Here is a 288,358-nt window from a genome sequence, read left to right as displayed (position 1 = left end):
GCCAATTCTGATGGGACCATACTGGCCTTACAGATGCTACACAGATAGGATCCGTTGTGCGTCTCATTTTTCCTTCCTTCTGACAGATCAGAAGAAAGGTCAAATACATCATAATGTCAGCCAGGCTGAAATAGTGGCCCAGTCATGAAGTGGGAAGGGTGGGAACAGCATGAGAAGTCCACAGAGTGGCCCTATAACATAGTGGTGAGGTAGAAGTAACATGAGGAGGCCACAGAATGGCACGATGACAGAGTCTGAAGGTGGTGGAAGCTTTAGGAGGCCACAGAGGGGCACAATGACCGAGTCTGGACGTGGCAACAGTAACAGCATCAGGAGGATACCACAGAGGGCAAGGTGACATAGTGTGGAGATGGCAGTAGCAGCAGCAGCAGCATCAGGAGACCACAGAGTGGCAAGGTGACATAGTGTGGAGATGGCAGTAGCAGCAGCAGCATCAGGATGATACCAAAGAGTGACAAGGTGACCTAGTGCAGATATGGCAGCAGCATAAGGAGACCACAGAGTGGCAAGGTGACATAGTTTGGAGGTGGTGGCAGCATCAGGAGACCACAGAGTGGCAAGGTGACATAGTTTGGAGATGGCAGCAGCAGCTGCATCAGGAGACCACAAAGTGACTTGCTAACAGAGTGGGGCGGTGGGTGGCAATAACAGTGACAAAGGTGGGTGGAATAAGGAGCACTTGGCATAACATGTGTGGCATCAGGCGGGTTGCAGCATCAGATTAGTAGCTGAGGCAGGTAGCCAGGAGAAACCGGTCTCTTTTTATCAAAGTGTTGGTGTGGCACCTTGGATGATCTAGTCTGATGCATCAGGACTAGCTGGTTGGAAATCCTGGCTGATCCACGCCTGATTCATCTTGACAAAGGTCAGTCTCTCCACATTTTGGGTGGACAGGCGAGTTCTCCTTGGGGTAACTTTGGCCCCCGCCGCACTAAAAACCCACTCTGATGCCACACTACTGGCCGGGCAGGACAGCTTTTCCAGGGCAAACTCTGCTAGTTGCGGCCACAAATCCAGTTTGGCTGCCCAGTAGTCCAGCGGATCTTCAATATTGGGTGGCAGGGTGCTGTCCTAGTATGCCACCACCTGCTGGTTCAGGTCCTGCTCCAGGTCTACCTGCTGCTGCTGCTGCTGGTGAGTAGTTTCTTCACTATGCGGTTCAAGAAAGCTACTCATCAGTGTCTGTAGACTCAGGCTGCTGCTGATGGAGCTGGTACTGCTCCTGCCACCCCACCCCTCCCCAGAAGCCATGGCAGTGGAACGTTAGCGCAGAGGGCCCCCCCGGTCAGACCTGCTGAGAAGATGGACGATGGCGCAGAAAGGTAGCGGCCAACTGACTACATAGCATGTCTTAGTAGTAGTTCAGTTTGTCCTCCCTTTCGGTGGGTGTAAAAAAGGCCCCCATTCTGGACCGGTAGCGAGGGTCCAACAAGGTGGAGAGCCAGAAGTCATCCCTCTGCCGAATGGTGACAATTTGGCTGTGCAAGCAAGTGAGCATGCATCGGGCCATTTGTGCAAGTGATTTGGAGGGACTCCCTGCCTCCACAGCATACTGCCACGGTGTATCCGGGTCCTCTGTCTCGTCTTCCTCATTGCCCTGCAGCTCCTCTGGCTGCTCCTGCTCCTCCTCTCCTGTCACCTGAGTAGAAAAACCACCCATTTGGCTACACATTGCCTGTGCTCCAATGTCCTCCTCCCCCTCCTCTTCCAGTTCAGTCCCCACAGGGCTCATGTGGCCGTCAGATCAAGGCGCCATGTCTCCTGTCCCCTGACCAGCCATAGTTACCAGTATCTGTTCTGGGACATTAAGCAGTGGAATGATGTTGTTCATTCCGTAGTCCTGGCGACTGACAAATAACGTGGCCTCCTCAAAGGGCCTGAGCAAACGGCAGGTGTCACGCATGAGCTGACACTGGCTGACATCAATTACACAGGGGAGTACTCCTATCCGCTTGCATCATCAAGAAATCGTTGAGGGCCTTTCTCTGTTCATATAGTCGGTCCAACTTATGGAGGGTGGAATTCCAACTAGTGGAAACGTCGCATATCAGCCTATGTTGGGGGATGCCATTCTGCCGCTGCAGCTCGAGGAGGGTGTGCTTTGCGGTGTACGATTGGCTGAAGTGCATGCAAAGTTTCCTGCCCATTTTTATGATGTCTTGCAGATGGGTGGAAGACTTCAGGAACCGCTTGATAACCAGATTGATCACGTGTGCCATGCAGGGCGCATGGCTCAGCCTTCCTTCACGCAGCGCCGACACCATGTTCTTCCCATTGTCGGTCAGCATGGTTCCGATTTTCAGTTGACGCAGAGAAAGCCAGGATTTGATTTCTTGATGCATCACACGGAGCAGTTCCTCCCCTGTGTGACTCCATTCGTCAAGGCAAACCAGGTGCAGAACAGCGTGACACCGCCGAGCCCTGCACATGTGGTATGCTGGAGGGGCACTGTGAATTGTCCCTGCAGTGGAGGCTGAGGACACGGTGGAGGATGAGGAGGCAGAGGCGGACACTGTCGCAGGACCGAGGGCGTGACAACGTGAAGGCGGAAGCGGCGTGACCTAGCCAAGTTGCTGGTGTAGCTGTGCAGGGACCACATTCACCCAGTGGCCGTAAAGGACATGTACTGTCCCTGACTGTAGTTACAGCTCCACACATCGGCGCTGCCGTGCACTTTGGTAGACACTGACAGGCTCAAGGAATGGTCCACCTTCTGTTCTACATATTTGTGCAGGGCTGGTACTGCCTTTTTCGCAAAGAAATGACTGCTTGGGACTCTCCACCTCCACCACTTGGAAAGGGAGGGACTGCAGCATCAGTAACTTGGACAGGAGCACGTTCAGCTTCTGCGCCGTTGAATGCGTGCCCGCATATTGCTGTCTCTTGGCAATCGCTTCGGTGATCAATTTCTGACGGAATGACTGACGAGGATTAGGAGGAGGAGCAAGAGCATCTGGACCAGCAGAAGATGGGAATGACAGACAGCTCCCTTTGGCTGAGGTGATGAAGCCTTGACTGTCTGAAACCGAGTGCATGCCACTGGGTGATGCAGTGACAGCTGTAGCAGGCTGGACCACCACATCAGAGTCACGGTTCTCCCAGGCCACTGCATGGCGACGCTGCATATGTTGACGCATGGCCGTAGTGCCAAAATTGTCACCCTGGCCATGCTTCACCTTTTGCCCACCTATTCTACATGTGGCCACGTTAACCTCCTCTGGCAGCTTAATAAAAAACTGCCACACTGCCGAGTAGGTGATTTCCCCCCCAACAGTCCGCACTGACTGACTGCTACCGCCGCTGCCTCCGTGAACCCCTGCACCACTACTTCCTGGGCAGGTAGGCTGCTGCGAAGCAGGTGGTCTACCCTGGATACATTTGGCTCCCGACCTGCAACTGCTGCCGACCTTCTGACTCCCATCCATGCTACCATGCAGCTGGCTTAGCTGCTGTCTCACAGGCAAGCTGCCACCCTCTTCTCCTGATGATGAAGCCCCTTCTGCACCCGGCTCCCAAGTGCGATCGGCTTCATCATCATCAAGTAGTGTCTGCACGTCACTGATGTCCTCCTCAACGGTCTCTGGGTCAGGAGCCTGGGCGCTCGCAACACAAGCTCCTGCGCCACTCTTCTCATCACTACTTGCCTTCCTAGCGGAGGAAGCGGCGGATGTCTTCTCCAGATCTTGCCTGTGCAGTAGCTGCTGACTGTCCACCACTAGCAGCTCGTCCTCGCTGTATAGTGGAGCTGAGCCAAAGCATACAATATTTCTGTGGCTATGGGAACAGCAAAGGACAGAGGCAGGTTGAGAACAGGTGAGGGCACAGGGCCTGCTACTGGGCCATGCCAACTAAGGGTTGTGTCTGACGAACCCACCGACTGTTGGCTGGGGGTTTCTGATGTTACTTGGGATGACGTGGATGACCGAGTTAACCAATCAAGAATGCTGGGTAGCTGGTCAAGACACGACCGCAAGATGACATCGGGAGCTCAGGCCCCTCGCTGCGACTCCTGCTGCCACACCCCCTTACTCTGCTGCGACCTCTGCTTGCGCCCGAAACATTCAGGCCTCTGCCACTCCTCTGTGCATGGCCTGGCACTTCTCTGCCTGATATAATTGTAGCTAAACTACACAAATTAAATGGAAATTAAAACACCCCTAAAAGCAACGAATATATTTTTATTTTTGCACTAAAATAGTCCACTAAATGCTTTCACTACAATTAACTACAGAAATGCACTGAGAATATATTTTTCTTGTTGTATTGAAATACAACCTTATACGCTTTGACCAGAAAAAACTCAAATAGTGAAGTGCATATATATTTTTCTAGTAGTAGTGAAATACGCTTTAACAAAAAATAATTAAAGAGTGAAGTGCGTATATATTTATTGAAGTACTGAAATACGCCCCTATCCGCTTTCACTAGAAATAACTACAGAAGTGAAATGCGTATATATATTTTTTTTTACTGAAATACGCCCCTATACGGTTTTAACAGAAATAACTGCAAAAGTGCAGTGTGTATATATTTTTATTTTCTTACTGAAATACGCCCCTATAAATTTTCACCAGTAGAGATGGCCTTGTTGTTCGCCCAGCGGTCGTTTCGTGGCGAACTTTGCTCATTCGCCGAACATGCAAACATATGGTGATGTCCGCCGGCGCCATATTCTTTTGCATTGTGCCGAACTTTGACCCATGACACATTCATCAGGTGGGACAGGACAGCCAATTGAGATGTTTCAGCACATGGACACACCCCCACCCTATAACAGAACCCAATCTGGCAGCCATTTTATATTCTGTGTTTTGCCAGTGTAGGAAGAGGTTGCTTTGTGGAGCAGGGACAGGCTGTTAGGGACACCAAACGCTAGCTAATAGGGCCACAAAAGTCCCTTTAAGGACCGGTATAGGTGTGCTATCGATAGGTGTGATATGTGATATACTGAGGGGTGTGATATACTGATACTTTCTAACATAGAAAGTATATTATAGTGCATTTGTATCGTGCAGCAGTTGTGCGCGGTTCTGCTGAGATAACGCAGCTACCGTGTTTCCCCGAAAATAAGACCGGGTCTTATATTAATTTTAGTCCAAAAAAACACACTAGGGCTTATTTTCAGGGTAGGGCTTATTTATTTACGGTATGTACATTAAACAACATTTATAAATACCGTACTGTATTAATACCGTATACGGTACACATAAAGTGCGCAAAAAGTCTCAAGTCTGTCTGGCTAGTTGTTGCTTTAAAAAAATCCTGTTCCTTTAAAGCATGATAAACAACACAGTGTTTGTGCTGTGTCATTTATCATTTTTCTTAAAAACCTGTTAAAATCTACGGTAAAAATTCTGTGTCCCGTCTTCCCCTCAGGTATCGCCCCCCCCCTTCCCACTTATCAGGTCAGGAGTTTGTTTTTTATATCATTAGGTATTTCTGGTACTGTATGAGGTTCAGTGTTGTTTTATATGGTACTTGTAAAAATACCTGTTTAACAGCGTTTACAGTACGGTATTCTTCTCTGAGGTGATGATTGGTACCGTACTGTACAGAGAGGTGCGGTGACGTCAGCCAGCTCCGTGCAAAGAGGGAGGGGGGCGCAGACGTCAGCGGGAGGAGAGGAGGAAAACGAAGAGCCGAGATTGCCGCTGACGTCAGTGCGCCGAAGACGGCTTCTGGAGGGAGGAGGGGAGGAAAGAAAATAGCAGAGATCCACGGCTGACGTCAGCGGCAATGAAACAGGAAAGCAGCAGCAGACATCAGACAGGAGAAGAGAACCTCCGGAGGGGCAGCAGTGAGCGAAAACTTATTTATTTTAAATATAGCAGCAAACGGAGACACTAGGCAACATTTACAAAGTGTTTTTAAGGAGATTTACTAGGTCTTATTTTCGGGGTAGGGCTTATATTACAGCCCGTCCTGATAATCGAGATAGGGCTTATTTTCGGGGTAGGGCTTACTTTCGGGGAAACACGGTAGATAGAGGGACAAACGCTATTGGAATAACTAATTGCAACTGATGTGATATACCTATTGCCCCAAAATAAACAGATCAAGGGGTTCTATATGCCTGTTTCCACAAAATACTGGTAGATGGGCTTGATATACCGGCTTCCACCAAATATTGATTAAGGGGTTTGATTTACCAGCTTCCAGCAAATACTAATTAAGGGGTTCTCTATATCTGTTTCCACAAAATACTGTTAGAGGGGATTGATATACCAGCTTCTACCAAATATTGATTGAGGCCTGCGATACATCGGCTTCCACCAAATATTGATTAAGGGGTTTGATATACCTGCTTCCAGCAAATACTCATTAAGGGGTTCTATATACCTGGTTCCACAAAATACTGATAGAGGGGATTGATATTTCGGCTTCCACCAAATATTGATTGAGGCCTGCGATACAACAGCTTCCACCAAATATTGATTAAGGTGTTTGATATACCAGCTTCCACCAAATATTGATTGAGGCCTGCGATATACCTGCTTCCAGAAATACTGCTCTTCTATAGAGACTTTGTCACAGGGTCATTTTGAAAATGACAGGCAGAGGAAGAGGTAGGCCATTCCGCAGGGATGGAAGGGTCAGGCAGGTGCACCAGGCTAAGTGGGAAGTTGGAGAAAGTGCATGCGATTACGTCAAAGGACGCACCAGAGTTGGTTGAGTGGCTCACTCAGCCTTCCGCTTCTGCACCCTCCTCATCCTCTGTATCTGCACCCTCCTCACTCTCTGCTGTGTGCACCCCCAAAGACACCACCATAGGCCCTCCGGTCGAGAGGGATCTGCTTGAAGTTTGTTGTAGTATGTATCATCTGAAAATATGTTCATTGCTTCTTTGTGGTAATTCTCCATATTTAAGATCACTATTCCCCCCCCCCCCCCTTTATCTGCCTTTTTAATGACAATGTTATTATTCCTAGCTAAATCAATCATGGCTTTTTTCTGTACTTTTGATAAATTGTGAAAGTTGGCATTATTGTGCGGATTGTTCTCTTTGGAAAAAAACTGTTTTTAGATTGTTTAAAACTAAGTTGTAGAAGGTCTCTATGTGGGACCCTCTACTTTCTAGTGAATAAAACATAGATTTTGGTTTAAAAGAAGAGTATATGGGTGTGTCAAACAATTCAGTAACAAGACGGTCAATATCAAGTTATATCAACTTCTTCTGTTACAGTTACAGTGGGAAGGGTTGGGTGACTGTCAGACTTCATATCAAAGTGACGTTGGTGGGTTAGTTTACGGGTATACTGGTTAAGGTCTACAAAGAGCTTGAAAAGATCTGGGTTGTTTTTAGGCAGAAAGATAGGCCTTTACTTAATCGTTCTCTCCCTTCTTTTAAGATGTGGTATGAAAGATTAAAAATGCCCTTTGATCTAAGAAATTCTAATGAGTTTTCTAAGATTTGGGATGTAGTGGACGGACCTTTTTGTTGGCTGGGTTATTTGTTCCCCCCCCCCCCCCCACTGGTTGTGGGATTCTGGATCGAGCTGTGGAGTTGTGACTTAGTATGGGAGTAAGAAGTTGTATGCTGGAAATGATCGACCGCGGTTGCGTGGGAATAGGAGAGAGTTGGTTTAAGGGGGTTATTGTCGCAGAGATTGGGGTGGTAGAGGTCGGGCAGGTGCACCAGGCTGGAGCCTAAGTGGGAAGTAGGAGAAGGTGCGTGCGATTACTTCAAAGGACACACCAGAAATGGTTGAGTGGCTCAATTAGCCATCCGCTTCTGCACCCTCCTCATCCTCTGTATCTGCACCCTTCACTCTCTGCTGTGTGCACCCCCAAAGACACAACCACCACCATAGCCCCTCCACTTGAGTCAGAAATGATTTTCCCATCCATTCCCAGACCTTACCGATGCGCAGCCATTCTTGACATCGGATGAGGAAGAGGAGGTAGCAACGACCGCCACTCAGCAGTCTGGTGACCGTACCCAGATCAGCCCAAGGAGGGAGGTCCCCGCTGTTGCTGCCTACTCAGAGATCTCATTTGTCAGTGGTGGTGAAGGTGACAATGATGACGTGTCGATGGACGTCACGTGGGTGCCCACAAGACAGGAGGAGGCGGGAGCTCAGAGGGAGAGACGGAGCAGCAGAGAGGGAGGAAAAGCAGGCAAAGCTTGCAGGGCACAGGAGGCAAAGAACAGACTGCAAATGTATCTGGAGCGAGCCATCCAACATGCACAGTAACTTCTGGCACTCCCATGGCTCCGCAGTGTGTGCTTCTTTTAACGTGTCAGCTACTGACAATAGTGTTGCCATCTGCAGCCTGTGCTGTAAACGCATAAGTCGCGGTAAGCCCAACAATCACCTAGGGACGACCGTCTTAAGAAAGCACCTGGCCTTCCATCACCAACCCCATTTGGAGCAACACAGTCAGAACCCACAAATCCACACTCTTGGCACTCCACGTCCTGCCTCTTCTTCTCATCACTCCTCCCATTTGTAAAACACGGGCAGGGAAGGTACATAATTATTTCAACCCACTGGGTGAACCTTCTGATGGCCGTCAAGCATGTAACCTGTGGCTCCCGTGTGGATTTGGTGTTTCCGCCATGGATTGCATGTAGGCCTGCCTCCTCTTCTCCTCCTCCTACTCCATCCTCCATCTCCTCCTTGGCTAACTCCTCCTTTTCCACTGCTACCGCCTCTTCCGCTGCGCCCCCAAGCCCAACATCTCACGTGTCAGATGTGTCTGGAAGCCAAGAGCCACACCGGTCCTGCACTGCTTTCAGCTCTGCGGTCACAGGCTGATCAGTGGCTAACCCCGTTCAATTTGACAGTTGATAATCTGCTGAGCGTGCTGAAACAGGGAAAAATGACACATGTGCTGTGCATGGCACACGTCCTGAACTTAGTTGTGCAGAGATTCGTTGCCAAATACCCCGGGGTCCAGGACGTTTTGCGGCAGGTCAGGTAAATCTTTTAGAAGATCTTACACGGCCATGGCTCACCTTGTCGATGTTCAGAGGCGACACCACCTGCCCGTCAGACGTCTGATTTGTGACTGCCCGACGTACTGGAACTCCACCTTGTATATGCTTGATAGGCTGCTCCAGCAGAAACGTGCAGTTAACGACTACCTATACGAACTCCTCGGCAGGACGGGTTCTGGGAGCTTGTTTTTTTTCACCGCGCCAGAGGCTGCTCATGAGCGACGCATGCAGACTTCTGCGGCCATTTGATGAGATCACCAAACTGGTCAGTTGCAGCCAGGGCGCCATCAGTGACATCATACTTAACACCTTCTTTCTGGAGCGTGCATTGCGTTGTGTCATTGATCAAGCCGTCGAGGAGCAGGAAGATGAGGAAGTCGCAATGCTGGATGAATTCCCAGGGGGGGCTACTTCATCTGAGACAAGTCAACAGGAGTCTGAAGAGGAGTCAGAGGAGGATGGTGGCGGGGCTGGAGGAGGAGGAGGAGCAAGAAGAGCATGCTTTAAACTTTTCTGGGATCCCTGGTGTTGTCCGTGGCTGGGGGGGGGGGGGGGGAGGAGACCGAGAACGACATTATCCTGGACGATGAGAAGGAGCCAGGCCACTCCACCGCTTCCATTTTAGTGCAAATGGGGGCATTCATGCTCCAGTGATTGAAGAGGGACCCCTGTATAAAAGGCATAAAGGGCAAGGACCAGTACTGGGTGGCAACGTACTTAGACCCCCGGTACAAACACAAAATGGCATACATGTTACCAGCATCACAGAGGGCTGTCAGAATGCAGCACTTCCAGGCCTTGCTTCGAGAAATGATGGATTCTGCTTTTGCCGGCACTGACAGAGGAATTTCCACTCACAGAGAAACATTTGCTGGTACCAATCCAACAGTGCATGCAAGATAAGGGCGGTTTGAAGATGTGTTGGTCATTTCGGATATAAAATCATTCTTGCAGGCAACCCATCGACAGCCGCCCTCTAGATCCAGCCTCAGGGAACGCCTAGACCGGCAGGTGTCCGACTACATCAGGTTAACGGCCGATGTGGATGCTCTGAGAAGCAAGGAACCCCTGGACTACTGGCTGTGCAGGCTTGACCTGTGGTCAGAGCTGGCACAATTTGCCGATAAGCGCACTCACCTAGCTCACGACAGTGTGGACTAACTCACATTTCTAAAAATGAATGAAGCATGGATCTCGGGGGAATTCAACACATGTAACGAGTCGACCACGTTTAATTGAATTTCCTCATGACAGCCCACAAATATTCACCACCACCCAGAACAAATAATGGTCCCTGTCTAAGGTTAATACAGCATAGGGGATAATGAGATCCGCACACCCTATTGGGTAATGGGTGCCCACAGAGGACGAAGGATCGTCACGTAGTACAATGAAGAAATTAGTGTCACACCAGAGTTGATTTGATGCAATTTAATTATTGGTTGATGTTCTACATCGTTTCATATATTCATACATATAAATCGATACATCCGGATAGGAGCAAATTAAACTTGTATAGCATGTCCCAACGTTTCGGCCATATGTCTGGCCTTTGTCAAGGGATCTATAAGAAATTATATAAATTGGAATCATTTGCAAGTTCATATAAAATAAAATGAGGGTCATGAAAAAATAGTAGAAAAATCAATTAAGGGTCCAGTGTATGTCAAAGCGAAAACAAAGCAAGTTAAAAGAAAGACAATTCCAAAAGTATCATCATTACAGCAAGACACAGTGAGGCATTGACGGACAGCATATATGGGGTAGCATTAGTGGCGCCATATATCAGCATGATAAATATAAGTCAGTGGAAACCACTGAGTATATGTATATAAATGAAGTGTTATCTTATAGATCAAGAAGTGTGGCTATGAGCCCCCTAATATGATGTCCAAAGATGCCTATTGTTATGTACAGACCTATTAAATAATCTGTAAAGGAAGAGGGAAGAGACCAGTGATTACCTGAAGTTATTAGCTGTGGAGACCTCGACCGGATGTGAACGCTGTGAGACGCGCGCTGGGATTTATAAAGGAGGCTAGAATGTACTATCTTGATGGTGGCTGCGTGCGTCCGTGATGACGTCACGCCGCTGGCGCATGCGCAATGGTCTATGTCAGACAAATGAGGGCATATAAGTTGCCCTTACTGTGGAAATCATTGGATGGAACCTGCGATGTCTGAATGGCTCTACTTAAGTGTGTGGCTATATGAAGGGCACTACTGGTTCACTACTGTTATATGATCTAATTGATATGTATAATTATAAAGACTAAAAGCATCACACAGAAAGAAATCACATAGATGAGAACATCACATTGATGAAATATGGATAACATCATATTATAATAGTCACAGGTGATAGTATATAGTAATATCATATTATAATAGTCTCAGGTGATAGTATATAGTAATAATAATGTATAATGTTAGTATATAATGATTACTAGGTTATATGGATGAGGGGGGAAAAGGGGTAGGGAAAGGGGGATAGATGGGGTAGAGGAAGGGAGGGAAAAAGGGAAAGGAAAAGGAAGTGGGGGGGAGGTTGTGGGGGGGGGGGGTTTCTCACCCATTTGGTCTAGATCTAAACTCCATTTTATCGAATCTGTGAGGAGAAACATAATGATCATTGTTAATGAGATAGACAAATAAGGTACAACAATAATAACATAGAGTCCATTATATATTAAAGAAGAAATCGCATTCCCGGTTTAATCCTTTGGGGCTCAATGTATCCAGGCGATGGATCCAGTATGATTCCCGTTGTTTTAGCAATAGTATCTGGTTTCCACCCCTCCGTGGGGTTTTTACCTGTTCTAATACCTGGAATCTCAAAGATGAGATCTGGTGGTTCCGTTCCTTGAAATGGGCAGGGATTGGTAAAAGTAGTTGGTTGGTTCTTATGGTGGACTTGTGTTTCGAGATCCTATCTCTGATATGCTGGGTGGTTTCACCCACATAACATAGTCCGCATGGGCATTTGATAAGATACACCACATTAGTGGAGTCGCATGTAAAAAAGTCATTGTAGCGGAGTGCAATATTAGAATCCACGATCTCCGCTGGTATAACAGGTAAATCCACAGTCAGCGCTGAACAGTACGGCAATATTCCCAATCCTCCCAATAACCGGACGAAACACAGTCTGGGAGTCAACTACTCGCTTTATTCACAAGCTTGTATATTTATACAGTTCCCCATGTCATTGTACACAAACTCCCTGTGGCAAACCTAGCCACTTCTGGACTATAATGTAAGAAAGGTTGTCCGTACGTTTGAATGCAATATTTGGGAATGTGGTATTTTATATTGCTACTACTGCCCCTTTTAGACTGGGTAGCAGATTGCATTCAGGCTGTCCTACAGACTATGTATGTTATTATGTGTTCGGTTACATTGTATATGTGTATGCCAGGGTTCAAGTTAGTCCATTACGTTTGGTAATTGTATTTTGTGGATTACGTCTCAGACAATGCTTATTGAGTTGGTTAATTACGTCTCAGACAAGGCTCATTTGGTTTTGTGTATTGTGTTACAGACAGAGGGAAGGGGAGTTTGTGCACAATGGCATGGGGAACTGTATAAATATACAAGCTTGTGAATAAAGCGGGTAGTTGACTCCCAGACTGTTTCGTCCGGTTATTGGGAGGATTGGGAATATTGCCGTACTGTTCAGCGCTGACTGTGGATTTACCTGTTATACCAGCTGAGATCGTGGATTCTAATATTGCACTCCGCTACAATTGGTGGCAAGCGACGGGATCCAACCTTACAGCCGAAAAGCGGTGTTCGTGTAAATTGAAACTACCGAACAAGGAAAGTGAAGGACAATTCGTATGGAACAAAGGAACGAACAACAAGGTGAATGGAGATTGATTATGCTGCTTTGAAACGGCAGACATTGAAAGAGCTATTGGAAGCCAGGGGTAAAGTAGCCAGCAACAAACCCAAGGAGGTACTAATTGCCGAGCTGATGGAGGGAGACAGAGCCCGCAGTGCTACACCCCCAGCAGCCATGGAGGAGACACTCTACCAGAGGGAAATGAGAACCAGGCTGGAATTTCTGCCACAGCCTATATCAGAGGCCATGATGCAAATGGTAATGGCAAATGTGCAGGAGTACGTGATGGCACACAGCCCACAGCATGCACCGTCCCGAGCGGAATCCACGACTGGGTCACTCTACAGCCAGGTAAAACCCCAAATTCCCTATCATGCCTTTAAAGTATTTTGCGAGGAGAAGGATTAGATTGATGGGTTTTTACAGGATTTTGAAAGGCTGTGTGATTTACATGACTTGGAACGGGCAGTATGGGTCCCCTTGCTGGCAGGCAAGCTAGCAGGGCGGGCAGCAGAAGCATATCGCGCTGTACCCAGCGAGGACAGCAGAGATTATGAAAAAGTGAAGCGAGCGATATTAGAGAGGTATGCCATTACCCCAGAAGCATACCGGCGAAAATTTAGAAACCTGCGAAAACCAGAGAAAGATTCTCATGCTGAGTGGGCACACAAGCTGGACCAAGCATCACAAGGGTGGATACAAGCCAGCCAAGCCACTACTATAGAAGAAGTGCGACAGTTAATGCTGTTGGAGCAATTCTTCAACGGTTTGTCTCCAGAGACACAAGAATGGGTGCGGGACAGGAAGCCTCTCACCCTAACAGAAGCGGCACGCTTAGCCGATCAGCATTTTGATGCGAGAAGGCATCAGGTAACCCTCCCCAAGAGTTACCCGCGACCCGCGGGGTCAACCAGCATTCCACCCCCCCACGCTCCGACTGCATCTCCTCTTCGCCCGTCCCCAGGGAACCTACCACCACCCTCCAGGTATAATGGACGTGTCAATATCCAGTGCCACACCTGCAAACAGTGGGGGCATATGGCCCGTGAGTGCACCCAAAATCGAGGCAGACCCGCCTGGAACCAAGCTCGACCGAATCCGGCACCAAGGGCTGCTGCCCACCATTATCAGCGGGAGCCAGCTGCCCAAGAGATGTGGAGTGTGCAAGCCGAGGAACCTCTAGGGGTATTACACGAGGTGATGTCCGTTCGAGCCACTGACAACAGGCAGCACCATCGCCAGCTGGTGACCCTGGAAGGGAAGGAAGTACAAGGGCTCAGAGATTCCGGAGCCACGCTAACCTTGATCGCACCCCATCTGGTTCCAGGTTCCGCTCACACTGGCGGATCAGTGGCCGTAAGGGTGGCAGGGGGAGCAGTGTACCGACTACCCACTGCTAAAGTGCATTTGGATTGGGGTGCGGGAGAGGGGGTTGTGGAAATGGGCATCATGCAAAATCTACCAGCAGATGTTGTACTGGGGAATGACTTGGGCCAGATGACCTCTGCTTTTGTACCCCAGGCTCCACACCAGGAAGCTCATCCAGTGACCACACGGCAGCAGGCTCGCATCACGGCTCCACTAGCACACTCTGAGGCTCAGGTAAAAGACCATGACCCCCACATGACACGCATGTCCTGGGATACGCCAACTACATTTGAGGCAGAGGTAAAGTCAGACCCCACACTACAGATATATAGGGACAGAGTACACACCGACCAGGCTGGGTTAGAGGGGGAGTGGTACACGTGGGAGAAGGGGCTACTGTACCGTATTGCTGAAAGAGGAGTGGGGGGGTCAGTCACAGTGACCACCAAACAGTTAGTGGTTCCCCAGAAATATCGGCAAGAGCTACTTAGGATTGCGCACGATATTCCCTTGTCTGGGCATCTAGGGATGACCCGTACCCGATATAGGTTAACCCATGCATTTTTCTGGCCAGGGATTTCTAAAGATGTGAGGCAGTACTGCACATCCTGTGATATATGCCAGCGAGTAGGCAAGCGAGGTGACCGCCCCAAAGCTAAATTATGTCCCCTCCCTATTATTGCAGAACCTTTCAGTAGGGTGGCCGTTGACATAGTATGGCCCCTACCCAAACCCAGCCCCTCTGGGAAAAGGTTTATCTTAACAGTAGTGGACTATGCCCTGAGGCCGTAGCCCTCACTAATATCCATGCTGAAACGGTGGCCGAGGCTTTAATGAAGATATTTTCCCGGGTAGGGTTTCCCCAAGAAATAATATCCGATAGGGGCAGCCAATTCACTGCCGAGGTCACCCAACAACTGTGGAAGATATGTGGCATTAAGCCAATAATAAATTCTGCCTACCACCCCCAGTCCAATGGGCTATGCGAAAGATTTAATGGTACGCTGAAACAAATGCTCCATACGTTTGGAGAAGCGCACAAAGACTGGGAACGGTTTTTACCCCACCTGCTCTTCGCATACAGGGAAATACCCCAAGAATCGACAGGGTTTTCTCCTTTTGAATTACTGTTTGGAAGGAGGGTACGAGGGCCGTTAGACCTAATTAGGGAGCATTGGGAGGGTGAGAGTAGCCCAGATGGAACCCCTATCGTATCTTACGTACTGGAGTTCCGGGACCGTCTGGAGGCGCTGACTCAGACTGTGCGCACCAACCTCCGGGCGGCCCAGCAGCGCCAGCGCCGATGGTACGATAGGGGAGCCAGAGACCGCAGCTTTCAAGTGGGGCAGAAGGTTTTGATTTTAAAACCCGTCCGCACAGACAAGCTGCAGGCCATCTGGCAAGGGCCGTACCAGGTGGTGGAACAGAGATGTGACACCACCTATGTGATTGGCCCCTGCTCAGGGGTAGGGAAGAGACGCATGCTTCATATAAACATGCTCAAACCCTATCATGAGAGGATAGAGGACGTGGCGGCGATATGCGCCTCAGCCTCTGAGGATCAGGAGAATCTGCCCCTACCTGACCTATTAAAACAGGAAGAACAGACAGAGCCCTCCAAGGGGGTTCGGCTGGGGGAGCGGCTAAGCCCTCAGGAGCGTGCCCAGGTACAAGAGCTGATTGTAGCTAAAGGGGCTACCTTCTCCAATTTGCCTGGGTACACTCCGCTGGCCACCCACCGAGTCGAAACCCCGGGACAGCTACCTATGCGGCAGACTCCATATCGCGTCCCTGAAGCAGTCAGAACCCATATGAAAACCGAAATTGACGAGATGTTGCAGCTGGGGGTTATCGAACCTTCCGATAGCCCCTGGGCATCGCCGGTAGTGCTGGTACCCAAGAAGGACGGCACGACACGTTTCTGTGTCGACTACCGGAGGCTAAATGACAAAACGGTGTCTGATGCCTATCCGATGCCTCGGATAGACGAGCTGCTGGATAAGATGGCACGGGGCCAGTATCTCACTACCATAGATCTATGTAAGGGATACTGGCAGATTCCACTAGCCGAGGATGCCATCCCCAAGTCAGCGTTTGTCACCCCGTTTGGCCTGTATCAATTTCGGGTCATGCCATTCGGGATGAAAAACGCTCCGGCAACTTTTCAGCAGATGGTCGATCGGTTACTGGACGGATTCCAGGAATACGCCTGTGCCTACTTGGATGACATCGCTATATTCAGCCAGACCTGGGCAGAGCACCTACAACACATAGGGGCCATCCTAGATCGCATTGGAGAGGCAGGATTAACGCTGAAACCCAGCAAGTGTCATATTGTCAGAGTGTGATCAGGCATTCCAACAACTGAAGACTGCTCTAACTAATGCTCCCGTACTTGCTGCTCCTGATCCAACTAAAAGATTTCTTGTTCACACAGATGCTTCAATGTTTGGATTGGGAGCAGTGCTGAGCCAAGTTGGAGCCGATGGCGGAGAACACCCCGTAGCTTACTTGAGCCAAAAGTTATTGCCACGAGAAGTAAGCTACGCCGCCATTGAGAAGGAGTGCCTGGCCGTGGTGTGGGCCCTCAAAAAGTTACAGCCGTACTTATATGGACAACCTTTTTCCTTACTCACAGATCACAACCCGTTGGTGTGGCTAAACCGTGTGGCTGGAGACAATGCCCGGCTGCTGCGCTGGAGTCTGGCGCTGCAGCCGTATGACTTTACCATCCACTACCGCCCAGGGAAACAAAACGGTAACGCCGACAGGTTATCCAGACAAACGGAACTGGAAAAGTGATCTGTGAGTACTCTCCCGGACATCCCCAAGCCGATCCGTTGGGATCAGACTGTGTATGCCGGCTTGGTTCTGGGGGAGCATTGTGGCAAACCTAGCCACTTCTGGACTATAATGTAAGAAAGGTTGTCCGTACGTTTGAATGCAATATTTGGGAATGTGGTATTTTATATTGCTACTACTGCCCCTTTTAGACTGGGTAGCAGATTGCATTCAGGCTGTCCTACAGACTATGTATGTTATTATGTGTTCGGTTACATTGTATATGTGTATGCCAGGGTTCAAGTTAGTCCATTACGTTTGGTAATTGTATTTTGTGGATTACGTCTCAGACAATGCTTATTGTGTTGGTTAATTACGTCTCAGACAAGGCTCATTTGGTTTTGTGTATTGTGTTACAGACAGAGGGAAGGGGAGTGTGACTGAAACCAACCTCGCCACTGTGTTTTGGAGGGGGCTGGTTGCCAGCCTCCTGCCTTCAGGATTACAGGCCGGCTGCACAGCTTAAATCTGTCTTTGGAATTGTATTTTCTTATGTGAGGGTACCCAGATGGCTAGTTTAATTGTATTTGTGTGGTCTGAGTGCCATTCGCCTAATGATATGCACTCAGACTTGAGCTATCTGGGAATATGTTAAATGTCTGTGTTTGCTGGGAGGATGTGACATTGTGTGTTTAAATGGTGATGTCTGTCCTGTTGTCTCCACATGTGTATTGGTGATCTCCCCTTTGTCCTGAGAGATAATTGGATTATTCCTCGGTTGTCTCTGGGGCAGAGAGGAGGAAACCATGATGCATTGTGGGGATGTGTTGTATCTGTTCGGTGTGTCGCAGTCTCCATTCTGGTCCCCTGGGGGCGTGTCCACCAGATGGGGACCTGCATAAATACGGGCGGGTAGCCCTCAATAAAGAGTTCCTGTTTTATCCTTCATCATGTTGAGACTGGTGTTTGGATAACTGATCAAACTGGGGGATTGCTATACGCTGAAGATTTGCTATACTCCCCTGGTATAACTACTAGCTCTTGTAAGAGCTGTTCCTGCTCTCTGGCTGTAGGAGAGGTTCACCCACTGGAGCCTGGAGCCTTGTAGTAGGTCTAGCGTGGGTGGAGGACGGTGAGACCCCAACCAAGCTACGGCGGTTCGTGGGGTCTGCAGTGCGTACGGTGTCAAGTGGAGTGCTTGGAGTCCTCGGAAAGCACTAGGAGCATCTAGCAACGGAGGTAATCAGTCGGGGTGCCAGGTGATCCGTTACAGTCATTAATTGTGTAGCGTTTGCCCGAATGTGGGTGTGTCACTGTGTTCCCTTTAATCACACTGGAGCACTGTGCGCAGTGAAGGCAGGGAAAGGTGCCCGTTTGTAGGGGACCTAGGAACCTCTGGCGTGGGAGTTTTGTCAGTGGTCCAATATCTGCTCGGACCAATCCATCCCTTATGTTTTTGGTACGTTTGTAGCAAGTTAATGGCGGAGTTTGGAACTCTGCTATCCCTGGATAAGCTTGTGTCAGTATATGCCAGTGCCGTTTAAGTATATATTGTATTTTCGGTGTTAGAGGATGGTATGTGAGTATACTGGGTATACGTCTGGAGGATTGTGACTGTGAGTTAGTCGTAACTGAGGGTTTTGGTTTCTGTGTAAAGGAATGGTCGGGGTAACCTCTCTCAGCAAATTTCTTGGTCATTTCGTCTAGTCTCTTTGCCTTTGTGGAGGAATCCCTGACAATGCGTTCTACCCGAGTTAATTGGGAGCGTGGTAGTGATTTCTTAGTGGCTTTTGGGTGGTTGCTGGAATATAGTAGGAGGCTGTTTCTATCAGTCGGTTTATTGTATAGATCAAAAGCTATGTTGCCAACTTCATCTTTGAGTACTAGGGTGTCCAGGAAACTAATTTGGTTATTATCAATTTGCATGGTGAAGCTCAATTCAGGATATATATTGTTAAGGTGCTGGTGAAAAGCTTCTGCACTAGATGTGGGTCCGCTCCATAGACAAAAAATATAGTCAATGAAGCGTAACCACACACGGGCATGTTGCTGAAAGAGGATGTTGGTACACGTATGTCTCCTCAAAATGGGTCATGTAGGCATTTGCATATGTGGGGGCCACATTCGCCCCCATCGCGGTACCTCGTTTCTGCATATAGAACGTGTCACCAAAAAGAAAAAAATTCTCATATAGTACTGTGGAGAGAAGGGCTAGACAAAATGCTTGTTGTTGACCAGTAAGTATAGATTGTGTTTGGAGTAAATTGGCTGTTGCTTCGATGCCCTTCTGGTGTTCTATGGACGTATATAGGCTATTGACATCCATGGTTATTAGTATAGTATTCACTGTAGGTGTGCTCTGACTTAGTTTGGTAATGAAATCCTGGGTATCTAGTAAAAAAGAACGTGATTTCTTAATGAGGGGGGTCAAAATCTTGTCCAGATAAACGGACAGGGGTGATAATATTGAGTCTGTTGAAGCAACTATTGGTCTCCCTGGGGGATTATTGAGGTTTTTATGGATTTTTGGAAGAGTATAAAAAACTGGCGTGATTGGGTGTTGTTTTGTCAAGAAAGTGACGGTCTTGTCATCTATAATTGCCTGTTCTTGATAGTATTGGAGTATATTTTTAATTTTTTTAGCAATACTCGGGGTTGGATCAGTTGTGAGGGGTTCGTATGTGTCTCGGTCATTTAGTTGGTTGGAGATGTCTGTGATGTACATTAATTTATCCATGACCACTATGGCCCCTCCCTTGTCTGCTGGTTTGATCATGATTTTTGTGTTTGTTTGTAGTTTCTTTATAGCTCTCTGCTCCTCCACCGTCAAGTTAGATGAATGCTTAAATTCACCCCTGGTGTATGAATCCAGGGTCTGTTGTATATTTTGTTTTGTAAATGAGATGTAAGTCTCAACTGGGCGATATGATTTAGGAGGCATATAGGAGCTTTTGTTCCTGAGACCTAGTGTTTGTAGTGTCAGTGCATCATTCATGTTTCCACCATGTACCACATTTTGTTGGTCACCTTGGCCAAAATGTGTTTTTAATCTAATGGTTCGATAGAACCGTTTTAGTTCTTGTTCCAAAAGAAAAGTATTTAATGGGGTGGTGGGACAGAATGATAGGCCCTTTTGTAGTACTGAAATTTGGGCAGGTGAGAGAATGACAGAAGAAATGTTCATCACTAAGTTGTTCATATTACCTGTGATCGGGTCAGAATGCGGTTGTCTGGATCTCCTCCTCTGGCTTCTCCGCGGTCGCCTCTTCCTTGTCTGTAACGGTTGTGGCCTCGTCCTAAAAAATGCTTGCGGCGTTGGGTGTTGATCCTTCCGCTTTCTGAACCGGATGAACTTTGTCCTGAGGAGAAGTCGTGATTTCTGTTGTCCCAGCCTGCTTGTGAATTGGGGTCGCACCATCTGTATACCCTGTTCAGCCTGTAATCCACGCAGCCACCATCAAGATAGTACATTCTAGCCTCCTTTATAAATCCCAGCGCGCGTCTCACAGCGTTCACATCCGGTCGAGGTCTCCACAGCTAATAACTTCAGGTAATCACTGGTCTCTTCCCTCTTCCTTTACAGATTATTTAATAGGTCTGTACATAACAATAGGCATCTTTGGACATCATATTAGGGGGCTCATAGCCAGAGGCGTAGCTAGAGTTCTATGGGCCCCGGGGCAAACTTTGAATTGGGCCCCCCCCCTCCAGTCATACACAGGGGACTGGCATGGCATCAAATCCTTCATAGAGGCCCGGCCTCGGGGGCAAAATCATGAAATATATACAGAGCGGGCAAAAAATGTAATATATACACAGGAGACAAATGTAATATATACAGAGGGGGCAAAATGTATATATATACCCTCTGCGCCTGCGATCGTTACGCCCCTGCCTTTATATAAATCCATTTTGCCCCCTCTGTATATATTACATTTGTCCCCTGTGTATATATTACATTTTTTGCCCGCTCTGTATATATTTCAATTTTTTTCACTTTGCCCCTATATATGTCATTATTTTGTCCCCCAGGCTGGGCCCCTATGAAGGATTTGCTGCCATGCCAGTCCCCTGTGTATTACCACTGTGCCATGCTGCCAGGTGCCCCTCTGTGAGTTATGAAGCCAGCGGTGTGTGCACATTTACACACCTTCTCTGAGGAGACTTCTCCACTCCCGTCATCCGGCGTGCGCCGCGGGCCCAAGGGATCCCGCGAGATTACAGCAAGAAAGCAGCGATTGGTGGAGGCAGCGCCGGATTGGTGGAGGCGGGGCCGGGGCCGGATGTAATTCACTGTCAGAGCGCATCGCTGTGCCGCCGGTCAGGCATGACCTGACTGGCAATTATTAAAGTAAGATTAAAAAATGTTAATCACTTGCGTGCGGGGCTGTGGAGAGCGCGATCATTAGGACTTGCAAGGGGGGCCCTCTGGGCCCCCCTGGCTTAGGGGCCCGGTCGCAACTGCGACCGCTGCGACCCCTGTAGTTACGCCACTGCTCATAGCCACACTTCTTGATCTATAAGATAACACTTCATTTATATGCATATACTCAGTGGTTTCCACTGACTTATATTTATCATGCTGATATATGGCGCCACTAATGCTACCCCATATATGCTGTCCGTCAATGCCTCACTGTGTCTTGCTGTAATGATGATACTTTTGGAATTGTCTCTCTTTTAACTTGCTTTGTTTTCGCTTTGACATACACTGGACCCTTAATTGATTTTTCTACTATTTTTTCATGACCCTCATTTTATTTTATATGAACTTGCAAATGATTCCAATTTATATAATTTCTTATAGATCCCTTGACAAAGGCCAGACATATGGCCTAAACGTTGGGACATGCTATACAAGTTTAATTTGCTCCTATCCAGATGTATCGATTATATGTATGAATATATGAAACGATGTAGAACATCAACCAATAATTAAATTGCATCAAATCAACTCTGGTGTGCCACGAATTTCTTCATTGTAAGGTTAATACAGCGGCATAAAAGGCCTTTTCTGTCTGTTGAATGACTAATGTTTTGTGCCTCGGAGGAATTCAACACCTGAGGGTTTTTTTTTTAGAGGGAGTATTTCTTTAGTCATGTTTTTAATCCAATTTTATATTTTTTGTTCTTTTAAACATATGTATTTGACCTGTGTTTGTACTGGCCTTCAGTAAAATTGATATCCATTGACCGGCTAATATACCTCCAGCCTTGATCGTTTCTGTACGGTGAATGCATAATTTTTTGGGCCTGTAATACACTGGGCTGCAGTAAAATTGATATCTAATGACCGTGTATACTTTCTTGTTCTTTTCTGTCCGGTGAATGAATCATTTTTGGGGCCTGTAGTCCACTGGCCTGCTGTACAATTGATATCCAAGGACCGTGTAATCTACCTCCAGCCACATACTTACTTGTTCTTTCCTGTACAGTGAATGCATAATTTTTGGGGCCTGTAGTCCACTGGCCTGCTGTAAAATTGATATCCAATGACCATGTAATCTACTTCCAGCCACATACTTATTATTTTCTGTACGGTAAATGAATAATTGTTGAGGCCTCGGAAGAATTCAACACCAGTGATGACCACATGTTATCGAATTTCAACTATTATCATTAGAGGGGGGATTTCGTTAGCCATGTTTTTAATCCAATTTTTTATTTTGAGTTCTTTTAAACATATGTATTTGACCTATATTTGTACTGGCCTGCAGTAAAATTGATATCCATTGACCGTGTAATATACCTCCGGCCACATAATCACTTGATCTCTTCTGTCCGGTGAATGACTAATGTTTGGGGCCTGTAGTCCAGTGGCCTACAGTAAAATGTTTATCCATTCACCGCATAATGTACCTCGAGCCACATAATCAGAATTTCTTTTATGTCATGTGAATGCCTAATTTTTATGGCCTGTACTCCCGTGGTCTTAAATAAAAAATTTCTAGGTGCCAACAGGGCACATTTCAGAGAATTTCCATTTAAGACGCATAAATATGTCCCCTGATTAAGATACATATTTTTCGTTGGAATTTTTGTCATTGATCCCCCTCTAGTATGTCACTGTCGATGTTGTGGGACTATTTGTGCACTTCTACTAAGTATTTGGTGGCTGCAAATATGAGCTGAAGGTTTTTCAGGTTTGCCTGCCATTAAAGTGAATGGGGCCCGCAGCAAACTTGTGGTTCGCGAACATTTGATCGCGTTTGCGCACCGTTCCGGCCGATGTTCGTCCATCACTACTTGTAGCAGGAATAATAAAAGAATGGCACATGGCGAGTACAAGTAGTTACTTGCATGACGTAGTTGTCACCAGACGTCTGCTGTAGCCCCACCTCCCTCCCCTGCTCCGTGATATGCGCACTTGTTTGAATCGCTTGCCGCTGCCTAGCGTGCTCTCCGCGTGCTTCACCCCTAAGCGTCCCCAGGTCCAGATGAAGATCTCTAGCTTGGATGTTTCTGTATGATATGCTTGCTGTCTTCCTTCTATCTGCTTCTCTGAGGAAGGCTGTTGGCTGTGTCCTGTTCTGCGGTGAACTTCTGGCGGCGATTGGGAGGTGGTAAGGAGAGGAGAAATTATATCTGGAGGTCAACGGGGAGTTATCCTTTATTGTAGCGGAGAAGATGGACGGACTGTCACCAGGGGGGTCGCCTGGGTGAAATTGACTTTTTCCTGTTCTGATAAGAAGGGAGTTGTGTGACTTTGGGAAAGGAGTGCACGCAAACCCGTGCATGTATATCCTCCTGGGATGTAAAGATGGATGAGTTTTGTGGGAGTTTTGAGCCCGGGTTATGTTGGCTGGCTGAACTCTGGCTGATAACCAGCATAGAAGAGCTACATAACTTTCTAATGGTTTCTGCTCCTCAAAGCGACAACAACCCTGAGAGTAGCTGACCTTTCTGCACTTTAACACAGTTAATTATCTGTTTTATTAACTGCATGAAGCTATTTTAAGTGCTTGATTCTAAAGGTTTACTGACTTTGTTTAAAATCTCTGCTTGAAGGATTCCTTTTCGTGCTTTGCTGGGACATTTTGGAGTCTGTTGGTATCTCTCGTGGGGCCTCGCCCCTTGAAGGCTGAGTATGAAATTTTAATTTAACCTCAGTTTTTTTTGTCATTAAAGGGTTTCTAGTCACCCAAATTTTCGCTATTAAACAGGCTGACATTATAGATCTGAAAATGTCACCTGAATGTAATTTTTATTATATGCAAATGAGCCTCTTGGAGCAGGAGGGGGGGCGTTGCACCTGCTCCTAGAGGCTCAGTTCGCCCACCTCATTTCCACGTCCTACTGTCTTGATTGACAGGGCCAGGCCAGTATTAGTTCTCCTGCTGGCCCCGTCTGCCATGTAAATCTCGTGCCTGCACCATCCCATTCAGTATTTGGCGCAGGCGTAGTGAGAAAGCCAGCAAGAGAACCAATGCTGGTCTGGCCCTGACAATCAAGACAGAAGGGCGTGGAAATGAGGTGGGCGAACTGAGCCTCTAGGAGCAGGTGCAATACCCCCCCCCCCTCCTCCTGTTCCTAGAGGCTCATTTGCATATAATAAAAGTTAAAATTACACAAAATCGGGGACATATTTAAATAAAAGAAATGCAGAGTTAAATTCAGGTGACATTTTCACATCTATAATGTCAGCCTATTTAATAGCAAAAATTGGGGTGACAGAAACCCTTTAAAAATATTAACATGGACTAACACTGGACTAATGCTTGATTGCATGATTGTGGTACTCAGATTTATATTTATGGCATAACTACTGACTATACTAATTGTCAACCATTGTCCAAATGCATTTAATACTCTCTGGAAAACCTATCATTATTACCTGGTCTCAAGAATACTAACTTTGGACTTATATACTTCTGCCGTGCCTATATTGACTTATATTCATGTAGTAATCCTTTAATCATTGTCTGCGTAGAGCAGAGGAGGTCTGGTGTGTATGCCTCTCATAGGCAAGAGGTGATGAGAACAAAAGGCAAAGTGGACAGATTTCTACAGGCTCAAACTAGTATAGTGAATAAGGGACAGAATAAGTCTAACCCTAAGAGTAAAAATGTGCTGGGAAGTAGCGAGGACATGGAAGACTCTGAAGGGGTGTTACCATTGTCAACAGATACAGTAGATTCCCCTACAATGTCTGACTATGACATTATGCCAGCAGTGTCTAAGTCTAACTTGGTGTTGGAGATGATAACGAGACAAATAGGAGAATTAAAGATTGAAGTGCAGCTGGTTAGAGATGATTGCAGGAAGGTTGGCGAAAGAATCAGCTGTGCAGAACAAAGGATAAGTGAGTTATAAGATCAAATGTCAGGTGTTGTTAAAGTTCTTAAGAGCCTGGAAGGGGAAAATGTGCCCTTTAGTAAGAAAATTACAGAGTTGGAAGATAGGGACAGAATATCAAATATCAGATTTATAGGTATTCGTGAGAAAATGGAGGGTGCAAATTGTGCACAATATATTCAAAAATTGATATGGTTGGTGGGGAAAATCTTTAATTCATTTACAGTTGAGAGAGCACATAGGATACCAATAAAAAATGCAGTAAGTAATTATCCAAGAACAGTAAAAGCAAAAATCACACCGTTCAAGGATAAATAGGTTGTTATGCGTAAAATAAGATCCCTTGGTGGAAATACATGGTTCAAAAGTGTCAGTGTATTCAAACTATTCTTCCACAACTCAAAAAAAAGAGAGAGAAATATATTTATGTCAAACGTAGACTCCGCCAGGCGGATATAGTTTACTCTTTTGTATCCGGCGAAATTGAGAATTGTATATAAGGATCAAACTAGATTTTTCTCCTCATCCCAAGAGGTGAATAAGTGGTTGGACACTGTAGGTTTATGATTTGTTATGCAACATTATAGTAATAGAAGGCAAAATATGTGATTGATGTTGTATGGAGTAGATGGGGAGGGGAGGTGGACTTCACGTCAGTAGCAGGGTGTGAATTTTCAACGTTGGAGTGATGCACCAGTGGTGGGGGGGTGTTAGGATGGGTGAGAGCGGAGAGGAAGGGGGGAGAAAAAGGAAGGGGACATTATTATTATTTTTTCTGATGAGGAAAGTGTTAAAAAAAAAAAAAAAAGTTATTAGTGATTAAAGTTTTATTTTGGAATGAACAAGGTTTGGGGGAGAAAATGAAGAACTTTGCTGTGTTCAGTGTAGTAGGGAGATATCTTCCAGCCATAGTATGCTTAATAAATACTCAAATGTTCAAATAAATAATGGGCTTGTTTAAAAGGAAATGGATAGCTTAGCAATTTCATTCTGTTTACAGTGGTTATAGCAGAGGGGTTAGTATACTTATTCATTAAGATATCCCATGTACAATTATTTCTCAAAGGATTGATACAGAGGGACGCTATGTCTTTCTGTATGGATGCTTTGAGGGAGTAAGATGGGTAGTGGCAGGAATTTATATCCCACCACCTTATAAACACAAGGTGTTGTTAAAACTATATGATTTCCTACAGGACAAGCAAAATTGTGCAATGCTATTGCTGGGAGATTTCAACTGCACTATGAATGAAGATTTGGATAGACTGTCAAAAAAGATATGTCCAAAAGGGTGAGGCGGACTCCATTTATAAAGTTAACCCAAGAATTTGGTTGGTATGATATATGGAGGATCCATAATCCGGTATGGACACAGTATTCTTGTTATAGCAAAACTATGAGTCTCTCTCAAGGATTGACTTGGTATTTGGAAATCAATTGACACTCCAGAACAGAGTGGCGGTCTCATATGAGCTAAGGTGTGTCTCAGACCACTCCCCAGAATGAATTAAGGTAGATATAAGGTTAAGAGATGTTAATAGTACCTGTAAAACTTATTTGGTTAATCCCATATGGTTTAACCTAATGGGACAAGAAAGCAATCTCGAAAGAGAATTGATTTCCTTCTTTGAGATAAAGCCAAGGCTTATGTGAGAGGACTACTAAATAAAAAGATTATAGAATAAAAAAAAGAGTTTAATAGGAAGGAACATATTGGGGAAATGGAGATAAAAAATGATAACTCAAAAAACTGAAATCAAGAGAGGCTTGGTTAGAGGCATCCATTAACTATGATAACTATCTTAAGGCAGAAGTTAGAAGACATTGGGAGGGGCAGGCCTGGTAAGTTTTTGTCCAGGATTATCAGTAAAATGGAAAGGACGGTAAACATTGCGGCGATTCGAGATAAAGAAGGTTTAGTATATAACGACCCAGTCAAAATATTGGATGTGTTTAGAGAATATTATAAATATCTGTACTCTACGTAAATTCGAATTCATTATAACAGATTGGAATCTTAATATCTCTCCAAAAGCCTTTCAAACTAAGTGATAGGGCTGTCTAGTGCTTACCGTTGACTATCTTATTGAGTGAAGTGTTAGCTGCAATAGCGGATGCTCCTTTTGGTAAAACAGCGGACCCAGATGGTTTACCTATAGAATTATATAAAAGAGATAGAGGGTTTTGGGGGAGTACGGTAGATTGTTGGAAGTTTTTCTATACTCTAACAACTTGGCATGTTTACCTGCCTCAATGGGTGAAGCAACAATTATTTTAATTCCTAAGGAAGGGAAGGATGGTCTGGACCGTACCGTCCTATTTCATTGATGAATAATGATTGTAAGATCCTTGCCAGAATATTGGCGAGGAGACTGAGGGCGGTAATTATGCACTTGGGGCATGAGGACCAAAACTGATTAATTCCGGGGAGATTGACTTCTTTAAACCTTTTCAGAATCTTCGCCAATATTTAATGGGTGGGTAATGATCACGCTGAGGGTTGCTCTATTCTGTCTCTAGATGCGAAAAAAAAGCTTTTGAAAGCGTGGAATGGAGATTTTTGTGGGAAACCCTGGGTTATTTTGGTTTTGTTTCTGAATTTATTAAGTGAGTGAAGATCATTTACAGTCAGGTCCATAAATATTGGGACACAATTCTAACATTTTTGGCTCTATACACCACCACAATGGATTTGAAATGAAATGAATTCTGCTGCTTTTGTCAGCAGTCACATCATCAATAAATACAAGAGAACCAGATCCATTGGCAGCCATACATGCCCACGCCATGACACTACCACCACCATGCTTCACTGATGAGGTGGTATGCTTAGGATCATGAGCAGTTCATTTCCTTCTCCATACTCTTCTCTTCCCATCTCTCTGGTATAAGTTGATCTTGGTCTCATCTGTCCATAGGATGTTGTTCCAGAACTGTGAAGGCTTTTTTAGATGTCGTTTGGCAAACTCTAATCTTGCCTTCCTGTTTTTGAGGCTCCCCAATGGTTTACATCTTGTGGTGAACCCTCTGTATTAACCCTCTGAGAGTGTTCTTGATCTGGCCAACTGTTGTGAAGTGTGTTTTCTTCACCAGGGAAAGAATTCTTCGGTCATCCACCACAGTTGTTTTCCGTGGTCTTCTGGGTCTTTTGGTGTTGCTGAGCTCACCGGTGCGTTCCTTCTTTTTAAGGATGTTCCAAACAGTTGTTTTGGCCACGCCTAATGTTTTTGCTATCTCTCTGATGGGTTTGTTTTGTTTCTTCAGCCTAATGATGGCTCGCGTTACTGATACGGTGTAGGAATTACAACAGTTTGCATGTGTGCCTCCCACTTGTTAAGGGACCAAAAGTAATGGGACAATTGGCTTCTCAGCTGTTTCATGGCCAGTTGTGTGTTATTCCCTCATTAGCCCAATTACAATGAGCAGATAAAAGGTCCAGAGTTTATTTCAAGTGTGGTATTTGCATTTGGAATCTGTTGCTGTCAACTCTCAAGATGAAATCCAAAGAGCTGTCACTATCAGTGAAGTGAGCCATCATTAGGCTGAAAAAAAACAAAACAAACCCATCAGAGAGATCGCAAAAACATTAGGCGTGGCCAAAACAACTGTTTAGAACATTCATAAAAAGAAGGAACGCACCGGTGAGCTCAGCAACACCAAAAGACCCGGAAGACCAAAATAACTGGTGGATGACCGAAGAATTCTTTCCCTGGTGAAGAAAACACCCTTCACAACAATAAGGTATTAATAGGTAATAAAACAATCATAAAAATCGCATAATATTGGAAAACACAAAATACATCAATACATCTAATATATATAACAATATTGAGAGCTAGAAGAATAAATATTATTGGTCAGAATAAAAGATCGATTAGAAAAATCGATGAAATAATCGCTGGGGAATTCGATGAGAACTTCGCCAATAAAATGCTTGATATTCGTGCAAATGGAGCTGTAGACAAAATTCGTGATCGGTAAAGTCAATTCGATCATATGAACAGAATCGACATATAATCAGTTAGTGGGTTACACCTCTCAGTATAGTTCAATTGCCGTCTGACATGAGTTTACAGTGGCGTCCCACGTGGCTCACAATGTCAGATCCGGCGGTACCTGATTCCAGTTGCTTTTTTGGAGTAGTTCGGGTAATCGTATAGTCCCCAATCTGAACAGTCTCCCGATGATATTCACCGATTTTAGAGTCAGGACCTAATTTAGAAATATCGAGGTGTTCGCTCCACGTTGAGAAAGTCAAAATTTAGACGGAGTTGAAGTCCAATTGTCAGGATGTTAGGGTCTTGTAGATGTTCATCAGCTGATGTACAGGTCTTACAGTAACCAGACGCGTTTCGGGGTCCTTTCCTGGCCCCTTCCTCAGTGGTGACCCGTAATGGGAATCTGTCCCCTTTTATACCCAACATCCTTTAGGATCAGATAAAACGAAAGTATGGTGTGGATCCGATCAAATGGAAACTCTGGTATGGAATAATCGAAATAATGGTTCATGTTGAGAAAGAGCACTTTCAAAGCTTATACTTATATAGTCATTCTTGGCGATAGTATTTTCTAACATTTCCCATTGAATTCTATTATCATTATACATCAATTTTCATATGCGTTATCAATGCGATTTTTAAATCGCAGATGCGTTTTTTCTATGATGCGTTTTGTTGTCCTTTACCTATATATATGTTAAATCAATTTTCATTTATTTTAACCCTTAAAATATAATATAAAACATTAGAAAGCATTAAAAAATATATATAGAATAAAATGAAATAAAATAAGATCTATGCATTAATAAAATAGTGATTTAAAATGGATATTTGTCATTCTTGTCCAGTCATAGCTTTATTGGAGGGGGGAAGAGTGGAAGCCCCCCACCCAAAGGGGACCAGAGTGGGTATTAAATCCACCTCTGGGCCACGTCGGGTGGAGGGCTGCCACCCTCAGATGTAACTCAAAGAAAGCCGAAAAGTTCGGATTCGGCATTCAGGCCCATGGGTATAATTGAATCGAAATTGAATATAAATCGCGATTCAACACGGGACATATGTTTAATGATATCTCCTCCTCTCCAATGTGGCTTGACTCTTTCAATGGCAGCAAAGGAAGAACTAACTATTAATCATATGCTGGGGTCGGACCTGGTGCTGTGGTACCGCTATATCGATGACGTGATCTTCATTTGGAGGGGAAATGAAACAACATTAATTTCCTTTTTGGATAAGATTAATCTAAATAAATGGAATCTTCGTTTCTCCTCTAATACTAGCAAAACACATCTAGAATTTTTGGATCTTAACATTAGAGTCGAACAAGATAAATTAATATGCTCGACATACCAAAAACCTACAGCTAGAAACAGTTTTATCCTCCATTCTAGCTGTCATTTACCGAGGTGGCTACTCAATATTAGTGTTGATCACAAATATTCGAATTTCGAATTTTTATCGCGAATATAGGTACTTCGAAAATTCGCGAATATTTTGAATAGTTATATATATTTGTAATTTCGAATATTCAATATATATATTTTTTTTTAATCAGTACACATGATCCCTTCCTGCTTCTAGCTTGTGGGCCAATAAGAAGGCTGCAATATACTTGACTTTAGGAGTAGTGATGAGCGGCAGGGGTCATATTCGAAAGTGCACGATTTTTTTTTCTTGCGTAATATGCAAATTTTTCGTAATTCGAATTTTCTGATTCAAATTTTTTATTGCGAATTTTCCAACTTTTAGACAAAGAAGATTATAGCACTATATTAGCTAAATTCTTGTTTTAGAATATTACAAATATTAGAAAAAACGAAGTTCTAGAAATATAGCGAATATTCGAAAAAAAACGAATATAGAGCAATTTAGCTAATATAGTGCTATAATCTTCTTTGCCTAATAGTTGTAATTTTTTTATTTATATTGTAACAAAAAAAAAGATTATAGCACTATATTAGCTAAATTGCTCTATATTCGTTTTTTTCAAATATTCGCTATATTGCTATATATTACGAATATTCGAAAAAACTGTTATAGCAATATAGCGAATATTCAAAAAATCGAATATAGAGCAATTTAGCTAATATAGTGCTATAATCTTCTTTGTCTAATAGTTGTAAGTTGAAAAATTCGCAATAAAAATTTGAATCCGAAAATTCGAATTACGAAAATTTGCATATTACACAATCATTACCTTGCCGATTTTTTTAAAGAAAAAAAAATCACGAATTTTCGACGAATATTCTAAAAAATATTCGCGAAATATCGCGAATTCGAATATGACCCCTGCCGCTCATCACCCCTGCCAATTTAGACGCCTGAAGAGGAATTGCACTAATAATGAAACCTTTGAGCAAGAAGCCAAAATATTAAAATTGCTATTTAAAGAGAGGAATTACCCTACAAAATGCGTTGAAGACTCGTTAAATAAGATTAAACAATTAGATAGACAATCCTTTTTCAACAAAGCCCCTAAGGAGATGGAAAATCCAATAGAACAAGAAAATATGCCACAATTGGAACGCACAAACATTGTTCTTCCTTTTAATACACATTACAAAAAAATTGAAAGAATTATCAATAAACACTGGCATTTTATCCAAAAAGATAAAACCATTGGAATATTATTACCAAGAAAACCAACTATAATCTATACTAAGGCCCCAAATTTAGGTTTGAAAATTGCCCCCACTGTTAAATCTGGAAATTCTACTTCGGTTCCATCTATACATGGGTGGCTTCATTTGAAAGGTTTCTTTAGGTTCAATACTTGTTCTAATTGTAAAAAGACACGCTTCAATAAAAAAACAATGAAGGTCTCATCCACTTCTAATGGTTTTATACACAAAATACAAGATTTTTTAACGTGTAATAGTAAAAATGTTATTTATATTCTCCAATGTCCATGTGACAAACAATATATAGGACGCACGAAAAGAACCTTAAAAGAAAGAATTTCTGAACATTTTACCAAAATTAGGAGTGGATCAGACAAACACACTGTCTTGAGACATTTTAAATTGCATCATAATCAAGATCCCAGTTGTCTCTCCTTTGCTGCCATTGAAAGAGTCAAGCCACATTGGAGAGGAGGAGATATCATTAAACATATGTCCCGTGTTGAATCGCGATTTATATTCAATTTCGATTCAATTATACCCATGGGCCTGAATGCCGAATCTGAACTTTTCGGCTTTCTTTGAGTTACATCTGAGGGTGGCAGCCCTCCACCCGACGTAGCCCAGAGGTGGATTTAATACCCACTCTGGTCCCCTTTGGGTGGGGGGCTTCCACTCTTCCCCCCTCCAATAAAGCTATGACTGGACAAGAATGACAAATATCCATTATAAATCACTATTTTATTAATGCATAGATCTTATTTTATTTCATTTTATTATATATATATATTTTTTAATGCTTTCTAATGTTTTATATTATATTTTAAGGGTTAAAATAAATGAAAATTGATTTAACATATATATAGGTAAAGGACAACAAAACGCATCATAGAAAAAAACGCATCTGCGATTTAAAAATCGCATTGATAACGCATATGAAAATTTATGTATAATGATAATAGAATTCAATGGGAAATGTTAGAAAATACTATCGCCAAGAATGACTATATAAGTATAAGCTTTGAAAGTGCTCTTTCTCAACATGAACCATTATTTCGATTATTCCATACCAGAGTTTCCATTTGATCGGATCCACACCATACTTTCGTTTTATCTGATCCTAAAGGATGTTGGGTATAAAAGGGGACAGATTCCCATTACGGGTCACCACTGAGGAAGGGGCCAGGAAAGGACCCCGAAACGCGTCTGGTTACTGTAAGACCTGTACATCAGCTGATGAACATCTACAAGACCCTAACATCCTGACAATTGGACTTCAACTCAGTCTAAATTTTGACTTTCTCAACGTGGAGCGAACACCTCGATATTTCTAAATCAGGTCCTGACTCTAAATCGGTGAATATCATCGGGAGACTGTTCAGATTGGGGACTATACGATTACCCGAACTACTCCAAAAAAGCAACTGGAATCAGGTACCAGCCGGATCTGACATTGTGAGCCACGTGGGACGCCACTGTAAACTCATGTCAGACGGCAATTGAACTATACTGAGAGGTGTAACCCACTAACTGATTATATGTCGATTCTGTTCATATGATCTAATTGACTTTACCGATCACGAATTTTGTCTACAGCTCCATTTGCACGAATATCAAGCATTTTATTGGCGAAGTTCTCATCGAATTCCCCAGCGATTATTTCATCGATTTTTCTAATCGATCTTTTATTCTGACCAATAATATTTATTCTTCTAGCTCTCAATATTGTTATATATATTAGATGTATTGATGTATTTTGTGTTTTCCAATATTATGCGATTTTTATGATTGTTTTATTACCTATTAATACCTTATTGTTTTAATATAGATTTTAATTGCCTAGATTACAAATAGGTGTAATAAATATTGTCATTGTCACTTACTACATGGTCTGTGTCTCTGTCTGGCCCAGATGGTGAGTGCTCAGCCTTTCTATATCTTTCACATTGTTTTACCTATGACTGGGTGAGTCATTCTAGGCTTAGTAGCACCCACTCCATAACTATAAACAGAGTGAGACACCATACCTCCACATAACCCTTCACAACAGTTGGCCAGATCAAGAAAACTCTCTAGGAGGGAGGGGTATGTGTGTCAACAATCAAGAGAAGACTTCACCAGAGTGAATACAGAGGGTATACCACAAGATGTAAACCATTGGTGAGCCTCAAAAACAGGAAGGCCAGATTAGAGTTTGCCAAACGACATCTAAAAAAAGCCTTCACAGTTCTGGAACAACATCCTATGGACAGATGAGACCAAGATCAACTTGTACCAGAGAGATGGGAAGAGAAGAGTATGGAGAAGGAAATGAACTGCTCATGATCCTAAGCATACCACCTCATCAGTGAAGCATGGTGGTGGTAGTGTCATGGCGTGGGCATGTATGGCTGACAATGGATCTGGTTGTCTTGTATTTAATGATGATGTGAATGCTGACAAAAGCAGCAGGATGAATTCTGAAGTGTTTTGGGCAATATCTGCTCATATTCAGCCAAATGCTTCAGAACTTATTGGACGGCTCTTCACAGTGCAGATGGACAATGACCCAAAGCATACTGCAAAAGCAACCAAAGAGTTTTTTAAGGGAAAGAAGTGGAATGCTATGCAATGGCCAAGTCAATCACCTGACCTGAATCCGAATAATGATTATTATTATGTCCCATTACTTTTGGTCCCTTAACAAGTGGGAGGCACATATGCAAACTGTTCACCTGATTTGGATGTAAATACCCTCAAATTAAAGCTAAAAGTCTGCAATTAAAGCACATCCTGTCCGTTTTTATTTCAAATCCATTGTGGTGGTGTATAGAGCCAAAAATGTTAGCATTGTGTCGATGTCCCAATATTTATGGACCTGACTGTATAACCATCCGAGAGCACGGATATCTGTTAATAGTCAATTGTCTGAGAATTTCAGCATTCAGAGGGGTATGAGGCAGGGTTGCCCTCTCTCTCCCTTGCTTTTTGCTCTGGTGGTAGAACCATTGGCAGCAAAATAGGCATAGAGGGATTTGGAGTGAAGGGAAGCGAGGATAAAATATCACTTCATGCAGATGATCTTTTTTTCTTGGTGATACAAATGGGGCCTTAAAACAGGTGATGATGTTTTTGAAAATGTATAAATTAATGTTGGGTGTAATATTTTTATTGTATATTTTAATGTTGGAATAAAGATTAATAATTAAAAAAAAGATCCTCTATAATGGAGATAAAGAATTAAATGACCTAGACACACTAGGGTGCTTGTCAAGCTTTAGGAGAATAGCAATGGTTGCATCCTATTTTCAGTTTCTAGAGATGCCCAATACGTCTGCAGCAACTGATGACCCCCTATTATACACTTCCATTGGGAGCTCCTCTTGTCCAGGCAACAACCAATTGGCCATCTGCCCAAGCAAATTCTGGATTTCCTCCAGTTAAGGCCCTTTTCCAAAAATGATCTGCCCTTGTTTGTTGAACCCTGCTAGATTGGTTAGCCAGCTAAAATGAATGTACTCTTACAAGTGATAGTTGGCAACTTGGCAGTGGCATGAGAAGGAGCATGAGATGAACTATGTCAAACAATCACTAATCTTCAAGATCTAAATGTGCAAACATGAGAATGCGGTACATACAGAGTTAAAAAATAAAAAAGTGCAGTGATATCAATCCACAATATCAGAGACAACCGGGGAACTTCTTTTTATCTTTAAGCCTTGTGTTAGGCCTCATGCACACGACCATTGTGTGCATCCGCGGCCGTTGTTCCGTTTTTTTCCGCAGACCCATTGACTTTCAATGGGTCCGTGGAAAAATCGGAAAATGCACCGTTTGCCATCCGCATCCGTGATCAGTGTTTCCAGTCCGTGAAAAAAATAAGACCTGTCCTATTATTTTCACGGACAACGGTTCACGGACCCATTCAAGTCAATGGGTCTGTGAAAAATCACGGCTGCACACAAGTTTGTCATCCGCGTCTGTGATCCGTGTCCGTTTTTTCCTATAATTTCAAAGGCAAACTTGACTTAGATTTTTTTTTCATGTCCGTGGATCCTCCAAAAATCAAGGAAGACCCACGGAAGAAAAAAAAACGTCCGTGTGCATGAGGCCTTTGAGACATCTGATCCTAGTGAAAAGCTGTCATGAAAGTGGTTAAGATGCTGTGACTTCCATGCTGTGAACCTGCACCATTTAAAAGGTTCACACATCTGCATTTTCTTGCAATGCAAGTCAGCAATTTTTGTAGACTTTGCTAGCTTAAAGGGACTCTGTCACCAGTTTCTAACCCCCCCTTTTAAAACTATTGTTCTCTCCATGGTGCCCTGCCTGTGCCTGATGCGCCCGTGCGGACTTTTAGATTCTGCCTCGTTGAGCGAAGTGCGCATGAGCGCGCGCGCGAACATGCGCGAATGCGCGAACGCACGCGCGCTTCGCTCAACGAGGCAGAATCTAAAAGTCCGCACGGGCGCATCAGGCACAGGCCTGTGCGCACGCGCGGGATCTTTGAAAAGGAGGAGGGGGCACTGAGGAGAGCAGGAGGCGGATTTCATTACATCCAGGTGGCGCTGAAAGGATCATGGGAGGAGCTGGGCACCAACGGCGGCGGCGGAGAGCGGCAGATTCAGACCTTCAGAAACGCCCTGGGCACCTTATCCAGAAGATTGACAGGTTAGATAAAAGCGATTTTTATCAAAACTAGACGGCGGATTTATCTTATAACAACAGCTTTGTAATGACAAGGGCACCATGGAGAGAATAATAGTTTTAAAAGGGGGGGTTAGAAACTGGTGACAGAGTCCCTTTAAAGAAAAATGTTGTCTAATGGTGCATTTACATAAGCAGAAAAGGAGCAGACGATTATCGCGAAGGAACTGGCTGCTCATTCAGTGAGGGTGAAGCGCTGCATTTGCATGCAGTGATCACCTCCACAGTATGCGAATGAGCATTCATTACTGCGATCACTCATCCTCATTCAGCTGCATTGTTTCTTACTGTCTACACAGCATTCTGCTGCCCAGAAACAATACAGCTGTATGAGAATGAGTGATCGCAGTAACCAATTCTCATTTGCATACTGTGAAGGTGATCACTGCATGTAGAAATGATAATTGATGTGTCTGCGCAAACGACAGTATCACCAAATGAATGAGCGTTTCGTTCGTTCATTGGGTGATCGGCTGCACCTTTGTCGGGGACAAGCGTTTGCAGGAACATTCCTCCCCGACAATCTAACGGACAATTGGAAGCCTTAATCCATTTATGAAACACCCACAGTATAGGTACCAGTCCCAACTCTCACCACCTCGTGGCTGCTGTGAATGGAGCAATGGCCATGCATGCACAGCTCTCTCCATTTACTTGGGAGCTGAGAATGCTGACTAGTTTTGGAAATCCCATGGAAGTGACTGGAGAGAGTCATGCATGTGCTGCCCAACATGTGAATTTCAATCCCCATGATAATTTATGCCGCTAATTTTTCTAATTTATTTACTATATATTGAGTATTTTTACTTTGCACTGCATACTTTTAATATATCAGGTTTTGCATGCTGGAATAACACCTTTAAATGACTCTATGGGGCTATTCACATGGCTGTTTTTTAACCAGACGGAGCCTATTCAAATCAGTTTGATTGTTTTTAATGGCTGTTTAGACAGGAGTGCACCCGTCTAACAACTGTTAAAAGTTTGTACACTGTGTAAAAAAGGGCCTTTCAGAGGTTAAAATAAAAAATACCTCATCCATTTTCACCTGTGGGGACACTCGCTCCTCACTGGAGGAGCAGGACCTGATGCCCCCAGCATTGTAACATGATCACAGTGGGAGTGTCAGGTCCTGCTGTCTGCAGTGTGGCACAAGTGCACCCATGTGTGTAAGTGGTGGAGTTTTTTTTTTGTTGGGCCCGAGTTTATTCCTACTGGGGAGCACAAAGGGGTCATTAATCATACTGGGCATCAATAATAGGGACCTTTATTCATACTGGGGGCATTAATCATACTGTAAGACACTAATGGGGGCATTATTCATACTCGGGGGGCCCTACAGGGGGCCCATATGGGGGGCATTATGTATAATGTCAGGGCGCTGCTGGAGTTGGAATGTTAAAAAAAATAACTAAACAATGAAACTGAATTCAAAACTGCCATTAACCCTTTCTACCACAGGCCAGTTTTTTATCTTCCTGCCCAAGGCCATTTCTTTGCAAATCTGGCATGTGTCACTTTATGTGGTAATAACTTCAGAAAACTTACTTATCCAAGCTATTCTGAGAGTGTTTTCTTGTGACACATTGTACTTCATGACAGTGGTAAATTTAAGTCAATATATTTTCCTTTATTTAAAAAAAAAATCCCAAATATACCAAAAATTAAAAAAATTCACAAGTTTCTAAATTTGAATTTCTCTACTTCCAAGACAGATAATAATGCCTCATAAAATAGTTATCAGTCATCATTCTCCATATGTCTACTTTATGTTGGCATCATTTTGTAAATGTAATTTTATTTTTTTATGACGTTAGAAGGCTTAGAAGTTTTGAAGCCATTTTTTCAAATTTTCAAGAAAATATCCAAAACCATTTTTTTAAGCACCAATTCAGATATAAAGGGATTTTGAGAGGTCTTATATAATGGAATTATTCAAAAATTATATTACACACTTAGTTAACCCTTTAGGTGCTCTACAAGAATTAAAGAAAATTGGAGGCGAAATTTCATTTTTGTTGCAGATTTGTCATGTTAATTTTTTCTTGCAACACAGCAAGGGTTAACAGCAAAATAAACCTCAATACGCATTACTCCGATTCTGCAGTTTACAGAAATACCCAATATGTGGTGGTAAACTGCTTTATGGGCACATGGCAGTGGTCAGAAGGAAAGAAGTGCCATATGGATTTAGGAGGCAGATTTTGCTAGAATGGTTTTTGGGCACCATTTTGTTTTTCAAGAGACCTTGACGTACCCCTACAGCGGAAACCCTCAAAGTGTGACCCCATTTTGGAAACTACACCCCTCAAAGAATTTATTAACCAGTGTACTGAGCACTTTGACCCCATAAGCTTTTTGACAGAATTTGGAAACACTTGGATGTGAAAATGAAAGTTTAATTTCTGTTGCTTTAGCCCCAAATTTTTCATTTTCGCAAGAAACAGGAGTAAAAGCACCCCATAATTTTACCCATTTTCTCCTGAATACGACAACATCCCATATGTGGTGGTAAACCGCTGTGGGGGCACATGGAAGGACTCAGAACGAAAGGAGCACCACATGGCTTTTGCAACACAGATTGATAGATTAGTTTATGGGCGCCATTAGTTAATTTTATGTCAGGGTTAATTTTTTGTGGGATGAGGGGACGTTTTAATTGGAACCATTTTGGGGTACATATGACTTTTTGATCACTCGATATTACATATTTTGTAAGGCGAGGTGACAAAAAATGACTGTTCTGGCACAGTTTTTATTAATATATTTTTACAGCATTCACCTGACCGGGTAGGTAATGTGATATTTTTATAGGGCAGGTTGTTTTGGACGCAGGTGATTTTATAATGCAAAACTTTATTTAGACTTTTTTTTCCACTTCTTTCACCCAACTTTTGGGGGTCTGATCCCCTGTACAATGCATTACCATACATCTGTATTGTAATGCATTGGCTGTAAGCGTATTACTCACTGCCTGTGAGATCCAGGGGGTGGCTGACCGCAGCATAGTGAGGGTTAATGCGCCAGCATCTGTGTTTTCAACGAAGCCGGCGCATACAGCACGAGTCCTGCTAACGGGAACAGCCAGACCCCTGCAGCTGATTGGGCAGGCACAGCTCCTGCATCCGCTTGATCAGCGTGCCGTAGTACTACGGCGCGCTGATCGAGCGGTCACTTCCCGCAGTGACGTACTATTATGGCGCTGGCCGGAAGGGGTTAAAAACAGATAGCTGGCCATAGAAAATGACGTGCACAGATGCAAAATGGCCTTGAAAAACTGTCAGCGTATCCACTTTTAACCCTTTCCTGACATACATGTACGGCGCGGCAGGACGTGACTTAAACCCCAGCGACGCACAGGTACTGCGTGCTGATTGGGTGGGTGCAGTTGAGCCTGCCCAATCAGTGGCAGGGGCTCGGCAGTCACTGTCACTGGCAGTCATGGTGTGAAAACATAGATTGTGGCGGGTATGGGTCCCTGCACTACAGTGACGGGGATCCGATGCCTGTTAAGGCAATCCAGTGCTTTCCACAGGCTTGGGACCAGCATTCTATGGAAGCCTGTGAGACCCAAACCCCTGGCTGGATCTCACAGGCAGGCTGTCAGTGTATTATACTGTTAATACACTGACAGGCAAAACACATGTATTGTAACGCATTGCAGAGGGGATCAGACCCCCAAATGTTGAAGTCCCACAGTGGGACAAAAAAAGTAAAAAAAAAAAAAAAAAAAAAAGGGTAAAAAAAAACCAGTGTTTTACATAATAAAAACATAAAAGTTCCAAGTAAAAAAAGCACCCTTTTCCCATAGTTTAGTCATATAAACTTGTAATAAATAGGAAAAAATAAAAATAATAGACATATTAGGTATCAACACGTCCATATCGGCCAGTTCTATAAAAATATCACATGATCCATCCTGTCAGGTGAACGCTGTAAAAAAAAAAAAAAAAAAAAAAATAGAAACAGTGCCAAAACAGCCATTTTTTGGTCACCTTGCCCGACAAAAAGTGAAATGCCAAGCAATCAATAAGTCATATGTGTGCCAAAATGGTACCAATCAAACCATCACCTGATCCCGAAAAAAATGAACCCCTTCATAAGATGATTGCTCAAAAAATAAAAAATATGGCTCTGAGAAAATGGTAACACAAAAACAAGATATTTTTCTTTTGAAAAATGCTTTTACCGTGTAAAACTTAACAAAAATAAAAAAATAGACATAATAGGTATTGCCGCATCCGTAACATCCTGCTCTATAAAAATATCACAATGTACCCCTCAGATGAATGCTGTAAAAATAAACAAATAAAACGTGTGAGAATGGTCATTTTTTTTGTCACCTCACCTTACAAAATGTGTGAAATAGAGTGATCAAAGATGTAAAGTGGTACCAATAAAAATGTCAGCTCAGCCTGCAAAAAATTAGTCCGCATATAAGACAATTGCCTAAAAAAAGAATAATAATGGCGCCCGCAAACCAATCCCGATGACTCAGAAAAAGGTACAGTTGTACTCCACTTATCAGTTTTAGGCAATTGTCAATTGAGGAGTTGTCTCTTTAAAGTAGACACTTCACAGGAAAGACTTCTTGTGATAGTTCTAAGTTCAATCTATAGCACCCTGGTATTAAATATGATGATATCTGTTCACTTTGAGCTGTCTTATAAGGGCAATCTCCCTCGTGGCAGGCAAACACTTCTGCTTCATTATTTGCAGGATGCTCTACTAAAAAGGTTTAGGTTTTTCCACTATGTACTGGAAGGCTTGTATAGTGGATAAGGACAATTCTGAGCACTAATTATCCTGACGTGTCCTGGCACTTGGAAAGTTACTCTCAGGCACTGGTGCGGGTTAGGTCCATAAGCTAGGTTCAGCGTACTGCATATTTATACAAAGACTCACTGTCTGGTGCTTGTTTTTTGTGGTTGTCTTCTCCAGGCTTGATCAGGGCCCAGAGGAAAGGTAAACAGCTACATGTTGAGTTTAGCCTGTTTCTCTCCTCCATGAACTTGCTTCTTCACTTCCTCCACTAACTTCACTTACTACTCTCAAATCCTCTAAGCTAGAAACACACCCAAGCTATATATAGTCTGGTGCCAGCACCACCTAGGGGCGAATGGGTGAAATGACAATGCCAGACTGATAATGTGAAATACCATACATTCAGTACATTAGATAAATACATAAATAAAACAGATGTTTTAAGTGTCCCCTTTTCACACAAATGTGGGACACTGCAATGGGATGTTGCCATATTCAGGAGAAAATGGGAAACAAATTATGGGGGTGCTTTTTCTCCTGTTATATCTTGTGAAAATGAAAAATTTGGGGCTAAAACAACATTTTATTTAAAGAATGTAATGCTGCAGAACTCCAAGCAACCAGGCAAAGATCTGAACAAATGTGGATTTATTGAAAACATAGCAGTAAAGTCCAAGCCAGAAATCATACAGAAATAACGTAGTCCAAATAATAACCTCTGTTGGAAAACGTCAGAGAAAAGCCAGACCAGGCTAAAGTTCATACAGAATAGTCAGTGAAACCAAATACCTAAGGATGAGACGGTGAAGTATCCAAGTTCCGATCCGAGGCCACACACAGTGCAACTGTAGACCAGAGACGAGGTTTCCAGAGGCATTCACTAAATGGAGACACACAGAGTTCATGCATGGAACAGACTTAGTGAATCTGAACCAGCATACTCCCAAGTTGTAGAGACAACACTGAGCACTGATCAGCCAGGGAGATCACCTTTTAAACACCTGCTGGCCAATCACAGAGTGCTGCTTGTCAGAACCTCATAGGTCATGCGATGATCCTACTCATTAGCACCTGTGCAGCAAATCCCTAATCAACTTTGAATTTGTGCACAGATGCTTTACCTGCCAGTGGCCGATGTAGCACATAAGATGCACGCACACTCGGCCGCGCATTCCTTTGCGAATAACCCCTCAGGCGTGCACGCGGACACCCAACAGACTCGGCACGGGAACGGGATTGTGCCAGCATGAACGCCGGAACGGAACCCGCAGGAGACACCGGAGGCAGGACCGGCCGCAAAGTATTGCCATCAGCCCGGCAATTCTACCTCAGAGATCCCCACGGCCCTCTCTTCCGGCGCCCATGCGGACGCCCCACCGTACCTGCCCGCAAGGGAACCAAAACCGCAGAGTCCCTTACATTAACCCCCCCCCTTTAGGAGGCGGCTCAGAAGACTCCAAACGGGGCTTACCAGGATTCTCATGGTGGAAAGTAGCTACCAATTCCTCCGCATGAACCTGGTGGGCAGGTACCCAACATCTCTCCTCTGGACCAAATCCCTTCCAGTCCACTAAATACTGGAGAGATCTCTGGACAAAGCGGGAATCCAAAATCTTATTGACCTCAAATTCCGGCTCCCCTTGAACATCCACCGGAGATGGAGTTCGAATGAAGGGAGCTGACTCAGCCGCCGACTTGAGCAGTGAAACATGAAAGGAGTTCACTCCTCGAATCGACGGAGGAAGATTTTTTTGTATAACCGGGTAGGGACCAATGAATCTAAGCCCCAGTTTGGCAGACTGTTGACGCAACGGGATGTTTCGGGTGGAGACCCACACTGGATCTCCTACCTTAAACTCTTGCTCCGTAGTGCAATTGCGGTCAGCGAATTCTTTCTGTTGTGCCACTGCCTTACGAAGATTCCGCTGCGTCAACAACCAAATGGGCTGTCTATCCTGGATCCATTGATTCACCACTGGATAGTCAGTGGAGGCCTCTGCCAGAGAGGAGAGTCTTGGATCCCTGCCCCCCACGCACCTGAACGGAGACATCTTGGTAGAGGCATGTTCGGAGTTGTTATAAGCCACCTCTGCAAAGGGGAGGTGAGCTGCCCATTCCTCCTGGCAGTCTGACACGAAACACCGGAGATACTGTTCCAGGGTCTGGTTCGGTCTGTCTGTCGGCCCGTTAGTCTCTGGGTGAAAACCAGATGAAAAGGACAGCCTAATCCCTAGACGGGAGCAGAAGGAACGCCAGAAACGGGAAATAAACTGAACTCCCCGATCTGAAACAATATCCTCTGATGCCCCATGTAATCGGAAGACATGTTTCACAAACAGATCTGCCAGCTCTCCAGCCGACGGCAATCCAGGAAGTGGAATAAAATTAGCCATTTTACTAAAACGAACCACCACTACCAAAATTACCGTACAGCCGGAAGACCTAGGCAGATCTGTTATGAAATCCATAAACACGCGGGTCCACGGGGCCAGAGGAATGGACAGAGGAAGCAAAGTACCAGAAGGGGCGGACCAAGATGATTTACAGCGAGCACAGACACTACATGCTTGGACATAGGCTTTGACATCAGAAAGCATCTTGGGCCACCAGACATGACATTTACAAAGGGATATGGTTTTCTTTATCCCCGGGTGCCCGGCCGACTTAGAATTATGCAATTGTTGCAAAACCCCGAGTCTGAAATTTAAAGGCACAAATAGCCGACCTTTCGGTTTGTTAGGAGGGCTCTCCGCCTGTAAAGGTAAGAGCAGTGAAGACAGATCCTCCATTATCCCTGAGGTGACCAAGGCAGCTACAAAACACCTTGCAGGGATAATGGGTTCAGGCTCAGTGTCATGTCCAGAAGGGGCTTCAGGGAAATAACGGGAAAGAGCATCCGCTTTGACATTCTTGGTTCCTGGTTTATAGGTTAAGCGGAAACTAAAGCGGATAAGAAGCAATGCCCAGCGGGCTTGGCGAGAATTTAATTTCTTAGCCCCTTCGATATACTCGAGGTTCTTGTGGTCGGTGTAAGCCGTAATGGGATGTTCCGCACCCTCTAGCCAATGTCTCCACTCTTGAAAAGCCAACTTAACCCCCAAAAGCTCTCTATTACCGATATCATAGTTACGCTCGGCTGGAGAGAGAGCTTCCGAGAGAAAAAGGCACAAGGATGAAGCCTCTCATGATCTCCAGAGTACTGAGACAGAACCGCCCCCACTCCTGAACTTAGAGGCATCAACTTTGAGGAAAAAAGGATGAGAAGTGTCTGGATGAGTGAGGATTGGAGCTGAGCAAAAGGCTTGCTTTACCGTCTCAAAGGCTTCGCCAGCCTCTTTCGTCCACTTAGAAGGGTTCATCCCCTTCTTAGTGAGGTTAGTGAGAGGCAGCACTACCGCAGAAAAGCTCTTAATAAATTTGCGATAGAAATTGGCGAAACCTAGGAAACGCTGTAATCCCTTCAGATCTCTAGGCTGAGGCCAGTCCAGGACAGCTGAGAGTTTGGAGGGGTTGATCGCCAATCTTCGTTCAGAGACTATATACCCTAGAAAAGGCAATTCTTTCACTTCAAACAAGTGATTCTCTCTCAGCCTCTGGAAAACCTGACAAACATGATCCCAGTGAGTCTGCAAGTCTGATGAGTAGATTAGTATGTCATCTAAATAGACCACCACGAATCTACCCAAGAAATCCCGGAGGACATCATTGATGAACTCCTGGAAGACTACGGGAGCATTACAGAGACCGAAAGGCATCACAAGATACTTATAATGCCCGTCTCTAGTATTAAATGCGGTCTTCCATTCATCACCCTTACGAATACGTACTAAGTTGTACGCACCCCTCAAATCGAGTTTGGTAAAAATCTTGGCCCCTGCTACCTGAGCAAACAAATCTTCAATAAGTGGAAGGGGGTACCGAATCTTCACCGTAATTCGATTGAGTGCGCAAAAAACAATGCAGGGTCTCAATCCGCCGTCTTTCTTCTCCACGAAAAAGAATCCTGCCCCTGCGGGAGAAGTGGACGGTTGGATGAAACCCTTATCAAGATTCTCCTTTATATATTCTCGCTGGGCCTGAATTTCAGGCCCAGTGAGATTATACAGATGCCCTCTGGGTGGCATGGTACCTGGCAACAAATCAATAGGACAATCATATGGCCTATGAGGAGGTAACACATCAGCTCCTTGTGGGCTAAACACATCTTGGAAGTGATGACAGCGTTTGGGTAACGCACTCAGCACTTCCGTGGATGCAAGTGGCAACACCGGGCAAATGCACCTGGTGAAGCAGTCAGAAATCCACTTGCAAATTTGTCCGGAACGCCACAACTGGATTATGAAGTCTCAACCAGGGAAGGCCCAAAATCACAGGAGTGGATGGCATGTCCAGGGTTAAAAGGTTTAAGACTTCCCGGTGACCTACCTTTACTTGCAACCCAGGTGTCATCCACAACGACCGGCCTTCTTGAAAGGGAGACCCATCCACAGCTTGTCCCGGTTTGAAGACTGCTGAAGTCGGGTCAGGCATTTTAAGCTCGTCCCCGACTTTTGCCAGTTGTGCATGGATCTTATTAATATTCACAGCAGAGATGTTTATCCTGTGTTGGACCAAGAGGTTCGCTGCTCTGGTCAATTCCACTAGCTGCTGTTGGATACGATCCATAATAACTGGAAGTTGGGGTTCAATGTTCTATAATGCTGCAGAACCCCAAGCAACCAGGCAACGATCTGAACAAACGTGGATTTATTGAAAACACAGCAGTAAAGTTCAAGCCAGAAATCATACAGAAATAACGTAGTCCAAATAATAACCTCTGTGGGAAAAAGTCAGAGAAAAGCCAGACCAGGCTAAAGTTCATACAGAATAGTCAGTGAAACCAAATACCTAAGGAGGAGACGGTGAAGTATCCAAAGTCCGATCTGAGGCCACACACAGTGCAACTGTAGACCAGAGACGAGGTTTCCAGAAGCATTCACTAAATGGAGACACACCGAGTTCATGCATGGAACAACAGTGAGCACTGATCAGCCAGGGAGATCACCTTTTAAACACCTGCTGGCCAATCACAGTGTGCTTCATGTCAAAACCTCATAGGTCATGCGATGATCCTACTCATTAGCACCTGTGCAGCAAATCCCTAATCAACTTTGAATTTGTGCACAGATGCTTTACCTGCCAATGGCCAACGTAGCGCATAAGATGCACGCACACTCCGCCGCGCATTCCTTTGCGAATAACCCCTCAGGCGTGCACGCGGACACCCAACAGACTCGGCACGGGAACGGGATTGTGCCAGCATGGACGCTGGAACGGAACCCGCAGGAGACACCGGAGGCAGGACCGGCCGCGACGTATTGCCATCAGCCCGGCAATTCTGCCTCAGAGATCCCCGCGGCCCTCTCCTCCGGCGCCCATGCGGACACCCCACCGTATCTGCCCGCAAGGGAACCAAAACCGCAGAGTCCCTTACAAAGAAATGAAATTTTTCATTTTCACAGCCAAGTCAAAGTGCTCAGTACACCCCTTAATAAATTCCTTGAGGAGTGTAGTTTCCAAACTTGTGTCACTTTTTGGGGGTTTCCACTGTAGGGGTACCTCAGGGTCTCTTCAAATACAAAATGACGCACAAAAACCATTCTAGCTAAACCTGCCCATTCTGACCACTGCCATGTGCCCCTACAGCAGTTTTTTAAAAATTGATTAACATAGAAAATCTGCAATAAAAATAAAATTTTGATTGACATTTCACATCTATTTTTCTTTAATTTTTGTGGAACACCTCAAGGGTTAGCAAAGGTTGTAACATCCGTTTTGAATAATTTAAGTGCTGTAGTTTCTAAAATGGGGTCATTAATGGGTGGTTTGTATTATGTAGCTTCCTCAAAATCACTTTATAACTAAATTGGTGCTTAAAAAAATGGTATGGAAATTTTCTAGAAAATTTGAAAAATTGCTTCTAAAAATCGAAGCCTTCTAAATTCCTAAAAACATAAAATGACATTTACAAAATTAGGTCAACATAAAGTAGACATATGGGGAATGTTGATCGGTGACTATTTTATGAGGTATTACTATCTGTCTAAGGCCGAATGCACACGGCCGTTGTTCACTCTGGAACCGTGGCCTGGATTCCTGCTCAGTGCAGGAGCGCACGGCGTCATTGGTTGCTATGACGCCGTGCGCTCCCTGCTGCCGCCACAGTACAGTAATACACTGGTATAGATCATACCAGTGTATTACTGTATTGCGGCGGCAGCAGGGAGCGCACGGCGTCATAGCAACCAATGACGCCGTGCGCTCCTGCACTGAGCAGGAATCCAGGCCGCGGTTCCACTGACCGCTCACGGCCGTGTGCATTTGGCCTTAAAGGTAGATAAATTCTAATTTAGAAAATTGTGAATTTTTTTATTTTTTTGTAAATTTTAGATTTTTTTTTATATATATAAAGGTGAAATATATCAACTCAAGTTTACCTCTGTCATGAAGTACCATATGTCATGAGAAAACTCTCTCAGAGTGGCTTGGATAAGTAAAAGTGTTCCAAAGTTATTACCACATAAAGTGACATTTTAGATTTGCAAAAAATGGCCTGGGGTAGAAGGGGTTAATGCCCATTTTCTCCACTGTTGTGTGAATGTACCATAAGGCTGTAAACAAAATATCAGTTCTGTACTTCATGGCTTTTATTTTAGTCATGGTCATGAATAGGTGTCACAGTTAAGAGAAGCGCCCTTCTGTTTCTTTCATGGTAAACTACCGGTAGATCTTGCTGGAGATATGCTGGCCAGACATGACCCAGATAACAGCTGCAGAAATAGATAGCGATATATATTTTTGCTGTGGTTGTGGTGACATTTGTTTTTAGAAACTGTTGTGGGAAGATATATAGTTTTCCACGGACACTACAAGTCCTAGCAGACCTTTTATCATTGGGCTTGAATACCTGGTATTGCTAGAGTTATCTACGGTACTTGAATCTTCTTGAAAGCTCTTGCCAAGCAGATGTGAAGATCCCTTGTGGTCATCACACTCTCTGGTGTAGGTGTTTTGATGTGGAAACTTCCATATAAAATTTTTCTGCTCTTGCAGCTGCTGACCTGGGGGACAGTGATCGCCAGTTCGCCCGCAAACAGATGCGGGCTGCCATCTTAACTCACAAGTCTGGCGATGCACAGGTAAGCCCTTACCTGTGCGCGAGCCGGTCTGAAATCAAATGCGGTCAGCGGGAGCAGGCAGTTCCGAGAACGGCCCGATGAAGGCCCCTGGCGGCTGTTCTCGGAACTGCCTGCTCCCGGTGACCGCATTTGTTTCAGACCGGTTCGCGCACAGGTACGGACGAACTGGCTATCACTGCTGGGGGATTCCTTGAGGTCAGAGTTCCCTCTTCTGGATGCTGATATTGCTTGCACCCTGGCTATGAAGTATAGAAACTCCAGCACATCCTTATGTCTGGTTCACATTTCCGTGTCCGTTTGACGGCCATGAAAAAAATCTGTGCATGGTTGATCCGCCATAGGCCTTGTTCACATTTTCATTTTTTTCGCTAAGGCCTTGTTCACATTTCCATTTTTCACTGATGTGTGCTGTCTGTATTTTACACAGACAACACACATACCTATTATTTTTAACATGTTTGTTAACACATCAGTATTTTGACCATGGGGCACTGAAAAAGTCATGGCGACATGCGCTACTTTGGTCCGTGATTCAGACCATACACACCCATTGAAGTCTATGGGTCTGTGAAAATCACAGACGCAACATGGATGGCATTCATGTTTAGTCCGTTTTTCACTGACCACTGATAGGAGAGGCTTTTGAAATAAATTTTCAGACAAGAAGTGTCTGTGGCATACAGATGTCACAAGGAGGGCAAAAAACGGACACACGGACCAAACGCTGATGCTTCACAGACAACTTCACGGTTAAGACATTTAATAGACTTGGAAATGTGAACGAGGCCAGACGTATGCTGTCCACATTTTCTGCGGACAGCACACGTATCCATTGATTTTAATGTGTTCACACACCAGTATTTTTTTTATTTAAATGGGTGGCACTGTGTCTGTTTTTGGTCTGTTATTCACTGACCACTGATAGGAGATGCTTTTGAAATACATTTTCAGCTGATCAGTGTCCGTGAAATAAAGAAGACACAGGAAGGGCAAAAAACGGACACTCGGACATCTGCAGATATTTCCTGATGCTACAGCTTGACACAACCTAAGCTTCCTGCACCAGATCCTCTGAAAACCACTAGAGCAGGCTCATTTGGACACGGTCTACTGGAACGTGCAGTCCCTCTATGCAAATATGTGTACTTTGTTAGAAACACTCTAGGAAATCTTTCTCAAAAAAGTATAGATCTCCATGCAAATACCACCCATCTTATTGAAGATAATCAACTGAATGGACAAAGCTGCAATGCCAAGCACAGCAGCAACAAAAAGTATGGCGTTGTGCAGTACAGATGAGTGCACAATGAAGAGGTTGCAATGCCGCATAAGTGCCACAGCCCCTTCAAACAGCTGATGGGCAAGGGTGGCAGAAGTTGGATCCCCACACAAATCTAATATTGATGACCTATATTTAAAAGGTTGTCTCCGTTATATCTGTTGAAAAACTAAAATTGCTCACCTGCCCCCTGCAGCTCAGTTCCGGCTCTCAGACATCTTTCAGTGGGCTTCCAGTCCCCATCCTTTAAGCTTCCAGATGGAAGCCTGCTCGCTAGCAAAGGAGGCCGCTGCTAATACATGAGGAGGAGCAACCGTTACCCCATCACTGGTCCCCATGCTGTCTAGTTGTTTGCCGGCGGCAGATCATGATCTTTAAGTATGCTGAAAGATCACGGTTGCCTGGTGAATGAGCGTTTACTTATTCATGGGGTAATCAGTGGCAGTATTAGGCTGCCAGAGGAGCGCTAACAAGCTTTACTACGAACTCGAATTAGCGATCATCTGGCAGACAATCTGCGAGTGTAATTCAAGCCTTTACTCATTTCAGTGCAGGGTCTCCACAAAGGGACATTATAGGGGAATTGCCTTAGGCCTCATGCACATGAACGTATTTTCTTTCCGTGTCCGTTCCGGGGGTTTTTTCGGACCGTATTCGGAACCATTCATTTCAATGGGTCCGCAAAAAAAACTGATGGTACTCTGTGTGCATTCCGTTTCCATATGTCTGTATTTCCGTTCTGCAAAAAAAATAGAACATGTCCTATTATTGTCTGCATTATGGACAAGGACAGTACTGTTCTATTAGGGGCCAGCTGTTCCATTCCGTAAAATACGGAATGCACACGGAAGTAACCTATATTTTTTGCAGATCCGTTTTTTGCAGACCGCAAAATACATACGGTCGTGTGCATGAGGCCTTAGGGTGAGAATAGTTATCTGCATATCCCATCATACCTATAAAACAACAATGTAATACAGAACAACCCACCAAAAGAATACTGAAGGATAGAGCGATCTGTCTGACCTTCTCTGACCACATCTTTCACCTTCCATGAAGTGGCGAGTCCACGACAACTGTGGTGTTTTTTTATGCATTATGTTGTATTCGTGTGTGTTTTTTTGTGCAGTAATCTCCACAAAGCAATATGGTAGTTAATCATATTTTTTGTCTTTAATGTGACCCAGCTGGTGCGTTTAACTATTGGCTCTGCATGGTTTTTCCAAAATTGTTTCTTTGATATTTTGACTTTGACTTTTTAATGAATATTTATTAAAGGTTACATTTTAGAGTAACCTTGTTCTGTGAATTTCTCTATTTCTGTGCTACCCTGACAGATCACTGCCATTTGGATTATCTTGGTGCTGCTGTTATGGCGCATATTATGGTATATTACATATGGGAGGAAACTGTTTAAACTGGTTACCGTTGCTGGGGTATGGGCTAGTTCCATTTTCCCCTGGCTGCCATTAGAGAGTTCATAGCAAGCTAAGTTACAGTGAAGACCCGCTTTGGTGTGCTCTGCCAAGCCCTGAAAGAATTGTTCCCCAGGGAAGCACCATTCCTGAGGGTAAAAGCTGCCAGAAAGAGAAACTTTGCTGAGAACTACCTCTGGGTAAAAGAAATGTTGAATCTTTCCAGAAGGTTGAGGACCAATTTAAGGCCGTGCTGAGACTTGACAGTAAAGGTAACACATGCTTATGGTTTTGGACTCTACTGCTTGTGGTCTGGGATTATTGCTTCTGGTGACCCCCACACTTCTGACACCGACTGGCCGTCCGATCTAGGACTGCACTTGTAACACCCTAGAGTTGTGTTACTACACGCCTCTACCCCGCTACTATATTAGAGGAGCCTTTATACCAGGCATCCTCAAACTGTGGCCCTCCAGCTGTTGCAAAACTACAACTCCCAGCATGCCCGGACAGCATACAGGTATCAGTCAACAGCAGGGCATTGTGGGAGTTGTAGTTTTACAACAGCTGGAAGGCCGCAGTTTAAGGATGCCTGCTTTATACTGTCATCAGATGTGATTTTGCTTATATCCTCCAGAAATGTGCATAAAACTATGTTAAATGTAATACAGTTGCAAGAAGAAGTATGTGAACCCTTTGGAATGATATGGATTTCTGCAAAAATTGGTCATAAAATGTGATCTGATCTTCATCTAAGTCACAACAATAGACAATCACAGTATGCTTAAACTAATAACACACAAAGAATTAAATGTTACCATGTTTTTATTGAACACACCATGAAAACATTCACAGTGAAGGTGGAAAAAGTATGTGAACCCCTAGACTAATGACATCTCCAAGAGCTAATTGGAGTGAGCCGTCAGCCAACTGGAGTCCAATCAATGAGATGAGATTGGAGGTGTTGGTTACAGCTGCCCTGCCCTATAAAAAACACACAGCAGTTCTGGGTTTGCTTTTCACAAGATTCATTGCCTGATGTGAATGATGCCTCGCACAAAAGAGCTCTCAGAAGACCTACGATTAAGAATTGTTGACTTGCATAAAGCTAGAAAGGGTTATAAAACTATCTCCAAAAGCCTTGCTGTTCATCAGTCCATGGTAAGACAAATTGTCTATAAATGAAGAAAGTTCAGTACTGCTGCTACTCTCCATAGGAGTGGCCGTCCTGTAAAGATGATTGCAAGAGCACAGCGCAGACTGCTCAATGAGGTGAAGAAGAATCCTAGAGTGTCAGCTAAAGACTTACAAAAGTCTCTGGCATATGCTAACATCTACGATACGTAAAACAGTAAACAAGAATAGATTTCATGGGAGGATACCACAGAGGAAGCCACTGCCAGTGGCGGTTCCAGAGCCTGGTCTCGGGAGGGGCACTTTCAGATTATTTTCTGTCCGCTGCCACAAAACAATGGTGCTTATAGAACAGACTACACAGTGTAGGCTATATGTGTATAACAAAAATATTTCACATGAAAACTTACAATTACTTGGCTTGGCCCTTAGGAATCTCAGACGCCACTTTAACACTTTGGCTGGGGGGCTCGGCGGCTGATGTGTTTTATCCTAATGAGAAAGATTTCATAATAAGGATTTGGAGAATGGGCAGAGGGATAGCAGAGCAGGGAGAGGATAGTGATGCTACTAGGGGGTCATACCATGGGGGAGTAATAAAGCCCACCATAATGTCCCCCCCAGTAGAAATAAGTCTCCTTATAATGTGACAGTGCAAAAAATACCCCCTTGTAATGCTCCCAGTTGAGCTAATGTCCCCATAGTGCCCCCATAATGTGCCAGTATAAAATACCCCTATGTAGTGCCCCTAGTAAATGCCCCCATAGTGCTCCACACCCTCCTTCCTCCTAGTGCCCCCCATAATGTACCAGTATAAAATGCTCCAGTAGATGCCCTCAGTGTCCCCCATAATTTGCAAGTATAAAATACCCCTTCTTAGTGCCCCCCGTAGATGACCCCATAGTACTCCTCTCCCCCCTTCCCCATAGAACCCACCATAATGTGTCCCAGTATAAAATTGTACTGTGCCAGTAATAACAGCCCCCCCTGTGCCAGTAATAACAGCCCCCCCTGTGCCAGTAATAACAGCCCCCCCTGTGCCAGTAATAACAGCCCCCCCTCCCCCTGTGCCAGTAAAAGTATTGTATATATAATAAAAAAAAAAAAACACTTATACTTACCTCCATGTCAGCGATGTGATGCAGGCCTCTTCCGGCCTGTGTCCAGTGCGGTATGGCTCAGGCGGCGTGATGACATCATCGCGCCACTGCCGGCCTAGTGCCTGCAGCCTATCAGAGGAAGGGAAAGGGACACGCCTCTCCCTCCCCTGCCGCAGCATAGACATCTGTATCGCTGTCCTGAGGACGGCGATACAGATGACTGGAGATGAAGCGCTCATCTCCCTGTGCCCCGCCGCCGCCAGCTCAGGGGGGGGGGGGGGCAATTGCCCCATTGCCCCCCCCTGGATCCGCCACTGCTGTCCAAAAAAACCATTGCTGCACGTTTACAGTTTGCACAAGAAACACACAACACTATGTGTGGAGAAAAAGAGGCACAGCACACCAACATCAAAACCTCATCCCAACTGTAAAATATAGTGGTGGGAGCATTATGGTTTGGGGCTGCTTTGCTACGTCAGGGCCTGGACGCATTGCTATCATCGAAGGAAAAATGAATTCCCAAGTTTATCAAGACATTTTGCAGGAGAACTTAAGGCCATCTGTCCACCAGCAGAAGCTCAACAGAAGATGGGTGTTGCAACAGGACAACGACCCAAAGCATAGAAGTAAATCAACAACAGAATGGCTTAAACAGAAGAAAATACGGCTTCTAGAGTGGCCCAGTCAGAGTCCTGACCTCAACCCGATTGAGATGCTGTGGCATGACCTCAAGAAAGCGATTCACACCAGACATCCCAAGAATATTGCTGAACTGAAACAGTTCTGTAAAGAGGAATGGTCAAGAATTACTCCTGACCGTTGTGCATGTCTGATCTGCAACTACAGGAAAGGTTTGGTTGAAGTTATTGCTGCCAAAGGAGGTTCAACCAATTATTAAATCCAGGGGTTCACATACTTTTTCCACCTGCACTGTGAATGTTTACATGGTGTGTTCAATAAAAACATGGTAACATTTAAGTCTTTGTGTGTTATTAGTTTAAGCAGACTGTGAATGTCTATTGTTGTGACTTAGATGAAGATCAGATCACATTTTATGACCAATTTGTGCAGAAATCCATGTCATTCCAAGGGTTCACATACTTTTTCTTGCAACTGTAGTTCATGTAATTAGCCTGGTTACCAGCAGGTGGCAGCATCATTGGCAGAGATAGTCTTAATGTTATGGCAGTTCAGAGTGGAACAATCCTGTTCTATTCTGCTCCCCCCTCCTTCTGGAGAGAGGTGGGCGAGTCCCTCTTCCTGCAGCAAGGGAGAGAAAAATCAGTTAGAGCCAGATATAGTTTACCCCCTGTTGGGGAAAGGAGGGTTTGAGTGGTACTTCCTCCTTCAGGGAAGAAAGTAGGGGCACGTCTCTGCAAGAGACGTGGCCATATACCTAGTCTGAGCACCTTCAGCTCTGCTGGATGAAGAGAGCAGAAACTACAGTCAAAGTCCAGAGGTCCAGGAAGAAAGTATCCCCTGATAATCCATCTGTGAGATAAGTCCAGAGTCCTAGGAGAAGCCTATTCCTCCTCAGCTAGTCTGTCCCCACACAGCAGAAGTTACAGATACATGCAGAAGCAAATCCTGCCATGGTTACAGAGCTACCAAGCAGATGTTTATCCTGCAGGATCCACAATTAAAGCAGATGTACTCATTCCTGCCAATCATTGCCAAAACCTGCTGGGACCAAGAGACCAAAGCTGTATACTGTTTGGATAGAAGTTATTTCAAGTAAAGCAATGTTTGAACTTCATCTAAAGGTCTGGACATCTTTTATTCTGCAAAGTTCCTCTATTACTCCTACTATCACTACACTCAAATTTATTGCAAATGAGCCAGGAGTCCGGCCGTACCCAGGTAGGAGACACCGTGACACAACTACCATAAAACTACAGAGACATTATAGGCCATTACCCCACTCTGGCATTCCTAATCTGGGACGTACATTATGACACCTTGGAAGGGCCCTGGGATAGTACCCTGTGCACGCTGCAATTGGCGTCATGACAAATACAGAATATTATCCACCCGTACCTGGCCACTGCATTAAAGTGGTGTCAGCGAACAGGATTTACCTTTGTGCCTATAATACAGGCTACAGTAATCTCTAAACCCCCAGAAAAAGAGACTTTTATTGCATGTACTTACTGCTGAAGAGTGTGGGTCTGCATCAGTTGCAGCACTGTGGCAGAGCAGGGGTTTATCGGCCATCTTAGATGTGGACATCAGCTCTAAAGAAAGAATACATCCACCCAGCAGAGGGGAGGGAACCATGCAGCCCACCTCCACAGAGAAATAATTCCTACTGCAGAAAGAACTAAAGTGCTGAATATAAGTTCCCAGGAGGACAAAGAAATCGCTGCATTTGCCCATACAGGCAGTGAAGCGGCGGCCATCTTGGAAAAGAGAAAACACAGTTCTTTCTGCACTGGATTCTGAAAAGAACAATCTGTGGATCTGAGTGAGTACTGCTGTGAAAATAACCTTGCTAAAGACTGTTAGGGGATATTATCTGTCTGCCAGAGCACCATACTCCCCGAAATTGAGCAGTTGCAGCAACTATTAAAGGAGCCACCCACCAATTATGCTGCAGTCACCCATAGCAACGTGCACCTAAATTTTATTCTAGCCAATACTGACCCCTTTAGTCTGGTCCTGGGTATTAAGAGTCATGCCTGACAGTAAAAATAGCACCCACTTGGACCGCAGTGATCCATCAGCAGCAGTTGCAGCCATCTGGATCATGCCTCTTACTATGCCATACTATTTTGGTGAACCTTGGCTCCCACATTATTCAGGAGAAGCCAACCAAGAACATTTGCAGTATATCAGTGATCTACTCAGAGAGAAGGATGACACATGGCAGAATGACTTTGCCTGATGGAAGGCCCGCAGGAGGAGTGCCTTACAGGACTTGATAAAAAAAAGAGGAAGAAAGGAAGAAGATTGAGAGGATGCTTAGTGGAGACGGTGACTAATCAGAAAGAAGAAAAAGGATAAAAACATATGCAGCCAGCCAGTGGCAGGGGCAACACGTGAGGTGCACAGTGGACCAATGAGAGGCCAAATAATAATACACAGTTCATCAGTTTACTCACGGTTAGCAGAAAGCCTCCCTGGGCTGGCAGCACAGTGTTGAGGTGGACAGCACAAAATCCTCCGGGGCACGCTCTGTGGTAGGGAAGCATCAGCCAAGATGGTGGTTGAAGTGCCCTTGATGTTAGGGGTGCTTGTTGCGGCTGAGTCCCTTGATGGTTTTTGTCGTGGCGCCAGTACCGTTAATGGTGGTACAACCAATAGTAGTAATAATGAGGTAAACAGTGGTAAGATACAACTCACAACTTTAACTGATGTTGGTTCCAGTTGCATTAGGTACATAAAAAAAATTGCAGTCTTTGGTTAGCAGTAGAGTTATCCTGTGAATCCTATGTTTATAGGCTTTCTTGGCTGGATTTAAGCTGTGGATATGGAGTACCATATTCCAGTTGGTATGCTCAGTCCTATACCTTGTCCTTTCCCTCCAAGCTGAATATTGGGACAGGTAGCTAATCTGTTTCCCAGAGTTATGGTGTGGCGGCCAGAAGCCCTAAAGTCCTCCACCATGCGCAAAGGTGTCTGTGGCCCTAAATAACGGCTATTATCACCGATGAATCTTTCTGGTGCTTGGGTCTGTTCCAGGGAGGCAAACTCTCTCCTACTGGTCAGGGATGCAAGTATATAGTCCGGTCTCACAAGGAAAACACTCTTCTGCGCTTCACACCTTGGTACTACCACATAGCAAAGTTGGCTCCACTCACTAATCTGTGGTGTGAAGTCTTCACTCTGCATTCTCAACTCTGTTGGACCCACTAACTCCCTATCTGTCTAAGCTTCACCCACTATCTAGGCTTGACCTAAGTATTTATACAACCTATGTGGTATCCCCATCTAGTGGTGGGATGTATAAATTACACCTAATCTGCCCAGTAACAGGGATTTTACAGATAAGTTAGTACAAAATTACATAGCAGAGCATAATACAATTCTTAGGGAAAAAAGTGCTTTTAAGCAGTGCCCACAAACATGTAGTGGAACGCTGCACATATAAAGAAATAGTGAAGGAAAAAGAGAGCAGAGAAAGGGAATTGCATGAACCCTACAAAAATGCCAAGACTTCTTTTCAGTTGCCTGCTGAAGACAGCACACCTAGTATGACACTACCAGATCCTCCAACCACTGAAAGCGACCTATTGTCACGGCCTATGGTGTGCGCTGTGACACTGTTGCTACACTTGCGGTTGCCCGTAGCAACGTGTTGCTGTGCGTATGCGGTGGCAGTGTCTCGGCCTTCTGGGTGATTGCCGTGACATGGTTGCCACGCATGTTGTTGCCTGCGGCAACGCGAATCTTGGTATGCTTGTGTGTGCAGTTCCCCTTTAAGTGGCTTCCTTCTCTTGTCTGGTGTTGGAAGGGTTAACTCCCTTCCTAGTGTTTTGTTAACACTGGGTTTATGTGTGTGTGGGTGTGGCTGCTTGGGCTATTTAGCCTCTGCTGGATGCCTGAAGCTGAGGGGTACTCCAGCCATGGTGTATGCTGGAGCTATCCTCCTGGTCTTCATATTCCATCTGTCCAGTGAGGGCCACCCTTGTGGTCATAGATGTTAGATGTTTTTATGGTGTCTAATGTTTATTGCAACTATGGGTGGCCTGGGTCCCTTTGTGGTTTGTGGTGTGTGCTGTGTCCTTAATGTTGGTGTGGACAGCAGCACTAGTCCACGGGTTCCAGTCAGTGTGTCTGTGGCAGGTAGGTGTGTTATAGGTTTCGCTTACCCTCTCCTTGCAGCCTGGCCTCAGATAGAGACTCCTGTTCCTCCATGACTGGGATGAACAGGTTGGATCTCCCCTGCTCCTAAGTGAGGGATTACCAGGGCGACTTAGGGTTTTTAGGTATCCTGAGTATGAGTCGTCCTACCATTGGGGTCCACTCATACAGTAAGGAGTCAGGGAGAGGATTAGGGACCCGGTAGGAAGTGACCTGCTCCCTTATTGCTCCTTTTGGCCAGGCTGATCCCCTTTACCCTCTGACACCGCACGGTGGGGTGTTTCCCCCACTCCCCATCGTGTCACCTATCCACCTGTGAGGAGTCCACTTATACCGCTCCATGCACTCTGGAACCACCACCGAATGCGGAGCTCTTTACTATGAAAGACCAAGGGTCTATCCTTTATTCCTCTATGGAGAATCTGTCACCTACAAGGAAAAGGACAAGGCTTACAGAGGATCCTCCAGAAGACGGCGATTCTTCAATTCCAAGTTCTGCCACAGAATGCCATCAGGAGACCGCAGATGACGTTTCTGCTGGAATTACAGCTGCTGAGAGCACCAGAGCTAGCAGTGATAGCGATGAGGATTTTGCACCGTTTAAAGAAGGACTTTTGCGTCCTTAACTATGGTACCCAGGAGGAAGACTTCCAGCCCCTCTTGTAAGTGACCTTGTGCAGTGGCGAGTCCCTCTTCCTGCAGCAAGGGAGGGAAAAATCTGTTAGAACCAGATATAGTTTACCCCCTGTTGGGGAAAGGAGGTTTTGAGTTGTACTCCTTCCTTAGGGAAGATAGTAGGGGCAAGTCTCCGCAAGAGACGTGGCTATATACCCAGTCTGAGCACCTTCAGCTCTACTGGATGAAGAGAGCAGAAACTACAGTCAAACTCTAGAGGTCCAGGAAGAAAGCATCCCCTGAGAATCCATCTGTGAGATAAGTCCAGAGTCCTAGGAGAAGCCTATTCCTCCTCAGCTAGTCTGTCCCCACACAGCAGAAGTTACAGATAAGTGCAGAAGCAAATCCTGCCACAGTTACAGAGCTACCAAGCAGATTTTTATCCTGCAGGATCCACAATTAAAGCAGATGTACTCATTCCTGCCAATCATTGCCAAAACCTGCTGGGACCAAGAGACCAAAGCTGTATACTGTTTGGATAGAAGTTATTTCAAGTAAAGCAACGTTTGAACTTCATCTAAAGGTCTGGACATCTTTTATTCTGCAAAGTTCCTCTATTACTCCTACTATCAATACACTCACATTTATTGCAAGTGAGCCAGGAGTACCTGCCGTACCCAGGTAGGAGACACCATGACATAATTCCCACTACTCCACAGAGACACTGTAAGCCATTACACCACTCTGGCATTCCTAATCTGGGACGTGCGTTATAACACCTTGGAAGGGCCCTGGGGTAGTACCCTGCGCATGCTGCAATTGGCATCACAACAGGGGTCAAGTCCTGGGAAAAAAAGTGTGGGAACTCACCCAAGATCCACTGCAACCCCCCCCCCCCCCCTCCAAAAAATAAAAAAGCACAGAAAATCTAGCATGCTGTAATTTGTGTCGCTGCGGACAAAAAAAAAAAAAAAAAAAACTTTTAGAAAAGTTTGTCTTGGGATTCAATCTCATGACCTCTACACATCAGAGGGAAGGCTGTCTAGTTAGTTACTTAAAAAAAAAAATATAAGACTTCTACTGTAGGTAACTTTGTCCACTGTGTATGAATGTAGCAGAGCTGGGTGTGTTGGGGCAGCTGTCATGTGTATGGTTGTTCACTAGGTATCAGTAAACTAGGTATCAGTATCAGTAGAAGTCTTATAAAAAAAAAAAAAACACTTTTAGAAAAGTTTATCCTGGGATTCGAACTCATAACCTCTACACATCAGAGGCAAGGCATTTACCCTCACAGCCATAAATGCTGTCTAGCTAGATGCAAAAAATAAATAAAATAAGACTTCTACTTTTACCTAGTGTACTGATACCTAGTGTACAACTATATACATGACAGCTGCCCCAACACACCCAGCTCTGCTACATCCATACACAGTGGGCAGCTGTTATGTGTATGGTTGTACACTAGGTAGCAGTACACTAGGTATAAGTAGAAGTCTTATATTTTTTTTTTTAAGCAACTACCTAGACAGCTTTCATGGCTGTGAGGGTAAATTCCTTGCCTCTGATGTGTAGAGGTCGTGAGTTCAAATCCCAGGACAAACTTTTAGAAAGACATTCTAAATGATCTCAGCTGCGAACGCTCTGCCCGAAGTGACTGAACAGCGTATCTGGCTGACAGAAGAAGTGAAGGAGATGATGTCAGTAGGGGGCGGGGCGCGATGAGAGGAGTTGCAGGCAGCAGCACCGCACAGACAGCTTCCTCTCAACTGAAGCCGCTCCTCCTCCCTTAGCCTGCCCTGCACAGTGCGCTCCGTCTCCCCCTGTGAATCTGATTCTGATTCAGCCGCGTTCTCCTGGCTTGAGGCTGAAAGGGAACGGCGTTCCTGCCATGAAAAAAGTGCAGGAACGCCGTTCCCACGCGTTCCCCCTGCATCACAACAGATACAGAATATTATCCACCCGTACCTGGCTACTGCACACTCTGCAATTGGGACCTGCAGAAAGTTCATTGGGATTGATTGCACACCTGTGGTCATTTTGAAAGATTGCATGGGACATCTATAAAGAAACTTAGAGGGGAACACTGTTCTGCTGACAGCTAATACATGGACTTCTGGATGATTACTGCCTTGTAAAATATTTGAACACAGTGCCTATTACTTATATTTGTACTGCAACCCTCATCATCTACTAAGTAAAAAGAGACCTGGTGAGTCATTAATTAAGACGGTGTTTAAGATGCTGGTCTTAATAACCCCTATATCTGGCAGTGGATCCGCCGAAGTTATGAAGAGGCGCCGGCCTCTACATAACTTTGGTGCACCCACTGCCAGTCTAAATGTAAGCCAGCTTCCTTGCTGGCTTATATTTTGACCATTTTCTATGCCTAAAACTGATGAATGAGGCGGGCCTACCGCCCCCTTCCCTGCCCACACCGCACCCACTTTTTTAGACCTGGCATGAGCAGATTGCAGTGCAAATAACCCTTCTGCCGCAATCTGCACCAAAAATACGCCTAATATAGGTGTATTTCTGGATAATAAATGACCCCCTTGAACACTGACTCCATCATACACCAGACCCCACTCCTATCCCCCTGCCAACCATACACCATCAAAGGCACCCCAACCACCACCAGGTAGGAGCCCCAAGCCCAGGGTATTCCCCGAGGGGAACAAAGAGTGTACCCTTCCATCCACTGTAGCCATGACCTAGGGGAGACCTGGAGTCAGGATTAGCTACCATGAGGTTTGCAACCACCCTCACCACATCAGTCACCACTCACAACTTTAGTGTCCCACTAGGTAGGCGTGGGCACTACACAAGGGTCAATTGCGTAGCGTGTACTTCTACTCACAAGGGACAGTGATATTGTATTGATCTATGCATTTAATGTAATTGACTGTGTGTTTTACATGCAATGGTTTTCCCTGTTATATGCTTTGCAGGCCTAGTGGGGTGTAATTTAGCATTTCAGACACTAGAGGGAGATAGGGAGCCCCTAGTATAAATGTCCAGGCCCAGACAGGGAGTGGTTAGGTCATAGTCAGGAGTCTGTGGAGACAGAAGTGAGAAGGCACCAGCCCAGGATATGCTGAGAGCCTCCTCCTGACATGCAGCTGGATAGTCCAGGTTGCTAGCTGCACCAAGGGGCTAGATGAAGTACAGCCTGCTTGGAGACCGAGTGTATTCCAGGGGACTAGAGGAGTTACCTCGTCAGCCTGAAGCTCCTGAGGCTAAGGATAGCTCAGTTGAGATACCCCAGTAGTAGGACAGCACCTCCTGGGAGAAAACCTGCAGCTACCCTCAAGTCAAGCAGAGACAGTGTCGTCAGCTCAGATAAGTAATCTACGGGGCAGAGGAACTATAAAAGTAAAGCAAGAATCCATACGAGAGGAAGATATTTTTACCAAGGATTTAAGCCAGCATTTAGGCATCCGGGCCTTGGGGTAGAAACCAGACAGGAGTTCTAAAAGAACAGTGTACATTATTTCTGAGGAAAGGTACAACCTGATTCTGAGTGTATTGTGGATTTACCCTCTGAGTATCTTGCACCGAATTATACCTGCCAGTGTTTGTATTGAGGCCTGCTTGTGAAGTACTTGACATAAGGAACTGTATTACCATCTTGATGTACAAAGTTGGACTGTTTAAGTAAAGCAACGTTTGGTTCACTATACCACCTGTGTACCTCACTTATTCCAACTATAAACCGGTGTGCCACCGTCACAGGCACTGGCGTCACGAACCTTAAAGGGACCTTGCCTCAGGCACTCTAAACACCTGCAACAACCAGGGCACCTCACACAACATCAGGCCAGGTCTCTACATCCAGAGTGTGCCCCAGAGGAATTAGTGTCTGCCTCTCATTCACTGCTACATGCCTGCCCAGGGTCCTCCAGAAAGTGAGTAACCCTCGATTGCCCATACCGTGACCTCACTGTCGCTATACCCTGCAGGTCTGGTGTGTTGCACAACCACTTCAACCAATTCCACCACGTCTCCTGCTACAGGCTAGTACACTGCAATTCCAGCTCTAGAGCAGTAGCAGATGTCTTCAGGCTGCAGTCCTAAGCTGAGAATGGGGCTTAGCATTGTGATGGGCCCCAAGACAGACTCCTTGTTTGGGGCCCAATAAATGCCAAATCCACCACTCTCAATTAGACAGTCTATCCACTATTGAGAAAAATAAAGGAAATTGAGAAATTATTATTCATTTATTTTATAGTGCACCATGCTTACACAAATGTGTTAATCTGCTGTCTGTTTTAGAATCATCTCCAACATCATTTATCCGTCTTTTGGCTATACTCCCGCTTATCACAATTCAGTGCTAATGCTGGTAAGAGGATTTACTTACTTTGTGGTTAAGCAGAGAAGATAAAAACTATTGTATATTTATACAGGTTGAAGAAAATTACTCTTTCTTTGTATGTGTGCTGTATCTAAAGGCTGTATTAGACTGACCAATTGTCGGCCAGTTTATCGTTAACGAGCGTTCACAGGAATGCTTGTTAGCGATGATCTGGCAGTCTAATACTGCCGCTGATTCCCTGATGAAACACTTGTTCATTGGGCAATCGGAATCTTTCATCATGCTTAAAAATGCTTGTTTGCCAGCGGCAGACCATGCTGTGTAATCACAATCTTCTGCCGGTAAACTGTTTTTTATTTGACTTAGGCCTCTTTCACACCTGCGTTCTTTTCTTCCTGCATAGAGTTCCGTCGTCGGGGCTCTATGCCGGAAGAATCCTGATCAGGATTATCCTAATGCATTCTGAATGGAGAGAAATCCGTTCAGGATGCATCAGGATGTCTTCAGTTCCGGACCGGAACGTTTTTTGGCCGGAGAAAATACCGCAGCATGCTGCGCTTTTTGCTCCGGCCAAAAATCCTGAAGACTTGCCGCAAGGCCGGATCCAGAATTAATGCCCATTGAAAGGCATTGATCCGGATCTGACCTTAAGCTAAACGTCGTTTCGGCGCATTGCCGGATCCGACGTTTAGCTTTTTCTGAATGGTTACCATGGCTGCCAGGACGCTAAAGTCCTGGCAGCCATGGTAAAGTGTAGTGGGGAGCGGGGGAGCAGTGTACTTACCGTCCGTGCGGCTCCCGGGGCGCTACAGAGTGACGTCAGGGCGCCCCAAGCGCATGGATCACGTGATCGCATGGCACGTCATCCATGCGCATGAGGCGCTCTGACGTCATTCTGGAGCGCCCCGGGAGCCGCACGGACTGTAAGTATACCGCTCCCCCGCTCCCCACTACTACTATGGCAACCAGGACTTTAATAGCGTCCTGGATGCCATAGTAACACTGAAAGCATTTTGAAGACGGATCCGTCTTCAAATGCTTTCAGTTCACTTGCGTTTTTCCGGATCCGGCGTGTAATTCCGGCAAGTGGAGTACACGCCGGATCCGGACAACGCAAGTGTGAAAGAGGCCTAAGACGGCATAACCATTTCTACTCTCTATGCTGTGGAAGAGATCACTGCATGTAATAGCAGAGGTCTCATCCACTAACGGGCATGCGGTTGCCGGGAAGAAACGCTTCCCTCCTGACAATCACCTGCTAGATGGTGGAATGTGATACATGCTTTAGAGTAAAGTTAAAGGGGTTCCTGTTTGTTTTTGTTTTTTACAAAAATTTGTCCTTTCTTCTAACCTGTGGAAGAAAGATTGGTTAATACTTACCAGTCCCTCACTCCACCAATGCCACCAATGCATTTACTACTATGCAGCTGAACTGGAAAAGAAGTGCAACATCCGGTTGGGACCTAGGCAGAAGACCCCGCAGCCTGTGAGAGTGCATTGGGGAATGCAGCGTTGGCAGAACGAGAGACCGGCAACTACTAATCAAATCATCTTCCTTCCACAGGTCAGAAGAAAGGCTTATTTTTATAAAAGGTCTGATACGTGTCAGATGGTTTGATTTGGGGTTCACTCAAACATAGCAGATGAGGTGCGGTTTTAACTGCAAATGTTTTTTTTATATGTGGTTGACGTTAAATTAACTTGTTTAACTTTTCAAAACAGCGCAATTTGATCCACCTCAACCTCCACAAGAGGCAGTGGGGCAGATTTACTAATAATATAGATGGCGTAATCTTAGGCTACTTTCACACTTGTGGCAGAGTGATCCGGCAAGCAGTTCCATCGCTGGACTGCCTGCCGGATCAGGCAATCTGCATGCATTTGTAGACTGATCCGGATGCATTGCAAGAACGGATACATCTCTCCGTTTTTCATGCATAATCTATGCGCAGACCGGAAGGACGGATCGGGCATTGCAGTATTTTTAATGCCGGATCCGGCACTAATACATTTCAATGTAAATGTATGCTGGATGCGGCTTTCCGGCAACTGATCCGGAATTTTGGATGGACATAATATCACAGCATGCTGCTGTATTTCATCCGTCCAAAACGCTGTTCAGTGACTGAACTGAAGACATCCTGATGCATCCTGAACATATTTCTCTCTATTCAGAATGCATGGGGATAAAACTGATCAGTTCTTTTCTGGTATTGAGCCCCTAGAACGGAACTCAGTGCCGGAAAAGAAAAACGCTAGTGTGAAAGTACTCTTAGACAAGATCTCTAGACATACACCAAATTCATCACAGTGGGTCATGCTGGATGATAAATTTGGTGCATGGCTAGACACTTTTGGTTGGACTATTGGTTGGCTTACTTAGGCCACACCCCCTTTCAGCCAAGCCACAACCCTTTTTCTGTTAAAGCATGTCTTTTAGCGAGCTAGGCACAAGTGGATTTTTCTAAAACTAGATACACTAAATTGCACCAAGAATGCACCAAATTGCGGTTTTAGCTGCGGATTTCACCCTTTTCAATAGAAAGGTGAGATCTGTGGTAAAACCGCATCTAATCTGCACCATAATCTGCAATTAGAAATATTGGATTTTGTTGCGGATATGCTGCAGAAACGCACATATACCAACATGGAAATTTGTGCAGATCTGCGTTCACCTGCACTTGTGTGCAGGTGACCTTAACGTTCTTTTACACGGACTGATAAGCAGGCTGATTATTGGGGATGAATACGTTTGTATAATTGCTTGTTCCCAATAACTGGCCTGTGGAAAAGGTACCAGTGATCACCTGATGAACGAGCAAAAGCTCATTCATCAGATGATCGTGTCATTCTGCCGGCACCAAAAATCATTCTATGCAGCAGATATGGCTGTCTAAAGACCGATATGCTGCCCAGGCCATACAGCAGAAGGGATTGCTGCATGTAAGTGCATCCCTCATCTCTGCTGACGATTAGGCAATTATTGGGTACAAACCAAATGATCCCAATAATTGCCTGATCGTCAGTGGAGATGAGAACCGCATTTACATACAGCAATCATCTCCACTGCATGGGACAAGAGATTGTTTGTCCCCATAGAAATGTATTGTTTCTGGGCAGCAGATCACTGCTTGCTGCACAGACAGACGCCACCACCCTTTAAATAGGCCAATTTTTGGAAAAGAGCATTCATACAAACATCTATCCCCAATAATCGGCCTTATTATCAGTCCATGTAAAAGGACCTTTACTTTGTTATTTAACTTATGGATTAAATGGTTTTTCCGTAATGATATAGATCCTTATTATCTGTAATTTTGAGAAATACAAAAACAGAAACTATAATATAATGGTTGGGGCATTAGTATAGTTTTGGGATATGGCAAAGCTATCCTCATGGGAAATTTTGAAACAGAAAGTATTTGGCTGTTGGGATAGGAGTGTGACCAGGGCCGGACTGGGGATAAAAACCAGCCCTGGAAAAAGTTGCATACCAGCCCACAGCATTGCGTCATTATTTACTTGTTTATAATAGGAGAAAGCATTCATTTTAAAACACGTGTGTAAACACGAATATGAACTTTGCCCCACGATAGCTCTTTTGTAGAACCCCCATTGTTCATATTATCACAGTGTTTTCCCAACCAGGATGCCTCCAACTGTTGCAAAACTACAACTCTCAGCATGCTCAGACAGTGTTTTACCATGCCCTTTGACCCACCCCTTTTTTGTTGGCCACCTATTTAATGATTGTTGCATGCAACATTTTACTTGACCAGCTATTTTGGATATTTTACGGCAGTCCTGTTACAATCCTCCCCAATGAGCCTGTCGACCAAATAATAAAAATATTTATAAAATCTCACCGATATGCTGCAAAAAAAAAAAAATCTGCAATGTAAAATCGATAATAAAGATCAACTACAAACATAAACATATTTCACATGAAAACTTACAATTACTCGGCTTGGCCCTTGGGGATCTCGGACACCACTTCAACACTTGGCCGGGGGCTCGGCGGAGCTTATGTTGTGTTTTATCCTAATGAGAAAGATTTCATAATAAGGATTTGGAGAAGGGGCAGAGGGATAGCAGAGCAGGGAGAGGCTGGTGCTGCTACTAGGGGGTCATACCATGGGGGAGTAATAAAGCTCACCATAATGCCCCCCCAGTAGAAATAATTCTCCTTATAATGTGCAAAACATACCCCTTTGTAATGCCCCCAGTTGAGCTAATGTTCCCATAATGTGCCAATATAAAATACCCCTTCTTAGTGCCCCCGTAGATGACCCCATAGTGCTCCTCCTCCCCCCTTCCCAATAGTGCCCACCATAATGTGTCCCGGTATAGAATGCCCCTATACAGAGCCCCCCATATAAAATACCCCTTCTTTTTAGCCTCAGTAGATGCCCCTATAGTGCCACCCAATTATCTGCCAGTAATAACTGCCCCAATAGATGCCCCCAATCATGTGCCAGTAAGATGTGCCCCCATAGATGCCCCCAATCATGTTCCAGTAAGATGCCCCCCAATCATGTGCCAGTAATAAGAGCCCCCACCATCATGTGCCAGCAGCCAGAGCCCCCCCATATCATGTGCTAGTAACCAGAGTGCCCCCCTATCATGTGCCAGTAGCCCTCCCTTATGTGCCAGTAACCCCCCTTATTATGTGCCAGTAGCCGCTCCTTATCATGTGCCAGTAGCCGCTCCTTATCATGTGCCAGTAGCCGCTCCTTATCATGTGCCAGTAGCCGCTTTATCATGTGCCAGTAGCCCCCCTTATCATGTGCCAGTAGCCCCCATATCGTGTGCCAGTAGCCCCCATATCGTGTGCCAGTAGCCCCCATATCATGTGCCAGTAGCCCCCCATATCATGTGCTAGTAGCAGGGGCGTTGCTAGGGTCTCAAAAGATCCGGGGCACAAGCCCAAATAAATATGTTTCCCCCCCCCCCCCTTGCACTTTGCTGTGCTTGCTATACAGCAGCACTTACCTGTCACATCCTGGGCCTCCAGGTGACGTCTCTGTCATCATCTTCTCTGTAGATCTTCTCTCTCATCATCTTCTCCACTCGGTCTGGACAACTTCTCTCAGCCGCCTTGTCTCTGCAGAGTGTGACACACAGACATCTTAGCTTCCTCACATTCTATCATTATCCCCCAACTGGAGTCCCCACAGTGCTATCCTGCTGCTTGCTGTGCCCCCCCCACCTCACCCCCCCAATACCCCCAAATACTATCCTGAAGAAACATTACTGCCCGACTACAGGCCCAATCATGTTGGATTCATGCCTGATCCTTTGTTTCTGGTCAAGATAAGCTGCATGCAGAGGATGCTGGTGCAGAGGATGGGAGTGGTAGTTGCCCTGATGAGTTGTTATTGTGTCACGGTGTCCTATCTCAGGCCATCGCTGTCTTGGGGTTTGGTGCAGTGAAAAATGTGATGATGAAAGGAACCAGGCAGAGATGTCTGAACAAACAATTTCTCTTCTCCCAGATGAAGGGTATGGTGGCTGGCAATGCGGCAAAGATTATAGTCACTAGCTGATGCTGTCTCTTTCTCTGGATTCCTTTCCCTACGGCTTTACTCTGCAGGTTTCTGACTATACCTGTCTTGAACTCTCGTGATGGTGTCTGAATGTGTTATCCACCACTTCACAGTTGCTTGATCACTCTGCTGACCCTCTGTGGCCTAGGACCCTGCATTCCCCCTGGGGCAGTTACCTAGGTGAGCCTCTATGATCCACCTGGTCCTGCCTGCAACCTCACTCCTTGCTTTCCTTTCTAAAACTGACTCTCCCTAGCTCTGTCCCTCCATTGGCAGGAAGTCGGACCAGCCCACTTCTACCAAGAGGGAATGAATGGAATGGTAAGTTCCATTCCTGATGCCAAACACTGCCAACTGCACCCCATCTGCTGGTGTACAAAATGTACTGGATGCAAGACAACTTAACATGAATATTACAAAGCATTACATTACAAACCAATTGTAGTACCCCCAGGTCTGGGGTGCTACATCTGCCAGCAGCTTTCTCCCAATCTTCCACTCATAATTCATGTATGCTTGGCAGAGTACAGGAGTGCAGTTGATACACTTAACTGGGCTCCTCCTGCAACGGGATCCCAACAGTTTAACCCCTTAGTGTCATGGAAGGTGTACAGAAAACTAGAAGACACAAAATGAAGATCCGACTGACTGGATCCAAAACTAAGGAACCAAAGGGAGAGCCCTGCAACAGACCTGGCTCTCTCCCTAACTGCTCAGCCTATGCAAAAATCTCAATGGTAGATGATCGCATATCCTCGTTCCTCGACTGTATAACACCTGAACACCCTATAATAGTGAGGGGACACGACCACCGGCTCCCTACACTTGATACGGAGGGAGTCAGGGTCACCTGGGATCCAGCAAACAGGAAAACACAAATGAATGAACAAAACTTATCTGTAGAAGACTCAGTAGTAGCATCCAGCATGCACACACTCCAGGAAGTTGTATAAACCGCAAACTACATGACAGCTGAGAGAGGCTACCGAGATGAGAAAACGAAAGCAAAACAAAAGGAACCTCAAGGAGGAGGTTCTGAAGAACGTCTGTCAGAGCTTCTCAGATGTCTGGTGGTGATACTTCTGTCAATAGTGAACAAGGCAGAGGTAACCTTGGCCTCCTTGCAACGCAATTAGGGGTTGTCTGGAGTTTTTTCATTGGGTCTAACAATGGCCTTCGGGTCTACCATCCATGACAACATATTAGGCCCTGACAAAGAGCACTTCTTTGTCCTTTATATTTCTACCATTACCCCTAATTTCCATTCATTTCCAAACAAGACCTTCTTATTTTATCCTTTCCAGCATGGGTAAAGTGTCCCATAAAGATGTGGCATGCACACTCTTAGGCACTGATACAACAGATTTGAAACTTAACCGCCTCCGGACCGCCTAACGCAGGATCGCGGTCCGGAGGCGGCAGCTCTGCGCAGAGTGACGCATATACGCGTCATCTCGCGAGAGCCGTGATTTCCTGTGAACGCGCGATTACCTTTTAACCCCTAACAGGTATATTAGACGCTGTTTTGATAACAGCTTCTAATATACCTGCTACCTGGTCCTCTGGTGGTCCCTTTTGCTTGGATCGACCACCAGAGGACACAGGTAGCTCAGTAAAGTACCACCAAACACCACTACACTACACTACACCCCCCCTGTCACTTATTAACCCCTTATGAACCCCTGATCACCCCATATAGACTCCCTGATCACCCCCTGTCATTGATCACCCCCCTGTAAGGCTCCAGTCAGACGTCCGTATGATTTTTATGGATCCACGGATACATGGATCGGATCCGCAAAACACATACGGACGTCTGAATGGAGCCTTACAGGGGGGTAATCAATGACAGGGGGGTGATCACCCCATACAGACTCCCTGATCACCCCCCTGTCATTGATCACCCCCTGTAAGGCTCCATTTAGACATTTTTTTTGGCACAAGTCAGCTGAAATTTTTTTTTTTTTCTTTTTTTTTTTTTTCTTACAAAGTCTCATATTCCACTAACTTGTGTCAAAAAATAAATTCTCACATGAACTCACCATACCCCTCATGGAATCCAAAATGCGTAAAAATTTTTAGACATTTATATTCCAGACTTCACTCCACGCTTTGGGGCCCCTAAAATGCCAGGGCAGTATAAATACCCCACATGTGACCCCATTTTGGAAAGAAAACACCCCAAGGTATTCCGTGAGGGGCATATTGAGTCCATGAAAGATTTAAATTTTTGTCCCAAGTTAGTGGAAAGGGAGACTTTGTGAGAAAATACAAAAAAAAAAAAATCGATTTCCGCTAACTTGTGCCAAAAAAAAAAAAAATTCTATGAACTCGCCATGCCCCTCATTAAATACCTTGGGGTGTCTTCTTTCCAAAATGGGAACACGTGGGGGTATTTATACTGCCCTGGCATTTTAGGGGCCCGAAAGCGTGAGAAGAAGTCTGGGATCCAAATGTCTAAAAATGCCCTCCTAAAAGGAATTTGGTAAATATCTTGGTCAAATGCCAACTTTGTATAAAAAATGGGAAAAGTTGTCTTTTGCCAAGATATTTCTCTAACCCAGCATGGGTATATGTAAAATGACACCCCAAAACACATTCCCCAACTTCTCCTGAGTACGGCGATACCAGATGTGTGACACTTTTTTGCAGCCTAGGTGGGCAAAGGGGCACACATTCCAAAGAGCACCTTTCGGATTTCACCGGTAATTTTTTACAGATTTTGATTTCAAACTACTTCTCACGCATCTGGGCCCCTAAAATGCCAGGGCAGTATAACTACCCCACAAGTGACCCCATTTTGGAAAGAAGACACCTCAAGGTATTTTGTGATGGGCATAGTGAGTTCATGGAAGTTTTTATTTTTTGTCACAAGTTAGTGGAATATGTGACTTTGTAAGAAAAAAAAAAATCATCATTTTCCGCTAACTTGTGACAAAAAATAAAAAGTTCTATGAACTCACTATGCCCATCAGTGAATACCTTAGGGTTTCAACTTTGCGAAATGGGGTCATTTGTGGGGTGTTTGTACTGTCTGGGCATCGTAGAACCTCTAGAAACATTACAGCTGCTCAGAAAGTCAAAAAGCGGAAATTCACATTTTTGTACCATAGTTTGTAAACGCTATAACTTTTACCCAAACCATTTTTTTTTTCCCAAACATTTTTTTTTTAATCAAGGACATGTAGAACAATAAATTTAGCAGAAAATTTATATATGGATGTCGTTTTTTGTTTTTGCTAAATTTTACAACTGAAAGTGAAAAATGTCATTTGTTTGCAAAAAAAAACGTTAAATTTCGATTAATAACAAAAAAAGTAAAAATGTCAGCAGCAATGAAATACCACCAAATGAAAGCTCTATTAGTGAGAAGAAAAGGAGGTAAAATTCATTTGGGTGGTAAGTTGCATGACCGAGCAATAAACGGTGAAAGTAGTGTACTGCAGAAGTGTAAAAAGTGGCCTGGTCATTAAGGGTGTTTCAGCTAGGGGGGTTGAAGTGGTTAAAGAGGTTGTCCAAGGTATTATTATTTTTTTAAAGGCAGAGAAGCTATTACAATAATAAAGCAAGTTATACGGTAACACCCCAGAGTTGTGTTACTACACGCCTCTACCCCACTACTATCTTCTAAGAGCCTTTATACTGTCATCTGATATAATTTACATTATGTCCTCCACAAATGTGCATATAAAACCATGTTAAATGCAATTGTTCATGTAATTAGCCTGGTTATCAGTAGGTGGCAGCAACACATTGGCAGGTACAAGTTACAATTTAGTGTATCTGAGCTGGAATGGATTATTCCACCTTAGCTCCCCCTCTGTGGAGAGGTAGGCTGGTCCCACATCCCGCAGCATGGGTGGAGAAGGAAATGAGAGTTAATGTAGCCCACCCCCTGCTAGGGGTACGGTGTGTGTGAGGATTTCCCCTGCATAGGGAAGAAAGCAAGGACCTAGTCTGGGCTGAGACTTGGCCATATACCCAGCTTGAGCACCTTCAGCTCAGTTGGATCAAGAAAAGCAGAAACTACAGACAACCTCCAGAGTTCCAGGAAGAAAGCATCCCCTGAGAAACCATCTGTGAGATCAGTCCAGTGCCTAGGAGAAGCCTATTCCTCCTCGGCTAGTCTGTCCTCACACAGCAGAAGGTACCAGATAAGTGCAGAAGCTAATCCTGCCTCAATTTCAGAGCTACCAAGCAGACGTTTTATCTTGCAAGCTCCACATTTATAGCAGAAGTGCGCATTCCTGCCAATGATTGCCAAAACCTGCTGGGACCAAGAGACCAAAGCTGTATACTGCTTGGATGAAAGTTAAGTCAAGTAAAGCAACGTTTGAACTTCATCTAAAGGTCTAGACATCATTTATTCTGCCAAGTTCCTCTATTACTCCTACTATCACTACACTAAAATTTATTGCAAGTGAGCCAGAAGCCCGGCCATACCCAGGTAGGAGACACCGTGACACAATTATCACTGTCCTACAGAAACACTATAGGCCATTACACCACTCTGGCATTCATAATCTGGGACGTGCGTTATAACACCTTGGAATGGCCCTGGGATAGTACCCTGCGCACGCTGCAATTGGCGTCATGAACAAATACAGGATATATTATCCACCTGAACCGACCTCTGCACTAAGAGTGGCGTCAGCGAACCCGTTCCTGGTCACTGCAATTCTTACCGTCCCAAACCTCCTTCTATTCCAGTGCCACCACTTCATCCTCCTCACCGGGCTTTGTTTGATCAGACTCAGCAGTCTCATGTCATATAGCGCCACGTCACTGCTTCAGTCAAACACATGAAGTCATGTTACAGCGGCAGGGTGGAATGGAGAGGGTCAGGATAATAAGTATAATTATTTTATATTCTAATGGCTTCCCTTCCTCTTTTTTCTTTATTAACTTGAACAACCCCTTTATAAATGGAACGTAAAACTGTTCTAACTTTATAATGTAGCCATGCCCACTTTCCTATGCAGGACCAAAGGAAATAATCTGCTGATTTGTTCCCATTTTGGCCTCATGTACACGACAGTATTTTTTCACGGTCCGCAAAAACGGGGTCCGTAGGTCCGTGATCCGTGACCGTTTTTTCGTCCGTGGGTCTTCCTTGATTTTTGGAGGATCCACGGACATGAAAAAAAAGTTGTTTTGGTGTCCGCCTGGCCGTGCGGAGCCAAACGGATCCGTCCTGAATTACAATGCAAGTCAATAGGGACGGATCCGTTTGACGTTGACACAATATGGTGCAATTGTAAACGGATCCGTCCCCCATTGACTTTTAATGTAAAGTCAGGAGTCCCTTTTATACCATCGGATCTGAGTTTTCTCCAATCCGATGGTATATTTTAACTTGAAGCGTCCCCATCACCATGGGAACGCCTCTATGTTAGAATATACTGTCGGATATGAGCTAGATCGTGAAACTCATATCCGACAGTATATTCTAACACAGAGGCGTTCCCATGGTGATGGGGATGCTTCAGGTTAGAATATACTAAAAAACTGTGTACATGACTGCCCCCTGCTGCCTGGCAGGTGCTGCCAGGCAGCAGGGGGCAGACCCCCCCCCTGTTTTTAACTCATTGGTGGCCAGTGCGGCCGCCCCCCCTCCCCCCTGTAGTTAACTCATTGGTGGCCAGCCCCCCCCTCCCTCCCCTGTAGTTCACTCGTTGGTGGCCAGCCCCCCCCCCTCCCTCCCCTGTAGTTAACTCGTTGGTAGCCAGTGCCCCCCCCTCCCTCCCCTGTAGTTAACTCGTTGGTAGCCAGTGCCCCCCCCCCTCCCTCCCCTGTAGTTAACTCATTGGTGGCCAGTGGGCCCCCCCTCCCTCCCCTGTAGTTAACTCATTGGTAGCCAGTGCCCCCCCCTCCCTCCCCCTCCTAATTAAAATCTCCCCCCCTATCATTGGTGGCAGTAGAGAGTACTGATCTGAGTCCCAGTTTAATCGCTGGGGCTCCGATCGGTAACCATGGCAACCGGGACGCTACTGCAGTCCCGGTTGCCATGGTTACTTAGCAATTTGTAGAAGCATCATACTTACCTGCGAGCTGCGATGTCTGTGTCTGGCCGGGAGCTCCTCCTACTGGTAAGTGACAGATCATTAGGCAATGCACCGCACAGACCTGTCACTTACCAGTAGGAGGAGCTCCCGGCCGGTCACAGACATCGCTGTTCGCAGGTAAGTATGATGCTTCTACAAATTGCTAAGTAACCATGGCAACCGGGACTGCAGTAGCGTCCCGGTTGCCATGGTTACCGATCGGAGCCCCAGCGATTAAACTGGGACTCCGATCGGTACTCTCCACTGCCACCAATGATAGGGGGGAGATTTTAATTAGGAGGGGAAGGGAGGGGAGAGGGCCCACTGGCCACCAACGAGTTAACTACAGGGGAGGGAGGGGGGGCTGGCTACCAACGAGTTAACTACAGGGGAGGGAGGGGGGGGGGCTGGCCACCAACGAGTTAACTACAGGGGAGGGAGGGCGGGCCCACTGGCTACCAATGAGTTAACTACAGGGGAGGGGGGGGGGCCGGCCGCACTGGCCACCAATGTGTTAACTACAGGGGGGGAGGGGGGTCTGCCCCCTGCTGCCTGGAAGCACCTGCCAGGCAGCAGGGGGCAGTCATGTACACAGTTCTTTTAGTATATTCTAACCTGAAGCGTCCCCATCACTATGGGAACGCCTCTGTGTTAGAATATACTGTCGGATCTGAGTTTTCATGAAGTGAAAACTCAGATCTGAAAAAGCTTTTATGCAGACGGATCTTCGGATCCGTCTGTATGAAAGTAACCTACGGCCACGGATCACGGACACGGATGCCAATCTTGTGTGCATTCGTGTTCTTTCACGGACCCATTGACTTGAATGGGTCCGTGAACCGTTGTCCGTCAAAAAAATAGGACAGGTCCTATTTTTTTGACGGACAGGATACACGGATCACGGTCTCGGCTGCAAAACGGTGCATTTTCCAATTTTTCCACTGACCCATTGAAAGTCAATGGGTCAGCGAAAAAAAAACGGAAAACGGCACAACGGCCACGGATGCACACAATGGTCGTGTGCATGAGGCCTTTCATGTTAAGTTCCTATTAAGGTCTCATGCACACGACCGTTGTGTGCATCCGTGGCCGTTGTGCCGTTTTCCGTCTTTTTTCGCGGACCCTTACAATGGGTCAGTGGAAAAATCGGAAAATGCACCGTTTTGCAGCCGAGACCGTGATCCGTGTATCCTGTCCGTCAAAAAAATAGGACCTGTCCTATTTTTTGGACGGACAACGGTTCACGGACCCATTCAAGTCAATGGGTCCGTGAAAGAACACGGATGCACACAAGATTGGCATCCGTGTCCGTGATCCGTGGCCGTAGGTTACTTTCATTGGTAGCCAATGGCCCCCCCTCCCTCCCCTGTAGTTAACGCGTTGGTGGCCAGCCCCCCCTCCCTCCCCTGTAGTTAACTCATTGGTGGCCAGTGGGCCCCCCCTCCCTCCCCTGTAGTTAACTCATTGGTAGCCAATGGCCCCCCCTCCCTCCCCTGTAGTTAACGCGTTGGTGGCCAGCCCCCCCTCCCTCCCCTGTAGTTAACTCATTGGTGGCCAGTGGGCCCCCCCTCCCTCCCCTGTAGTTAACTCGTTGGTGGCCAGTGGGCCCTCTCCCCTCCCTCCCCCTCCTAATTAAAATCTCCCCCCTATCATTGGTGGCAGTGGAGAGTACCGACCGTTGTGTGCATCCGTGGCCGTTGTGCCGTTTTCCGTCTTTTTTCGCGGACCCATTGACTTACAATGGGTCAGTGGAAAAATCGGAAAATGCACCGTTTTGCAGCCGAGACCGTGATCCGTGTAGGACCTGTTTTTTTGACGGACAACGGTTTACGGACCCATTCAAGTCAATGGGTCCGTGAAAGAACACGGATGCACACAAGATTGGCATCCGTGTCCGTGATCCGTGGCCGTAGGTTACTTTCATACAGACGGATTCGAAAATCCGTCTGCATAAAAGCTTTTTCAGAGCTGAGTTTTCACTTCGTGAAAACTCAGATCCGACAGTATATTCTAACACAGAGGTGTTCCCATAGTGATGGGGACGCTTCAGGTTAGATATACTAAAAGAACTGTGTACATGACTGCCCCCTGCTGTCTGGCAGGTGCTGCCAGGCAGCAGGGGGCAGACCCCCCCTCCCCCCTGTAGTTAACACATTGGTGGCAGCAGGGGGTAGACCCCCCCCCTCCCCCCCCTGTAGTTAACACATTGGTGGCCAGTGCGGCCGACCCCCCCCCCCCTCCCTCCCCTGTAGTTAACTCGTTGGTAGCCAGCCAGCCCCTCCCTCCCCTGTAGTTAACTCTTTGGTAGCCAGTGCCCCCCCTCCCTCCCCTGTAGTTAACTCGTTGGTGGCCAGCCACCCCCTCCCTCCCCTGTAGTTAACTCATTGGTGGCCAGTGGGCCCCCCCTCCCTCCCCTGTAGTTAACACGTTGGTGGTCAGTGGGCCCTCTCCCCTCCCTCCCCCTCCTAATTAAAATCTCCCCCCTATCATTGGTGGCAGTGGAGAGTACCGATCGGAGTCCCAGTTTAATCGCTGGGGCTCCGATCGGTAACCATGGCAACCGGGACGCTACTGCAGTCCCGGTTGCCATGGTTACTTAGCAATTTGTAGAAGCATTATACTTACCTGCGAGCTGCGATGTCTGTGTCCAGCCGGGAGCTCCTCCTACTGGTAAGTGACAGATCATTAGGCAATGCACCGCACAGACCTGTCACTTACCAGTAGGAGGAGCTCCCGGCCGGACACAGACATCGCAGCTCGCAGGTAAGTATGATGCTTCTACAAATTGCTAAGTAACCATGGCAACCGGGACTGCAGTAGCGATTAAACTGGGACACCGATCGGTACTCTCCACTGCCACCAATGATAGGGGGGAGATTTTAATTAGGAGGGGGAGGGAGGGGAGAGGGCCCACTGGCCACCAACGAGTTAACTACAGGGGAGGGAGGGGGGGCCCACTGGCCACCAATGAGTTAACTACAGGGGAGGGAGGGGGGGCTGGCCACCAACGCGTTAACTACAGGGGAGGGAGGGGGGGCCATTGGCTACCAATGAGTTAACTACAGGGGAGGGAGGGGGGGCCCACTGGCCACCAATGAGTTAACTACAGGGGAGGGAGGGGGGGCTGGCCACCAACGCGTTAACTACAGGGGAGGGAGGGGGGGGCCATTGGCTACCAATGAGTTAACTACAGGGGAGGGAGGGGGGGGGGCATTGGCTACCAATGAGTTAACTACAGGGGAGGGAGGGGGGGCCCACTGGCCACCAATGAGTTAACTACAGGGGAGGGAGGGGAGGCTGGCCACCAACGAGTTAACTACAGGGGAGGGAGGGGGGGGGCCCACTGGCTACCAATGAGTTAACTACAGGGGAGGGAGGGAGGGGGGGCTGGCCACCAATGAGTTAACTACAGGGGAGGGAGGGGGGGCCGGCCGCACTGGCCACCAATGAGTTAAAAACAGGGGGCAGTCATGTACACAGTTTTTTAGTATATTCTAACCTGAAGCGTCCCCATCACTATGGGAACGCCTCTATGTTAGAATATACTGTCGGATCTGAGTTTCACGATCTAACTCATATCCGACAGTATATTCTAACATAGAGGCGTTCCCATGGTGATGGGGACGCTTCAAGTTAAAATATACCATCGGATTGGAGAAAACTCCAATCCGATGGTATAAAAGGGACTCCTGACTTTACATTAAAAGTCAATGGGGGACGGATTCGTTTGCAATTGCACCATATTCTGTCAACGTCAAACGGATCCGTCCCCATTGACTTGCATTGTAATTCAGGATGGATCCGTTTGGCTCCGTGGATCCTCCAAAAATCAAGGAAGACCCACGGACGAAAAAACGGTCACGGATCACGGACCTGCGGACCGTGAAAAAAATACTGTCATGTGCATGAGGCCTTAAGCCGATTTAACACAGTCAGTGTTTGATCAGTGATAGTGAGCAAAAACCAGATGTGGGTCAAAACACAAAGAACGGGTGCAAATCCTTCCACTTCTCATTTTGGCTTACTATCACTGATGGAAATCACTGATAAAACACTGAAAGGTGCTTTGGTTATACATACATCTTTATAGCATGAGTTCACAATGCTACAAGTAAATTGCCCATAACAAATATGTCTTCCGTCTGGCTTCATTAGTAGGCTGTCATGTGATCTCCTCTCCCAGCCTTGCTAGGATGCCCTGTGTGAGTGTGGGAATGATAGACTAAGCAGTCTTGGCTCTGCGCTGCTACGATGCTTCAGTACAGAGGAAGCTGATCCTCCCTCCTGTATCCCAGCTTAATGCATCTTTAGAAGCCTCTGGACCAGCTCATGTCTAAAGCTGCACGCTTCTAAATTACCAGAGGGAAAAGAAAACCATGTCTCCCCTATTATTACTCACATGGGTTGCTGCGCTTCAGCAAGGACATCTGACCCTGGCAGGTAAGTGGAGGATTTAGCAATGACTTTTTTAAACTTAAATATATCATGTTGGATATGTTAGAGAGTGAGCTGGCATGATGCCTTCATAAAGTTGTGATCTGCAATGCAGTGCTGGGAGCACATGCAGGCACACCAAACTCTGCCCTGCATTGCAGTACTCCTGATCCCATGCACCATCCTTCCTTGGTCATGCCTTTACAACACTGGCATCCTTGTCAAAAACCTTGCAGGCTGTCCGCCTGCCTCTATACAGTCTGCTGGTCACAATATGCCCAAATATTGACTCTGTCAAGTTTATATACTTACACCCTGGAGCAACAAAAAATTATTTTTTATTTTTTTGGGGAATGTCCTAAATCCTTAGTTCTGGTGACTTCTTCTAAAAGCACAATATCTGATTGTTTTTTTGTTGGGGGGGGGGGTTTCCTACACTAGTGTTCGGAGCCAGATCTGCAATCGCTGCTTTATCTGTGGGTGTTTTTTTTTTGGGTCCTATCCAAGAATCAGAGAAATCACATCACAATTCTTAATATGTATTTAAAGGCGGCTGTGAAAAAAATACATTGCTAAGCAACTAGAGCGGTTCTGATCACAGTTATCAGTACAAGTAATTAATTTTAACTATGCTAAATGTTAGTGAGGCGTCTGATTTACATATTATGTTAGTTTTTTTTTTTTTTTTTTTTTTTTTTTTCAAGGGAGGTTAACTTTTACTTATTTTGCACACATATGCTTTCTTAGGCAATGAAGGATGGGCTATGGCTTGAGTCAGAAAAGGGTTAACGGACCATGATGCAGAACTTTATTCCATATGACCTCACTGCAGTACCGTAACCACCCTGCCCTGCACATCTCAGCTCTCGGTGATCAGTCGGGTTTTTATTTATTTTTTACGAACTGCATTCATTGACTTTGACTATAACCTTGTCGGTGTTCAGAGGGAGGTCAGGTTGTCATTCACCGGGAAAAGGACACCAATTGGGTGTGATGTACGCTGGAAGGATTTTGCAGAATAGACTTGAAGAAATTTAACAAAATTAGTATGGAAAGAAAACTTTGTTATCTTTATATAGTGATTAGTGGCACAGAAGCTTGAGAATACCTCCCTTTCGAGCTCAATTAATTGACTTGACATGGAAATTATATATTTTTTCTGCTTTCCTCCAAGTTCTGTGACAGAGGATTTCATGTGACTGGGCCATTCATTTTAACCCTTTCCCAACTGCTGCCTTACATGTACAGCGAAAGTCAAGACTATAAAGCTGGCGTCTGCTGACGAGCTGAGCAAGCGCCATAGCTGCCTGGTTTCTGCTGCCTTACACAGCAGCCACCTGGAGGAAAAGTCTGTGATTGGTGACTGCAATGGTAATTCATTGCAGTCTATGGGGAAAAGCAATGAAATGATCAAATGTTAAAGTCCTCTAGGAGAACTTAAAAAAAGTGAAACAAAGTTTTTCCGATATATAAAAATACATATTAATAATAAAACAAACAACAACAACAAAATATCATAGGCATTGGTGTGTCTCAAAACACTCTTGCTAATAAAATCTAAATGTATTTATCCCGTACGGAGGATGCTGTAACAGAAAAAAAAATGTAATAAAAAAATTATCAAAAAGTCATACATACCCCAAAATGCGCCCTCAGCTCCATAGAGGCAAATATAAAAAAGTTATGGGGTCAAGTATTAAAATAAAACTGTATAAATGTGGTATTGTTGTAATATTACTGAACCAGAGAATGAAGGCAATATTTCAGTTATACCACATAAAGAATGCAGGAAAAATGAAATCTATAAAACTGTGGCGGAATTCCTTTTTTTTTCCCCCAGTTCCACCCCATTTGGATTTTTTCCACTACATAGTATGCAATATTAAATGGTGTCATTATAATATAAAACTCGTCCCTCAAAAAAAAAAAAGTCCACGTACATCTGTGTGATTAAAGAAATAAAAAAGTCATGGCTCCGGGAAGGCAGGTAGTAAAAACGGAAAATCACTTGGTCAGGAAGGAGCTAAACTAACATTCTTCTCTCTTGCTGTGTCACCTTTGAATAGTGTAGACTTGTAGGCAAGGTTAAAGGGGTTCTGCAGAGGAGAGATTATCAGTTTAAAAAAAACTGCAGAACCCCTTTAAATCAGTCTCCAGCCTAAAAAGAAAACTTAGGCTGGAGTAATTTTTTAGTTCTTTGTATGTTTCTAACTAATCAAATGTAAAGGCTTTACAATGCACTTACTGCATGTACAGGTTCACTGAGGGTCACATGACCTGTGATGTCAGCTTTTCTCCCTGCTCTGATGATGTTTCATGCATTAGCGTGACAGAGCAGATATGAGTCTGTACACCAAACATCACTATGCTGGCCACGCCCCCCTTCACTGGCTCCTGCTGTCTGCTCTCTCCCTGAATTCTTCAGAAAAAACACATTCAGCAGCACAGACTTAGGGCTGAAGGCTTTACTGAGTAGCTGCAGGCAGTGAAGAGACAAATGCTGGGCACAGGAGCTGACAGACTACAGGAGTTCTGCAGAGCATTGCACAAGCACAGGTAGGGGGAAGATCCTGTGTGTATCAGCAGTGTCATTGCACAGCTGGGACTTGTAGTCTTACACATACAACATGCTGCCGAGTCTCCCAGCAGACAGACATGTCACTAAGGGCAGCACTTGGTTTGGTCCAGCCTATGCACTTACAGTAAGTCAGTGGCCTAGAACGTAGTGCCCTAACCAGTCGTCCTGCAGCCCAGCTTCTCCTCCTGCAGACCATTCTCAGGTCTGCAGGAGGAGAAGTTTGCTATGCACCAAACGGGAGATGTGGAAATGTCCCCTAGCCTATGCAGCTCTGTTGATTCAGCTGCACAGACAGAACATAAAATTAACAAGGGTGGAGCTGGGCAGTCCAGAACGTAGGTTGAGTTGAAAGCTGGGCATCCATATTAGGCCCCATGCACACGGCCGCTGCCCGGCCGTGGCCATATTGCGGCCCGCAAATCACTTGAATGGGTCAGCAATCCGGAGCTGCGGTGCAGAACGGAGGCATGGAACCCCACGGAAGCACTATGGAGTACTTCCGTGGGGTTTCTCTTCATGCCTCCGCACCGCAAAAAAATAGAACATGTTTTGGGGTGCGGATGGATCATTGACCCATTTAAGTTGAATGGGCCTCGATCCGTCCCGGCCGCCGCACTGACGTTGCCCACAAATTGCTGTCCCCAATGCACGGAAGGGCCGCACAACGGCCGTGTGTATGAAGCCTTAGAATAATTTGGCCAAGCCCACTAATTTCGGATCTAATGTCTATGGGGGTTCCCAAATTTCCCCCGACTGCTGATAATCGGACAAATGAGGATCTGTTTGTTTGATTTCAATATGCCCAGTCCTTTACCCCAGTGATAAGCCAGGTTTCTTGATCTTCTTGAGAATACATGCTTAGCTGAGCGTGCATGTACCTAGTCGGGTCAGGAGAAAAAGCTGACAGCCATACAAGCATTTAGCCGATAGCTATCTAAGCTGTATGGCCACTTTCTGTGTTTATAGGGAGAAACTCATTCCCCCCCCCCCCCCCCACGCCTGTTTATGGCATAAAAGAGTTGCAAATCCACAGACTGTGGGGGAGATTTACTAATAAAAATGCATCATAATCTAAAGACATACTTATAGGGAACTTAGACTGTGAGCCCTGTTGAGGACAGTCTGTAAAGCGCTGCGGAATATAGTAGCGCTATATAAGTGCATAAAATAAATAAATGTGTGCCAAAAACTGGTGTACATGCTTCGGACCACAGTTTTTTTGTGTTTTCCACAGTTTATGGAGTTTTGTTCTCTCCTCACATGTGTTATACCATACTTTACTTGCACATTTCTACGCATTGAGACCCATAGGTAAACTAATAATATATAGGACTTTAAGTACAGTAAATAGAGTAATATTAAATAGATTTTTAATAAACTTTTTCTTAAAAGTATATGATTTACAAGAAGCTAAAAATTGCCCCAAAAACTGCCCAATAGGAACCTGGTTTTACAGTTCAATTTTTTAAATTCAGTTTTCTTTTCTACTTACTTGTGCCTATTTGTCCATCCATTCCATGTAATTTGATTGATTTTTCATCTATATATATTATATGTCCCTCTCCCATTTTCCCTCTGACCAGCAGTAAGTGGGTCTTAGTAGTCTTCTCTGTTTTTACACCTTAAACCCATCCTGTGTTGGTTTTCCCTGCCTAGCCATCTAATCATTTCCTGTTCCATTATAGATCAGCTACTAACAGTATTCCCGGAAATACATTGTTTAATTTTATTGCTGATATGTCATGACTTGGCATATGCGTACTGCCGTCATGGGCCCCACTATCTGTACTTTTTAGTGCCTGATCAACTAATGGATTTGTTATTGCCTCTATTGCCGATTGGACTCATGTCTCTGAGGGACATGGTCTGAGCTAGAAGGTTAGGGTTGGGGAGTTTGTGACCACTGGATACAAAACATATATTAATACAGCGTGAAATTTCTATAGGCTACAATTCTTATGTTTTACAGTTTTTATGTACATAAAAGTGCACTGCAAAAAGTATGTATAGGTTTTTTTCTCCTCTAGGAGTTTTGGAGTACATCTTAACAGTTGAGAGTGGCAATAGCTTCACATATATTGTATGTATCACATGTTGTGAATGTATACTTTATCCTATAATAACGTTTGTTACTTGATTAGTCAGACAGACTACATTTATATAAATGGTCAAAAATGCTCACCCATAAGTTTTATAGGGGTTGGCTAACGCACAACATTTATCACCTATTCACAGGATTGTTAGCTTCCCCAGAAATCCTACATGGTTCTCCAAAACCCCTGGGAGAATGGAGTAGCAGTGCACATGCTCCATTCATTGTCATCCAGGGGAACCTGTCAGGTGCATTATGCTTTCCCAACTGAGGGCAGCATAGTGTAGAGCCAGACCCACAGATTTCAGTAGTCTGTCACTGTTGTGATGGCAGTCAGTATTTTTTAATGTCGTTATGTAGGATGAATATGATTACATATACAGTACAGACCAAACGTTTGGACACACCTTCTTATTCAAAGAGTTTTCTTTATTTTCATGACTATGAAAATTGTAGATTCACACTGAAGGCATCAAAACTATGAATTAACACATGTGGAATTGTATACATAACAAAAAAGTGTGAAACAACTGAAAATATGTCATATTCTAGGTTCTTCAACATAGCCACCTTTTGCTTTGATTACTGCTTTGCACACTCTTGGCATTCTCTTGATGAGCTTCAAGAGGTAATCACCTGAAATGGTCTTCCAACAGTCTTGAAGGAGTTCCCAGAGATGCTTAGCACTTGTTGGCCCTTTTGCCTTCACTCTGCGGTCCAGCTCACCCCAAACCATCTCGATTGGGTTCAGGTCCGGTGACTGTGGAGGCCAGGTCATCTGGCGCAGCACCCCATCACTCTCCTTCATGGTCAAATAGCCCTTACACAGCCTGGAGGTGTGTTTGGGGTCATTGTCCTGTTGAAAAATAAATGATGGTCCAACTAAACGCAAACCGGATGGAATAGCATGCCGCTGCAAGATGCTGTGGTAGCCATGCTGGTTCAGTATGCCTTCAATTTTGAATAAATCCCCAACAGTGTCACCAGCAAAGCACCCCCACACCATCACACCTCCTCCTCCATGCTTCGCGGTGGGAACCAGGCATGTAGAGTCCTTCCGTTCACCTTTTCTGCGTCGTACAAAGACACGGTGGTTGGAACCAAAGATTTCAAATTTGTACTCATCAGACCAAAGCACAGATTTCCACTGGTCTAATGTCCATTCCTTGTGTTCTTTAGCCCAAACAAGTCTCGTCTGCTTGTTGCCTGTCCTTAGCAGTGGTTTCCTAGCAGATATTCTACCATGAAGGCCTGATTCACACAGTCTCCTCTTAACAGTTGTTCTAGAGATGTGTCTGCTGCTAGAACTCTGTGTGGCATTGACCTGGTCTCTAATCTGAGCTGCTGTTAACCTGCGATTTCTGAGGCTGGTGACTCGGATGAACTTATCCTTCGCAGCAGAGGTGACTCTTGGTCTTCCTTTCCTGGGGCGGTCCGCATGTGAGACAGTTTCTTTGTAACGCTTGATGGTTTTTGTGACTGCACTTGGGGACACTTTCAAAGTTTTCCCAATTTTTCGGACTGACTGACCTTCATTTCTTAAAGTATTGATGGCCACTTGTTTTTCTTTACTTAGCTGATTTTTTCTTGCCATAATACAAATTCTAACAGTCTATTCAGTAGGACTATCAGCTGTGTATCCACCTGACTTCTCCACAACGCAAATGGTCCCAATCCCATTTATAAGGCAAGAAATCCCACTTATTAAACCTGACAGGGCACACCTGTGAAGTGAAAACCATTTCAGATGACTACCTCTTGAAGCTCATCAAGAGAATGCCAAGAGTGTGCAAAGCAATAATCAAAGCAAAAGGTGGCTACTTTGAAGAACCTAGAATATGACATATTTTCAGTTGTTTCACACTTTTTTGCTATGTATATAATTCCACATGTGTTAATTCATAGTTTTGATGCCTTCAGTGTGAATCTACAATTTTCATAGTCATGAAAATAAAGAGAACTCTTTGAATGAGAAGGTGTGTCCAAACTTTTGGTCTGTACTGTATCTACCTATACTTTTAAAGGGGTTGTCTTAACTTCCATGATATTTAGTATTAACCATCAATGGGCATGATAATACAAATTAGTGTACAAATACATTAAAACTTCTTTGAGACCAACACCCAAAAATTGCATTGAAAAGTAGTGTTCTGGTGATGGGGATGTTCTCAAAGACGTGGGCCAGTGTCACGAACCAGAAGGTGTCCTACCTCCTCCAAGGGCGTTGTCTTAAGTGAACCCCTCGTTCTTCACAGTACCCCTGCTGGTGGGGATAGACTTTCCCGAGGGGAACACCAGGTCGCTACCTCTTAAGGAGGATAGGCACACGAGGCAGCTGGTCCAGGCGGACCAGGAGGTACCTGAGAAAGGTACCAGAGGTACAGGCGTTGTCGGCCGGCTGAGTCGTAACCAGGACCGAAGGATGAGGCAGGGGCGAAGGCAGACAAGCAGAAGGTCAGGGCAGGCGGCACAGGTACAGGTCAGGCAATCCGGGTCAGCAAAACAAGAGAGTTAAGGAAAGCAGGTAGGGATCAGATCAACAGGTAGCAGATTCCAGGAATACAGGTACAAGCCAGGAACACAAGCAGAAATCAGGAACCTTAGCATGACACAAGGACCTTGACGCTGAGGCATCTGGAAAGGGGGCTGAGCCACTTATATATGCTCAGGAGGGCCATGATTGGTCAGCGAGGTCACATGACCTAACCCATAAAGCCCAGGAAGTGACGCGCGCTGGCCTTTAAGGAAATGCTGCAGGAAAGAAGCAACAAGCATGCTGTGGCCAGGGCTGAGAGGAAACTGTGGAGCGGATCCCAGAACAACAGTACCTACACAGCCAGAGTCCAGGACTGCAGCGGTGAATTGGAAGCACCGGACGCAGATCACCGCTTAACACGTTGCCCGGGACCGCGGCGGTAAGCAGGGGAGCAGCGGTGTACAGCAGCCGCTGTTACAGCCAGTATGCAAAATATGTAGTGGAAACGAAAATCTGTTATAGGAACTACGGTGTGGATAAGGCCCCATTCAGACAACCGTATGGCCGCCGTGCCCGTGTTGCGGACCGCAAACAGTGAGTATGCATTATACGAGCACCGGCCATGTGAACTCAAGAAGGACAGCATCAGTTGGTATGAATGGGATTTATTTATTCTTTACCTCTCAAATTCTGAAACTTTTTGGGATTATAAAGAAAATAGAACACTTGATATGTCTGAACATGGTAAGAGGTTCTATACCCCTGAGTTTACTTGATATTACTGGAGCGCCATATAGTGTATTGTAATTAAGTATACTTTATTCTTTTACAGAATGGAATAAGAGCTAAAGGGGTTTCCAGTTTTCTCATATTGATGAACTGTGCTTCAGATTATTAATATAAGATCTGATGGAGTCCGATTGGAAGAGACTGCAGAGCAAATACGTTCTGTCCCATGGAGCAGCTGTAATTACACTGTTCTGCTGCTGCAATATTGAGTGCAGGTAAACAGTGAGGAGAATGTGGTGCTCATACGAGCCCCGTGGTCTCTTCAAACAGCTGATCGGCTGGGATGTCGGAAATCTGATTCCTGCTGATCTGATAGGAGTGGGTCTCAGAGATGGCTCCTGCACCTATCTCACATTGATGGCATATCCTAGTGAAATGCCAATAACGCCCCCGATGGAAATACACTTTTAAATTTTAAAGTACTCTGCATAGTCCCAGTGATAGTCTAGAATGTTGATTTTCAGGGATAAAAATAATTTTGTTGGGTGAATCCATATTTTTCACTAATTCTTGATTACTTTGCCTTTGGTTTAAATGATTTACTCCAGTCACAGATCTTTAAAGTTGGACAAAGATCCACTGTGTTAATCTGTGTTCCCTGAGTATAGAAAAAGAACAGTGCAGAAAGTCTCAGCTGTTCAGACATTTTTATTCCAAATACTCACAATCAGCACTTTGTTTTTAATGAAACTATGGAATACAAATTCCTTTTATCTGAACAGTTGAGGCGTTCTGCACTTCTCTGTCACTTTTTCCATCCTCAGGGACCACAGATTAATGGGGTTGTGCTGGCAGTAATATATTGTATGACAAAAGATGACCTGAGAATGCCCTATAAAAAGAAGTGATAATCACAAGCCCCCTTCCCCCCCCCCCCCTTTTTTTTTACCCTTCCAATATTTCCTGGTGTTAGGGCAGTGGGTATGGAACCACAGTGTCACCCAACAGATTTGACTTTGTGCTAATCCTAAGGGCATTATTGCGGCAGTCCCCTGGTATTCACCCTTTAACCCCTATACAGGGATTTGGACTATGCTGCAGCTGGAGTAGTCTCATGGAGGTCAGATACACCATTCGAGAGCACTGAGTCGGTCAGGGGCAGGTTAAGGTCAGGGCTGGTGAACTATGTTCAATACTTTAAATGGTCCCATGTCAGGCAGGTAGCAAAGGTTCAATACATAGTTCAAGCACAGGTCAGGTGTTGGAGGTTCAGAATTGAGGAATCAGGCAGAAGTCAGTACACGGGCAGACAAACGGATACAGCACAGGAACTAACACGCTAGATAACCTATTGCTCATGCACTCTATCATAGTGGCAGGTGCCTCAAAGGGGTTTTATGAGAGTTTTTTCCTGATGACCTATCCTCTGGATAGGTCACTAGTATCTGATTGATGTGGGTCCGACAGCCGGGACCCCCGCCAATCAGCTGTTTGAGAAGGCACGGGCACTCACAGTAGCGTTGTGGCTTTCTCTCTGCTAAACAAGCACAGTGCCGTGCATTATATAGCGTCTGTACTTGGTATCGCAGCTCAGTCCCATTCACTTCAATGCGGGTGAGCTGCTCCTAGGCCATGTGACTGATGAACGTGATGTCATATGGCCTAGGCAAAGCTGGAGAAGGCCACGGCGCTACAGTCTTCACAAACAGCTAATCGGCGGAGGTCTTAGATGTTGGATCCCCATCAATCAGATACTGATCATTTATCTAGAGTATAGGTCATCAGTAAAATACTTTCTACCAGGTCTGGTGAATGTAGAAAAGAGGGGGAGGCAACATAAAGGCTGAGCTGTGGCTGCATTGCTTATATGTGGACAGCCACAGGGAACAATTTTTAATATGGCATTTGTATTAACATGGCCACTACTTGCCTAACTAAACATTTTATATAAACCTGGACAACCTGGAGGTGTGAACTAATATTTCCCTTTACAGTGATGAATATTGATATTTGTTTTCCCACTTTCAAAGGTGACCTGTCAGCTTTACTGATGTATCTGTTTTAGGCCTCATGCACACAACCATATTTTTGATCCACATCTGATCTGCAGTTTTTGCAGTTCAGACACAGACCCATTCATTTCTATGGACCACAAAAATGCAGACAGAACAGTGATATCCACATCCTGTAAATTATAGAACATTTCTACTATTGAGCCCATAAAAAAATTGGCATGCACACAGCCAGTATCCGTATTTTACTGATCCGCGGTTTGCAGACTGCAGGAGGAATAACAGATCAGCACAATGCAATTTCCAAAAAATTAATCCACATATGTTATTTTAAGAGGAAGTATTTACTAATATAAGGCTTAAATGGATGGATTGGCTCACTCTGTCAGTCACAACACAAGGGTGCTCCCCCTAAAAAAGATATCCCCAATCTTTCAGAGTAATTAAATGAGAAATTAAATAGCGTGAGGGTCACACCTGCAACTGGAAATCACATGGAAGCCCAGCCAATACGTAAGTGTAACAATTATTTTATTAACACCACACTATATATAAAAATATAAAATGAGGATCCTCAATTTTCACATGAATGTATACATACATATTTAAAATGCATAGAAATTATAAATATCTGTGTAACAATTTAAAATGGACTAGATGGTACAGACTTGTTGTGTTTCATATGCGCAAAGATGGAGGCGCACTGCCTCTATTCAAAGTTCTAACTATGGTCAGTGGTTATATCCAATCCTGACCATAAATGTCTTCACAGCTTATATAGCTTGCTTTGCTGTTAAACCGCACTGTGTAGCTGGTGTATGGTCTAGTATTGCCGCACCTGTGTGGCCGGTAAATGTATTAGCATGAACAGTCTTTATAGTAGGGTTTCTTCACAGCACATGTCCCTGAAACTGCTGTTAAACCGTACTTAATGTAACCACATTACTCACTGTTCTGATGTGGTACAATACCCGATCCTCCGTGCTTAGCGTGGCGTCCCACGTGTTACAGCATAGGTGGTCTGGGTTCCGGTCCGTTCTTTTCAACTGACGAGTGGATTGTTGGGACAGGATAAGCAGTGATTGAGACGCCGGGGTCAAACGTATTCGGGACCCGATGTATATTTCGGCCTTGTTTTAGTGTCTTTAATCCAAGGCACTTCACCGCTTCACCGCTTGTGTTGCTTTCTGTCCGATGTGTGGATAAGCGCTTCCGGAAGTTCTGTGATGGTGCGCAGGTAAATCGGCTGCGGCTTTTTTCCTTTAGTTGAGACTTAATACCAGACGCGTTTCGGAGTTGGCAGTGACTCCTTCCTCAGGACCACTTTTTAATATGGCCACTGAGGAAGGAGTCACTGCCAACTCCGAAACGCGTCTGGTATTAAGTCTCAACTAAAGGAAAAAAGCAGCAGCCGATTTACCTGCGCACCATCACAGAACTTCCGGAAGCGCTTATCCACACATCGGACAGAAAGCAACACAAGCGGTGAAGTGGTGAAGTGCCTTGGATTAAAGACACTAAAACAAGGCCGAAATATACATCGGGTCCCGAATACGTTTGACCCCGGCGTCTCAATCACTGCTTATCCTGTCCCAACAATCCACTCGTCAGTTGAAAAGAACGGACCGGAACCCAGACCACCTATGCTGTAACACGTGGGACGCCACGCTAAGCACGGAGGATCGGGTATTGTACCACATCAGAACAGTGAGTAATGTGGTTACATTAAGTACGGTTTAACAGCAGTTTCAGGGACATGTGCTGTGAAGAAACCCTACTATGAAGACTGTTCATGCTAATACATTTACCGGCCACACAGGTGCGGCAATACTAGACCATACACCAGCTACACAGTGCAGTTTAACACCAAAGCAAGCTATATAAGCTGTGAAGACATTTATGGTCAGGATTGGATATAACCACTGACCATAGTTAGAACTTTGAATAGAGGCAGTGCGCCTCCATCTTTGCGCATATGAAACACAACAAGTCTGTACCATCTAGTCCATTTTAAATTGTTACACAGATATTTATAATTTCTATGCATTTTAAATATCTATGTATACATTCATGTGAAAATTGAGGATCCTCATTTTATATTTTTATATATAGTGTGGTGTTAATAAAATAATTGTTACACTTACGTATTGGCTGGGCTTCCATGTGATTTCCAGTTGCAGGTGTGACCCTCACGCTATTTAATTTCTCATTTATTTACTAATATAGAAATATCAAGAAAGTGAGGTCAGCCTAAAGCAAAAATTTCAAAAATATTTTAAAGTGTGACCATACACCTGGTGGTACACGTAGTCTGAGAGCCATTATAGTTAACATTAAAGGGCAGTAGGATCAACCCTATTAAACCAGCCATGATGCCTAGTAAAAACTTTCTTTGCCCGATTTGTTGCTACATATTAGAGAAATAAGTGTTTCTAAAAATATGCAAATAAGGGCCTAAGTGCACGGAGGGCAGAGCCTTAGCCACTCGGTGCATCTGAGCTCTTTCACTGTGTTTCCCTGGACACTCCCTCTCCACCTAGACATCTGGCCCTGGAGGGTGGAGCGTCCAGGGAAGCAGAGAGGAAGAATAAAGGTGCACTGAGATCTCTTAAATGCAGCAGAACATCAGAGGAGAAAATTTATGGTTTTAATCAGCCAGGTCTGCCCTACAAGGCATTATGGCTGTCCTGCTGACAGATGCTCCTTAAAGGGCATCTGTCAGCAGATTTGTAGCTATGAAACTGGTTGACCTGTTGCATGTGCGTTTGGCAGCTTATGGCATCTGTGTTGGTCCTATGTTCATATGTGTCTGCATTGCTAAGAAAAATTATGTTTTATGAGCAACTGGGGCGACGCCTAGAGGCTCTAGTCTCTGCAACTGCTGCACCCTCTACACTTTGATTGACAGGGCAAGGCACTATGATGTTTTCACTGCCTGGTCCTGTCAATCAAAACATCAATTTTTCTCAGCAATGGGGCACATATGAACATGGGACCAACACAGATGCCTTCAGCTGCCACCGCACATATAACAGGTCAGCCAGTTTCATAGCTACAAATCTGCTGACAGATGCCCTTTTTAACCTTCAATGCCAATACTAGATATATTAGTGTCCGGTTTCATTGGTAAGTGTACAGCGTGACCATGACAGCATTTCTGAATGGGTCCTTTTTATGGCATGTTGTATGAATGGCGCATAGCAGTATGCTCCATGCTCTTTTGGAAGGGGAGAAGAACTTTGAAAGCTATAAGCTATTTAATAATGTAGATATTTCAGCCATGAAATGGCATCACTCAACAGATTGAAAAGGAGAAAGCACGCTCTATGGATATAGCATTTCGTTAAGGAGAATCTGTGCGGCCATTACTTCCTGGAAGGGCAGCGCAGGAAAGTGTTATGTCAGCGAGGTTTCTGCATTGTCTCCACAGCAGAATGCAAATGATGCTGACTGAGCACGAACAGTCCCTGCAATAGATAAAGAGGACTGCTGCATCTCTTTCTGACCTCATGTCCTAGTTTTACCTGCTTTTTAGCTCATTGAAGGAAACATGTATACGTATTCTATACCATATTTTATCGAGATATATCTCATATACTATTTTCATATTTACACATAAAAGGTCACTCTTTTACATAAATATCTACTTTATATAAAGTTTGTGTTATATTCTATAGTCCATGTCATTATCTAGATGAAGTTGTAAGTGGGTGGACTGGGAACTTAAAGTTTTCCTGAAAAAAGTACTAAAAGTGGCCCCGTTTTGTAGTCTGGTCCAATTTGATGGAAGGCAGGGCCAGCAATACCATATTGTGGCACATTATACCACCCCAACAGAGGCAAACACCACAGTCCATCACTACATACTGCCAGCTGCACAAAATACATTCTCAAAACTTTCTACTGGCCAGCTGTGAGGAGGACCAAGGCGGCCCCCTGGGCATCAGCCCAGCGGGAAATTTCCCTGTAAGGTCTATAGCCAACGCACCCTTGATCATCAAGGTTGTTCTTTAGAAAGTGGATTGTCATTTTCTATGTTGAGCATAGACAAGTCATGTATGTGAATGTGTGCGATAAATCTGATACATTTGTATACCAAGACTGTATATCTCTGGTACATCTAACCTTAGTCCTCAACAAGTACCTAACAGTAACTGATTAAAGGGCTACTTCTTGCAGAACTGGCATACTGTGTTATGTCTAGTGCAGAGCCTGAGTGGTGGAGAATAGCCAGTCCAGCTCAAAGTGTGGTAGGTGCTGAGGACAATAATCCTTTCCACAGCAGCAAAGCATTTCTGCCATAGACAGTATTCCTTTGCTGTGTAAAGCTTGCATGGCCTGGATGGTTCTGGACTTTCTAACATGACGTAACTCTTTGTCTCAGGGGTCCTTTAGTAACAGAGTAACTTTTTTGGCAGCTGATGTCTCAGAGACAAAGGTTCTCTGAACTTCTAGCTCCCAGGAGCTTGCACATCTAGATCCCTTGCTCTGCTATAAACACAATCTATCCTAACAAGCCAGGGGTGGACAAGGTCCATCACCCCGGTAACCTAAATAGGCTGGCAATTTGTTAGCCATTTGGTTGCCTTATACATTACTATTGAGTACGTAAACATAATAAAGGATAAAATGTAACTCAATAACCTTGCATTAATTCTTTTACAATAATTAACCCTTTTCTATAGCCCTACTGGGGTACTGCACATAGCCAGGGGCCTAACAATGGCCACCAGGACTTCCATGGACACTGCCTGTGAGATTTACAATAATAGACATAATACACTACAATATAGAAGTATTGCAGTGTATTAAGTAGGCGATCCCCTACTGGGATTTATAAACAAGTAGAGAAAAAAATCGTCTTTTTCGATTTATTTGAAATACTACACATATTTACCACATCTACAAACCGGATTCTAAAAAAGTTGGGACACTATACAAATCGTGAATAAAAACTGAATGCAATGATGTGGAGGTGCCAACTTCTAATATTTTATTCAGAATAGAACATAAATCACGGAACAAAAGTTTAAACTGAGAAAATGTACCATTTTAAGGGAAAAATATGTTGAATCAGAATTTCATGGTGTCAACAAATCCCCCAAAAGTTGGGACAAGGCCATTTTCACCACTGTGTGGCATCTCCCCTTCTTCTTACAACACTCAACAGACGTCTGGGGACCGAGGAGATCAGTTTCTCAAGTTTAGAAATAGGAATGCTCTCCCATTCTTGTCTAATACAGGCCTCTAACTGTTCAATCGTCTTGGGCCTTCTTTGTTGCACCTTCCTCTTTATGATGCGCCAAATGTTCTCTATAGGTGAAAGATCTGGACTGCAGACTGGCCATTTCAGTACCCGGATCCTTCTCCTACGCAGCCATGATGTTGTGATTGATGCAGAATGTGGTCTGGCATTATCTTGTTGAAAAATGCAGGGTCTTCCCTGAAAGAGATGACGTCTGGATGGGAGCATATGTTGTTCTAGAACCTGAATATATTTTTCTGCATTGATGGTGCCTTTCCAGACATGCAAGCTGCCCATGCCACATGCACTAATGCAACCCCATACCATCAGAGATGCAGACTTCTGAACTGAGCGTTGATAACAACTTGGGTTGTCCTTGTCCTCTTTGGTCCGAATGACATGGTGTCCCAGATTTCCAAAAAGAACTTCGAATCGTGACTCGTCTGACCACAGAACAGTCTTCCATTTTGCCACACTTTTAAATGATCCCTGGCCCAGTGAAAACGCCTGAGCTTGTGGATCTTGCTTAGAAATGGCTTCTTCTTTGCACTGTAGAGTTTCAGCTGGCAACGGCGGATGGCACGGTGGATTGTGTTCACTGGCAATGGTTTCTGGAAGTATTCCTGAGCCCATTCTGTGATTTCCTTTACAGTAGCATTCCTGTTTGTGGTGCAGTGTCGTTTAAGGGCCCGGAGATCACGGGCATCCAGTATGGTTTTACGGCCTTCACCCTTACGCACAGAGATTGTTCCAGATTCTCTGAATCTTCGGATGATGTTATGCACAGTTGATGATGATAGATGCAAAGTCTTTGCAATTTTCCGCTAGGTAACACCTTTCTGATATTGCTCCACTATCTTTCTGCGCAACATTGTGGGAATTGGTGATCCTCTACCCATCTTGGCTTCTGAGAGACACTGCCACTCTGAGAAGCTCTTTTTATACCCAATCATGTTGCCAATTGACCTAATTAGTGTTAATTGGTCTTCCAGCTCTTCGTTATGCTTAAATTTACTTTTTCCAGCCTCTTATTGCTACTTGTCCCAACTTTTTGGGGATTTGTTGACACCGTGAAAATTTGAATCAACGTATTTTTCCTTTAAAATGATACAGTTACTCAGATTAAACGTTTGATCTGTCATCTACGTTCTATTACAAATAAAATATTGACATTTGCCATCTCCACATCATTGCATTCAGTTTTTATTCACAATTTGTTTAGTGTCCCAACTTTTTGGGAATCCAGTTTGTATATCAACATATACAGTAAGATGAACATATTATCTTCTACTGTGAACAAAACGGAAAAAAAAAATGCCAAGATTGCTGTTTTTTGTTCATTCAACTGCAAACATAAATGTGATTAAAAAGCATTATGCAATGCAATATGGCACCATTAAAAACTGTAAATTGTCCCACAAAAAAAACATGCCTTTCCAATGCCCCCTGGAAGGAAAAGTAAAAATGGTATGGACCTTTGTATGGATCTTAGGCTGGGTTCGCATCACATTTAACACGCATCATCTTACGTTTAACATACACCTGGATGCTGAGGAAAAAATATGCAGAGTCCAGCAAAGAAAGTATACGCTATATACATTTTTTTACAATTGAACCCGTGTGGTTCCAATCCATGCTTCCGTTCCGCACCACATCTCTCGGTTTGCGGACCCATTCAAGTGAACGGGGTGCACACGGGTGCCGTATTGTGGACCCACCGCATGCGAGCCGTAATACGGCCAGGCAACGGTCTTGTTCATGAGGCCTTAGAGTAAGGGTCCTTTTACAAAGACCGATAATCTGGTCAATGATCGGGAGCCAACCAGACGTTCTTGATAATTATCTGATTATTAGTTGCAACAATAACATCCACTATCTTGGGACAAGTGATCAATACAGCCATAGCTTGTCTCCATAGCAAATCCTTCCTGGGCAACATATTGCTGTTTAGACAGACCAATGAACAGGAGCGATGATTTCTGGTCAAGTCATCGGGTTATCAACAGCACATTTTAAACAGGCCAATTATTTGGAACCAGCATTTTTACAAATGCTTGTCCCCGATAATTGGCTTGATTATCAATCCATGTAAAAGGACACAAAGGCTGAAGGCTTAAATCTAATGAGGATATAAGAGTGCAGTGCTGTGTCTTTTTGCAAGATGGTACCGTGTTTCTCTGAAAATAAGACAGGGTCTTATATTATTTTTTTTCTCTGAAAAAAGGGTTAGGGCTTATCGTGGTAGGGCTTATTTTGGCTCCATGAACAACAATCACACATTTATGCTTGAACAAAAAAACAGGGAGATCCGGCGTGAGAGATGACAGGGTGCTGATTGGTGGATGCGGGGGAGGGAGCAGGACGCGCTCACCACCAATCAGCACCTCCATCTCCAGGCAGCAGAGAGGAGAAGGACATCCTCCTGCTGCCTCATTGTTAGAACGTGCAGGCTGGCGGCAGTACAGGGTAGAGAAGCCATCCAGCCCGCCCAGCGATGTACCTGTACGGTATATGGAAGCGCAGCTGCGGGCATAATTTTGCATTTTGTGAAGCCGCCAGCCGCGATGTATGCACAGGCTAGCGGCTTGACTGAAGGCTAAGTGTTGGCAGCCTGTGCTGCTGTAACTCCTGCCCGCCTCCGATCAGCTGGGAGAGCAGAGATTTCCGACGCCGGGGTCCCACCCTGGCAGCTCAGGAGCCATTAGTGAGCTCTCCTGAGCTGCTGAATCACCCACACTTCCATAAATATAAAATGTATCTAGGGCTTATTTTTGGAGTAGGGCTTATATTTAAGCCCTACTCCGAAAACCCTGCAAAATAGGGCTAGGTCTTATTTTCAAGGTAGGGCTTAATTTCGGGGAAACACGGTAGTATTATTATATAACTAGAACTAGATTTTGGATTGTCTGCATCCCTGACAAGTCCTATGTGGGGTGGCTGTCTTGAAATATGCGGATGTGGTATTTTACCCCTTAAAGGGGTTTTCTGAGACTTTTTTTTTACTGATCACCTATTCTCTGGATAGGTCAATAGTATATGACCGGTGGGGGTCCGTGACACGGGATTCCCAACGATCAGCTTGTCTGCATCCCTGACAAGTCCTATGTGGGGTGGCTGTCTTGAAATATGCGGATGTGGTATTTTACCCCTTAAAGGGGTTTTCTGAGACTTTTTTACTGATCACCTATTCTCTGGATAGGTCAACAGTATATGACCGGTGGGGGTCCGTGACACGGGATTCCCAACGATCAGCTGTTTGAGAAGGCACTGGCACTCTTAGTAGTGCGGCCCTCTCTCTGCTCACCAAGCACAGCGCCGTACATTGTATAGTAGCTGTACTTGGTATCTCAGCTCAGCCCCATTCACTTCAGGGGATGATATGTTCCTAGGCCATGTGACTGATTAACGTGATGTCACATGGCCTAGGCAAAGCTACTGAGAGCTCCGGTGCCTTCTCAAACAGCTGATCGTGGAGGTCCCAGTGTTGAACCCCCATTCATCAGATACTGATGATGACCTATCCTGAGGATGGCCTTTCATTCACCCCATAAATTATATCGCATGGTGCTGATGTCTTAGCATCGCAGGCTGGATGCTCCCCCTTGCCCTGTGCTGCATCGCGAAGGGCAAGGGCTGTTTTGGTTACATCCTCACTAAGCAAAGGCTTCTGCCTAGCAGTGATCCCAGTGATGTCACTGGCACCAAAGGGCGTTCTATAGTGCTGCCCTAACCTGTTTTACAGGCTAGGACAGCGCTAAAGATCATCCATTCATGCCGGTGACGTCACTAGGATCACTGCTACAAGGAAGCCTTTGTCTAGCATACCTATGCTGAGACCGGGTACGTCACCGGAGGTAAAGAAAAAGCCCTTAAGCCCTTGCGCTGTGCAATGCAGCACAGGGCAAGGGGGAGCTTCAGAGCATGACATGCTCTGATGCTCCACTCATTTATGCTGAATGAGTGAAAAAGGGGTTATGTTCTGGACCCCAAGCCTGCCCTCATTGTATGCCCTATCAGACTGTGGCTCTCTGGCAAAGCCTGATAGTGCCTGTCAGAATATACTGTAGTACTGACAGTATTATACGCTGTACTGTGTAAGCAAATGCTTTTCAATGAAAACAAAAACAGCAAAAATAATACATATTTGACATCACTATATCTGTAGCAATCTGCACTATATAATTATCACATAATTTATCCTGCACAATGAACAATGTAAAAAAAAATGGCAGTATTGCCGATCAAAAATGTTATGTACCTTAAAATGTTACCAATGAAAACAATTAGTGCTCCCACAAAAATCAAGCTCTCACATAATAGCTCCATAGGAAAAAAAAAAATTTTGTTTACATAAAAAGGGGTTTTATTGTACAAAAGTAGTAAAACTTAAAAAAAAATATATACATGTTTGGTATCTCTGTATTCGTACTGACCCAGAGTATAAAGTTATAATGTTATTTATCCTGCTAAGTGAATGTTGCAAAACTTACAACGTAAAAACTCGGTGGCGGTATTGCTGTTAATTAACCACCTCAGCTCCCTTAGCTTAAACCCCCTTAATGACCAGACCACTTTTTACAACTCTGTACTACACTACTTTCACCGTTTATTGCTCGGTCATACAACTTACCACCCAAATGAATTTTACTTCCTTTTCTTCTCACTAATAGAGCTTTCATTTGGTGGTATTTCATTGCTGCTGACATTTTTACATTTTTTTTATATTAATCGAAATTTACGGAAATTTTTGCCAAAAAATTGAATTTTTCACTTTCGGTTGTAACATTTTTCAAATAATACTACATTTCTTTATACATTTTTCTATAAATGTATTGTTCTACATGTCCTTTGATTTTAAAAAAAATGCAATAAGTGTATATTTATTGGTTTGGGTAAAAGTTATAGCGTTTACAAACTATGGCACAAAAATGTGAATTTCCGCATTTTGAAGCAGCTCTGACTTTCTGAGCACCTGTCATGTTTCCTGTGGTTCTACAATGCCCAGACAGTAGAAACACCCCACAAATGACCCCATTTCGGAAAGTAGACACTCTAAGGTATTCGCTGATAAGCATAGTGAGTTCATGGAAGTTTTAATTTTTTGTCACAAGTTAGCGAAAATGATTTATTTATTTTTTTATTTTATTTTTCTTACAAAGTCTCATATTCCACTAACTTGTGACAAAAAATAAAATTTTACATGAACTCACGATACCCCTCACGGAATACCTTGGGGTGTCTTCTTTCCAAAATGGGGTCACTCGTGGGGTAGTTATACTGCCCTAGTATTTTAGGGGACCTAAAGCGTGAGAAGTAGTTTGGAATCCAAATGCGTAAAAAAAATGCCCTGTGAAATCGTAAAGTTGTCATTTGACAGAGATATTTCTCTCACCCAGCATGGGTATATGTAAAAATACACCCCCAAACACATTGCCCTACTTCTCCTGAGTACGTCGATACCATATGTGTGACACTTTTTTTCAGCCTAGGTGCACAAAGGGGCCCAAATTCCAATGAGTACCTTTTAGGAGGGCATTTTTAGGCATTTGGATTCCAGACTTCTTCTCACGCTTTAGGGCCCCTAAAATGCGAGGGCAGTATAAATACCCCACATGTGACCCCATTTTGGAAAGAAGACACCCCAAGGTATTCCGTGAGGGGCATGGCGAGTTCCTAGAATATATATTTTTTGGCACAAGTTAGCGGAAAATGATTTTGTTAGAAAAAATAAAATGAAAATCATTTTCCGCTAACTTGTGCCCAAATTTTTTTTTTTCTAGGAACTCACCATGCCCCTCACGGAATACCTTGGGGTGTCTTCTTTCCAAAATGGGGTCACTTGTGGGGTATTTATACTGCCCTGGCATTTTAGGGGCCCTAAAGCGTGACAAGAAGTCTGGAATCCAAATGCCTAAAAATGCCTATATAATGCCTAAAATGCCTATATAAATGTCTAAAAAATTTTACGCATTTGGATTCCGTGAGGGGTATGGTGAGTTCATGTGAGATTTTATTTTTTGCCACAAGTTAATGGAATATGAAACTTTGTAAGAAAAAAATAAAATAAAAAAATAATAAAAAAAATTTCCGCAAACTTTTTGTGCCTAAAAAAAATTCTTCTAGGAACTCGCCATGCCCCTCAAAAGTGATCTTTTTATAGCGACGCAGCGATTTTACGGTCTTTTTGCAGTGATCAGAAAAAAATGCGGAAAGCACATTGCTGGTGTCCGTGTTTTGCAGATCCGCGGTGTCCGTGTTTTTTTCGGATCCGCGGATCCGCAAAACACATATGGACGTCTGAATGGAGCCTTGCAGGGGGGTGATCAATAACAGGGGGGTGATCAGGGAGTCTATATGGGGTGATCACCCCCCTGTTAAGGCTCCATTCAGACGTCCGTATGTGTTTTGTGGATCCGCGGATCCGCAAAACACATACGGACGTCTGAATGGAGCCTTACAGGGGGGTGATCAATGACAGGTGGGATATCAGGGAGTCTATATGGGGTGATCACCCCCCTGTCATTGATCACCCCCCTGTAAGGCTCCATTCAGACGTCCATATGTGTTTTGCGGATCCGTGGTTCCGCAAAACACATACGGACGTCTGAATGGAGCCTTACAGGGGGGTGATCAATGACAGGGGCGTGATCAGGGAGTCTATATGGGGTGATCAGGGGATAATAAGGGGTTAATAAGTGACAAGGGTGTGGGGGGTGTAGTGTAGTGGTGTTTGGTGCTACTTACAGAGCTGCCTGTGTCCTCTGGTGGTCGATCCAAGCAAAAGGGACGACCAGAGGACCAGGTAGCAGGTATATCAGACGCTGTTAACAAAACAGCGTCTGATATACCTTTCAAGAGTTTAAAAAAAAAATCGCATCTACAGCCTGCCAGCGAATGATCGCCGCTGGCAGGCTGTAGATGAACTAGTTTACCTCCCGATCCTGTGAACGCACGCTCCTGTGTGTGCGCATTCACAGGAAATCTCGCGTCTCGCGAGATGACGCTGGCGCGTCAAGGAGGAACAAATCGACCGCCGCCGGAACGCAATCCTGCGTTAGGCAGTCCGGAGGCGGTTAAAGTTAAACAGTAAGTTTTATGCACCATTGAAAACTACAACTCCCACAAAAAACAAGAACTCTTATGGTTACACAGAAAAATATAAAAATTATAGCTCTTAAAATTTGACAATAAAAATATGAAAAATTAAATTGCTTGGTCACTAAGGCCCCAAATGCATATGGGGGAAGGAGTTAAACCTGGAAAGCAGGCATTTTTTTCAGTGGAATAATTCATATCCATCTGCTGCTTAGAAAAGACTGGAGACAGAAAGTGAGGAGGCAGCAGGACAGATGTCAGTGGGGGATATCTTGGATATGGATTATCTCGGATAATGTATAACTGCAATTATTAGAGTGATTCCACCAGCTTCAAAACATCTGTTATTGCTGGCTGCACTATCTGAACGGGTTTCTCTATTGATAGATTTTGCACACAATGAATGTACACATCCCCCACATCCTGGTGTCTTTTTGTAGTCCAGATAGAGGTGAAGATATTGTCTGGGTAGTGCAGCCTTTGTGACAGAAGGTCCTAGCTAAGGTAATATCATAAACAGCCATGTAATGGTAGTTTCTTTTTGATGCCACTTTTCAGGCACAAAGGAGATGATAAAGCTCGCCCAAAGTCTCTCACAAAAATGGGATGGATTGAGTTCCCTTCACAGAGCGCTCCTCTTTGCTGTCACTGACTGACCTTACAGTACAGTACGTTGGTGTCTCTTCAGTCTGCCCCAATAGCGTCTGGTAGTTCTGTCTAAGTTGCCGTAGAAATGTTAGGCACAGGGACTCAGAGGATGTCTCCCATACCTAACTATGTAGGCAGAGGCATAGCTAAAGGCTCATTGGCCCTGGTGCAAGAGTTCAGCTTCTCTCAGTGCTTTCTGGCCAGGGAAACACATAACCTTCGTACTGCCTGAGGCATAAATTGAAATGGCAACTGCTGTGACGGACCGCAGGGGAAAACACGTGAGGATCACAGTGGGCCGATGGGTGCAATAGTTGTTAGAAGATGCCTCCCTGGGTCGGCAGTGCAGTGGATGGAAAGACAGCACGAGATCTTCCGGGGGACTCTGTTGTAGGGAACACCAGCCAGATGTTGGTTGAGGTGCCCTTTATGGTGGTGATGTTTAGGGTGCTTGTGGCTGGGCCCCTGGTTCGTGACGCCAGCACCGTTAGGTGCAAATGTTGAGGAGTCAGTAATTGTAAATCAGCTGAACGTTTACTGAAGATCAATAGTCTCTGGACAGTTAGTACAGTTTGTCAATGGATAGCTTTGGTATGCATAACAAGTTCAAGGGTATTCTATTTTCTGGTGGTGGCAGATGTCTATGAGGAATTTTTTAGGAGTAGACTCTTGACAGGCAAGGATCCTGATAGAAATCCTATATTTACTTCACAGGACACTGGCATTAAAGATGCTAATAATTATTTATCTATGAGTATTCCTGTAAGAGCGTACTACTCACGGCAGGCAAACACATCTGCTTCATTCTTTGCCAGGAAATTCTTCTAGAACTGGTTTTATGGTTTTTCACTACCACCCAGAAGGTTATGTCAGTAAAAATGACAACTTGGCCTAAGTTATCTAGTTGTGTCCAGGCACTCTGTAAGCTTCTCCTGGTCACTGGTGCTAATGAGGTCTGTAAGCATTGGTTAGCTGTTACCCTCAATAGTCTACTTGCATGTCTGTGTATAGACTCACTGTCTGGTGCTGGTCCTCTGCAGATATCTTCTCTGGGTTTCATCAGGGCCCAGAGGAAAGTACAGCCGTTACATGGTGGCTTATGTCTGTCTCCTTCTTTCATGGACTTGCTTCTTAATCTGACTACATACTGCTTTACTCTCCTCTACTCTATTTTTCACTCCTTTTCTAAGCTAGACACACCCCATATATATACTATGTGGTGCCAGCACCACCTAGGGGCGAATGGATGTAAAGGACATTGCCAGCTAGAAAATATGGAATACAATACATTACAATTCAATAAGTACATATATTCAGATGTTCGAAGTGTCTCTTTTTCACTCATATGTGGGACACTGCATACACCCATGCTGAAAGATAAGTCGTCCTCGACGTTTACAGTGATGGAAGCTGTGGATCTCTATTCCGTCAACTAGAATACACCAAGTACACGCCACAAAAATACAAATATGGATATAGATATTGCAATGCACTATCATGACACTTCGATAACCTCCTATAATAAAGGGTTATGCACCACAACACATTCTAGGCAATTTATCACATACATTTTGCATTTTTCACATTAAGTAGCAGGAAGGAATAATGGGCGTTGTCTTTCTTCTTTACTTGACGGGGATAAAATAGGGCGATGATCTCACATTTGGGGCAAATGCAGTCCATGACATAGTCCTAAGACAAAGTCCATCACAGATTTGGGGCATAAAAAAATTGGAATCCAAAGAGTTAAAGTGCAAAGTTGAGGCTGTGCGCTGCATAGGATAAAGCACAGAAAAATGTCCTTCTGGGTACAGTTCTTAAATGTTACATAACACTTTTTAGTGTAAAGTCCCAGGTAACCTGAGAAGAGGGTAAAAAGGGGTTAAAAGGCACAACAATAAAGTGCAACTTGGTTGCTGTCTGGATGATGGAGTCCGTAATAGAGTCTTTTAAAGGAGTAGAGGGCTGACAACAAACAAAAACAAGATTACTCTATCAACGGTGCTCTGGCTCCTTTTGAAACATTGGCCAACCGGCTTACTTAATCATAGGGGTCTGGAGAGCTGGGCACATTATTCTGCATTGGGCTCCCAGATTCCCAAGAGTCAGGGGATGAATCTCCTATTATGTCCTCAGTAAGGCGTTTCATGGGCACAATAGGAAGGTGCAAATGCTTTCTCACCTTGTTAAAGATGGAATAGTTCTCCAATTTTTGCATCCTGGGCTCCGCCCCAACGGGTTTATTTTGGACAGACAGTTCTCTCTTCATGAGAGCTGATAGAACTGCAGCTGTCGGTTTCAGGGCCGGATAAGGGGTATCTCCGGTAGGCATAGGCTTACTCGATCTTCCCATTGGCGAAGGACCACAGATCCCTTGGCGTTGCTGTACAGTCAATTGCTGTAGGAGCTGTACACATTCCCGGATGGGGCTCCTTATATGCTTCTGCCGTCGCTGTTGTTTACGCTTAGGGCGGACTTCTGGATCACTGGTAGCTATAGCCAGAGAATGTTGGTCCTTGTGACTCCAGTGGCATACTTGTTTTGGCTGGGTAGAAGAGGCGGTACATATTTTGCATCTGGCCGCATGGGGGCAGTAGGGAGTACTGGTTCCTCATCTTCCTCAGACTCGGTGTCCTCCGCGGGCTCCTAACTTGGTTCACAAGTGCCCTTTGCCTGGGTGAACTCAACGATTTCTTCCACATAGAGGCTGTGGAGGTGGCTGGGTAGATCCTTGCGCTTTACTGAACGACAATTTACATAATAGTCCCTATTAGATATTAGATCCCATAGGAAACCAAAGCTACGGATTTTGCAGAACGAGAGAACCCGGCCCAGCCTTCTTACGGGGACTGGGAAATTGTCTACGATTTCCTTCAATAGTTTGCAAGTGATGTCCTCGTTGTATTTCTTACATTTGTGCGTGCGCGGTAGACGGGCCATCTTAATTTCGGCCGATAATTTTGCCCTAAGTTCAGCATGAGCAGCAACTGGCCACATAGGATCACGTGCAGCCTAGTCTGGACCGGAACTTTCGGCAAGGTTGGGCGGAATACTCTGTTCAGGGGTGCTCTGACCTGCAGTGATAGGCAGTCTGGGCGGTGGGTCCACACCATGCTCTGTCCAATGGCGGTACCAAAGATCCCAGATGCGAGCCTCCAACTCCGGGCTGATGGGCATAAGAATCATCGTCTGCATAGTGGAGTATTTACTTTCCGCTCCCTTGGGTGCAGCTCCCGGCGCGGGATAAGCTTGCCTTTCAGCCATTCCGTCTTTCTCTTGCACATCCTTCTCCTTGGAGTACTTAGTCATCTGATGTATTTAGCATGTGCACGCACGTCACGCTCCTCTAGTGCACGACCCTACCACTGGGATCTCTTTGAATAGGGCAGGCGCCGGCTCTTGGGCAGTGTAACATTGGAGGTAGGCACATTTTGAATAATTTTGCATAAGGGGTGGCACAATGGTTTTCACGCTTAACCTTCCCGCCGCTAGCAGGGTGTATTTTAGGTTCAATGCAAAAGTCCATTCACTGACAGCAAACAGTGTTGTTTACACAAAAACATGCGATTTTTCTACTTTTAACACAGTGATTTGGTTGCAGGTTACTTGTAGCATACGTCCATGCGAATTTAAGCAATTTAAACAGTTCTACAGCCCAATAAAACTTTTAAAGTTTGAACTGTATTAAAGCACATTGACAGTCTCTCAGGCAAACAAGCGGGGCTTATTCTCATAAAGCAATGGCACAAAGGATTTTGAATCCTGTTCATATATAGTTCAAATAGGGCACAGAGGATTTTATATCTTGTTTGTGACGTCAATTCATGCAGCGTGCCGGACCGCAGGGGAAAACAAGTGAGGCTCGCAGGTCGGGCCGATGGGTGCAATAGTTGTTTGTACTCACGGTTTGCAGATGCCTCCCTGGGTCAGCAGTGCAGTGGATGGGAAGACAGCACAAGCTCTTCCCATCCACTGCACATATGTGGGAAAAAGTGTTCCTTTTTTACACATACAGTTGCAAGAAAAAGTATGTGAACCCTTTGGAATGATATGGATTTCTGCACAAATTGGTCATGAAATGTGATATGATCTTCATCTAAGTCACAACAATAGACAATCACAGTCTGCTTAAACTAATAACACACAAAGAATTAAATGTTACCATGTTTTTATTGAAAACACCATGTAAACATTCACAGTGCAGGTGGAAAAAGTATGTGAACCCCTAGACTAATGACATCTCCAAGAGCTAATTGGAGTGAGGTGTCGGCCAACTGGAGTCCAATCAATGACATGAGATTGGTTACAGCTGCCCTGCCCTATAAAAAACACACACCAGTTCTGGGTTTGCTTTTCACAAGAAGCATTGCCTGATGCGAATGATGCCACACACGAAAGAGCTCTCAGAAGACCTACAATTAAGAATTGCTGACTTGCATAAAGCTGGAAAGTGTTATAAAAGTATCTCCAAAAGCCTTGCTGTTCATCAGTCCACGGTAAGACAAATTGTCTATAAATGGAGAAAGTTTAGCACTGCTGCTACTCTCCCTAGGAGTGGCCGTCCTGTAAAGATGACTGCAAGAGCACAGCACAGACTGCTCAATGAGGTGAAGAAGAATTCTAGAGTGGCAGCTAAAGACTTACAAAAGTCTCTGGCATATGCTAACATCTCTGTTAGCGAATATACTATACGTAAAACACTAAACAAAAATTAGTTTCATGGGAGGATACCACAGAGGAAGCCACTGCTGTCCAAAAAAAAAAACATTTCTGCACGTTTACAGTTTGCACAAGAGCACCTGGATGTTCCACAGCAGTACTGGCAAAATATTCTGTGGACAGATGAAACCAAAGTTGAGTTGTTTGGAAGAAACACACAACACTATGTGTGGAGAAAAAGAGGCACAGCACATTAACATTAAAACCTCATCCCAACTGTAAAGTATGGTGGTGGGGGCATCATGGTTTGGGGCTGCTTTGCTGCATCAGGACCTGGACAGATTGCTATAATCGAAGGAAAAATGAATTCCCAAGTTTATCAAGACATTTTGTGCAGGAGACTTAAGGCCATCTGTCCACCAGCTGAAGCTCAACAGAAGATGGGTGTTGCAACAGGACAAAGACCCGAAGCATAGAAATAAATCAGCAACAGAATGGCTTAACCAGAAGAAAATACGCCTTCTGGAGTGGCCCAGTCAGAGTCCTGACCTCAACCCGATTGAGATGCTGTGGCATGACCTGAAGAAAGCGATTCACACCAGACATCCCAAGAATATTGCTGAACTGAAACAGTTCTGTAAAGAGGAATGGTCAAGAATTACTCATGACCGTTGTGCGCGTCTGATCTGCAACTACAGGAAACGTTTGGTTGAAGTTATTGCTACCAAAGTTGGTTCAACCAGTTATTAAATCCAACAGTTCACATACTTTTTCCACCTGCACTGTGAATGTTTACATGGTGTGTTCAATAAAAACATGGTAACATTTAATTATTTGTGTGTTATTAGTTTAAGCAGACTGTGATTGTCTATTTTTGTGACGATCAGATCACATTTTATGACCAATTTGTGCAGAAATCCATATCATTCCAAAGGGTTCACATACTTTTTCTTGCAACTGTATGTGGGACACTGCACAACCCCCTCCCCCATGCCAAATTCTTGACCTAACCCCTTCCCTCCAGCCAGAGGAGCAACTTGACCAGCATGCACTTTCTATAACATGTGTTCTTATGTACCACAAGGGTTTTTGGGCCCCCTCAGGCTCCTGGGTCTGGTAGCAACTGCTACCTCTGCACCTCCTAAAGCTACGCCTCTGTATATAGGAGGGAGTCAGAGATTAGGGAATTCTCAGGCAGCCATGTCTCTAGTGGTCCTTCTTAGTGGTCAGGCACTTCCTGTGTCTGTCCAGACAGACTGAGGCTTGTACCTGTGCTAAGTAGTTCTCCTGACACACTGTAAGCTATAGCTGGGCTCTGTAGTTCTCCTCCTTCTCTTCAGGCTGCATCCACCCTCTGACCTTTGCCCCTTCCTGCCAATTAGTCCCTTCCCCTTTTCCCATATATCATCTGCTCCTATATTGTTTTATACTGGTTTTCTAGTTCTACCATTTGTTTGTATTGTCTCGCAGTCTCCTGCTGTTTGGTAGTGGGGAAGCCTCTATGCATGCTCCCAACATATACCGTATATTTTATGTATTATGCTTAGGAGTGCAGTGGGCAGCCCTACTAAGTGATTGACATCCTTCCCCGTGTATCCATATAGAGATAGCTTTCAATCACTAAGTAGAGCTGCAGTGTCCTGGAATCCCACTGCAAATGGGTTTGTGCACTGTACTTTATGAGTTCTCAAACGTTGTGTACAGGGTTAAGTATCCAGCCCTGTTTTCACCCCACTTCTTTTGGAAGCTGCTAGCAGTCAGTGGGGGAGATTTATCAAACCTAGTATAATGAAAAATAGGCTTAGTTGCCCAGAGCAACCAATCACATTTAAAATTTTATTTTCCAAAGGAGCTCTGAAAAATTAAAGGGGGAATCTGATTGGTTGCTATGGGCAACAGTATTGACCACGGACCGCCTGCCCAGGGAGACGAGTAAGTGAAGCAAAGTGAAGAAAGAAAACTGAACCTGAAGGACTGCACAGCGGCCATTTACAAAAGAGAATGCAGATAGAAACAAGTCAGTGAAACTTCACTGAAAGTTAACACTTTATGCATGTCTTGGACTTTACTGCATTGGGGTCAGAATGGGAAGTCTCAGACACCCTGCCATGCATAAAAGACAAACTGGCCGTCTGTTCTAATCTGCCCCCAGAGGCCACCCTAGCTGAGAAAGCAAGGATAAAGCCAGCCCCTGGAGAAATTATCCAGCCAGCTTGGGAGACAGAGCCTTATACAACCTGCCTCTGAGGAAACAAATGAGGATTTATTCTGAAGGTAGAAAAACCTGTAAAAGAAACAGAAATTATTCCGTCATAAAGAGGGGCTGTCGCATGGTTAAATTGAGAAGGCTGTATCATCTATTCAGAGGGTGACTAAGAGAGCATTAAGCTTGTGTGTTACCTTTGTAGCCTATAGAACTGTGGCAATTGAAACTTGTTTAAGATCTGCCGGTCCATGCTACTATACTACTAAGACCACTTGAAAAATGGCAAAAATTCATATTTTACATTGTTGGATCTTAACAAGGTTCCAAGTAGAGCTTCAACATGCAACAAGAAGAACTGAGAGTGCAACAATTTTTTTTTGGGGCATTCAATTAATTGAAAATAACGATTAAACTGAAACAGGCTGTTTTTCAGCTGATCCAAATTTTAGGACCACATGCCTTTAAAAGGCCAAATCTGTGCAAAGATGTGGATTCATTGTCATTTTTTGTCAGGTAGTCACACGTTGTGATGGCAAAGGCAAAAAAACTCTCCCTTTTTTAACGTGGTCGGGTTGTTGAACTGCATAAGCAGGGTCTCTCACAGCGCGCCATCGCTGCTGAGGTGGGACACAGTAAGACAGTCATTTGGAATTTCTTAAATGATCCTGAGGGTTATGGAACAAGACACTGGACGATCCTGAGGGTTATGGAACAAGACACTGGACGATCCTCGACCCAAATTAAGGCCCTTACTGGTGCTGACTGCAGCCCCATAACCATCAGACGGCATCTGAGACTGATGGGCTTCAAAAACAAAAAACGTCTTCAAAGATCTCGTCTCCTTGAACGCCACAGAACTGCTCGTTTGGACTTTGCAAGAGAGCACCAAACATGGGACTTTAAAAGGTGGAAGAAAGTTTTATTCTCTGATGAGAATTCTTTTTACCTTGATGGTCCTGATGGTTTCCAACGTTGCTGGCATGACAAGCAGATCCCACCTGAGATCGTTTTCTACGCGCCACAGTGGAGGGGGCGCCATAATGATCTGGGGTGCTTTTTCCTTCAGTGGAACAATGGAGCTTCAGGAAGTGCAGGGGCGTCAAACGGCCGCTGGCTATGTCCAGATGTTGCAGAGAGCATTCCTCATGACTGAGGGCCATCGTCTGTGTGGTAACGATTGGGTTTTTCAACAGGACAACTCTACAGTACACAATGCCCGCAGGACAAGGGACTTCTTCCAGGAGAATAACATCACTCTTTTGGCCCATCCTGCGTGTTCCCCTGATCTAAATCTAATTGAGAACCTTTGGGGATGGATGGCAAGGGAAGTTTACAAAAATGGACAACAGTTCCAGACAGTAGATGGCCTTCGTGCGGCCGTCTTCACCACTTGGAGAAATGTTCCCACTCACCTCATGGAAACTCTTGCATCAAGCATGCCGAAACGAATTTTTGAAGTGATAAACAATAACGGAGGAGCTACTCATTACTGAGTTCATGTTTGGAAGTTGGATTTATGTTTTGGGGGGGGTTTAGTTTTTTTTGGGAGGTGTGGTCCTAAACTTTTGATCAGCTAAAAACAGCCTGTTTCAGTTTATTCGTTGTTTTCATTAAATTGAATGCTCATACAATGTTTTGTCTCACTCCCATTTCTTCTTGTTGCATGTTGAAGCTCTACTTGGAACCTTGTTAAGATCCAACAATGTAAAATATGATTTTTTGCCATTTTTCAAGTGGTGTTAAACTTTTGATCAGGACTGTATTGTAAACCTTATTGCCAAGTTAAAAAACTGTTGTTTATTGCAAAACCTGGCCTCTTCTTTGCAGACACCAATACCTGCATCACCATATTGTACTGCCTTCTGCAAGCTTCACTGAAACCCTGACTTGCACCCCTAAAACCCAACTACACCAAGGAAACCCCAACCAACAACAGGCAGGAGAACCCCAGTGTCACGGCACACTACACCAAACACCACCTGCACCCCTCACCCCTTGGCTAAGTCTATATACTCGCTTCCCTGTGGGTTGATATATAGGGTTGTCCCCAGAATACCCTAGGCTATACAAAGCCAGATGCAGTAGTCTATTCTAAGGGACCCCACCCTTGCTGGGACTCCTGCCTGTGCTAGGACTACTTAACCTACTGTACAGCAACTGCAGCCAAGCCAATACACTGCTCTACACACAGTACAATACTAAATATAACCGGTTTCCAACAACGGGACATTACAACTCAGACATTAACCCCTTGAACCATTAAGCATGAATATAGGAAATACAAAGAGGCACGTAGAAATGTCTTAGTTCATCACACAGGTAGGAAAAGGTGTGCTCTTCCCATTACTGCACTGCCCAGGTTCGACATAGCAAGGACTGCCACTGTGAGTACAACTATTCCCATCATCTCCGCTCTCCTCCTGGGTCGCTGCAAAAGTATGTGGGCCCTTTTATGTAATAGCAAGTTTGTTGAGATTGAGGCTACGTCACTCCTTTCTAAAAAGCTATTATCCACCATTAACTGTTAGAACAACAGTTAACAGTCCTTTACATGCTCTGAAGTAGACATTAAGAAGCAATAGTGTTTCCTTGATAATATGGTGGGGGGCCACTTTTTTCTACAAGGAACTTTTTGCAGCTGCACAGAGTACACATTGCATGTCCACCTGTGAGCTGGTTATTGGTTCCAAAGTTAGCTATAACTTCTGCAGACCTTATGAGCCCGTTTTTAATTGAGGTCCATTATTTTGTTTGAGCTTGGGCCCATCAAAGGATCCTCTGGTACTCTGGTGGGCCAGTCTGATCCTGAGACCGACTAATGTGCTTAATGGTAGAACTCAAGTGTTAAATATCTGCCCTAAGCATTGTCTGCAAGGTTACTTTTACGAGAAAAAAATTAACCATTAGCCATGATCACAACGCTGGCACATCCTGACTAGTAATCATTTTGATTAGCCTATGCATGGGGGAAGCCCTAAACATATTTTTTTGTCTTTTCAGAATTTTGCTACAATGACCTGGTTTCCCCCTTGTACTTTACATCATTTGAGGCTTCTTCAAGATACTCAATTTTTTATGCAGCTAACTTTGCACGGCTTTTTGGTAAGTAAGGATATCTTTGGTTGCTTCAGGATAAAATGATATGTTGAGCATGCAGAAAATGTATAAACCAACCATATACTGGATGTTCTGCATATCTATATAGTTATGTATAATCATGACCATGGAAATTTGGACCTGAGTCTTAATCCCAACTTGCCTCTCTTTACACTCTCCTACTTAAAGATGATGGGGTTTTGGCAAAGATTAAGTACCTGCTGGCTGATACCCTGTTAAACGTTTTTCCCTGTGCTCTCTGTTTGCAGGTAGCAGTGGGTGGTCTCCCGCTCCTGGGGATAAAAATCCATGGCTTCAAATAGACCTGAAGAGAAAATATGAAATAAAAGGAATTGCCACTCAGGGAACACATAACACTTATTATGACTGGGTTACAAGGTACATCCTGCTTTTTGGTGACCGTCCTGATACTTGGAAACCATTCTTCCAGCAGGGAACTAACTGGGTAAGTGTCAAACAGACTTCTGCTTATCTATTTAGCTATTCACGGAAGGAAATACTGTATATACAGTAGTAAGCTAAAATGTAAAAAGTTTTCCCCCATTCTGCACTCAATAAAACATAATGACAAAGTGAAAAGAGAATATTGGAAATCTTTGATGATTAACCCCTTCCTGACTGCCATACGTCTATATACGTGCTATTTGCACATGCCCCGTGCAGATACCATGTGTATAGACGTCATGGCATCTCTTTAATCCAAGTGCTGCAAAACGCTTGGATTAAAGCTTCTGCCCCTGCACTGCTGCTGTCACGGACAGTATACAGTGCACTAATGCCGGCAAGGGACCTATCAGAGTGGTCCCTTGCCGGAGATCAAGCGGATTGGTTAGTCTGTGCAGACTAACCAATCGGATCGCAGCAGTGTAAAAGTGCCTGTTTCAGGCTCTGATCTGCATTCTGCAGATCAGAGCCTGAAATCAGGTAGTATATGCTCCATGCCCCCCGATCAGTAAGCCCCATCTGCGCCCCCTGCATGGATCTGACCATCGATTCCCCCCAACCCCCCTGCACCCTGCCTCCAACCTATTCGCCTGCTATGCGCTCTTGCACACTTTTGTCCAGGCATCTGTCCCATCCGTGCCCCTTCCATGCTGGCCGTACCCCCTCCTTTCCGGCCCTGCCACCCATTTGTGGCCCCTGCCCCCGATGCGGTCCCCCTGCTGTATTTGATGGCAGCAGCCCTGTTCCTGAGCTGCCGCAGTTAACAGCGAGTGTCAGCTGTATGCGTGGCAGTGGCATCCATGGGGTTAATAGAGGGAGGGGGCTCCCTCTCTCAACCATCGGGGCTGCCGTGCTGTGACGGCAGTGGCCGGTGGTTGACATGGCGTCCTGTGTTGCCATCTATCAGGAAACCTGATAGTACTGTACTTTGCAGTGCAAGAGCATTGCAAAGTATAGTATAGCCATCAGCCCCACTGGATCTTCAAGATCCAAATGAGACTTGATAAAAATAAAAAATAAAGTTTAAAAAAAATGTTAATAATGTAAATTAAAAATACAATTGCCTTTTCCTATAAAAAATTAAAAAAATAATAATCACCTTACATAACAAAAAGTGCAACACCAAGCGATCAAAAAGGTGTATGTCCCACAAAATGGTACCAATAAAACCGTCACCTCATCCCACAAAAGAGTGAAACCCTACCTGAGACGATTAGTAAAAAAATAAAAAAAACTATGACTCTCAGACTGTCAGACAATGGAGACACTAAGATATATATATTTTTTGCTTCAAAACTGCTATTATTGTGCTAAAGTGAAATAAATTTAAAAAAGTAGACATATTAGGTATTATCGTGTCTGTAACAACCTTCTCTATAAAAATATCACATGACCTAACCCCTCAGTTAAACACCGTAAAAAAATGTCACCTTACATCACAAAAAATGCAACACCAAGCGATCAAAAAGGCGTATACCACCCAAAAAAGTACCAATCAAACTTCACCTCATCCCGCAAAAAATGAGAACCTACCTAAGACAATCGGTCAAAAAATAAAAAAGCTATGCCTCTCAGACTATGGAGACACTAAAACATAATTTTTTGGTTTAAAAAATGCTATTATTAAACAAATAAGAAGAGTTTACATATTTGGTATTGCCACATCTGTAACGATCTGCTCTATAAAAATGTCACATGATCTAACCCCTCAGGTGAACGCTGTAAAAGTAAATAAATAAAAACCGATTTTTTTGTCACCTTGCCCCATAAACTGTAATAATGAATAATCAAAAAATCCTATGTACCCAAAAATGGTACCAATAAAAACCTCAACTCTTTCTGCAAAAAACGAGCCCCTGCACAAGACGATCGGCAGAAAAATATAAAAATATGGCGTTCAGAAAATGGAGACGCAAAAAAAGAATTTGTTTTCAAAAATGCTTTATTATGTAAAACTGAAACAAACAAAGAAAGTAGACATATTTGATATCATTGTGTCCATAACAACCTGCTCTACAAAAATAGCATATAATCTACATGATCTAAATAAAAATAAAAACTGTGCCAAAACAGCCATTTTTTGGTTACCTTGCCTCACAAAAAATATAATATAGAGCAATTAAAAATCATATGTACCCCATAATAGTACTAATAAAACTGACACCTTATCCCCTAGTTTCCAAAATGGGTTCACTTTTTTGGAGTTTCTACTCTAAGGGTGCATCAGGGGGGCTTCAAATGGGACATGGCATCTAAAAACCAGTCCAGCAAAATCTGCCTTCCAAAAACCATTCTGCCGTGTGCCCTTATATTAGTTTACGACCACATGTGGGGTGTTTCTGTAAACCTCAGAATCAGGGTAATAATTATTGAGTTTTGTTTGGTTGTTAACCCTCAATGTGTTAAAGAAAAAAATGAATTAAAATGGAAAATCTGCCCAAAAAGTAAAATTTAAAATTTCATCTTCTCTTTCCTTTAATTCTTGTGGAACACCTAATGGGTTAACAAAGTTTGTAAAATCAGTTTTGAGTAACTTAAGGGGTATAGTTTCTACAATAGGGTCATTGGGGGGTTTCCCCTATGTAAGCTTCACAAAGTGACTTTAGTCCTGAACTGGTCCTTAAAAAGTGGGTTTTGGAAATTTTCTTAAAAATATGAATAATTGCTTCGAAACTTCTAAGCATTCTAACGTCCTAAAAAAATAAAATGACAATTGCTAAATGATGCCAACATGAAGTAGACATATGGGAAATGTTAAGTAATAAATATTTTATGAGGTATCACTTTCTGTTTTAGAAGCAGAGAAATTGAAATTTAGAAAATTGCGAATTTTTCAATTATTTTGTAAATTTGGGATTTTTTCATAAATAAAGTATATTGACTCAAATTTATGACTGTTATGAAGTACGATGTGTCACAAGAAAAGTCTCTCTTAATGGCTTGGATAAGTAAAAGCGTTCCAAAGTTATTATCACATAAAGGGACACATGTCCGATTTGTAAATTTTGACCTGGACACTGGGGCATCAATAACCCTTGGTCATGAAAGGGTTAATTGAAAGGAAAAACTAAAATCTTAAGGCCTGTTTGACTGATTCGTCAGGCTGTTCCAGCCGGGAACGGCCTGCTGCATCTGTCACTGCTGGACACCGCCGGAATTCTCTCCGGCCCCACTAACTATAATGGGAACCAGAGGAGATCAAATATGCCGAGCATCGGCCGGATGAAAACCGGTTTGCACATTTTCGCCATATTTGCTCAGCTGTGGCCCGATGTCCATTGGTCTCCATTATAGTTAATGGAGCTGGTGGGTATTAGTTAGCATCCAGCAGTGCCATATCCAGACATTTCCAGCATGTCTTATGCAAATGTAAAAAGAAGCCTTACTCAGTACACCTTTGGCAGTGATTACAGCCTCGAGTCTTCTTGGATATGAGGCAGCAAGGTTTGCACACCTGGATTTGGTGATTTTCTGCCATTTTTCCCTGCAGATCTTTTCAAGCTCTGTCAGTTTGGATGTGGACTGTTGGTGGACAGCCATTTTCAGGTCTCTCCAGAGATGTTTGATTTTGATCAAGTCAGGGCTCTGGCTGGGCCACACAAGGACATAGTTGTTGCTAAGCCACTCCAGCTGCTGAAAAACACCACCACAGCATAATACTGCAACTGTAGGGATGACATTGGGCAGTAGATGAGCAGTACCTGGTTTCCTCCAGACATGATGCTTAGAATTGAGGCCAAAAGGTTCAGTTTGGTTTCATCAGACTAGTGGATCTAGTTTCTCACAGACTGAGAATCCTTTATGTTTTTTTGCAAATGTTAGGCAGACTTTACATGTTCTTTCCTGAGGAGAGGCTTTTTTTCTGGTCACTCTGCCTTAAAGTCCAGATTGGTGACACGCTGCAGGGATGGTGGACCTTCTAGAAGTTTCTCCCATCTGCACAAAGGATATTTGGAGCTCCGCTAGTGTGATCTTTGGGTAACCTCTCTTACCAAGGCCCTTCTCCCCTGATTACTTAGTTTGGCGGGGTAGACAGCTCTAGGATGAGTTTTGATTGTTCCAAATTTCTTCCATTTAAGATATGGAAACTTTCAGTGCAGCAGAATTTTTGTACCCTTCTCCAGATGTGTGCTTTTACACAATCTTGTCTCTGAGCTCCCCAGGCAGTACTTTCCTTTTCATGGCTTGGTTTTTGCTCAGATATGCACTGATATTAAATAAGCAAGGTGTCGGGATTCAAACCCGTGACCAGCCACATCCCAGGCAGTAGCCCTGCTTACTAGGCTACCATCCTCTCTGGACATTCCTCCCTGAAACCTATTAGTTAACCTCAGTCTTGCCAAGCCTTGCTCATCACCCTTGATTCCCCACACCTGGTACTTCCCTATATAAGTCCAGCCCCTTGCACTCTAGCTTGCTGGTTATTGAGCTCCTGAGCCTTGATCAAGCTTCTCCTCATCTGTTGCTCTTGCTACTGCTGGAAGTCCACTGCTGACCAGGAATTGCCTACCGACTACTCTTCTGCCTTATCCCTACCTACTGAACTGCTACCACTGTTGCCATCCGGATTGTCTGACCACGCTTACTGCCGCCTGCCCTGACCCACCGCCTGCCTACTGACTACTCTTCTGCCTTATCCCTACCTACTGAACTGCTACCACCGTTGCCATCCGGATTGTCTGACCACGCTTACTACCTGCCTGCGGTCCTTGCCACTGGGCTCCACTCCTACCTCCAGCCAGCGGTCCTCTGACACAGGTGAGCCTGTAGGACTGTTACAGAATAATCAGCCACACTATGGAGTCTGCAATGGCCACTCTGCGTAAGCAGGTCTCTGAACTTCAAGAATTTGGTACTACATATCAGGAGAAATTTGCCCAGCTCCAAGTCGTAGTCCAAAGCCAACAGAGCGAGATTATTGAACTACAGAGGCAACTCCTGGACGTCCGCGGCACGGCTGCAGACACCCGCATGCCACTCCCACCAAGATTCGGCCGTGATAGACGTCAGTATCGGGGGTTTCTAAACCAATGCCGCATCTATTTTCAGATGTACCCGGCCCCCTTCACCACCGAGAAGAAGAAGGTGCTATTCATGGTCAATCTCCTGACGGATGAAGCATTAGCATGGGCATCACCATACGTGGAGACTAACAGTCAGCTCCTGAACAACCTAAACAACTTCATCACCGCAATGAGCCAAGTCTTCGACGACCCCAACCGCTGTGCGACAGCCGAGGCGCGACTACATAGTCTGCAGCAAGGGAGACGCTCCGTCGCCGAATACATCGCTGAGTTTCGCCGTTGGGTCACGGACACCACCTGGAACCCAGCGGCACAGAGGAGCCAATTCCGGCGAGGCCTGTCCGAATTAATAAAGGACGAACTCGCCAGAGTTGAGGCCCCGGACGATCTGGATGACTTCATTCAGTTATGCATCCGGATAGATCAAAGACTCTCCGAGAGGAAGAAAGAAAGACTCTGGTCCTTGGACCACAGACCCACTTATTCCTTCTCTTCCACCGCCCAGCGCGACCCCCGGTCAGCAACTGAACCTATGCAGGTCGACGCTCTACGTAGGTCTCTATCCACAGCTGAGAAGGAGAGACGGCTGGCCGAAAACCTCTGCCTCTACTGTGGGGAGCCGGGTCATTTTGCCATCAAATGTCCTCATAAGATCCGAAAGACTATTGCCGTCACGGAACTAAAGGAGCAACCACAGACTCCAATCCCACCAGCAGCCCCTGAAAATAACAACACGGCGGCTCATGGATCCCACTTCATCGTCCCCATCCTCATCGAGATTGAGGGGCGACAACTCCCCTGTTCAGCGATGTTAGACTCCGGGGCGGGAGGCAACTTCATGGACCTAACCTTTGCCCGCGAAAATAATATTCCACTGACAATCAAGGCAGCCCCCGTTGACCTGGAAACCGTCGATGGATCCCCACTCTCCTCGGGGCCGGCCACTCACGAGACCACCGAACTACAACTCCTCATAGAACCAGATCACCGTGAAAAGATCCACTTCTCTCTGATCGCCTCCCCGAAGTTCCCAGTGATCTTGGGCATCCCATGGTTGGCCACCCACAACCCCTTGGTGGACTGGGAAACCCGCTGCATACGATTCCCGTCCGAGTTCTGCACGCTAAATTGCTCCCACAAACCCGTCCTTCCACCCGAAGACACCACCATCTCAAAACTATCTGTCAAGGATCTGCTACCCCCTCAATACAGCGAGTTCCAGGATGTCTGCGACAAGAAAAACGCAGACAAGCTGCCACCACACCGACCCTACGACTGCCCTATAGAACTGTTGCCCGGGGCCGAAATACCCTTTGGCAGTATCTACTCCCTCTCAGAGCCTGAACTCAAGGCTCTGAAAGAGTACCTGGACGAGGACCTGAGGAAGGGGTTCATCCGGCCCTCCACCTCTCCCGCGGGAGCCCCCTTTTTCTTCGTAGAGAAAAAAGACTCCTCCCTGCGTCCCTGCATAGACTACAGAAAGCTTAATGACATAACCGTAAAAAACCGGTACCCGCTCCCACTGATTTCCGAACTCCTTGAGAGACTCCGGGAAGCGAAGATCTTCACCAAACTTGACCTTCGAGGGGCCTACAACCTCGTCCGAATCCGCCCTGGGGACGAATGGAAGACCGCCTTCCGGACACGTTATGGTCATTTCGAGTACCTGGTCATGCCTTTCGGACTCTGCAATGCTCCCGCCACCTTCCAGCACTTCATTAACGACGTCCTCAGGGACATGCTGGATCTGTTTGTAGTCGTTTACCTGGACGACATCTTGATCTTCTCTGAAGACCTCGAGCAGCACCGCGAACACGTCCGCAGGGTACTGCAGAGGCTCAGACAGAACTCTCTCTATATCAAGCTAGAGAAATGCGAGTTTGAGCGAACCACCACTCAGTTCCTCGGATACATCATCTCCCCAGAGGGCCTAAGTATGGACCCGGGGAAGGTCCAAGCTGTGATGAACTGGCCCGTTCCGAAAAACGAGAAGGAGATACAAAGATTCATTGGCTTCGCCAACTTCTATCGGAAGTTTATCCAGAACTTCTCCAAGGTCATAGCACCAATCACCCAACTCACCAAGAAGGCAGTCCCCTTCTCCTGGACACCCGAGGCCCAGGAGGCCTTCACCAAGTTGAAACTCCTCTTCACTTCTGCCCCAATCCTAATCCACCCGAACCCCGAGCTCCCATTTACAGTCGAAGTGGATGCATCAGACTCTGCGGTGGGGGCAGTTTTGTCACAACGGACAGGGGAGAGGATGCTATTACACCCGTGCGCATATTTCTCCCGCCAGATGTCCCCCTCTGAGAAGAACTATGACATCGGGAACAAAGAACTACTGGCGATCAAGGATGCCTTCTCCGAGTGGAGACACCTGCTGGAGGGAGCCACCAACCCCATAATCGTACTAACTGACCACAAGAACCTCGAGTTCATCCGCAGCGCTAAGAGACTCTCAGCCAGACAGGCCAGATGGAGCCTATTCTTTTCCCGCTTCAACTATCTCATCACCTATCGCCCTGGATCAAAAAACGGCAAGGCTGACGCCCTCTCCAGAATGTTTTCCGAGCCCTCACAGAGTAACCAGGGCCAAAATAACATCTTGCCCGAGAGAAGGGTCGTAGGGGCCACCTACTCTAAAGAACTCCTGGGCACAATCAAAGAAGGATATGAAAATGACCCCTTCCTCTCCCACCCCACAGGCAATGTCAGCCTTACGTTTAAGAATGGTCATTGGTTTCATCAGGACCTACAACTATATGTACCAGAAATCGCACGGCTCGAAGTGCTCAAACTCAACCATGACTCCAAGGTGGCCGGCCATTTTGGCACAAGAAAGACCCAGGAGCTTCTCTCCCGCTCCTTCTGGTGGCCAACATACAGGGAGGACATCAAGAGGTACATCTCCTCGTGCACGGTCTGTGCCCGCAATAAGACTCCTCGTTCCTCTCCCGTGGGTCTGTTACAACCTCTCCCGATTCCCTCCCGCCCCTGGGGCTCGATCTCCATGGACTTTGTGGTAGACCTTCCTCCTTCAAAAGGGATGAACACCATCCTGGTCGTGGTTGACCGTCTCACCAAGATGGCCCATTTCATCCCCTACAAAGGCCTACCCACAGCCAAACAGACGGCCGATCTTATTCTCAGAGAGGTCTTCAGGCTGCATGGGATCCCGGACGACGTGGTCTCCGACCGAGGTGTACAATTTGCCTCAAAGTTCTGGAAGAACTTCTGCCTGGCGCTCGGGGTTAAAGTGAACCTGTCCTCTGCTTTCCACCCTCAGTCAAACGGGCAGACGGAGAGAACTAATCAGACCCTAGAGCAATACCTATGCTGTTTCAGCTCCCACCTGCAGGATGACTGGCTTGATCATCTCCCCACGGCCGAGTTCGCCTACAACAATGCTGAGCACAGCTCAACCAAGCACAGCCCCTTCTTTGCTAACACAGGCTCACACCCGGTGTTCATTCCCCACCTACCCGTTGCCTCCACCCTCCCAGCAGTGGCCGAACGCCTAACAACCCTACAGGAGGCACAAGAGAACATTATAGACAACCTCCAGCTTGCCCAGAGGCGCTTTAAACAGGGAGCAGACAGACGTCGCAAACCCACCCCGGGCTTCCATGTGGGAGACAAGGTATGGCTGTCCACCAGGAACCTCAGATTGAAGGTCCCCTCCAAAAAATTTGCCCAAAGATACATGGGTCCGTTCTGGATCACCGCACAAATCAACGAGGTCACGTTCCGGCTCGACCTTCCGGACTCCATTAGGGTGCACCCTGTCTTCCATTGCTCTCTCCTCAAGCCATACGTGGAGAACACCTTCACAGGCCGCCACTCGCCCCCACCACCACCCGTGAGGGTACAGGGTGAAGAAGAATACGTTGTCGCAAAGATCCTCGACTCCAGGATCCACCGGGGAAGACTACAATACCTAATTGGGTGGGAGGGTTACCCTCTCGAGGATAACTCCTGGGAGCCAGAAGAGAATGTCCAAGCCCCCAGACTGGTAAAAGAGTTCCACCAACGGCACCTTGGAAGGGGGGGAGTACTGTCGGGATTCGAACCCGTGACCAGCCACATCCCAGGCAGTAGCCCTGCTTACTAGGCTACCATCCTCTCTGGACATTCCTCCCTGAAACCTATTGCCAAGCCTTGCTCATCACCCTTGATTCCCCACACCTGGTACTTCCCTATATAAGTCCAGCCCCTTGCACTCTAGCTTGCTGGTTATTGAGCTCCTGAGCCTTGATCAAGCTTCTCCTCATCTGTTGCTCTTGCTACTGCTGGAAGTCCACTGCTGACCAGGAATTGCCTACCGACTACTCTTCTGCCTTATCCCTACCTACTGAACTGCTACCACTGTTGCCATCCGGATTGTCTGACCACGCTTACTGCCGCCTGCCCTGACCCACCGCCTGCCTACCGACTACTCTTCTGCCTTATCCCTACCTACTGAACTGCTACCACCGTTGCCATCCGGATTGTCTGACCACGCTTACTACCGGCCTGCGGTCCTTGCCACTGGGCTCCACTCCTACCTCCAGCCAGCGGTCCTCTGACACAGGTGAGCCTGTAGGACTGTTACACAAGGATTTCAAACATCCTGTGGTAGATTTATCAAACTGGTGTAAAGTATTTATGGCCAGGGTGTCCATAGCAATCAATCAGATTCCACCTTTAATTTTCCAAAGAAGCTGTAAAAAGGTGGAATCTGATTTTACTTTGGGGTATTGAATGCAGATTGAAAAACATGATTTTTTATTATATTTTATCACAAGGCCACAACATAACAAAATGTGAAAAAGTGAAAGGGTTTGGAGACTTTCCTGAATGCATTGTATATACCTTTGGGTCCAGCTATTATACTTACTGTAGACAGGGGTGGACTGGGAACTTAAAGGCGCTGGAAAAATACTAAAAGTGGCACCATTTTGTAGTCGGGTCCAAATTGATGGAAGGCAGGGCCAACACAAGTAGGCAGGGCCAGTCATGCCATATTGTGGCACATTATACCACCCCAACAGAGCCAAATACCACAGTCCATCACAAAATACTGTCGCCAGCAGCAAAAATACATCCCCAGAAACTTCCACTTGCCGGCCATGAGAAGGACTTAGGAGGCCCCCTGGGCATCAATCCACTGGGAAATTTCCCTATGCGGTCTATGGCTAATCTGCGCCTGACTGTAGATGCTTATCCTTTCTGACATTCTTTTGTATTGAATATTGATTTAGAAACTCTCGGGGTTTTGTTCAGAAGAGGATTCACAGGTACTCTATGACATTTGGCCACAATGCCTTAGTTTTCAATGTAGTTCCTCCATAAGATGTATGCAGAATCCCACGTCTTGCAGCAATCCACGGTGTCATTTTGGAGAAATTAGTACTTTTATTTTTATTGTAAATTCAGAGCACAGCGCACAGTGTAGCAGGCCTGGGCCCCTTTGAGCATCTCTTTATCTCTGCCTTAGCCACTCCCTCGCTCCTACTGATTGACAGGGCCAGGCATCATCACTGTTCCGATGCCTGGCCCTGAAATCTCGTGCCTGTGTTGGAGAGAGTTCAATAACCGAGTGTGCAGTATATCTAATTTGGCTGTGTCCCGCTCCTGAGATCTGATCTGTGCATGCACCATTTGAACTATCACTGGCACATGTGTAAGTTTTTAGGGCCATTCATCGGAACAGTGTTGATACTTGTCCCTGTCAATCAGTCGTAGAGAGGAAGTGGCAAAGGGTGAAAGGCGAAGGTGAAGCATGGATGCATTTAGCCTTTCTGCTGCCTGAGGCGAAAACTGAAATGGCGCCCCTCTGTCACGGCTGTGTCACAGTCTCGTTAGCCGTGCATGCTGGTTGCCTGGGTGTCACGGCTGAGGATGGGGAAACCCTCAGCTGTGCGATGCCAGAAGATGGATGGTCGATGCAAGGCCAGGACAGGAATCAGGGAGCAGGTCACCTCCTATCAATCCCTAATTCTGACCCTGTCTCCTAGCCGTATGAGCCGACCCTGATGGTAGGAGGGCTCATACTCCGGAACCTAATATTCCTACTAGCCCTCAGGGTGGCCAAGCTATAAAGAAAGGGGAAACATAAACAGACATATGGCAATGGCAGGTAAGTAAAACTAGTACCACACCTACCTGCCACAGACACACAGCCTGGAACCCATGTACAAGTGCTGCTGTCCACAACAACACAAAGGACACAGCACACACCACACATGACACGGGAGCCCAGGAAACCATAAGCTGCAATAAATAAAGAGACCAAAGAAACATCTTCATAACACCATACATGAATCTATGACCACAAGGGTGGCCCCCACTGGCAGATGGAATATCACAGGAGGATGACTTCAGCTAGCCATGGCTGAAGTACCCCTCTGACTACTGATCACAGCAGAGGCTATATAGCCCATGTAGCCACACCCACACACAGACACACCCCGTGCACACACACTAGGAAGGAAGTTAAGCCTTCCAACACAAAGCAAGGGAAGATGGCCACTTAAAGGGGAAGTGTACAAATAAGCACACCCTTCACCTGTTGCCACGGGCAACGGCATGCGTGGCAACCATGTCCTGGGGATCAGCCAGAAGGCCGAGACACTGCCACCTGCATGCATACAACACCAAACCTAGTCACGGGCAACCAAGTGAAGGAATGTGTCACTAAACACACCATAGACCGTGACACTTTCACCCCTCAAAGCCCCCTCACCAAACACAAAAGGGAAAACCAGTGTGGGACCCCAAACAGGGAAGGGAAAAGGTAGCAGAATCAGTGTCAGCGAGTCTCCCCAGGACTGCTGCCAGCCCCTGGAACAACACACAGGAACCAGGGTGCTGACTGCCAGCCTCTGGAACAACACACAGGGACCAGAGACCAGCAAAGAAACAGCCCGGAGAGACCGCACTGAGCACTGCGCCCACTCTCAGCACACGGTTCCCACAAAATCGCTGCCAGCATGCATCCTCTCCCAGCACATACTAAAGCCAGTCCAACGAGGACTGCAGCCAGCCACACCGACAAGAGTAGAGAACCACTGAGATGTGGACGAGGGGAGACCCAAACACAAATGCCAGTTCACACCAAGTGCAACAACCGTTACAAAGAACTGCATAGTAACAGGGATCCCCTTTCACCCTCCCTCCGGAGGATAAGCATGTGTGCCAGAAAGCGGCAGGCGCCACATGCTGCACCCTCTTCCGAAGGCAGGAGACTCCCACCCCTCAAAGCCCCTCCCAACAACAAAAGGGAAAAGTTGGTGAGGCACAAAAAACAATGGGAGGGGGAGAGGAATGACAAACAAGGGGACACCAACACGGACAACGGTGAGAAAGGAATGGCGGGGAAAAGTCACTCACCGCGCCGTAAAGGTGAAACCCCCATAATGCTCTCCCTCCGGAGAATGCGCATGCACCCCATCAGCAGATGGCGGTACATGCTGCACCCTCTTTCGAAGGTTAACACGTGAGGAGCACTTGTGGTCATACTGTCATGGCTGAGGATGGGGAAAACCCTCAGCCGTGCGATGCCAGAAGATGGATGGTCGATGCAAGGCCAGGACAGGAATCACGGAACAGGTCACCTCCTATCAATCCCTAATTCTGACCCTGTCTCCTAGCCGTATGAGCCGACCCTGATGGTAGGAGGGATCATACTCCGGAACCTAATATTCCTACTAGCCCAAAGGGTGGCCCTAGGACTAGGAGCAGGGTAAGACTACCTGTTCCTCCTAGATACGGATGAACAGGAGTCTCACTGGCCAAGTTATAAAGAAAGGGGAAACATAAACAGACATATGGCAATGGCAGGTAAGTGAAACTAGTACCACACCTACCTGCCACAGACACACAGCCTGGAACCCATGTACAAGTGCTGCTGTCCACAACAACACAAAGGACACAGCACACACCACACATCACACGGGAGCCCAGGAAACCATAAGCTGTAATAAATAAAGAGACCAAAGAAACATCTTCATAACACCATACATGAATCTATGACCACAAGGGTGGCCCCCACTGGCAGATGGAATATCACAGGAGGATGACTCCAGCTAGCCATGGCTGAAGTACCCCTCTGACTACTGATCACAGCAGAGGCTAAATAGCCCATGTAGCCACACCCACACACAGACACACCCCGTGCACACACACTAGGAAGGAAGTTAACCCTTCCAACACAAAGCAAGGGAAGACGGCCACTTAAAGGGGAAGTGTACAAATAAGCACACCCTTCACCTGTTGCCGCGGGCAACGGAATGCGTGGCAACCATGTCCTGGGGATCAGCCAGAAGGCCGAGACACTGCCACCACATGCATACAACACCAAACCTAGTCACGGGCAGCCAAGTGAAGGAAAGTGTCACTAAACACACCATAGACCGTGACACTGGGGCAATGTGTTGTTTTTGCAGCATGTGTGTGCTTTGCTCCTTTCTCCTGGTTCCTTCTCTGTCTGGTGCATTCGGGATTAAGTTCCTGGCTGTGTGTAGTCACTTGGTGCTATTTAGCCTGTGGCTGGTAGTCTGGGGTGAGTTGTATTCCAGCCTTTGTTGGTGCTGGAGCTATGCTTCTGTCATCTTGATGTCACCTTCCCTTCCTTTCCCTATTCTATGTGTGGTGTGTTATGTACGGGTTGGTGTTGTATGTCTAGTTGTTGTTCCATCTCTGGTCTGTCTATGGTGTGTATAGTTCAGCATAAATGCTAGACATGTCCCCTGTCTAGGCCTTCGGTGAGAGGGCTCCTGGGTTCCCCGGAGGGGGAACAACGAGTCAGTGTTAAGCTGGCCTGGGACCGCCAGGCATCCTGTCCGCTTGGGGGCTTAGGCAGTTGCTGGTAAGTTGGTTCCTATTTTGGTTCTTTTGTTCTAAGTCTGGTATGGTGTTCCGGTACCAATACATATGCATTGGTTCCAGTTCGTTGTGGTGTGGACTGCTAGTGTGCCTTCCAGCAACCACTGCAGGTAAGTGACCAAGTATTCCGGTGTTCTTGGATCAGTGGTTATTCTTGCCACTGGACTCTTACCTGCCGATCCAGTTTGCTTCTCACTGTCATTTATATTTGTTTCTAGGCCTGAGGGAGATTCTGGTTCATCCTTCTGGTGGAAGAACCAGTCGTCTCTAGTCCTGAAACTAATACCAGGCTTCTACAGGGGGTGTTAGGGCCCTAGGTTACGGTGTATGAACTTCCCTACCATCAAGGCCTGTAAATACTAATAGTTAGTCAGGACCAGTATTAGGGTTGCTCTAAGAGGTTACCAGCCCCCTTTTCCCTGTGTTCAGGCCTAGCTTCTATTCCTGTTTACCTTCGGTGTAAATTTCTTAACCCAATCCCTTAACTTCAGCCCATGGCTCTTCGGTTGCCCCTTTCTGGTGCTGCCTGAGGCTATCGCCTCACCTGGCCTCATTGGTGGTGCACTCCTGACTCTGAGGGGCTAGACCTTTGGCTCAGTGTTCTGAACACCTCATTAGCATACACATAAAAGTATTAATTTCTCCAACATGGCACATCAGATTACTGCAAGTCCGAAGTTGTTACACTCAGCATGATCAATCCTACCAGGCTGTATGCGTGGTTTACTAGGGTTGATTATGCTGACAAATACTCTTTAAGGCTAAACTACCAAGTATATATATATTCATAACATTTACAGGTTCTCTTGAATAGATTACACTCATTTAGGTGTCAAGCGAGTTAATTTACCATACTTTTGTATAATACATTATGGTAGATATTAGTACAACATGCTATTTTGTATTTTAACAGACATTCTTTGGCAATGTCAATACATCAGGGGTGAAAGAGCACCGTCTCCACTACCCTATCAAGGCACGCTATATTCGTTTTGTTCCTGTAGCCTGGAATCCAAGGGGAAAGATCGGGCTTCGAGTTGCACTTTATGGCTGTGAAAGCAGTAAGTTTGACAATTTTAGCTAAAGGCTTTTAATTTTTGTTTTTGTGTTAATATGTTTTCTGTACTTTTTTTATGAATAGGATGACCATTGTACACTGGTTATTTATTTATTTTTTTAATTCAAGAGCAGTTGAGGGTAACTTAGATGTAAATGTTTGCAACTGACAGAAGAAAGAGGTAATTTTCATTGGCGGGTTGAGCACCTCTAGATCAGTGGTACTTAATGGGACAACCCAAGGCAGAACTAATACACTGTTTTCTGCCTAGTGTAAATTCTAATGGTGCAGCATGAAGAACACCAAAGAAGGGATTCACTTGTCATGCCCCCCTTAGACTCTGCATTAATCACAACACAACATGTACATTTTTTCCACAGCCTTCCTTTAAGGCCTCTTGCACACAAATGGTTTTTTTTTTCCGTTTACGTTCAGTTTTTTTGCATTCCGTATACGTACCGTATTCATTTCAATGGATCCACAAAAAAAGGGAAGGTACTCCATATGCCTTCCATTTCCGTATTTCCGTTTTTCCGTTCCCTTCAAAGATAGAACATGTCTTATTATTGTCCGCAAGGATAGTACTGTTCTATCAGGGTCCAGCTGTTCCGTTCCGCAAAAAAACGTAATGCACATGGACGTCATCCGTACTTTTTGCGGATCCGTTTTTTTGTGGACTGCAAAATACTGAAAAAGCCATACGGTCGTGTGCAAGAGGCCTAACTGAGATGTCTTTTCTGCAATAGGGACAAAGAAAAAAAAGTATATGTTTTTATCTTAAAAAGATAACTCATCAGTATCTGGTCAGTTGGGGTCTAACTCCCAGCACCCCTGTCAATCAGCTGTTTGAAAGCCTGCTATTCATCGGTTCAAACAGCTGATCAGGCAAGGGTCTTGGTGTCGGACCCCCACCAATCAAATATTGATGACCTATCCTGAAGATAGGTCATCATCAGTATTAAGGCCTCGCAGGTGGCCATATCTATTTTGTGGCCTGCAAGCTGCAAATCCACAAAATACAGATAGTGGCCGCCTGCATTCTGCACCTGCGTGGGCCCCATTGTCAAAATGCCTATACTCATCCACAAAATGGACATGCTCTATATTTTGTTGCACAGCCACGTGGATGCAGACAGTATACTGATGACATCCGTGTGCTATGTATATTTTTTTGTTGTTCTATAGGAATGAATGGGTCTGCATGCGATCTGCCAAAAAATGGATTGGACAGGGACCGGAAATTCAGTCATGTGCATGAACCCTTAAACACTTGGAAAACCCATTTAAAGAGTACAAAAATATTTTTAGATATGGCTGTATGCAAATACAGTTTGCACTTTGTTTTCAGATTTTTAGTCCCTGCTTTTGGAGCTGTGGTTCAGAGCTTAGTGGGCATCCCTGAATGCTCTAGCTTGTGTCTCGTTGTCCATCGTTTTCCCACACTGTCAAGGCTCTGCAAAATATTATTTCACATCATGCTAGGTATAAGAATGACACTAACAGGCTCTGACCACAGATGTCCCTAAAGGCTACGTATACCGAGATGTCAGAGATAATGGGCCCATCAGCTGACCTGCCTGACAGAACAGAGTGAAAATTCAGATCTTGCTACTAGAGAAACTCAAAACTGCACAAAGACAGTGGTTCAAAATTTTTAATAAAGACTGATTGAAAAAAAAATTTTAGCTCAAAATGAGCACAATGCAATAATAAAAAAAATGCCCCCAAAGGTGTACATAGCCTTTAATGTACCCAGAAGGTTGCTAGCGAGAAGCAGGGGGTCAGAATAAAAGGAGTAATACATAAAGGTTGAACCAGAACACATGTTGTTTGTAGTATATTCTCATAAATCAGCCACTGCTTCAGTATGGTGCGTGAATATCTTTATAATGGCTATATGCATTGATATTTTTAGGGGTCAGGCTTCTTCATGCAGTTTTGGAAGCCAAAATCAGGAGTGGATAATAAAAAGAGAGAAACTATCAGACTATCTTTATTGATTGTAAAATACTGGCAAAGCATGAATAAATGCACAATAGGCAGTAGATTGCCTCTGACCAGAAGATTATGTATTGTCCCCATAGGCTAAAAACTCCCTCCATTTGTAGAAAAAAAATGATCACTTCCCTTTGTACTGTATGTATTAGCAATTTTCTTTCATTCTTCAGACCATGATGTCCTATCTTTCGATGGTGATGACCTATTTTCCTACCAGTTCAGAAAAAAGACCAATCGGACTTTACAGGATAATATTTCTTTCAATTTCAAGACCTTGGAGAAGGATGGGGTGCTGATGCATGCGGAAGGCTCACAAGGAGACTACATTACATTGGAGCTTCAGAAGGCGCAATTGATCTTCCGCATGAGCCTGGGTATGCAGAGGGGTGATCTGAGTGTCTTACTGTATTGATTACTGTGACTGTTCATTATGGTTCCGTTTCTACTTTCTATAACAGGAAACAGCCCTCTCCAATCTATAGATAGTCACACAGTTGTCACACTTGGGAGCCTGTTAGATGACCAGCACTGGCACTCGGTATATATCCAACGAAATTTGCGTGATCTCAACATTACATTGGATGGGGAAACACAGAGAATACGATGCAAGGGTCATTTTGACCAGCTGGATCTGGATAAAGAGGTAGGTAGTACTCGGCATTTTTAGCATCACTTTTGTTTTTGCATTTTGGTGCAACAAAGGTGGAGAATTTATTTTCTGTTACATTTTATAGTAAAGGATGGATAAGGATAAGTGTTATCACAGCCCTTTATGGAGCAATGGTTTTGTTACAAACTCACATGTCCAAGAACTGCAGAACATTTAAGATAGCTTATAACTGACGCCTAGGATATGTTGATATGGACTATGTACAGCGAATCTACAGTGTTTTACAGTACCAGCAGAAATCTCATCCTTAAGATGCAAAAAAATCGACAGCATAATTTACGTGAATATCCATTTAGGATTTCAGCCTTTGCAATGCATAGGTTGAAATCCTCAACAAGTTCTAAAAGACATCCGCCCTGTGAGGCTGTACCATGACTTATCCAATGCTATCACCCTCTTTATCTGTAAGTGTTCATGTATTTCCTGGGTCGGAACAGCTGTCTCTACAGCTGTTGTCTCTACAGCTAGGCAGAAAATTGTCCACCAGTAAGGGATTAAGCAGGCTTTACTAAGATTTAATACAAAAGTGAGGGGAAGTGTAAATCTATCTTTAGAAGCTAAACTATCGCTAAAGGTTGTATTAGGCTGTCCGATTCTCGTCCAGTTGATCGTTAACAAACGTTAGCAGGAATGCTCGCTAACGATGATCCGGTAGTCTAATACTTTGGCCGATTACCCAATGAACAAAGCAGGCTTAAAATTCATTGTTTGCCGGCAGCAGATCATGTTGTGTAATCATGATCTGCTGCCTGCAAACAATTAGACAACATGGGGACAAGCAATGGCATAGCGATCGCTCCTCCCCATGCTGTGGAGAAGATGTTGCATGTAATGGCAGGGGTTTCCTCTGCTAGAGAGCAGACGATTGCCAGGAAGGAACGCTTCCTTCCTGGCAATCATCTGCAGAATCAGGCAGCCTTAAGGGCTCATGCACACAACATTCATTGGTGGCCAGTGGGGCCTCCCCTCTCCCCCCCTAATTAAAATCACCCCCCGATCATTGATGGCAGCGGAGAGTTCCGATCGGAGTCCCAGTTTAATCACTGGGGCTCCGATCGGTTACCATAGCCACCAGGACGCTACTGCAGTCCTGGCTGCCATGGTTATTTTGTAATTTTAGAAGCATTATACTTACCTGCGCTGTCTGTGGCAGGCCGGGCGCTCTTCTGACTGGTAAGTGACAGGTCTGTGCTATAAGCAATACGCCGCACAGACCTTTCACTTACCAGTAGGAGGAGCGCCCGGCCGGTCACAGACAGACAGGTAACTATAATGCTTCTGAAATTCCAAAGTAAGCATGGAAGCCAGGACTGCAGTAGCGTCCTGGTTGCCATGGTAACCGATTGGAGCCCCAGCGATTAAACTGGGACTTTGATCGGAACTCTCCTCTGCCACCAATGATGGGGTAGGGGGGTGATTTTAATTGGGGGGGAGGGGAGGCCGTACCGGCCACCAATGAATTTAGTGCGGCACCTGAGGGGTTAATTGTGCGGATCACAGCCCCAGCAGGGGGCCGTTATGTCCGCAGTTCTTAGTATATTCTTACTTGAAGCGTCCTCATCACTATGGGAACGCCTCTGTCTTAGAATATACTGTCGGATCCGATGGTATATTCTAACATAGAGGCGTTCCCATGGTGATGGGGACGCTTCAAGTTAAAATATACCATCGGATTGGAGAAAACTGTCTGGTAAACCTCCAAAAATCAAGGAAGACATGCGGACCATGAAAAAATACTGTCGTGTGCATGAGGCCTAAGGCTAAGGGTGGCTTTTTTTAATTCAAATTTTAGCCTAAATAAAAAAAAATATGTAAATTCAAAGAAATCTGGGGTGTACTCAAAAACTTGGTTGGGAAGGGAGGCCCATACTAAGTTTTGCAATGGAGCCTTAACTAACATGGGAATAAAAATATGTTAATTGTAGTAATTATTAATTGGCTAGCTTTGATAAATTGTATGCCATATGTATGGCCAGTAGAGTCTAGCAAACATTGACTCTTGACAGTATTGTTAGGACTCTATTTTTCTATTTGCAGATATTTTTCGCTGGCATTTTACATGAAGGAAAAAGCATTTCCTACAAGCAGAACTTTCGTGGCTGCCTGGAGAACATCGTCTTTAATAATGTGCACATCGCTGACCTGGCAAGGAGGAATAAGTCATCCATTCGCTTTGTGGTGAGTCCAAAGACGGTTATTACGTGGACCTGTAAAGAGAAATAGTCAGCTAAAGTGACCGAATGCATTTTTTAAAATTAATTTCCCTATTTGACTATTTGTTCACATAATCTGTGAAATAGGGTCCAGATTCAAGGGGTGAGAAAGGAAAATTGTGATGGTAGGAAAATAGCAGTACAAAAGTATTCATACCACCGTCTGTGGCTCTGGCAGGTTGTTCCGGCACAGAGCAGTCTGCCAGATGCTCTACTTGACTGCAATGGGGTCAGGTGGTGATCTGGCCGATTTCTGACATAAAAGGCAGGTTTTGGCCGAAAATAAACCACTGCATGCAGCGGTTTTCTTCCGGCCGAAACCCGACATTTTTGCTGGAAATCGGCTGGACCACTGCCATTGGACCCTATTTCGCAGTATGACCCTCCTTATAGGTTAGAGAAAAGTGGCTTTGCTATTGCAATTTAGCTTTAAGTAAGTTTCAGTGTCGGTATATTTATAATAACTGCTCAGCATCACATTAAAATCCCCTCAGACATTAGTGACGTTCATTTTGGATAAAAGTATGTTGCTCTGTGTGAGAGGAATGGGAGCCTTGATAATTAGTTCACAGACGCCTGCAGCTGTTTATTCACTCACAACCAACAGTGCTAATGAATTTCATGCTAGGCTGAATCAATAATTTTTCTCAATTTATGTCACTTGTCCTTTGTATACCATGAATATTCGCAGAATGAATGTGCATGATGTGTTCATGTTTTTCTTCATTTTAAAATATAATAGTAAAGGGTAATTTCTTGTATGTAAAGGGGATTTGTCACCAAGAAATTCACTGTTGAACCAGGCATAATGGGTTTTTTTTTTGACCCCCCTGCGCTGCCCGAGGAAGAGCAGACTTTATGACTAGGATTGCGCCTCGTTATAAATTAGGTCCATCTACAGCAGCCTGGGTGCACAGACTGAAAATCTACTCCAACCCCTGAGTGGAGTAGGTTTTTGGCATTTTTAAGGCTTAGGGCTCATTCAGACGGCCGTATTTGTTTTGCGGCCCGCAAATTGCGGATCCGCAAAACACGGATACTGGCCTGTGTGTGTTCCGCAATTTGCGGACTACACATGGCCGTCACACTCATAGAAAATGCCTATTCTTGTCCGCAATTGCCGACAAGAATAGGACATGCTCTACAGTTTTTGGAGGGCTGCAGAATGGAACAACAGATACAGACAGCACACGGTGTGCTGTCCGCATCTTTTGCGGCTCCAGTGAAATGAATGGGTCCGCACCCGTTTCGCAAAAATGTGGAACGAGTGCGGAACAAAACATATAGCCGTCTGAATGAGCCTTAGGCCTCTTGCACGCGACAATATATACCCTCCAAGACATACGGTCCGTGAGCGGGCCATTTGTCCCGGAGCGGCATTGATTGTGCGTACGGGAGTACACAGCATCATAGATTATAATGATGCTGTGCAAGTCGGGCTGCCCGCGGGGCTATTTTCCCAGCACTCATAAGATCATATATATGCGGGACAATAGCCCCGCCGGCGGCCCGACATGCACAGCATCATTATAATCTATGATGCTGTGTAATCCCGTGCGCACGATCAATGCCGCTCCGAGACACATGGCCCGTTCACGGACCGTTTGTCTTGGAGGGCATATGGTCGTGTGCATGAGGCCTTATTCACACGTCATTGTTTTGGTCAGTGATTTCCATAAGTGATTGTGAGCCAAAACCAGGATTGGAGCCTACAAAGATGTAAGTGGGCACATTTATCAAGCTCACCTGTTTTTGGCCATAAAATTATACTGGGGTATTTCATTCATATGCCTTTCTTTTGCCGAGTATTTATTAAAAGTCACATAGTTGTTGATGAATTAGACCAGGCGTATTGGTATTAGGCCTCATGCACACGGCCGTTGTGCAGCCGTTTGGTACATTGGGGACCGCAATTTGCTGTCCCCAATGCACGGGCAACATCCGTGCGGCGGCAGGGACGGATTGAGACCCATTCATCATGAATGGGTCTGTGATCCGTCTGCACCTCTAAAAATAGAACATGTACTATTTTTTAGCAGTGTGGAGGCACGGACAGAAACACCATGGAAGCACTCCGTAGTGCTTCCGTGGGGTTCCGTGCCTCCGTTTCACACAGCAGCTCTGGATTACAGACCCATTCAAGTGTTTCGGGCCGCAATATGGCCACGGCCGGGCAATGGCCGTGTGCATGAGGCCTTAGGCCCCTTTCACACCGGCGAGAATTCCGCGCGGGTGCAATGTGTGAGGTGAACTGATTGCACCCACACTAAATCCAGACCCATTCACTTCAATGGGGCTGTTCGCAGCATGTTCTATATTCTGCATTTTTCACTCAACGCAGGCCCTATTGAAATGAATGGGGATGCGTGAAAATCGCAAGCATCCGCAAGCAAGTATGGATGCAATGCAATTTTCACGCATAGTTGCTAAAGAGATGAGGGATGAGTTACCCGGAACCCTATTTAATTTAATATTTTCCATTATAACATGGTTATAATGGAAAATAATAGCATTCTTTCATTCAGAATGCTAAGTAAAAGATCCATTGTGGGGTTAAAAATAAAAAAAATGTAACTCACCTCATCCACTTGATCGCGCAGCCGGGCTCGTCTTCTTTCTTCTTCTTCTTGCAGGACCTGGCTGGAAAAGGACCTTCAGTGATGTCATCTCGCTCACCACGTGGTGAGCGCGGTGAAGTCAGCGCAGGTCCTGCTGAATGAAGATAGAAGATTTCTATCTTCATTCAGCAGGACCTGCGCTGACGTCACCGCGCTTATCACGTGGTGAGCACGATTACATCACCAAAGGTCCTTTTGCAGGTCCTGAAAGAAGAAGCAAGAAGAGGATACCAGCTGCGCGATCAATTGGAACAGGTAAGTTAATTTTATTTTTTTAACCCCTCAATCTACATTTTAGTAAGCATTCTGTATTAAGAATGGTAATATTTTCCCTTATAACCATGTTATAAGGGAAAATAATAAAATATACAGAACACCTAACCCTAACCTGAACTTCAGTGAAGAAGTCCGGGTTCGGGTCTGGGTACCAGGTCAGTTTTTTATCGCACGCGTACAAAACGCATTGCACCCGCGCGTTAAAAACTGAACATCGGAACGCAATCGCAGTCAAAACTGATTGCAATTGCGTACCAACTTGCATGATTTTCCCTGATCGCAGACACAATGCCAGACCTAATCCGGACATGCTCATCTGCAATGGGCCTTAGTCTGACCTCTGGAGGTTGTTTTTCAGTTCGATAGGTTCATATTCAGTTAGACTAGTCTAATTTAGGTTGCATCTGTGCAGAGAAAAGTCCCACGTCTCCTGCACAAAAATTCGCAATTCACCACTCAAAACAGACAAAGAAAAGTACACCAGCCCTGGAGTGGAGTAGAAATTTGATTCAGGCGCAAGTACATAAATACCACCATAAATTCTAACTTTTGTGTCTATTTTCCTACCTATGGTATTTATGTAGGTGTGCCTGATTTAGTCATAGAAACAGTCTAATAACATAGCAGCACTGTATAAGTGCATAAAATAAATAAAGAAAGAAATACATTTCTCCAGGGCAAGCATACTTTTCAGTGGTGAGTTGCGCCACATTTTGCCTACTTTCATGGAGACGTGCCCCTAAAATCAGCTCACTTGTGTCACATTTTCATGCGCATACTATTTAGACCAGTCCTAGTGAATTTGAATCTGTTTTACAAAAAAAACAACCACTAGATGTCAGACTTAAACAAAAACAAAAAACCTGATTAAGTGATAATAAATGAGATGCAATCGTTGCCAATACGCCTGTTTTTTTGCTCCCAAAAAAGGCAAGCTTGATAAATGTGCTTCACTGGCTGTCTGAATAAGACATTATGCCTAAAACTGGTGTATGCCCCTGATACACCCCCTCCACTCTCAAGTGGCAAGGACAACAGGTGTTAAAAGGTTTTATGACTTTTTTAAGGCCAGTTTTGCACTAGTGAATGACCCCAAATGCCTTGTAGGGCTGCAACAACAGCGGTCAGCAAGGGGTCCCTTTAAGATGAGATAAGTGTTTTGTGACGGCAGTAGCAATGAAGCAACAACGGGACGGAGTCCCTTTAAGAAATGGTGTGTACACAGGACTGGCCCACTTCTGGGACCAAGAAAGGAGGGGAGAATGGAATGGTGAGTTCCATTCTCTCTAAGTGTAGCTCTGCCATTGTTGCTGCCACCAGCTGGTGAACCAGGCACATCACATGGACAATTACATAACATTATGTAATGCTGGGACCCCACCTATATCGAGAACGGAGCCCGGCAAGGTGGTGGCTGGAGGACTCCGGTCTGGCCACTACCAAGCCGGCTCCCCATAGAAGTGAATGGGAGTGTACAGTGCATGCCTGGCCCCCACACCCATTCATTTCTATGAGGTTGATGGAAATAGCTGAGCCAGCACTCAGCTATTATCGCCAGCCCCATAGAAAATGGAGGGCGGTTGCGCATGCGCAGTGCGCCCTCCTTCACTTTCGGGGCTTCATTCTCAATATATATGTGCGGGTCCCAGCGGTGGGACCCTCACCTATAAGACAATGAGGGCATATCCTAGTGATATGCCCCCATTGTCCATGATGAGACAACCCCTTTAATGGACATCCAGTACTTGCTCTCACATGGTTGCATGGTGGCCCTGTGGTCAGCACGGTTGCCCTATAGTGCTGGGGTCCTGCGATCAAATCTTGAAAGGGCAATATCTGTGTGTAGTTGTATGTTCTCCTTGTGTTTATGTCAGGGTCCCCTCTCACTCCCAAAAACATTAACCTATGCTAAAACCATTAACAAAGTTAAATTTAGATTTTGAGGCCTTATGGGGACAGAGTGATGACAATCTCTGTACAGCGCTGTGGAATATGTTAACGCCACATAAAAAGTAACATAAGTAAATATTCTTTGGATCATCTCACAGGGCAAGGTGCGCTTCTCATGTGTGGAAATGCCTTATGTTCCTGTCACATTTTCTGGCATTAACAACTATCTAATGGTGCCGGGAGTTCCTGCCAATTTGAAAGTGACAGTGAGCTTTAAATTTCGGACATGGGACACCATTGGTCTTCTGATGTTCACCAGCTTTGCTGGTTCCATGGGATCATTGGAAATGGCTCTAAGCGAAGGTCAAATCAATGTGACCATTTCCCAGCCCCACAAGAAGAAGCTGGTGTTTGCGGCTGGTGAGTAGTAGATCTTGTAGTTCTAGGGCACATTGTACATATATTATATGGTTTGTGCATGTTTTTGTTCAGTATGTTTTGTGGTTGCTACTTCTGTAAAACATTTCCCATTTGGAAACTATGTAGATAGAGTATACATGAGCAGCAAAGGATCATTGACAAACACTTTGTTCCCCTTAAAGGAAATGTGTCACCAAAATGTTTTCAGATACTTAAAACCATATAGCATATAGATATATAACATATATCCTTTCTTTCCTAATCTGTTATTATTTTCTGATTTATTTATTCTATTTCCTGAACATTATTATGGGGCAGCCATCTTGCCTGAGATTAACAGCATTTAGAAAGCATTAGGAAAATTGCTTTACAGCAGCCCCATGGGCCATAGACACAATAGACAGGATGGAACCTAATTGACTTCTATGGGAGAGTTTTCTAGGCATGCGCTGTGCTCTAGTATTTATTGTATAACAGTGACATAATCAGTCAGTGTTATCCAATACATTCCAGAACTGTAAGGGCTCATTTACATGACCGTGGTTTGGCTCTGCATCCGAGCCGCATTTTTTGCAGCTCGGGTGCGGATCTATTCACTTCAATGGGGCTGAAAAAGATTCGGACAGAACTCTGTGTGCTGTTCGCATCTGTTGCTCCGTTCGTGGCCCCGCAAAAATTGTCATGTGATATTCTTGTCCGTTTTGTGGTTTAGTTACGCAAATTGCGGAAGGCACATGGGCGGCATCCGTGTTTTGCAGATCCGCAATTTGTGGCCCGCAAAACACAGCATGGTCGTGTGAACAATCCCTAAGGGTTTCATAGCATCATAAATCAATATAATGCTATGCGACCCCATCAGTGCTGGGAGGTCAGGACAGGAGCTGCCTCATAGTCACGCTGCGAGTCAAATGCGTGGAATTGAAAGGGGCCTAACTGATCATTCAATGTGAGAGGCTCATTATACTTCATCTGGTGGATCATCGTCCATCCATAATTTTGAGCGAATGAAACATTGGAGCCCTTTATTTATAGTGGTATGGCCCTCTCTTGCCTAAAGGACCCCTGTACTACTGCACAGGGTGATCTAATGGCATGTCCGCCCCTGGCTCAATAGTTAAAATCCATTAATGGTGTAACAAAAAGTCTTAGTGCACCCTAACCTAATGTAACTATCTGTATATAAATAACTACACTGTGGTTTCTTTTTAAATGGCAAAACTTGAAAAATCTGTAAATCCATGTTCTGATTGTGTTCTATTTTAATGAACTAGGTGCAATGCAATCTGCAGCATTTCCACTCTACTGGCAATCTGAATAGAGGGGGTTGTGTGAATATCATCTGCATGCACTCAATATTTGTGCTCTATATCATGTAACAGGATGTTCTGAAATCCAGTTAATTTGTGCGAACATAGCCTCACAGCTAGTGCAAATGCTGCAGCTAAACTGCAGGGGGGTTATGCATTTTGTTTTTCCTCAGGAACAGTGACACACTTGTCCATGGGCTGTGACTGGAATTACAGCATAGCCACATTAACTTGAATGTACGAGAATGGCATTGTTTATGAAAAAAATAATACAAAGACCCTTTTGTAATCTCTGATAATCACTGTAACTATGTTGACTTTAAAGGGGTTCGCTGGGAATTCAAAAGATAAAATTACTGAAAAAATGAAAATATTAGAAAAATAAGAAAAACATTTTTTTTTCAGTAGACTTCAGTTCAGACCCTGATGTTATTAAGACCCCAATTAGACCTCACATCAGACACCACAATGTTAATAAGACCCCATTCAGACTTCAGTATAGATCCCCAAAATTCATAAGACTCTTAATCAAACCTCAGATCAGACCCCCAATGTGAAAACAACCCCTATTCAGACCTCGCATCAGACTCCCAATGTGAAAGACCCCCATTCATACCTCAGATCAGACCATCAATGTAAATGACCCCCAATCAGACCTCAGATTAGAGCCCCAATGTGAATAAGACCCCCCTATTCAGACCTCAGATCAGACCCCCAATGTTAAAAAGACCCCATTAAGTCTTCAGTACAGACCCCCAATGTTCAGAAGACCCTTAATCGGACCTCAGATCAGACCCCCAATGTGAAAAAGACCCTTATTCAGATCTCATATCAGACCTCCAATGTGAAAAATACCCTATTCAGACCTCAGATCAGAACCCCAATGTAAATAATACCCAATCAGACCTCAGGTTAGAGCCCCAATGTGAATAAGAGCTCAGAGCACACACAAAAAAATCTACTTATCTCTCCTGCTCCGGCTTCCGCCGCCACTCCTGAGACCCAATGCTCTTCCTGGTCTTCCTGCCATTCTGTGCTGTGACCTGAGTGAGACGACATCCTCATGATATGCGCAGGTCTCAGCACAACGTATGGCCAAAGAAGACCAGAAAGCGGTGAGTAGAGCCCGCAGGGGAGTGATGCATTCAACAGTCCCTGGTCCTCTTGTACTAATGAGCTCTTCCATAATGGATGCACTTGTAAGAGGTGGACCCGAGGGAGTCCGTTGGGATACAGTGAACCACACGAGAATGAATGAACCAAAAGAACTTTACTGACTCTAGAAGAGAAAACTACAGTATATACAATATAATGTACACCGTGATCCAGCGGGAACACACGGAGTGAGGTGTGCTCTGGTGTACTGAAGTGGTGGTACAATCTCTCTGGGTTGCTAACAACCCAAGATTGTCCACAGTGGGACCCCAGCCTGGAATTCCCTAATTTAGGTACTGTACCTTTTAACGATTTATATTTTGCCTAAATGCCGCTAAATACGGCAGAATCTCCTAACCAAACACAGAGAACGGAAGCCACTAGGAATCAACACCAAATTTTGGGGTATGTGTACCTGGGATCTCGGCTGAGGGGCACTGTGGCTCACAGAGGCCAAATACAGAAAAAATCCCACACTATACCTCCTGGATGCCGGTAATGCCCACCACCCCACCTCAGCTAGACTCCCTTGAACTCCCACGTGGCTATTTGTAACTGCAGTAGAATCACTGGAGAAGACGGTCTTAATGAAAAAATTCTTCTTGTTTTAATAGAAACAACGCGTTTCAGGGATCACAATCTCCCCTTCATCAGGTTTCATAATGATACAATGGATATAGCGAATAGATGAATATTTATAGGTAAAGCATGTAAAAAAACTGCCAAAAAGATGCACCTGGGTGACGCTCCCTAAGGGGAGGGGCCACTCCTAGGTGTCATCCTGAATGCAGCTTGAAATCACAGAAATATAGTGGCAAATATGGGGGAACTGCTCAAACCCCAAACACTGTAGCATGTTTCTCATTGGGGGAGCAGTCCCACCGCATGTGGACCGCAGCAAACAACCATCCCCAGCAAAAAAGCTTGGCTGTGAGCTGGATTTCATCACCTTCAGACTGTGTTCACACCATAGTTAGCGTAGTGGTAGGACCCTTGCCATGCTGAGAGACCGTGACGTGGTGCATGATGGGCTCCGATATGTTCCTGACAGGAATATATTGGCAAAAGTCTCAGCCTTTAATATCTGCTTGTATGACTAGCTAGTATAGTCAGTGGCATATCCATTTGGTGCATTTTTTCTGTGATTTATATAATTATATTTTCATCCGCATGTGGACCGTGCCGGCATCCTCCATTGTACGCATTTTTTGGCGGGGATGGTTGTTTGCTGCGGTCCACATGCGGTGGGACTGCTCCCACAATGAGAAACACGCTACAGTGTTTGGGGTTTGAGCAGTTCCCCCATATTTGCCACTATATTTCTGTGATTTCGTTTTATATATATATTGAATGTGCCTTTACCTGGCATTTAAACATTCTTTTGCACCTGGTTGCCTCCATCACATGGTCTGATATGGGTGTGGCTTACAGTCTTGCTTTATTCACATTGCATTAGTTGTCCTGCTATGCGGTTGTGTGGAAGCTTGGCTGTGAGCTGGATTTCATCACCTTCAGACCGTGTTCACACCATAGTTAGCGTAGTGGTAGGACCCTTGCCATGCTGAGAGACGTGACATGGTGCATGATGGGCTCCGATATGTTCCTGACAGGAATGTATTGGCAAAAGTCTCAGCTTTTAATATCTGCTTGTATGACTAGCTAGTATAGTCAGTGGCATATCCGTTTGGTGCATTTTTTCTGTGATTTATTGAATGCAGCTTGAGTTTCATAAAAAGCAAATAGTTTTATGAGTATATAACTATTATTATAGATTAGACATAAAACCACTTCCATATTTATATAGAAACGAACACTCTTACTAGTAGAATCGTTTTATTTGTATTAGAAATTCCCCATCATGTGATCGCAAATGCAAGCGGTCACATGACTCGGGAAACCGGAAGCAAAAGCATCCTCTTGTAATCGCCGTCCTCCTATGCACAGATAGGGGAGAGGCCGGGCCCCACGGTACTTGACGTGTACGGCGCATGCTCAGATGACTATTTTGGGCCGGCGGCTGTAGTTGGTGACGTAGGATATCACGTAATCGTAAATGTCCTGGCAGCGCCGATGCTATAGTTTTTTTTTATTATTAGAGAGACGTAGCCCACAGAGTTAGTATATACTTTGTCCAAGCAATCACTAGTATATTTGAATATTTAACCAATAAAATATTATGATAAATAGGCAAAAATAATAGTTATAAAATATGTATAGAACATAAGTATTCCATAAAATGATGAAAAGTTTGAATAAAATTTGAATAAAAATATGTATATAAATATAATAATAGCATGCTCTGCGCAGGGCAAGCATGTGGTATATCATTATATAGTGCATATCTCAACCTTTTTGTATGTACTTCAACGGGATTGACTGTTGTCTGGACTATAGATGGCACTATAGTAGGGGAGGTATCGGAACTTGATTGGATATTTGGTGAAGGGTCTAGGTTTATAAAAGTGAAAGGGAAAAACGGCTGGGGAAGGAATTCTTCTGTGAATAATCAGAGAATGTGGCCTTTTTTATGTGTATCCACTTTATAGATTGATTTCAAAGGCCTCATTGAGCCCATAAGGATTCAGACTATTAAGTTTAAAAATCCAATACATCTCACGACGTCTGATGTATTGGACATCTTTTTGGAGGTGAGTTGGAATATATTCAATGGGTGTTACAGTAAACCCAACACTGCTACCTTCATGATGTTCGGCCGCGTGTCTGGACACGCTATGTTTCATGAATTTTTTTCTTGATATTTGAGCGATGTTTGTTGACTTACGTAGAGTCTGTATGGTACGACCTACGTATTGCAGATGACATGGACACTCGAGCACATAAATTACATAACTGGAACTACAAGTTAGATGATGTTCAATTAAAAAGGAGTCTCCAGTGGTTCGGCTGTGGAGACTCAGATGTGTAGCTGATCTCAATTTACTAGGTGCCAGAATGTTTTTCAAAGTTTTCGCTCTTCTATAAGTGAAACGTGGGATATCTGGGATAGGGTCTCTTTTCAAGATGTACCAATATTTCCCCAGTGCCGCCTTTATAGCATTATGGTTCTGATTGTATGTTGTCACGAAATTATAGCAATAGGAGCTACAATCAAATACAAATATAGTAATAAGAAATGCGGACAAAGGAGGTGGGATTGTAATCCAGAATAGAGAGGAGTACATAAAAGAAGCCCAAAATATACTCTCAGATACTAATTACTACCAACCGCTCTCTAACGACCCGTCTACTCAAGATAAAGACAATTTTGAGAGACTAATAAAATCAGCAGAAAGAGTCCTAGACAAAAAAGAGAAAGAATACACCCTAGTGAAAGAAACAACTCTTGCGACCTTCTATCATCTTCCCAAAATTCACAAGGATCCAAAAAATCCCCCTGTTAGACCCATTATCTCTGGGGTGTCCTCCCTTACCAGGAATCTCTCCCACTATATTGACGTACACCTTCAAAAATATGTTCTCAACTTAAAATCACACCTAAAAGACTCCACATCTCTAATAACATCTATAAAAGATCTAAAATGGAAAGAAAGCTATCATTGGCTGACCTTAGATGTATCAGCCCTATACACAAATATATCTCATAACCTGGGGCTGAAATGTGTATCCTTTTTTCTAAATAACGACCCTGAAATGCCTATGGAACAGAAAGCCTTTATCATGAACGGCATAGAATTTATTCTTACCCAAAACATATTTACCTTCCAAGACCAGATCTATAAACAGATAAGAGGGACCGCGTTGGGGACGCGTTTCGCACCAAGCTTTGCAAACCTTTTTATGGGAATGTTTGGAGAAACCTTTATATACCCAACTAAGTTCTGGCCCAAAAATATCATCTATTTTAAAAGATATATCGATGACCTAATTTTCATTTGGGATGGTGAGAAATCAACAATTGAGGAATTTATATCTCACCTCAATGCCAACAACTGGGGCATCTCATTTATAGGTACATCTGACGAGAAGAAAACAGAATTCCTAGACCTAGAGATCTTCGTCCAGAATAATAAAATAAAAACTCAAACCTTTTTTAAAAAGGTAGATAGCAACAGCTATCTCGACTTTGACAGTACACACTATAGGAAATGGAAGTCAAATATTCCATTTAGTCAGTTTAAACGCATTCGGCGAAACTAGACACTGGATACAGACTTTACTTCACAATGCAACATCCTCACATCTAGGTTCATTCAAAAAAGGTACCCAAGTAACATCATTATGGGCACCAGAGAAAAAGCTAACAAACTAACACAACTAGAATGTCTGATTCCAGTACAGAAAATAGGGGTGAACACTGATATTAGCTCCTATTGCTATAATTTCATGACAACATACAACCAGAACCATAATGCTATAAAGGCTACACTGGGGAAATATTGGTACATCTCGAAAAGAGACCCTATACTCAGTCAAATTATCCCAGGCATCCCACGTTTCACATATAGAAGAGCCAAAACTTTGAAAAACATTCTGGCACCTAGTAAATTGAGATCAGCTACACATCCTAATAATGACCAGGATAGGGATACTAGGGCCTTAAAAGGTAGTTTCAAATGCGGTCACCAAAGATGTCTATGCTGCGCTAGTATCCACCAAAGATCATCTTTCCACAGCCGAACCACTGGAGACTCCTTTTTAATTGAACATCATCTAACTTGTAGTTCCAGTTATGTAATTTATGTGCTCGAGTGTCCATGTCATCTGCAATACGTAGGTCGTACCATACAGACTCTACGTAAGTCAACAAACATCGCTCAAACATCAAGAAAAAATTCATTAAACATAGCTTGCCACGGCCGAACTTCATGAAGGTAGCAGTGTTGGGTTTACTGTAACACCCATTGAATATATTCCAACTCACCTCCAAAAAGATGTCCAATACATCAGACGTCTTGAGATGTATTGGATTTTTAAACTTAACCACCTCCCGTCCACCCATAGACTATAAACGTCCGGGAGGTGGATCTCTATCTCCTAATGGACGTTTGAAAACGTCCTTTCAGAGATCGCAGCTGCACGCTAATCGTGCAGCTGCTGATCGGGTTGACCGCTGTCAGTGACAGCAGGGCAACCCAGAGAGAAGGCAGGGACAGTTCCCACCGAGCGCTGTGTATGCAGAGCAGGAAACGCTATGCGCTTCCTGTTCCGTTCCGGCCCGGCGGTAATGTGACCGCCGGGACCGGAGAGTGCAGGAGCTGTGTGAGGTCTTTCAGAGACCTCGATCAGCCCTATTCTGAGGCTGAAACTCAAGCTGCATTCAGGATGACACCTAGGGGTGGCCCCTCCCCTTAGGGGGCGTCACCCAGGTGCATCTTTTTGGCGTTTTTTTGACATGCTTTACCTATAAATATTCATCTATTTGCTATATCCATTGTATCATTATGAAACCTTAGGAAGGGGAGATTGTGATCCCCGAAACGCTTTGTTTCTATTAAAACAAGAAGAATATTTTCATTAAGACCGTCTTCTCTAGTAATTTCGCGCCGAAGCAGAAACTTTCTCTTTATCTACTGAAAATTCCTTTTTGGGGGGACTGGACATCCCATCCAAAAGAACATACAATCTGCGGCTGCAGTCCTGGCAAAAAGACCTTATCTCTACTAAGTCTACAGTAGAGTTGTGCCTACTTGAGCACAACCCTACAAGGTGAATTTGGATGTTTCTCACTGTACTAATCTATTTGGTTGAACATACTACCTTATTGCGCGCTCCCTTTTCTCTCCTTTTCCCTCATATTGGAGGGAAATCTAGATTCGTCCTTGACATAAGAATTTGTAACTCCAGAGCCGGGATGTGGATCCACTTGCTGTCGCAGTAAAGCTTTAACTGCTGCAACAGCGCCAAAACTTGTCATCACCCTGATTGCAGGGAGGGATCTGAGCTCAGGATTTAAATCCCATTCAAAGTGAGCAAAGTGGAAAATGCTTCAGGCTGAGATCTCCAGTGCAGGCTTGAATGGTAGCTTGGTTTTCTTGATGGATGATCCAACACTGGCCTCAGGGCAGGCAGGCCTCTGGTCTCCTCAGCTCCTGATTATAAACAAAGACTACAGATTATCTTTAGCAGGCAGCAGATATTCAACAATCGTCCCTTGCTTGCTGTGGATAAAGCCTTCAATCTCTGGCTGTTCACTGGACACCTCAGGTAAACAATTTAGCAGACACGTTTGAATCCGTTGCTTTCTAACTACCGACTTTCTGTCCTCCTGCCACTTCCTTTCTCCAGCCCCTCTAGCTGTTCCCAGAAAGTTAGGACATGGCAACAAAATAACAAAATGCACAAAATAAATAAGTAGCCACTTTTAACAGTCCATTTCAATAAGAAAGCAAATCCTGTGCAGCTATAAGATTACTTTTCTTTTTATATTAATTGTAGCTTCTCATTAGTTCTAAGGGGGCTGCCCGACTAAGGGCCTCTAGTGGCCAGTCACACAAACTGCATGTTATATCACTCATAGCTTATTCAATGTTGTCACAGATGTATTCAATTGGAGTATCATATCTCTCATCTTGGGGGACCCAGACGGTGACCCCCCTCACACACTCATGTAACGTCTGTAGGTAGAGACAGACACAGACACTGAGCCCTAAACTAGAACCCATCCCGTTTTCCCTACCTACTTGCAATGCAATCCCTAGGTAGCAAAACTGCAACTGGTCGACAGTCCCTACACTACTAAGGTTCAGAGACAAATATACACGTAGATACAAACAACATAAAAACAGGGTCATATGTAAATGTGTCAGAACCAGGAGGACAACGCAGAACACAGAGTGGTAAAGAAATGAGCTGAGGTCACAACCAGACTGAATGCACAGTACAAATCCTGAGAGGCAGAGATTGGTCAAAGGACAATTTGAGGTAAAAAAAAACTAGCAATCCAAATCGGCACAGGAACAAGAACCAGGAATCTATCTAGTGAGCCCAAACAACACTATCACTGGCACAGGTGTAAGGCCAGGAGGGGTTTAAATAGAGCACCGAGTGCCTGGATCAGCACACAGGAATAGAGCAGCTGAGCAATCAACTCAATGGCAATATCCCCTCCAGCACACACCCAATGCAGGGAGAAACAGAGTATTGCATTCTGTTGCTAAGGATGCTGTCGTGTCACCAGGGTGTGTGTCTCAGCAACGTGTCTCTACAATCTACATGGTAAGGGAGAAGGACACAGTAGGTGAGGGTGAAGTTGGTCATGGCAGTATAAAGGCAGCAGGGTCACTGGTTGTAGTCTTGTCTGAAGAGGTGGGTTTTCAGGTTTCTTTTGAAGGATTCCACTGTAGGTGAGAGTCTGATATGTTGGGGTACCGAGTTCCAGAGTGTGGGGAATGCATGGGATAAATCTTGGAGGCGATTGTGGGAAGAGGCGATAAGAGGAGAGAAGGAGGTCTTGTGAGGATCGGAGAGTTCGTGTGGGGATGTATCGGGAAAGTAGCTCAGAGATGTAGGGAGGGGGCAGGTTGTGGACAGCCTTGTATGTATTCGTTAGTATTTTAACCCCTTAGGGACCCATGACGTACCGGTACGGCATGGATCCCGAGTCCTTAAGGACCCATGACGTACCCAGGGGTTGATCCGCACAGGATGCCGGCTGAAATCATTCAGCCGGCATCCTGTCACAACGCCTGGGGGGTCATATGACCCCCCCGTAACGGCGATCGCAGCAAACCGCAGGTCAATTCAGACCTGCGGTTTGTTGCGATTTCTGACCGCGGCGATCAGAAACTTTAGTGTGGCTCAAATATATAGTTATCACCCCCCCTGCACCCCTGCGTGATTTTAGCCTGGTGGGAGGTGCAGGGGGGTCGTTGCGGGCGGTGCGGGAGGCGGGCGGTGCGGCAGGCGGGATCGCGATCCCCCGCCCGCCTCCCGCCTAATAATCGTTGGCTTCTAGTGGGTATACCAGGGTGCCAGCACATTGCTGGCACCCTGGTATAAACGGCTGACATCTGTGAATGGATGTCAGCCGTTTAACCCTTTCCATACAGCGGTCCGTACGGACCGCTGTATGGAAAGAGTTAACAGTAAGATGCGGCTCCCTCCCTCTCCCATCGGGGGGCTGCTGTGCCTTTGCAGCCCCCCGATGGGAGAGGGAGAGAGCCCCCAGACAGCCCCCCGAAGCCCCAGTCCTTACCCTTCCCCGTCTGCGAAGTTGTGGCAGACGGGGAAGGTTCCCATGGCAACAGGACGCCTGCTCAGGCGTCCTGCTGTCCATGGTGCTGAACAGATCTATGCTAAAAGCATATATCTGTTCAGTGTAAGTAAAATACAGTACAGAACCCTATAGGGTTCTGTACTGTATTGTTCAGACATCAGACCCACTGGATCTTCAAGAACCAAGTGGGTCTGGGTAAAAAAATAAGTAAGAAAAAGTGAAAAAAAATTGAAAATCAAAAAACACATTTATCAGTAATTAAAAATGAAAAAAAAAAATTCCCTACACATGTTTGGTATCGCCGCGTCCGTAACGATCTGATCTATAAAGCGGTCATGTTACTTTCCCCGCACGGTGAATGCCATAAAAAAAAAAAAAAAAAATATGAGAAAATTGCAATTTTGCCAACTTTACTTCCCAAAAAAGGTAATAAAAGTGATCAAAAAAGTCGATGTACGCCAAAATAGTGCCAATCAAACCGTCATCTCATCCCGCAAAAAATGAGACCCTACCCAAGAAAATCGCCCACAAACTGAAAAAACTATGGCTCTTAGACAATGGAAACACTAAAACATGATTTTTTTTGTTTCAAAAATGAAATCATTGTGTAAAACTTACATAAATGAAAAAAAGTATACATATTAGATATCGCCGTGTCCGTATCGACTGGCTCTATAAAAATATCGCATGAGTTAACCCCTGAGGTGACCACGTAAAAAAAAAAAAAAAGTGCAATAGTAAGCGATCAAAAAGTCATATGCACCCCGAAATAGTGCCAATAAAACAGCCATCTCATCCCGCAAAAAATGAGAACCTACATCAGATAATTGCCAAAAAACTGAAAAAACTATGGCTCTGGAGACACTAAAACTTTTTTTGTTTTAAAAATGAAATCATTGTGTAAAACTTACATAAAAAAAAAAAGTATACATATTAGGTATCGCCGCGTCCGTGACAACCTGCTCTATAAAATTACCACATGATCTAACCTTTCAGATGAATGTTGTAAATAACAAAAAAAAAACGGTGCCAAAAAAGCTATTTCTTGTTACCTTGCCGCACAAAAAGTGTAATATAGAGCAACCAAAAATCATATGTACCCTAAACTAGTACCAACAAAACTGCCACCTTATCCCGTAGTTTCTAAAATGGGGTCACTTTTTTGGAGTTTCTACTCTAGGGGTGCATCAGGGGGGCTTCAAATGGGACATGGTGTCAAAAAAACCAGTCCAGCAAAATCTGCCTTCCAAAAAACGTATGGCATTCCTTTCCTTCTGCACCCTGCCGTGTGCCCGTACAGCTGTTTACGACCACATATGGGGTGTTTCTGTAAACTACAGAATCAGGGCCATAAATAATGAGTTTTGTTTGGTTGTTAACCCTTGCTTTGTTACTTGAAAAAAGATATTAAAATGGAAAATCTGCCAAAAAAATGTGAAATTTTGAAATTGTAGCTCTATTTTCCATTAAATCTTGTGCAACACCTAAAGGGTTAACAAAGTTTGTAAAATCAGTTTTGAATACCTTGAGGGGTGTAGTTTCTTAGATGGGGTCACTTTTAGGGAGTTTCTACTCTAGGGGTGCATCAGGGGGCTTCAAATGGGACATGGTGTCAAAAAACTAGTCCAGCAAAATCTGGCTTCCAAAAACCAAACGGCTCACCTTTCACTCTACGCCCCGCTGTGTGGCCGTACAGTAGTTTACGGCCACATATGGGGTGTTTATGTAAACAGCAGAGTCAGGGCAATAAAGATACAGTCTTGTTTGGCTGTTAACCCTTGCTTTGTTAGTGGAAAAAATGGGTTAAAATTGAAAATTAGGCAAAAAAATGAAATTCTCAAATTTCATCCCCATTTGCCAATAACTCTTGTGCAACACCTAAAGGGTTAACAAAGTTTGTAAAATCAGTTTTGAATACCTTGAGGGGTGTAGTTTATAGAATGGGGTCATTTTTGGGCGGTTTCTATTATGTAAGCCTCGCAAAGTGACTTCAGAGCTGTAGTGGTCCCTAAAAATTGTTTTTTTGTAAATTTCGGAAAAATTTCAATATTTAGCTAAAGTTCTAAACCTTGTAACATCCCCAAAAAATAAAATATAATTCCCAAAATAATTCAAACCTGAAGTAGACATATGGGGAATGTAAAGTCATCACAATTTTTGGGGGGTATTACTATGTATTACAGAAGTAGAGAAATTGAAACATTGAAATTTTCTAATTTTTCCAAATTTTTTGTAAATTAGGTATTTTTTTAAAGTTATGAGCACTTAAAGTGACACTGGTCAGATTTTCAAAAAATGGCCAAGTCCTTAAGGTGAAATAGGGCTGAGTCCTTAAGGGGTTAAAGTGAATTTGCTGGGCAATGGGGAGCCAGTGAAGGGATTGGCAGAGGGGAGAGGCAGAGGAGTAACAGGGTGAGAGGTGGATTAGTCGGGCAGCAGAGTTGAGGATAGATTGGAGGGGTGCAAGAGTGCTAGATGGAAGGCCACAGAGGAGAATGTTGCAGTAGTCTAGGTGGGAGATGATGAGGGCATGTACAGGCATTTTTGCAGAATCAAAGTTAAGGAAAGCGCGGATGCGGAGATGTTTTTGAGTTGGAGGCGGCAGGTGATGGAAAGGGCTTGGATGTGCGGTCGGAAAGGAGAGGGCAGAATTCAAGTTCATTCCAAGGCAGCGGACTTGGTTGACCGGGGAGAGTGTGCAGCCATTGATCATGATAGATAAGTCTGTTCGGGGGGTTGATCAAGATGGGGGAAAGATGATGAATTCTGTTTTATCCATGTTAAGTTTTAGAAAGCGAGAGGAGAAGGAGGATGATATAGAAGATAGACATTGTGGGATTCTGGATAGTAAGGTGGTGATGTCTGGACCAGAGAGGTAGATTTGTGTGTCGTCAGCATAAGAGTGATACTGAAAGCCATGGGACTCTATGTGATGTCCCAGGCCAAAAGTGTAGATAGAGAACAGCAGGGGTCCTAGGACAGCGCCTTGCAGGACACCAACAGAGAGGGAATGAGACGAGGAGGTGGTGTGAGAGTGGGAGACGCTAAGCGTCCGGTCTGTGAGGTATTATGTTATCCAGGAGAGGGCCAGGTCAGTGATGCCAAGAGATGAGAGCATTTGCAACATAAAGGAGTGGTCGACAGTGTCGAAGGCAGAGGACAGGTCAAGGAGAAGGAGGACAGAGTAATGTTTTTGGGTTTTGGCTGTTAGTAGGTCATTGGTGACTTTGGTAAGGGCAGTCTCAGTCGAATGGTGGGGTCGGAAGCCAGATTGTAGCCGGTCAAAGAGGGAGCAGGAGGAGAGGTGAGAGGACAGTTCCGAATGGACATGTTCAAGTAGCTTTGAGGCATACGGAAGAATGATATTGGGCGATAACTGGACAAAGAAGATGGGTTAAGTGAAGGCTTTTTGAGGATGGGTGTAATAGTAGCATGTTTAAAAGCAGAGGGGAAGACACCAGAGGTTAGTGATAGGTTGAAGAGATGAGTTAGGGCTGGGATAAACACTGTGGTGAGGTGTGGGATGGGATTGGGCCAAGTGCACAGGTGGTGAGATGTGATCTGGAGAGTAGAGTGGAGAGTTTTTCTTCTGTAATGGTGGAGAAGTGGGTTTTGTGAGAAGAGGGACCGAGCAGTTGTGTAGAGGGTCTGTGGGGACTGTGTACTGAAGCTTTCTCCGATGTTGATTATCTTTTGTTTAAAGTATTTGGCAAAGTCCTCAGCTGAGATGAGAGGAGAGGGTGGGGGCGCTGTGGGACGGAGAAGGAAGTTAAAAGTGTTAAAAATTGTTTAGGGCTGTGGGCCAGGGAAGATATGAGAGATAAGAAGTAGGCCTGTTTTGCATCAGCGAATCAGAATTTGAATATGAGGAGGGATTGCTTGTATGCGGTGAAGTGATCCTTAGAATGGGATTTTTTCCATCGCCGCTGAGCTGCCCTGGAAGCTTGTCTGAGTTTTTTGGTCAGGTTGGTGTGCCAGGGTTGTCTGCTGATTTTTGGGGTTTTGTTGTGTGTGAGGGGGGAAACAGTGTCCAGAGCTGTACTTATTGTGGTGTTATATAGGGTGGTGCCAGCATCTGTGTCTTGGAGGGAACAGATGGTAGAGAGTCAGAAAGCAAGCGAAAGTCAAGATGTTTAAGTTTCCTGGGGGGGGGGGGGGGTGCTAGTGTGTGGACCGGGGGAGCAGCAGAAGAGACCAATGAAGAGAAGGTGAGTAGGTTGTGGTCGGAATAGGGGGAGAGGCAAATTAGAAATGTTTGATAGGGAGCAGAGGTGGGTAAAGATGAGTGTGACCATCTCTGTGGGTGGGAGCTGAAGACCACTGTGATAGGCCGAAGGGGGGAGATGGTAATAGGAGTTTAGAAGTGGCCGAGTGGCAGGTGTCAATAGGGATGTTGAATTTACCCATAATGATAGTGGGGATGTCCGCAGAAAGTGTAGTAGCCAGGTGTCAAAGTGGTCAATAAAGATGGTGGCTGGGCCTGGGGGCGGTAAATGACAGCTACTTGAAGGTTGGAGGGAGAGTAGATGCGAACAGAGTGTACTTCAAATGAGGTTAGCATAATGGAGGGGGGAGTTGGGCTGTAGGAGCAGGTGTCTGATAGGAGAAGACCAACTGCTCCATCATGTTTGCAGCTGGGGCGGGGGGTGTGAGGGAATTGAAATCCACTATATGAGAGTGCAGCAGGGGAGTAGGTGTCAGAGGGTGTCAGCCATGTTTCTGTGAGACCCAGACAGGAAAGTTTTTGAGAGATGAAAAGATCATGAATGTAGGACAGTTTGTTACAGTAGAGCGTGCATTTCATAATGCTCCTGCAAGAGGAACCAAAGGAGCAAGGGTCAGAGGAATGGTTATTAGGTTTAAGGGGTTGCAGAAATTTGTAGAAGGAGATTTGTAGTAGGACATGGAGGTGATAGTGAGGATTTGAGGGAAGGGGGCTACATATGGCCTAATCAAGGGAGGACCAGATACAGGGTGAAATAGACAATGTAAAGTTCAGTGCAGACATACCAGGAATTAGAAGGAACGATGAGAGGTGTGGACAATATCAGACTGTGGAAAAGCTGGGTGCAGCAGTTAGCTTCAGTGCAGACATACCTGGAGAGGAGAGAATTGGGTGATAGTCAGTAGGATGTGAATCTATGTAGGAATAGAGTTAATGAGGAGAAAGCTAAAGTACAGCAAGGAGGGTGGGAGCGAGGCTAATAAGCAGCAGCACGTGTATACCATCTGTCACAGTAACACAGCCCCACATTACCACAGTCTTGTTTGTCCTCTCTGTACTTCAGCAGTCTCCTCTCTCCTCTCTCACAAATGAACTCTATTCCTACAGAGATTTAGCTGAAGATCTTATCTTATCAGGATCATTATCCTTGACAAGTAGAGCAAAGAGGAAGATGAGGGAGCTCTTTAGCTCAGTGTTCTGAAGTACGTCATCCTGCTGTATGATTAGAAAGAGGTTTGTGTGTACTAATAGGACAGCGGCCATTTTATTTCCCCTGACGATTACAGAAAAAAAAAGTCATTATAACTAATGAAAGGTAATTGGGAATAAATTTATAATGAAATTATAGTTAAGTATTTCCTGTAATTTTATTTTATAAATTCCCAGAGAACCCTTTTAAGGAGGCTGTAAATATTAGACCAATCTTCAGCCGAACCCACAGATTTTATGTGGACCAGCTGACCATCAAATGTATATTTGATGTCGGCCAACGTTCATTTGACCTATGTCTTGGAACAAAGGATTGGGCATGTTGAATTTCAACATGTGGAGAGATAATCCGCTGCTAGAGGTGTACTGTGGTGGCTTATTTCCTCTGCCCAATAGGACATAATAAAAAAAAATATATAGTTTACTTACATGTTGTGCTACTAAAACAAAAATGAAAAAAAATTTGTTTAAAACAGTCTACTTTTTTTTTACGTGGGTATAAAAAATAAAAATAAATAAAATACAAAAATATGGGGAAAAAAAGGGTCAAAAATTATTTTACATAACCAAACAGAAAAAAAAGTTTTCGAAGGCGCATGTACTAAAACAACAGGGAATGTGCTGGTCAGAAAAAAGAAATTGCCCGCTCTTGAACTGGTTAATTTACTAGCTCTTATAGGCCACACATCAAAACTGTAGAAATCCTGACCTTGTTGTCCATAGCAACCAAGCACCGCTCAGCATTACTTTTTCCAGTAAAAAAAAAATTTAACGCTCCTGTTTCAGTTTTTCTATTGTACAACAAGCAGATAGTCCATAAATGAAGCCACTTCTGAAGAGTCTACACAGGAATAGATTACTGTTTGAGTGATTGCTTAGTTTGGTGAATACTTCACAGTCTTTGATTTTTCTTTCAGGATACCGGCTTAATGATGGCTTCTGGCACTCTGTCTCCTTGGTGGCCAGAGAGAACTCTGCTGTGGTTATTATTGATGAAGATGAAGGAGCACAGTTCAAAATTAACTACCAGTTCCAGCTTCGGTCAGGAGATACCTATTATTTTGGAGGTACAGATGACTTTAACAGTTGATAGCACGCCAATCCTTGATGGGTGCTTATGAGTTTTTTTAATCCAGTGTATTTGTGAAGGGAGTGCTTCCCACAGCCTCTTCCTGACACTTTTGATGTGATTGACAAACTACTGTGTCAGTAACTGCAGAGGGAGGTGGGGGGGGGGGAAACCTTGAGGATTAACCTGTTGCAGGAAGAGATACTTTTCAGCAACCTTTGGCACTCCAGCTGTTCTGACACTACAACTCCCAGAATCCTCATTTCACTTCTATGGTAGTTACAAGAATAGCCAAGTGAGTGTGCATGCTGGGAGTTGTAGTTTCACAGCAGGTTGCTGATCCCTGCTCTAGTATATATCAACTAGTGGTTGGCTTACTTTGCAACAGAATTTTACCTGAGAATTGTGGCCCAATTTTGGTGCAAAATGGTGCATTTTAGGCCAATTTAGATCTTTGATAAGCCCCACCCTTTTTCAAGCAGTCAAAAACTGTGTAGAAACCCTTTTTATGCCAAGTTGTGACAAAACTGTGCCACTTTTGAGACAGATTTTGGAGACAGGCACATTAGCAAATCTGGGCCTGTGTGTCTGGTAAATTCTTCTAGTGCCACCAAAAGGCACAATATTTTAGAAATATGTACATGCAGCTGTAGTATGTTCCCCTTACATAGGGTACCACATTAAGCTGACAGATACTCTTTTACACTTTAGTGTTGAGAACTGTGAAGGACTTCCCTCTCCAAAGGAAGCAAATATTAGGGATGCAGAAATATCCAGAGGATCGTAGAAAGGATTGTACAGGAGAAAATAAATACTTACCGCTTCTGTCCTGAGTGCAAAACATGGCACCATAATGAGGAGTATTCTTTTCTTTGTATGCAGTCCCAACTATAATATGACAATTTTTTTATAACCAAGCAGTAGTTAACATATGGAAAAAGGGACTGGTGTCCACCGCAAGCTTAGCATTTTACTTATGAAATGTCAGACTGTGTTATTCCTCATATGAGTCATATTGTGCCAAACATTTCTCGCAGTTGCGTGAAGGTTGTGAATAACACTGTCTAATTTAATTCTCAGAATGACTGTTATTATGCAAGATTTAGTCTCATTGTCAATATACAGTATTACCCACAAAGTAATAATAATAATAATAATAATAATATAATACGTGATGATACAGCTTTAAAGTTTCTGTTGGGATTGTGACCCAAATTTGGGCCCCATACACCTTCTGTGGGGAATGGTAATGCCCAGTCTCTCCCTATGGCATTAGGCTGGGTCACATATGTGCTGTGAACTCTGGTAGTCTGTTCCGGCGGAGGAACAGACTGATGGAGTTCACTGTATCCAATATAGCCAGATACCACCGTGCACCACAGGATCACAATTCACTATAATGGGATCTGGCAGGGATCTGAATGTTTTTCGTCATATATGCTTTGTATTTTTTTTTGTCCAGCCAAAAGCCAGCATATACAGTACAGACCAAAAGTTTGGACACACCTTCTCATTCAAAGAGTTGTCTATATTTCCATGACTTTGAAAATTGTAGATTCACACTGAAGGCATCCAAACTATGAATTAACACATGTGGAATTATATACATAACAAAAAAGGGTGAAACAACTGAAAATATGTCATATTCTAGGTTCTTCAAAGTAGCCATCTTTTGCTTTGATTACTGCTTTGCACACTCTTGGCATTCTCTTGATGAGCTTTAAGAGGTAGTCACCTGAAATGGTTTTCACTTCACAGGTGTGCCCTGTCAGGTTTAATAAATGGGATTTCTTGTCTTATAAATGGGGTTGGGACCATCAGTTGCGTTGTGGAGAAGTCAGGTGGATACACAGCTGATAGTCCTACTGAATAGACTGTTAGAATTTGTATTATGGCAAGAAAAAAGCAGCTAAGTAAAGAAAAACGAGTGGCCATCATTACTTTAAAGAAATGAAGGTCAGTCAGTCCGAAAAATTGGGAAAACTTTGAAAGTGTCACCAAGTGCAGTCACAAAAATCATCAAGCGCTACAAAGAAACTGGCTCACATGCGGACCACCCCAGGAAAGGAAGACCAAGAGTCACCTCTGCTGCGGAGGATAAGTTCATCCGAGTCACCAGCCTCAGAAATCGCAGGTTAACAGCAGCTCAGATTAGAGACCAGTCAATGCCACACACCCACATGTGACTATATTGACCTTCAAAATCATGTTCTCAGCCCCATGGCACACTACTGCCCCGTGATCTTTATTATGATCTCTTCCTCTTTTTGAAGATGTAATGGAAAACATTAGATATAATTTAACCACCACCATTGTCTTCTCACAGGGTGCCCCAAACCAGCTGCCAGCTCTGGCTGCTATTCCAACCAGACAGCATTTCATGGCTGCATGCAACTGATAAATGTGGACGGTCAACCTGTGGACTTCCATCGTATGCAGCTGGGGTGGCTGGGAAGATTCTCAGAAGTCATGTTCAATGTCTGTGCAATTGCTGACAGGTAGTTATTTAAATTTTATGCTTTTTTAGGGTGTATTCACAAGGTATAAAATATGGTATGGTATAAAACCCCACCACTACTACTGTTATATTTTTACTGTGATTGCCATAATGACTAAAAAAATTACAGTAACAGTACAACTGCAGGAAAAACAATACACATTTACTATCCCACCGTTCTGTGCAGTGTATATACACTTTACACATCCAAAATAATTTTTCAGCACTTTTTGTGAATTTCTCCATGCACATTTTATCTAATGGCTGTCCCAAACGGTAAAGCGTAACAATTTTCTATATAATATATATATTTCTATAATAATATATATTACCTAGCTGAAAGACCCGGCTTCACTCGGGTATATTTCATCTATTTAATTTAATGTTTATGTGTGTTGTTAAAAGATATCAACAGTATCCACTATAATGGTGACATCTACAGTACCCCGCCCCCTTAACAGTGACCTCCACAGCCCCCACCCCTTAACCCTGACACCTCCACAGTGCCGCATCTCGTTAAAATTGGATGTCCACAGCAGCCCACCCCCTTAACTTTGACCTTCACAGCAGCCTGCCTCTTTAACAGTGAGTTCCTCAGCACCCTACCCCCTTGACAGTGACTTCCACAGAGACCTGCCCTTTTAACAGTGACCTCTACAGCACCCGCCCCTTAACATTGACCATAGGTTACAGTACCCTTAACTGTGACCTCCACCTTTCCCGGCCCCTTAACAGATACCTCCACAGCGACTGCCCACTTAACAGTAACATCCACAGTGCCCTCCTCTTTAACAGTGACCTCCACAGCGGCAGCCCCTTTATTAGTGACCTCCACAGTACCCAGTCTCCTTAACAGTGATCTACACAATAACCCGCCACTTTAACAGTGACCTTCACAGAGCTTTGTTCCCTTAAAATGTGACATCCACAACACCCTGCCCCTTAACACTGACCTCCATAGTGGACCGTCCCCTTAACTGTGACCTCCACAGTTTCCTGCCCCCTTAACAGAGACCTCAACAGTGCCCGTCCCTTTAACAGTGATCTCCACAGCATCCTGTCCCCTTAACAGTAACCTCCACAGTGATGTGCCCCTTTAACAGTGACCTCCACAGCAGCCGCCCCTTTATTAGTGACCTCCATAGTACCCAGTCTCCTTAACAGTGATTTTCACAACACCCCACCCCCTTAACAGTGGCCTTTACAGAAATCTGCCCCTTAACACTGACCTCCATAATGGACCGCCCCCATCCACAGCAGCCTGCCCCTAAGGTGGCCAGAGGTCCGGTTTTAGGGTGGACAGTCCGGCTTTCAGACTACCTGTCCTTTGTCCGGCACAGGGCCTGGACAGACACAGGGATGTCCTTTTGAACAGCTCACTCTCAGACAGCAGCACTGTGCTGTCTGAGCATGAGCTGTAGTGAGATAGTCACCCTCCCTCCCACCCCTGTAGCTGATAACAGTTGATTTTTACCTTCATATTTTCAATCCTCATCAGCTGTGGAGTTGGAGGGGGGGTGGCCTAGCTGGACCTGGGAGCAGGGTTTTAAAGACCATCTTTTGAGGTTGGCCTAAATGGCCACCCTACCTGCCCCCTGAACTGTGACCTTTACAGCACTCTGCTACCTTAACAATGTCATCCAAAGCACTCTACCCCTTTTAAAGGAAATCTGTCACCAGGATAATCGCTATTGAAGTAAAGCCATAGCTTAATAGCACTTAGTACCTTATTTCCAGATGTGCCTTTGTTTCAGCAATAGATGTTTTCTATCTTCTGAAAATCCAGTTTATTGGTATGCAAATGAGCCAGTAAGGTGCCCAGGCACGTCCTCATGCTGGGAGCAGGGAAAAGGGGGGCAGAGTTATGGCTTGAATGTGATGTAGGAGGGGTGGGTGGACACATTGTGGTAGGGGGCATGTCTGGGCTCCTTCCTGCAAGAATGACGCCCCTCTGGGCACCTTACTGGCTCATTTGAATACCAAATAAACTGGATTTTCAGAGGATAAAAACATCTATTGCTGAAACAAAGGCACATCTGGAAATAAGGTACTAAGTGCTATTAGGCTATGGCTTTACTTTAATAGTGATTATCCTGGTGACAGATTTCCTTTTAAAGCTGACCTACAGCAGTGAAGAAAAATGGCTGGGTTGTTATGGAAACCTGGTGTAAAACTGTGTGTATGTGGAGACTAAGGGCCTGCGAGCTTCTATTGGCTGATAAGGGTCAGGTGACCAGGCTTCTACTGGCCAGTGCATTTTTTGGGAATATCTCAGGAACGGTAAGTGCTAGAGAGCTGAGACCTGGTCTAAAACCTTCCCGGACACCTGATGTACCTGTGTGCCAAATTTCATGATTGTAAATGCAACAGTGCGGATTCCTTTAGCAGACACACACACACACACACACACACACACACATACATACATACACTCAGCTTTATATATTAGATGGTGCTCTAGAATTGCATATACCTCTTTACCATTTATGATTTAATTTGAATACATTTTTAATGCAATTGACACAAGTTAACTGTGGTCCAGCTTTTCGTAAATATACAATAACTTGAGATGCTGCACTCCCCCTGCAGGCATAGCCTGGTAGAGCATCTAGCTGCCGTGTGTCAGCAGGAGGGGGGGTGGGACCTAAGTTCAGGAGACAGGGAAGTTTTAGGAGTCTGCACCAGAGATCCTGGACTGAAGCAGACAGAAAATGTAGTGTGGTCTGGGCTCAGAGATGGCAGAAACAGAGGTGTCTGAAGACCTAAGCGGGAAAAGCTGGTCCCCAAGTATGAGCTGCTAAATTCAGACAGAAAAAGCTATGTAACAGGCTGCAAGATAAAGGTACAGTACTGAGCAGAGCTGAAAGGCTATGTACACCTTCGAAGGCAATTTTTGTTTATGACTGCATTTTACTCTTTTTTGGCTAAAAATCATATTTTCAATTGGCCTTTATTAAAAATATTGATCCACACAATGAGGTAGGGGGCGGCACAGTCATACGAGCAATGAGTCAGCGTGAAGCAGTCAGTGCGGATCACAAGGCTGGCGAGGGTGCATACACTCGGCGGTGCATAGCTGGAAACAGTGAGTAGAGTACAACTAATACTGATGCGAAGAAAGTGAACAGCGGCACTCACCCATATGCGATCAAAAGCGGCAGCTTTATTCAAAGTGAAGTAAGGCAGGGGGCGGACAATAAGCGCATGCAGCGCGAAACGGCCGCCGCTGTTTCATGCGTGCTCTTGAATTGTCCGCCCCCTGCATTACTTCACTTTGAATAAAGCTGCCGCTTTTGATCGCATATGGGTGAGTGCCGCTGTTCACTTTCTTCGTATCAGTATTAAAAATATTGAGCTGTTGCGTCACAAAGGGTTAACTGTTTTTCTAAAATACTAAGAGGACATAAACACTTGTTTAAGCAACATTCTTATCAGTAAAATAAGAACTGAGCTATAATGAGTATTTATAATGTCAGAAAGCAGCAATAAGGAGCCCGTCAGCTCCCATACTGATGGAAAAAAGAGAAAATCCACAGGCTGCTACTAGAAGATCTCAGCTATGTACAGAAAAAAGGGTTCATCTTTTTAATAAAAAACTATTTAAAAAAATATATTTTTAGCTCAAAATGAGTACAATGCAGAAATAAAAACAAGTTGCCCCAAAGGTCTACATAGACTTTAAGCTGTATGCCAGCTCCAGAACTAGGGAAGGGAATGTATTTATACCCTTTATTATATGTACAGTGACATGGAATGATTGGCGCTTTAATAATAAATAATAATAAATAAAAGAAGCAGCGTGACCTGAACACAAGCACTGGATTACAGCAAGTATAAACGGCACCTGGTGTAAGGACTGTTAAACTGTATCCTAAGGAGAATATTTACTGATTTGCATTGTCGTGGTTGCCCCTGACAAAGGAATATTGTTTCTAGGAGACTTAACAATCAGAAGTTTAAAATACATTTTAGTTGTGTGCTGATCGCATCTGTCACATTATTTGTTAAATCATTCTGTCATCTTTAGTAAAGAACTGTTAAATTACACCACCTGCCCTAGTGTTACTGTCACCATATTCCTGCACGTTACAAATACTCTAGGTTGCTAGCACCAATAAACCAAAAAATGGCACACTGCTTCAGGAAGTCATTAAAAAAAATCTCTGCTTTTTTGGAATAGTAAATGGTATTGACAGCCAAAACCAAATGGAGGTACCAAAGCATGATCGCAAATAAACATCACAGGATGTGAAATGTAAATACAAGCCAGTAAAGTTAACCCTTTCGCTACCATGTGTAAACATGGTGCCCGGTCGCAGGTCTCTGCTAATTCAAACAGCAGACACCTGCGGCTAATTACCATGACTGGCAATAATGCCGATCATGGTAATTAAAGGCTTTAGTACCGAGAAAGATTATCAAAATTAGGGTTATTCACAGAAAAAAGACGACTCTGGGGAGATCTAATAACCATGTACAAATATATCATGGGTTGTTCCGTCTTCATACAAGTTCACACAGTGTGCAGTCTGACATTCAGCATAAACAATTCCTGTCTTCCACATAAGAGGACTGTTCTTTGTAGTCTAACTTGTTTATTCGGCAAAACAGGAGTATTTGATTGATCGATTGGTAAAACTATAGGAATACAAATAACATGAATAAGTATATAGCATAGCATGTACTGTAACATTTGCATAACACTGAAGCACATGGTAAAATGGCTTCCTAACATAGGACCTCATGTCTAACATCTAACAGTTATAACAACTCCCCTGAGTAACAATGATAACTAGCTGAACAGCTCTGAATAACATAATGTCCCTGAAACAAAGATAGATCTATCACCAGATATGCTTTTACAAGGATGGTGGAGTTTAAGAAGGAGATATGCAGAAGGACAGCTCTGCTGATGTGCTCTGGTGACTGGAGGTTTCTCTTTCCCAGGATGCCTTTCATTAGCACAATGCTTTGCATCACCCACAATGCAGCAGTCTTTGTAACTGGAAAAACAAAGTGTAATATAACTTAACACCGCTAGATGGCGCTATAACCGCACTATTCACTACAGAGTTACCAAAACTGAGGCAGACGTGATCTGGAATCAATTTCCCTAACCCTGCTCGGCAGAACAGGGGTCAGTACAGAGATCTCTTCCATCATCTATTTATCCCCAGGACTGTGACTATGATGAGGGGACATCCTCTGCGTCTGGAGGAAAGAAGGTTTGTACACAAACATAGAAGAGGATTATTTATGGTAAGAGCAGTGAGACTATGGAGCTCTCTGCCTGAGGAGGTGGTGATGGTGAGTTCACTAAGAGAGTTCAAGAGGGGCCTGGATGTTTTTTTGCAGTGTAATATATTACAGGTTATAGTCATTAGAGAGGGTTTGTTGACCCAGGGAGTTATTCTGATTGCCTTGTTGGAGTTAAAATCATAAAAAAAAAAAGTCAAATATATAAAAGTTTAAATCACCCCCCTTTCTGTATAATAAAGGGGGTGGGCGGGGCTGACTGATTCACGCGCATAACAAAACACAAGGTGCATATTAAAACATATAATGACTATATAAACTGACTATGCTGCACTGGTCTCTGCTGCACTGATCAACCCCCAAACCTTTAGCCATCTATCAGCCCCCCCAATGTCATCCATAAGCCCCCTAATGTCAGCCATAAGCCCCCAATGTCAGCCATAAGCCCCCCCAATGTCATCCATATGTCTGACCCTCATGCCTGCCCCTCATGTCTGCCCCTCATGTCAGCCATATGTCTGCCCCTCATGCCTGTCCCTCATGCCTGCCCCAAATGTCTGCCTCTCATGTCCCCCAGGTCAGCCATCAGCCCCTAGTGCAAATAAAAAAAAAAAAACACTTACACTCAACACCGAACTACTTACCACCTACGCCTAAGTGCCAGTGATACACTTGGCAAATAACATCCTTGATAACAGTGACTGTTTCTGCCGGAACTAACCACTGCATGTCCACTGTGTACAGTCTATGGACTGATTTTTTCCTCCAGACGAATATTTGGGGATCCAAACATATTGCAACATATTGCTGCTTATTTAGTGCCATTTTTCAAGCAGATATTGTCAGGATTAAAAGGACGTTTTTTATGTGATAAACACAAGACCCCTCCGCTATAGTGATTCAAGGGATTTTATGTATATGGTCTGATATTGCGATCACATTGCGATTTTATTGTGACTGTTATTTTATTTTAGATTCTGCCTCCACTCCATCTCACCCACAGATACACATCTTATCCGGAACTGTGGATGGTTAGAGTTGGGTCAAGCAGACCTAATTCAGTATGAATTTTTATAGTGTTGTCATTCATTATTCGCTGATTTTATTGTTGTAAAATATATATCTAATTGTGATTACATAAAATTGTGACCTCTTATATGACCCACATATTGAGTGCCAGTCTTATATATACTTTTTCCATTTCTACTTCTTACTGATTGGGTGATCAGTCAAGACTAGAGCACCTTTTTCATCCTGAGAAGGTGGTGAGCTATCCATGTTAACCATATCTTATACATCATAGAAGTAGCATATTAAATAAACCTTTTTCCATAATTCTTGTATGCTAATAGTCTTTTTATATACACTGAATAGGCACTTCATTAGAGACCTCCATCTAGTAGTGCATTGGTCCTCCTTTGTCCTTTTGAACACAACAATTTCCAGCAGCTGTTGAAATCGTTCTGCTGGAATATTGGCCTATGTAGACAGGATAGCTTCTCGCAGTTGCCGCAAATTAAAAGCAGATACTGACATGCTACTACCTTGTCCTAGAGATGCTCTATAGGATTAAAATTTGAGGACTGTAAGGGTTGTGAACCCATCAGAATTTTCTTTAACTTTATAATTTTTAATAATTTTTGGTAGAATAACTTATGTTCTTAGGGTTGTTGTCTTGCTGCATGACCCACGTTCTCTTGAGAATCGGTTCATGGACAAATGTTCTGACATTTACCTTTAAGATTTGCTGGTATAATTATAAATGTATTACTCTATCAATGATGGCAAGCTCTCCTGGCCCAAATGCAATAAAACAGGTCCAACCCATGACACTACTACCACTGTGTTTTACAGATGGAATTAGCTTTCTATGCTCAAATGTGGTGTTTTCTTTTCTCCAAACAACTCTTCTCATTTAAACCAAAAGTTCTATTTTAGTTCTCTTAGTCCACAAAACATTGTTCTAGTAGTCTTCTGGCATGTCCAGGTGATCTTTAGCAAACTGCAGGCATGCAGAAATGTTCTTTTCGGGGAGCAACAGCTTTCTACTTGCAAACCTTGCTATACACACCATACAGTTTAGTTTCCTCCTGATGGTGGACACATGCCTTTATTTGCTTAGAGATTACCTTGGGTTCCTTTGTGATATCACAGACTACTACACGCCTTGCGCTTGGCGTGATATTTGTTGGTCGAAGATAATAATGGTCTTGCATTTCCTCCATTTGTACACAATCTATCTGACTTTGGATTGGTGGAGACTGGAGTCCAAACTACTTTCTGTAACTTTTTCCAGCTTTATGAGCATCAACAGCTTTTTTTCTGAGGTCCTCAGAAATATTCTTTGTTCATGGCATGACTCACTTCCAGAAACATGTGTTGTGAAGATCAGACTTTGATAGATACCTGTTCTTTAAATAAAAGATAACACCTGATTTTTATCCTATTGATTATCCTATTGATTAAAAAAAACCTGACTAATTTCACCTTCAAATTATCTGCTAATTCTAAAGGTTCACATACTTTTGCCACTTACAGACATGTGATATTGGATCATTGTCCTCAATACATAAATGAACAAAACTAATATTTCTGACTCATTTGTTAATTTTTTTTTAAATCTACTTTTGATATGTCGTTTTAGGCCAAATTTATGCAGAAATATATAAACATTCTGAAGGGTTCACAAACTTTTAAGCACCCCTGTATTACTCTTCTGGCTTGGTGCATTGTCCTACTGAAAGTGTCCTTCTGCCATAGAGTAAACTGCTATGAAGGTATAATCTTGGTCACCCACAGTGCTCCAATAAGTCCTACTTCTAAATGCCCATCCACAGGTATTAGTGCCCCCTTCCACCAGCCTAAAATGTTGTTCATATAGACGTGATTGAGTGATTCACGCGGTTTCTGCCATATTCTTACTCTCTCATCAGTATGGTGCCACAGAAATCTTGATTCATCTTACTTGATGATTTTTTTCCACTGCTCAGTGATCCAATTTTTGACCTATCCACCTCACTGGTTTTTCTCTTAGACATCAATGGCACTTGAATTGGTCGACTGCTGTTCTAGTCCATCTGTACCAACTGTACTAAGGAACAATGAGTTGTTGATTGATTCAGGTGACTTCTGCCATATTCTGACTCTCTCATGAGCATGGTGCCACAGAAATCTGGATTCATCTTACTTGATTATGCTTTTTCACTGCTCAGTGATCCAATTTTTGACCTATCTATCTCACTGGTGTTTTTCTTTAGACACCAATGGCACTTGAACTGGTCGACTACTTATGGTCCATCTGTGCTAAGGAACAACAAGTTGTGTGTTCTGACACATTGGCTGTAGTACTAGCATTGTATTCAGCTGCAGTTTGCTTGACTATGCACCGCCTGTTTTGCTGAATGACAGTCTAGGCTGGCCCAACACCATCGACCATACCTCATTCAAAGTTGCACAAATTACTAGATTTTTCCAATTCTAATGTGGTCTAAAACTGACCTGCTGATTTTATGCTGTACTCCAGGGTCTTGTCTTTAGTTTTCATAAAGGGAAGCTCTAATCGTGAAAGTGTAGGTGACTGTCTCTAATAAACTGGCCTAACAGTGTCTTACACCTGGTTGTTCTCCCATAAAGATAACACTTCATTAAAATTATATTTCTTATGGTTCTAGTTTTTTGTTCTATTTTTATTTTAACTCATGCCTGTTTAAAAAGGTTGTGTTGAACCAATGGCACTTACATAAAGCATATTGGCTTGTCTAATGGAAGATTATCGCAACTTCAGGTGCCGGCCAAATCTTTGTGAACATGGAGGTCGCTGCTACCAATCCTGGGATGACTTCTTCTGCATCTGTGACATGACGGGTTACAAGGGAGAAACCTGCCATAAATGTGAGTACCCAATCCTAGCTCCAAAGACAGTAATCTAACAATACCCCCTAGGTTACTGTTATTTATTGTATAGTATGCCTTTTTATGAGGAGCCTCTTATATTGAGTGTCACTAAGAGCCCAGCGCTAAGCAAAAGTAAATTCCGGCCAGCAAAATCTCAACTAGTATTCTGTTTAAAGGCTATGGACACGTTCAGGGGCAATTTTTATCATTCCATTCTACTTCTTTTGAGCTATAAATCTTTTTTTCAGTTGGTTTTTGTTCAAAATTTTCAGCCACTTTCCCAGTAAAATGGTTTAATCTGTGTATTTCCAGAGCAGCAGGTTCTGTATTGAATACTATCATCTGACGGCTCATGTGAATCTCTTATCTGTGATCTCCTGAAGCTCATAAACACAAGCCATATTCTTATGAGTGTGACAAGAATTGAATTGAGCATTTATGAGTATTTACTTGAAATATCAGACACAATATTTCAGGCAAATCCACATTGCTTTGAATAGCGTTATGTTTATAGAGTTATTTTACAGTTCTCCGAATAATGTTTAAGGGATTTGAGCACTTTATTGCTATCTTCTGACATGTTTCAACTGAAGATTAGGCTTTGAAGCTGAAGGCTTTGAAGTCCAAGTCCCTTCCATGAGAATCTGAAATGCACTGGATGCTTTTGCAGATGTATAATTTTACCCCCCCCCCCCCCCCCATTTTACCCCCACAATTTAAAGAGACTTTAGGAACAGATCGGTGGACAACCAACTTCTGATTCTCCTACAAATCAGTTGAATGAAGAGGCCATGGCAGTCCAGTTAATGTTGCGCCCTGTTTATTACTTACCAGGCATAGCCTCATTGATTTTGTAGAGGCTGTTCTTGATATTACAGCTCTTTGCAGCTCAGTCTTATTCAAGTCAAGACGAAGCTGTGCCTGGTAAGCAATGAAGGTGAAGTGGTGCTGACTAGAGCCTCTTCATTTAAGGGATTCGTTGTAGTGCCAAAACTCATCAATATCAAGTCCCAGAACAACCCTTGACATGAAACGAACCCAGATCACCATATGGTTCTGTGGTGGTCAAAGCTTGGTTCACTTAAAACTTTGGATCTCATGGCTGTAATACAGACACTAAGATACAGTCATGTTAAAGGTGTCTGAATGTGACCTAAGGCAAATAATTAAATTATCAATAGATGCACCCATTGCATTTCAGGTGCTCTGAGAGGTGCTTGAACTTTTTTTTTATTTTCTATGTACTCACACTGTACTGTTCATTTTTGATACACAGAAATAATAACTTCTCTGCATTGTTAGGCTACTTTCACACTGGTGTTTTGGCTTTCCGTTTGTAAGATCTGTTCAGGGCTCTCACAAGCGGTCCAAAATGGATCCGTTTTGCCCTAATGCATTCTGAATGGAAAAGGATCTGCTCAAAATGCATCAGTTTGGCTCAGTTTGGCTCCATTCCGCTTTGGAGGCGGACACCAAAACGCTGCTTGCAGCGTTTTGGTGTCCGTCTGATGAAACTGAGCCAAACGGATCTGTTCTGACACACAATGTAAGTCAATGGGACGGATCCATTTTCTATGACACAATCTTGCACAATAGAAAACTGATCCGTCTTGAACACCATTGAAAGTCAATGAAGGACAGATCCGTTTTCCATTGTGCAAGATTGTGTCATAGAAAATGGATCCGTCCCCATTGACTTACATTGTCTTGGCTATGTTAAAGATAATACAAGCGGATTAATTCTGAACGGATTCAGACGGTTGTATTATCTGAACTGATCCGTCTGTGCAGATCCATGACGGATCCCCACCAAACGCGAGTGTGAAAGTAGCCTTAGACAAATCAGAAAATGTTTTAATTTTTTTTACACTTTCTGTCTACATATAATCCATTAATGTTTATTTTAAAGCACTCTTCAAGGAAAACTGTGATGCCTACAGAATCAGTGGAAAATACTCTGGCAATTTCACTGTGGATCCTGATGGCAGTGGCCCTTTAAAGCCATTTACAGTCTACTGTGACATATCTGGTAATGTACTCACAACCATCAGTGTCCCAAAGTGCAGTAGGGAAATGTTCTTCAGAATTTGCTACCATTTTTTCTACTGTAAAATGGTGGCTAGCTCTCTGTTTCTTTCACTACCTGTTGTATATCACAGATGAGATTATCACTGCTGAGATTTGGTATAACATATAATGCATTTCATATTTTTATCAGAGGAAAGAGCATGGTCCATTGTACAAAATGATCGGTATTATCGCACCAAGGTCGTCGGCTCCAATCCCGACCAGCCATTTCTAGGGGAGGTAAATTACTGGAATGCCTCCTGGGGAGAAGTGTCCTCACTGGCTAATGGATCTGAATACTGTGAACAAAGAATAGAATTCTCCTGCTACAGATCCAGGCTCCTCAATACACCAAGTAAGTAAGAGCGCAGTTCAGTAGAATAGACTAGCATCATTATCCTGACAGCAAAGCAAGTAAAACAGACTGCAATGTCTTGAACAAAACAGTTTAGGAAACCCAGTTTTCTATTTCCAAATAGGGAATTCTGAGTTAGTAGATAGGGGTTCTGTGTTCAGGACCCTCATATGTTGGCCAAAGTGGAGACTTAGGGTACTTTCACACTAGCGTTTTTCTTTTCTGGCGTTGAGTTCCGTCACAGGGGCTCAAATCCGGAAAAGAACTGATCAGTTTTATCCTAATGCATTCTGAATGGAGAGCAATCCATTCAGGATGCATCAGGATGTGTTCAGTTCAGTCTTTTTGACTGATCAGGCTTTTCAGAAAACCGTAGCATGTTGTATTTTTACCTCCGGCCAAAAATCCTGAACACTTTGACTGAACGCTGGATCAGGCCTTTTTCCCATTGACTTGCATTAACGCTGGTTCCTGCACCGTGTGTTCAGTCAAACCAGATACGGTTTTGCATGTTAAACCTGAAAAAGTGAAAAAAAAGTTAGTCCATAAATGGCGGATCCGTTTTTTCCAATGCATTTTTTCATTGTGATCAAAATCCTGATCAGGATTCAAATGTAATCCGTTTTCACACGTTCTTCTGGATCCGGCGGGCAGTTCCGGTGTTGGAATTGAACGCCGGATTTAAACAGCGCTAGTGTGAAAGTAACCTTAAATAGACATTCTATTGATTTGAAAGGACCTTTTGTGGTGGCACTGCAGGGAAGCTGAACATTTACTGCCAGATCCCCTAGATCAGTGATGGTGAACCTTTTAGAGACCGAGTGCCCAAACGGTATGCCAAAACCCACTTATTTTATTGCAAAGTGCCAACACAGCAATTTAACCTGAATAGCAATATAATATATCTTCCATGTACTTTATCATTTAGCTATAATAGTCTGACTACATTCAGTGCGCTGCCTGTGCTGTTCATAGTGTTCCCTGTGCTGATGAATGGCAGTCTAAGGTATATTGGTACACCAAAGACTTTTTTCAGGGCGCGGGTGCCCACAGAGAGGGCTCTGAGTGCCACCTCTGGCACCCGTGCCATAGGTTCGCCACCACTGCCCTAGATCATTAGGAGTCCCAGCAGAAGGACACTTTTTGCATTCCCTTCAAGTTAGAAAGGTCCCTTCACAATGATGATTTTAGCACATGTCCACTGAAGCTTTCACACAGTCAGTGTTTAATCAGTGATTTCCATGCTGCTTAGGCATTGTGTTCTGTGTCTCATTGACTCTTAGAGAGGCTCATCTGAATACAGTAGAAATACAGATACAGCGTTTCTCATAGTTTATCTAGAACAGGATGTGAAGGTATTCTCAGTGCTTCCTCTGTCTTAATTATACCTGCATACATGTAGTATGAAGAAACTGAAGCTTTCACACAGTCAGTGTTTAATCAGTGATTTCCATCAGTGATAGTGAGCCAAAACCAGGAGCAGGTCAAAAACACAGAACAGGTAAAAATCTTTACATTATATCTTATCTCTGTGTAGGTTCCAGTCCTGTCTTTGCTTCACTGATAGAAATCACTAGTTAAACACTTACTGTGTGAACGTAGCCTTACACCTCTTGGAAAGTCCATACTATATTTTCACCATTTTGTTGTTCTGTTTGACAGTGGGATTGCCATACAGCTTCTGGATGGGACGAAATAATGAGAGACATTTTTACTGGGGCGGCTCTAACCCTGGTATTCAAAGATGTGCCTGTGGCATAGAGAAAACATGTGCTGATCCCAGACATTTCTGTAATTGTGATGCTGACCATCTTCAATGGTACGTGATAGGATATAGATCATCCAGAAAAGCGTATTCTAGCACTAAGAAAAAAAATAAACATTACATATAAGACAATTTACTTGTTCTTAGGAGATATGACAAAGGCTTACTGACTTTCCGTGATCATCTACCTGTGACCCAAGTTGTTGTGGGGGATACTAACCGTTCCAGCTCCGAGGCTTGGTTTTCATTGGGACCTCTTCGTTGTTATGGAGACAGTAAGAGTTGTATATACTTTTACTTTTCAAAATGTACTAATAATTTATGTTTCATCCTCTATCAACCCACTTTCCCTTAAAGAAACACTAAACACAGAAAATACACACAAAAAAAAAAAAAATAACAAAGCTCAGCTGTTTCTCTTGATCCTATTTGGTCACCTTATAGAACTACCGGAAATAAGTGATCAAATTTAGTAGATATTAAAACGTAAGTTTTAATTATTACTCTTAGAAAATAGCCCCTTAGATGAGTATATATATATATAAATTGAACCTCAAACTAAATTTATGTATAGCTTCAATAATATCACATTTCAAATAGCATTAGAATAATTGGTGACTCCAAATGGAGTTGAAGCATACATGTCATAAAAATAGGTAGAAGAAAAAGGGGGTGCACGGCGGTACTCGTTAGATGGTAACCCGTTTGTCCTACCGCTTAGTTGAGCGACTCCAATTGTGCAGCAGTTACCTAACGGATCATTGATGAATTAGGTCCTTGGTAATGATCGTGCTGCACACGGGTAGGGGTCCAACCTATGGTTCCCTATACTTACCCTAACAGGGTCCTACAATAGCCCTAAGGCCTTACCACGGTACACCCACTAAGGCAATGGCGCCCCGTCCGGAACCTAACCCTGGAATTAGAGACCCTAATTAGCCCTCTCCTAGAACACCACCTTATAGAACTGAAAAATATAAAACTGAGAAATATATAAAGAAACTTCTATGTATCTCAGGAGCTCAGTCTTGTCTGTCCTCTTTACTGTCGACTGTTTGGATAAAAGAGAGCTGGCTGGAGCAGGAGCCTCCCTGATGTGCTCTGTCAGCATTAGGACAAAAATTGCATTGCAGTTCAGCTCATATACTAAACCCTGTCCCCTTGCCTGGCCAGCACCCAAAGATGGAAGCAACCCTCCGGTGGAGGAACAGATTGCCGGAGTTCACTATATCTGGCATAGCCGGATACCACCATGCACCGCGGGATATCCATTCACTGTAATTGAATTTGTAATTGAATTTGGCGGTAATCCGGCCGCTTTACGACATACGGTATATGCCGACTTTCAGCTGTAGCATTTTTTTTGTCCGGCTAAATGCCTGTATATATACGCCCGAAACAGTGACAGGATTACAGTGTCGAAGTTCACAACGCAGATGTGAAACCGGCCAAACCCCTGAGTTCTCTGCAGGATTTCTACTAGACTGTTTGTCTTAAGATCATGCACACTGACAAACAGTGATCATTCTTAGTGTTCCTTCACACCCAGTTTGTTACAATGTTATGCATATTCAGTGGTTAATCAATGGTGCCAAATGTATAATAGTTCAAAATATAATAAATCAAGAATATGAAATGATAAAGATAAATCCTGGACCCTCAGCTGAATGGGTCCGCAGTCCGGTTGGTGCGGAAAGGAGGCACGGAACCCCACGAAAGAACATGTTCTATTTTTTTGCACTGCAGACAAGTCAAGTTGAATAGGTCTGGATCTGTCGCGGCAGCCGCACGGATAGTGCCCGTGCATTGGGGGCTGCAAATTGCGCCCCCTATGGACGCAACAGCCGTGTGCATGAGTCCTAACAAAGCTAGATCCAGCCCTGTACCCCACATGCATCCAAAGATCTCCACATTCATTGCTCCAATTTAGAAATGAGTGAATCATTTTTAATGATTCATAATTCTTACCAATTTTTTTTTATTGGATTCTGACAAACTTTAGTTTTTTTAGATTCACTTCAGACAAATCAGAAAGTGAGACAAAGAAATATATGTAATGCTTCGCGAGAAAAAAGTTGTGCAAATTAGTTTTCTTTCCAGAAGGACAAGAAAACTAAGTGCCACCATGTAACGCTCATCTGGTAAAGAAACAGTGCTAATCAGCATTCTTTCCAAAAGGAGCTTTATCAGAGCAAAGTAGAGAAAACTTGCTTAGTTAGCTCATAGGCCTTTGTAAGGGATCTGGGGGGTGTACTCTTTTTTATTATGCCAGGCTACACTAATCTTGGTTTCTTGGAAAAATATTAGCAAATTAAACTATATTATTTTTGCTTACTTCTTTTGGAAGGACAGCTAAGATAATTTGCATATATTTGGGTTTCTGGGAAAGATAATCAAATTAGTTTTCCTTGATTCCAGCAAAAGATATACTAATTTACATATACCTTGTTCTGATAATCTCCTGGAAATACAGCTATTTGCAGATGAGATGCTGGTGTGAGACACTCAGCTTTCTTGTCCTTTTTGGAAGGAAGGCATTCAGTTTTCTTGTCCTTCTGGATCAAAAAACTGTTTGCATGTCTGTTTTCTGGAACAATGTTTTGCACTTTTCTTTCTCTCTATGATTTGTGTAGAAGTTATTTGGGTCCAAATAAAAAAAAAAATTTTTATTTAAGCAGACCTGAAACAAAAATTTTAAGAAATTCGCACATCTCTACTTCAATTGTTCTGTTAGATTTAAACTGGCAGCTTAAAAGGAAAGTTCACATCTCCATTTCATTTTCTATTCTTCTGATCCATCATAAAAACAGAAAAAAACTGGTAAAAAAAAACAGATCCTGTGCATTAGTTATGCACATTTGGCATCCGTTTAAGCCATTTCCATCAGAGATCCATTATTTTAGCTGGAAAAAAAGTCCTGTTTTTTTTTACAAGATTCGTTTTTTTTCTGTTCTGAATAATCAGAAGAATGAGAGATGTATACTCTCCCTAACTGACACCGCTTCTATCAGAAGATAGGGTTGGTAGCAGTTAAAGTAAAGAACTGAGCATATGTGAACACCTCAGCAAGTAGCGCTATAGAGATAGATTTTATTAAATAACTCAGGGCTATACAAAGTTTTTAATTGCATGCAGTTACAAAAGTATTCATATCCAGGTGCTGATTTAAAACAATGTAGAATATTTTAGTGGTGCCGGTATATAAAAGGCTCTTTAGTGTGCATGAAAATTAGACAGTATTATTAAAATCGTCTCGCCCCTTGTTTTTTTCCTTCAAATTACAGGCTCAAAGCTTGCAGCATCTCTACTTAAAGTTCTTCTACTCTTTATCCCAACTTGACTCCTCTATGTCATATAAGGACTTTTTTAATGTACAGTAAAAGGTCATTAATAGATGCATTTTGGTAGTTCTCCTATAAGACATGAACCTGCCCCTAATAATGCTAACTTAATACCTTTATAGAGATCACTGAATTGTCGATAAAAATGGGGGTGGTTTGTACAGTCCTGATGAAAAGGTTAAGACCACTTGAAAAATGGCAAAAAATCATATTTAGCATGGCTGGATTTTAACAAGGTTCCAAGTAGAGCTTCAACATGCAACAAGAAGAAATGGGAGTGAGAAAAAAAAAAAATTGAGCATTCGATTTAATGAAAACAACGAATAAACTGAAACAGGCTGTTTTTCAGCTGATCAAAAGTTTAGGACCACACCTCCAAAAAAAATAAAATAAACCCCCCCAAAACAGAAATCCAACTTCCAAACTTGAACTCAGTAATGAGTAAGCTCCTCCGTTATTGTTTATCACTTCAAAAATTTGTTTCTGCATGCTTGCTGCAAGCGTTTCCATGAGGTGAGTGGGAACATTTCTCCAAGTGGTGAAGACGGCCGCACGAAGGCCATCTACTGTCTGGAACTGTTGTCCATTTTTGTAAACTTCCCTTGCCATCCATCCCCAAAGGTTCTCAATTGGATTTAGATCAGGGGAACACGCAGGATGGGCCAAAAGAGTGATGTTATTCTCTTGGAAGAAGTCCCTTGTCCTGCGGGCATTGTGTACTGTAGCGTTGTCCTGTTGAAAAACCCAGTCGTTACCACACAGACGAGGGCCCTCAGTCATGAGGAATGCTCTCTGGACATAGCCAGCGGCGGTTTGACACCCCTGCACTTCCTGAAGCTCCATTGTTCCACTGAAGGAAAAAGCACCCCAGACCATTATGGCGCCCCTCCACTGTGGCGCGTAAAAAAATATCTCAGGTGGGATCTGCTTGTCATGCCAGTAACGTTGGAAACCATCAGGACCATCAAGGTTAAATTTTTTATCATCAGAGAATAAAACTTTCTTCCACCTTTGAATGTCCCATGTTTGGTGCTCTCTTGCAAAGTCCAAACGAGCAGTTCTGTGGCGTTCAAGGAGACGAGGTCTTTGAAGAAGTTTTTTGTTTTTGAAGCCCATCAGTCTCAGATGCCGTCTGATGGTTATGGGGCTCCAGTCAGCACCAGTAAGGGCCTTAATTTGGGTCGAGGATCGTCCAGTGTCTTGATGGACAGCCAATTGGATCCTCCGGCTCAGTGCTGATGAAATTTTTTGGGGTCTTCCACTTGACTTTTTTGTTCCATAACCCTCAGGATCATTTAAGTAATTCTAAATGACTGTTTTACTGCGTCCCACCTTAGCAGCGATGGCAGGCTGTGAGAGACCCTGGTTATGCAGTTCAACAACTCAACCACGTTCAAAAAGGGAGAGTTTTGCCTTTGCCATCACAACGTGTGACTACCTGACAGAAAGTGACAATGAATCCACATCTTTGCACAGATTTGGCCTTTTAAAGGCATGTGGTCCTAAAATTTGGATCAGCTGAAAAACAGCCTGTTTCAGTTTAATCGTTATTTTCAATTAATTGAATGCTCAAAAAATGTTTTATCTCACTTTCATTTCTTCTTGTTGCATGTTGAAGCTCTAATTGGAACCTTTTTAAGATCCAACAATGTAAAATATGATATTTTTTTTTGCCATTTTTCAAGTGGTCTTAAACTTTTGATCAGGACTGTATATGTGTTTTTCTCTTTTTGTCCCATTGTGTAAGGCTACTTTCACACTAGCGTTTTTTGCTTGATCCGGCAGGATAGTATCCGATACTGATAATACAACCATCTGCATCCTTTATGAACCGATCCGGTTGTATTATCTTTAACATAGCCAAGATGGATTCGTAATGAACTCCATTGAAAGTCAATGAGGACGGATCAATTTTCTATTGTGTCAGATTGTGTCAGAGAAAACATTGTGGGTCATGATGGATCCATTTTGCTCCGCATCCCAGGACGGAAAGCTCCGGTATATAAGAATGTAATGGAATACATTTTGGAGCATTCCGTTCTGTACAGTTATGTTTTGTCCCCATTGACAATGAATGGTGACAAAACGGAAGCGTTTTTTTCCCGTATTGAGACCCTATGATGGATCTCAATACCGGAAAATATTAGTGCTAGTGTTAAAGTAGCCTTAATGTCTTTGTGTCTGGACAAGTTAGGATGCTGCCAATGCCATACCAAGTCATGATTTAGACTTTATGTCGAAATGCGTAGAACGCTTTGCTCTCCGGTCGGCTAATGGATTTTAAGATGATGCAATAAACGCTGGAATTTTAGCATTTTTTGCAACTTTGGCTGGACTAATGTAACTCTATTTTGCTATTTATGTAATTCGGTCTTGCTGTGTTTTCCTTTCGCTGAAAGAAAATTCACCATAAATGCAGGTATGTTGTTGCAAAAACCGCTTGCATTTTTTAGTGCGTTACTTTGCTAAACCAAAAATGCAGCACAGCCATGACATGTGGCAGCATCCTTCATGACAGGGGCACCATAGCTACGTTTTTTTTTCTTGGTTTGTTTTTTTCCTTTCCTGCTTTTTCGATGACAAAAAAGTGGAAAATTAAATCTTTAACATATTAGTGGTACATATTTCAGTTATGTATGTTGGTAAGACACACTGAATGACATAAAAGGCATCTTTAGTCATGAAGGTCTGCTAATTTGTTTCTCATTTGATAACAGGGAATACCTGGAACGCTGTGACGTTTATGAAACCTGCCAGCCTCATTTACCCAACTTTCCAACCAAACCAGAGTATGGACATCTCCTTCTACTTCAAGACAAGTTCCTATTCTGGGACATTTCTTGAAAATATGGCGAGTGACTTCCAGATCTTTATCAGGATAGAGTTGAATAGTGAGTGTGGCTCCTACTACCTCTGATCAATCCAGGTGTAACAAAACTGAAGGTTTAAACATCTCCTAGCAACCATTAGTGAAAAACGCATTGCATCCTCTTCCGAATGCAATGCGTTTTTTTAACTGAAGCCCCATTCACTTGGGCCAGGGCTGCGTGAAAATGCAGAATATAGAACATGCTGCGTTTTTCATGCAACGCAGAACTGATGCGTGAAAAAACGCTCATGTACACAGACCCATTGAAATGAATGGGTCAGGATTCAGTGCGAGTGCTATGCATTCACGTCACGCATTGCACCCATGAGGAAAACTCGCTTGTGTGAAAGGGGCCTTAAGTCTCTGCGTACTAGAGATCGGCGGAGTCTCAGAATTCAGAACCCAGAGATCAAAAATGTTGATATGTCTCTATGACATATCAAAAGTTTAATGTAAACTCACTGACTCTTTAACAGTTGGCACAGCTCACAGCCTCAATGTTTCTCTCCTTTTCCAGCAACAAGAGACCTCGTGTTCATCTATGATATTGGGAATGGTCATGAAAATGTGACTGTTAAATACCCTTTTCCTCTAAATGACAATGAATGGCATGAGGTAAAAGCTGAAATGAATGTCAAACTTGCCCGTCTGAAGGTGGACAAAATGCCTTGGGTGATCCGCAATTTCCCTCTCCAGACCTATCTCAACACTTCATATGATCGGCCCCTTTATGTAGGTGAGTTGGGGTTATAATTAGTATGTGTAACTGAGTCCATAATATATTTTGAGGACTTGTCCAGCATTAGATGAAAGGATCTGTTTGTTCCCCACAAAGCTTTTGGTTGAGCTCTTCCACCTTACAAGCTTGTCCAGGATTAGATCAGAAATGGCTCCACTCCTGTCCCTGGGTTGTGTCTGGTAATGCAGTTCATTTCTATTTAAGGGACGGGAGCTGAGCTGCAATACCATACATAGCCCATGGACAAGAGTGGCACTCTTTCGTATAGTTTCCTAGACAACTACCATTAACTGACCTCCCTGTATGGCAAACGGAGAGCACATTTCCGAATTTGTGATTGGAGTAAGTATGTACACCATGGTCAAAAACATGCGTAGGGGCTATCTGACATTAGGAAGACCTGATAAAACTTGAATTAAAGAATGAACGTGAGTAGGAGATGTGACTTCTTGATCAATAACATCTCGGCACCTATTACATTTACCAGGTTCAGCAGATTACAGGATGAAACCTTACATTGGATGTCTCAGAGGACTTCGAATGAATGGTGTGACATTGGATCTCGAAGGCAAGGCCAATGAAACTATAGGAGTAAGAACCAACTGCACTGGCCACTGTGAAAATCCCCAGATGGAGTGTCAGAATGGAGCCCGTTGTGTAGAGAGATACAGCCACTACATGTGTGATTGTAATGGAACTGGCTATGAAGGACCATTCTGCACCAGAGGTAATGTTAGTTTTGCCATAGTATTAGCAGTACCACCAAGTATGAACATACCATTAATCCTAACATAGTTGAGAAAGTACTAAAACACTTGTAATGGAATTTTCCTAGACTTGTGTCATTAAATGTTCAGTACATACAACTATTATAAGGAACAATATAGAGGCAGGGTGCATTTTCAACAAAAAAATATATCCCTTTAAATATTAAAATGTTATAACCATTATAATCCTCAAAAACAATACTACTATCTAGGGTCATCTACACAATAAATATACTTCCTGTGGAAAGTCAACCCAATGGCTGCCTAGAACACCTAATAAAAGGTGTCAACCTCATATGATTCCCAGTACACGTTGGATGTCTACATGTCCATAATCCACAACAAATATCCACTATCGACCTGCAAAATAAGATTATTACCATAAAAAGTATATTTACCATTATTACACAGGCAAAGACAGTTAGTATCCCAAGGAACTGGAGCTTGGATGCCATACTGCATGATAGTAGAGGGTATTCCAGATCTAGAACTAAGTTCTTTGTATCTCCTTTTTCTATACAGACATTGGCGCATATTTTGAGGCGGGCGTCTGGTTACGTCACAATATCCTGTCAGCTGGGATGGTGGCGGCCAAGGAGTTTGCCAAAGTTGTGACCCTTCCACTGTTTATTAATAACCTCACACGTGAAGAAATTTCATTTAGTTTCAGGACCTCCACAGCTCCAGCGGTATTGATGTACATAAGCTCGTTCTCGTCGGATTACATAGCATTCCTACTCAGGCCCGATGGTGAGTGCCAATTTTGTATGATTTTTTTTTTAACGTATTTAAATATTTCTTTCAGAGATGGATATTTTTAAAAACTCAATAATCATAGTAAACATTTTTTTTGACTATTTGTCTGCATTTCATCTCAGCAGTAGGGTTCATGCACATGAACGTGTGTGCCACGTGCTTGTATTGTGGCCCACAAACCGCTTGAATGGGTCCGCACTCCGAAGTGATTTCGTGGGATTTCGGTCTGTGCCTCCGCATGTCCTATTTTTTTTCCGCTGCTGACCGTCTCTTGCAGATCTCAGACCCATTTGCAAATGCATGCACATGGACGGTGCCTGTGCATTGCGGATCGCAATTTGCGATCGACAGCACAGGGACGGGGCAGTCACATTAGTGGGCATGAGCCTATACTATGCTGTTGAAAATTAAATACAATACATTGTCCTTATGTATGACTCACAAATGATAAGACCTTCTATATAGATGGGTAATACATTGTCAGTTTACTGCTGTTGTGAGGAGAATATGTTATCTGCAACGTAAACCTTATGATAATAGTAGGTGTATCATTGGGATCGCAGTATGACAGCTCTGTTGTTCTCCTTGTAAGCATAAATAAAGATGTCCACAGAGGAGCACTACACTTATCAGTGTAATGTGTGATTTTCTACTTGGGTCACTACATGGGGGCTGTCTTTGGTCAGTGTGAATGGTCTGACTGAGAAAGTCAGGGTGTTTGCCATGCTAAAAGTCCCAACAAAGGAATTTAAGGGCCAGGACAGGAAGTAGAATACATGGAGTGATTTCAAAAAATTATATCCAGAAAAATAACCGTTTTTTTTTTTTTAATACACAGAATATTAACATATAGGCTGTAAATATGTGCCAAAAATGTTTTGATAGTAGTTAGTAGTAGTAGTCTTCTAGATTTTCATGTAACTTTTGCACAACAAGATAGGGTAAAAAAAAAAGGTAGCATATAAGTTGCATTGCTATTGTAGCTGCTGCACATAAATTGTGGGACTACGCACTACAATAAACCTCAGTTTTATCTAGTCATTGTTGTGCTGCTGTATGCCCTGTGACAAGTATTTAGGGAATGGCATCTTAGGACCCAGGGCATCACCTCAATTGGGTGCTGACTTTGCCTCAGGGAAGGAATAATTCTTAAACATACAGAATTGTGCTGCACTAAATGTAAGTGAATGGATCTTCTGGTGCTGCTTTTCATTGCCTGCATTGTTATTGCAGGTACGTTGCAGCTGAATTATCAACTGCGAAGCAATAGCCAAAATGTCTTCCAACTGAGCAAGAAAAACATGACTGATGGCAGACCTCATAGGGTTAATGTCACCAGAGATTACCGAACGCTGTACTACCAGGTAATGCATCAAAGTAACTGAGTTGGTCTTGGTTGTAAGCAGACATTTTATATGTGGGTAAGGCCTCCTGCACACGAACATATATACCAATATACTTTCTTTATAGTGCATTTGGGTACTGTATAGTGCATTTGAGCATGCGCGTACGCGGAAATTATATTGCCGATATTTCAGATTGAAAAAAAGAATGAATGGAGATCGCAAATTCGAATAATACATCTGGTATGTCACTGTCCATGTTGTGGGACTATTTGTGCACTTCTAGTAATTATTTCTTGGCTGCAAATATGAGCTGAAGGTTTTTCAGGCTCCCCTGCCATTAAAATGAATGGGACCCGCAGCGAACTTGCGGTTCACGAACATTTGAGCGTGTTCGCGAACCGTCTCGGCAGATGTTCGTCCATCACTAGTACACTCTCTCCACTTCCTCCTTGCTCCTACAACAGGTGCAGTTCAATGTGCACTTGTACTGGGCTCCTGATTCACACCCACAATAAACGTGTCAGTCAGCAGTGAGACACCTTCATGCCCGGCCCCTGCTTCCCTTCATCTTTGCTCCTAGTGCCGTTCAGCGGTGTTTCAGCCCCGCCCCCTCCAGCAAGGCGAAGGCGCCTGCAGTGAGCGTCTGTGGCTGTTTGACTGCACAGTTATGGCTGGCTTACCTCGGGAGAGCTGAGAGCTTTTATCTCTGACAGTGCCTGCTTGTGGTGCAGGCACACAGATGAAGGAGAAAAGGGGAGGTAATGATCTAATTAGAGCCTCATAGTTTGCAAAAGACTGCAGCAGAGAGAAGTGGGTTTTTGCAGGTTATGGCTGTATATGGAGGAGGGAGATGTGAGGTACATGTGACTGTATGATGGGGCTGGGAGGGAGATGTGATGTACATGGGACTATATGATGGAGGCTGGGAGGGAGATGTTATGTACATGGAACTGTATGATGGGGGCTAGGGGGGAGATGTGATGTACATGGGTCTGTATGATGGAAGCTGGGAGGGTGCTGTGAGGTACATGGGACTGTATGATGGGGGCTAGGAAGGAGATGGGACTGTATGATGGGGGGTGGGTGGAAGATGTTATGTACATGGGACTGTAAGATGGGGATGGAGTGGAGATGTGATTTATATGGAACTGTATGTTGGAGGTGGCTGGCGAGTGATGTTATTTGCATGGGACTGTAGGGCCAGAAGGGAAATTTTTTTTTTTTTTTTTTACATGGGACTGTGCATTGAAGGAGGCTGATGGAAGAATTTTTAATTTTTTTTTTTAACCACCTCAGCCCCCCTAGCTTAAACACCCTTAATCACCAGACCACTTTTTACAATTCTGCACTACAGTACTTTCACGGTTTATTGCTCGGTCATAAAACTTACCACCCAAATGAATTTTACCTACTTTTCTTCTCACTAATAGAGCTTTCATTTGGTAGTATTTCATTGCTGCTGCCATTTTTTGTTATTAATCAAAATTGACCCAAATTTTTGCCTAAAAATGAGATTTTTCACTTTCAGTTGTAAATTTTTGAAAATAAAACTACATTTCTATAAAAATTTTTATCTAAATTTATTGTTCTACATGTCTTTGATAAAAAAAATGCAATAAGTGTATATTTATTGGTTTTCGCAAAAGTTATAGCGTTTACAAACTATGGTACAAAAATTTGAATTTCCGCATTTTGAAGCAGCTCTGACTTTCTGAGCACCTGTCATGTTTCTTGAGGTTCTACAATGCCCAGACAGTAGAAACACCCCTCAAATGACCCCATTTCGGAAAGTAGACACCCTAAGGTATTCGCTGATGGGCATAGTGAGTTCATAGAAGTTTTTATTTTTTGTCACAAGTTAGCGGAAAATGATGATTTTTTTTTCTTACAGTCTCATATTCCACTAAAGAGCCCTGTGTGCCTGTCCTGTGAGATGCAATCCCTATGCTAAGTGTACCTGTGTGTGGTACTTCCGGAAACACTCCCCAAAGCATAGGGCAGGGTGGTCAGGGCAGTCAGGACAGAAATAGCGAGTGTCACGCCTTATTCTCACTCCTGCTACAGACACAACATTTTTTTCGGGGTGGCGGTTGGTTTGAGGTACCAGCAACGACACTGGGGAAATGTCGCTCGTGTAGACGGCTCACTACACTGGTGGTTGGGGCCACGGAACCTCCTGGATACAGGAGGTTCTCGATGATCTCTTGCTGAAATTTGAGGAAGGATCTTGTTCTCCCAGCCTTACTGTAGAGAACAAAACTATTGTATACAGCCAATTGAATCAAATATACAGACACCTTCTTATACCAGCGTCTGGTTCTGCGGGAAAGTAAATAGGGAGCCAACATCTGGTCATTGAAGTCCACCCCTCCCATGAGCGAATTATAGTCGTGGACACAGAGGGTCTTTTCAATGACACTGGTTGCTCGTTCAATTTGGATTGTCGTGTCTGCGTGAATGGAGGAGAGCATGTAAACGTCACGCTTGTCTCTCCATTTCACCACGAGCAGTTCTTCGTTACACAAGGCAGCCCTCTCCCCCCTTGCAAGATGGGTGGTAACGAGCCATTGGGGGAAGCCCCGGCGACTAGGTCGTGCGGTGCCACAGCAGCCAATCTGTTCTAAAAACAAATGCCTGAAGAGGGGCACACTTGTGTAAAAATTGTCCACATAAAGATGGTACCCCTTACCAAATAAGGGTGACACCAAGCCCCAGACTGTCTTCCCACTGCTCCCCAGGTAGTTAGGGCAACCGACCGGCTCCAGGGTCTGATCTTTACCCTCATAGACACGAAATTTGTGCGTATAGCCTGTGGCCCTTTCACAGATCTTATACAATTTGACCCCATACCGGGCGCGTTTGCTTGGGATGTATTGTTTGAAGCCAAGGCACCCGGTAAAATGTATAAGGGACTCGTCTACGCAGATGTTTTGCTCAGGGGTATACAAATCTGCAAATTTGGTGTTAAAGTGGTCTATGAGGGGGCCGAATTTTGTGGAGCCGGTCAAAAGCTGGGTGGCCTCTGGGACGAGAGGTGCTGTTGTCACTAAAGTGCAGGAAACGCAGGATGGTCTCAAATTGTGTCCTGGACATGGCAGCAGAGAACATGGGCATGTGATGAATTGGGTTTGTGGACCAATATGACCGCAATTCATGCTTTTTTGATAGGCCCATGTTGAGGAGAAGGCCCAGAAAAGTTTTAATTTTGGAAACTTGGACGGGTTTCCACCGGAAAGACTAGGCATAAAAGCTTCCCGGGTTGGCGGCTATAAATTGAGTGGCATATCGATTTGTTTCTGCCACGACTAAGTCCAACAGCTCCGCAGTCAAGAACAGCTAAATCTGAGCTGTCTCAACCCGAACTCCAGACTGGGCGGTGAAAGGGGGCTGCCAATCAGGGTTTGCCAGCACCTCAGGGACTCTAGGGGCTCTACGGGCCTGTCTGTGCGGTGGCTGCGACGGGGGAACTAATGCTCGTGCCACCGTACCAGCTTCAACTGCTGCCCTTGAAGCGGATCCTGCGCAACCTGTGGTCTAGCAACACGGGGCCGGGTACGCCTGGTGGTATCAGGGACCTCAACCTCCTCGTCCGAACTTTGGGTCAGACTGCCACTGCTTTCTACAGGTTCGTATTCTGACCCGCTGGATTAGTCAGATGAGGGTTCCCATTCCTCATCCGACTGGGTCAGAAGCCTGTAGGCCTCTTCAGAAGAATACCCCTTATTTGCCATTTGGACAACTAAATTTAGGGAATATTCCCTGAGACTACCCAAGAAAAAAAGCAAGCCTGTCTTACAAATGGGAGGCTAGCGAAGTACTGGAGGCCGCTGCGATTGATAAAAAATATCAAAATTGATTTTTTTTTTATCGCCGCAGTGCTTGTAAAGTGATTGTGCAGTGATCAAAAAAAATAAGAATTTTTGTCACTGCGGCGGGGCGGGCGTGGGTGAACGCACGTGTGGGCAACCGACCAGGCCTAATCGGGAAAACACTGCGTTTTGGGTGGAGGGCGAGCTAAGGTGACACTAATACTATTATAGATCTGACTGTGATCAGTTCTGATCACTTACAGATACCATAAAAGTACAAATGCTGATTAGCTATACGCTAATCAGCGAATCAGTGACTGCGGTGCGGTGGGCTGGGCGCTACCCAACGCTAACTGCCTAACAAAGGGGCCTAAACTATCCTAAACCTAAACGTCAATACTAGTGAAAAAAAATAAGTGACAGTTTACACTGATCACTTTTTTCCCTTTCACTAGGTGATTGACAGGGGCGATCAAGGGGTTAATTGGGGTGATGGGGGGTGATCTGGGGACTCAGTGTACTGTTTGGGTACTCACTGTGATGTGTGCTCCTCTGCTGGAACCACCCGACGAAAAGGACCAGCAGAGGAGCACAGAAGCCATTTAACACCTTATATTTATAAATGGCAGGCTGGTGACGAAATACTCCTTTAACTTTTGCCGGCCCGCAATGCGCATGCGCGGGCCGGCTCTGCCCGAAATCTCACGGCTCGCGAGAGGACGCGCCAGCGCGTCCAGGAGGACTAACAGGGCCGCCGCCAGGACGCGATCCTGCGTGCGGCGGTCCTGTAGTGGTTAACATGGGACTGAGTTGAAGGAGGCTGGAGGAAGGGAGCAATTGTTTTTACATGGGACTGTGCGTTGGAGGAGGCTGAAGGGAGAGAGTGATTTGTTTTACATGAGACTATGCATTTGAGGAGGCTGGAGGGAAGGAGTGATTTTATTTATATGGGACTGCAGTGAGGGAGGGAATGATTTTATTTACATGGGACTGTGTGTTGGAGGAGGAGGTGAACAAAAAAAATTGCTAGAGAGAGTGGAAATAAGGAAGTGTACAGTCTTGTACATAAAAACAGACTGAGCGTGCTTCATGGAGTACTAGGCTGTGAATAATGATGTTATGCATGTACTGTGAAAAGCCATTGTGCTGAGTTGGTTCAGTGGGTTGGGAGGAACAAGAGAAAGAGTAGTAGGGGGTGTAGAACAGCACTGCTGGGAGGGACAGTGGGTGGATGCTGAGGGCTGCTTGATCACAACTGACACCCCCACAGCTAGGATGAGATGGAGCAGGAAGTGGAGGCTGCATGGGAGAAATGAGTAAAGCTCAGCTTGATCAAAACATGTTTGAAGGTACTCAGTTAGCCTTAGTCTGTCATATTATAAGCCACTGTAGTGATATATATTTTTTAGACCCAGATAACCCCTTTAATACCATAATACCAGTTATTACAATTTATAACGAGCCATGACAGCTATGGTAGATGTTTTCAAACAATCCTGATTAATTCTGAATGTCTGGAGTACATAATTATAGAGTTCGTCTGGGTTTGGTATTTTTTATGGCAAAATAAGACCAGTGTCTGCAACAAAATGCTGGAACTCCTGACTGAAATGGCTTAATGCAGATGTGAACAGGGCTAAATATGATTGTCTCTAGTTGGTCTCTAGTTCTATTTTTTTTTGTGGAGCAACATTAAGAAATGCATGCACCCATTGCAATTCAGTAACACCAGAGGCGGACAGAGCTGTGTATGTTCTGGCACCACGCTACTCGGGAACTGCTGATAGGTGGGGTATGGGATGTCAGACCCCGCTGATCAGATGTTATATATTAGAGAACCCCTTTAGGCCTTATGTTCAAGCACCCACCCACTTAACTTAGAGCAGGACCATGGGGTCAACTTACCTTGTTCTCTTTAAGGCCCTTTCTTAATTATTGGCAGTTACCACAGCAGTTAGATTTGACAAGACTCCGGGGTCACATAGACTGGAAGTGATGCAATTTTTCAGATGCAGATAGGACATAATTTTGCTCAGGAGAGGGCATCACACTGTAAAACGACTGCAATCATTTTACCTGGAAACTTGTGTCTGTTACATACAGTAGGTGGCATGCTGTTTTGTCACTGAGCTAAAGCTTTGACTGTTGGCGCACTCCCAGTACGTTCCTGCAAACACCAGTAGTATTACTGCAATAACATTGTGTCGGCACAGAAGCTTTGTCCACGTGATCAGAAAAGGTTGGAGAATGCCAATCATAGCTGAATTCCTTCATTTGTGGAAATGCTACACTTAGGGAGGGTCTGACATTATTTTTCACAAATTTCTTTATATCAAACCTCATATTCCTACAATTTTTATAAAGGTGTGTTTGTAGACATGTGCAAAGACACTGATGTATTTTTGGAAGGATCCATTTGTGAATATAGGGTCTGCCTTTTAACCCCTTCCCGACATTCGCCGAACATGTATGGAGGATGTCAGGTCTTTAAACATGGCACCTGCTCTGGAATGGAAAAAGCGCCTTAGCCGCCGGGTGCCTACAGTTTCATACAGCAGACACCAGCAGCTAATGTACGACCATGGACAATTAACCCCTCAGATGCCGGTGGATATCGGGAAAAGTGTCCTGTTCTAATAATGAGCCAGAGCCTGTACTAGGCTTCCAGGCTCATTATTAGTATATCCCAGTTCAGGCCAGCAGGTGGCAGCACTGAACTGGGATATAGCAATGTCTGTACAGAATAATGGAGCAAATTCCATTATTCTGATGATTGCAAGTTGTGGTCATCTTGGGGACCTAACAAAAAGTAAAAAAAAAAGTTTAAAAAAGTTTTTAAAAATATATACAGTGGATATAAAAAGTCTACACACCCCTGTTAAAATGTCAGGTTTCTGTGATGTAAAAAAAAAAATGACAAAGATAAATCATTTCAGAACTTTTCCCACCTTTAATGTGACCTATAAACTGTACCACTCAATTGAAAAACAAACTAAAATATTTTAGGTGGAGAGAAGAAAACAAAAAAATAAAATAAATAATGTGGTTGCATAAGTGTGCAAACCCTCTTATAACTGGGGATGTAGCTGTGTTCAGAATTAAGCAATCACATTCAAAATCATCTTAAATAGGAGTCGGCATACATCTGCCATCATTTAAAGTGCATCTGATTAACCCCAAATAAAGTTCAGCTGCTCTAGTTAGTTTTTCCCGGAAATTTTTTTAGTCTCATCCCACAGCAAAAGCCATGGCTCACAAAGAGCTTCCAAAGCATCAGAGGGATCTCATTTTTAAAAGGTATCAGTCAGGAGAAGGGTACAAAAGGGGCTATCCATAGTATTTAGTATATTGGGCAGACTAGATGGGCCAAATGGTTCTTATCTGCCGACACATTCTATGTTTCTATGTAAAAGAATTTCCAAGGCATTAGATATACCATGGAACACAGTGAAGACAGTCATCATCAAGTGGAGAAAATATGGCACAACAGAACTGGACGTCTCTCCAAAATTTATGAAAAGACAAGAAGAAAACTAGTCTGGGAGGCTACCAAGAGGCCTACAGCAACATTAAAGGAGCTGCAGGAATATCTGGCAAGTACTGGCTGTGTGGTACATGTGACAACAATCTCCCATATTCTTCATATGTCTGGGCTATGGGGTAGAGTGGCAAGACAAAAGCCTTTTCTTACGAAGAAAAACATCCAAGCCAGGCTACATTTTGCAAAAACACATCTGAAGTCTCCCAAAAGCATGGGAAAATGTGTTATGGTCTGATGAAACCAAGGTTGAACTTTTTGGCCATATTTCCAAAAGATATGTTTGGCGCAAAAAGAACACTGCACATCACCAAAAGAACACCGTACCCACAGTGAAGCATGGTGGTGGCATCATCATGCTTTGGGGCTGTTTTTCTTCAGCTGGAACTGGGGCCTTAGTTAAGCTAGAGGGAATTATGAACAGTTCCAAATACCAGTCAATATTGGCACAAAACCTTCAGGCTTCTGCTAGAAAGCTGACCATGAAGAGGAACTTCATCTTTCAGCATGACAACGACCCAAAGCATACATCCAAATCAACAAAGGAATGGCTTCACCAGAAGATTAAAGTTTTGGAATGGCCCAACCAGAGCTCAGACCTGAATCCGATTGAAAATCTGTAGGGGTGATCTGACGAGGGCTGTGCACAGGAGATGCCCTTGCAATCTGACAGATTTGGAGTGTTTTTGCAAAGAAGAGTGGGCAAATCTTGCCAAGTCAAAATGTGCCATGCTGATAGACTCATACCCAAAAAGACTGAGTGCTGTAATAAAATCAAAAGGTGCTTCAACAAAGTATCAGTTTAAGGGTGTGTACACTTATGCAACTATATTATTTTAATTTTCATATTTTTTCTTCCCTCTACCTAAAAGATTTCAGTTTGTTTTTCAATTTAGTTGTACAGTTTATAGGTCAGATTAAAGGTGGAAAAAGTTCTTAAATGATTTAGCTTTGTCAAATTGTTTTACATCACAGAAACCTGACCTTTTAACAGGGGTGTGTAGACTCTTTATATCCATTGTATATATAAAAATATATCAAATCACCCCCCCCCCCTTTCCCCCCAAAAAATAAAAAAAAATAACATGGGCATTGCTACATGCAAAAACACCCATACTATTAAAATATAAAAAAAGTTATTTAATCTGGTGAAAAAAGTTATGGGGGGTCAGAATATGGCGATGAAATGAAAAAAATATTTTTCTTCAAAAGTAATTTTTTTTCCAGTTTTAAAACGCAAGAAAAACTATACATATGTGGGATCACCGGATTCATACTGACCTGGAGAATGAAGAGCACAAGTCAGTTTTTACTGCATAGTGAACGTAAAAAAAAGAGTTTCTTATTTATTTCCATTCTACTCCATTTGGATTCCCCCCCCCCCCCTTCCCGCTGCCCACTGTATCCTATGCAATATTAAATGGTGGCATTAGAAAGTACAACTTGTCCTGCAAAAAACAAGCCCTAAGTGAACGGAAAAATAAAAAAGTTATGGCTCTGGGAACGTAGGGAGTAGAGTTGAGCGAACACCTGGATGTTCGGGTTCGAGAAGTTCGGCCGAACATCCCGGAAATGTTCGGGTTCGGGATCCGAACCCGATCCGAACTTCGTCCCGAACCCGAACCCCATTGAAGTCAATGGGGACCCGAACTTTTCGGCACTAAAAAGGCTGTAAAACAGCCCAGGAAAGAGCTAGAGGGCTGCAAAAGGCAGCAACATGTAGGTAAATCCCCTGCAAACAAATGTGGATAGGGAAATGAATTAAAATAAAAATTAAATAAATAAAAATTAACCAAAATCAATTGGAGAGAGGTTCCATAGCAGAGAATCTGGCTTCCCGTCACCCACCACTGGAACAGTCCATTCTCAGATATTTAGGCCCCGGCACCCAGGCAGAGGAGAGAGGTCCCGTAACAGAGAATCTGTCTTCATGTCAGCAGAGAATTAGTCTGCATGTCATAGCAGAGAATGAGGCTTCACGTCAGCCACCACTGCAACAGTCCATTGGCATATATTTAGGCACAGCACCCAGGCAGAGGAGAGAGGTCCCGTAACAGACAATCTGGCTTCATGTCAGCAGAGAATCAGTCTGCATGTCATAGCAGAGAATCAGGCTTCACGTCACCCACCACTGCAACAGTCCATTGTCATAAATTTAGGCCCAGCACTAGTGTTGAGCGGCATGTCCCATATTCGAATTCGCGAAATTTTGTGAATATTCGAAAGAATATTCGTAAAATATTCGCGATTATTCAAATTCGTTATTATTTCGCATATGCGATAATTCGAATTATCGCATAATACATATGCTATGCAAAATTCACATGTGCGCTAATGAAATCGCCTTACGAAGATTCGCAACTCAATTCAATCACTAATGTATGAATGCAATGCCCTTTGCCTCTGTTCTGGGACAAGTGTAGATATTCGCATGTGCGCTAATAAAATCGCCTTACGAAGATTCGCACCTCAATCACTTTCTAGGGAATGTGAGACTTTTGGGAATCAATCGAGATACAGTGGGGGGTGATGACAGTAGTTGACAGAGTACAGATCAATGTAATCTGTAAGGTGGAAAGTAAAATAAAAAATACGAATATTCGTAAATCGAATTTTACGAAGTTCTACGTATTCGCGAATATGGTGCTATACTATATGAATGCACAGGCCTTTGCCTCTCTGTTCTGGGGACAAGTGTAGATATTTGCATTTGCGTTAATAAAATCGCCTTACGAAGATTCGCAGCTCAATTCAATCACTAATGTATGAATGCAAAGCCCTTTGCCTCTGTTCTGGGACAAGTGTAGATATTCGCATGTGCGCTAATAAAATCGCCTTACGAAGATTCGCAACTCAATTCACTAATGTATGAATGCAAAGCCCTTTGCCTCTGTTCTGGGACGTGCCGATATTCGCATGTGCGCTAATAAAATCGCCTTACGAAGATTCGCAACTCAATTCACTAATGTATGAATGCAAAGCCCTTTGCCTCTGTTCTGGGACGTGCCGATATTCGCATGTGCGCTAATAAAATCGCCTTACGAAGATTCGCACCTCAATCACTTTCTAGGGAATGTGAGACTTTTGGGAATCAATCGAGATACAGTGGGGGGTGATGACAGTAGTTGACAGAGTACAGATCAATGTAATCTGTAAGGTGGAAAGTAAAATAAAAAATACGAATATTCGTAAATCGAATTTTACGAAGTTCTACGTATTCGCGAATATGGTGCTATACTATATGAATGCACAGGCCTTTGCCTCTCTGTTCTGGGGACAAGTGTAGATATTTGCATTTGCGTTAATAAAATCGCCTTACGAAGATTCGCAGCTCAATTCAATCACTAATGTATGAATGCAAAGCCCTTTGCCTCTGTTCTGGGACAAGTGTAGATATTCGCATGTGCGCTAATAAAATCGCCTTACGAAGATTCGCAACTCAATTCACTAATGTATGAATGCAAAGCCCTTTGCCTCTGTTCTGGGACGTGCCGATATTCGCATGTGCGCTAATAAAATCGCCTTACGAAGATTCGCAACTCAATTCACTAATGTATGAATGCAAAGCCCTTTGCCTCTGTTCTGGGACGTGCCGATATTCGCATGTGCGCTAATAAAATCGCCTTACGAAGATTCGCAACTCAATTCACTAATGTATGAATGCAAAGCCCTTTGCCTCTGTTCTGGGACGTGCCGATATTCGCATGTGCGCTAATAACATCGCCTTACGAAGATTCGCGCCTCAATCACTTTCTAGGCAATGTGAGTAAGATCTGAGCTGTTGGACCTTTGGGAAACAATCAATTATATGTGTACTGTAATTTTGTGGGGGGGGGGAAAAAACAAAAAACGAATATTCGTTTTTACGAATATATAGCACTATATTCGAAATATTCGCGAAATCGCGAAGTTGCGATATTCGCGAAAAAAAATTGCTTTTCGAATATTCGCGCTCAACACTACCCAGCACCCAGGCAGAGGAGAGAGGTCCCGTAACAGACAATCTGGCTTCATGTCAGCAGAGAATCAGTCTGCATGTCATAGCAGAGAATGAGGCTTCACGTCAGCCACCACTGCAACAGTCCATTGGCATATATTTAGGCCCAGCACCCAGGCAGAGGAGAGAGGTCCCGTAACAGACAATCTGGCTTCATGTCAGCAGAGAATCAGTCTTCATATCATAGCAGAGAATCAGGCTTCACGTCACCCACCACTGTAAGAGTCCATTTTCATAAATTTAGGCCCAGCACACAGGCAGAGGAGAGAGGTCCCGTAACAGAGGATCTGGCTTCATGTCAGCAGAGAATCAGTCTGCATGTCATAGCAGAGAATCAGGCTTCACGTCACCCAACATTGGAACAGTCCATTGGCATATATTTAGGCCCCGGCACCCAGACAGAGGAGAGGTTCATTCAACTTTGGGTAGCCTCGCAATATAATGGTAAAATGAAAATAAAAATAGGATTGAATGAGGAAGTGCCCTGGAGTCCAATAATATATGGTTAAGGGGAGGTAGTTAATGTCTAATCTGGACAAGGGACGGACAGATCCTGTGGGATCCATGCCTGGTTCATTTTTATGAACGTCAGCTTGTCCACATTGGCTGTAGACAGGCGGCTGCGTTTGAGGCCTAGTATTTAGGCGCTGGGTGACCGGTATGGATTTAGTGACAGAATTAGACTTGGAAATGCACAGAAGCGTGTGTGTGAAGTTATTCTGAATGACCCTATGTGCACCTTCAATATTATATACCCTTTTAGGGATAGATTTCAAATAGCTCTGATATAGCAGAAACCACTAAATTATGAAATTGCTAAATTGAGAATTGTACTTCAACCCAGAACAAAAAATGTGCTTTGACGGACACTAAATATCTTGCCCAGCAACAACAGTACAGCGGTGGGTAACGAGAGATTTAGAGGGAATTAAATTTGAGGCCTAGTATTTAGGCGCTGGGTCACCGGTATGGATTTAGTGACAGAATTAGACTTGGAAATACACAGTAGCGGGTGTGTGTGAAGTTATTCTGAATGACCCTATGTGCACCTTCAATATTATATACCCTTTTAGGGATAGATTTCAAATAGCTCTGATATAGCAGAAACCACTAAATTATGAAATTGCTAAATTGGGAATTGTACTTCAACCCAGAACAAAAAATGTGCTTTGACGGACACTAAATATCTTGCCCAGCAACAACAGTACAGCGGTGGGTAACGAGAGATTTAGAGGGAATTAAATTTGAGGCCTAGTATTTAGGCGCTGGGTCACCGGTATGGATTTAGTGACAGAATTAGACTTGGAAATGCACAGAAGCGTGTGTGTGAAGTTATTCTGAATGACCCTATGTGCACCTTCAATATTATATACCCTTTTAGGGATAGATTTCAAATAGCTCTGATATAGCAGAAACCACTAAATTATGAAATTGCTAAATTGGGAATTGTACTTCAACCCAGAACAAAAAATGTGCTTTGACAGACACTAAATATCTTGCCCAGCAACAACAGTACAGCGGTGGGTAACGAGAGATTTAGAGGGATTTAAATTTGAGGCCTAGTATTTAGGCGCTGGGTCACCGGTATGGATTTAGTGACAGAATTAGACTTGGAAATGCACAGAAGCGTGTGTGTGAAGTTATTCTGAATGACCCTATGTGCACCTTCAATATTATATACCCTTTTAGGGATAGATTTCAAATAGCTCTGATATAGCAGAAACCACTAAATTATGAAATTGCTAAATTGGGAATTGTACTTCAACCCAGAACAAAAAATGTGCTTTGACGGACACTAAATATCTTGCCCAGCAACAACAGTACAGCGGTGGGTAACGAGAGATTTAGAGGGATTTAAATTTGAGGCCTAGTATTTAGGCGCTGGGTGACAGGTATGGGTTTAGTGACAGAATTAGACTTGGAAATACACAGTAGCGGGTGTGTGTGAAGTTATTCTGAATGACCCAATGTGCACCTTCAATATTATATACCCTTTTTGGGATAGATTTCAAATAGCTCTGATATAGCAGGAACCACTAAATTATGAAATTGCTAAATTGGGAATTGTATTTCAACCCAGAACAAGAAATGTGCTTGAACGGACACTAAATAACTCGCCCAGCTACAGCACTAGGGACAGATTTAGCTGGATATAAATTTGAGGCCTAGTATTTAGGCGCTGGGTGACAGGTATGGGTTTAGTGACAGAATTAGACTTGGAAATACACAGTAGCGGGTGTGTGTGAAGTTATTCTGAATGACCCAATGTGCACCTTCAATATTATATACCCTTTTTGGGATAGATTTCAAATAGCTCTGATATAGCAGGAACCACTAAATTATGAAATTGCTAAATTGGGAATTGTATTTCAACCCAGAACAAGAAATGTGCTTGAACGGACACTAAATAACTCGCCCAGCTACAGCACTAGGGACAGATTTAGCTGGATATAAATTTGAGGCCTAGTATTTAGGCGCTGGGTGACCGGTATGGATTTAGTGACAGAATTAGACTGGGATATGGCCAAAAAATAAACAGACTATTGCTGGTTAAATGCACTTGGTGTGACAGCTTCACCCTGATGTAGGCTTTAGCCAAAAAACAACCACACCATTGAGGGTTAAATGCACTTGGTGACAGGCGCAGCTTGCCCCTGATTTTGTATATGGCCAAAAAATGAACAGACTATTGCTGGTTAAATGCACTTGGTGTGACAGCTTCACCCTGATGTAGGCTTTAGCCAAAAAACAACCACACCATTGAGGGTTAAATGCACTTGGTGACAGGCGCAGCTTGCCCCTGATTTTGTATATGGCCAAAAAATGAACAGACTATTGCTGGTTAAATGCACTTGGTGTGACAGCTTCACCCTGATGTAGGCTTTAGCCAAAAAACAACCACACCATTGAGGGTTAAATGCACTTGGTGACAGGCGCAGCTTGCCCCTGATTTTGTATATGGCCAAAAAATGAACAGACTATTGCTGGTTAAATGCACTTGGTGTGACAGCTTCACCCTGATGTAGGCTTTAGCCAAAAAACAACCACACCATTGAGGGTTAAATGCACTTGGTCGCAGCTTGTGCTGGCGCACCACAAGACACAAAATGGCCGCCGATCACCCCAGAAAAATGAGACTGACAAACGGTCTGTGCAGCCTAAAAACAGTGAGCAATTGAGGATCAGCAGCTCAATGATCCACAGCTGCAGATCGATCAGTTAATCAAGTCCTTTGGAGGAGTTAATCTGCCTAATCTCGCCCTACTGTCGCAGCCGCAACCTCTCCCTACGCTAATCAGAGCAGAGTGACGGGCGGCGCTATGTGACTCCAGCTTAAATAGAGGCTGGGTCACATGGTGCTCTGGCCAATCACAGCCATGCCAATAGTAGGCATGGCTGTGATGGCCTCTTGGGGCAAGTAGTATGACGCTTGTTGATTGGCTGCTTTGCAGCCTTTCAAAAAGCGCCAAGAAAGCGTCACAAAAGCGCGAAGAAAGCGACGAACACCGAACCCGAACCCGGACTTTTACGAAAATGTCCGGGTTCGGGTCCGTGTCACGGACACCCCAAAATTCGGTACGAACCCGAACTATACAGTTCGGGTTCGCTCATCCCTAGTAGGGAGCGAAAAACGAAAATGCAAAAACTGAAAATCGCAGTGTCAGGAAAGGGTTAATTAGCTGTTTTTAAAATCTCATTGTATCATATACTTGTTTGAAGGTAGTCGTTAATGTAAACTACACTGTTTATACAGGTTTTCTTCTTTCTGCATTCACTTTTCACTCTATTTTATAATTCTTGTTATAAAAAAAATCCAGCTTAAAGTGAACCTGGGACATAGAAAATGAATTCCAATCTGCAGGTATAGTTTTGTAGGAAAAGATTCAGTATAACTTGCATTTTATTTATTTAAAGGCTATGTACAGCTTTGGGGACAATTATTTTTATTATTGCATTGTACTTATTTTGAGCTAAAAATCACTTTTTCAATTGGTCTTTATAAAAAATATGGAATCTTTTTTTCTGTACAGAGCTGACAAGATGTGGTTGCAGCCTGTGGATTTTCTGTCTTTTCCGTCATCTAGGGAGTAGACGGGCTTATTATATCTGCTCTCCGACATTATAAACACTCATTATAGCTCAGTTCTTATCTTACTGATAAGAATGTGGCTTAAATGTGTAAAAGTGTTTATGACCTTTCAGCAGTTTCGAGAGAGAGAGTTTATTAGATGACCACCACAAAGTGAAAGTACCAGTCACACAGTTATAAAAACAGTTAACCATTAGTGACAGAATGGCTCAATATTTTTAATTAAAGTCAATTGAAAATATGATTGTTAGCCAAAAATGAGTAAAATGCAATCATAAACAAAAATTGCCTCCAAAGGTGTACATAGCCTTTAAATATCTATTTATTCTGTGTTTTAGTTCAGTTGGCAGTCCAATAATTGACAGCCATCACGGTATGCACAGTCATAGAAGTAAGGCTGTCAATCACTGATAGGACCATACAGTGGACTTCCAAGCTTTGAAAGAATTATGCACATTTGTGGAGGGTCCCAATAACCAGTGCAATATCCAATCAGACAGTTTTCACCCAATTTCTGTATTGACAGGTTTTGGCACTAATTCTTCTTATAGGTGGACTATTATGATGTTGTACAGAAACAGTTCTTGTTGTGGGAAGATCCCAAGTTTGATTCTCCAAAAGCTATTTATCTTGGAAGGGTTGTTGGTGAGTTTTCATCTTTAAAATCTTACTGATATGTACAGGCAAGTTTGCTTACATGAATACATAGGAATGTTTGTTCGGCAAATAATCAGTCCATCTAAACACCCAACCAATCTAGTGGGGTAAAACAATCAATAGATCATAGTATGGTTTTGATAGGCCCCTATCAAGGCTGTTTAAGCAAGTTCTTGTATGTCGGCCTTCATAGGCTGATCAATTTCCAGTGCAGGTGGGAGAATTAAAATTCTCAGCAAAATTACACATAAATGGTATATTGACCAGGACGCTTTTGCTATGTGTTAAAACAATGAAAGACTTGGAGCACACTGGCATACACAGCAGGAAAGGCTCCAGGTGTATATCTCAAACGCACATCACAATGTGCACAATTAGGGCCCGTTCACACAATCTTTTTGGCATGGCTTTTTATGTGGAATTTTGTATAGTTACAAAAACTATGGGGGTCATTTATTAAGACCTGCGTTTTAGACACCGGTCTTAATATTCCTTTTAGCTGGCTGTGGATATGCGGAAGTTATGAAGAGGCGCAGGCCTCTACATAACTTCGGCAGATCCACTGCTGCTTCTAAATGTAAGACAGCTTCTTAATTATCTTACATTTAGACCTTTTTCTACGTCTAAGCCAGGCGTAGAAATGCGCAGTATCCAGCATATTTCTGGTTAATAAATGACGCCCTATGTTTTTTACTTAATGAAATTAGTGTACCGCAGTAAATACCTCCATTATTTTATCCAACACATATACTAGAATCATAAAAATGAAGAAACTAAATGTTATGTTCTCTCCCTCCCCTATACCACTAGTAGATAGCGAGATGATTTGCGCAATGCAAGGACACTGAAGCACAAATCCGTATAATATAGACACAATATACTCATACTACTACTACGGTCCGTGGCTTCTGGCAGTGGGGCACAGATGATACCATTTGGCAGTAGCCCATAATCTCTTTTTATGACATACATAAATCTGTATGTTATATCATATTTTACCCCTACGGCACAGAAGAAGGCCCCTGGGTCCTCAAGTTCTTGCAATTGATTATATTTTGGTTTTGGTATGTTTGTAGAGACTGGAACAATAGATTCGGATGTGCAGAACTTTAACACACCAGGCTTTATAGGATGCCTAGCAGATGTACGTTTCAACAACATCACTCCAATACGAGACATTTTCCGGTCCTCTAGAGCTGCAGCACTGATCACAGTAAAGGGAAATCTGGTGGAGTCTAACTGTGGAGCCATGCCTCTGAAGGTGTACCACATACCGTACGAACTGGACCCATGGTATATGGGGGCAGGTGAGGGACAACTATGTTACTCAGAATTGACTATTGCCATGTACTGGTTTTAACGTTACTTCTTAAAGAGGTTGTGCACATTTTGGGGAGGAATATTTGGCAACCCCCTCATCATCCCCCGGAATGACCTGCTTCCCGACTTCTGCACTCTCTACTGCTCTGCTCAGGTCCCTGGATGTAAACTTCTGTTTTGACGTCACTGCAGCCATTTTTTGGCTGCAAAGGTGACCAGCTTTTCTTGTGTCATGACAAATGATGCACGGTCACCGCTGCAGCCAATGACTGGAAGCAGTGGGATCAAACCAGAACTTTACATCCAGGGACCCAAGTGGAACAGTGGAGGCTGGAAAGGCAAAGAGCCAGTGTCGTAAAGCTGGCAATTATGCCTCCCTTCGCTGGTCTGCCCAGGAGGAAGGGCAGACCTGCCCCCAATACGTGCACAACCCCTTTAGGCCTCTTTCACACAAGTGTGACGGATTAGGTCTGGGTGCGTTCAGTGAAACTCGCACCATTTTGCAAGCAAGTTCAGTCAGTTTTGTCTGCAATTGCGTTCAGTTGTTCTTTTCTTTCCGCACAAGTGCAATCCGTTTTAATGTGTTTTTCACACGCATGATAAAAAAAACTGGAGGTTTACAAAAAACATCTCTTAGCAACCATCAGTGAAAAACGCATCGCACCTGCACTTGCTTCCGGATGCAGTGCGTTTTTCACTGAAGCCCCATTCAATTCTATGGGGCCAGGGCTGCGTGAATAACGCAGAATATAGAACATGCTGCGTTTTTCACGCAACGCAGAACTGATGCGTGAAATGAATGGGTCAGGGTTCAGTGCAGGTGCTATGCATTCACATCACGCATTGCAGGAAAACTCGCTTGTGTGAAAGGGGCCTTAAAGGGAACCTATCAGAGCTTCATGCTGCACAAACCTGCATAAAAACGACAGGTTTCTAGGTGACAATTATGCTTCACTTAAAATTTTGGATTAAATCTGGATTATGTTACATTTACTGAGGCACTTGAAATATCACAGAAAAGTTTAATCCTATGCCAGGCAGCCCCCTGGTGTATTTTCTAAGACTAAGTCTTACAATACAGTTGCACCAAATACATGACTGTGCACCATTTCATAAATGTGGTGCAACCACACAATGCAAACCAGACTTAAAAGTGACATAAAATCAATCTCCAATGATGTCCCCCTGGTTTCTCTGAAATGCAGCATTGCAGATTAGAGCATTGTTTGTAACTAGGGATGAGCGAATCGACTTCGAAGTCGATTCGCATAAAACTTTGTTGTAATACTGTATAGAGCGGGAGCTGCGTACAGTATTAGAATGTATTGGGTCCGATGAGGCGAAGTTATTACTTCGCGAAGTCTCCTGAGACTTTGTGTAATAACTTTGGGAATTATTACTGTAAAAAACCTTGAGACCGAATTTTTATGCGAATCAACTTCGGATGAAGCATCCGAAGTCGATTCGCCTATCCCTATTTGTAGCCAGTGAGAATGTTGGGATTTTATGCTGCCCGTGGTTTGATTAGCATGCTCCTAGGTTCTCTTTAATTAGTCATGGAAATGGCATTTGTCAAATATGCAAAATGCTAGATTTCATCACTCAGGATTTAGATCTTTGTAGTCTGACTCCTATGTTTTGTCTTGTAGTATTTCCCCATGTACATGACGATGGCCTTGCTGGAATAATTGCATGTGAGTATAATATCTTAATCTCTTAAATGGGTATTTTTTTTTTTTGCTCTAAAATATTTAGGGTGGGTTCACATCACGTTTTTCCCATCTGTGTGAAACAGAATGCCTCAGACTGATGCCATACAGTGGCATCCGTTCACCATAGAGTTCCATTGTAAAAAAAAATATACGTATTCTTAACCGGCCTTTGCAGGAGACAAGAACGTTGTGTGCTGTGTACATATACGTCAAACAGAGGCATAAAATGTGATGTGGACCTTCCCTGTATCGTTTACTTACAGAAGATTAATATCAAACTTGGTCCTGTGATAATTGCACCGATGCAGGGCTTGTTATAAGACCAACTCTGATAAGTGTATTGTACTGGAAGGAAGGTTTTCATTAAAGCAAGTCTATCAATAGTTTTGACCAGGGACAGCAGGAGAAACATAACTTTTGTGTAGCTTTTATTATCAGAAATAGTTTGAATATTAAAGGGGTTGTCTCATTCAGCAAATAGCATTTATTATGTAGAGAAAGTTAATACAAGGCACTAACTAATGTGTTATTTTCCATATTGCTTCCTTCACTGGCTGGAGTCATTTTTCCATCACATTATACACTGCTTCTTTCCATGGTTATGACCACCCGGCAATCCAGCAGCGATGGCTGTGCTTCCACACCATAGGAAAAAGCACCAGCCTATTTGTGTTCCTACGGTCTCGACCACCAGAGAGGTTGGCACTTTTTTTCCTATAGTGTGCAAGCACGGCCACCGCTGCTGGATTGCAGAGTGGTTGTAACCATGGAAACAATCAATGTATAATATGATGGAAAAATGAATCCATCCAGCGGAGGAGGCAATATGGACAATCTCAATATATTAGAAAGTGGCTTGTATTAACTTTTTCTACATGATAAATGCTATTTTCTGAAGTGACACAAACTCTTTAAAAATTCATATTTGTCATCCCCATGAAATAACACTTGTTGAGCATCTTTTTCTATAACTCTGCATTGTGCTATTCCTCCAATGTCTTAGAACTATACTAATAAATTGACAACTAGGGGTTACCATTCACCTTGTCAAAGGTGTGTATCCCTGCACAGTAAACACGGAGTTGTCAAGTTGTTTATAAACTTCTAGGAGTAATAGCAGAGGAACACAATGAAGAGAAAGATGCTCCAGAATTGTTAAATTACAAGGAATACAAGTAATTACTACAACAAACGTACTGCGAGAGCCGACAGGTCCTCTTTAAGACTCTTTTTCTTTCTTCTCTTTTTACCCAGTTGTGGTGATTTTCCTCTTCCTCCTTGCGATTGCTTGTTTGTTTTTGGTTTATCATTATTTTCACCGATATAAAGGATCTTACCTCACCAATGAGCCAAAGGCTATAGACACTGCAGGCGCTCCAAAGTCTTCTATGAGGAAAGAGCAGCCCCTTCCACAAATTGAGGAAGAAGAGGCTAGGGCAGAATAGCCTTGACTGTGGTAGTATTCTCCAGGAAGCAGCAGCCATCTGTTCACGTGAAGTCTGGGAACTTTGCCACTGGAATACCTTATCAGTCCTGCTCATTTTTGTGAAAAATGGGGATGGGGTGAGGACAGACCACAAAAAATATAAATAACGGACTAAGAGAGTTACAATATCATCTGGTAGAGCAGTCAGAGAACAGCAGGCTTCTGAGGAGTGAGTATATCATTCATCTTCCAGCATCTAAGGTACCTGCCTTCATTACAGTATTTCCTGAGAATAATGCTTTTCCATAACTATCCCACTATGAAAAGTTTCAATTTTTTTTAAAATACGGGTAGCGGGCCCCACCTCACAATAAACTATTTTTGTGCTTCCGTCCACAGCATACAGTATGTAGTACTCACTAACTAAACTGTTAAAGGCATACTCTAGAACCAACTATCTAAAGGTAAAGGTAACCTCTGGCACTCCAGCTATTGTGAAACTACAACTCCCAGAATGCTCCATTTACTTCTATGGGAGTTCCAGGAACAGCCGAGCAAGTGTGCATGCTGGGAATTGTAGTTTTACAACAGTTGGAGTCCTGGAGGTAGGTTGTAGACTCCTGCTCTAGAGCCTGTGGTATGTGTACCCCAGAGGGTAAACATCAGATTTTTTGCAGTTTGGTCTCATGCCCAAGGCAGTGTCCGAATTTCAGTCTGAAAAATACGCACACCTTCTGTGTGGCTTCTATTTATTTATCATCTCCAATATGAAAAAGAATAGGGCATGTTCTATAATATGCGGAATGTAAAAATTGAACTGCAAAAACCGCTGAGGCTACTTTCACACTGGCGTTTTCGCTTTCTGTTTGTGAGATCCGTTCAGGGCTCTCACAAGCGGTCCAAAATGGATCAGTTTTGCCCTAATGCATTCTGAATGGAAAAGGATCCACTCAGAATGCATCAGTTTAGTCTCCATCCCACTTTGGAGATGGACACTAAAACACTGCTTGCAGCGTTTTGGTGTCCGTCTGACGAAACTGAGTCAAACGTTTTCTATAACACAATCTGGCACAATAGAAAACGGATCCGTCCTCTATTGACTTTTAATGGTATTCAAGACGGATCCGTCTTGGCTATGTTAAAGATAATACGAATGGATGCAGACGGTTGTATTATCTGAACGGATCCGCACCAAACGCTAGTGTGAAAGTAGCCTGATGTGTGTATGGCCCGTAGAAATGAATGGTTCCGTCACCATATATGATCAAAGCCTTGGAGGTCATTTATTTGGGTAGAGGTTACTTGGCTTAGAAAACTTGAGGAACACTGCTATAGAAGAACTGTCTGAATTCTACACTGGAAGAAATATCAACCTTTAGAATAACTGGTCCTAAAATATGCTTCATAGATAGTAGGAAATCAATCAACTTCTGTGATCCAAGGACTTAAGAAGAATCTTGTGTATACTATCTTCTCTGGCTTTCAGTTAGCACACATTTCAATGTTGATCTTATATTGAACTGTCAATTATTCACAAGTGTCTGATCTCTTGAAAAATGTTAAATAAAATGTGCCTCGTTTAATGTACAGAAGCGAGGAGTGTAAGATGTCTAAGGGTCCATTTACACGTCCGTGTGCGTTTTGCGGATCCGCAAAACACGGACACCGGCAATGTGCGTTCCGCATTTTGCGGACCGCACATCGCCGGCACTTAACAGAAAATGCCTAATCTTGTCCGCAATTGCGGACAAAAATAGGACATGTTCTATTTCTTTCGGGAACGGAATTGCGGACGCGGAAGTGCGGATCCGGGCAGCATATAGTGCTGCCTCATCGAAATGAATGGGTCCGCAACTCCATTCTGCAAAATGCGGAACGGAATTGCGGACGTGTGAATGGAGCCTTAGGCTGTTCTCCAAGAAATGATGAGCAAAAATTATGCAAGTTGATGTTTGTAAAAGCTGCTGTATATAAAAAGGTTCAGACACTTTCACCCATCTCATTCACTGACATGCGCTAAACAATCCTAACAGGTTATAACAAGAACTTCCTTTAACATGCAGAATAATTAGACTGGGCCCAATAGTGCTGTTCGGTATGCATTCTTCTAATTTGGGATATAATCATAGGTTTGGCTTAAAAAATAAAAATAAAATTTCTTTACAGTAAAAAACTAAACAAAACATGAAATACTGTAGTATGGAAACACAGCCTTTCAAGATTCTGTGCAAGTGCTGTTTCTTACTTAACTGGACATTTGGTTTTGACTGGGATGTAACCCAGGGGTCTCATTGCTGATTTAACATTGGGTCACATGAGAGTGGACGGAGGAGATAGTGGTATGCTTCACAACTACTGTGGCACAAAAAGGATGCAATGTGTTTAATGGGATTCATGAATAGAAAATGCCATACACTGCACTTCCAGAAGATAGGCACTCCGTGTGAAACATCTGTAAGCAGAACACTATACAATGAAAAGTGTTGTCTGCGATCATAAAATAGGCTCTGGCATTGCAGCCCAGCTTCATGGAAATAAGGCTGAGTTCACATCACTGTTTAGCTTTCCGTTGTTCTGATCTAATCAGAAGAACACAAAAAAAAACCTGATCCGTTATTTTGGGCATCAGTTAGTGTGTCATTTCCATCAGAGATCAGTTATTTTTGATGGGAGAAAAAGTCCTGCATGCAGTACCTTTTTTCCCATCAAAAATAAGTAATCTCTGACAGAAGTGGCATAAACTGATCATAACGGAGTCTCAAAAAAAAATCACTTCTTTTTAGTGCAAACTAATGCTCAAAATAATGGATCCATTTTTTTCTGTTCTTCTGATGGATCAGAAGAACAGAAAGCTAAATGGTTGTGTCAATGGCCCAAGCTACAGTATCCGACACAGCCTATGAAGAAATGTGGTGCTGTTTTTGTGGGGGGGGAAAATAGATCCTACTAATCCTGGACAACCCCTTTAACAGCAATAACCTGCCTATCATCACATAGTGTGTATAGTGGAACTTGGTTATTTTGCAGTGCACAGAAAGTCTTTGTTTCATCCCTTGACCACCCTGAACTTCTCAATGGCTGCTGACCGCACCGGACATAAACCTTTGTGAACAACACTGCCAGAACAAGGACAATACATTCAGTATGACACTTGTCAACTCCTATCTATTACAATAATATAGCTTTATACATAAAGGGGAGAGGAGATGATGTGGTATTGTAGATCTCACACTATAAACAAGTATGCAAAAAAAAAACACCTTTTTATTTAGATGTATAATGGATTTATCCTTAGCTTCGGATCTGTCAATCAGCTGATGTTTTAGGGAGGTTGATCAGTAGTCACCTAATCATAATGTGTGTGATGTTGGATTGCTGGTAAGAAATGGTAAAGCATTCAGAAAATCCTGATCCAAGTTGAAGGTTGATGTTTTTTCATTGTGTTTTTTTTATTTTTATATTATGGTGCCTAGCTTGGATGTAATAAAATACTGGTTCCAAGCAGGTTTTCATGATGGGCAGAGGTCTCGCCAACATTCAGTGCTTCAGGGGCATCTGGCTCCTACTACTGAATGTGTCAGAAAAAAACATGCAACAATATGTCTTCTTGATGCAAGTGGTCCTAGTCAATCACTCAACCACAGTAATACCGCCTAAGTCGCGTCGTCTGAACCTGCTTATGGAATACAATTATATTGAGGAAACGGCGCTCTATTGCTTATGCAGTTTTGTGCATGTTCAGGGAGGCCTGAGAGTTTGCAGCTGAAATGACTATTATATTTACTTGCTTATCATTTATTTGGTCTAATGTACTGCACATATATTAGGTTGTATCAAAAGTATAGAATTATAAGTACGCAAACAGTATTCAGAGATCAAAAATAAAACCATTATTAAGGGAACTTGTCATGTTGAACATAGTGACTGAGCTACAGGCAGCACGTTATAGAGCAGGAGGAGCTGAGCAGACTGATGGGAAACGATTCAGCATACTTTGTTTTTTATTTTATTTTTTCATTTAAATTCCTGCTCATTCTAGGCTTTAAAGTCTAGGAGACGGTCCTATCAGTGACTTCCGCTATGACTGTTTATACAGTGATAGCTGTCAATTACTGATAAGACTTTAAAGCCCAGAATGGGAAGGAATTTAAAAGAATGAAATACAAGTTTTACTGAATCTTTTCTTATAAAACAATATATAAATCTGCTCAGCTCCTCTGCTCTATAACATACTGCCTGTATCCTAAATTGCACTTTCATGGTGACATTTATTCCCTTTAATTCAATGGGCATCATAAAGGCTACTCTCACCTCTGGGGGCAATTTTTTATTTTTTTTAATTACTGCATTCTACTCATTTGGGGTTAAAACATTTTTAATTGGTCTTTGTTTTCAAAAAAAATCAACAGATTGCCTCTACAGCTTTCACTTTCAGTATCTGCAGGCAAATGCAGAAGGTCAGTGAATACAATAAAGAGCCCTTATCTCTGAACTCCTGACAGCTCATAAACACTAATTTAAACTAAATTATTATCAAACTAATAAGAATTTAGCTATAATCTTTATAGGCTGTTAGGACAGTACTGAAAAGGGCTACAGTTCCAGCTGTCCAGCTCATTGACAGATTTACTGTGAAGCAGAAAGCAAATCTGCAGATGCACTAAAAGTGAAAGCTGTAGAGGGAAACTGTTAAATTTTTTTATAAAGACATACTGCAGAAATGATTTTTAGCTCAAAATGAGTAGAATGAAATGTCAAAAGTTTCCATAGCCTTTAAAGGGGTTGTACCAAGTGTTGAAGTTATCCACTATCCACAGTATAAAGGATAAGTAATTGCTGGGGTCGGCTATTTCCGGCAGGTGTATAAAGCATGAATGGAGCAACAGGGTGCATGTCCAACCTGCTGCTGCATAAGAGAAGGAGAATGGAAACCCCATTCTCAAGATTGGTGGGGGTCCCAGCGAAAAGTTTGTTATTTCCTATCCTGTGGATAGGGGATAACCTCTAACCTTGGCACAAACCCTTTAAGGTCATGTTACACTGGACAGTTATCAGGCCAACTATTGGGGTTGAGCATTTGTAAAGGCGTCAGTGAGCACCTGCCCTGCTTAGGATATGGAACAATATATTAATCAGTCTAGAGGACAGGGATCAGCAGCCTCCGGCACTACAAATGTTCTGAAACTACAAGTCCCAGTATCCTTTTTTTACTTTTATGGGAGTTACAAGAAAAGCCAAGTATTTTTGCATGCTGGAAGTTGTAGTTTTACAGGAACTGGAGTGCCGTATGTTGCTGATCCCTGCTATAGGAGTTTTAGGCATATGGGCACCTTAGGAAAAGCGCTACTCTTCATAAGATGCTTAAACACCTTCAATAGCTGTTGGCCAAACAACTGCTCTCTCTCCTGATTCCCCCATAAATGCTCAGTTCAATAGGGAGAAAGCTGCTGCTCAACACCACTGGTAGCAGCTAGTGTTGGGTGAACTTTGTGTTTCAAGTTCGACGTACAAGGTTCGGGTTATCTAAGAATTTCGTTATGGATTCTCCTACTACAGACCATAACTTATATGGTCCGTGGTAGAGGAATTCTTAAATAACCCGAACCTTGTACGCCGAACTTGAAACACAAAGTTCACTCATCCCTAGTAGCAGCTTATCACCTGGGTGAACAAAAAGATCATCAATCGAGGGAGAGATGAAAGTGCCCGTTACACATTATATTGTCACTGGATTTTGCTTGACAATACTCTAAAGTGTATGCAGGCCTTTAGAATATGGACTGGACCAATGCATTCATCAATCTATAGGAACTTCTCTAAACTGTTTTTTTTTTTTGCCAGCCAGAACTGCAAAGGGGAAAAAAAAGGACTCTATGTAATAGAGCAATGGATTGTAACAAGGGGCATCGACTGGTTTTTCCTAGGATCTGTTATGTTGCCTGTTTTGATCTATGATACTGCTTAAACACCATTATGTCGTCAGTAGTAGCAGATTGTGACCTTATGGTTTGATGGAAGCCCCTGATCACTGTGGTCTTATGAGTCTAGTGGGCTGTTTTATTCAGTGATTCTCAGCCAACTCTGAAAGGGAAGACTGACGCTCACTGTGCATGTAATCCTTTCCACAACTTCTCTGGTCTTCAATGGTAGCCTGGTCAGTTTAAAAGGTTTTCCCACCACTTCATGACTGGTGAGGTTGAGCATCCGTTCTTCTGAATCATACAGACTCTGCAGCACAACCAGCAGAAGTGGTTGTGCTGTTGAAGAGAAATGGAGATGGAGCACCTTGCTCTACTGAATGGTGGGGATTTCAACATGCTCTGGATAGATGATGTTTATGGTGGGAAAATCTCTTTAATTAACATTATCTTCTATAGTTCAGACAAGTTGAGCTGTGATTTAATTAGGTGGGAACGGATTAAAAAAATCCCTTAAAACTACAGAATTTTAGAAAAGGTGTTGAACAATGTAAGAAATAATTGATAAGAATGGAGGAAGTGTTAATCAGATTTAGCCCCTGTGGTCTGCTTGTTGCTCATGTTACTTTAATACGGATTGAATCTACATTTTGTCAAAATGCAATTAGTAATCTTTCCATAGAATGCCATATGGTGACAAATGCATATACCTTTACATGTATGTTACAATACAAAGCAATGTATTTTTACAAATGCATTCTGTTCAACAAAACCTGATGGAATAAAAGATATATGATGGATATTTCTGGAGTGTGTGCTCATTTAAGTGTCATAGCTAGTTTTCTCAGAATGCATTTTATGTTAAAGAAAATTAAAACCTTAGGTGCATGTGTAATCAAGTAAAATAAGTAGATTTGCAAAAGGAGACAGCAGCAAATGTATCATGTATACAACGGGCTACTGGGTGCCCTGCATAATTGACAAAAACTCCAAAATCTTGTTACGTTTTCACAGATCTCCTCCTCTGCAGATTTCTGGAACCTAATGGGCAAGCTTCGGATTAAAAAATGTGCAGTATGCCTTCAAATCCAGTTATGGTTCGATGTACTTTTATTAACCATAGTAACATTCTATCCTATGTATACTGTGTACGTTAGTCTGCCACATCTAGAGCACATACTGCAGTTCTGACACATGAAACACTACTCTAGAGATGGCAATACACATTAGATCAAAGTTGGCCTAATCTACCGATTTTGGAGGGACTGGCCAACAATCTGATATGCCCAAATTTTGTCAAAAGGGCGCACATGTGATAAGACAAATATAAAAGAAGCATTATTTGCCAGTTCATTTCCCAACCATTCCCTCTAGTCCCATGCTGGTGTGTGCTTACTTGGCTGCAGTTGTGAGTGGCAATATGCACAAGTGACTGTTGCAACCAATCACTGGCCCCGGCGCTATATGATTGACTGTAGTGGTCACACAGATGTACAGCCATATCACTGCTGCCAAGTAAACGCAGACCAGACAAATATTTTTAGCCAACTCTGGCAACCCCTTCAAGAAGCAGAGGATGAATGGAATCATTTAGAATTTCCAACAAACTTGAGCCTTGCTTGGTGCAGGAGACAAAACGCATCCCGAGATGCCAGGGAGCAGCTTATTCATCAAGGTTGGAAAAAAGACATACGTACATCAGGTTCGACCAAGGCATAGATGATAGGGATAGACACTTGTCATGATTCAGATTGTGGTGGGTTAACTGTCTTAACTTTTTAATTTGTTGGACCACCAAAATAATTTTTGCAACGTTTTATACATGACACCTAGGGCTGTTTATTATCGTTTTAGAACATTTTTTGCACAACTATAGCTCCTTAATTATTTAAATATTCAAACTGACACCAAAATAAATTAAACTGAGTTCCCTATATAGGATATATATGTATAGTTTCATATGAATAGAGTAATAATGGCGACTGTTTCAGTTGGTGTAGGTTTTTTCTTTTATTTGTATTTTATTATATATATTTATTATGTTTTTTTTAACTTATTTCTGGGGGACACTGGTGCTTTTTTTATTGTAACTGAGGCATCCAAGGAAGCCCCATGTACATGGGAATACAGGCCCCTGTAAACGCATTTGACATAGGCAAAGCAGATCAGAGTCTGTGAAGACCCATCAGCTCTGCTCTGTCCAATAGAGAGAGCGGTATATCGCTCACAGAGCACTATGCACCAATAAGAGGAGTGGGCAGAAGTAATAATAAACCGCTAAAGTGATGGCTGGGGACCCAACCTTCTTCTGCTAGATTGCAGGAGCCAGAACTTTAATCTCTTGCCGTACGTGTACAGCGCTTGGTTGCTAGCAGGTTGAAAATGTCCTACTGTTGTGTGTATACAGTCCCTATCAGGCTTATGGGTTCCTTTACACAGGACGATATAACAGCAGATTGTTGGGAAGGAAGCGTTCCTTCCCGACAATCTTCTGCTCACTGGTGGAGGAGACCGCTGCATGTAAATCTCCTCCAGAGTATGGGGAGGAACGTTCGGTAATGCCATCGCTCTTCCCTATACTGACTCGTTGTTTCCTGGCAGCAGATTGTGTTTACACAGCACAATCCACTGTCGGTAAACAAGGATTTTTGTGTTCACACAAGGGTTTTGCTCATTTATCGGGTATTCGCTAACGAACGTTACTATGAATGCTCGTTAGCGATGATTATACGATTCTCGGCCCGTGTAAACGTCCCTTAAAAACAAACTCTGTGTAGTCAGATCCTGCAAATCTTTAGTGGGAATCTGCAGTATAAATTGACATGCCAAGTATTTAAAATTCACACCACAGCTCAATTTACCCTGTGGATTCGTTTTGCAGCACATGGATGAGATTTCTTAACTGCTTTGCTGGTACTGTACAATGCTGGAGATTTGCCACATGAAATTTTGTGGCAACAAATCCAGTTCACCACAAGTAAACATCCAATAGTTTCATATAATAAAAAAAGGCAATTATTAGTAACTTACCTTCCACTGGCTCTCGTGATTGTTTATAGTTTAATAGCTTTTCAGGTTGGGCTAGTTGTGTAGAACACAAAGCATGGACACAAGCTGTTCTGTACATGCAAAGAGGCACTACATTTATTTTTTTAATACATGGCTGCCACAAATATACATAACAGGTCAGTCCGCCCAACATCCAGAGAGTATAAAAGACTTTACACAATTCTTCTTTACGGCACATATAATTTCTTAAAATGTGCATAAAAATTGTTAGATATTACGTACAACTTTGCATACACTGATGGTGACATATAATCATGCATATTAATGTATATATTTATATAGTATCTTCTCCTATGCAAAATTTAAAGGGGTTGTCTTACTTCAGCAAATGTCCTTTATCATGGAGACAAGAGTTAATACAAGGCAGTTACTAATGTATTGTGGTTGTCCATACGGTCTTCTTTGCTGGCTTCATTCATTTTTCTATCGCAATATACAATGCTTGCTTCCAGGAGTTACAGCCACCGCTCCAGTGCAGATATGAGCGCTTTTTCCTTTAGTGTACAAGCACAGCCACCTCTGCTGGATTGCAGGGTGGTCATAACCTCTGGATATGAGCGGTGTATAATGTGATGGAAAAAAAAAAAATCAAGCCAGCAAAGGAGGCAATATGGACAATCACAATACATTAGTAAGTGCCTTGTATTAACTTTCTCTACATGATAAATGTAATTTACTGAAGTGACAAAGCCCCTTTAAGATAAAAAAAATAAAATAAAATAAAAATAGGTTTAACAAATTCAAGAACCATGAATAAAAGAAGACATAACACCCGGAGGCTCTCAATGTCCAAAGATACTGAGGCCTTGTATGGATTAAGATATTACTTATCCTAATTCTATGAAATGCATACGCATTAAAATGTTAGGTACCACAACGTGTCTATTTCACCATGAAGAGTGGAAGCTGCCACTTTGTTGCCCCAACCACTGTAAAGCCTACACAGGTTTAATTGCATGATTGTATCTAAGAATGTCAGATTGTTGTGCTAAAGAAGCTTTTTTTTTTGGGGGGGGAGGGAACGTGTGTAAAAAAACATGAAGCACAAACCCCATGCCTAAAAGTAAACCCTTCCAGCACTGGCTACACAATGCGGCAGATTTATTAAAGCTTTTATACCACTTTTATGGCATAAACAAATTACGATGCATGCTATATTTGTGCCCTTTTGGGGCTTTTTTTTGCTATTTTTCAAAAGCAATTAGGACAAGGGGTGGGATGTGGAGGGGGTGCGGAGCCTCCACAGCAAATTTACTATACTTTATGGCAAAAACTGGGTAAAATCAATGCGAACTCCAAGCTGGAACCTGCCTGGGGTACAGAGGGGCAAAATTGTGCTTAATTTATTAGGAGGAACGTGCCTCCTTGAGCGCCAGGGATCAATTCCAGTCGTGATAAATTTCCCAATTGTATACTAAGAATTGTGGCCATAGTGTTACCTTGGGGGCAGAGATATATCAAAAGAGCAGCAAACCAATATCTGCTGTCATTATTGCCTTGATAAACAAATAAAGTAGGATTCTTCCATTGGGAAGTGGGCGATGGAAGACAGGTTACAGAGATCCACACTACAGGGTTGTCAGTCTTGGGTTCAGCACAGTAGACACTTGTTTACTAGTTAAACGGTATAAAGCTGACATTTCTAAATATGTGTTTGATCATAAAATAGCACATATCCACCATAAAAGGCAGTATAGAGCACATATAGTAAAACCAAGAAATTATATTTTAGTGCAATAAGTACAAGATGTAATGGGTTACCAGTATCAGCATGGTGCAGCACCTGTCAGAGAGCAATACTAACCAATTTCATTGTATAAAGACCCTTTACTGGGGACTTGTAGCTGGCGCTGTCTCATGAAAGGCGCTCTTCAGCAACATACTATAGTTGGTATTATACAAATAAACTATGGAAGGAGATTGATAATTGGTATTTGTGAGGTGCACAATGGAACTGGCAGGTAAACTGGGCAGAATGAGCAGGAGCGAAGAATTTCTGCAATGGTCTGATGTTATTTATATGGGAAGAAAGAATATAAGTGGACCTATTAGTAAAGGAACAGAAAAGAAGGGAAAGAGAACGCACTTTCTCAACCCTCTGTTCACTAAGAATAGTATCTTTCTGTCTTTTCTCATAATGCACCAGACTTATAAGACATACAAGGCCATATTCCAGCACACTAGTAAACCAGTCTGTGGTTGCACAAGTGTGTGATACTTGTGTAATGTGCGCCGCCGTATTCCGCAACACTGAGCACATCTGGTGATGAACACGGCACCACAACTGAAATTAGTTGCATATTGTGCCAGTCTTCCACAAGTTTAACCAACAGATTGACAGTCTATACAACCACTGTCTCACTTTGTAATACAATATATCTATAGAAACATTTCTTATGATGCTGGAAAGTCTGCACTGAGGCACGAAAGCCAATGTTCTCTACATCATGCTATGTAAACTGTGGTGCCTACATATTAATGCTTGTCTTTATGCAGTCACAGGAAAAGCAAAGAATAAAGCTTCCTAGGTAATAGCAGCATGCATATAGTGCAATGTGCTGTGACTATAGCATCCATGCTGCCAGTACCTGCCGCACTGCCCACAGCTGCAGGATTATATAAAGTCAAAGAGTACTTTGAGTGTTATTTTCCAGTTTATATATAATATACAGATAAAAATGTTCAATAACTTTGCAAATGCACTGATCCTTAGTATAATACCCCATTGTCATTTAAAATACTGAAGACCGGGTGACAGCACTACCTGCTGGATCAATGTCCGCAAAAAGATGAGCTCCTATATTGAAGTGTTATGTGCTGCGTGGTATTCAAGAAGTGTATGGGTATGTTCACATGTTTGCAATTTGCCTATGGCAAATCTGTCATGCATATAAAGGAGGATCTGAGAGTGACATGAGATCTGCTGGAGGATTTGCTTAATCTGTGACAAACCCCGTATAGGATCTGCAAGAGGAATGAACATGCCTATTCTGCCCGCAGATCATTTTTTAACATGGTTCAGACAGATACTGTATCCGCACAGATTTTTTTCTTGAACATGTGAATGCCACATTAACTTGCACTGGATGTAGAATGTGAGCAGATCTGAGGATTTAGGAAAGGAGTCCACACCTAAATCTTCATAAGTTTCAAAATGTGTGAATAAGGCCCAACAGTCTCTGAAATCAGTTTACTGTACAGCACCTGAAGACTACAAATTCCAGTTTATAAGTTGTGAGAGCAATCTCTATGAAGACAATGAGCCAGGAAGGAATAAGAGAGTGCAGCTCTGAAGCTTGCAGGATTCTGAGTACATAGAGCTAGATCAGTACAAGATAACTAAAACAAGACATTTAGTCAATATCTATATATAAACTGTAAACTGGTTTTCCATAGTCAAACGTACCAATGTATAACACTATTCATTTAAAGTGCATCTGCAAGTGTTCATATAGAGTTAGTACTGTCATAAATGAAGAGTACATGACTGATACGTAAAATCCTGTATATACTATTTGCATAAACTGTAACTGGTGTTATAAGGAATCACTCTGTAATATAATGAATAATGCACCACAACTCCACGATTATGATACCACTGCATAAATCACTAGGTTGATGGTCAAAGGCCTTAAAACTTCCATGAAACATCTAAAATAATGTTCATTTTACATAAAAATATCTGTAGAAATAATATATGTACAACTGACATTACTACACCTAAAACCATACATCATAGAAGCTTTTATGAAAGGAGTATACATGCCAATGTTGGCGCGGTTTCACGGTGTTATGTAAAGAGTGCAAAGAAATCGGACCACCCACCCTGTATCCTCAAGCGGAGTAGTGACCACTTTCTTGGCTTGCAGCGTATACAGAAAGAATGGACATTACTGTTCAGATAGAACAGGAAGGGTTAATGTCCCGCTGCAAAGCCATTACATTCAGCAGTGGGCTTACCCTTAAAACTAGACCTGTCACCTACACATAAAGGAGCAAATTGGTACTGCCCATACCTTGAATGGTTCACTTTGTGCTTCTGACAGGTCAACTTTAATTTCTATTAAAGGGGTTGTCCGAGTTATTTTTTTATTCTTTCTATGTTTCTAACTAGGCAAATGTAACAGCTTTCCAGTTAACTCACTTTATCTCCAGTGGCTGGTTTCTCAGATTTCACTGAGGGTCACATGACCTGTGATGTCAGCTTCTCTCCCTGCTCTGATTATGTTAGTGCACAAGCCTGAGAGATCTGTACAGGAGAGGTCACTGTGCTGGCCACGCCCCCCTGCACTGCCGGCTGCTGCTTATTGCTCTCCCCCCAGGATTCTTAACCCCTTCAGCTGCACAGACTCAGGGCTGAAGTGTTTACTGTGTAGCTACAGGCATGCTGGGCACAGGAGCTGAAACAGAAGTTCTGCAGAGCATTACAGGTAGGGGGAAGATCATGTGTGTATTAGCAGTGTCATTGTACAGCTGGGACTTGTAGTTCTACACATACAACATGCTGCTGAGTCTCCCAGCAGGCAGACATGTCACTCAGGGCAGCACTTGTATACACTCCCTTAGCAATGTCATTATAAAGCTGGGACTTGTAGTTCTACGCATACAACATGCTGCGGAGTCTCCCAGCAGGAAGACATGTCACTCAGGGCAGCACTTGCATTCACTCCCTTAGCAGTGTCATTATACAGCTGGGACTTGTAGTCCTACACTTACAACATGCTGCGGAGTCTCCCAGCAGGAAGACATGTCACTCAGGGCAGCACTTGTATTCACTCCCTTAGCAGTGCAGGGGGAGGGGGAGAGATTGTTTTTAGTGCAAGTAAACAAAGGGCCAGAAGAGAACCAGGGAAATTAGGAAATAGATCTTTTTTTGCCTAAAACTTGCTTAGCTTAGTTATATATCGTTGACGATCAGATTTACAGTGCTATATCTTTTTTTTTCCATAACTCGGACAACCCCTTTAAGCAAATTGGAATATACATCATTTTGAAGAGTTTGTGCTTTAAACTGTATGTGACCCACGACAAGCCATACTTTTCGCATTTGACTTAAAGAGCATCTATGAAATGTTCAGACCAATCAATAATGTCCATAGACAGCTTGGATATGTGACTGATTGTAGAGCAGGCTGTACATAGCCACATATTCATGGATCACCTCATGACCTTCCATGGTCATTCTTACCACTACATTTATAAAGGAAATGTATTGTATTTTACAATGGACAAACAGACAAATTTAGTAGGTTATTGCTTTGGGTGGGCAGGATATTAGATGACATCAGTCTCTCTTTCTATGCCCACATATTTCAGAGCATCCGCCTGGCTGTACCTGAAAAAGAAAATGAGAATATAAACTTGGGGTGACAAAGGGACAGATGTTCTCCAGTTAAAATGTGTGTATCAGTATATAAAGTGTTAGTATACTGCCTGTACAACAAAGCTTGGTGGCCCCTAAAGTGCAGCGCCTTCTCTTTAAAGCTGTTTTCTGAGACTTGTATACTGATGACCTATCTTCTGGATAGGTTATCAATATCTGATCAGTGGTGGTCTGATCAGCTATTTCAGAAGGCACTAGCGCTCGCAGTAGCAGAACAGCCTTCTCACAGCTTAGCCTAGTCCATATGACATCCTGTTCATCAGTCACATGGCCTAGGCACGGCTCTTCCCCATTGAAGTGAGTGGGGCTGAGCTGAGATACTAAGCACAGGAGTCATACAATGTATGACACTGTGCTTGATGAGCTTCCAGAAAACTGTGGCGCTACTGCAAGCACTTGTGCCTTCTCAAAAACTGGGGGTCCCCACTAATCAGATACTGATGACCTCAGAAAACCCTCCACAAATTGACCAGGACTGTCACATCTGTATAGATAACATTTGGGTGTATTGTGCAAGGAATAAGATTGTAGATTTATCTATCTATCTATCTATCAGATCATTAGGTATTTCATATTTGCACATGCTGATGTTCGCACCAGTATCTCCTAATTCCTCATGCATCGTTCATCATTCAGTATATTGGGCAGACTAGATGGGCCAAATGGTTCTTATCTGCCGACACATTCTATGTTTCTATAAATTCTCACCGATAGTCAAAAAACAATTCTTCTCCAGCCTGGATTCCTCGTTTGGCAAATATTCCAATGCGGTGGTCTCCATTCACCATAACCACTGCAAGACACATAAAAATACAAAAGACTTACACATGTCAGTGGTGCAAGGTTTTCAGGAAATGTGTTGTTCACAGGAGAAAACAACCAGAAACATGGAGAAGAAGGATTAGATGATAACTGTTAATCTGTAAATAATTGTAGGGCTATTAACAAGTAATAAAGATTACAAACCATTTAATTCTGGTTCAGTGTTGCATACAAGCTTGTTGATAGGTTCCCATGAAAACAGCCAGACTGAGAATACAGCTGTGGCATACACCAGCGAGTAAAGCTATTGATTTACAAGTTCTTATGTTTTTATATAGAATATCTATTTAAGTTGTAAAATTGTGGCAACAGGTGACAAACCCTTAAAACGGAGTGTACCCATTTTCCCGGAACATGTAAAGCCATATTCCCATCTGTGTTGGAAGCTCTGTTAGGGATGCCACTGCATATTCTTTTTAAAAATCCAGATAAAATAGCGCACCAGCTCCCTGATGGAAAACTGGTGGACCCCATTATCGACAATGGGAAACACTGGGCATCGTTCTTTCTGTCATATGACGAATCTGATGATGCCTCTTTTTTTTTTTGTTATGTTTTTTGTTCCTTGAATGGAAGATAAAAACAGAAAAGCTAGCGCAGACGTTGTGAACGTAGCTCAAGATAACTGACCCATGGTTCCCCATCTTCTGTCCATGCAGGGAAAATACACACCTTTAGCATAGCAATTGGGATTCACAGAGTGGTTTGCAAATCGGATTTTATTTCCTTTCCTTGTAGCGTCCACAACAAAATCTGTCCAGGTGAAAAGACAAAGTGGAAATGTTATGAATTTTTTTTCTCTTAATTTATATCTATAGTTTATGGGAATGTATAAATGATAATACTAGGTCTCCATAACAACTCTGCACTTGATAGAAATCACAAGAGAGTTTGGGGCCTGTGTCGTCAAATGATCATTTATCAGTATAAAGACAGATCTCCAAGAGAAAAGTTCCCACCTCCCCCTTTTGTCTGCAGAGAACTATCTGGAGACTGGACGTATTTCCATTTAAAGGTGTCCAAGGCCCCCATACACATTAGTGTATTGTCAGGAAAAACCGTGGAGAACAGGTTCGACTATAAATCTAATGTATATAGGGAGCTCCCAACTCTTCTCCTACAGATGATGTCAAGGGAGTGAGGGATCAGGCAAACTGAATAATTTTGCCCAATCCTTTTGTTCTCCCAAAAGATGAGCAGTAGTTTTCTCCTCTCTCCCCACTGACAACACAAACAGCCAGGTACATAAATATTGTGACATCGACACAATTCTAACATGTTTGGCTCTATACACCACCACAATGGATTTGAAATGAAACAAAGAAGATGTGCTTTAACTGCAGACCGTCAGCTTTAATTTGAGGGTATTAACATCCAAATCAGGTGAACGGTGCAGGAATTACAACAGTTTGCATATGTGCCTCCCACTTGTTAAGGGACCAAAAGTAATGGGACAGAATAATAATCATAAATCAAACTTTCACTTTTTAATACTTGGTTGCTAATCCTTTGCAGTCAATTACAGCCTGAAGTCTGGAACGCATAGACATCACCAGACGCTGGGTTTCATCCCTGGTGATGCTCTGCCAGGCCTCTACTGCAACTGTCTTCAGTTCCTGCTTGTTCTTGGGGCATCTTCCCTTCAGTTTTGTCTTCAGCAAGTGAAATGCATGCTCAAATAGGATTCAGGTCAGGTGATTGACTTGGCCATTGCATAACATTCCACCTCTTTCCCTTAAAAAACTCTTGGTTGCTTTTGCAGTATGCTTTGGGTCATTGTCCATCTGCACTGTGAAGCGCCGTCCAATGAGTTCTGAAGCATGTGGCTGAATATGAGCAGATAGTCTTGCCCAAAACACTTCAGAATTTATCCTGCTGCTTTTGTCAGCAATCACGTCATCAATAAATACAAGAGAACCAGTTCCATTGGCAGCCATACATGCCCACACCATGACACTACCACCACCATGCTACACTGATGAGGTGGTATGTTTAGGATCATGAGCAGTTCCTTTCCTTCTCCATACTCTTCTCTTCCCATCACTCTGGTACAAAATAATCTTGGTCTCATCTGTCCATAAGATGTTGTTCCAGAACTGTGAAGGCTTTTTTAGATGTCGTTTGGCAAACTCTAATTTGGCCTTCCTGTTTTTGAGGCTTACCAATGGTTTACATCTTGTGGTGAACCCTCTGTATTCACTCTGGTGAAGTCTTCTCTTGATTGTTGACTTTGACACACATACACCTACCTCCTGGAGAGTGTTCTTGATCTGGCCAACTGTTGTGAAGGGCGTTTTCTTCACCAGGGAAATAATTCTTCGTTCATCCACCACAGTTGTATTCCGTGGTCTTCCGGGTCTTTAGGTGTTGCTGAGCTCACCGATGCGTTCCTTCTTTTTAAGAATGTTCCAAACAGTTGTTTTGGCCACGCCTAACATTTTTGCTATCTCTTTGAGGTTTTTTTTTTTTTTTCAGCCTAATGATGGCTTGCTTCACTGATAGTGACAGCTCTTTGGATCTCATCTTGAGAGTTGACAGTAACAGATTCCAAATGCAAATAGCACACTTGAAATGAACTCTGGACCTTTTATCTGCTCATTGTAATTGGGATAATGAGGGAATAACACACACCTGGCCATGGAACAGCTAAGAAGCCAATTGTCCCATTACTTTTGATCCCTAAACAAGTGGGAGGCACATATGCAAACTGTTGTAATTCATGCATCGTTCACCTGATTTGGATGTAAATACCCTCAAATTAAAGCTGACAGTCTGCAGTTAAAGCACATCTTGTTCGTTTCATTTCAAATTTATTGTGGTGGTGTATAGAGCCAAAAATGTTAGAATTGTGTTGATGTCACAATATTTATGGACCTGACTGCATATACATGCTTGGCCGAACTGAACGTGTATGGGGAGACAACTGTCAGCCGATTGGTCTTGAATGGCCAATTTTAGATAGCTGGCAGATAAACACATATTCTGCAGAATGGTATTCCTCCCAATCTCCTTATACACATGTTCCCTCAGTTCTCCCGAGCATACACAAGTGTACTATGCAGAAATATTGTAAATTTTGGTACAATTGTCATTTACATTTCTTTAAAATCTTTATATGATGACACATTTGATGATATCTTTATCATCAAGTTTCTTCTTCTTCATTTCCATTGGTCAATTATCGCTATGTTTGCTCAGAAGGTTCCTACCACTTGTTTGGCTGGGCGGAACGTGTCTGTTTATGCTATGGGGAGAGCTGAGAATGCTGCTACTAGACATTTCTGGTGACTGTGTGTGTCATACATGAAAGTTGTGTATAAATGGAAAAATGTATTTTTCTTACAATGACTGAAGAGATGTACAGTAAAGGTTCATTGATATGCCCTGAATTTGTGCCAAAAAGTGGCAAAAATTAAGGTTTATTGTGGCAAAAACCCATACTGTTTATATTCTGCATCCACCAATTAGAGAAACGTCAAACCACAACACAATTACATGACTGCATTGTCCTGCATAGGAACCATAAGCCCATAGAGACTGTAATAAAGAAAAGTTACAGAAGCTATCCGCCAATTGCTACCAACACAGGTAACAAAGATCTTACCATTGTTGAGGTTGAACAGGAAACTTGACATGTATTTATCATAGACCTTTCCTCTTCTATCTGCTTCATCCTGGGAAATGAGCTAAATATAAAACATATTGTGTATTAATATGAGAAAGGACAAAAGCTCCATTCCCTTCTGTATGGTTAGGTTACTAACCTCTCCGCAATATTCAGAGATGAACTCATTCTTTTGGACAGACTCTTTGATGAAGGTTCCCCACCCAGCAACATCTGATGGAGCCAAGAGCAAGTGCTGCAAAAGCAAATAAAAATCAAGATTAGGGCACCAATCCAGAGAACAGGGGTCCCTGTACCTCAATTTTCAAAAGACTCTACCGATATCTGTCTTACCTTTTTTAGACCCCGTTGGATGCTGCAGTTTTTGCAGGACACAATTTTAGAATCCCAGTGCTCAGAAGCTCCACATGTTAGACAGAGATCTGGATCACATTCCCGTACAGCCAGATAACAGGGGCATTGCTTGGTGTTACATTGGGTCTTACACCTGCATCCGGGGAAGCGGTTCTGACCTGTGAAAAATAACAGTGTTAGGCCTCATGCACACGGCCGTTGTTTGGGTCTGCATCTGAGCCGCTGTCCGCATTCGTTGTTCCGTTATGCGGCCCCGCTAAAAAGAATACCATATCCTATTCTTGTCTGTGTTTTGGGACAAGAATAGGCATTTATATTGACGGAGGGCCGTTCCCCGAATTGCGGAAGGCACACGGGCGGCTTCCGTTTTTTTGTGGATTCGCAGTTTGCGGACCGCAAAAAACGAACGGTCGTGTGCATGAGGCCTTATACTTCAAACGAATTAGCAGAATTCAAGCAACCCCTACTAACCACCTCTGACTATTATATTCTTCTCAAACCTTATCCGTACACCTCAGCAGAACTTCATCCAGCACTCCACTCAGTTTTCATAGATTAAAGGTGACCATAAACATTAGATGAATGACATACAAACCCATTAATTTCAGTGAGACTGGCCGGTGTATGTGGGTGTCCCTAGTCCCCCAGATTTTGGGAGAAAGGAGGATTGGACAGCTGGATTTCAACATGTCCAACACTTTTGTTCTTAAGAGAGACAATCCACTGCCAGAAGTGTCCGGCAGCGCCTTACTCCACATGCCTTATTGAGAACATATGCACACTTAGCCCAGCCAAGCATGCATGTGTAGGTAGCTGTCAGCTATGTGTATGAGTAGCCTTAGAAATTGTGTCGATTTGTTTCAGTATACAAAATCCTGAAATGCAGCACAGTGCGGGTGGAGGGGCACTTTTGTTTACCCATGCAGCGCATCCATAGACCCTCAGACTATGCCAGCACAAGATTGCATGACAGAAGAAACCAGCACTTTACAAGATGTGAGGAATTTATGTTGAGAAGCCCAGGCTATGAACGTCAAATGAAAACTCTGTGTTTTATACCCATATCCTTAATTATCATGATTTTTACATTTTAAAAAGTGACTGCACCTAGACCTCGTCACACAATGAGGGGCATTTACTAATGAATTTACGAAACGACAGTGATGTTAAAAAGAAAACATTGTATTGGCCAGCCTCTGGATACAGAAGCGCTTTGCTACGATCAGGTGACACTGGGTGGGCATGGCCTCAACATGCCAGGGGAGGGGTTTTGTGTTTAAAAGTCCGCGCCTGCGGCGGCCGCTTCACTAGTGCTGGAGCGCTGCCTCTGTGAGGGTGGGCAGCGACCACCGCCTTGATAACTGAGAAAACAAAACTATGCTTTTGATAAGGGGCTCCTAAGGAGGTTTAGAATTAGGAAACGCGTCGAGCCAAGGATGTATAAGCAATTAGCATAGTCAGATTATCTCATCCTCAATATGAACAGTTAGCAGTAGTAGTTAATAGTCCCCTGACTGAGCGCAAGTGTGTGTATGGGCTGAGGGCAGCTGTGTGGAGTATTCAGCCTTCTAGGTGATACAAAATAAAGTGATTGAATATCACAGAAGATACATTGTAGCCAGTCAGGTATTTTAATTAAGTTGCATGCAGCATTCAGCCTGTGTTTTCTCATCATACCAGGGTGATGCTGCGGATTATGATTAATGGTGCAGATTGCATTGGTTTCCAGCTGTGGGGATGATCAGCTAGTTTATAGTAACTGAATTTGTGATGTAGTCCCACAGCTACACTGCAATCCTGTACCATTGATTGACACACACAAAAGTGAAAGTATTTATATCCCCTTCTGATTTTCATCTTTCAATCATAAATGAAGATTTTTGGTTTTCTTTTTAACGTCCCCAAATCACTAAGAAATACAAGCTTAAAGGTGACGTAAACCAGTGTTGGCGCAAATAGCCTTTTGTAAGCACATCATATGTGTGCAATAACTGGAGACTTTTGATGCTTTGACACTTTCCTAAAGCGTCAAGAAAAGGGACAGGGCTTACAAAGAAAGGGAGGGGCTTAGCACAGCCTCCTGGATTCACTATAAATAGGGATGAGCGAACTTATTTTTTCAAGTTCGGTGTACACAGTTCGGGCACGGGTTATCTAAGAATTCCGTTATGGATTCCGCTACCACGGACCATAAATTATGGTCCGTGGTAGCGGAATACATAATGGAGTTCTTAGAGATCCTGAACCCGAACCTTGTACGCCGAACTTGAAAACAAAAATTGGCTCAACACTAACTATAACTTACACCTGAAACTGGTGTAAGTTACAGCGGAAGCATATGCCAGCCCCTAGATGGTGTAGATTATTAAATCTGCCCAAATGTTAAAATGTACAGGTGATCTGTGGAAGGCGTTCCTATAAGTACTCACAATCGGGATTGCACTGACAGAATTTTTCACAGAAGTTCTGTGTCATTATGCAGGGACAAGTGCTGTCACACGGATGATCTGGGTGATCGCAGGGCTGATAGTTGTACACCTGGTTTGCTGAATTATCTATTTCCAAGAAAACAACACAAAATTAGTTATTATTTATTTTGTGATTAAAAGTAATGAACAAGTTAAGATTTTCAATGTTTGGACATGAAAGAGTTAGGGATATTGCCCATTTTACACAGTTCAGTTGCAGATAAACCACTTTCATGTCATTGAGGGGTTCTCAAGAGCATTAATACCTGCACCCATATTTCAACCATTAGGATTATAATGATTCAGGACCTTTTTGAAATTATGGTTTTCTATGCCTACTGCACCAATACAACACCAATTAATTTTTATCACACACTCTTCATAGCATATAGTGAAGAAGGACCGGCACTCACTTTCTAGACGATATGAAGAGACTTTTATTCAAAGCATAATAGCATCCTCAGTTACTAGTTTCCGCCCAAGCCTAAGCCTTTTTCAAACTGCAAAAAGGCTCAGGCTTGAGCCGAAACTAGTCACTGATGATGCTAATATGCTTATAATATCGTCAAAGTGTGTGTTGGTCCTTCTTCGCTATATACTAGTGGGATGCCTTCCTTAAACGCGTGCACCACGTGCAAACCGCAGTGCCTATCCTTCTTCGACACTCCTCATAGCATCCCTGATTAAAACAGTGTAAAGGAATAATATAACCCATATTAAAACAACAAGTAGGATACACATAATTTTGTATATTTATGAGACGTCCTGGGTTCCTATGCCAAAATCTGTTTATATAGCTGAAGCAATCACCTGCTGTTATCAGCATTAGAACGTTGAATCCAGTCACAGGCCAAAAAAGGGTAATATGAGCAGATTTGTTATTTTAGTCCACATGCAGCTTAAATTTTATTTTTTATTTTTAATGGCCAGTGCTGTACTAGGAGATTGTAAAAGCATGATACAGTGAAGGTGAGGGCTCAGAAGCTTGGACCCCTCCATCACTTGCAGGTGGCAGCTGTATTATACTGCTAGCATCCTGTTCTCACAGTCAGGATTGGAGATCTATTCAATGCAGGCAATTTAATCCCTCAGATGCATGGTTCATGGCAGCCACTGTATGCCGATTAGCAACCTAAGAAGGCAATCGTGGCATGTTAAATAATTGTCATAGCAGCCGGTGGCCTTCTGAAGGCTCCCAAGCCTGCCATGTTCCAGCCACCAGTACATCCTGCCTCTGGCAGAATGTATTATATTGCATATAACAATCCCTGTACATTGTAATACAGATGTATTAAAGTATGGTGGTTCAAGTCCCCTAAAGGACAAAAAAAAAAAAATTCAAACAGAGCTGCTCTCTGTTCACTTCAAAGGTTCCATTCTGGTGATAGGTGCAGGTCCTATCTCTGGGACCCGTTCCTATCTCACAGTGATGGCATAGCCTAGTGATATGCCATCGATGTCTGAGATGGGCCAACACCTTTAATACAGTCTTATGATAATTATCTTGATATCTACATGGAGGGGGATTAATTCGTTTAGTGATAGCTACTGCTCTTCTCCAGTATATTATATGAAAACAGATGTGTCATTCACAACTTACCCTTTTTAAGCTGAATCTTCCTGCAGTGTGCAGCCCACAGTCTGCAAAGGAAACAAAATATGCATAAAATATAAAAAATTACCCTAAACTCAACTTATGTCAGCAGCATTATATACTGATACCTATCCTATAAAAGTTAAAGGGGATGTCCATGCATACTGTCCTGCCCAATCTGACAGAATACAACTGCCCATAATGATCCAACTGCATTGACGCCCTGCATTTTAGGTGACCAAAATCACTAAGTAATTGAAATCTATTTTTCACAATATACAATAAAATAACCATATCATTTACTCATATACACTTGAGCTATTTACTCCTGTTTTTCTACTGCATGTGACTTCAAAGACAATAACTTATTTCCGTTCAGTTAGTTAAAGAGGACCTTTAATGCGATTTTATTAAAGGAAGATATATACCTGTACTTGCGGGGTAACCCCCGCTGATGCTGCCACCCTGCTTGTAAAAATATGCCTCCTATGCCCCGCCGAATTTCTCCTGCTCAGTATGTTAATACTGAGCATCGCAACAGGGAGGAGGAGACGCCAGGGTTTCTCAATGGGCGTCTCCTTCTCCCTGGCTGCACCGCTGTTCAATCGCAGCGCAGAGCGTCACAGCCAGGGAGAAAAAAACTTTTCCGTTGAAAAGATGACATCTGGGACAGATAGATGCGAACGGCTCGTACCAAATCCAGAGTGTGGAGCGACTGCTCACGAGGATGAGACAGGGCAGGACAAATGGAAGGTAGAATTATCTCTTCATTGAGATGGAATACCGACAACCTTCAGAAGGCAGGACTGAATAGAGCGAACTACTACTTTGTCCTGATGGAGGATCAGGAAGGGCAACCGACAGTAAAGAGACGCTAGTTCCGACACCCTATGGCTGGAAGTGATTGCCACCAAAAAGGCCACCTTGTAGGACAGGAAGCGAGGGACACTTGCTGCAAAGATTCAAACAGGAGAGCGCTAAGCACTAGATTAAGATCCCAAGGATTTAACGAAGGACGGTAAGGGGGTACAGCGTGTGCAACTCCCTGCAGAAAGGTCCTAACCGCAGAGAGCGAAGCCAAATTCCGCTGAAAAAGAATAGAAAGACGAAACTTGCCCTTTTAGGGAGCCAGCCCCAAGTCCATGCCCATGCCCAACTGCAGGAAAGACAAGAGTCGTGGCAATAAGAAATGAATTGGAGACAGCTGGTGACGGCCGCAGAAACAAAAGTAGGACTTCCAGGTCTGGTGGTAAATTTGGGAAGACGACGGCTTTCTGGCACGAATCATGGTCTGGACAACCGCATCCAAGAAACGCTGAGTCCTTAGTACGGCGGCTTTAACAGCCTAGCCGTTAAATGTAGAGACCTTCCCGATGAAGATCGGTCCCTGCAACAAGAGGTCCTCCCAAAGGGAAAGATGCCAGGGTTCGTCGGTGAGGAGGGCGATTAGGGAGGAGTGCCACACTAGGTGCGGCCAATCAGGGGCAACAAGAATGACAGGCAGACCATTGGACTTGAATTTCTGGAGGAGACGCGGAATGAAGGGAAGAGGGGGGGGGGGGAACACGTAAGGAAACGTGAACTGACTCCACGGAATCACAAGGGTGCCGTACACCAGGGCCATGGGATCTTTGGACCGCGCAACAAAGTTCTCTATCTTGTGGCTGAAGCGGGAGGCCATGAGATCTATGTCTGTCCAACCCCAACGCTCGCAGATGGCTAGAAAAATTTGCAGGTGAGGAGTCCATTTGCCGAAATCGAGGCGCTCCCGGCTGAGGAAGTCTGCGATCCAGTTGTCGACGCCGGGGATCTGAACTGCTGACAGCACCGGAACATGGCTCTCTGTCCAGCTGAGAATCACTGCTGTTTCCGCCATGGTTGCCGGGCTCAGGGTACCACCCTGGTGATTAAGGTACTCCACAGTTGTGGAGTTGTCGGACTGAACTCGAACCGGAAGACCCCGGAGATTGTCGGTCCAATGAAGCAGAGAGAGACTATTCGCCCTCAATTCCAGAATGTTCATTGGGAGGGAGCACTCCTCGCGTGACCACATGCCTTGAACGGAGAGATTTTCCAACACTCCGCCCAGCCTCGGAGGCTTGCGTCCGTTGTCAGCACGTCCAGCGGAGGGGAAGGAAAGAGTGGCCCGACGTCAGCATCGGGGAACCCAACCACCACCTGAGGGCCCGGTAGACGTATGAGCCGATCCAGGGAGGTTGGGGAACGGTCCCAATTGGTTAGAATGGCTCGCTGAAGAGTCCTGGTATGGAATTAAGCATAGGGCACCGCTTCAAAGAGAGAGACCATGAAACCCAGAACCCACATGCAGGGACGAATGGGAAGAGGAAGGGGCCGCAACAAGGGAAGAATCTGAAGACAGAGTAAATAGCTTCTCCGGGGACAAGAGTACCTTGGTCTGACGGGAGTTGAGTAACATGCCCAGAAAGGTTAGCCGCTAAGATGGATAAAGACAGGACTTTGGTAGATTCAGGATCCAGTCGAAGCATTCCAGGGTGCCCAGGACTATGTGTAGGATGTCCGCTGTTGCCCGGAATGACTGACCCTTTATCAGGATATCGTCCCTATACCCGAGGCATAGAGCAGATCCATGAACGCCGCCAGAATCTTTGTAAAGACTCTGGGAGCCGTGGTCGAACTGGAGGGCCACAAACTGGTAGTGAAAGGGACCCACTGAGAACCAGAGAAATTCCTGGTGACTGATGCAAATAGGGACATGGAGATAAGCGTCCTTGATGTCTATCAAGGACAGATACTCCCCAGGTTCCATGAATGTAATGACCGATCTCAGGGACTCCATCCGGAAGCGGTTAAGTGCTTTGAGGTCCAGAATGGGACTGAACGTACCCTCCTTTTTTGGGACCACAAAGATATTGGAGTAGAACCCGCGAAATAGCCACTAAAAAGGCTGACGCGCGGGCAATTAGTCTGGCTGCGTCCAAAGAGGCTTCACAAATATACGAACTGGCATGGGAGAGCTGCAGGCCAATATTGGAAAGTTCCTCCGAGGGTTCCCCCCGAGGAGAGACCCTGACGTAGTTTGTTTACCCACTCACCCATAGCTTTGCTCACCCATGTAAAGGCAAAAACCAGTCGCAGTGCAGTGCCAACAGCTTCAAACGATAATTTTGCTTATAATTCCAATTTCTACATTTTGAGGGAATTTATTTGTATGTACGAGAGACCAGCTCTACTACAGTTACTTATAGCAGCAGAACCAACAGATTGTGGTCCAGGCCCAACAGGTACATTTACACCTCTTTTTGAGAGACAGATACATTCAGGTTCATCGACTATACCTGTGCCTTCTTTTTTTCTTCTGTGCAGTACTCATCATTTCCTTGGCTGGCACTTTCAGAATAAGTGAATCTTTCACAGCAAACTGAAAAACCTGTATAAAAAGTTAAGACAGCAGATGATGACCACTGAGTGAGGACTACAAAGGACAAAATAATTGCGATTAAATCAGATAAATGGTCTAATACAATACAGATGAAGCAGTTATTACAAGAACGGCCAGTGTGCTACATATATGTCACTAATGCAAATAGGTGCACTACACGTTACATGCAGCACCACGGCTATTCCTTTATTACACTAATGCAAATAGGTGCACTACACGTTACATGCAGCACCACGGCTATTCCTTTATTAGCTGCTACATGTGTATACGGTCACATATATGATGATGCAAAAAAGGAGATTTTTGTATAACTTACCAGTTAAATCTCTTTCTCGCTCTTCCTTGGGGGACACAGACCTTGGGTATAGCTCAGCTCCCTAGGAGGCGTGACACTAAGTAAAACTGTTAAGCCCCTCCTCCATCAGCTATACCCTCAGCCTGGAGATAGAGGCTACCAGTTGCGTGTCCAAGTAGTGAAAGGATAACAACCAATAACGGAAACAACCAGCCAGCAACCCAACGGGGCGCCAGACCATAACCCTGTAACCAAACACAGAAGGGTGGGTGCTGTGTCCCCCAAGGAAGAGCGAGAAAGAGATTTAACTGGTAAGTTATACAAAAATCTCCTTTTCTCGCCCATTTTCCTTGGGGGACACAGACCTTGGGACGTTCAAGAGCAGTCCAAGAAGGGAGGGACCACAAACCCAAGGCGGAACACCACCAGAGCATCAGGAAACCGCTGCCTGCAAAACCAGGCGGCCCAAAGCAGCATCCGCTGATGCATGCGTATGCACCCTATAGAACTTTGTGAAAGTGTGCAGAGAGGACCAAGTGGCTGCTTTGCACAACTGTTCAGCCGAGGCCCGATGCCTCTGCGCCCAGGAAGCTCCGACTGCTCTGGTGGAATGAGCAGTGACGCCGAAAGGCGGAGGTCTGCCCTTGGCTCGATAAGCCTCAGACACCGCCAGTTTAATGAAACGGGCAATAGCCACCTTGGAGACCGCCAACCCTTTGCGCGAACCCTCCGGAACACAAACAGGGAGTCCGTGCGCCGAAAGGACCCGGTGACCTCCAAGTAAATCCTCAACGCCCTGACCACATCCAGACGGTGCAGTTCCCGTTCTCTGGGGTGGGAAGGAGAGGGACAGAGCGACGGAAGGACGATGTCCTCATTGATGTGAAAGGCGGAGACCACCTTTGGCAGGAAAGTCGGGACAGGCCGAAGCACAACCTTATCCTGGTGGAAGATCAGGAAAGGTTCGGAGCAAGAAAGAGCCGCTAACTCCGACACCCGTCGGAGAGACGTGACGGCCACAAGAAAGATGACCTTGCAGGACAGAAGGCGAAGGGAGACCTCCCGTAAAGGCTCGAAGGGGGCTGATTGGAGCGCCGAGAGCACCACATTCAGGTCCCAGGAAGGAACTGGAGGGCGGTACGGCGGAACAGAGTGAGCCACCCCTTGTAAAAAGGTCTTAATTGGCCCTAGAGGGGCCAGGGGACGCTGGAGAAGAATAGACAGCGCCGAAATCTGACCCTTCAGAGAACTGAGGCACAGCCCCAGGTCCAGACCCGACTGGAGGAAGGACAGGATTGTGGGAAGAGAAAACCGGAGAGGTAGGATGCTCCGGGACTCACAGAACCCCAGATAGGACCTCCAAACCCGATAGTAGATCCTAGAGGATACGGGCTTACGAGCCCGGATCATGGTGCGGACTACGTCCGCGGAGAAACCCCGTCGCGTTAAGACGGCGGTCTCAATAGCCACGCCGTCAAACGTAGCGAGCTTAAATGCTCGTGGAAGATCGGTCCCTGAGAGAGAAGGTCTTCCCTGGAGGGCAGTGGCCACGGTGCGTCTGCCAACAGCATCATTAGGTCGGCGTACCAAGACCGGCGGGGCCAATCCGGGGCGATTAGAATCGCGGGGACGCCCTCTGCCGCGATCCTCCGAAGAACCCGTGGCAGGAGGGGAAAAGGAGGAAAGACGTACAGAAGGGAGAATTCGCGCCACGGAAGGACGAGCGCGTCGGCGCCGTATGCCTTCGGGTCCCGTGCCCTGGCCAGGTATAGGGGGACCTTGTGGTTGAATTTGGAGGCCATGAGGTCCACGTCGGGGCGACCCCAGCGAAGACAAAGGGCTTCGAACACCTCTGGGTGCAGGGACCATTCTCCCGGGTCGATGGTGGACCGGCTGAGGAAATCCGCCGCCCAGTTGTCCACCCCCGGGATGTAAATCGCAGATAAGGCCGGCACGTGCGTCTCCGCCCAGAGGAGAATGAGGGTCACCTCTTGCATCGCTGCGAGTGCCTCCCTGATGGTTTATGTATGCCACAGCCGTGGCATTGTCCGATTGGATCCGAACAGGGTGGCCCCTCAGCAGATGGGTCCAGTGTCTGAGGGACAGAAGAATCGCCCTCAGTTCCAGAATATTGATTGGAAGTCTGGACTCCGATAGAGACCAAACGCCCTGGACAGACCGGGGAGGGAAAACCCCCAGCCAGTTCAGTGGACGGAAGGACTTCCCCCTTAGAGGGATATGCAACCACCAGCCGAGGGAAGCCCGAGCCAGGGGAGGCAGAAGAAAGGTCCTGTCCAGACTCCTCGGTGATTTGTCCCAGGCCGACAGAATTGCCCTCTGAAAGGTGCGGGATCGGAATTGTGCGAACGGCACCGCTTCGAAACAGGCAACCATCTTTCCCAACAACCGCATGCTGGATCTGAGGGAAGGGCGGTGATGACGGAGGAGACTGCGAACCGACCCGCGAAGGGCCAGACGCTTGTCCGACGGAAGGCGGACCTCCGCCAACTCTGTATCCAGGAGCATCCCCAGGAAGATCAGCCGTCTGGAGGGGGTAAGGGAAGATTTGGGGTGGTTGATAATCCAACCGAACCGCGTCAGGGTCTCCAGAGTGAGTTCCACACTGCGGGATGTCTGAGAGAAGGAGGGTGCCTTGACCAGGATGTCGTCCAAGTATGGGAGAAGAAAAACACTTCTTGAACGTAGAAGGGCCAAGACAGGGGCCAGGACCTTGGTGAACACTCGAGGAGCCGTCGCCAGACCAAAGGGAAGGGCGACGAATTGGAAGTGATCGTCCCCCACCGCGAAGCGCAGGAAGCGGTGATGACATGGAGCAACCGGAACGTGGAGGTATGCATCCTGAATGTCAATTGAGGCCATGAAATCCCCTCTTTCCAGGGAGGCCACTGCGGACCTGAGAGACTCCATCCGGAATCTCTGCAGTCGGAGAGAACGGTTCAGGCGTTTTAGGTCCAAGATCGGACGCACTGAGCCTTCCTTCTTGGGAACCACAAAGAGGTTCGAGTAGAACCCCCTGAACCTTTCCGTCGGAGGCACGGGGGCGACGACACCCTTGTCCATTAGAGAGTGAATGGCCGCGAAGAAGGCGGCCACTCGTACGGGATCTCGCGGAGGACGGGATCGGAAGAAACGGTCTGGCGGAATGGACGCAAATTCGATTTTGTATCCGCAAGATACAATCTCGAGCGCCCATGCGTCTGAGATGTGGGCCCGCCATACGTTCCTGAATAGGAGAAGGTGGGGGCGCACCTTCAGGCAGAGGGCTGCTGGCCTGTGGGAGCCCGTGCAGACTGGGACTTGCGCCAGGTAGGTTGCGTCCGAAAAAACGGCTTCTTGCGTCTATCCTGGGCTGGGCCAGAGGAAGAAGAACTGGCCGCGGGTCTAGACCCGGTGGGCTTGCGAAAGGACCGAAAATGGGACGAACCAGCGCGACCACGGGGGGCGCCCATTGGCCTGGACTGGGGGAGGTGAGTACTCTTCCCACCCGTGGCCTCTGATATAAGTTCGTCCAGACGGGTTCCGAACAGGCGGGAACCCGTGAATGGTAGGCCGGCCAAAGAGCGTTTGGAAGCGGCGTCCGCCACCCAAACCTTCAGCCAGAGTTCCCTCCTGACAGAAACTGCCAGGGCAGAGGAACGGGCAATGAGGGCACCCGCATCAAGGGAGGCCTCACAGACGAATTTTCCGGCCTGAACAATTAGTTGGGCTAAGGAACGGAGGTCCTGAACAGGGACGTCCGACCCTAACTCCCGTTTCAGTTGCAAACCCCATTCAGAGACCGCTTTGCCAACCCAGGCGGAGGCAAAGACCGGTCTAAGGGCCGAACCAGAGGCAGTAAATATGGCCTTGGAGAGGGATTCCGTACGACGGTCCTCAACAGACTGGAGGGAAGATCCGTCCTGTACAGGAATAGTAGTGCTTTTGGACAGGCGAGCCACGGGAGGATCAACCTTAGGCGGGGATGTCCACGTGGTCACAGAATCCGCTGGAAAGGGATAACAAATGTCCAGCTTTTTGGGTGTAATAAAGCGGACGTTAGGCCGAGTCCAAGCCTTGGATACCACAGAAGAAAAATCAGCGTGTATGGGAAAAACCTTGGAGGCCTGTTTGGGGCGGAGAAAGGACACGCCGGCCTGTTCAGAGCTGGGGGGGTCATCGTGTAGCTGAAAGGTATCACGGATGCTAGTGACAAGATGCCCCACCGCGGACGCCAATTTGGACGGAAGCTCTGAGTCCATGTCCACGTCCGAATCCGCCAGTCCTCCCTCAGAAAGCGTATCCCTTTGAGAGGATAGACTTGACTGAGCTCGCACGCATGGCGGAGAGAGCGAAGCATCTGGAGAAGATGTGCGCTCAACCCTTGAACGTTTCTGAGTATGCCGGGCCCTGGAAGATTCGCTGGGAGGCAGGGAACCAGTGGGGGCGGCAGAAACGGTAGTCCCAGCGGGTGCGACAGGGATTGTGGCAGCCTGCGGGAGAGGCGGTCTATCCACGAGACGGCCCACTACGTGTGTAAGGCTTTCCACCGCCTGAGACAGAGACCTAGCCCAGTCAGGGGGTTCAGAGGCACCGGGGGGCGCAGCGGGAAGCGGGCCCTGCACCGGGGCCTGACATGCAAGGCAATGCGGCTCAGATTGCCCCCGCGGAAAAAGTTCCTTACAGGCGGTACAGGCATGGTACCAGGGTTTGGGGGCACCTGTGGGATCTGACATGCTGAAGTGTGGTTGTACTCTAATATAGAGACCACAAAGGGTTATAGCAGCTATGACCAGGAGGGTTAGGAGAGGGTTAACTGTCCTACCAGTGCCTCAGAAGAACGTCAGGAGATGGCCCAGATCAGCAGCAGCAGAGAAGCAATGAACAGCAGTGAGCAGCAGAGAGCAGCAGAGAGAGCGCCCACAGAAGCCGAGCGATGTACACAGGAGGTTAGAGTCCCCCACCGTGTCCCAGCTTCCTGTCAGGAGTGAGGAAGCGCGGGAAACCTCAGCAGAAAGCGCGGGGAACAAGCTCCGCCCCCTCCAGCGCTTGAAATGTCTCCTGTGAAGGAGAACGTAGCTCCGCCCCCAAAATGACGCGCGCGTAAGCCCCGCCCCCTGCCGGGACCGCTAAGCCCCGCCCCCCGTTCTCGGCGGGAAGGGGGAGAGAGAGAAGAGAAAAATGGAGTCAGCCCCGAATGAGGGGGAGGGGGGGGAGAAAGATAGCAGCGTGGGGGGGAACGGCGTGGGGGTGCTGAGGATGCTGCTGTGCTGCATTGTCCTGCAGATGAGCGCTCAGAATGAGCGACCACGGGTGCCCCCCTTACCCAGAGGGGTAGATGCTGCAGATAGGGACGGGGTATGGGCTGGAATAGCCATCTCACCGTCCGACGTCTTCACCCTCAGTCCTTTCCAGCAGGGTCGCCCCTTCAGCCACTGGCACCGCAGTGGCAGGAAGCTGGAAGAGGGGCTTGGCGTGCGGGCGACCCCCTAGCTGGCGGGATGTAGGGGAGCCATTGCTGCCCAGATCCTCCTATTGCTTCTGTGGGGGAGGCAGCAGTGCAGATAAGTTGGCACTGGCGCAGCTCAACCCCGGGAGAGCAGAGAGGTCTAATGCGTCTCTGGTATCCCTAGGAAAAAATAAAATAACAAAATTAGAAGAAAAAGTAAAAATAACAAGGAGAAAACAGCCCTGCAGTAGCAGGGAGTGTCTTGCCTCCTTGGACACTAAGCTAAAACTGGTAGCCTCTATCTCCAGGCTGAGGGTATAGCTGATGGAGGAGGGGCTTAACAGTTTTACTTAGTGTCACGCCTCCTAGGGAGCTGAGCTATACCCAAGGTCTGTGTCCCCCAAGGAAAATGGGCGAGAAAACGTATGTTCACAATCAGCAGCAGCCTTTTCTCCAAAAGTTGATTTCCCTGGCTGTGCAGAGAACTGCAGCTGGCTCCAATCACTTGAATAAAGCTGTGCTGCCGTTGTTCCTGCACAGTGTATAGGGAAATACAGTGAAGGGGCCAAAGAGCTGAATCAGTGCTGCAGTCCTTTCATTCTTAGGATCAGTGGGGGTTCCAAAGATCATATCCCCAATGATATGCCATCACTTTATGAGATGGGAATACAACTTTAATTTCACGTTAGGCTGAGAATTTCTAGGTCTAACAGTAGAAGTGTCAGTAATAAAAGCACTGGATTAAGGCCTCTTCACCAATGGGACCAAGCATTACAGGATGACTGCATATCAGCATGTATAAATATCACTAGGCAAAGTTATAATTAAAGGGGCTTCATTACATTTTAAACAATGCAAAATGCATGCCTGCGATCTAACTAATTTACTGCTAAAATCCAAATCATAGGTACTGCTGTCCAGGACCAAGCGAACAGAGAAGAGGTGATGGTACGCATGCCCATGTCCACATCCCACTGACATGTGCGTATCGTTTAAGCCCATTTGTTTCCATTTTGTACCTGCTTGCATGTCTTGGTCCCCATGAGTCGGGCAATGGAGCAAAAGTTGTTGAAATAGGTCCCATGGAAGACTCTGAAGAGAGATTCCTCAGCTCCAGACCATTCCACTGGTTCGCTGGTTTCGGAACCCTCTGGCAAGTCTCCACTCATGCTTCCTTGCCTCTGCCTCGTGGGGGTATGGCAGCGAGAATTTCCTTCTGTTTTTAAATCATACATGCATATATTTTAGATTAGTAATAGTCCACCTCCCTATATACTAATACATTTCATAACTTCCCACATTGTCATAGTAATTCATGAGTGACAAGCACAAACCAACTTTGAAACGGTCTAATGCAAACTGTATGCAACCAAGAACAGAGGCAAACCAGGCCTTCTTACCTGAAGAGCTGGAAGCACATTCATTCCCTGTGTCCCGATCACTGTCTCCTTCTTTGGCCTCAGTCACTGTTGAGGTGGAAGCACCTGAACTGGAAGTAGCAACTGTTGTGGTTTTTCTTCTACGCTTCCCTAAGCACTTGAACCTAGGGTTGTTCATCATGGCATACTCTTTAGCTCCTTCCTGAAGGATTAAGAGTTGAAGGCTAAAAAAAGCACCTTAAAAGTGACTGCTGACCTAATACTATTATATGGAGGGAGAAATCAATCATAAGGCTAGAAACCAAGCAGGTGGCACGCTACCAAGTGGGCAGAACTTAAGCTACCTTTACACCTCTGGTGTGAATTCTAGCAGGCTGTTCCAGCACAGAACAGCCTGCTGGAATTCACCAGACCCAGCACTGCCTAATGCAGACAGAATGGCAGGCTGCCCCATTAAATGGGTTGCCCGGGCTTTTACTATTGATGACCTATCCTCAAGATAGGTCATGAATATCAGATCGGCGGGGGGTCCGACACGCGGCACCCATACCGATAAGCTGTATGAGGCGACAGCGCACATGTGCCGTCTCTCTTCATGTCTTTGCCATAGACAGCAGTGGTGAACAGGAAGGGAGACAGCACGTGCGCACTGTGTTTGTCGTCTCCTCATACAGCGGATATCCTGAGGATAGGTCATCAATAGTACAAGCCCGGACAACCCCTTTAAGTATAATGGGGTCCGGCGGAAATCTATATGCATTTCAAGAGGAGAACTGGCCAGACATCCTCCGCTTGTGTGCTGGAGTTTCACACCGGAAGTCTGAAGCTAGCCTTAAAACTAACAATGTGAAATGCACAAATAAAGTCCAGGCAATAATAACTGCTAATATTCCTATGATTTCCATAATTCCATGACTTTTCCTTGTTAGGCTACTTTCACACTAGAGTTGTTTGAATCCGGCGTTCAATTCCGACACTGGAACTGCCCGCCGGATCCCGAAAAACGTGTGAAAACTGATTACATTTGAATCCTGATCAGGCTTTCGATCACAATGGAAAAATGCATTGGAAAAAACGGATCCGCCATTTATGGACTTTAACTTTTTTTTCCTATTTTTCGGGTTTAACATGCAAAAGCCGGATCCGTTTTGACTGAACACACGGCGCCGGATCCGGCGTTAATGCAAGTCAATGGGAAAAAAGCCTGATCAGGCGTTCAGTCAAAGTGTTCAGGATTTTTGGCCGGAGGTAAAAATACTGCATGCTACGTTTTTCTGAAAAGCCTGATCAGTCAAAAAGACTGAACAGAAGACGTCCTGATGCATCCTGAGGGACGGACTCTCCATTCAGAATGCATTAGGATAAAACTGATCAGTTCTTTTCCGGATTTGAGCCCCTAGGACGGAACTCAGCGCCGGAAAAGAAAAACGCTAGTGTGAAAGTAGCCTTAGTGTTGCAATTTTATTGCTAAGGAGTCCTAGTTTCGGCATGCATAGATAATAAGGAAATGTGATCTGCTAGGACCTTGACGAAGTTAATTTCAAGAAATGCAAGCAGTTTTGTAAAGATTGATCACTGGACGTTTTGCTACAGGTATAAGTTGGAAAATAAAGGGCTGCGCCATACTCTTTAGGCTAGGGCTACTTTGATTGTACAACATCAAGTCGTGGGATTAATGTACAAGGTTTGTCTGCAATCTGCTGTTGGACTAAGGCCTCTTTCACACTTGCGTTGTCCGGATCCGGTGTGTACTCCACTTGCCGGAATTACATGCCGGATCCGGAAAAACGCAAGTGAACTGAAAGCATTTGAAGACGGATCCGTCTTCAAAATGCTTTCAGTGTTACTATGGCAGCCAGGACGCTATTAAAGTCCTGGTTGCCATAGTAGTAGTGGGGAGCGGGGGAGCTGTATACTTACAGTTCGTGCGGCTCCCGGGGCGCTCCAGAATGACGTCAGAGCGCCCCATGCGCATGGATGACGTGCCATGCGATCACGTGATCCATGCGCTTGGGGCGCCCTGACGTCACTCTGGAGCGCCCCGGGAGCCACACGGACGGTAAGTATGCTGCTTCCCCGCTCCCCACTACACTTTACCATGGCTGCCAGGACTTCAGTGTCCCGGCAGCCATGGTAACCATTCAGAAAAAGCTAAACGTCGGATCCGGCAATGCGCTGAAACGACGTTTAGCTTAAGGCCGGATCCGGATTAATGCCTTTCAATGGGCATTAATTCCGGATCCGGCCTTGCGGCAAGTCTTCAGGATTTTTGGCCGGAGCAAAAAGCGCAGCATGCTGCGGTATTTTCTCCGGCCAAAAAACGTTCCAGTCCGGAACTGAAGACATCCTGATGCATCCTGAACGGATTTCTCTCCATTTAGAATGCATTAGGATAAAACTGATCAGGATTCTTCCGGCATAGAGCCCCGACGACGGAACTCTATGCCGGAAGAAAAGAACGCATGTGTGAAAGAGCCCTAAAGGTGCAAGACTACTTTAGGGTGCGATTTAAGAGTTTAAACATCATTAGATATGTTGAATTCAGCTCCAGGCTGGAAAAGTCACTTGTGATTTGCGATAAAAAATCTAGCAGGTTTGGATTTTTTGTAACTGTTCCATCACCGTGCAGCAAAGTACCTTCACAATCATTACTTATGATGTTGCAACGCACCCGGCCATTTTAGCTTTGTGCAACCAAAGTTGCCATGTACCTCAGGCCCTTACTGATAATAAAAAATAAAATAAAAACTCACAAGAACGCATTATAAGCACACTAAAAACTAGCATCCAACTTTCAAAGTGGGAAAAAAACTACAAATCTGCATGTAAAGAATAAGTACATGAAAACCTACCAGCCACAAGAAGCACTGACTTCCACATGGTTCTGTTTCAATCTTAATTTCTCGATTCCTTCTCTTACACATATTAGGACTTGCATGAAAGGCTAAAAGGCACAAAAATTACAAGGCTTATTCATAAACCAGTCATGTTTGTGCACTACTATCGTGTTCATGGTATTCACAAACATGATGACACCTTCAATTAAGGCTACTTTCACACTAGCGTTCGATCGGATCCGTTCTGAACGGATCCGATCATAATAATGCAGACGGAGGCTCCGTTCAGAACGGATCCGTCTGCATTATTTTAGCATATAAAAGCTAAGTGTGAAAATAGCCTCGTACGGATCCGTCCAGACTTTCAATGTAAAGTCAATGGGGGACGGATCCGCCTGAAGATTGAGCCATATGGTGGCATCTTCAAACGGATCCGTCCCCATTGACTTACATTGTAAGTCTGGACGGATCCGCACGGATCCGCACGGCCAGGCGGACACCCGAACGCTGCAAGCAGCGTTCAGCTGTCCGCCTGTCCGTGCGGAGGCAAGCGGAGCGGAGGCTGAACGCCGCCAGACTGATGCAGTCTGAGCGGATCCGCTCCATTCAGACTGCATCAGGGCTGGACGGCTGCGTTCGGGTCCGCTCGTGAGCCCCTTCAAACGGAGCTCACGAGCGGACACCCGAACGCTAGTGTGAAAGTAGCCTCATGTGGTACACATGTAAATACATTTCAGAGTACAAAATACTGAACTGCAATAAAAAGTCACTTTACTAAATAAAGCCAGCCATACACGACATAACCGTCTCCTGAGCGTGCACGTTTATTTCTATGAGAAATGGAAAGGACTCAAAGCCAGACATCTCTGGAAGCAACTGATCTCGCATGAAAATAAAGATCACACACGTTAAAATTCAGCTGTTTCCATCGATCTCCCCGACATCTGCTCTTAGGGGAAAGTCGGCAGGCTCCCATACAAGAAAATGTCAGCTGATCTGGTTGGTATAGGAGGAAGTGGCAGAGACTTTTCTCCCATGTGCTGGGCCGGTGTAACAACTATGGTGAGGGAGACATTTTTTCCAGACATCAAACCCCTCTTTTCTCTACTAACAGAGAAAAAGGAAAGACAGAATGGCAATGTGGAAAACCTCTGCAACATACTGAGCGTTCTCCAGGAATTAATCAAATAAAATGCCTGAAAATACTCAAATACAACATTATTATAAATATATTCCCAAATATCTTTAATTAGTGATAATGGCTTGTTTTGTCTAGGGAGCAATCATTAGGAGAAATAAAATGGCCTCTGTCCTATTAGTACACGCTGAACCTGTCCTAATCACACAGTAGAACAAGTTACTTCACTACACTGAGCTAAAGAGCTGCCTCATCCTCCTCTCTGCTCTGCTGGTCACGGATTATGATTAGGGATGAGCGAAGTGAGCTTCGGATCCTAGATCCAAAGTCACTTTGCTTCAAACTTTGTTTTAATGCAGTACAGAGATCACTCTCCGTACAGCATTAAAAATGTATGGGCCGGGCATATTCTAGATGTACGTCCATAACCCACAAGGAGAACCAGTTGAAGATTTAAACTTTCTGGTATTACACACCAGAAGTACTACATGCTATGAACCCAGGGTTTATAAGCCTCTCTATTCCACATCTTTTGGTCTTGCCTAATTATAGAGCCATTCTGGGTACAGGTTACTAGAATAGCGCAAGATATATTAAATGTTCATCTCCCTAGAGACCCTCTGACACTCCTCTTGAATGTAGTACCAGATAAACTAGGGGGCCACAGTGCCGGGCTGCTTCTCTACATACTAACTGCAGTCAAGTGTCTGATTGCTCTTCATTGGAGACGTCCTAACTCTCCTCCGAGTTCTGATCTATACGCCTGGATACAGGAAACTAGAACACTGGAACACTCGGTTGCACTCTAACGGAATTGCTGGCAAGCTTGGGACACTCGCAAGACTGCAATCCAACTCTAAACACGGACAGACAATTTTTTTCCCCTTTATATACTTTTTATTTATGTTTGCGATTTCTTTTTGTATACTGTTACCTGAGAAGGTCTGACTGTTCTGGACCGCTATCATAATAATAAAAAAATGTATGGGCTCCAATGAGGCTAAATGAGTTATCTCCGTACAGCATTAAAACGAAGTTTGGAGCGAAGCGACTTCAGATCTAGAATATGCTCATCCCTAATTATGATCCTGAATACAGATAAGATCTTCAGCGAAATCTCTGTAGGAATGGAGTTCATGAGGAGACATGAAGTACAGAGAGGTGGGTAGGGGTGTGGCTAATGAGCAGCAGCACTTGTCTGCAGTCTCCATTACCACAGTCTGTCCTGTCCGTACTCTCTGTACTTCATGTCTCCTCATGAACTCCATTCCTACAGAGATTCAAGTGAAAACCTTTTTAGGCTACTTTCACACTAGCGTTCATAGGTCCGTTCGTGAGCTCCGTTTGAAGGCGCTCACGAGCGGACCCGAACGCCTCCGTCCAGCCCTGATGCAGTCTGAATGGAGCGGATCCGCTCAGACTGCATCAGTCTGGCGGCGTTCAGCCTCCGCTCCGCTCGCCTCCGCACGGACAGGCGGACAGCTGAACGCTGCTTGCAGCGTTCAGCTGTCCGCCTGGCCGTGCGGAGGCGAGCGGATCCGTTCAGACTTACAATGTAAGTCAATGGGAACGGATCCGCTTGAAGATGTCACCATATGGCTCAATCTTCAAGCGGATCCGTTCCCCATTGACTTTACATTGAAAGTCTGAACGGATCCGCTCAGGCTACTTTCACACTTAGAATTTTTTCTACGTTATTAATGCAGACGGATCCATACTGAACGGAGCCTCCGTCTGCATTAATATGATCGGATCCGTTCAGAACGGATCCGATCGAACGCTAGTGTGAAAGTAGCCTTAGCTGTATTTGGGTTGAGGCACCTCAGTAAATTGGACAAGAAATAAGAAAATGAACAAACAGCAGGTGGCGCTATACAGATACATTTCATTGAATAACTCTGAGGCTATACTAAATTTATAATTATATGTAATTACAAAAGTATTCAGATCCAGGTGATGGTATGAAAAAGGTAGATTTTTTTTGTTACATAACCCCTTTAAAACTAAAACTTATTATGTTGTCCATGTAGTGCTATTAGTGGGTTGCATGTTATAGAGCAGGAGCTGAACAGATGGATATATAGTATTGTGGAAAAACACTCCGTATAACCTGTATATCATACAATTAAATCCCAGATCTTTCCATGCTCACAAGTCCAGGGGGCAGCCCTATTAGTGATTGGCAACTCATAAATGAGGACATTTATTAAAGGGAGTCTGTCAGCAGTTTTGAACATGATAAACTACTGACAGCACTCGATAGCACTGGGGAGAACTTCACTTTGAAGCTGCTTCACTGCTCCTAGCGACAGATGTAGTGGTCTCCTTGTTGGAGGCTACAGTTATCACTCAGAACAGAGGGGAGGGGCTGTGAAGCAGATCAATGCAGAGAGCACTTCACAGTGAAGTCCCCCGGGGCACCTGAGAGACCCCGGGCATAAATTATAATAAAAGTGCCAGGCTAAATAGTGGCGAGTGGGACGAAAAAGTGCGACTTTTTTATGGTCGTTTTCTGCACTACATGGGTCACAGTGTAGGTTTTCAATGACCCACCCACTGGACTCCTAAACACAGAAAGAGCAGAGATTTAAATGAATGAAACATAAGTAATACTGCATATTTTCCACAAAACTATATAGCAATCTGCTCAGCCACTACAACTCTATAAAATGCTGCCTGCAGGTCATCAACCATGTTTAACATAATTGTTTCTGATTAAAAGGTAAACTATTTTTAATACAAAGGTACAATTCTATTTGTTCAAAATACTGTAGATGCCAGCTTCATCTCAATGTAAAAAGAGTATGTTAATAAATATTTTGTTTTACATTTTATGTGCCCAGATATAAAAATAAAAAAAATTCATGTAAGATTGTTTTTTCCCCATTTACTTACGTTGTGAGTCTACTGAATTTCTTCTGTGTTTCTTAATCAAAATGGCTGCTCAGGAATATTTTTGTAAGGACTTTTATCGCATTTCTACCCTCTTAAAGAGGACCTGTCACAAAAAAAAAATGCAATGCAATCTGAAAGAACCATGTTATAGAGCAGGAGAAGCTGAGAAGATTCATGTATATATATTTGTGGGAAAAGATTCAGTAAAAGTTGTAATTTTTACATTTACATCTCAGCTTTTTCTACCTTCTATGAAGAGCTATTGGTACATGAAGGAGGGGTTATCAGTGATTGATAGCTCCGCTCCTCCTGCTCTATAACACAGTGCTTTCAGATTGCATGGCATCTTTTGGCAAACAGATCCTCTTTAAACTAAATTTTGCTGCTTCCTTTACATGCTGAGCAATGGTGAATGTAATATGTTCATGTTCAGTAAGGCTTTTCACCAGTCTACAAGCTCAACCCCACAGACTAATAGATGCTGAGACCCATCCCACCAGAAGAGGCTCTGGCACCTTCAGTGTACTGTACCCCATGTACTATCAAGTTCACTTGGCAGTGATCTATTAAAAGTATAATTTAGATAGATATATTGTATAGAAGGAGTTACAGGTGGCAGACTACTTACGGTGCAAGAAACAGTCATACTTAAAACAGCGGCGGCAGAACAGCGTATGAAAGGAGTGCAAGGACTGTTCTCGGGGAACAGATTTCGCCAAGGGTCCATCAATATTTGGAGTGCATTGTGGTGGAAGTGTGTTGGGATCCATAGCTGCAGTCAGTTCCTTGTACCTGAAAATAATTTAATAAAATGAAAATACTGACAGTTTCGATTTGTTTAAAGCGGTTTTCTTGTTTCACGATACTGGTGAGCTATCCTCGGGATAGGTCATCAATATCATATTGGTGACAGTCCAACACCCAACACCTCCACCGATCAGTTGTTTAAAGGGGGTGCAGCACTTCATTCTCTTTGTTTACCTGAACATCATAAACATTGTAGTGGCTGCGCAGGGAAATTACAGCTTCGTCTCCAATTCACTGGAGAGGAAGCTGTAATTACCTTGCCCCGCGGATACAAGGAACACCGCATACAGGTAAACATTAAAGAAGACGCAGAGCTTGCACGAGGGACACGTCCCCTTCAAAACTGCTCACAGAGAGACAGCTAGGGTCAACTCAATATACTCAACCATCATGAGATACCCTGAGATGCATCAATCAACAAGCCTATAGACTATTCTTATAGTGGCTTTTTAGACTATAGTATAGTTACGCTGAGTTCCTAAGATGGCAGATCCCATATGACCCCATACATACTGAAGATACACGTATTGCAAATATAGAAACCCATCACACCTTTCTGTGGCCAGAACACCTTGCTTATTTCTATGTGTAAAAGTATGCCAACTACTGAACTTCAAGAACCAAACAGGCATTAAATAATGATTGTGAAGATTGAGCTGGCACTTTCAACCATCCATGCCATAGAGCCTTACATTTGGAAAGACATTTTCTTTTCACATATAATTTAAACCTGAGAAAATATAACATTCATTTTCTTAATAAACTCCTGTTTAGTGGGAGGATTCGGCTGGATCCAGTGAAAAGCAATTAATTTACGTGCCTTGAACAGCGTTCTTCGAATACCTAGCGTGAGTAGCTTAAGCCACACCCGATTGCCCAAAATCCCCAAAATGCTAACTATGAGATCCAGAGGAAGAGATATTTGAAATGCCTCCATAATGACCTCAAGTATCTCCTACCAATACATCCCTAGTTTAGTGCAGTCCCACATCATATGCAATAAAGAGGCATTGTCCGTGCCACATCTGGGACACCACACATCACTCCTGACCCCGATCATGTGCAAGAATATAGGAGTCTTATACACCCTGTGCAATAGCAGAAGCTGTGACATATGTTAGGCCTCACTAGCAGTAAGAGCTAAGATGCCGGCCCTCTACTCTTGAGATATAGGGCCAACATCTCTGTCCCATTTGGCTTTGATTGGTAAAGGATCAGGGTGAGTGGAATCCTCAAGCAGTGGTTTTTAAATTAGTGAGATCAGTCCATTGGTACCTTTGTCTAATAACTTCTGCATCAAAGTGGTAAGGGCCGCTAGCTCTAGTCCATACATAAACTGTGTTTGAAAGGCTTGCCACATCCTTAAAAATGGATAAAACGCCACCTGTGGAAGTCCAAATTCTGTCTTTAATTGTTCAAAGGGTTTGAATGTGCCATCAGTTTGTAGCTGAAGTAAGAACAGGACACCTGTCTTCCCATGGAGAGAAACCCTCTACACGGAACATTTCTGGTGGGGGTTGCGCCATATGACTGTAAATTATGTCCATCCTTGTACATTTAGTAACTCATTGAATTTAGACTAGATCTTACACATTAGTCGAAAAGTTGGAGTTAGTCGAGTATTGCCATGCAACCCACCCGCTTCCAATAGATCTATTGGTGCCTTATCCCTCATCAAAGTAATTCTCGCAGAGGAACCCAAATCTCTCATGTTGACCCCATTGTTTAAAATTATGAAGTTCAGAGGCTAGAAAATAGAGCCAAGGGTTTAGTATAGACATGCCTCAAGTTTGTTTCTAGCTATTTGTTTTTTTTCCCAGATCATCGCTCTAAATATATCCTGTATTTTATTTTAAAAAATCCTCTGTGGAATCCACACCGGGAAGTTGTGAAGAACATATAGTAATTGGGGCATTAATATCATTTTAAGGAGGTTACTTTGCCTTGTGGCCCCCTTTAAAGCTTTTATCCCTCCTTCCACCAAAATCATGAATACATGAAAAGTGAAGCTCCAGTATTACTAGTGTTATTTGCATGTTTTGTTACTAATCATGTTACTCAAAGACTAAAGCTTGCTATACACATTAGATAGCTGTCGGCAGAATGCCCGTTCGGTCGATAGCTATCTTTCCTGATTCTGCCATACACCTGCATGCTTGGATAACTATGCATAAGCAGTGAATGAAACGAGAGAAGAAAGCCACCACCAGACTCTTGCCTCAGTGACTTATCTCCCCACTAGCAAAAGGATGGGGGCAACTGAATAAAATGTGCCCGACCCTTATGCTTTCCTCCCACCCCTACAAAAAAAATAATAATAATGTTTTAGTTGTTTTAGTGGGAGATATGCTAACAAATAATTCGGATTTAGAATAGGTACCCAGTATGTTCTCAATTGTATACTTTGCAAAGGTGACTAAAATAATAATAATACAGTATTATAATAATTTTGGATGATTTACCTTTTCTTGACTTCTTCTGGAAAGCCTCTTTCCGGAAAGACAGCAGAGATAGCACTAAAAATAAGATCACTTGGCAGAAGGCTTTTAGAGTTTCTCTTGCTGCCTAAAAGACATTGCAAGCAAACAACTTTACTAATAAATGTAATGATTAATTAGGGTACCGTAAATCTACGTGTTAATAAATTCAGGAGTGATGCTCAAATATAACATATATAAATGTTATTCACAGGTATTATCACAGTTTTTAGACAAATTTCTCTTGATATAAATTAAAGCTGGAGCATGGCCCTCACAGTTCCAATCTGTGGAGGAACCTCAAAAGAGCAATGCATGCAAGAATCTCACAGAACTGGAAGATGTTTGCAAGGAAGAAAGGATTCAAATCCCTCAAATAAAAACTGAAAGACTCTTGGCTGGCTACAAAAAACATTTACAAGCTGTGATACTTGCCAAAGAGGGTGCTACTAGGTACTAGCCATGCAGGAGTCTCAACCTTTTGCTTCAGGACCTTTTCCTTTTTTTGTTATTTTGAAAACGTAAAAGATGAAAATAATAAAAATAGTTTTTGCTTAAAATATTAAAGGAATGAGTCATCTTTAACTTTATGCCTTTTGAAGATCATTTCATCTTCAACTTGCTTAACTGTTAACAGTAACTTTGAACAGGGGTGCCCAAACTTTTGAATGCCACTGTATACTTTCACCCTCCGTTCATTTCAGCTGTTATATAATGTGACCCTCCCCCCCCCCCCCCCCATCAGATTCTCTGGATTCCACAGTGTTTGCTGTGTAGACCAGTCGCCGATTTGTCCATTTTTTTTTGTGAGGGCCTCAATGTCAGTCTAATAGGAATGAATAGAGTACGGGTCCACTATTATTTTTTCTATGCTTCATTAACAAGAGTGCTAAAAGCAATTTATCTTTGTAAAGATTCCAACAACAGACTCAGGGCAAAGTATACAGTGTGGATACTTTAAAGTTATAATTAAGCACCACTAAATCAACATCCAGCAAGCATATGAACAGTATTTCTGCAATATGTTCTTTTTCCTGCTTGGATCTTCACATTTCTTAATAGTAGATTTATTTATTCTGTAACAACATCCATCCATTTTGTAGCCAGTTGTCCTGAACACTTCAAGTGTAATCACCCTGAGTATAGTCCCAGATTATCACGACCAAAACTGGACAGCTTCATTTTAGTAACCTGGTCTTCAAGTATAAGTAAGGCCTCTTTCACATGGGCGAGATTTCCGCGCGGGTGCAATGCGTGAGGTGAACGCATTGCACCCGCACTGAATCCGGACCCATTCATTTCAATGGGGCTGTGCACATGAGCGGTGATTTTCATGCATCACTTGTGTGTTGCATGAAAATCGCAGCATGTTCTATACCAGGGATGGCCAACCTGAGGCTCTCCAGCTGTTGCAAAACTACAACTCCCAGCATGCCCAGACTGCCTACAGGTATCAGCCTACAGCAAAGCATGGTGGGAGTTGTAGTTTTACAACAGCTGGAGAGCCACAGGTTGGCCAGCCCTGTTCTATACTGTGCATTTTTCACCCAACGCAGGCCCTAAAGAAGTAAATGGGGCTGCATGAAAAATGGAAGCTTCCGCAAGCAAGTGCGGATGCGGTGCGATTTTCACGTACGGTTGCTAGGACCCGATCATTCTTATTTTCCCTTATAACATGGTTATAAGGGAAAATAATAGCATTCTTAATACAGAATGCTTGGTAAAATAGGGATGGAGGAGTTAAAAAAATAAATAAAATAAATGAACTCTCCTTAATCCACTTGTTCGCGCAGCCCGGCTTCTCTTCTCTTCTTCTTTGCTATGCAGGAGGAAAAGGACCTGTGGTGACATCACTGCGCTCATCACATGGTCTGTCACATGATCCATTACCATGGTGATGGATCATGTGATGAGTGCAGTGATGTCATCAAAGGTCCTTTACCCACGTCCTGAAGTAAGAAGACAGAAGAGAAGCCGTGATCGCGAACAAGTGGATTAAGGAGAGTTAATTTGTATTTATTTTTTAACCCCTCCAGCCCTATTTTACTAAGCATTCTGTATAAAGAATGCTATTATTTTCCCTTATAACCATGTTATAAGGGAAAATAATACAATCTACACAACACCTAACTTAAACCCGAACCTCTGTGAAGAAGTTCAGGTTTGGGTACCAAACATACCGATTTTTCTCACACGCGTGCAAAAAACACATTAAAATGTTTTGCACTCACGCAGAAAAATCGTGCATTTTCCCGTGACGCACCCGCATCTTATCAGGCCCAAATCCATGACGCCCGTGTGAAAGAAGCCTAAAGGTTCAACCAGTCTGAAGAACTCATCACTGGCCACAGAATTTCCAGAAGTCTTTGTCAGTACCAAAATATCTATAATTCCCCAGTCTCACAATTTCATAGATTAGTTCTAACAATAAGGAAGAGTCACAGAAATACTGTTGCATTCACCTTTCTGATCCTTGATTTCATAGACCATTATTAAATTTAAATTATTTTCATGGTCACTAATTGTTTCTCTGCCAAGAAGTGCCTCCATCATATCTCTTCTCTGCTAGCAGAGAAACACTGTCTACTATGTCTTAGTCTTTAACTCAATAGTTACCTTTTATGCTGTCACAACTATTGTTTCCTTCATAACTCTCTCAACTTCCATTTTGTCAGCATTTTTCTTAATTTTCACTAGGGTCACCTTTTCAGCTATTAGTGACTTCAATATAGAAGTAATAAACACAATGGAGACTATTCTGAAAGGATCTGTGTAAATAATGAGTACATTGAAAATAGCGGGTTTACATGTTGATCGTTCAGTGAAGGAGTCCCCTGCCTTTACAGGCAGTGATCTCCTTCACCATATGAGAATAAAGGATCGCTATTGCGATCGCTCATCCTCATACAGCTGCACTGTTTCTGGGCAGCAGATCTCTTTTTAGACAGCACGATCTCCTGCCAAGAAACGATAATTGATGTGCCTGCACGAACGACAGGATCACCCGATGAACAAGCATTTTGCTCGTTCATTGGGTGATCGGCAGCACATGGGCAGATTGTCTGGAACAAGTGTTCATAGGAACGTTCATTCCCGATAATCTACCTAAATATCAAGCAGTGTAAATTAACCTTCAGTCCAGCAGCATTATAAAATTGTTTCTAACCTCGTGTTTTGCCCTGAGCAGAAATGTTATCTTCTCCATCTGCTTTGGTGTCCACTTGGCCTTTTTTTGGAGCAGAATTACTTCCTGTGCTTTGGACCTCACCTGTGCATTTGAAAGAAAAAGATGTAAAAAAAAAATATCTGTGGTTTATCCTTCTGGCTGGACATGTCTCAGCAGAAGCACAATGAAAAGGAACATGGCTTAATATTATTTGTACAAAATACAAAGAATGGTCAAAAGGACCTCTGCTGGTGTACTCTACTATAGTGGCTTTAATGTTTAGTTCCTGCATGCTTTAATAATTCACAGCCTTTCAGACAGTGTTTGATAGCTGAAAGTACTTTGTGTCAGTGTGAACTTGTATGTTAATTGATTGGCATGTCACCGGCTGTACAATGGGTGTTGTTTGTGTGCATCTGGGGGCACATGGATTGCATTTGGGGTGTGACTTGCTTAAATTGCAGCTTGACAGGGAGGGGAGTGCAAAACGGAGTGAATGGAGAATTCAAGGCTATGTCACATGCTGGGATGGTGCATAGGTGACCATTAGGGCTGTTTCACACGAGCGGATGCCGTGCGTGGCATCCGCTCAGTGAAAGAGTGCCAAGACCCGATGCAGACTGCAGAGGCACGGAGCAGTAACATGACTGATAATGCTCCGTGCCTCTCTGTGATCTCTTTACTACGTGATTTCGTAGTAAGGAGATCACAGAGAGGCACGGAGCATTATCAGTCATGTTACTGCTCCGTGCTTCTGCTGTCCGCATCGGGACTTGGCTGTCATTCACGGAGCGGATGCCACGCACGGCATCCGCTCGTGTGAAACAGCCCTTATAGATGGATAAATGTCCTGCCATTTTCTACTGTAAAACCTGTAAAACCTTCACAGAGCTGTAATGTTTCAGAGTGTAGCTCAGGAGGAAAGCACACAAAGCATTCTGCAAGGAGAAATCACACACTCCTCATCAGTACAGAGAGAGGAGAGCAACCATGGCAGACCCTGCAAGGGGAGCAGGGCTTTAGAGTTGGTAAGCCAAAGTTCTGGCTCTTGACTCCTGCATTTCATCACACCCCAACTCCAGATCCAACTCCTTCATAAATGGGCAATAATTTAATAACAACGTTACTGTAATAAAATGGTAACATTGAGCTTTTTCTTACTTCTTATCGTAAGTAATCAGGCTACTTAGATGGAACACAAGCCACATTTATTGGAATACAATTTCTGAAATGTTCTAGGCTCCTGTAAGTAAATATGCAATGCACTATGCATTTAATAACTGGATAACACTATTAAGAAATCTGTGAATTTGTCCTCAGAAAAAAGTTAGGCCCCTTTCACATGGGCATTGCGGAAGAGGTCCGGATGCGTTGCGGGAAACTTGCGCGAGTGTGCACGTAATTTCAGTCAGTTTTGTCTGCGATTGCGTTGTTCAGTTTCTTGCACGCGAGTGCAAAGGGTTTTAATGCGTTTTGCATGCACGTGATAAAAAACTGAATGTGGTACCCAGACCCGAACCCGGACTTCTTCAGTGAAGTTTGGGTTTGGTGTTCTGTAGATTTTATTATTTTCCATGATAACATGGTTATCATGGAAAATAATAGCATTCTTTAAAAGGGATTCTGTCATCAGATTTAACCCCTCTAACCTAAACATATGCTCATGTCCAGACTAATAAGAAGAATCCTAAGCTGGCCTTATTAAACCTCACTGTGGCTCTATTTGCCCAAAAAACAGTTTTTTATAACCTGTCAATCACTTACTTAAGGTGCCCAAGGGGAGGTCCGTTAATACAGGGTGCCCGGCCACACCCCTCGCCGTCCAGTGCCCAGCACCGCCTTCCCTGTCTTTAGCGCCGCCTCCACAATCCTCCCCGTCCCTCTGCCAGATCCCGCGCCTGCACACTAGGCTATGCGCCCGTGCGGACTCCTGGCAGAGGCTTAGTTGAGCGCAGTGCGTATCAGGCTAAGCCTAGTGCGCAGGCACGGGATCTGGCAGAGGGACGGGTAGAATTGCGGAGGCAGCGCTGAGCTGTAGAAGGCGGCGCTGAAGACAGGGAAGGCGTCGCTGGGCACGGGACGGCGAGGGGTGTGGCCGGGCACCCTGTATTAACGGACCTCCCCTTGGGCACCTTAAGTAAGTGATTGACAGGTTATAAAAAACTGTTTTTTGGGCAAATAGAGCCACAGTGAGGTTTAATAAGGCCAGCTTAGGATTCTTCTTATTAGTCTGGACATGAGCATATGTTTAGGTTATAGGGGTAAAATCTCATGACAGAATCCCTTTAAAGGGAACCTGTCACCTGGATTTTGTGTATAGAGCTGAGGACAGGGGTTGCTAAATGGCCACTAGCACATCCGCAATACCCAGTCCCCATAGCTCTGTGTGCTTTTATTGTGTAAAAAAAATGATTTGATACATATGCAAATTAACCTGAGATGAGTCAGAACTTGAAAATATGACTCTTCTCTGGTCACACAAGTATAAGATATGACTCTTTTATGTCAATTTGCATATGTATCAAATCGTTTTTTTTTTACACAATAAAAGCACACAGAGCTATGGGGACTGGATATTGCGGTTGTGCTAGCGGCCATCTAGCAACCCATGTCCTCAGCTCTATACACAAAATCCTGGTGACAGGTTCCCTTTAATACAGAATGCTAAGTAAAATGTCCCTTGAAGTTAATAAATAATAAAAAAAAGTTACTCACCTCATCCACTTGATCGCGCAGCTGTTATCGTCTTCTTCTTGCAGGACCTGCAAAAAGACCTGCGCTGACGTCATCGCGCTCACCACGTGGCGAGCGCAATGATGTCAGCGCAGGTCCTGCAAGAAGAAGAAAGAAGGCAATAACAGCTGCGCGATCAAGTGGATGAGGCTATGTTATAATGGAAAATAATAAAGTGAATGGACCTCATCCCTATTTAATAACATTATCTCCTTAGCAACCATCCGTGAAAAATAGCATAGCATCCGCACTTGCATCCGGATGCAATGCGATTTTCATGCAGCCCCATTCACTTCTATGGGGCCTGTGTTGCTTGAAAAATGTGCTGCGATTTCACGTGAAACACATCGCTCATGTACACAGCCCCATTGAAATGAACGGGTCAGGATTCAGTGCGGGTGCAATGCGTTCAGGTCACACATTGCACCAGAGCAGAAAACTCGCCCGTGTGAAAGGGGCCATAGAAAAGCTATGGGGAAACACAGGGAATCATATGCAAGTCTAAATGGGAATTAAGGAAACATGTAAAAATTGTAGCTGCTATATTCAGTGCTTGCCGGTTGCTTGGGAATAAACAACTTTTCATAAGTGCCCTCAGCTTGCCTCCACTATTGAAATATTCATACTTAAATGCTATCTGCAGCTCCGGTCCTGGGTACTGTGGGTCTAGTTTGTCCCTTTGGCATGAGCATGATCATCTGCTGCAGCCAATGACTAGATTCAACAGTGACATGTTGATAAGAGACATCACCGCTGAAGCCAGTTATTGGTTGCAGCAGAGCAGGATATCATGCCTGTGCCAGGGACGAATTAAACAAATGACGGACCGGTAGATGGACATATGTGAGCCAGCATGCAGGACCAGAGCAGCCGCATTCTTTCCATAGCACAGGCAGGCTGCAGGCACCCGTGAAAAGTTACTTATTCCTGGACAACCCCTTTAATGCGGTCTTCCTGTTCGGTCTAGTAATTTGGAGATAACTGCAGGAATAGCCATTAGTGAACTTTCGCCTCTGGTCTTCACTAATGAGCATATGCAGCACTGTTTCAGGTGTTGTAACAGCATGAAGATACTTAGTATAAAGTACAGGAGAGGTAAGAACTCATTTTCTATCATCACTAGAACAACCTGCTTATCACTGATTCTGATTAGATCATAAAGTTTATGTATGATTAATATTTCAAAATTTATATGAAAGTTTATACATTAGACAATAATAATTAGGGATAATATTCTTTTTAAGCTGGAGTTGGTACATTTCTTCAGATTCCAACTCCACCCAAAACTAGATTAAACTCCACAGCCCTGGAGGGGAAAAAGGGTATCAAGCTCTCGCAAATATCAGTGTCTATAAGCACATGGGAGAAGAGATTCCTCATGGGCTCTACAAGGGGAAATAGGTCCAGTGATGTATCTGTGTTGATGCATGACAGCTAATGAAGACATCAGCATCCTGGACATACAGACCCCAGATCCAGCATGTATTACTGGGATTGAAACACCAATATGAGAAAAGTATGAAATTAGTAGCTGGTTGCAGGGGGGCTGAAAATAACTGAAGGAATAAAGATTGCACAATGAAAATGAGTGCAATCTTTTGTAACTCAAAAGTAACTACAAATATATGTTAAAAAAATAAATAAATTATGTTTTAACATGTAGGCTTAGGGTATGAAAACCTAATTTCACTAACTCATCACTGTGTACAGACTTCATTAATTAAACATACAGGTGCTAAATTCGACATCGCCATTGATAAGTGTTGTACTCACCATGGAGGCAGACCCCACTACTACTATGTCGCTCAACTCCTTCCCTTGCTTCTGGATATAAAACCATGGCATTTTCCTGCAGTGACCACTAGAAGGAACTCAGAGCATAGGAGATTTTTACAGCTTCCATTAAGCTCAATGATAACTGTATACATTCCTATACACTGAGCCCCCGATAGTGGTGGCTGCAGACAGACACTTTTATAATATGTGATGGAAGCTGGATATTTGAAGATGTAAGGGGAGCTTTATCAATTTACTCATGCCAGTTGCCTGGTGTAAATATACTGAGAAATATGGTATTCAGAAAGAGCACCAGGTTTCTAAAGCACCGCTACTCCACTTTTTTGAGTTAGGCAGTCAGAGAGTGTAGCAGTTAACATAAGAATAAACCAAAAATAAACTTGTCACAAGTAGTGCTTTAATAAAGAAGATGCATGAACTTTAGAAGGAGCAACTACAAGGGTCTACAGAACAAATTAATTACCTTCCTCAGCAATTCGCTTTCTTTTACGTGTCATGGGTCCTTCTCCTTTCACCTCTTCTGCCTTGCGTCCCGACTCACTCTGTCTACTTTCACCTTCATCTGTAATCTGAAGAAGAGCACCAACCAGCTCCAGAAAGCTGGCATCATCCAGAATGCCAGCACCTGCACAGAACCAAGTCAGCTTTCTTAGGATTCTTCCAAACAAAACCTAAGAAATCTCGCAGTCCAGTCATAAATTTGTACATTTGAAACATCAAAAGGCTTTAAATAGCAAAGCATAGCTGGTAAAGACATGTAAGAGATCCACATGGCCCCTTTGCTCTGAGTGACAGCTGTAGCATCCTACCAGGAGACAAATACAGCTGTCACTCAGGGCATAAGGGCACCTCACGGGCAGTTGCAGAAGAAGCTGGCAGAATAAAACTTTATACTCACACTACTCCTGACGAGAAAAGCTTCTGAAAAGGTATGTTTGTACAGGTCTCCTTAGCCTCAAATCTATAGCTGTCAGCAGATTTGCATGGTCAAAACTGCTGACAGACTGCATTTAATATACACCACGAAAAATGCAAACTAATAAGCACATCAGATGGAAGCATTATATTAGTCAGATGCTTCTCAGCATAAATCTGTGTAAAGCATGAAGCAAATTAAGCATGACATTCAGCACATCACACCAACCTAGATGACTTTAAAAACTTCTGAAGTAAGAACCCTTTTGAGCAGTTTAAGGTTTATACCAGTGTTTGGACTGGCAACATTATTTTTACTATAAAGAGAAAACAAGGTGTGCACTCATTTTTCTAGTTTTGCATATAGGATGAACTATTTAATATAAACATATAGAAGCGGGAAAATAAAATAAACCATTACATATATAATCCCCCAGAAAAAAAAGTTAAAAAAAAACATACCGTAAGCATTAGTACTTCATTCTCAATTGCGATACATGATGCTGTAAATACATAGATGAATATATGCTAATTCCAATACATGATTGCAAGAGAAATATATATATATAAAAAATGGGCAAAAGTATATATGTGTGTGTCCGTCTTCAATTCTCACAAGATATAGAGAAATTTAGCATATGTTGAATATAATATAGGGTCCATTAACACGTCCGTAGAATGTGTCCGGATCCGGACCCATTCATTCTCTATGGGGCCGAAAGAGATTTGGACAGCACACAGTGTGCTGTCCGCATCCGCATTTCCAGAGCGCGGCCCTGATCTTCCGGTCCGCGGCTCCTGAAAAAAAAAATAGAATATATGTTCTATGGGGGTGCCGGCCGGGTGTATTGCGGATCCGCAATACACTACAGGCGTGTGAATGGACCCTAAAGCTTTAGCAATACTGCCCCTCAATATTCAGTGGTATTTAATATAAATTCATGGTAAAAAATTGCATATCATATGGATGGTCAGTATGGCTAATATTCTGTAATATTTGCTGACACTTATAAAAACATTTAACATTATTCCATAGAACCGCTGACTGTTCTAAATTAGTAGCGCTAAATGAATTGGCTGAGTCTAGCACACGTGTCTCGCCTGGCTTGAAGAGCAAGAAGTAAGTTCATCATTACCGGCACATTGAATTGAAATTTCCTGCTACACTCATTATGCAGTCGCTGACTGGTTGAAATAGGTAAAGATGAAACAGTTGACAAACTAGACACACATATCTTGCTTGATTTAAAAGCAGAAGATGAGTTCATCGTTATTAGCACATTGAGTATTGACATCCTCTTGCAGTCACTGCGTAATAATGATGAGAATGTATCGCCAACTTTGTTAACGAATATCGCTAGTATTGTTTCCAATATTAAACACTTACTTGTAGCAAAGCTCATCAGTCCTGAGGGTATGGGGTTTAGATTTATGCACTTACCCTTCCTCCTCTCGTATCAGCGCTAGGTCATTTTATACCTTATGGAGATCTCTATGGCAGCAAGCTTCCAAGTTGCAGATCCCCAAGCGGTTGGTTAACGTTGGATTTGTAGGGCGCCATCTCCTCCAGCAGTGGCGAGTTCTCTCCAATATTAGTGCTGCTGTATATACCTTAGGCCCAGACCATATGTAGATGTATTTAGGTATATTATAAATGATTACCAAAGCGTTTTTTCTTTAGTGGCTTATATTTGTAAATGTGGCAATACCATCTTTTTACAGTGTTGTGTAATAGTTACAAGGCTGGATCAAGTTACAAATTGGGTTACAAAAAAAACACGTGTATGGAGTCCTTTTGTGTCCCACTAACATTGCAATCAGGGGCGGACTGACCGGTCGGGCACTTCGGACATGGTCCGAGAGCCCTGCCGGGATGGTGGCCCGCCGCAGAATAACATAACACCGGGCCCCGCTCACTGTAATACTAATATTCATATGTGAACAACTTGAAATCCTCTGCGATCCTCTCCCTCCGAGCTCTCTGTACTCACAAACTCAGTAGCAGGCCGGGCGGCAGCGCAACTCACTGACGTCACGCGCCTGCTCCTCCTACTTCATTCATAAAGTGGGAGGAGCAGGCGTGTGACGTCAGTGAGTTGCGCTGCCGCCCGGCCTGCTACTGAGTTTGTGAGTACAGAGAGCTCAGAAGGAGAGGATCGCAGAGGATTTCAAGTTGTTCACATATGAATATTAGTATTACAGTGAGCGGGGCCCGGTGTAATAGAATACAGTGACTGCACCGGGCCCCGCTGCCATTACAACACCAGATGCCGGACCCCAGTCCCTGTATTGGGGATCATTCACTCACAGGGACACTGTTATGGAGGGGGATCTGTGGATGACACATATATAGCATAAGGTGCTATATATGTGTCACCCACAGATCCCCCCCCACAACAGTGCCATCCACAGACCCCCCCCCCCCCCACAACAGTGCCATCCACAGATCCCCACCCACAACAGTGCCATCCACAGATCCCCACCCACAACAGTGCCATCCACAGATCCCCACAACAGTGCCATCCACAGATCCCCCCCACAACAGTGTCATCCACAGATCCCCCCCACAACAGTGTCATCCACAGATCCCCCCCACAACAGTGTCATCCACAGATCCCCCCAACAGTGTCATCCACAGATCCCCATAACAGTGCCATCCACAGAGCCCCCATAACACCTTTTGGTTCCAAATATTTTTTTAATTTGGCTATTCCCCACCCCTCTTGTAATTGTTCCGCTACTTGTGGGCTGCGCGGGAATGAGTTCAGTCACTTCGGTGGGCAATCCCATCCTGCAGCGCGTGATCCCGCAAGACCTGCCGCTGTAGGTCACGGGTCTCGCGGGATCACACGCAACAGGATGGGATTGCGCACCGAAGTGACTGAACTCATGCCCATGTAGCCCGCAAGTAGCGGATCAGTGGAATAAGTACAAGGTGGGTGGGGGGATGATCTGTGGGGTTTCCCAGACGGCTAGGCCCTTCACAGTAGTTATTAACCCCTTTCAGCAGTCCCCCATTCACTGAAGGGGGGACTGCTGAAAGGGATTAATAACTACTGTGAAGGGCCTCCCCCCCTTTCACAGTAGTTATGCCCAGATATGTGCCCCCTTCACAATAGTTATGCCCAAATATGTGCCCCCTTCACAGTAGTTATGCCCACACTGCTTCTAACAAAGGCTCACTAATGGACGCTGATATTAGATCACCCCATACAAAAGCATTGAATCAATGCTCTCCTATGGGGAAAATTTGACCCTGGAGGTCATCATGCAGGGTGTGGGGACGTCCAGCGTCAGATACCAGACCAAAGGTCTGTTTTAATCCAGGAAGCCCTCAGGTGGCTGCCAGCACTAGAGGCTGACTTATTGCTGGAACGTAAACAATGCAGTTTCTCTAGAACATTGCAGCTCGATTTGCAAAAGGGACACTGTACCCAGACCACTTTAACTTTGAAATCTTATTAAAGATTGTGTAGTGTGTGGCTGGAGGCGGGACAAGGGTGGGGCTTGCAGCAGAACATGGGTGGGGCCTGTAAGGGGGCCCTTGATTTATTTTGCCCGTGGGCCCTGAGGTTTCTCAGTCCGCCCCTGATTGCAATTACATTCTCTCTTTATGTTGCGGTATTTGTATATTTTCCCACCATAGAAACATAGAATGTGTCGGCAGATAAGAACCATTTGGCCCATCTAGTCTGCCCAATATACTAAATACTATGGATAGCCCCTGGCCCCATCTTATATGAAGGATGGCCTTATGCCTATCCCATGCATGCGTAAACTCCTTACCTTGTTGATTCCCTTTATGTATTTAAAAGTTTCTATCATATCCCCTCTGTATCGTCTTTCTTCCAAGCTATACATGTTAAGGTCCTTTAATCTTTCCTGGTAAGTTTTATCCTGCAATCCATGCACCAGTTTAGTAGCTCTTCTCTGAACTCTCTCCAAAGTATCAATATCCTTCTGGAGATATGGTCTCCAGTACTGAGCACAATACTCCAAATGAGGTCTCACTAGTGCTCTGTAGAGCGGCATGAGCACCTCCCTCTTTCTACTGGTAATGCCTCTCCCTATACATCCAAGCATTCTGCTAGCATTTCCTGCTGCTCTATGACATTGTCTGCCTACCTTTAAGTCTTCTGAAATAATGACCCCTAAATCCCTTTCTTCAGATACTGAGGTTAGGACTGTATCACTGATTTTATATTCTGCTCTTGGGTTTTTACACCCCAGGTGCATTATCTTGCACTTATCAACAATAATATCTATAATACTTAATTTGCCCTATGTCTATGTTTTTGCAAGAGGAGATGAACTCATCTTCTGCTTTAATAATCAAGCAAGATACGGGTGTCTAGTTTGTCAACTGTTTCATCTTTACCTATTTCGACTGTATAATAAATGTAGCAGGACATTTCAATTCAATGTGCTGGTAATGATGAACTTACTTCTTGCTCTTCAAACCAGTGTGCTTCACTCAGCCAATTGATTTAGCGCTACTTATCAAACAGTCAGCGCTTTCATGGAATAATGTGGAATGTTTTTATAAAAGTGTCAGCAAATATTACATCTGCAGTATTTGTCTATATTTTCTATAGCCATACTGATCATCCATATATTTTTTTTACCATGAATTTATATTAAATCCCACTGAATATTGATGGGCAGTATTGCTGAAGCTTTATTCAACATATGCTAAATTTCTCTATATCTTGTGAGAATTGAAGACAGACACATATTTATATATACTTTTAACCATTTTTTGCAATCATATATTGGAATTCGCATATATTCATCTATGTATTTACAGCATCATGTATCGCAATTGAGAATGAAGTACTAATGCTTATGGTTTTTTTACTTTTTTTCTGGGGGATTATATATGTATGTATTGGTTTATTTTATTTTTCTGCTTCTATATGTTTATATTTTTATTAAATAGTTCATCCTATATGCAAAACTAGAAAAAGGAGTGCACACCTTGTTTTTTCTTTATTTTTATTCACTATTTCTATTAAGATTGGGTGACCCAGTTAGGTGGTGAACCCTCAATATCCATTGTATTCCGGTGTAAGCCCCTTTTGTATCTTTTCTTATTATTTTTACTATGCCGTCATACACATTAGACAATTGCTGGCAGAAACTGCTGATTTGAGCTGGATTAGTCAACCATCTAATGCAGGCATGGCCAACCTGTGGCTCTCCAGCTGTTGTAAAACTACAATTCCCACCATGCCCTGCTGTAGGCTGATAGCAGTTGGCAGTCTGGGCATGCTGGGAGTTGTAGTTTTGCAACATCTGGAGAGCCTCAGGCTGGCCATCCCTGATCTAATGTGTATGGGGTGTCCAGACTTTATTCCGATGTCAGGGAGAAAGAATGGTTGAACATGCTGGTTTTCAACTTTTCAGGTCTTATGTTCTCAAGGGAGAAAAGCCACCAGGAGTCTGACAGCAGCTTGAGAACTCAGGCATGCTTGGTCGAGCAGAGTGTGCATGCGTACAGAGGGTTCAGGAGAAATAGTCATTGGCTTAACGTGCGTTCGGCCAGCTGCTGTATAATGTGTGTGGATAGCTTTACTAATTTGATCTTGAGCAAAAACATGCCATAATATATTCTGAATGTTTGGTAATTCTTTCCAATGTACACACAAACTAAACTTTTTACTTTTTGGAAAGATAAAAATAACAGCAAAATATAAAAGCTACCCTACAGTTTCCATAAAACGTCACCAGCTGAATATTAGTCCGACCTACACAAATCACATTAGTGGCTATAAGGCAGGCTTTAGGCCACTGCTTGCCTGCAAGAACCACAGCAAGGGGCAGCAGTCTATATAGACTCAAAAGTAGACATGAGGAGTCACTTGAATTTGGAAAGGCAAATAGTGGCGTGTGTGCGCCCATCTACTGAAAAGCAGAAGGAGAGAAGAGGTGTGTTTTTTCTATTAAGTCTAGCATTGTGCTACGCAGAGATTAGAATATCCTTTTAATAAATCTTACATGCATGGCTTGTTAGCAAATGAGTAAGGACTATATTAGACTGGCCGGTGTTTGGATAGGACGAACATCGATCAACAATAAAGATGTCAAACAGCGCTAGTTTGCATCGGCCTTATTACACTGGCCATCGCAACAAAATATGAGCCCCAATCCTTCCTCCACAATTCAGCTGTACTGATTATCAGCAGTACATTCCTGATCACACTGGGTGACATGCTGGCGATAGTAGGCATCTTTTATTATGAATGATATGATCAGCGTTTCCTCATTTGCCAGATGAAATGCAGGACAATTACATGGGCCAACTATCCCTATTATTCATATAATTGGCCCAAAAATCAGCCAGTGTAATATGCCCTTAAGAAAATATATGAAATGTAAAGACACGAGAGAAACTGGATAGCTGAGCTTCATACATGAGCCAATTGTAGCACTACAAGTGGACGCATATGCCATGAGATGCAAGCCATCAAATTCAGAATTCCTTAGAATGTAATAATTCCCAAATGAACAAAGCTGGAATGGATCGAGTCCACTATACACATACGTAAGCTCTTCTCATCTCTGGGAGAACAAAAGGATCAAGCGACAAAATTCAGTCCACCCAATCCTTCTCTCCCCTGGCATCATCTGGTGGGGAGAATTGGGAGCTACCCATACACATTAGACTGCCAGCTTGTTCTTGGTGGTTTGGCAGACAATACACTAATGTTCATGAGGCCTTTACTGTTCTTCTAGAAGTATTTGATAAGCTAATAAATCAACAGTTCATAACATAGGAGGTGAGGGAAGAACTTTTCTGTATACTCGTGTCCTCCCACATCAAAACACAATGCAACCATCTGGCTTCCTACAAAAATGCATTGCGAGTGTGTTTTTCTGAGAATGTTGAGCACCACTATGTTGGCACAAAGGGCAGGGCATTCTAATTAAAGGGGGTGTCTGCTCAAGACAATGCCTGTCCATACACAGGGAACACCTACTATGGAGCCCAATTATTTGCTTAAGTGTGGGGCAGCAGCCAAGGGCAGTTCTTACTCTGGAGGCTTCAGCATGGCATGTTTTACATTGTCGTCTACTGAATTACTATTTCCCTTGCAATAGGTCTACGTAGTTGTAGCTCTTGCCCCAGGAAAAAAAAAACAGCTGGTGGCTAATAGGTACAGTTGCTGGACTTCCAGTGATCAGCTGATTGCCATGAGGGCTGCACTGAATTTGGAAAAGGAGTCAATTGCAAATCAATGCATGCAAGACTTAGGAAAGCATTTCACAAACACAATGGAATAGGCAGAAAGAAAAGACAAAATTAAAAGAGCGTCAACCAAGAAAGGACAAGCAAGACATTGTTACGCACTCAGAAGAAAACCACTTTGCTATCTTGTCTTACATACAATACTGCATTGCCAGTTAACCTTAGAAATATGTGCAAAATGGTAACTGTACTATCAGCAGGATCCTTTTGGCTTCCTCATGTCAAAGGGATGCATACCCGTTTTCGTTGTGCTGTTGCGTCTGGCCGAGAAAGACTGACCGTACATAAACAGACGCTCACGTTCATGTAAGCGTGGACTAGAGGTCATTGCAGATGGAAAATCCACCTCTGTGATTGGAAAACAAATTAAATGCACTATGAACAATCAACAGTAATTATTACAATTCACTCACTATGTGAACAACTGTTTATTAGAGATGAGCGAATTGCCTTCGGATGAAACATCCGAAGTCGATTCGCATAAATCTTTGTTCTAATACTGAATACTGTACGGAGCAGGAGCTCCGTACAGTAATAGAATGTATTGGCTCCAATGATCAGAAATCATTGCTTTGCGAAGTCTCGCAAGACTTTGCACAATAACTTCATAACTTAATTTGTACTTGTAAAAAAACATTTCCCGAACTCGGGTTCGGTTCCAAGTGGTACCTTGTCCTGTCCCCTTCACAGTACGAGTTCAGGAAATGTTTTTTTACAGTACAAATTAAGTTATGAAGTTATTGCGCGAAGTCTCGCGAGACTTCGCAAAGCAATAACTTCGGCTCATCGGAGCCAATACATTCTATTACTGTACTGAGCTCCTGCTGCGTACAGTATTAGAACGAAGTTTTACGCAAATCGACTTCGGATGTTTCATCCAAAGTCGATTCGCTCATCCCTACTGTTATCTCAAAGCCCATTAAATGTCACAAAAACCCACCTTCCTCTCCGTGGACCTTTCCATCATAGTTACTGATCAATTCCTCAATAAACATTTCATCCTCCTCTTTAACGTGGTCCCCCATGTAAGGGATGTTACACAAGACCGTCTCATCTTCCACCTAAAATTCATGCAGAGAAAGGATATGGATAAAAACCGACCATTAACTTCCTTAAAGGTTGTCCAGCTTCTATAATAATTTTATCTAGGCACGGGTCAGCATAAAAATCCACTCATCTTCTCAATCTAGAAATTATGAATGATTAACTAACAGTTTGCAATGAGGGTCCAGTTGGGGGTTACTAGTTGAGGGTGTGCCCCTGCACAGACTGCCATTGCCAACACCGATTAGATAGTGGCAGACTGTGCATGAATACACCCTAACTGATAGCACCCTGCTCCTTCCTATTGGTGTGAATGGGACGGAACAGTTATAATTACATCTGCTTGCGAGCAGGTAAACAGTGAAGAGAATGCAGTGCTCGCAGGAGCGCTGCGTTCTGCTCAGCCAGCTGATCTGGGGGGATGGCAGGAGGAGTCGGACCCCCGCTGATCTGATACTGATGACCTAACCTGAGGATAGGTAATCAATACAGGAAACCAGACAATCCCTTTAACAGAATGGAGAATATTTATTAAAGTACAGAGACATCACTGCTGAAGCCAGTCAATGGCGGCAGTGGAGCAGGTGACCATGCCTGTGCTGGGGAGGAAGTAAATAAGCCGCAGACCGAAAGATGGACACGCGTTAGCCAGCACGCAGGGCTGGAGTGGTGGGAAGCAGGCAAGTACGATTCTTTCCCTAGCGGAGTCAGGGTGTGGGCAACAGGGAAAATTTGTTATTCTCGGACAACTCCTTTAGTATTGTCTTAAAGTTAGACACTTGGAACTACAAACCGGATTCCCAAAAAAGTTGGGACACTAAACAAATTGTTAATAAAAACTGAATGCAATGATGTGGAGATGGCAAATGTCAATATTTTATTTGTAATAGAACGTAGATGACAGATCAAATGTTTAATCCGAGTAAATGTATCATTTTAAAGGAAAAATACGTTGATTCAAATTTTCACGGTGTCAACAAATCCCCAAAAAGTTGGGACAAGTAGCAATAAGGCAATCAATTGGCAACATGATTGGGTATAAAAAGAGCTTCTCAGAGTGGCAGTGTCTCTCAGAAGCCAAGATGGGTAGAGGATCACCAATTCCCACAATGTTGCGCAGAAAGATAGTGGAGCAATATCAGAAAGGTGTTACCCAGCGAAAAATTGCAAAGACTTTGCATCTATCATCATCAACTGTGCATAACATCATCCGAAGATTCAGAGAATCTGGAACAATCTCTGTGCGTAAGGGTCAAGGCCGTAAAACCATACTGGATGCCCGTGATCTCCGGGCCCTTAAACGACACTGCACCACAAACAGGAATGCTACTGTAAAGCAAATCACAGAATGGGCTCAGGAATACTTCCAGAAACCATTGTCAGTGAACACAATCCACCGTGCCATCCGCCGTTGCCAGCTGAAACTCTACAGTGCAAAGAAGAAGCCATTTCTAAGCAAGATCCACAAGCTCAGGCGTTTTCACTGGGCCAGAGATCATTTAAAATGGAGTGTGGCAAAATGGAAGACTGTTCTGTGGTCAGACGAGTCACGATTCGAAGTTCTTTTTGGAAATCTAGGACGCCATGTCATCCAGACCAAAGAGGACAAGGACAACCCAAGTTGTTATCAATGCTCAGTTCAGAAGCCTGCATCTCTGATGGTATGGGGTTGCATGAGTGCGTGTGGCATGGGCAGCTTGCATGTCTGGAAAGGCACCATCAATGCAGAAAAATATATTCAGGTTCTAGAATAACATATGCTCCCATCCAGACGTAATCTCTTTCAGGGAAGACCCTGCATTTTTCAACAAGATAATGCCAGACCACATTCTGCATCAATCACAACATCATGGCTGCGTAGGAGAAGGATCTGGGTACTGAAATGGCCAGTCTGCAGTCCAGATCTTTCACCTATAGAGAACATTTGGCGCATCATAAAGAGGAAGGTGCAACAAAGAAGGCCCCATACGATTGAACAGTTAGAGGACTGTATTAGACAAGAATGGGAGAGCATTCCTATTTCTAAACTTGAGAAACTGGTCTCCTCGGTCCCCAGACGTCTGTTGAGTGTTGTAAGAAGAAGGGGAGATGCCACACAGTGGTGAAAATGGCCTTGTCCCAACTTTTTGGGGATTTGTTGACACTATGAAATTCTGATTCAACATATTTTTCCCTTAAAATGGTACATTTCCTCAGTTTAAACTTTTGTTCCGTGATTTATGTTCTATTATGAATAAAATATTAGAAGTTGGCACCTCCACATCATTGCATTCAGTTTTTATTCACGATTTGTATAGTGTCCCAACTTTTTTGGAATCCGGTTTGTAGATCAGGTAGGTATATCAGAGTGACTCATGCTACGATAGACCTGGCATTTCTCCTTTCTTTATGCCTTCTATGGGTTGGCTTATTTTACAGCAAGATTTTGCATTGGCACATTTTAAGCCACATGGTTTCCCTGCAAGCCACACCCCCTTTTCTCCAAGTCACGCCTTATTTTCCAGACACTAGTGAGGGGGTAAAAGTGTCCAAACACATAATAAATCTGGCATAAGGCATGTCTGCCAGTTTTCTGTGAATCGCCCTGATTATCTATGCAGGTGATTTGGAGCTCTTTAAAATCTTACAAAAAATCTAATATGTATGGTCAACTTTAGAAAACTTTGCACATGATCACATCATAGTCAGATTTAAAAATGAATGCAGTACCTTCTGAAGACATTAGTGAGCTGTAACATACCATAAAGTTTTGCTGAAGGGGAGACCAAGAGTACATGATGGGAACAAGTGCTACCGTATTCAGAGACCTTGTACATACAGTCTGGGTGGCAAAACCAGGAAAGGTGCTTTCAACTGTACACTGGAAAGAGAATATAAGTGATTTGCTGTTACATTACACTTACACGGAAAGGATTTCTAAGGAGAAAATTTGCATAATTGGGGGTGAAAAGCAGAACTGTTACCTTTTTCAGAAAAGGAAGTGTATTCGAAGGTTCCATTATCTCAAGTGGTTGCAGTTTGAGATTTGTCCACTCTTCGTTTAAAAGTTTTGTTCTCTCATGTATTTTCATTGTGTTCTCCACATATTGAGACTGATTATTAGAAAATAGAAAAATTAGCAAAATATTACAGTAACATCATAGACTAAAGCCGCCATAAACACAAGGAAGCTGTCGGCCAAACACCGACGAGGAAGTGGGGGGGCTATCCAGTATATGCTGCTAGTGTCAGACTATGCGGGGACACAACCCCTATTTTTTTCCAGAAACTTCTAGTAGGAACAATGGAGGAACGACACAACATAGGGTGATGAGACTAGATGCTTCAGCATGGTCAATTCATGTGGAATACAATTATTTAGAAAAACAGACAGGAGAATGAATTATAGAAAGGAAATGCATAGCTTTTACCTATAGTAAATCTATGTATTTCAGCACAGTCCACAACACACAAGGATTTATAAAAATAAATAAGGTTCCAGACGGTCCTCCCAGGGAGTGAAACTAGTCCAGCATTCTCCATTTAAAAGGACCTTTCATGGGTCCAGACATTATAAACTAAGCATCAGAACACGTAGGGCCTAGTGCAGGAATCTAACTGTACTTACTATTTTTCTGGGTGGCGCTCCGTTCGCCCGCTGTGGCCCCCGTTGTATTCTCCCGATTGGTATGCTAATTTTAGCATCGGAGCAATGAGGAGGAGACTGAGTCTTTCTCCGTTGGCGTCTCCTTCTCCCCTGGCTGTGAGCTGTCCAATCGCAGCGGAGAAGGTGAGTTTTTTTTCTCCCTTCTGACGCTCTCCGCTGCGATTGGACAGCGCTACAGCCAGGGAAGAAGGAGACGCCAACGGAGAAAGACTCAGTCTCCTCCTCATTGCTCCGATGCCAAAATTAGCATACCAGGTGGGAGAATACAACAGGGGCCACAGCAGGCGAGCGGAGCGGCGCCCAGGAAAAATATTAAGTACAGTTAGATCCCTGCACTATGCCCTACGTGCCCTGATACTTAGTTTACAATGTTTGGACCCATGAAAGGTCCTCTTTAAAGATGATCTGTCATTTCTCCTGACTTGTCTGATTTAGTAAGTACTTCCGTTTCCAATGCAGTACCAATCCTGGATTTTTTTTTATAAAACTTTGTGTTGTGCAATTCCTCTGAAATAAATCTATTCATACATTGACCAATGGACACTACTATGTGATTAGAGTGTCTCCCTACACAGTCAAGATTTGGAGATCTTTGCTTGGCATGAGTAAACATCACAAACATGGAGTTAAATCAGGAGTCTTCCGCGTTTCAGGAATTCCAAAGTCCCCTTTATTAGGTTACAAGTGAATGAGGAAACATACATGTGCACACAAATACACGCAAAATGGGCTCCAAGACTGACATATGGGACTGCCCGTAAGTCCCAGGACGTCCCACTTCAAAATAATTAAATCAGTAAATAACAGCATGAATTAAAGACATTTAAAGGGAACCTGTCACTGGGATTTTGTGTATAGAGCTGAGGACATGGGCTGCTAGATGGCCGCTAGCACATCCGCAATACCCAGTCCCCATAGCTCTGTGTGCTTTTATTGTGTAAAAAAAACCATTTGATACATATGAACACTGCAGACTGTCAGCTTTAATTTGAGGGTATTTACATCCAAATCAGGTGAACGGTGCAGGAATTACAACAGTTTGCATATGTGCCTCCCACTTGTTAAGGGACCAAAATTAATGGGAAAGAATAATCATAAATCAAACTTTCACTTTTTAATACTTGGTTGCAAATCCTTTGCAGTCAATTAGAGCCTGAAGTCTGGAACGCATAGACATCACCAGACGCTGGATTTCATCCCTGGTGATGCTCTGCCAGGCCTCTACTGCAACTGTCTTCAGTTCCTGCTTGTTCTTGGGGCATATTACCTTCAGTTTTGTCTTCAGCAAGTGAAATGCAGCTCAATCGGATTCAGGTCAGGTGATTGACTTGGCCATTGCATAACATTCCACTTCTTTCCCTTAAACTTTTTGGTTGCTTTTGCAGTATGCTTTGGGTCATTGTCCATCTGCACTGTAAAGCGCCATCCAATGAGTTCTGAAGCATTTGGCTGAATATGAGCAGATAATATTGCCCAAAACACTTCAGAATTCATTCGCTGCTTTGTCAGCAGTCACATCATCAATAAATACAAGAGAACCAGTTCCATTGGCAGCCATACATGCCCACGCCATGACACTACCACCACCATGCTTCACTGATGAGGTGGTATGCTTAGGATCATGAGCAGTTCCTTTTCTTTTCCATACTCTTCTCTTCCCATTACTCTGGTACAAGTTGATCATGGTCTCATCTATCCATAGGATGTTGCTCCAGAACTGTGAAGGCTTTTTTAGATGTCATTTGGAAAACTCTAATCTGGCCTTCCTGTATTTGAGGCTCACCAATGGTTTACATCTTGTGGTGAACCCTCTGTGTTCACTCTGGTGAAGTCTTCTCTTGATTGACTTTGACACACATACACCTACCTCCTGGAAAGTCTTCTTGATCTGGCCAACTGTTGTGAAGGGTGTTTTCTTCACCAGGGAAAGAATTATTCGGTCATCCACCACAGTTGTTTTCTGTGGTCTTCCGGGTCTTTTGGTGTTGCTGAGCTCACCGATGCGTTCCTTCTTTTTAAGGATGTTCCAAACAGTTGTTTTGGCCACGCCTAATGTTTTTGCTATCTCTCAGATGGTTTGTTTTGTTTTTTCAGCCTAATGATGGCTTGCTTCACTGATAGTGACAGCTCTTTGGATCTCATCTTGAGAGTTGACAGCAACAGATTCCAAATGCAAATAGCACACTTGAAATGAACTCTGGACCTTTTATCTGCTCATTGTAATTGGGATAATGAGGGAATAACACACACCTGGCCATGGAACAGCTGAGAAGCCAATTGTCCCATTACTTTTGGTCCCTTAACAAGTGGGAGGCACATATGCAAACTGTTGTAATTTCTACACCATTCACCCGATTTGGATGTAAATACCCTCAAATTAAAGCTGACAGTCTGCAGTTAAAGCACATCTTGTTCATTTCATTTCAAATCCACTGTGGCGGTGTATAGAGCCAAAAATGTTACAATTGTGTCTATGTCCCAATATTTTTGGACCTGACTGTATGTCAAAGGTCACTGAAGCAGTTAAACAGCCTACTATTACAAGTGCCCAAGGAACCATGCAGAGACTCCACAAAATTAGGTTCAAATTGACTTTTGTTACCTTTTTACATTGTGCAAATTGTCCAAATGAATAAAGAAAAATACAGTAATCTTTGTTTGACTGCACATCCTCTTGGATAAATATTTTTTTTAAAGCAGAATTTTTATGAAAGGGGGTTGTCCCATCTGGATATTTATGGAAGTCCCATAGTAGTGAATGGAGAAGGCCGCACATACGCGGTGTGCTCTCCATCTACGACAGGGCCCCAACAGGAGTGGATCCTATAGGACAGTGGTGATGAAACTATGGCACGGGTGCCAGAGGAGGCACTCAGAGCCCTCTCTGTGGGCACCCACATTCTGGAAAAAGGTGTACCATTATGCCTTAGACTTTTCCTGCCATTCATCAGCGCAGGGCATGCTATTAATGGCACAGGCAGCGCATTGAATGTAGGTAGGCTATTATAGCTGAATGATAAAGTACATGGAAGATACACTATATGGGACAGTAGTATTCAGGTTAAATTGTGTTGGCACTTTGCGATAAATATGTCGGTTTTGGGTTACAGTTTAGGCTACTTTCACACTAGCGTTCGGGTGTCCGCTTGTGAGCTCCGTTTGAAGGCTCTCACAAGCGGCCCCGAACGCATCCGTCCAGCCCTAATGCATTCTGAGTGGATGCGGATCCGCTCAGAATGCATCAGTCTGGCAGCGTTCAGCCTCCGCTCAGCAAGCGGACACCCGAACACAGCTTGCAGCATTCGGGTGTCCGCCTGGCCGTGCGGAGGAAAGCGGATCCGTCCAGACTTACAATGTAAGTCAATGGGGACGGATCCGTTTGAAGATGACACACTATGGCTCAATCTTCAAACGGATACGTCCCCCATTGACTTTCAATGTAAAGTCTGGACGGATCCGTTCAGGCTACTTTCACACTTAGAATTTTTTTTACAATATAATGCAGACGGATCCGTTCTGAACGGATCCACAGTCTGCATTATATGAGCGGCACTCGGTCTGTAGAAGGCTGGCCATCACTGCTATAGGACATTTATGGCATATCCAATCAATATGTCATAAATGTCTAGACGAGAAAACCCCCTAAGAAGGAAACGGTTTAGGGAGCAAAAACATGTAAAATACAGTCCCTGCATTTGCTAAAGGACTACGATAGATTCATTTTCATTGTCGAAGTCCAGAATGAAGCTTATTTCATACCACATCAGATTATAAGAGGTCATGTCTTCTACTCACCCCAGCAGCCTGGATGACCTGTAATCTCTTCAGCTGCTGCAGATGCATATACTCAATGCGTACTTTCTTCTTCCAATACAGAAGAGACTTATTATATTGTGAATTCGGAGGCTCCATTGTGCTAGAAGGTAAAATCCAATATAATAATTTAATATGGTTATTATGCCATAAGGAGGAAAAATGTAACAGCTTTATTGGTGATGGGGAATCAAGTTCTTCTATGTTAAAGGGGATTTCTAGTAGTAAAATTTGAATGAGATATCCTCAGGATAGGTTATTAATATCTGATCAGCGGGGGTCTGACTCAAAGCACCCCTGCTGTTCAGCTGTTGCTAGAGGAGGCGGTGCTCCAGCGAGCGCTGTGATCTTTATACAACGTTGGATAATCCCTAAGAGAGGGATATTAGATCGGCCAGGGTCCGACTTTCAATACTCCCACCAATAAGCTAAAAAAATTTTTTTACCAGGGATAGCGTCATACATTTTGTAGTGGCTACCTCTAGTACTGCAGCTCAGTCCACTAAACTGAAATATGAAGCCCAGCCACTACAAAATGTAAGGATAGGGCATCAATGTTAAACTTGTGGAAAACCCCTTTGAGACCCATGACGTACCAGTACGGCATGGTTCCCGGGTCCTTAAGGACCCATGACGTACCAGTACGTCATGTATAGTTCAGATTACCGGCGCCCGGTGATCGGAACCTGCTGCCTGCTCAAATCTCTGAGCAGGCACCTTGGCTAAATAACCCCATCATGTCGGCGATCGCAGCAAACCGCAGGTCAATTCAGACCTGCGGTTTGCTGTGGTTTTGGAAGTTTCTGATTAAAATAAAGGTTATTTATGTTTACCCCCCCCCCCGTCCGGCTGTCCATGGTGGTGATCAGAGGCTTTCCATGGTGCTGATTAGACTTCTGCTAAAGGCAAAAGTCTAATCAGACTTTGTAAAGTGAAAATACAGTACACTATATAGTGTACTGTACTGTACTATACAGACATCAGACCCACTGGATCTCCAAGAACCAAGTGGGTCTGGGTCCAAAAAAAAGTAAAAACACATTTATCACTGATTAAAAATGAAAAAAAAAAAAAGAATTCCCTACACGTTTGATATTACCACGTCCGTAACGACCTGATCTATAAAACGGTCATGTTACTTTACCCCCACAGTGAACGGCATAAAAAAAATAAAAATAAACTATGATGAAATTGAAATTTTGCCCACCTTACTTCCCAAAAAAAGGTAATAAAAATGATCAAAAAAGTCGTCTGTACGCCAAAATAGTGCCAATCAAACAGTCATCTCATACTGCAAAAATCATACCCTACCCAAGATATTTGCCCAAAAACTGAAAAAAACTATGGCTCTCAGACTATGGAGACACTAAAACATGATTTTTTTAGATTAAAAAAATGAAATCATTGTGTAAAACTTATATAAATAAGTTCCCAGGGAGCTTTGCATTATGGATTGCTGTGTCGAGACTCTTAAATGAGGCTCCAAAGTGTTTACTGTAGCTGGTCTCCCTAAGATCAGCTACTGTTTTGTTTGAGTAGTCTCCAAGGCATTGCTCCCAGGTAGCCAGAATCCTACTCCACACTGATGAGGGGAAACACCCCGAAACAGCTGTCTGTCGATGGATAACTGGCTTAGGTCTTCCCCGTCACATCCTTAAAGCTTGTAAAAGAGCGGGATCTTGACATAGGGGCCACTTAATATGGTGGATTTGGTGATCTCTGTAATGGGGTCACCCCTTTGCTCGGTTTTCCTTCCTTTGACGGATATCTGGCTTTCACTGACTTTTTAAATGCTAAGCTAGGGGGGGCCTGGCCTGATGCAGCATTGAGTAAGCAGTATGCGAGAGAGCTCCTGCCACTATCCTGATACCATTAACGGGGTACTAGCTCACAGGACCCAAAACTAGCCAGAAAGGTGGGCGATACTGAGGAGAGGTTTACCTGGATCATCATGCTGAGGTACGATGCCCAAGAAGGGAAGACCATGGGCTAAACCGGAGCGGGAGGCACAGATACAACATGGTGCCAGCGTGGAGGATGGCCCACAGGATGCGGTGAATATAGCTCAGCAAATATGCCCGCGTGCTGGAGGGGGCTAGAGACTGGCAGAGGGAAGCGGCGGCTGCATCATCATCTTCAGATGCAGGGGAGAGATCCTCAGATGAGGAAGGCCGAGAGGATGAAGCCCGAGCACCAGTGACTTCACATAGGGCTAAACAGAGTACAGTGGGATGCCATGCTCCTCCAGATAAGGAGCCTAGCCTAAGAGATGTAATGGCGGTGGTGGCCTATTGCAAGACCACCCTCAAATCACTGAAATTACAAGTGGGGAGCCTAAGAGACGATTTGTCCCTCAGACATGACTTAAAATAGCTGAACGGACCACAGAGGTGGAAAGAAGGGTGTCGAGCTTAGAAGATGAAACTAGGCCTCTCAAAATGTCGGCCAAGGTGACAACACGAGACATAGCGGCCTTATTTGCTAAAACAGAAGACCTGGAAAATAGGTTGCGCCGCAACAACATCAGAATTGTGGGAGAAAGTGGAGGGTGTAAATACTACGGGATATATAGAGAAATGGATTTCTCTGAAGTTTCAGGATAAAGGCATTTCTCCACTGTATGCTGTAGAACTGGCACACAGAGTACCCACCAGACCACTTCCTTCTGGCAGACCTCCACATTTGATCCTTGCTAAAATATTGCATTACAAACACAGAGACACTATTCTGGGACAATCTTGAGATCATCCTGATTTGACCATAAACTGAGTAAAAATCTCATTATTCCTGGATTACTCCACAGAAGTCCAGAAGAAAAGGGCTTGCTTTCTAGATATCAAAAGAAGACTATGGAATCTGCAAGTTCCATATTACATGATATTCCCATTGAAACAGAGTAGCGGCCATGGGCACTACGCACTTCTTCGAGGAACCGAAAGAGGTGCTACACTGGTTGGACTGCCACGAGAGCCAACTGAAGACGCAGGACACAGTTATTTGAACGATAGGAGTTCCGGAGGAACCGCTACCACTGTTCGAAATCTGTTTTTTTTCTTTCCGTTTTTGTTTTTTCCTTTTTTGGTTCTCTTTATGATAGATGACGAACTACCTCAGCAGGAAGTTGGGACTGCATGGTGATCTAGTAGTATGCTTGAGCCGTACCCACGGATTCCTTGACGCAGGAGCGTGAGTTGCATGTGGGACTCTGTTATTAGATTCTAGTCTGTGCGTTTTGAGGCGTAGGGGTAGGCCATATTGATCAGGGGCTCTTATATCTTCATGGGCTGTGGGGGACATTACCCCATACAAGTAAGTGGCATAGTTATGATTTAACACCTTGGTATGACACATATGACTAAAATCCTAAGTTGGAATGTCAGGGGAATGGCTGATGCGACGAAGCGCCATAGTATTTTTCACTATTTATTATGCTTTCAACCAGCAATCTGCTGTATACAGGAAACACATTTAACTTAACATATGCTGCATATAGTGCAGAAATCTTGGGTAGGCTATTCAGTGCACTCGGTATTCACCTTGCATTCAAGGGGAGTGAGTGTTATTGGTGCACAAGAATATTAGATTTGAGTGCATTAAGGAATATATTGACTCTGAGGGGAGGTTTGTCTGTCTGTCTGTATTGTTCTATAGAAGGCATACGAATAATCCTTGTGGCGCTATATATTCCCCCCGGCGTTCTCGTCAGTTCCTGTGAGACTTATTCTTGATTTCTTAGCAGATTATGCAGGAGTCCCTTGGCTCCTAATGGGTGACTATAACAGTATACCTGATGAAAATATGGATAGACAGGGTTCATGGGCTTTGGACAGCGATTTATTAAATGGGTACAGGTTCTATACTCCTGTCCGAAATCACGCATTGGGGAAAATGGGGGAGTGTCTTCGATCTTTCAATAAGCTAGGGGTATCCGGCAGGAATGTCCCTTTGTCCCCCATGCTGTTCGCAATAGAAATAGAGCCACTGGCGGCAGTGGTGCGCAGTTCCTCTATTATACGTGGTTTCCAATATGGACGGGTGCATAATAAAGTAGCCATGTACGCGGATGATACACTGTTGTTTCTTGGGGACACATCCACCACCTTTTCTGCAGCCATGACACTCATTAAGCGTTTTGGGAAATTGTCGGCTTTGACCATAAACTGGAAAAAAAAAAAAAAAATCAGCTCTGATGTTTTTGGACGGCCAGATCTTCTCAGCAACTGCAGCAGCTAACAATATCCCGTGTGTGACGACTATTAAATATTTGGGGATTTATATCTCTCCCCCGACTGCTGGACATTGAAGAGCTTAACTTAACGCCAATACTCACATTTCGAGTAAAGGTGAGGGCATGGTGTAAGCTGTTCCTGTCCGTGTTGGGTAGGGTTAATCTCCTAAAAATGGTTATGATGCCACAACTTTCATATGTCCTCCACAATGCCCCGGTCTGGTTGCCACTAGATAGAGTTGATCCTGTGGAATCTATCTTCAGGGACCTAGTATGGCGAAGGGTACAACCTAGAATAAAACTAAAGACACTACAATACGCCAAAACGGCAGGGGTCTGGCGTTACCTAACCCGTGCATATATTACCTAGCGGCTCAATGCCAACACTTTAGAAGTTGATTCGATTCAAAGACAGGAGATATGACGGGTCAGATACTAAGGCAACAATTGGGGGAGGGAGAGAGATCTAATGTGGATTTTGGAGGGAGCAGGAGTTCCTTTAGAGGATGAGAGTAACCCGCTAATAGGGGTTATGAGGAAGGTTTGGCGAAAATTCACGCAACTGAGAGGGGTCACAGGCATCACTAAGAATGTTCCTTTATGGAACAACCCCCTACTCCCAGAATTTCTCAATGTCAGGGTATAATGTGTGGAAGGACAACGGTGTGATTAGGATAGGTAATCTGTTAGATAACAGGGTATTCAGATCATTTACCAGCTTACAGGAGAAATATTACTTACCACGTGGTAGTTTCTACAAATACTTGCAGGTACAGCATGCATATAACTCTATGGTTACAAAAGGGGAAGTACACTGCAACTAGTGGTATCCGGGGTAGATAACAAGGGCTTAATATCCACAATTTACCAAATGTTGCTGGATAAATTTCTAGACTTACACCTGCTCCTCGTATGAGAGCATAGGAAAGGGATCTAGGGGAGATAAGAGCAATGGGGAGATATTCTTGAAGTGGTCCCACAGTCATCGCTGAGTGAACATGGGAAATTGTCTCAACTCTTCATTATACACAGAGTGTACAATACACCAATATTTTTGCATCACATTTGTGTCAGACCAGATGCAAAATGTCCACGTTGTCTGATGAAACAGGCGGATTTACTGCACATGCTTTGGTGATGTTAAAGATTGGATGCGTACTGGGAGGGAGTACTGAGGACAATACGGAGGGCCTTCTCAGTATGGATCAATCAAGACCCTAAAATATGCATCTTAGGTTATGTTACAGAAGTTGGCGCTGATGAGTTGGCCAGAGTAGCAATAGGGAGGTTACTGTATGTAGCCAGGAAACTAATAGCCTTGCACTGGATCCAAACGAGTTCCCCATCGGTTGAGGAATTTAGATTTAAGGTTAATACAATGCTGATGTACGAAAAAGCAGCGTTTCTGAAAAGATGGTGTACGACAGGTTGTGGTCTCAATGGACAACCAGTAGTAGTCTTACAACCTGAGTGACTACTGATATGATCAATGTCAGATTGGGAAGGGGGGGAGGAATTCTTTTAGTTTGGGTGGGTGAAGCAGTCGGGAGGAGGTTGGAGGGGAACTGGTTAGAACTGTACCTGATTTGTTAATCCTAAAATGCCATTGAATTGGAATATTTTTAAAAACATATTTTGTATCTGGAAAGTGATTGTATAAAATAAATAAAACTGCTGAGCTAGGGATACTATAGTGTAGTCATGTATACACCATATGTGTAGGTACCTTGGTAAGGAGCTGGTTGAGTCCTTGATGGTTATAGATTTCATTTCACAAACAGTAAGTTCTTTCTTATTCCAAAAGATGGAGTTTTTCTGGTAATATCCAAACCTGAAAATAGGAAGCATAATAAAACAAAAACTGTTGATAATGAAACAATGCTACAAGCACTTAAAGGGGTTGTCCGGGTTTACAGCGATTCAGCGCAGGGCAAGGGGGAGCATCAGAGCATGAAAAGCTCTGATGCTCCACTCATTCATGATGAATGAGTGCAGATCGGGTTATGCTGAACCTGGACAACCGCTTTAATAATATAAAACGGGTCCTGATGTCCATTCATATACAGTAATGTAAGGCTAGGTTCACATCTACATCGGAGGCTCAGTCATGCTGCACTATTTTGTCAAGAACTACACAGTGCACAACAACACATCTGACTTTCTTACAGCAGAAAATCATCCCCCCATAAGTGCAAGTTCAGTGCATTCAAATGAGAGCTCTCCTGCCCTCCCCAACTCCAACTATCCCTAACGGTGGTGACTGACAGCCTGCTGTCTATGCAGGAGCATGTCAATCATGGGGAGGTAGGAAGAGCCATTTTGGCTACGAGGAGTTTTAATATTCTTTAAGACAACAGCATATCCAACTGCCAGATCCGCTTCAGCCAGACCACCCCCCACCCTATACCGCCGTTCTCCATTTCATTCTCATTTGCGACTCCCCGCCATTTTTCCGTTCACATAGCCATATGAGGGCTTGTTCTTTTGCACGGCGACATGCTTTATATCAGCAATATTTTAATTTCCATACAATATATTGGAAAGCTGGAAAAAATATTCAAGGGTGGAAAAAAAAAGGCAACTGCACCAATGTTTAATGAGTTTTCTTTTTATGACTTTCCCTGTGCAGTAAAAATGCCACATGAGCTTTATTCTGCGGGTCAGTACAAACATAATGATACCAATTCTATATACTATAGTTTCTGCTGTTTTAATATGTTTGAAATGTTTTAAAATGTTTTTCTTTGCATAACCATATTCGGACACCCGGAATTCTTTTTAACTACAGTGCTAGGGGGTCAGGCAGGCTGTAGTTTTTAATGATACCATTTTGATACAATTTGGAGTATGATACCTTATTTTTTTTTCTTGGAGGGGTGAGAGGTGAAACTGGCAAAAATTGATGATTTGGCCATTTTGATATTTTTTTTTCCCCAACACAACGTTCACTGTACAGGATAATTACCTTTACATTTTAAAAAAAATTGGCCATTTTCAGATGCAATTATATCAGTGATTTTTATCTCTTACTAGCAGAAGGACCCGGCTTCGCACGGGTATATTTAATCTATTTAATTTAATGTTTCTGTGTCTTTAAACGATAGACAGTATCCCCCATAACAGTGACCTCTACAGTACCCCGCCCCCTTAACAGTGAATTCCACAGCCCCTCACCCCTTGACTCTGAGCCCCCCCAGAGTGCCTCTTTAAAATGGGACCTCCACAGCAGCCGATCTCCTTAACTTTGGTGCAATTTGTGATGCAAATGCATTGCGCCCGCACGGAATCCGGACCCATTCATTTCAATGGGGCTGTGTACATGAGCGTTGGTTTTCACGCATCAGGGTACTTTCACACTAGCGTTTTTATTGGATCCGGCAGGGTCTAGCAAAAACGCTTTCGTTACTGATAATACAACCATCTGCATCCGTTATGAACGGATCCAGTTGTATTATCTTTAACATTGCCAAGACAGATCCGTCATTAACTCCATTGAAAGTCAATGGGGGATGGATCAGTTTTCTATTGTGGCAGATTGTGTCAGGACATAGTAACATAGTATATAAGGCCGAAAAAAATACATCTGTCCATCCAGTTCAGCATGTTATCCTGCAAGTTGATCCAGAGGAAGACCGTTGTTCATCCGCATCCGTGATCCGTGTTTCCTGTCCGTCAAAAAATACCTGTCCTATTTTTTGGATGGACAACGGTTCACGGACCCATTCAAGTCAATGGGTCCGTGAAAAAACACGGATGCACACAAGATTGACATCCGCGTGCGTGATCCGTGGCCATAGGCTACTTTCATACAGATGGATCCGAAGATCCGTCTGCATAAAACTCAAATCCGATGGTATGTAACTCAAATCTGATGGTATATTCTAACATAGAGGCGTTCCCATGGTGATGGGGACGCTTCAAGTTAAAATATACCATTGTATTGGAGAAAACTCTGATCCGATGGTATAATAGGGACTCCTGACTTTACATTGAAACTCAATGGGGGAAGGATCCGTTTGCAATTGCACCATATTGTGTCAACGTCAAACGGATCCATCCCCATTGACTTGCATTGTAAGTCAGGACGGATCCGTTTGGCTCCGCACGGCCAGGCGGACACCAAAACGACTTTTTCCTTCATGTCCGTGGATCCTCCAAAAATCAAGGAAGACCCACGGAAGAAAAAACGGACATGGATCACGGAACCCGTTTTTGCGGACCGCCAAAAAACAACAAAAAAAAAAAAAAACACACGGTGTGCATGAGGCCTAAGGGGAAAAAAAATTCCTTCCTGACTCCAATCAGAATAACTCCCTGGATCAACGCCCCCTCTCTAGTAGCTATAGCCTGTAATATTATTACACTCCAGAAATACATCCAGGCCCCTCTTGAATTCCTTTATTGTACTCACCATCACCACCTCCTCAGGCAGAGAGTTCCATAGTCTCACTGCTCTTACCGTAAAGAATCCTCTACTATGTATAAACCTTCTTTCCTCCAGACGCAGAGGATGTTCCCTTGTCACAGTCCTGGGGATAAATAGATGACGGGAGAGATCTCTGTACTGACCCCTGATATATTTATACATAGTAATTAGATCTCCCCGTCTTTTTTCTAAAGTGAATAACCCTAATGTTGATAATCTTTCAGGGTACTGTAGTTGCCCCATTCCAGTTATTACTTTAGTTGCCCTACTCTGAACCCTCTCCAGCTCTATGTCTGCCTTGTTCACAGGAGCCTAGAACTGTACACAGTACTCCATGTGTGGTCTGACTAGTGATTTGTAAAGTGGTAGGACTATGTTCTCATCACGGGCATCTATGCCCCTTTTGATGCAACCCAATATCTTATTGGCCTTGGCAGCAGCTGCCTGACACTGGTTTTTGCAGCTTAGTTTGCTGTTCACAAAAATTCCTAGGTCCTTTTCCATGTCAGTGTTACCCAGTGATTTACCATTTAGTATGTACGGGTGACTTGCATTATTCCTTCCCATGTGCATAACCTTACATTTGTCAGTATTAAACCCCATCTGCCACTTCTCTGCCCAAGCCTCTAATCTATCCAGATCCCTCTGTAGTAGTATACTGTCCTCTTCCGTGTCAATTACTTTACACAGTTTAGTGTTATTTGCAAAAATTGATATTTTACTGTGCAAGCCTTCTACAAGATCATTAATAAAAATATTGAAGAGAATATGGCCCAATACTGACCCCTGAGGTACACCACTATAACCACCCTCTGTTTTCTGTTTTCTATCACTGAGCCAGTTACTTACCCACATACAGATGTTTTCTCCCAGTCCGAGCATTCTCATTTTATATACTAACCTTTTATGCGGTACCGTGTCAAATGCTTTGGAGAAGTCCAGATACACGACATCCATTGATTCGCCGCTGTCAAGTCTAGAATTTACCTCCTCATAGAAACTGATTAAATTAGTTTGACATGACCGATCCCTCACGAAGCCATGCTGATATGGCGTTATTTGCTTATTTTCATTGAGATCCTCCAAGATAGCATCTCTTAGAAAATCTTCAAACTGTTTTCCCACGACAGATATTAAACTTACCGTACTTTTACATTCTGCATTTCATCTGACAGTTTATTTTCCTCAGTGAATACAGTGGAGAAAAAAAAATATTGAATAACTTTGCTTTCTCCTCATCGTTCTCTGCGATCGCATACAAAACTGAATGCCCTCGTTTGCGAAATCGCGCATTTTTCACTGAATGCATTCGCAACGCATCCGGACCGAATCCGTACACACTTGTCTGCAAGGGGCCTAACAGTGACCTCCACAGTACCCCACTCCCTTAACATTGACCTCACAGTACCCTGCGGACTTAACAGTGACCTCCACAGCAGCTGCCCCTTTAACAGTGACCCCTGCCTCCTTAACAGTGACCTCGACTGTGCCTGCCCCTTTAACAGTGACCTCCACAGCAGCTACCCCTTTAAGGCTAGGGCTATATGACGACATATGTCGCACAATAATTTTTATCATGATAGGCTATGGTGTCACAAGAAATCCATCCAAGATCGATGCATGTAGCAGTGTAGTTGTGCTCTATGTGTCGTGCGACTTTTTTTCATCATGTAGCCCTAGCCTAAAGCTGACCTACAGCAGTAAAGAAAAAAACGGCTGGGTTGTTATGGAAACCTGGTGTAAAACTGTGTGCATGTGGAGACTAAGAGCCTGCGAGCTTCTATTGGCTGATAAGGGACATGTGACCGTGTGTATGGCAGTTGATATATGAGTGAAAGACTTGCAGGCTTGTATTGGCTTGGCTAATGTAGGTCATTTTTTGGGAATCTCTCAAGAATGGTTAATCCTAGAGAGCTGAGACCCGGTCTAAAACCTTCCCGGACACCTGATGTACCCGTGTGCCAAATTTGGTGAAGATCGTTCCAGTCGTTTGGTCGAGCATAAAGTCCAGACAGACGTCCAGACAGACACTCATTTTTATAAATATTGTTTAGGTTTTTTTTTTTTTTATGTAAAAAGGGGAGGTCATTTGAATTTTTTCATTTTTTTTTTTCCTTCTTTAAAAACTTTTTTAGCTTAATTTTTAATCCCCCCCTAGGGGACTTGAACATGAGATCATTAGATTGCTTACACCATAGTCTGCAACAGCATTCTGGCTTGCTTGGCTATTTTCAGAAGTCAGATAGCGGTATATTGAGAAGTCGGCACCCACACATATCGGACATTTATGGCATATCCTATCGATATGCAATAACTGTCTTGATGGGACAACTTATTTACCTATGGAAAGCCTGGGAACAGAGTGGCGGTAGCAGTTGTATGGATTTCTCCACAGGTATGTGATAGATTTCAACCCTACTTAAAACGTGGTAAAAGCGGTGAAAAATGCAACAAAGTAAGCATGCTAGTTTTCTGTACTAAAAATATCCACAGCATGTGGATGGGATTTACAATAAAATGTCACTGTCGCTAGGGCAGTACTAAAGCCCGCCCATTAGAGTCGGTCACATCACCAGGCTCACTGCTAGGCAGTAGCCTCCGCCTAGCATTCCCATACAGAGACACCGTACATCACCGGATCTGTTAAAAAGGCCCTTTCCCTGTGCGATTCCACTGCTCCACTCAATGGGGCTGCCTGGGTGAAGAAGAGGCTATGTCCAGGACCCCGAACAAACCCCTTTAAAGGGTTTGTCCCTTTAAGACAACTTATTCTCTTTCTAAAGAATGAGAGATAAGTGTCTGATCATTGGGGGTCCAACTCCTGAGGCAACCGCCAATCACAAAAACGGGGGCCCATACTCTCAGTTTGACAGGAGCTGCAGACACACATGTATTTCCGGTGCTCCGTTTAACTCTGTGGGACTGCACAGGATAGCCAAGTACAAGCGCTCTGCTCTCTCCGGCAGCCCCATAGAGCTAAATAGAGCAGCATCAAGCATGCGCTACCGCTGCCCCATTCACACTGGAGAGCACAGGCCCCCATTCTCATGATCGGAGGTGACCCCAACAGTCAGACCCCGATCCAATCAGACACATTCTCTATTCTGTGGAAAGAGGATAAGTTGTCTTACTAAGGATAACCCATTTAAATCAGCCTTCCATTGTTTTCAATGGGACGCAGTGACCGAAGTCTCTGTTTTCAATGCACTAAATAAAAAGAAGCGTCCTTCCTTATCCAGCGATCTTTTCCCGTGGCTTAGCCTTGGCTTTCTGCTGCAGGTTCCACAGGCAAAATACTCAAGGATTTTCCCAAAAAGTATAATGCCTGTGTGAACTTACCCTGAATTCACCATTACTCGAGAGATGTCAATAATGGGGAAGATGTGGTGGAAAGTAGAACTAGCTTAGTTTCCCATAACAACCAATCAGATTCCTCCTTTCATTTTCCAAATGGGCTGTGAAAAATGAAAGGTGGAATCTGATTGGTTGCTATGGGAAACTAAGCTAGTTCTTCTTCACACCAGTTTTGATAAATATCCCCCAATGTCTTTATGTGGCTCTGTGGCAGGTGCTATTCCATGGGGCACAGGTATGACACCATCAACATTTTACAGAAACTTTTAGGCAATGTATGCAAGGATTGTTTCCTTGGCAATGGCTCAGGGTTCCATTTTGGAAGGGGGAAAGGTCCTTCCATCCACTTCTAAAGAATGGAGACAATAATAATCTAATAACACATAGTAATATAATAGTATAATATCCTAATAATAAACTGGATGAAATTATTATATAACATACTGGATACAATACTATAATAATCATAATATAGTAATAGGTAACGTAGAACACTGCAAACAATAATCTACTAATGATAATACATAATGTAATATACTGCATCCAATAATAGAATATACTTAATAGAATACAAAAAATAGACAAATATACTGAATAATAATAATACTAAATATGATCATTATAAATATAATATACTAAATACAATTCTAGATATAATGGATATAATAATTACTAAATATGGTGATAATATATCTGCAATAATAATAGATAATACACTGAATACTATAATATGATAGATAATATACTTAATAGAATAATAAAAATAGATAATATACTACATAGGATGATAAAATATATGCAGTAATAATAAGATACTGAATACAATAATACACTAGATGTAATAATAGTATACTGAGTCTCCATGTATCCATAGGAAGGCTCCATGCAGATGAGGAGGCCCCTCCCCTGTCAGGTGTCAGACGCCACACGCTGCAGCCCCGTCGCCCTCAGTACACACACATACCTGGCCCTCCTTCTCCACCGCGCAGCGTTCAGGCTCTGCTCTTCCAGTCTGCAATGCTGCTCACCAAGGCACGGGCGCCATGTTCTCTTATTCCCAACTGCGTGGTTGTCAGGCACTCGAGCTCACTGACAACAGAAGCCATCTTGCTGGGTGAACGTAGAACGGAGGAGCATAGAGGGAGTCTAATCCTTCCCAGCCAATCAGAAGGCCGCAACTTGGTGATGGGTGGGGTTAGCATGACAAATAGGCGGAGATACGGCGATCACAACAACTAGTGAGTATCCGGAAGTTTGCGTTCCAGGACTCGCTTCCGGCTTTTACGCCGCAGTTTCTGACAGCTATTTTGTTGCCATTTAAACAAGATGGCGAACGGTTGCCATGGTGACTGCTATAATTTACTCACTTATGTTCACTTAAACTAAAAATTAAGTATGTGATACGAAATTAGATTCACTAGGATTTTCACATGCCCTTTCTGTGTGCACTGGGCCCTCACTAAGTTCCCCTAGGAGTGAAAGCAAAAGTGTCAAACACAGTACTCCACTGAGACACCCACAGTTCCCCTATGACCCTACAGTGCCTCCGCAAACGATAGCCACTGTGTCCCCATAACACCGTGCCTCCCAAGTGTTCCTCTTTTGGAGAGACAGTGCCTCTGTTTTACCCAAGTCCCTCTTTGATCTTTAAATGTCCCTCTTTATGACACAGGAAATTAATACATAAATGTTCATTAATAAATTTACTAAACTGTTCCTTACTAAAGTGTCTGTGTGGTTTCTACCTGTATATTAAACCATAACTTCATTATTTTGTGCAATTTAAACCTTAAAATATCAATAATCTGATTATTTATGTGCTAATATGTAAATGGTTATTGAAGCTCAAGGAAAAAAAAGGCCCCAGGGGCTCCACATGCTGTAAAATAATAAAGCAACTTATAGTCGCCGAATCGATCCCCAGCTGCTGTAGTTATAAGGCCGAAAAAAGACATTAGTCCATCCAGTTCGGCCTGTTATCCTGCAAGTTGATCCAGAGGAAGGGAAAAAAAAAAACCCTGTGAGGTAGAAGCTAATTTTCCCCACTTTAGGATAAAAAATTCCTTCCCAACTTCAGTCAGGCAATCAGAATAACTCCCTGGATCAACGACCCCCCTCTAGTAGCTATAGCCTGTAATATTATTACGCTCCAGAAATACGTCCAAGCCCCTCTTGAACTGTGTTAGTAAACTGACCATCACCACCAGTGGCGTACCACCAATATAGGCAGACCACGCCGTTGCTATGGAGCCCGTGGCACAGGGGGGCCAGGAGCACTGGAAAGCCCCGCCCCCTATGTATACTCTGCTCAAGACACAGTTTAATCATGGGATTTTGAGGCGGCAGGTGGCCTGCCCACTTGTGTTCTCCCACTATGTCCAGGAACTGACCCTTTTCTACTTATCCCCTGGCGATGCAGAGTCTGGACAGCCAACCTAACCTCCTCCCGTTAGCCCACACATTCTATTGAACCACCTCCCATTTGCCCATACATTCTATTGAACATCCTCCCGTTTGCCCGTACATTCTAGTAAACACCTCCCGTTTGCCCATACATTCTAAACCACCTCCAGTTTGCTCATACATTTTAAGCAAGAGAATTGAACGGCACTCCTCTAGGAGATAGGTGGTGCTCAGTGGTAAGGGGGGTAACAGTATTGATAGAAAACCACGGCACTCTGAAGAAATTTTATAATGATTTCTTATTTATTTCATTATTTTTGTTTCATTGTTTTAATCAATCTGCATAAATAATCACTGGGCAAATTTTTATTTCCCACATAGACCTCTGGTACCTTGCTCAGGTACCTCCTGGTCTGCCTAGACCAGATGCCTCATGTGCCAATCCTCCTCAAGAGGTAGCAACCTGGTGTTCCCCTCAGGAAAGTCTATCCTCACCATCAGGGGTACTGTGAAGATCGAGAGGTTAATTTAGACAACGCCCTTAGAGGAAGTAGGACACGTGGCACAGTGGCTTTAAACTCGCTGGTTTGTGACAGTACCATTAACAACCACCCTCTGTTTTCTATCACTGAACCAGTTACGATATCCATTGATTCGCCGCGGTCAAGTCTAGAACTTACCTCCTGTGGTAATGTGTACAGTATAAGTGCTAGGATGGTGTGTAAATCCCACCCAGATACTTCTGCTGAGATAACTGAAATCCAGAAGGCTGCAGTGGTTTCAGCAAAGTGTCGTTTGCTGAAACAGTTTTGTCTAGATGTTGTTCTGGGCTGAATTTGATGTAGACTAGGGGATAGGTTTGGTAGTGGGATCTGTCAGTCCACACCCTTCCACTACATGTATTGTCTCTTGCCGGAGGTGATCGCAGGTGAGGCCTGCTGCTGTAATCAAGGAGGGATAAAACACCCCTCTGTGTATGACTTGGAGAAAGAAAGGCTGAGGAGGTAGGAGAGGCTCTGTGTGGTCTGAGCCAGCTTTGTAAAGCCTGAGGTTTGGGGGATACCAGAGACGCCTACGGAAAGAGGGTTGCATGGTCAGAATTGGGAGGACTTCTGGACCATCTCCCCCAAAGGGGGCTGGTGTGGTCACAGCCTGGAGGCTGCTGGAGTGTATATGGCTGAGGAAGCCGGATCAAATCCTGTGTGTGAACGGAGCTCTATAGGTGAGGTAGAGACAACACATGTATTAGGTAGAGCCCAGACAGCAGGTGTTTATAGGTGCTGAGGTGCCAAAATAAAGCACCTTTTGGACTTGAACTCCATTGTCAGAGGAGAAGTCTGTGATTGAGACCCCCTGAGAGAGAGCGATCCCTTACACGCCTCATAGAAGCTGATTAAATTAGTTTGACATGACCGATCCCTCATGAAGCCATGCTGATATGGCGTTAGTTGCTTATTTTCATTGAGGGAATCCAAGATAGCATCTCTTCAAACAGTTTACCCATGACAGATGTTAAACCGGCCTATAGTTTCCAGGCTCTGTTTTTGGACCCTTTTTGAATATTGGCACCACATTTGCAATGCGCCAATCCTGTGGAACACTCCCTGTCATTATAGACTCCTTAAATATCAAAAATAAGGGTCTGGCTATGACATTACTCAATTCTCTTAGGATACAGGGGTGTATGCCATCTGGTTCCGGCGATTTGTCTATTTTAATCTTTTTAAGACACCGCTGTACTTCGTCCTGGGTCAGACAGGGCACTTTTAATGGGAAATTTATTTTTCATTCTGCATTTCATCGGACAGTTTATTTACTTCAGTGAATACAGTGGAGAAAAAAAATATTCAATAGCTTTGCTCTCTACTCATCGTTCTCTGAAACACCCCCCTCATAAGGCCTCATGCACACGACCGTTGTGTGCATCCGTGGCCGTTTTCAGTTTTTTTCGCGGACCCATTGACTCTCAATGGGTCCGTGGAAAAATCGGAAAATGCACCGTTTTTAAGCCGAGACCGTGATCCGTGTATCCTGTCCGTCAAAAAAATAAGACCTGTCCTATTTTTTTGACGGGCAACGGTTCATGGACCAATTCAAGTCAATGGGTCCGTGAAAAAACACTGATGCACACAAGATTGGCATCCGTGTCCGTGATCCGTCTGCATAAAAGCTTTTTCAGAGCTGAGTTTTCACTTCGTGAAAACTCATATCCGACAGTATATTCTAACACAGAGGTGTTCCCATAGTGATGGGGACGCTTCTAGTTAGAATAATATACAACAAACTGTGTACATGACTGCCCCCTGCTGCCTGGCAGCACCCGATCTCTTACAGGGGGCTGTGATCAGCACAATTAACCCCTCAGGTGCGGCACCTGAAGGGGTTAATTGTGCGTATCATAGCCCCCTGTAAGAGATCCGGGGCTGCCAGGCAGCAGGGGGCAAGACCCCCCTCCCTCCCCAGTTTGAATATCATTGGTGGCCAGTGCGGCCCCCCCTCCCTCCCTCTATTGTATTAATAACATTGGTGGCACAGTATGCCCCCCCCGGCCCCCCTCCCTCCCTGTATAGTAATAAGAACAATGGTGGCCAGTGTGCGGCCTCCCCCGCTCGGAGTCCCAGTGTGCGACCTCACCCGGCCCCCCCTCCCTCCCTGTATAGTAATAAGAACAATGGTGGCCAGTGTGCGGCCTCCCCCGATCGGAGTCCCAGTTTAATCGCTGGGGCTCCGATCGGTAACCATGGCAACCAGGACGCTACTGCAGTCCTGGTTGCCATGGTTACTTAGCAATAGTAGAAGCAGCATACTTACCTGCTGGCTGCTGCGATGTCTGTGTCCGGCCGGGAGCTCCTCCTACTGGTAAGTGACAGTTCATTTAGCAATGCGCGCGCACAGACCTGTCACTTACCAGTAGGAGGAGCTCCCAGCCGGACACAGACATCGCAGCAGCCAGCAGGTAAGTATGATGCTTCTACTATTGCTAAGTAACCATGGCAACCAGGACTGCAGTAGCGTCCTGGTTGCCATGGTTACCGATCGGAGCCCCAGCGATTAAACTGGGACTCTGATCGGGGGAGGCCGCACACTGGCCACCATTGTTCTTATTACTATACAGGGAGGGAGGGGGGCCGGGGGGCATACTGTGCCACCAATGTTATTAATACTGCAGTAGCATCCTGATTGCCATGGTTACCGATCAGAGCCACAGTGATTAAACTGAGACTCCAATCGGAACTCCGCTGCCACCAATGATCGGGGGGGGAGCGGAGGCTGCACACTGGCCACCATTGTTCTTATAACTATAGAGGGAGGGAGAGGGGCTGGGGGAGGCCGCACACTGGCCACCATTGTTCTTATTACAATAGAGGGAGGGAGGGGGGCGCACACTGTGCCACCAATGTTCTTATTACAATAGAGGGAGGGAGGGGGCTGGGGGGGCACACTGTGCCACCAATGTTCTTATTACAATAGAGGGAGGGAGGGGAGCCGGGGCACACTGTGCCACCAATGTTATTAATACAATAGAGGGAGGGAGAGGGGCCGCACTGGCCACCAATGATATTCAAACTGGGGAGGGGGGGGTCTGCCCCCGGCTGCCTGGCAGCCCTGATCTCTTACAGGGGGCTATGATACGCACAATTAACCCCTTCAGGTGCGGCACCTGAGGGGTTAATTGTGCTGATCACGGCCCCCTGTAAGAGATCGGGTGCTGCCAGGCAGCAGGGGGCAGTCATGTACACAGTTTGTAGTATATTCTAACTAGAAGCATCCCCATCACCATGGGAACGCCTCTGTGTTAGAATATACTGTCGGATATGAGTTTTCACGATGTAACTCATATCCGACAGTATATTCTAACATAGAGGCGTTCCCATGGTGATGGGGACGCTTCAAGTTAAAATATACCATCGGATTGGAGAAAACTCCGATCCGATGGTATAAAAGGGACTCCAGACTTTACATTGAAAGTCAATGGGGACGGATCCGTTTGCAATTGCACCATATTGTGTCAACGTCAAACGGATCCATCCCCATTGACTTGCATTGTAATTCAGGACGGATCCGTTTGGCTCCGCACGGCCTGGCGGACCCCAAAACAACTTTTTTTTCATGTCCGTGGATCCTCCAAAAATCAAGGAAGACCCACGGACAAAAAAACGGTCACGGATCACGGACCTACGGACCCCGTTTTTGCGGACCGTAAAAAGAAACAGTTGTGTGCATGAGGCCTAACTCTGTAAAGGGCCGACACCTTCAGATTTATATTTTGTACCATTTATATAATTGAAGAACATTTTAGGGTTAGTTTTACTTTCTTTGGCAATTAATCTCTCAGTCTCTAGTTTGGCTGCTTTTATTTGTCTTTTGATGCTCTGGGCGGAGTTAGAGGCATGGCCTAGTATGAAAAAAACTGCAGTGATGCGCACCACATAAATTGTCCCTCTTTGGGATATTCAAGAAGACACTGGAAAAGGCGGAGCTTTGAGGTAAAGGGGCAGGACCCAAGCTTGCACCACAATTCTGTTGTAAAATTCTATCTCAAAGTAAACCAACCAATACTTTGTATAGAGTCAGAGATGAGTGCCTGTCCCTCCACCAGATTTATCATCAGCCTGAGCCCCTGTGATAAATCTGGTGCCGGGTTAGACAGTCTGTCTATGCTTACAACATCTTTACAATTAGTAAACCTGAACCAGTCTGTTTTAACATTAAACATGGTGCTGTTTATTATATTGGGCCAGGTTCACACTAGTTATTTGGTCAGTTATTGTAAGCCAAAACCAGGTGCTGGTCAAA

General features: G+C 43.9%; 2 protein-coding genes across 2 annotated transcripts; one reads left to right on the top strand and one right to left on the bottom strand.

Annotated features, from left to right (window-relative positions):
• Positions 1-79,008: 79,008 nt before the first annotated feature.
• CNTNAP1 (contactin associated protein 1) lies at positions 79,009-201,928 on the top strand. The gene is made up of 24 exons (XM_044297491.1): positions 79,009-79,188; positions 111,923-112,024; positions 112,288-112,484; positions 127,289-127,436; positions 129,601-129,804; positions 129,889-130,073; positions 132,138-132,278; positions 137,256-137,517; positions 154,507-154,656; positions 156,985-157,156; positions 166,196-166,302; positions 168,215-168,334; positions 168,524-168,727; positions 170,390-170,546; positions 170,640-170,767; positions 176,551-176,724; positions 177,220-177,438; positions 177,929-178,168; positions 178,731-178,958; positions 180,198-180,328; positions 196,296-196,389; positions 197,478-197,708; positions 199,371-199,415; positions 200,688-201,928. Exons 1-24 carry the CDS (start codon positions 79,125-79,127, stop codon positions 200,876-200,878), a joined length of 3,894 nt encoding a protein of 1,297 aa, XP_044153426.1. The 5' UTR covers positions 79,009-79,124; the 3' UTR covers positions 200,879-201,928.
• A 12,769-nt stretch (positions 201,929-214,697) lies between these two features.
• Positions 214,698-282,308, bottom strand: EZH1 (enhancer of zeste 1 polycomb repressive complex 2 subunit). Its single transcript, XM_044298048.1, has 23 exons — positions 282,123-282,308; positions 275,105-275,209; positions 269,133-269,253; positions 264,655-264,783; positions 264,432-264,551; positions 261,588-261,708; positions 260,885-260,995; positions 252,947-253,108; positions 247,954-248,055; positions 244,773-244,875; positions 242,132-242,295; positions 237,486-237,577; positions 234,655-234,835; positions 234,274-234,470; positions 227,410-227,501; positions 224,099-224,139; positions 222,460-222,585; positions 220,010-220,188; positions 219,816-219,911; positions 219,656-219,737; positions 216,724-216,804; positions 215,938-216,022; positions 214,698-215,181 (listed from the first exon to the last, which is right to left on the bottom strand). Exons 2-23 carry the CDS (start codon positions 275,146-275,148, stop codon positions 215,121-215,123), a joined length of 2,490 nt encoding a protein of 829 aa, XP_044153983.1. The 5' UTR covers positions 275,149-275,209; positions 282,123-282,308; the 3' UTR covers positions 214,698-215,120.
• Positions 282,309-288,358: the final 6,050 nt, after the last annotated feature.

This window comes from Bufo gargarizans, chromosome 6, assembly GCF_014858855.1.
Source record: "Bufo gargarizans isolate SCDJY-AF-19 chromosome 6, ASM1485885v1, whole genome shotgun sequence".
In the NCBI taxonomy this organism is placed as follows: domain Eukaryota; kingdom Metazoa; phylum Chordata; class Amphibia; order Anura; family Bufonidae; genus Bufo; species Bufo gargarizans.
The sequence above is the reverse complement of the archived record's forward strand: the minus strand, read 5'-3'. Positions and strand labels throughout refer to the sequence as shown.

Excerpts from the sequence above, each read along its gene's own strand:
- EZH1 (XM_044298048.1), bottom strand. The coding sequence starts at position 275,148 with ATGAAATCTATAACCATCAAGGACTCAACCAGCTCCTTACCAAG. Across the intron at positions 260,996-261,587 it reads AAAGGTCCACGGAGAGGAAG|AGGTGGATTTTCCATCTGCA; the intron begins GTGGGTTTTTGT and ends TTCCAATCACAG. Across the intron at positions 219,738-219,815 it reads TCTCTGAATATTGCGGAGAG|CTCATTTCCCAGGATGAAGC; the intron begins GTTAGTAACCTA and ends TTTTATATTTAG.
- CNTNAP1 (XM_044297491.1), top strand. The coding sequence starts at position 79,125 with ATGTCTCCCCTATTATTACTCACATGGGTTGCTGCGCTTCAGCAAGGA. Across the intron at positions 130,074-132,137 it reads AGCTGGATCTGGATAAAGAG|ATATTTTTCGCTGGCATTTT; the intron begins GTAGGTAGTACT and ends TTCTATTTGCAG. Across the intron at positions 197,709-199,370 it reads CCCATGGTATATGGGGGCAG|TATTTCCCCATGTACATGAC; the intron begins GTGAGGGACAAC and ends TTTGTCTTGTAG.